Consider the following 287,200-nt stretch of genomic DNA (forward strand, 5'->3'; position numbering starts at 1 on the left):
CCGGAGCCCTTAAAGGGCCACGGGCTGGCTACACAGTTTGTGCTAGTTGCAAGGCTGCCAGCACCTGTGCCAGCAGACCCTGCACCTGCCACACCATGAGCCAGCCACCCAAGGACACCCAGCCCTCCACTGCTCCTCAGGACCAGCCTGGTGGCTCCCAGGAGCCTGCCCGGGGGCGCAAAACGCGGGCGCCCGCTTGGTCAAGTGCGGAGATCGTGGACCTCATCGAGGTTTGGGGGGAAGCCTCCAATGTCCACGATCTCCGCACTAGCCACAGGAACGCGACTGTCTACAGCCGCATGGCTGACAGCCTGGCCGCCAGGGGCCACCAGCGCAGCCGGGAGCAGGTGCGCTGCAAGATTAAAGACCTGCGGCAGTCCTACTCCCGGGCCTGCCAGCCAGGGGCCGACCCGGAGGCCTGCCCCCACTTCCACTCCCTGGACCGCCTCCTGGGGGCTCATGCCGTCCCTGCCCCCCGGGACGTGATAGACCCCGGAGCAGAGGGCCCGCTCCAGGAGACGGAGGAAGAGGAGGAGGGCTCTGAGAACCAGGAGCCTGCCGCCAGCCTGCCCAGGACCCGGGACCCCCGAGGCACCCCACAGAGCCGCTCGCCTGTGTCGTCCGAGGCCAGGGAGGCGTCCACCTGTGAGTACCATCATGCTCCCCTTATGCATATGGGGGGCTGGGGCGAGAGGGAGCCCCGGGACCATGCGCCTGGGCCTTGCCCACCACGGAGCAGCAGCTGGGGATCCTGAAGGGGCCCTGGCCTTGCAGAGGGGAGCTAGGATTCACACACCTGGGCCCCTGGGGTAATTGACCGCTGGTCTTGTTGCACCACAGCCGCAGCACCTGGGCCTGCAGGGCGCACCACCCCGCCTGCAGCAGCTGCCCATGCCCGGGCAAGCAGGAGAGCCAGGAATGAGGAGTACCACCAGAGGCGGCACCTCCGGTTCCAGGATCACCAGCTCCGCACCCAGGACCACTGGGTCCAGGAGGACCTGAGGCTGCGCCAGAGGAGTTTGGAGGCCCTGGAGGAGCAGGGCCGTGCCCTGCGAGGCCACCTCCAGGGCCTGCTTGACCGCTTCCCATTTCCTCCTGCTCCTGCTCCCCCTCCTGCTCCCGCTCCCTCCACACCCCCCGGCCCTCCTGCCCCCCCCCACAACCATTTCCCACCGACGCCCCCAGACCCGCAGTGTGGCGAGACGGGAGAGGCAGCCGGACTCCCACCCCTGAGCTTTCCTTTCCCTTCCTCCCTTCCCACCCCTTCCAGCTCCCTCGTCCCAGGTTTCCCCCTCCCCCTCCCCCTCCCATCCTCATTCCTCCCTTCCCGCACCCCAGTTATGTGAAATAAACATCTGTTTTTCAAACAAAAACGTGTGTCTTTATTTTACAGTAGGTAGGGAGGGGAAAGGGGAAGGGGGGTAGGGTGGAAGAAGGCCCCAGTGGGGCATGCAAGGGAGAGGTCAGTCCTCCTCCTCCACCAGGAAGCTCTCCCGCAGGGCTTCCCGGATCCGGACGGCCCCCCGCTGGGCTTCCCGGATGGCGGCGGTGCGGGGCTGACCGTAGTGTCCAGCCATGCGGTCAGCCTCAGCCATCCAGGCTGGCAGGAAAGCCTCCCCCTTTCGCTCACATAAATTGTGGAGCACACAACATGCTGCCACCACGGGAGGGATGTTGTGCTCGGCCAGGTCCAGATGGGTGAGGAGGCATCGAAAGCGGGCTTTCAGTCGCCCGAAGGCCTCCTCCACCACGATGCGGGCCCTGGTCAGCCTGGCATTGAAGGCCTGGTGGGAGGGATTGAGGTGCCCCGTGTAGGGCTTCATGAGCCAGGGCTGCAGTGGGTAGGAGGCATCCCCAACCAGGCACACGGGCATGTCCACGTCCCCGACCCTGATGTGGCGGTCGGGGAAGAAGGTCACCATCCTGCAGCCGCTGGCACATGGAGGAGTTGCGGTACACCCGGGCGTCGTGTGCTTTGCCGGACCAGCCCACATTAATGTCCGTGAACTGTCCCCGGTGGTCACACACGGCCTGCAGGATCACGGAGAAGTACCCCTTGCGGTTCACGTAACGGGACGCCTGGTGTTCCGGGGCACGGATGGGGATGTGCATCCCGTCGATGGCCCCACCGCAGTTGGGGAAGCCGAGGGCGCCGAAGCCCCGGATGACGGCGTCCGGGTCGGCGAGGTGGACCACCCTGCGGAGCAGCACCCGGTTGATGGCCTTGACCACCTGCGGAGAGAGACACAGCAAAGCGCCAATCAGTGGGGCGCCCGGGTGGCTGGGAGCGTGCGTGCCCTGGCAGTGCCCCGCGCCCCACTCCCGGAAGCAACCCCCCGGCGGCGTGTAGTACGGCCGGGACAGACCGACCCCTCTGGTGCGGGGCGCTTTCGCCTCCTCCTGCCCCCCCTTTGTCCCTGGGGCGGCCCATCCCCTCCTCGCAGCCCCCCTCCCCCCCGGCTCGGTGGCCGACGAGTGCCGTACCTGCATGAGCACCGCTCCGACGGTGGATGTCCCCACGCCGAACTGGTTCCCGACGGATCGGTAGCTGTCTGGCGTGGAGAGCTTCCATAGGGCGATGGCCACCCGCTTCTGGAGGGGGATGGCGGGCCTCATGCGAGTGTCCCTTCTGCGCAGGGCAGGGGCGAGCCACTCGCAGAGCTCCACTGTCGGTCCTCCCAGCGCTCCAGGACGATGCAGTCCCACCAGTCGGTGCTGGTGTCCAGACGCCAGATGCGCCGGTGCCGGGGCGCCACCGCGGCTCCTCCACGGCCCCCAGGGCGGCCAGGCGAAGAGGCAGGGGGCTAACGTGCACCAGGAGGTGCCAGGCAGCCTCGAGCCATTGGTGGCAGGCTTGCAGCAGCAAGTCCAGAAAGTGCACCAGAAGGTGCAGGGCGAGCTGTGGCTCCATGTTGCCACCTGCGGCGGCGTCCCCGAAGGGAAGCACCGACACAGACGGGCACAGAGACCAACGCTTTGCTGTCCCTCGGCGAGGTTGGCAAGCAAGCAGGAAAAGCTGAGAACCGGCTGTCCAGGGGGGTCCCTTTAAGCTCGAGCCTCAGATAGCCTCAGACAGCAGCCACACAAAGCAACTACTGACCTGATGCCCTGCCAGAACCGGTTTCAGCCGCCCTTAAATGCCCCCCTGCGTCCAATCAGTGTGGACGCGCTAGTTCGAATTAGCGTTTTGCTAATTCGAACTAGTTTTTAGTTCTAGATGCGTTAGTTCGAATTAGCTTAGTTCAAATTAACTAATTCGAACTAAGTTAGTTCGAATTAGCGCTGTAGTGTAGACATACCCTATGAGATCCTGTCTCTTTACTTATTAAACATTATACATAACTAAAGGGCTTAGTTTAATAAAATATTAAATGTAATAATATGTTACCTTATATTGCCACATTATTAATCCTAAAATACAAATATAAAAAGGATAAAACTTTTAATCCTAACACCCTGCCCCCATTGATGCGTCTGTATCAGAGGCCGTGGGGGACGGGCGGGATCTGGTGCCTGTAGGGAGCCAGCTTCCACGGAGCTGCCTGGCATACTCCCTCCCCCCACCCCACGCTGCTGCCTCTGTATCAGAGGCAGCAGTGCAGGGGATAGGGGGCAGGCGGGAGCGGATAAGTGCAGGGAGCCAGTTGAGCAGAGCTGCCTGTCCCTCCCCTTGTTGCCTCCCACAGAGGCAGCAGCGTGGGGGGTGCAGGGGGGAAGACTTAAAAGTTGGCTCCCCACAAACACTGGCTCCTGTGGCAATGCCTGCCCCCTGCTCTGCTGCCTCTGTGGCAAAAATTCAGCCGTTACACGTTTACACAAATACACGTTGGAAATTAGGGATATTAACTACTTCCCTTTTTCTCGGCAGAGGATGATATCCTCTTCTAATGATTCAAGGAGAGATTTAACTAGTTTCTTCAAACTCATTTTCACTTAAGATCTTACCTGGAGTTTAACTGCAGTGTAGATATACCCTGGATTCTAATAGCCTTAATGGCTTGTGTCAGCTGACTCAGGCTTGCCCCGGGGGGGGGGGGGGGGGGGGGAATATGTTTAATTGAGGTGTACACAAGCCCCAAACATCTGCACCACAACTAAATAATTCCTTAACCCAAGTTAGCTGACATGGGTCAGCTGCAGGTTTTTAATTGAAGTATAGACATATCCCAGGCTTCCTGAGGTGAGATTGTGTTACACTGCAAACTAGTCATTTTAAGAATGTTTATTTCATCTCATTGGCTTCTGGGTTTTTTTTCGCTTAGATCTGGAACCTGGCAAACAACCGTCTGTTTTTTAAATTCTTTCAAAATGAAAATGTCAGAGATTTTTTGAGTGACTCACGTGACTTTTGAAATTATTCTGGGGGTCTTTATTGTAACATTCATTTACTTCCCATAGTTACAAGTGGTTAAAGTTGTGACATTTCCAATTTTAAGTAACAAACATTGATCAGAAAATAACTGGAATGTTTTTGAGAACTGAGCAAAGGAAATGTGAATTCAGTTTGAAAATAGTTTTTAAAAATAAGTCAGTTTTTGCTTAAGATCCTGATTTCCATGGAAAAAATATAGGAAGGCCAGTGTTATGCAGAAAAATCTGTGGCCTTTGAGTTGTGAGATTTTGTGCTGTACGTCTAGAGAAGGATGGGTTTCAAGCTGCTAGTTTTGGACCCCTCCTAACCTCTTCTGTGTAACATTGTTAATGCCTTGGTTCTAGTTGAAACATTAATGTTTCATATGCATATGCCAAAAAAAAGGCAAACATAGAATCATAGATTTCAATGAATCTATGATTTGAATAATTCCATTGCACACTAGAACTGGAAGGGCCCTCGAGAGGCCATAGAGTCCAGTCCCCTGCCCTCACGGCAGGACCAAGCACCATCTAGATCATCCCTGACAGGTGTCTGTCCAACCTGCTCTTCCATATCTCCAGTGATGGAGATTCCACGTGCCCTGTCTCCCAGCAGAGGAAGCACCGGGTCTCCCCCGAGGAGTAGTGGACCCAGTAGAGGGCCCCCTGGTAGGGCACCATGAAGGACCCTTCTAGCACCGCGCCACCGGCGGCATTTGCAGGTGTACCTTCCGGCGGAAAGACAAGACGTGACAGAGGGCGGGGTCCTTAGAGCCCAGCAGGAGAAGGCTGATGGTAGAAATCGACTTTCCCAGGGTGGAGAGGGAAGGCAGCAGGGCAACATTGGGGAGGAAGGGCGGGACGGAGGTGAGGACCACCCGTACGCCCAGGTCCTCCAGCGGTTCGAGGGGCACGTGCACGCCCCCCACCACCCAGGGCCGGCAGATTTGTATAATTTTTGGTGGTGCCCCATTAGCCACACCCCTGACCCCTGTTAACCAGGCCTCTGGCGGTAACACGCTCGGGGCAAGATGGACACATGACCAGAAGTAAAAGGTGTCATGTCACCCCTCTCGAAGGACTTTTCCCACCATCCTCCTACCAACAGGGATTAGTTTGGCCCCCACCAAACCCCCCACATGCAACGATCCTGCAGTTGCATTAACCCCAACGTGTGTGACATTAACTCGGGGGCGGAGAGACGGGGGAAGTGTTCCCTCTAAGGCTATGTCTACACTCGTGGCTTCTTACTCAAGTACGGCCGTTCTTGTGCAAGAACCCACAGAGCAGTCACACTGCCCGCCTGCTCTTGCGCAAGGAAATTTACAGTACGGCATGGTAAGAGAGGGTGTTTTGCACAAGAGCTACGCTCTTTTCTAACAGATGTAAGCTCTCTTGCACAAGAGGGCAGTGTGGATGCTCGGCAGGGATTTCTTGCGCAAGAAACCCCTATGGCTAAAATGGCCATTGGAGCTTTCTTGCTCAAGAGACCGTCCACACTGCCATGGGCGCTCTTGCGCAAAAGCACAGCTCACACACGGCAGTGTGGACGTGTTCTTGCACAAGACGTCTTGCACAAGAACCCTTGCACAAGATGTTCTTGCACAAGAAGCCACCAGTGTAGACATAGCCTAAGAGTTTCCTCCTATGAGCAGAATGAATTTGGTGTTGTGCACCAGTACTGAGTTCATGTGGCTTGTTTGGATGTGCCACTGGGGCACTCAAGTTATTAATAAATATTTTAAAACCTTTACCTTTTCTCTCTGCTGCCATGTCTCCTCTCCTTGCTCCATCTCCCCTGGTGCCTGCTGCCCCCCAACCCCTCACTCTCCTCTGCTGTCCTGACTCCTGCCCTTCTCACTGCCCTCAGCCCTCCTGCGACCTGCCCCCCCCTCCACCAGCCCTTCTCTCCCCCCTGTGCCCACTCCTCCAGTAGCCCCACTCTGATCAAGTGAGCTACCCCTCCTCAGCCCCTCTTCTAACACCTCCCTCTACACACCTGCCCTGCCTCTCTCCTCTGGTGCTGGTCCCTCCCCTGCAGGTGTCTGCCCTTCTGCTTCACCCCCAGAATCCCCTGGCACCTGCACCTTCCCTTAGCCCTGCACCCTCCTGGTGCCTCCCCCTTCCCTCACTGCCCCTGCCCCCTTTGCCCTCTTTTTCCCTGATGCCCACCCCCTCACCACCCTCTGCCCCCGTTCCCCTCATGCCCCTGTGCCCTCATACATGACTTGCTCCATCCCCACCTTTCTCATGCCCACCCCTTCTTTCAAGCCTTCTCCCAGCACCTCCCCCTCCCCCCTCCAGCCCCCAATGCCCTTACCCTCTCCTCTCCCAGCATCATCCTGTCCCTCCCCCCACTGACACCTCCCCTCCTGCCCTTTTCCTCATTGTCTGCGCTTGGCCCCCTGGCATTTCTCTCTCCATGCTGTCCCTTGGTGCCTTCCCCTATTTTCCTCCCCCACCCCTTCCCCTATTTTCCCCCTCTGCACAAGCCGCTTCCTCCCCCTCCCCTTACCGTTCCCCTTACCTTACCTTCTGCCTTCCACGTTTCAGGGCCGGAGTCTGCGCTTGGGCTCCAGAAGTCCCCAGACTCCGAACCCAGAACTAGGCCGCGTGGCGCAATGCCGCGCCGAGCAGTTTTAAAGTCCCGGGCTGTGACATCATGTCATGCCTGGGCGTCTCCCCATTCACCTGTAAACGCCACGAATGGCAGCAGCAGCAGCTGGCAGCGTGTGCTGGCAAGGGGGAGCCAGACTGAACGCTGCACACGGCGGGGCCGGGCGGGACGCTCTGGGGCTGGGGCCGGGTCTGGGGGGTGGGACACTCTGGGGCCGGGGTGGGAAGACGCGCGGCGGGGGGCCGGCAGGTGGGGGTCAGGGGAGAGACCCAGCTCCAAATATTGGTGAAGCATGGGCACCATGAGCCCATATAACTCGCCACCCATACCACCGCCAGGCCCCTCTCCACCACTTCCTGAGCAGTGGCCTCCGAGGCAAGGAAGAACACGACTTTGCTGTACATTTTGGAGGCCACCACCCTCGCCAACGCCCGCATGTATGTTTCAATGTGGGGCAAGGCGGTGACCAGGAGGCAACAGATGCCGTGCTTCCTGGTCAGGGTGGAAAAGGGGCCCCAGCCACCAGGGATGGAGCTGGAGGTGGCAGTCAGGGCAGAGGACACGGCCAAGAGAGGGTTTTGGTGGTACAAGGGGGGTTGGTGGAGGGGGTGGCAGTAGAAAGGGGGAGCAGCTGAATCAGGGGAGGGCTCCTCACCTCTACAATGCTCAGTTTACCACCACCCCAGGAGCACAGGTGTTAAAGGCTCAGTCCCAACAAACAAACAAACCCCCTCCATCGTGGTCCTCCTCTTCTTCCCCTCGACGGGGAGCAGATGGTGCAGCAACAGCAGCGGGCAGGTGGCAGCCAGCCAGGGAAGGCCTCTGGGTGGTGAGTGCCGGTGGTGGTGGGTCCTCTTCGCCTCTCCCTCCAGGTGGGGGATGACAGGCCAGCAGCCCCCCCCCCCCCGACAGCAGCAAACTGTGGGTGGTGGCAGCAGCAGTCCAGGGAGGGAGAGGCCCAGCAATGGCAGGCAGGCAGCCACAGGAGAGGGCTAGCCAGGGCGGGATCCCAGCAGCAGGAGCACCAGCCAGGCAGGCAGGGCAGGGGAGAGAGGGAGGGAAGGGTGCCCCAGAACACAGGAGAGGAGAGGAGAGGAGCAGAGCAGCATCTGCACCCTGCTCCTCCTTCTCTGGAGCCAGGCATTGAGGGGGCACCTACAGACCCAGAGGAGGAAGAGCCCTTCTGTGAGCCCCAATGGGCTACACCCCACCACAGTCAAATTGGTTACAATGGGGGGGGAATGGGTAATAGCTCAATATCTAACACATCTAAGCTAAGCAGGGGCAAACCCTAGTTACATAGCCACACCCAGCATTTCTTTCCCATTCCAGCTGGTTGTAATGGAAGCATTGATTCAGACACTGTTTACATCTATATTTATTTTAGCTCAGACTTTGTACAAAGCAATGTGATGGAACATTCATGGAAGATGTGATTGACAATGTATGTCATTTCATGAGAGTTAGAAATATATTTTATTTTGTGCTCATCAGAGAAATAACCTACTGTGACAGCCTGCCGGCTAAGCCAGAGCTCTGCTACTACAACCTGGCTGAAAAGGCCAATTACAGCCAGATGAGCAAGCCCAGGCCTGAAGGGCTAATGGAAGCAGCTGTGGGCCTCATTAGACAGAGGGCTACATAAGGCAGCCAGAGGGGAAGTGAAAGGGAAGAGTCAGGCAGTGGCTGTGTGTGCGTGCACCCAAGCCAGAAGCAGAGTTAGCTGCTGGAAGAACCAAAGTTGTGTAAATAGAAGGTGGTGGGAAATTGGTACTGACAATAAAAGGCATAGGTGACTGCACCAAAAAGGGTCTCCAGTTGGTTTGTGATGCAAGAAGAGGTCCCAAGGCATGGGGTCTGGGTGAGGATCTTACCACACCACATAAAATTAGAGCCTTTTACAGAAAACCCCCAAAGCATAACTCTGTAGTTAAAACTGTTTTAACCTCCCACCTCTGACTTTTATTGCACTGTTTCATCCATTTTTCATCTGCACTTAAAATAGAAAACCTAATTATAACAAATCAGTTGGACAAAGACAAGAGTTAAGTTGATTGAAGAAAGATCACACTGGCTACGTCTACACTGGCATGATTTTGCGCAAGAACTCTTTCACGGAAGAGTTCTTGTGCAAAAACTCTTCCAGAAGAGAGCTTCTAAACTGGCATGTGCGTTTGCGCAAGAGCATCCATGCCAGTGTAGATGCTCTCTTGCGCAAGAAAGCTCTGATGGCCATTTTAACCATAGGGCTTTCTTGTGCAAGAAATTCATGGTGCCTGTCTACATTGAGGCGCAACAGTTGCGCAAGAGGGCTTATTCCTAAGCAGGAGCATCAGAGTTCTTGCGCAAGAAGCCTTGATTTCACACATTAGAACGTCAGTGTTCTTGCGCAAGAACTCACAGCCAGTGTAGACAGGCAGCAAGTTTTTGCGCAAAAGCTGTTGCTTTTGAGCAAGGTTGCACCAATGTAGACACAGCCAGACTGTGTTTTGAAGCACCTCCTACAATTCCACTAAGCTACCTAGGACACAGCTCTGACTTCAAATATAATAGTAAATTATCAGTAGTATTTTACACTTTATAAAATATGAAACAAAAAATGTCATAGATTGTCAAGACAGCCAAATGGAGCAGCACCATGAAGAGGGTGGGTTCTACACACTTGCATAAAAACACTGTAAACAGCTTTTTACATTTGTAGGGAGTATGAAGGCTTTGTCTACTTCAGGGATTTTTGCACAAATGTTGCAAGCCTTCTTTTTCCACTGGTGCAGTCAATCTATACAAGGGGGTTGTGCTGATGTAGTATGCCAATGCAAAAATCTAGAAGGTAGACATTTCATAGGCTAGGACAATGCCTGAGTCTGACTTCTTGATGCTGCTCTGAGTTCTGCTGCTGCTTATATCATCAGATTAATGCCCCTGTGAGGGGGTGTGCATACCCTGCACTAGAGCAGGAAGGGTAAAAACCCTGTGGGCGGAGGAAGTCCCACCCCTTCAACCAGACTGGGCATGCTCCAAGTGCTGGGGCAGCATAAAAGGCAGCAGAGCAACTCAGTCTGGGCTGGCCTGTGAAGGGGAAGTGTCTCTAGCCAGAGTTCCTGAGCTGCAACAGCTAGTGACCCAGGCAGTGGGAACCGAAGTCCCAGGAGATGGCTGCTGCCAGGGAACTGAGAGACCCAACTGCTATGTGGGATGATGCCCCAGTAGCACTGGTAGGAGGTGACCCAGGGAGAGTGCAGAAGCGGCCTCTCCCACCCAGGTATACTTGGTGGCTGTGTCTACATTTGCATGTTCCTGGGTGGGTGCCATTTTTTAAATCCCCTTAGTTCAAACTGATTGCCTGTGGCTACATGTGGCAGTCAGAAGTTAATCTGAACTAAGGACTTAGTTCAGATTAACTGTTACTCCTCCTGCAAAGTCCTTAGTTCGGATTAACTTCTGACTGCCGTGTGTAGCTGCGGGCAATCAGTTTGAACTAAGGGGATTTAAAAATGGCGCCCACCTGGGAACATGCAAATGAAGCCTGGATATTTAAATCCCGGGCTTCATTTGCAAGTTCGACTGCCTACATTAGCCTCCCTAGTTTGAACTAGGGGGCTAGTGTAGACATACCCTGACTCTGTGCTGCCCTTGGACAAGGGCTATTTGCTGACTCTGGCCATTGGGCCATACTGCTCTGTGACCAGGGCTGCTTATGGGCTCTGTTACAATGAGACAAGGGGATATTTATGGACTAGAGAGACAGCCGGCGACCCTGCAGCCAAGCAGGCGGCATCCCCACCCTGGAATAGTCTCACACCTGTGATGGAGTGTGCATACCCTGCTACAGCCCCCAAGCTAAACCTCCAAGAAGGTGAAAGTTAGAAAATCACTACCTGTTCAACAATTGCATCCCTGCAGGGTATCCATGTGCCCATGTGGGACCCACTGATTTCAATACAGCTCCATGTGGTAGCAAGCCCCCTCACCCCCATGCAGATCCAACTCAAGGATCAGGGCCGTGATCCAAAATTAAATAGTGAGGTCCCAATTCTACAAACATTCACATTAGAGTAACTTAATCCATGTAATCAGTTCCAACCGATTAGCCACAAATGTAAAGTTACTTACATTTATGTTTGCAAATCTTGGAATTAAATGTAAACTTGGTTTTCACTTGTTTAATTATATATATTTTTTTCCTGTTAAATTATTAGACTTTCAGTTCTAGTTTAGCTTGCATCACTAGTTAAGTGATGATGTAAGAGTAAAGAGAATGAAAGCAATGGAGAAGGAAAGGGATTTTAGTCAGATTTCAAAACTGTGTTCACACCTATTTAACTGCAATGACTAATGAACATTTAGGAAAAATAATGTATTCAAATTCATCTCCCCTCATCCACTTCCCCTTCAATGAGACTGCCAATAGATTCTGCAGGAAAAACAAGGCAGACAATAGTTCAGATTCCTAAGTAAAGAACAAGTAAGAAAAAAAGCCTTAATAATGCAGGCCCTCTTTTTACATATCAGACAAAACCTTTTACAGGTCACCTTTAACTAGTCCCTCCCTAAGGTAATTTGCGGTTACTAAAAGTTTTGAAGTAGCTCCGGTGAGGAGATCAACAAAATAGATTATCATGCATTTAACTTTAATGGTAAAGTCAAATCTTGGACATTTTAAAAATGTGAAAATAAAATTTGAATGTGCAATTATGGCTTCACAGGCAGTCACTAGGGGGCAAAAACAAATTAACCATCATCTCCCCCAGCAAAAAAAGAAAGCCATGTCATCTAAAAGAGTCTGCTATGCTGGACAATGTTATCTTTTTTTGTTTTGTCACCTCCATTACATTTTTAAGAAGTTGTTACTAGTGCCAGCTTCAAAACTCAGTCACCTAAGCATAATCTTTTTTGGTATTGCAACAGCAGCCACTAAAAAAACTGTAGCTAAAATGTTTTAATAGTTACAATTATGTGGGTAAAATTAAGGCAAACATTGGATTTGCTTAAGGGAAAAAAGCACTTCAGCTCAAAATGAGCTTTTAATGTAGATTTTGTTTTTAAAGTTCTGATCTTTAAGGGTATGTCTTGTGAAGGCAGGAAAAGGGAGTAAGGGAATTTGTGTGCAGCCATCTTGGTCTTGTTAACAAGAGAGCAAGAGTCAGGCTAAGTCTGTGGCCTGACAACGCGAGATCTGTAATTAGACGCTGCCTTCGCCTCTCGCCTCCATACGGAGATAAGGGTAGAACGCTGACTCTGGCAGGGACCTTGAGATAAGGAGCATCTGGGTGGAACTAAATCACTGTTAGCCATTGGTGTTTGCAATGGGAAGGAGACTAATTGTTATTGTTATTATATCTAATGGACAGTATAGAAACTGCTTCATAATTGCTTGTATTCGAAGATCTGCCTCCCCCCCGTCCGAACCAGTTTTTCCCTTGCTGCAGCTCGTAATAAAACTGCCTCTGGCTACTTGTTGCTTACAAACTCAGAGTGAGGACAATGTTTTCTTCCACAATTTGGTGCCGTGACTCGGACGGCAACGCCCGACTGAAGACAGCGACAGCGGCTGCAGACCATCCCCCTTCACCCCCAGGGTTCCAAACGAGAGGTAAGAGACCTTTTGAAATCTCAACTGGGGTGTGGAGGAGGACTGCCTGTGGGGTCGTCTGCTTCTTGTGGGCTCACGCCAGCCGAACTTCTTGAATCTGCAACAAGGTCACACGCAAAACGGTTCCGGGGAGGTTGTTTTGTTATCCCCGGGTAGGCCTAAGTTTACGCAGTGCTGGGAACTGCTGTGGTATTGGTGGTGCCGCCCCGGGTACGGGAAGAAGGTTGTATTGCGTCCGGACATAAGGTTTATGCAGTGCTGGGAACTGCTGTAGTTCTGGGGGGAAACGTGTTGTTTGCCGCCCCTGGGGGGAACAGTGTTGTTTGCCACCCCAAATATGGACAAGGTCCATAATGAGAGATGCATCTAAAAGTGGGAACATTTCTGTGTGAAAAGCATGCTGAGTGTGAATGTAACGAGTGGAGTGTGAATGCCGCTGCCCAGGTCTGAGACAAGCTGATTCCAGCCGCACCAGGGCTCTCCCACAAGGGAGTTCTGAACGCAAGGGGGGGGGGGGGTCAGCCGAACCTCGAGACCGAGCGGATATGTGAGGGAGTGACGACTCCCCTTATTTCATGAGCTGCTGATAAGGTCTGACACTCTAGACCCAGCAGACCCCTTCTTCGGAGTGTGTAGATTTAGTTTCCTATAAGCCACTGAACAGACGGGGAGTGGACAGGATGCTCCCCTGAATGACTAAAATGGATGGGGATCAGTCTAAGCATACCCCCCAGACTGCTGAAAGGCACCCCTGCGTACTACATGTACGTGCATCATGGTCCAAGAACCTGTAAGCATTTGACAGATTGACAGAGAAAGAAATTAAAGCCCTGAGGGATGAGATTGAAGCTCAAAAAAGCAAAAATCTGCCCTGCAGTGAGAAATGTAACTTACACGCAAGTGCACAGCCTCTCCCAAGCTTAGGGGGGAATTTGGCCCAACATTACCTCCACTCCTCTCTATGCCCAGCCCTATATGGGCCCTTACCACACATTACTGAAGATAGAGAGGAGGCACAGAAGATAATTGAAAGGTGTCAGATCTTCCCTCTAGAAGAACGGGCTCTAGTTACAAATCTGTCCAATCCAAAGCAAAACACTGAGTTTTGGAATAGACTTAACAGCTTGTGGGAAGTATTCCTCCAAATTCTCAAGGAAGGAATGCCTGCCGACCATCAAGCCATATTGGCCCTAGGCATTTTGGTTGGAAACATATACACGGAACACAACGCAGGAGTAGGAAAGGGCTGCCAAGCAACTTTAGGAGATTCTCAAGCCCTTGTTAGCGAATAGATAACTACAGCTTCTCTGGCTGGAATCGCAGGCTACCCAAGGATGTTTCTCAACGCACGAGTGGGGGCCGTCCAGAAAAAAAATAAACAGTTAAAACCTTTCCCTCACACACTGTTATAATTAGCTTGAGGGCGTGGGAGGACGTAACCTAAAAGCCACCCTAAAAGCCAACTAGTGGGAATTGAATTTGAAGATGTAATCACTAGAAGCTAAATCTGCCCTAACAAGGAGAGACATTCTGCAACATAAATCTCCTTACAGAGCATGGGGGAGTGATCCACCCCAGAGTCAGCAGCATAGATCAACTGCTGCAGCATGGATGTTATGAAAACCCTATACTGAGAAGTTTAAAATTAGTAATAGCTGACTGCAATGATACACATTTGGATTTACCTACTGAAAAGAATTAGGAGGTGTGGGGGCTAATGGGAAAGCCCATCCTCCTTACCACATTAATACTGGACAAACATGTGTCATTTGGAAAAAAAGGTCATTTAGCAGGAATCAGGACAGATCATAAGAAGGAAAAAGCATGTGAAAGGGGAAGGCAAAAGGTTTGGAGCCCTATGGGCATAGTGGAAGGAATAAGGAAAGTAGGAATACAGTCATTGGAAAGTTAAATTAATAGGAATGAGGAAAGTTTTGAGGGATTAAAGGGTATGCAAAGGTGAGAAGGGACTCTGTGGGAGAGTGGAAGGAATTAAGCCATTGTCGTAATGGTGTGAGAAGGGAACCTGCTTTAAAAATGACTCCTTGTTTCTTGCAGCCTTTTTCAATAATCCAGGCAAAGAAACAATCAAATTTAAACATTTGGCTACAGACACTTTGTTAAATCTGCAGAAGAAAAGAAGGAATTCTATTGACACTTAACTGGTTAACTGTATAAAAGAATGAAATCTATACATTCAATCCTTAAGGTTAAACTTACTCTTTAAGAAAACAAATCTTTGTTTTAAGAATCCAAGCCCTGAAACATAGCAGACGGACACATTATCAATAGATTACAGCCTATACTGGAACAGGATACTAAACTCCGAGAGGCTCTGGGAGACAGACCCATAGTCTCCTATAGACAACCACTTAACCTCAAGATGATTCTTACCAACAGCCACAGGACATACCACACTAATACCAACCCTGGTACCTTCCCTTGCAACAAACCCCGTTGCCAGCTTTGTCCACATATTCACTCTGCTGACACCATTATTGGGCCTAACCAAGTGAGTTATAAGATCAAGAATACATATTCCTGCGCCTCCAGAAATATCATCTACGCTATCATGTGCCGAAAGTGTCCGTCTGCTATGTACATTGGACAAACATCTCAGACACTTCGCCAAAGGATCAATGCCCACAAAACAGACATTAGACATGATCACAAAGAAAAAACAGTTGCTTGTCATTTCAACCAGAAAGGACACTGTCTGAATGACCTGCTAACCTGCATCCTACTTCAGAAGACATTCAAATCTGCACTTGAAAGGGAATCCTCTGAACTGGCATTCATGCTAAAATTCGACACTCTCCACACTGGACTTAACAAAGACTCCAACTATCTTACCCATTACAAAGACAGCTTCCCCAATTATCACCTCTAATACTATTAACTCACAGACATCTACCCTTCCCCACCTCTAATATCATTAACTCACTGGCATTCACCTTCCTTCCCCCCGCCCCCCCCCATCCCCCTTCTGTTCTGAAATGTGATTTGTCCTTTTCATATGTGTTCATTTTTTTAATTGTACCCTTTGGTATATATGGTTGTGACAATTTTCTTCCACTATCTGATCTGAGGAAGTGGGTCTGGCCCACGAAAGCTCATCACCTAATAAACCATCTTGTTAGTCTTTAAAGTGCTACATAGTCCTGTATTTTATGACATCATAAGTTTGTGTTCTGTCCAAGTTTGTCTTGTGTGTCTTAATTGTAATACGTATTGCAAATATTGTTGTGTGTAGGATATTGTTTTAATGAAAGGATATTAAGTAAAGCAGAAACATGAATTTAAACAAAATTAATAATTGGGCCCTATCAATTGGCAACTCTAAACTTAGTCAATTGGCAACTTTAAAATGTAGTGAAAGGATAATAGTTTGGTAATTGTTTAGGCTAGGAGAATGTTAACAATGTCTCCACAGGTGAACAAAAAAAGGAACTGGAAGGAAGCAAGGAGTGCATCACGTGAACAGAAGGACTGGGAGTGGGGTACCAGCTCTCTCCCCCACCGGATTGGTTTTGCTTTAATGGCTACACAAATGAAATATTTAGCTTCTGCAAATTTGCACACCAACCATAAAAGTGGTTTGGCCAGAGATAATAAGAAATCTGTAAGAAACAACATGGGCAAGTGGGACATCAGCATGTTTAAGTACAGGTGCCCACAACAACGAGGAAACTAGTAACCTCACCATTGCACTAACAGCTACTTGCCCTGCTACTCATTGGTGCCTGATGCTGTGACGGACCGGGCCGGTCTGGGCACAGCTGAGGGCGTCCGCTCAGGGCGAATTGCTCGAATCCGGGGCTCCTTACAGCCCCCAGACTGATGACCTCTCCAAATAGGCCACAAACCAGTCCCACAGAGCGCTTCAGCAGCCTGCCTGAAGCCTCACGAGCAAAACCCCTCCGACACCCCAGCAATATCCGTGCCCCAGATGGCCCCGGGCCTATACACAGGTGGGGGGTCCTAGCACCCAATCCCACCTACCCCGAACAAGTTCTGTCCGGTTCCAGGAAACCAGCCACAGATCTCTGGTCAATTTACCCTTTGGATCTTACCCACAAATCACGCTGGGCCAATCCTTTAGAATCTATATCTAAAGGTTTATTATCACAAGAAAGAAAAGCATGAGAGTAAGGTTATTAAAGTACAGTACGTTACATGCACCGAATCTCCCAGTCCTCGATGCAGGCTCTAGCAGAGATGTTACAGCTGCTGGTTTAAAAGTTCTTGTTGCACATCCTAACATCAGGATGGGTTCACAGGTCTTCCGAGCTCTTCAATCCCTGCAGTGCTGCCTCTGGGATGAAGTGCTGAGTTGAGAACAAAATGGCATCGACCACATGGCCTCTTTATACCCCCTTCCTGGCCTCTTCTGGTCTCAGCCGGTCACCTGGTCCTCAGCCTCTCTCTGCTGGCAGCTCTTAGGTCTCCGCCCTCATGCTTTAGGTGTGGCTTTGGCCCATCAAGTGCCATTGTTCTACAGGGCTTCGCTACTCAGCCTGTCCACAGCAATGCTTAACCACATTCCAAGAAATATTCAGCTTCCACACAGATTCCTATCTACACACACAGACATTATATACTCACATAAACAGTGTACACAGGATCAGCAAACAACAAGCTCCCATTCAATACCCCACATGGCCCCCTTCTATATCATTGTTGGGGCCAGCACCCCCACCTATGGGTGCAGCAGCGATCTGGCTGCTTTCCTCCAATTCGGTAATGTGACAGATGCCTTAAAAGGCCTCAAGAATTATAGAATTGCATGGGTTAACAATCAAACATCTGTGAACCATGCTTGGTCCTATAAGAGAAACAGCGACGCTAGTCAACGTAACCTCCTTCAAGTCACATATATAGAACAAATACACACTAATAGTGATGGGGAATACACGGCCTTGGGCCGCCCCTCATTCACACAGAATTATTTTGTTTATTATAACACTACAAGGACAAAATACACAGTCCTCTGAGTTAAAGTTTGTGTGGAATATTGTGGGGAAGAAGCTAAACACTGACATCAGGCCACTGAAGTTGGACCTACTGACTCCCACTGGGGCTTACCACTTAAAGCCCAGACAAAGGTAACCCCTGAGGCATGGCTGTCATTTGTTAACCAATGGCCATTGCTAACTTGCCCTCATTTGGGTATTATTAACCAGGTCCACAAGGACAAAATAAAACCTCCTGAATGTACATCATGCCCTGAGCAGATCCCTGTCCCAGAACCCGGACTGGTAATGAAAGGACCAGTGTTGCCAGTCCTCACCTCAGTGGTATTCCACAGTTATAAGGTTAAGATCCGCATTGCCCTAAAAGGTATAAACCAGCAATGCACCAACACTACCAGACTGGCTGATGGAATTGGCAAGCGCCTGATTAGGCAACGACGAGGCTTAGCAGATACCATCGCAGATTGGTTTGGGCCTGGAAACTGTCAGCAACACTTATGTCATAGCCCAGAAATTGTATGAGAATCCAGGCTGGTAGATGCAGTAATATCCAGTGCCCGTGAAGGCCTAAACACCAGCCAAGCCAACCAATTGATCCTGAATAGTTTGAAGGACCTGTCCAGCTCTGTGTCCACTTCACTAAACCTAACCAGATATTCGGACCAGAGACTAATTGGATTGTTAATTAATGGAACTAAATTAAAGGAATTAGAAGAGCAATGTTGGAGGATAGGGTAAGCTTTGACCACCCAGCCCTTATGGGCTCAAAAAGAAATAACTCAAAAAGAAATAACAAAATGTGTTTTAAGTACATTAGAAGCAGAAAGCCTGCTAAAAAACCTGTGGGTCCCCTAGATGATCGAGCTATAAAAGGAGCAATCAAGGACGATAAAGCCATTGCGGAGAAACTAAATGATTTCTTTGCTTCAGTCTTCACGGCTGAGGACGTTGGGGAGATTCCCGAATCTGTACCGTCCTTTCTGGGTGATGAATCTGAGGAACTGTCCCGGATTGAAGTGTCATTAGAGGAGGTTTTGAATCAAATAGAAAAACTTAATGTTAACAAATCTCCGGGACCGGATGGCATTCATCCAAGGGTTCTAAAAGAACTCAAATGGGAAATTGCTGATCTATTATCTGTGGTTTGTAACCTATCCTTTAAATCGGCTTCCGTACCTAATGACTGGAAGGTAGCCAACGTGACACCAATATTTAAAAAGGGCTCTAGAGGCGATCCTGGCAATTACAGACCGGTAAGTCTAACTTCAGTACCCGGCAAATTAGTCGAAACAATAGTAAAGAATAAAATTGTGAAGCATGTAGAAGAACATAATTTGTTGGACAAAAGTCAACATGGTTTCTGTAAAGGGAAATCCTATCTTACTAATCTGTTAGAGTTCTTTGAAGGGGTTAACAAGCATGCGGATATGGGGGATCCAGTAGCTATAGTATACTTGGATTTTCAGAAAGCCTTTGACAAGGTCCCTCACCAAAGGCTCTTGTGTAAATTACATGGCCATGGGATAAGAGGGAAGGTCCTTTCTTGGATTGCGAACTGGTTAAAAGACAGGAAACAAAGGGTAGGAATAAATGGTAAATTTTCAGATTGGAGAGGGGTAACTAGTGGTGTACCCCAAGGGTCAGTCCTGGGACCAATCCTTTTCAACTTATTCATAAATGATCTGGAGAAAGGGGTAAGCAGTGAGGTAGTAAAGTTTGTGGATGATACCAAACTGTTTAGGATAGTCAAGACGGAAGCAGACTGTGAGGGACTCCAAGATGATCTCACCAAACTCAGTGATTGGGCAGCAAAATGGCAAATGAAATTTAATGTGGATAAGTGTAAAGTAATGCACATTGGGAAAAATAACCCCAACCATATGTACAGTATGATGGGGGCTAATTTGGCTACGACAAATCAGGAAAGAGATCTTGGAGTTATTGTGGACAGTTCTCTGCTTCATTTGCATAAGCGGGGCGCCGCCATTTTTAAATCCCCGCTCGTTCGAACCCCGTGCCGCGCGGCTACACGGGGCATGAACTAGGTAGTTCGAACTAGCCTTCACAGCCTCCTGCAGCAAGGAGTTCCACAGGTTGACTCTTTGCTTTGTGAAGAACAACTTTCTGTTACTAGTTTGAAGCCTGCTACCCATTCCTTTCCTTTGGTGTCCTCTAGTCCTTCTTTATGGGAACTAATGAAGAACTTTTCTTTATGCACCCTCTCCACCCCACTCATGCTTTTATAGACCTCTATCCTATCCCCCCTCGGTCTCCTCTTTTCTAAACTGAAAAGTCCCAGTCTCTTTAGCCTCTCTTCATATGGGACCTGTTACAAACCTCTGATCATTTTAGTTGCCCTCCCCTCTCCCACCCTCTCTCTTCCCCTCTCCCACCTCCCGGGCTTCATTTGCAATTGCGGTATGCCTACATTACCCTCCTATTTCAAATTAGGAGGGTAGTGTAGACATACCCTAATAGAGTTTAAAGAGAAGCTAGATAATTTCATGGAGGTTAGGTCCATAAAAGGCTATTAGCCAGGGGATAAAATGGTGTCCTTGGCCTCTGTTTTTCAGAGGCTGGAGAGAGATGGCAGGAGACAAATCGCTTGATCATTGTCTTCGGTCCATCCTCTCTGGGGCACCTGGTGCTGGCCACTGTCAGTAGACAGGATACTGGGCTAGAAGGACCTTTGGTCTGACCCAGTACGGCCGTTCTTATGTTCTTATGGTGGTGAGTCCCCATCTCCCCCATGCCTACCCATGGGAGTGGGGAAGTAGAGAATCCATGAGGACCCAAAGGCCCACCTGGACAGGGCATAGTATAACAGTTTGTTTTTGGCCCCTCTGGGGATTCCTCACTTAGATCAGATCAGAATGGTAACCTCCCTGCCTGTACCAAAGCAGGAGCATATAGAGTCGAGGGCATTGCTTATTCTGAAGGTGTGGGAGCCTCCCTGTACCCAGGGATTGTTGCACCCACTTTGATAAGGAAATTTTATGTACCTGCCCATTTAACATCATGACGAATCTGCCTAGGTTTGATGTGGTTGTCTCAGAGAAACAAAAACATCGAGCTGGTCCAAATGAACGGTACCTACTGGTGTTTGACTACCCAGACAGATCACTCCATCCTGCCCCTCTACATATCCGTCTGTGTGCATAACAGCCCCTCACCGGATGATCCTGACCGTTGATGGAATGCGGCTCTATCGCACTTCGGCAGTAATGGGTAACCCAACATGAGATCCTGAGTGGCACGGCGGAAATAAATACCAAGAGGAGGGTTTACTGGCCCTGCAGGCAAAGATCGAGGAGTTGGTGGCCAATGCCCAAAGATATATCGGGCCTGGTCATCCTGAGGGGTACACAGATAGGGAAACACCGTGGACCATGCCAAACACCTACCTCTGAGGAACTCAACCAGGCAGTAGAGGTCAAGTCTATTATCATGGGGAGCGCCAGTAAGGCGATGAAATATCTTGGGGATGGATTTGAATAGTGGTTGCCAAGTTTATGTGGGGAGTTTTGATTTTAACATTTATAATAGTGCTGGTGCTGTACTGTTGCTTCCAAGGTAAATTAAAAAAAAACCTGAAATTGTTGTATTTAACCTGGCAGGTTAAGGAGAACCCCAAAGTCAAGAGAAAGGAACTATAGGAGTAAACTGAGGCAGTCCATGGTATCTTGCTGAGAACTGACAAACTCAAATCATTAGGTCAGCCTGAGAAGCATACAGTGACCCTGGTTCCCCTGGCAACCACATTCCAAAGGGCCTCACTTTGATAAGGCCGGTCCCAAACAACCGCGCGGGATTGTTTTTAGGTTTGCTTTATTCCTAGGAAATAACCTTGGTTCCAAAGGAGCCAGCTGGCTTTTAGCTCAGAGAATAGAGACTCTTATGGCCATCAGCGAAAGACCGCTCTAGAAAGACCTTTACCAAGTCTTGCTAACCACCAACACTGCTGTGAAGTGCCAAGAACTGACTGTTGGCCAATGCTTCTCACTGCAAAAAGATCCCTCCATCTCGAAATGATCCTACCCCGACTGCTGACCTCTCTCTCCTTCTGGTCCTGCTTTCCCACCTGCTGGACACCAGAAGAACCAAAATATTACAGGGTGATGTGCTGGTAACCTCTCCCCTGCATGATGCTGAACCACGACTGTTTCAAGAAAAAAAAGGAAAAGTCCGCTCCTCTGACACTGCCAAAGCCCAAAGATTCCTGACTACAAAAGGACATTAAGAACTGACCTTGGTGAAAGAAGGGAAGTATTGTATATAGCCAAGGAGAAACTTGTGGGCGTGGTTTGGGTTTCTCCCTTTGATCTGGACTCTGTGCTTACGGACGGGTACCATCAGCGTGTACTGCCCTCCCCGATTGGTTTTTAGATGCAATTAATCCTTAAGTTCCAAATACCCTTTAATTGGATTACCTTAGTACCTGACCGATTCCAAAATCTGTTTTCACTCTTACCAGAGGTTCAAAGAAATCTCTGAATATCCATTTAATCCATAGCACATTCTCTCTGGTGTGCTAATTATGATATGTTGTGTTATGTTACTAAAATTATAGAACAGCCCCATCACAGAATTATATTGGGGATATTAATGATTATATTGCTTTTGCTTATTAAAAGTTTCACTGCTTCCGGCCATCCTTAAGCCCTGTTCAGGGTCCACTCAATGTGGACACGCTAGTTCGAATTAGCAAAATGTTAATTCGAACTAGTTTTTAGTTCTAGATCTGTTAGTTCGAATTAGCTTAGTTCGAATTAACTAATTCGAACTAAGTTAGTTCGAATTAGCGCTGTAGTGTAGACGTACCCTAAGTGAGTAGTCACTTCCCCCCACCCCTCACCACCTGCCTTGCTGCCTCTGTATCAGAGGAAGCAAGGGCTAGGGGAAGCAGGAGCCAGCTTAAAAGCTGATTTTTTTTTCCCCCCAGCACTGTCTCCGCCGGGGGGACAGGGGAAGTAGAGGCGCAGAGGGAAATGGCATGAGCAGGGACTGCTTCAGTCCCTGCTTGCGCTGGTCCAACTGCTGTGCCTCTGCCTTTTAAACATAGCAAGAGCCCCATGGGGGGGGCTCTTACTACATTTCAGAGGTGCAGCTGGGATAGCGAGCATCCCGCCCCACCCCTTATCAACTAATTGAGTAGTCACTGGAAATTCTGTCAACTGCTTGATTAGTTGATTAATTGAAATTTTACATCCCCAATTTTAACACTATCCTACCCCTGACATAAGAGGAAGAGGGAGTAGCAGAGAGTGAAAGAAGCAAATATCAGGAGAGAGGGGAAAAAGGATCCAAGCCAGTTTTTCGAATGGTTACTGGAGAACCAGCAGAAACAGGCCGCCTAACAGCAACAGCCTCAGCTACTCCAACAGTTGGTTGCCCAGCTACAGATGACCCAACAGCAGCTGCTGCTACGGGAGTTGGCCACCCAACAGCAGGCCCAGCAGGAGCAACTGGTCCAGCAGATGGCAGCTCTGCAGTGGTCTGCTCCGGCCTCATTCCCTAACCCGGCAGAGGATGGAACTGGGGGCAATATGTTGAGGGTGCCCATATGCCTGAACAAGATGGGTCCCAGGCAGTGTTCCCTCTAAACTGCTTGGCAGCACAGCTTCACAGGTGATTAATCAGCCCTGCCCACTCAGAGGCTCAGGGCTCCCTTCATGGAGCTGACTGACTGGGCATGGCTGATTAATCACCTGTGAAGCTGTGCTGCCAAGCAGTTTAGAGGGAACACTGGTCTCAGGGATGATCTGGCGGCATACCTGGTTACCTTCAAGAGGGTTGCTAGCGCCACCAGGTGGCCAGCCAAACATTGGGCCACCATCCTTGCTCCCTATTGGACAGGAGCTGCCCCAATGGCCTTCCGTAACTTAGACCCCAGAAAGGTGCTGGAGTACCCCCAGGTGAAGGCAGCCATACTAGAACAAGCCAGGGTGTGCCCTGAGATGTACTGCTAATGTTTACACCAGGAAAAGTTCCCACTGGGGGATAAGCCTAGGGCTGTAGCGCAATGGATCCAAGACTTGTGCTGGCGATCGTTAGAGCCTGAGCATCAGACTGGGGCTCAGGTAGCAGAGACAGTAGCCCTAGAGCAGTTCCTACAGGTCCTGCCAAAAGGCGACAGAGAATGGGTTCAACGACACCTCCCGAAGACACTCACCACAGCCATCTCCTTAACAGACGACTATATAGCAGCTGAAGAGCCAGACCAGAAACCAAGTAAATGGCAGGTCAGGGGGCCCAGGAGGGTAAATGGAGGTGCACAGCCCTCCCATGCTGGACCACCTTAACAATCCAGGGTAACTTGGCTAAATGAAGCCATTAGGGACACCCCTGCCTGATGAGGGACAGACCCTCCAATGGATTGGGAAGCTTCCCCCCCCCCCTCGCAAGACTCCACCTATGAGGCAAAGTGGGAGTGGCTTTTACTAGTGTGGCCAAGAGGGATTGTCCCCTCGTGGATTGCACTTATGGGCAAATGCTGGTGGTGGGGTGGAGGGCCCGCAAGAGAGATGTGGCCAAGGTAGTGCTGCCTGTACAAGTGAACAGAACGCACACCACTGCCCTAGTACACTCCAGCTGTAGCCAAAGCATTGTACAAGTGGGTGTGGTGCTGCTACCCGACCACCTGAGTGTTGCAGTACAACTACAGTGCATCCATGCACCTAACCGACAACCTAGGTGATGCTGGAAGCTGGACAGCATGAAGGATGATGTTGAGTCGTGGTGGCTCTGAAACCACCCTACCTGGTGGTCCTAGGGTGCGATTGGCTGGGTTTCACAGATCTGCTACAAGAGGGAAGCCCACAATCCACAAACACAGCAGAGGCCAGGACTGCTCAGAGAGCATTGATAGGCAGGCTGCAGGCTGATGACCCAGGCGAATGACCCTCGTGAGGCCTGGCAACCCCCAGAGCCGAACCCAGCCCAACAAGAGCCCCTGCAGAACCCAGGCCAGTAGAGCTGGAGCTTGATGGGGAGTTCCTCGAGGAGCAGAGGAACAATCCAACCCTCAGCCAAGCATGGGAACAAGCAGCACGCCCTTCCCCTGAAGGGGATCTGCCACTGCATCAGCCCCAAGGACCCTGGTTTGAGAGATGCCAAGATCTTCTTTACCACCTAGCCCCAGATCCCCAAACCCAAGCTGACATTTGCCAGCTGCTGGTCCTGTGACAATGCTGACAGGGACTGTTATATTTGGCATGTGCAGTATCCTGGGTGGGACACCTGGGACAAGAGAAGACACTACAGAGGGTAGCACAGCAATTCTTCTGGCCCGGAATCCACCAAGGAGTTTGACTACTGTGCATTGTGCCCCAAGTGTCAGAAGACCAGCACCATGGGTGTCCCCCAAGCTCCGCTAGGTTCCTACTACTGGCAAGGCTACCTGTTTGAGCAGATCAGACTGGATCTGGTGGGCCCACTAGAAAGGAGTGGTACAGGACCTAAGTACATCCTAGTAGCAGTGGACTATGCCACATGGTCCCCCAAAACGGTCCCCCCATGAACAGGCATGGCCTGCACCATTGCTGAGGGACTCTTGAAAATATTCTCAAGGGTGGGACTGCCTCAAGAAATACTTTACAGACCAAGGGATGAAAGTGACCTCGAAACTTATAGCAGAGTTGTGACATTTACTGAACATCCATGCTCTCAGAACCTTGGTCTACCACCCTCAGACTGATGGGTTGGTGGAGTGATTCAACAAGACGCTGAAGTCAATGCTATGAAAGTTCGTGGAAGATGACCCCCGGCACTGGGATAAGATGCTGCCAGCCCTGATGGTTTGCAGTGAGGTAAGATCCCCAGGCTTCCACAGGTTTTTCAACCTTTGAACTCCTCTACGGGCAACAGCCCTGGGGGATTCTGAACCTCTTGTGGGAGACCTGGGAGGAACAAAAGACCCATGCTCAAGGGTCAGTTCAGTACATATTACAATTTGGGGAACAGCTGCATGAATTAAGCCGTCTAGCCTGGGAGAATCTGCAGCAAGCCCAGAACGCCCAAGCAGCCACTACAACTGTGGGGCGAAGACACAGACCTTCCAGCTGGCAGACCGGGTGTTGCTACTACTGCTCTCCTTGGAGTTGAAACTGCTAGCTAAGTGGCAAGGACCATTTGAGGTGACTCAACAGGTGGGGCCCATTGACTATGAGGTGCAGCTGCCAGGGCAGTGGAGGGAGATGCAAATCTACCAAGTGAATCTCCTCAAGGCCTGGAAGGAGCGAGAGGCCCTGATGATCACTCCCCCAGAGCCAGAATTGGGACTGTTAGCAGAAGGAGTTTGAGCCTCAACCTGTCTATGTTGGATGAGAACTCGACCCTGAGTGGCAAGAGCAGCTGCATTGGCTAATACACAACTTTGCACACATCCTGTTTTCTAAGCCGGGGAAGACAAGACTGATGAGCTACCAAATCACCACCCCACACAGGCCAGAAGGTGAGACAACCATCGCCTGCTCCCCAGAAAGATGTGGAACACAGTACGGGAGGAGCTGACCCAGATGCTAGCCCTAGGCATAGTGGAGGAGACTGGGAGTGAGTGGAGGAACCCAATAGTACTGGTGCCCAAACCTGATGGGGCAGTCAGGTTCTGCATAGACTTCAGGAAGGTGAATGCCATATCACGATTTGACGCGTACCCAATGCCTAATGTAGAAGAGCTGCTTGAGTGGTTGGGCTGCACAAAGTTCATATCCACCCTTGACCTGACCAAAGACAACTAGCAGATCCCACTCATGCCAGCAGCAAAGAAGACAGCATTCCCAACCCCCTTTTGGGCTTTCAGTTTACCATGATGCCTTTCAGCTTGCATGGAGCGACAGCCACCTTCCAGCAGCTTATGAACAAGGTGCTGGGCCCCCACAATGCATACACAGCTGCCTACATTGACAACATTGTGATCTACAGTGGCAGTTGGGCAAAAAACCTACAGCACTTCACACAGGTTCTGTAAGCCTTGGCAGAGGCAGGTCTCACTGCAAATCCAGCCAAATGACACTGGGGCCAGCGCAAGGTGAGCTATCTGGGCTACGTAGTCGGCAAGGGACAACTCCAACCACTGATAGACAAGGTGTGAGCTCTGCAAGACTACCCCACTCTGATAACGAAGAGGCAAGTGTGGCAGTTCTCAGGGCTAGTGGGATACCACTGTTGCTTTATACCAAACTTTGTCACCCTAGCCGCCCCTCTTACAGACCTCATGAAGAACCACTAGTCTCAGCACATTGAATGGTTAGAGGACTGAAGTTGCCTTCCAAACACTGTGGGAGCAGTTGATGTGGGAATTGGTCTGCAACTCCAGCTAATCCCCCCCCGGCAGTGGGGAGCCTGCACTGGCACTCTAGCCTCCCGTCCGCCAAACAGGGAAGAGCGCTGCCTCTTGGGTCCGGTGCCCTAGGCTCCGATCGGTGTGGACCGAGGTCCCGATCCTGTCCGGAAGCTGGTACCAACGAAGAGGAAGGGGACAACTCAATAAGGTCCCTGGCCGCCTCAAATGCCTCCGGAGTTGAAGGCTCCGGGAAATTGCCCACCAGACTAGGGTCCCAGTGCGGGCTGGGCCTTCTGCCCAACCTCAGCGCCCGATGGTGCCATGTGCCCCACTGGAGGGCGCATGGAGGGCACGTGCCATGGGGGCGACCTGCCCCTGCTGGGCCTCCTCTTCTTCTGAGGCACTGGGGACTGGGAACGGTGCTGAGGTCTGCGTGGTGCCGGGGAGGGACACGTGCGGCTCGAAGGCTCCTGCACCGAGGCCGGTGCACTTGGCGTCGCCGGTGCTGGGTCCAACCGCCTCTCCATTAAGATAATCTTCAGGCGTGGACTGGTGCTCCCGCTTCGTTCGCGGTTTAAACTCCTTGCAGGTCTTCCAGGCCTCAGACAAGTGAGCCTCGCCCAGGCACTTAAGGCAGGCAGAGTGCAGGTCACCGCAAGGCATAGGTCGCTGGCACCGTTCGCAGGGTTTGAAGCCCTGGGGGCCGGGCATGCCCTGCTGCACATGCAGAGCAAGGAGCACTGCGGGCCCTTAGCACTACCAAACAGTACTTAGCACTAAGAAAACACCCTCCCTCCTGGCCAGACACCCTACCCCTTGCCTGCTCCTGCACCCTGTCTTGCTCCTGCACACACACACACCCCGCCCAAACACCTACCCCCACCCTGCTCCAGCATCCACTGTTGCTCTTGCACCCTCCCTCCTGGACACACTGCACCCTCTCTTGCTCCTGCACCCAGGGCCGGCTCGAGCTATTCCTGCACCCCGGGCAGCGGGCGCGCGATACATGCGCGGCTCCGCCCCTGGGCACACGGTGCCCCTTCCAGCTGCCATCAGGCACCCCCCCATAGGTTGGCGCCCCGGGCAGCTGCCCAGCTAGCTCCCCCTTAATCTGGCCCTGCCTGCACCCCCCCCACACACCCACTGGCCAAACAGCTACCCCCACCCTGCTCCAGCATCCACTGTTGCTCTTGCACCCTCCCTCCTGGCCAGACACCCTATTCCTAGCCTGCTTCTGCACCCTACCTCCCACACAGACCTTGCATTCTGCACCCCCATCCCTATCCCATTCACTGGCAGCCCTGTCCCACACACTGAACCCCTCATTTTTGTCCCCACCCCAGAGCCGGGAGGGGGGTTGGTTTCTACAATACCCACTAACTCTGGAACCCTAGAAATGTAAATCTGGTCTATGGGAAGCCCTGAACCTCAGTCCTCCCTGTTCCTTCCACTCATCCCATGGGGCTGGAGCACCAGAGGAGTGAGGTGTCTCAGTTGGGGCACATCAGTGAGAGTTGGGGGTTTGGGGAGGAGTTTCTTTTACTTCTCACTTGTGTGGTCCCCAACTGATGTTTCTGTGGGTCAGTGACCCCCACACAAAGTTCCCCACCCCTGCCATAAATAAAGAAAATATTGAAGCCTTTTGTGTTGGACATAAAATGAAGTTTGATAAACTAACATGAGAAAGTTAGAACATTTAATCTGTTTAATAATGTAAATTATACCATTGTCCCCAGCTAGAGCACTAGCAAAATGGCTCGGGTGTAATTAGTGGTGAGTTTCCATTAGCAACAGGTGGTCCACGGAAAGGTTTGCTTTGAGCCAGGTGGGCCATGGGCCAAAGTTTGAGAACCACTGATCTAGGAAAATAAATGCTTGAAACTTTATTAACACAATATGGCATATGTCAGGGACAAACATTCCATCTTGATATAAACTAATCGTCGCGTTATTGGATTCTAAAGATCAATGTTGCACCCCGGGGGGGGGGGGGGGGGGGCGGTTGCCCCAAAGGCCTATACAAAGGTGGCCATGTGAGGTGTCACATGAAAGCTTATGTTCTACTGGTTCTGTATATGCTATTCATGTACTTGTGTGATATCTGTGTGTGGAGTTATAAATATATACTCTGTGTTGATGCTGGAAGATTCTCTGTCTGAGGCAGAGCAATGTGCCAGGAATGTTCGTTCAGTGGCTATGCTAATTAGCGAGGCTCCAGGGACAATAGATCTCTAGGTGCCAAAGACACACGTGAGGAATGAATCTGGATGCCTGCAGACCAGCCAGAATAATGATTGCTGGCTTGGGACACAAGGATATGTCACTGGGCCATGTGACCTGCTCCAGCTTCAAGAGACCAGGGATGGATATAAAATGCCATGAGGCAGACTCCATCTTGTCTTCAGTTCAGCTGCTGATTCCAGATGCAGCCTTGCGAGGAACAACGAGCTGGGAAGAACCGTGGACCCATCCTGACATAAGTCTCTGGTGTACATCCTAAGACAGCAGTTTATAACATCCCTGCTAAGAGCCTGTATCGAGAACTGGGCGATTTGATGCATGTAATGTATTGTCCTTAACCTTACTCTCACGCTTTTTTCTTTCTTTTAGTAATAAACCTTTAGATTCTAAAGGATTGGCCCAGTGTGCTCTTGTGGGTAAGATCCAGAGTGTAAATTGACCAGGGAACTGTGGCTGGCTTCTTGGGACCAGAAGAACCCATCTGGGGTAGGTGAGATTGGGTTCTATAACCCCTCATCTGTGTGCAGGCCTGGGACTGATTGGGGCACAGGAAGAGCTGGGGTGTCGGCGGGGTTTTGCTCGTGAGGCTTCTGGCTGGCCAGATTGGCAGCTGAAGAATTCGGTGTGACTGGTTTGTGGCCTATTTGGGAAGGTTTCCAGTCTAGGGCTGTAAAGCCCCAAGTTGGAGCAATTCGCCCTGAGCAGACACCCTCAGCTGTGCCCAGACCCAGCCCGGTCCGTCAAACTAATATTCAGACTTTTTTAATACTTGATCACCATACAGCAGTGGTTCTCAAACTTTGTGCCACATGGTCCACGGGCCAAAAAGGGGTGTCGCAGCAAAGGGGTGTCAAGGTTCCTTGGCATTTTTGGTGGAACTCTATATTGCCCAGTTCTATCGCGTTACTAGGCAGCTGGAGAAACCCCTCTTTTTTGGGAAGAAGCGTCATTATGCTACCGTTCCTCCAGTGAGCTGTGAGGGAGGGGGGCGAGAAACCGCACCGTGGAGCCGCTTGTACTGCTCTCCCTTTTGAGCTGGTCTGGTGGGTCAGGGCAGTCCATGTGCTGTAAAAAGACGCCAATATGTTTTTTACACAACAAAGTAATTACATTTGAATAAAAAGTAACTGCATACAACATTATCCAAAGATTATCATAGACGGCAACACTTGTAACATTTGTAATAATGACACTAACATTTTGAGAACACTTGTAACATTTGTAATAACAACAACACTAACACTAAACTTTTAAAAGCTTCAGAGAGGTCCGAGTTAGCTGCCCTCTGAAGCTTTTGAGCATGCAAGGCACTGCATTCAGCCGTATGGAGTGGAAATCCATCAACTACACAAAGAAACTCGCCCAGATCCAAACAGACATCAGCTTCCTTTCCAAGTGCAAACAGATGATCATCATACCTAAGAGTGAAAAACCCACTACAATCTACATATCCCATGGACTACAGCCAGAGATTATGCCACACACTTGCAAAAAACCTCAGGAATCGCCTCGTCAGCATTCTATACAACAAGAAACCATCATACAAAACCCAGGCATCCACACACACTTCATCTTTTCCAGACTTTACTGCAGTTCAACAAACCACCTACAAAGAACCCTTCTTCTCCCTTCAGAACCTGTACAGACTAAACTTTTAGTTGCATCAGTGGTGGGCAGTATCCGACCCGCGGAGCTGACACGGCTCACCAGGGTTAGCCCCGGCAGGCCACCAGTGCTTTATTTACATGCACCTCCACTGGTACAGCCGCTTGGACCTCCCCTTCACCGTGGAGCACCATCTCCAGCCAAGGGGCACTGTGTGAATTGGGACACCACCTCCTACGTCTCACATGGGCTGGGAACAGTGATCCACAGCCAACAGGAGCTGTAAATGGCCACATCTGCAGAGCCACAGGTTAATAAGCACTGGCAGAAGCCACATCCGACTTGTTGCCCACCTGAGCTTAATGCAACTCACGTGCATTAAATTAAGTGTAAAAGAAAAAATGCAACTCAGTGTGAAGAAGCAAGTCTGTGTTGGGCATTAACAAGGGACGTGAAGTCAGGTGTCACTTCTGATGTTGCAATGCGGAGCACTACTGCAAGGTGGTCATCGGTGATCCAAGAGCTGGTCTTTGATTTACTGAATTTCATGACAGAAAATGTCTGCTCACAGCTGTAAGTTGCTCCGCACAATACAAGCATCTTTTGGGCATGAGCCTTGGCCTTCGGAAAGCTTTGTTCGTTGAGAGATGCATAAAGTTCCAGAAGCGGCGCTGATGTGAATTGCTCCGCAAGCAAGGCGTCACTCTGCAAGTCAGTAAGCTCCATTTGGAGGTCACCTGGAGCACTGTCCACCACATGTGACAGGAGAGGAGAACAAAGCCATGCCCCCCACTGCTAACCTGTTGCCTGGCAGCTGCCCGGCAGGCACAAGCCCTTTGAAGAGAAGCAGTTGAAAGGGCTCACACCTCCGGGCAGCTCCCAGGCAACGGCCAGTGGGCTCTCCTGTTGCCTAGCAGCCCCGGGGAAAGGCGCCAGCCCTTTCAATAGACACTGCTGAAAGGGCTCGCAGCTCCCCGTGCCTCTAGCGCACTGCCGGACTGCGAGCCCTCTCAGCTGTGTCTATTCAAAGGGCTCGTGCCTTCCCCAGACACGTTGCCTAGCAGCTGCGGGGAACAGGAGAGCCCTTTAAATAGACCCAGCTCAAAGGTATCCTGCGTCTCCGGCAGTGCGCTAGAGGCGCGGGGAGCTGCGAGCCCTCTCAGCTGTGTCTATTCAAAGGGCTCGTGTTCCCCGGCTGCTAGGCAGCGGGTTGCCTGACAGGCACAGGGAAGGCGCCAGCCCTTTACACAAAAGCACTGAAAAGGGCTCGCAGCTCCCCCGGCCTCTAATGAGTTGTTAGGAAGCCAGAGACTCGAGCCCTTTCAACTGCTTCTCTTCAAAGGGCTTGTGCCTGCCGGGCAGCTGCCATTGGCTGGAGATGGTGCTCCACAGTGAATGGGAGGTCCAAGCAGCTGTTCCAGTGGAGGTGCATGTAAATAAAGTATTGCTGGCCTGACGGGGGGGGGGCTAACTCTGGTGAACCATGTCCGCTCCGCAGTTTAGATACTGCCCACCGCTGATGGAACTAAAAATGTAGTGTTAGTGTTGTTAGTACAAATGCTACAAGTGTTCTCAAAATGTTAGTGTTGCCTTTTATGATAATCTTTGGATAATGTTGTATGCAGTTCATTTTTATTAACATTTAATTACTTTGTTGTGTAAAAAACATATTGGCGTCTTTTCACAGCACATGGACCACCCCTTCCGCCCAAGGCCCCACCTCTTCCAGGTCAGCCGCAGACACTTCTGAAATTTGTGAAGTGTCCCACTTTCAAAAATTATTGCCCACTCCTGATGTATTAAGAGGTGCCGAGCTTTAATATATTTTAAAAAGCAGAGGTGCAGCTGCGGGGATTGGGAGCAAGCTGGGAATCAGTTGTCCCAGCTCTCTCCCATTTCCCCCCCCCCACCAGTGCTGCGGGGGAACCAGCTTTTAAGCTACTCCAAGACAAACTTTTAAAAGTTTTAGCATATACAGCTAAAGTTATCCACATGTTGTTGTTTTATGAATTACAGCTTTCTGTAAAATATATTAAGCTTTATAATGCCTAACTTCTTGTTAAATAAAAGGAGGCATATGCTCATCAGGTAGTTGACTAGTCACTTCCATCCTCAATGCCCATGCAAAGATTTTAACAATATATTTTATAGCTACTCTAAGCTCCCATTAAAGATTAATAACTTGCAAACTTTTTAAATGTTCAGTTTATTCATTGTAGCAATCTTAACTGTAAGTTAACAAAGCTTTATAATGCCTAATTTCTTTTTAAATACAAGGAGCCCTGACAACTAAAATAAATGTCAGAAAAAGACAAAGTTTTCAAACATACAAGACTCTTTGCAATTATGTAAACAATTCAAGGCATGAGGCTTCTAGATCCACGTAGAGAACTTGATGTGCCAAGCATATAGTTTTTGTACAGGGCCAGGCTCAGAGTTGTAATAAAGTAGCAGAGACCACCCTCTTCTTAAAAGCCTGTTCCTCCCCTTCCCCAAACTGGCTGTGCGGCGCTACCTTCCCCCATCGCCTGCCGCATTGCTGCTGCTGTATCAGAGGCAGCAGTACAGTGCGGCAAATAGTTGGTCCACAAGGGGAGCTGGTTTTTCAACTGGTTTCTTCCTGACACTCCACACTGCTGCATGGCAGGGGGCTTCCCAGGAATGGGGCTGGAGTGTACTGGCTGCTGGTCCCGCCCCTGGGGCCTATAGAATAGTTGACTAACCACTAAGAATTCATGAGGTTAGTTGAGTGTTCTATTACCTGTTATCTACCATCCCTACTGTGGAATAAATTATGTGCACCACCAGTAGAAACACATGGGCTATGTCTACACTCGCAGCTTCTTGCGCGAGTAATATGCAAATGAGGCTAAGTGTGGAATATCGCCGAGCCTCATTTGCATACCTAATGAGCCACCTTTTTCTTCAGAAGAGGTTCTTGCACAAGAAGGTCCCTTCTTGCGCAAGAAAAACCCTCTTGCGCAACGCCGTTACACCTATTACTTTTCAGGAAGAACGGCATTGCGCAAGAGGGTTTTTCTTGCACAAGAAGGGGCAGTGTAGACAGCTCCTTCTTGCGCAAGAGCCTCTTCTGAAAAAAATGGTGGCTCATTAGGTATGCAAATGAGGCTCTGCTGACTATGAGTGCTAAGCTCTGCTGATCAGTGGGGAAGCACCTGAATCTCTCCTGTGTGGCTGCCTAAGTACTCAGCTTACAGGGAACATGCTAGCAAGCAGCAACACAGTCAGGACCCAGCCCCGGAAGTTTATTCGTACCAGCACTACGTATAAGCAGATTAATCAATTGGTTAATTGATTAATAAACCATCTTGATAGTCTTTAAACCTAATAAACCATCTTGATAGTCTTTAAAGTGCTACATAGTCCTGTATTTTGTTTCAGCTACACCAGACTAACACGGCTACATTTCTATCACGGAAGACATGATTGGCTTCTGCGCAGGCTATGATGGGAGGAAGGTCCCGAGTGAGCCATGATTATGTGGTCACGGTTGTAGGGTTAGGCATGTTCGCAAGTTGGACTCAAAACTGCTAAAGAGGCTGATCGCATACAGGGGTGGACTCAGGCTGGCTTTGGCTGCTGTGCCTTCTTCCGAATGGGTAGAGGGGGTGCTCGTGCAGCATGCAATTTCCTTCCTTGTGCTGTGCCTGGTGTAGCTGTTGCATAAATCCCGAGCAGGTTTGTGAGATTTGGGGAGCAGTGAGGTACGCTAAGCTGCAGAGGCTATGGTAGCCTATAGGGATCCTAAACAGGAATAGTTTGTCTCTCACACATGCTAAACAAAGCAAATAGGCCTCCATTTATAAACCTCAACTACCCACCTGGAGAAATAAAAAAGCAAATTGAAAGAGCCAGACAAATACCTAGAAACCATCTACTTCAAGACAGACCCAAGAAAACCAACAATAGAACACCACTTGTCATCACCTATAGCCCCCAACTTAAACCTGTCCAACACATTATCAATAAACTACAGCCTATACTGGAACAGGATACTAAGCTCCGAGAGGCTCTGGGAGACAGACCCATAGTCTCCTATAGACAACCACCTAACCTCAGGATGATTCTTACCAACCACCACAGGACATACCACACTAATACCAACCCTGGTACCTTCCCTTGCAACAAACCCCGTTGCCAGCTTTGTCCACATATTCACTCTGCTGATACCATTATTGGACCTAACCAAGTGAGTTATAAGATCAAGAACACATATTCCTGCGCATCCAGAAATATAATCTATGCTATCATGTGCCGAAAGTGTCCGTCTGCTATGTACATTGGACAAACGTCTCAGACACTTCGCCAAAGGATTAATGCCCACAAAACAGATATCAGACAGGATCACAAAGAAAAAACAGTTTCTTGCCATTTCAACCAGAAAGGACATTGTCTCAACCACTTGATTACCTGCATCCTGCTTCAAAGGCCTTTTAAGACTTCACTTGAAAGAGAATCCTCTGAACTGTCATTCATGCTTAAATTCGACACTTTACGCCTGAGTCTGAATAAGGAATCTAATTATCTTACCCATTACAAAGATAGTTTCCCCAATTATCACCTCTAATATCATTAGCTCACAGACATTTACCTCCCCCCCATCCCCCTTCTGTTCTGCAATGTGATTTGTCCTTTTCATATTTGTTCATTTTTTTAATTGTATCCTTTGGTATATATGGTTGTGACTACTTTCTTCCACGATTTGATCTGAGGAAGTGGGTCTGGCCCACGAAAGCTCATCATCTAATAAACCATCTTGTTAGTCTTTAAAGTGCTACATAGTCCTGTATTTTATGTCTTCTGTGCGCACGCTAGCGTATGGGATCACGTGACTGCGAACAGGCGACTTCTCGCTCTCTTCCCTCTCCCGAAAAACGGCTCTACACCGACGTTCTTATCTACGGCAACCACCGTGGGTTAATTCGAAGAGAAGAAGTTGGGCCCCGAGGATGGCTGGGAGTTCCGTGGGCTTGTATCTTCGGTTTCCCTCTACCCACGGGCGCGAAAGGCACCACGTCGCGTGATGGCAGCTGACTTGGGGAGAAGAGTCGGCCGCGCCTCTGATGTGAGGAGTCAGGTGACACACAGACTGGTTTCACGTGGATATGACGCGCAGAGTCCAGCGGGAGGGGAACCAAGCGGTCAAGTCACGTGTTGCGGTGCCAGCCCCAGGCCCCTCCCCCAGAAAGGGCGGTCAACATGGCGGCTGAGAGTTGGAAAGCGTCGGACGGCAGGGCTAGTGTTGGATACTTCCAAGAGCAGTCGCGAAGAGATCAAGAGAGTGAGTCCCGCCGTGTTCTGTTGCCCTGTACGGACGCTGGGGGGGGGGTGTCCTGCCGCCTCAAGTGGTCCCTACTCGACGAGGTCGTGGTACCAACGGGGATTCCTCCATAACTCCCCGGTGTGGGTAGCTCCGCACCGAGCAGCGGTGGGCATTGTCCGCGGCTTCCCAGCCCCTCACAGGAGGCCCTGTGTTAGGGAGCCACTTGTAGTAGGGAGCGGTCGGCGCCCCGGCATTGTCGGGCGGGGGGGGGGGGGGGGGAGAAGAATGCGGAGGGAGGAGGGATGTAGAGTGTAGATCACTCTGCAGCCCTTCCCCCTAAGCATGTTCCTTAGCTGGCAGGGGGCTGTGGTTCCACCAATTCCTCCAAAGCCTTTCTGGGTGGAGGGCTAACTGCTTCCGTGGGGTGGGGGGGGAGCAGGGCATAGGGGGTGTGGAGCCAACATGCACTGTTACTGCTGGGGCGCCGCCCCCCCCCCCAGATGAGCTTTCCTGCTGCTGGTTGGTAACACACATCTGTATGATGAGGGGATCAAACCCAAAAGAAGTTTCAGCTCCTGGGCTCATTGAACTAATGTAGCAGGACCGGGTGGATAATGACAGAGAACTTGTAGCTGTTATAATGTGGCCAGGCAAGTTTCCACTTCTTCCTCATTTTCTGTCTGGTTAAGCAAAATGGCCTCATTACCTAGTATTTCTTACCATTGTCATTTGTCTCTTTCATCACTTGGCTAATTGTTTAGAAAACAGAGCCTTTTTAGTGACAGGAGAGCACTATCTGTAAACCATGTTTGAGTTTTGATGCTTCACTGGCTTCTGCTTGTAGAACCTCCTATCTATCTCTGATCTTAATGCTGCTGCTAAGGGAATCCTGGAGGTGCTGGAGATCTGAAAACAAAAGTAGTTTATGGGGCGTAATTATGCAGCTGATTCTAACCCAACCCGGAACTTTGTCTTGAACCTGTGGGCTACGTCTACACTGGCATGATTTTTCCGGAAATGCTTTAACGGAGAAGTTTTCCATTAAAAGCATTTTCGGAAAAGCGCGTCTAGATTGGCAGGACGCTTCTCCGGAAAAGCACTTTTTCCGGAAAAGTGTCCGTGCCAATCTAGACGCGCTTTTCCACAAAAAAGCCCCAATCGCCATTTTCGCGATCGGGGCTTTTTTGCGGAAAACAGAACTATGCGGTCTACACTGGCCCTTTCGAGCAAAAGTATTTCGGAAAAAGACTTTTGCCCGAACGGGAGCAGCATAGTTTTTCCGGAAAAGCACTGATGATTTTTACATTAGATCGTCAGTGCTTTTCCGGAAATTCAAGCGGCCAGTGTAGACAGCTGGCAAGTTTTTCCGGAAAATCAGATGATTTTCCGGGAAACACTTGCCAGTGTAGACACAGCCTCGGTGTTGGGCAAGGTTAAGAGGCTGAGGATGGCTGACCCATTAGAGGAATCTGTTAATGTTTGTGTGAATAGCAAGCAAAGTGTTAAATGGTCCCAGTGACTAAATGGGTCATTGGTGGGACTGAATGTCACAGTAGCGCTTAACAAATGAGCCTCAAAGTCCGGTTAACTCAGCACATAACAAACAAAGGTTGCTAGAGAGAGTAATCGCTTAACGTGGAAATGCATCTCTTTCTGTTGCTATGAATTTAAAAAAACTGATACTCCAACCTTCTCTATGTGATGGGGAAGTTACAGCTGTTCTTTCTGAAATAAAGATACTTCCTCAGAGGGTCATGTATCCCATTAAAGAATCATGGAATACTAGGACTGGAAGGGACCTCAAGAGGTCATCGAGTCCAGTTCCCGCTACCCTCATAGCAGGACCCAGTACTGTCTAGACCATCCCGGCTAGACATTTATCCAACCTACTCTTAAATATCTCCACAGATGGAGATTCCACAACCTCCCTGGGCAATTGATTCCAGTGTTAGGAAAAAGTTCCCTAATGTCCAACCTAAACCTCCCTTGCTGTAGTTTAAGCCCATTGCTTCTTGTTCTATCCTCAAGAGTCCAGGAAGAACAAATTTTCTCTCTCCTCCTTGTGACACCCTTTTAGATACCTGAAAACCGCTCTCATGTGTCGTCTTCTCACCCCCCCCCCCCATCCTTCTCAAACTAAACAAGCCAAGTTCTTTGTTCCTTCATAGGTCATGTTCTCTAGACCTTTAATCATTCTTGTTGCTCTTCTCTGGACCCTCTCCAATTTCTCCACATCTTTCTTGAAATGCGGTGCCCAGAACTGGACACAATACTCCAACTGAGGCCTAACTAGCACAGAGTAGAGCGGAAGAATGACTTCTCGTGTCTTGCTCACAACACATCTGTTAATGAATCCTAGAATCGTGTTTGCTTTTTTTGCAACAGCATCACACTGCTGACTCATATGTAGCTTGTGGTCCACTATAACCCCTAGATCCCTTTCTGCCGTACTCCTTCCTAGACAGTCGCTTCCCATTCTGTATGTGTGAAACGGATTGTTCCTTCCGAAGTGGAGCACTTTGCATTTGTCCTTATTAAACTTCATCCTGTTTACCTCAGACCATTTCTCCAATTTGTCCAGGTCATTTTGAATTATAACCCTATCCTCCAGAGCAGTCGCAACCCCTCCCAGCTTAGTATCATCTGCAAACTTAATAAGCGTACTCTCTATACCAATATCTAAATTGTTGATGAAGATATTGAACAGAGCTGGTCCCAAAACAGACCCCTGCGGAACCCCACTTGTTATACCTTTCCAGCAGGATTGTGAACTGTTAATAAATAGGCTAATCCATTGAAATATAAAGGGTACAGTTGTAAATCTGGCAGATAAATTTTAAAATCTGACCTTTTTATTGTTTTATTGTTTTATCCAGGTTGCTCACTGCATTTTGTGTTGCTCATAAGTTTCATTTAGTTTTCATTAGCTAAGAACGGTCATACTGGGTCAGACCAAAGGTCCACCCAGCCCAGTATCCTGTCTGCTGACAGTGGCCAATGCCAGGTGCCCCAGAGGGAGTGAACACAGCAGGTAATTCTCAAGTGATCCCTCTCCTGTCACCCATATCCAGACAAACAGAAACTAGGGACATCATTCCTATCCATCCTGGCTACTTCCATGAATCTATCTAGCTGCCTTTTTTTTGAACCCTGTTAAAGTCCTAGTCTTCACCATGTTCTCTGGCAAGGTGTTGCACAGATTGACTGTGTGCTGAGTGAAGAGAAAATTCCTTTTGTTTTAATCATCATCATCAACAACCGTTTCATTAGGTGACCGTTAGTTCTTATATTGTGAGTAGGGATGTTAAATATCGGTTAATTGAATAGTTGAGTAACCTCATGAATTTTTGTTTAGTTTACTATTCTATACTCCCCAATGGCAGGGCTGGCAGCCAGTGAGCTCCGGCCCCGCTCCTGAGGAGACCTCTGCGCTGCTGCCTCTGATACAGAGGCAGCAGCGTGGGGAGCTGGTCTGTGAGGGAGGCAAGTTTAAAAACCAGTTCCCCTCGTGGACTGGCTGCCTGTCGCCCTGTGCTGCTCCCTCTGATAAACAGGCAGCAGTGTGGGGTGGCAGCAGCCCCTGTCTAGGGGGATGGAATCTGAGCTCCTGGACCTGGCACGAGCTGGAACTGAGCTGGGCTGCCTGCCCACCTGGCTCCTAATAGATTTTTAAATGCAGAGCCACAGCGGGGGCAGGTACTGGATGTGTCGCAAGCCAGGACTGAGCTGGGCTGTTGGTCAGCCTGCTAAATAATTTACTGCGGGGAGTGCATGTATGTAGTCTCTAGCATTAACCAATAAGCTTTTGCTTATCGGTTAATTGACTACGCTATTACATCCCTATTTGTGGGAATAAGTAAATAACTTTTCCTTACTTTTTCCATACCAATCATGGTTTTATAGACCTCTCTCATCTCTCCCTTATAAAAGAGGAGACTAAGCTGGAAAGTCAGTCTTTTTAATCTCTCTTCATATGGGAACTGTTCCAAACCCCTAATAAGTTTTGTTGCCCTTTTCTAATACAGTGGGGGTAGTGTTTATGGATGTTTAGACTTCACCAATTTTCATGTTAGTTTCACAACATTTTTTTTTATTTATCCTGGATTTTTGGGGGGGGTTGATTTGCCTGATGGAAACTGATGTGTTCAGTTATGGTATGATATGTATTGGCTTTCAAGGGTACAATACATGCTTACAAAGGGCTATAACTTTGCCTAGATCTGAAAATGACACTTTTGAAACATGAAAATAGGCCCCTAACTTTTTTTCTTTTTACAAGTCTATCCCTTGTTGCATATAATTTCTCTGCTCATCTGGTGCTAAGAGTGTGTGACTGACATTAGCTATAGATGCTTGAAGAGTGTTCCAGGGGCAGACAGCTAACTAAAAAGAAGTCTTGTGTATCTCTGTACTAGTATTCTCTTCAAGACAGTCTCATTCTGTAGGATCTTACTTCTCAGTTTCGTTAAAATCTGGCTCCTACGGAAGAGTTGTCTAGACGTGCCCTCAATGACTTGCTTTCACTTTTGAAAGAAAATATACAAATTTGGTGTGAATTTGCATATATTCTTCAGATCGCTTTTTCGAAAGGGGTTCTTTTGAAAAAGACAGTAGCCTAGATGCGGTTCTTTTGAGGAAAAAACCCCTTTATTAGAAAGAACCATTCTTCCTGCTTTTAGTCAATAAGGGCACTCACTATCCTATTGTGCCTCTCCCTTTGAAATGTACAAGAGCTGTGGGTGGCTCTTGTACCTTTCAAAGAGAGGCACCACAGTAGGGATGCCTCTGCGCACGCGCCCCCACCTGAGACGGTGCTGGGGGAACCAGCTTGCTCCTCTCTGATAGAGGCAGCGGGGGAGGGGACTAGTCGAATGACTACTCAACTGTCCAATATGCTTATGCTTATCGGGTAGTCGACTAGTCAACTAGTTGCTTACACCTCTATTCTGAAGGAGACAGAACTTGAGATCTGTTTTTTCCAATTTAAATTCTGGACATCTTGTGGTCCTAGCACAGGGGTGGGCACTAATTTTTGACAGGTGGCCTGTAACTGACACCCCCCCCCCACACACACTTTATGACATGGACTTATGTATATTCATGTCCATAACTCAAAGGTGCTTTGAGCGAATTATTTTGTGTAACCCATCAATCTTCATGGCATGATCCGCTGGTTCTGTTGATCTTACTTTGATGTATGTATCATTTGTGTGTGTACAATTAGACATATAGAGTGGGGAATACTTTGTGGGTTTCAAATATGTGAATGAGAGACATGGAAGGTGTTACCCTGGATGTCTTGATGAGCCACTGTTAAATAATCTTTTGTCCTTAAGCCTGAGCAGTGGTTGGTAGGGAGTGGCCTGATTCCTTAACAAAAACAATAGGAAAGCCAGAGGCCTTGGTCTTTTGGCTGGGCTGCACCAGAAGGAAAGGAGCCGAAGACCCCAGGGTGGGGAGACAGCCCTGGTTTGGAGGGACAGCTGGGAAAGAGGTTTTAGGGTGAGTGTGAAGAGTTTGTGCTGAGGTTTCAGTGTAGAATTCGCCAAGCGTTTTCTTTCTTTTGATTTGTAACCTACTTTGCTCTGCCTGTTCCTACTTATTCCCACTTAAATCCTGCTGCGTCTACTTAATAAAATCACTTTTATTTTCTATCAAACTCACTGCAAATAATTGTTACCGGGGGGGGGGGGGCAACCAGTGGGTACATTTCCTCCTTTCATTGCTAAAGGGGGCTCACCTGTACCTAATTCCTTGGGGTTTGATCCCATCTGGGGAGTGGTATCCCAGGAAGCTGGGCCCTAAACTGCACTCTCCTAGGACCTGAAGAGGTTCAGTGTCTGTGCTGCTTCTCAGTGGGGGCAGGGATCTCAGCTTGGGGCCTTGGCTGGGGGAGACCAGAGGAGCTGGCCCAGCAGGACCGGGTGGTGAGGAGCCCCCGAGAGCAGGAAGGTGAGTGGCAGTGGCTGTGTCAGGACCTCGAGAGGCACCCCCGAGGGGTTGTCTGTGACCACACCCCATCACAGGGCCACTCCAAGATTTTGGAAAGTGGTCAAGGCCCGTACTCTTCCATAATATTAATGGAGGAGCTGCTCAGTCTGGGATGGAGGTTGGGTGCAGAGGAGAGCTTGGGGTAAGGGATTGGGGTGCAGGAGGGAGACTGGAGTCTGGGAGGGAGTTTGGGTGAAGGAGGCAGTTGTGACCTAGGGCAGGGGACTGGAGTGCAGGGCTTTGGGATGTGACCTAGGGTAGGAGGGGATTGTGATCTGGGACGGGATTGTGGTGCCAGACAGGGATGTTAATAGTCGACTAGTCACTTGTTGCTTCTCTCTGAGGCCGCAAGGGGGAGGGGGTGAGTAGGAGCCGGTTGTCTTCTCTCTCTCCTCCCCCCCCCCCCCCCCCCCCCCAGCACCGTCTCTGTGGGGGGGCAGGAGAGGTAGAGGCACAGCGGGAAACTATGCGAGTGGGGACTGAAGCAATATCCCCTCGTACTGCTTCTGCTGTGATTGTGCTTTTGAAATGTAGAAGAGCCCCAATGGGGCTCTTGTACATTTTAAAGGCTGAGCGCTCCCTGTAGGGCTTCCAGTTTTGAACTGTAGGAAGAGCCTGGCAGACTTCAGGGCCATGTGCTTATGTGCAGGGCTCAACAAATGCACTTGCGCGCGGTGAGCAGATTTTTCCAACTGGCGAGTGCAGGGGCGGACTGGCCTGGTGGGCTGTTGTGACGGGCTGGCGGAAGCCTGCACTACGGGCGGCGTGGCCCCATCCGATCCGCTGGCCGTTGGAGGAGCAGAGGGCCGTTGGGAAGGGGGAAGTGTGGCGATTCTTCCCATCGGGCTGCCTGCGTGCACCTCCGGTGCGAGGAGGCGGGGCAGGATGCCAGGACACTGGTGTGACATGGCCCCGCTGATTTCAAAGGGCCACGGCAGCTTGGCTCTGGCCGTGTGTCCCTGGGAGCTGACTGCGGCGCACGGCACAGCCAGGGCCTGCCCCTCCAGCTCCAGTCCTGCTACGGCCCCAGCCCCCCCTTTGTCTCCGTGCTGCCCATTCCCCACGCCGCCCCTGCACCCTGGACCCCCTGCTCTCCCTCTTCCTTGCGACCCTTTGGCTCTGTGCCGCCCTTGCACCCCGCACCCTGCTCCCTGCCCCCCCAGCTCTGTGCTGCCCATTCCCTGCACTGCCCCTAGACCCTGATCTCTCTAGCAAAAAACCTAGAGCTGGCCCTGGGGGAGGGGAAGTGGCTGGGCTGGGCTGTGGAGAGGGGAGGGGAAAAACATGGGGAAGGGGCTTGTGCTGAGGGGAGGAGGTCAGGAGAAGAAGAAGAAGAAGAAAGGGGAAGGTACCAAGGCACAGGGGTGCAGGAGAGACAAATGCCAGGGGGCCAAGTGCAGACAATGAGGAAAAGGGCAGGAGGGGAGGAGTCAGTGGGAGGGGGGACAGGGTGATGCTGGGAGAGGAGAGGAGAGGGTAAGGGCACTGGGGGCTGGAGGGGGAGGTGCTGGGAGAAGGCTAGAAAGAAGGGGTGGGCATGAGCTCTAGGCTTTTTGCTGCCCCAAGAAAACATTTTTCGCAGCCCCCCCCCCTTTTTTTGTCTTTTACATGTTTGCATTTTTGCAATGGTTTTTTTTGTTTTCATTTTTGTCCCGGCATTTTAGCCCTATAAATAACAAATAGCATTTTTATTCCTTTTTTTCCGTAAAGGCAAAGGCGCTTCAAGTGCACTCCCCCTTTCACTTGCTGCTGGGTCACAGCAGCCTTTTCCCTGCCCTGTCCAGCCCCTCCCTATGGACAAGCACCCCTCACTCCTGACCCACAGGGGAAACAGGGTGCAGGGACAGCACAGAGCCAGAGGGGTGTAGGGATCAGTGTGGGGGGGGGGGGGAAGGGAGGCAGAGAGACAGAGGGACACAGGGTGCTGTGGAGGCACGGGTAATGGGATGCGGCGAACGGGAGGGGCAGAGGGATCGGGGTCTAGGGGCAGTGCAGGGAATGGGCAGCACAGAGCTGGGGGCAGGGATCGGAGGGGAGCAGGGTGCAAGGGCGGTGCAGAGCCAGAGAGTCGCAGGGAAGAGGGAGAACAGGGGGTTTGGGGAGCAGGGGTGGCGTGGGTAACGGGGTGCGGAGATAAAGTGGCGTGGGGCGGGTGCAGCAAGCTGGGTGGTTGGCCAGGAGCGGGGTCTCACCGGTGAGGAGGTTGGGGCCATGGCAGGACTGGAGCCGGCAGGGCGGGGCCTGGCTGCACCAGGGCCACGCAGCCAGAGCCGAGCTGCTGCAGCTCTTTAAAATCAGCAGGGCCATGTCACGCCAGCATCCTGGCATCTGCTGGTGTCCCGCCCTCTGGCTCGTGTCCCGCCTCCTCGTGCCAGAGCTGCACACAGGCAGCCCGGCGCTGAGAATCACTGCGCTTCCCCCTTCCTGGCGGCACTCCACTCTTCCACCCGGCTGGCAGATCGGATGATTAACAGTGTTTAAAAACACTTTTTTTTTTTTTTTTAAAAACACTTTTTGTGGGGGAGGGTGGCAAGTCCCTTTTTTTGTCTGGCGAGTAGGGTTTTCCATAATTTGTCGACCCCTGTTTGTGAATAACTGAGCCAGAGGGGAGGCTGGCATGGTGTTCCGTGTGCTGCCTGTTGAAACAGGTAGCTCCCATTGTCCAATTCCTGGTCAGAACTGGCCAATGGGATTGTTCTGGGGACAGGGGCAGTGCCTGAAGCCCTCTCTCTCGCTCTTTCACACCCCCCCCCCCCCCCCCGGTCACAGTTAAGAACATAAGAAGGCCATACTGTGTCAGACCAAAGGTCCATCTAGCCCAGTATCCTGTCTGCCAACAGTGGCCAATACCCGGTGCCCCAGAGGGAGGGAACAGAATAGGCAGTCCTCATGTGATCCCTCCCCTGTCTCCCATTTCCTGACAGAGACTAGGGACACCATTCCTACCCATCTTGGCTAATAATAGCCGTTGATGGACCTAACCTCCATGAATCTATCCAGCTCTTTTTTGAACCCTGTTAAAGTTCTAGCCTTCACCGCATCCTCTGGCAAGGAGTTCCACAGGTCGACTGTGTGCTGAGTGAAGAGAAACTTCCTTTTGTTTGTTTTTAAACCTGCTGCCTAGTAATTTAATTTGGTGACCCCTAGTTCTTATATTGTGGGAATAAGTAAGTAACTTTTCTTATTCACTTTCCATACCAGTCATGCCAGACCTCTATCATATCCCCCAAGACTCCTCTTTTTTTCTAAGCTGAAAAGTCTGTTATTTTCATCTCTCTTCATATGGGACCCGTTCCAAACCCCTAATAATTTTTGTTTTGAAAGAGAAACAACCCCACACTGCTTTTGAGCCATGTGCAGGGGAGACTGCCTGGGGCTCCCCACTGTGTCTGCAGGCTGTATTTTGCCCAGGCCTGTCCTAGAAGAATACTTGCTGCTAATTCCAAGCAAATTATACTATGATCTTTAGAGCCCTGTAAATCTATAGGTATTCATGGCTAATTTTTTGCAGATGTGACAGCACTTTTTTTTTTTTTAAATCTAGAACCCTGTAAATTTGCAGATATCTGCATCTGTGGATATCTGTGACTCATTTTTGTGGCTACAGATATGGATACAAAATTTTGTATCCGCACAGGGCTCTAGTGATCTTGCTTAAAGCATTTCACTCGGGGTAGTATACAAAACGATCTCTGGACAAATTACTATGCTGTGTACAGTAGCAATTGGAGATGGAGTGCAAGAATGTTTGAAAGCTGCAGGAAGGATTTTAGTGTTAAAGGGTGAGCAAAGGGTGTTAGTACCCTTGACAATACAGGTGTGTTACCTTAGGTTTTTAGCATTCCACATAGAGCAGGGGTGGGGAACCTGGGGGCTAGATGTGGTGCCCGGCTTGTCTGGATCCAGCCTCTGAGGCTCCCTTCAGCATTGGGGAGCCCACACTGGTGAGGGGGGTGTGTGTTTTTTTTGTTTTGTTTTTTTTCTCCTCACTTGTGTGCAGCCTCTGACTAATTTTTCTGTGGGTCAGTGGCCCCCAACCCCAAAAAGGTTCCTCATCCCTTGTTATGCTTAAAGCATGCAAGATCTTTTATGGGGAAAAGGCGGTACGCTGCATTTATTGAGAATACAACAGTAGCGTATGCTTTTCAGTCACTCTCACAAACACACAGTCCTGCCAGACGATGTTATAGTTACCAGTCCAGAGTCTGGATCAATCTAGTGGCCAGCCAGATCGATCAGAGGGGGAGCAGGGCCTTTTGTTGGTTGCGATCCGATGCTCTCCTGGAGTTGGTGGCAAGATGAACCCAAAGTTCCATAGCAAGGCACCCTGCTTTTATAATCCTCCTTCTGTTGAAGTCTATGGATTTTGCTGTCAGTCTGTGGCCAGTTACTGTTAATCATTCCCAAAACATCTCCAAGAGGCTCATCCTGTCCTGGATTGTTAATCGGTTGTTTTTAGGGATGCCTTCACCTTTAGAGCCGTCAATCTGCCAATCTGATCAATTCTTGACTGTGGGTATGCACTGATGGTTCCTCTGACATCGATATCTCTCTTCGCAGTCTGTCTTCACCCGCATTGCCCTCTCCTTTCTTGGCAATCTGGCTCTAACGGTGGCCTACATGCCTTTATCTTTATGATGATACATTTCTTATTCACACAGTCTTTTATAGAAACCTTCAAAGGTAAACAGCAGTGCTTTATAGTAAGCAAAATCAAAACAATTCACATCGAAGGCCTGAGCCTTCAATATTTCTAATCTCCTTAACATAGACACAATACCAAAAAACTCTATTTCTTTACTTACTAAACTTTAAAACAAAACAAAAAATTAACTAAAGGGCTTAATTAATAAAATATTTAATGTTACCTTACATTACTATATTATTAAACCTAAAATGCAAATATAAAAAGATATAACACTCTCACTCCAACACCCTGACCTAGAGTGTAAGACATTAGTTTCACATGTCATAGCCATCAATGCTTTAAACATTAGCCAGTGGCTTGCAGCATTTTGGGGAAGCCATAGCAGGTTGGAAGTCTGTGGCAATATATGAATACAGAAGTTTAAAAAATGTAAGAATATGTTTAGCTGCTAACACTAAATGTCTTACCAATGGTATGTGACATGGAGAGCTTTTTAAAAATGGAAAATCTGGGCTTGAAGTTACTAACACCTTTCTTTTGTTCGGGGGGGAGGGGAGTAGGCTAGGCATGTGTTTCTGAGCATCTTCATGTTATGCTCCTATGCGTTTCACCAAGGCTAAAACGAAAAGTGTGAGAAAGATTGGCAAGTTGGCATGGAAATATGCCATAGTGCAAATGACACTGAGAATACTGGGAGTTTTGTTCTTAAATCAGTTTATTTTTGCATGACTTTAGAAATTGGTTTATGTAATAGATAATTTTTAACAAAACCCTCTTTTATCTTGACAAAGTAGTTTTGTAGTGGTACAGCATGTCATACAAAATGTATTGAGCCTTTTTTGTTGTGACAGTAACTTGCATTTTTCTTTGCTTGTAATATCAACTTTTTTAAAGTAATTTTTTGGGGAATTTTAGAATGAAAGAAACAGACCCTTTTATTGGCACATCTTGAGCCACAGAGCTTGAAAACCATTATACTTTGTCAAAATATAGCTGTCTAACTTCACTTGATTAGCTTAGTTTTAGGTTCAACTACTGCTTATTAGGTAAGTGTTTAAATGGTTGCATTTTTACTTCCCTACTGTAAGATAGTCCCAGTCTTTCCTGTTGCCTTTCATGATCTTTTCCCTGTTGTTAATCATTCTAGTCACCTGTCTCTCAACTTATTTCTGCCATCTCCTGATAGAATTGGGGTCACCAACACTAGCCACTGTATTCCACCTAGGGGCATTCTGTTGATTTGTGGAATTCCATTATGGTATCCTTATTTAGTCTCTTCCCATTCAACTTTACATTGTTTGCTCTTTTGACCATGTTGAGCAGAAGACTTCACTGAGCTAGTAAGTGATGTGCAGGTTTCTTTTCTGAATTGGTAGTTCACTCTGAAGTTCCTGGAAATTCTCCAGTACTGACAAAGCTTCATGTCTTCTGCAAACTTTGTTGCCTTGCTACTCCCACCCTCTTCCCATTAATATGAATGTACCAAACACAGCCAGTTCCAGTCTGGAACCTTGTGGCATCCAGCTGTTACCCTTTTTGCATGATGAAAATTAACCCCCCCCCCCCCCCCACTTGAATATTTGCCTGACTCACTTTTGGCTTGAGCTGGGTCCAGGAGCTTAGACCACTCCCTTAGACAGGGGCTGCTGCCACCCCATGCTGCTGCCCCTTTATCAGAGGCAGCAGCACTAGGCGACGGGCTAGCTTTTAAACTAGCTCCCCTCGTGGACCAGCTCCTGCCTGGCACCCTGCACTGCTGCCGCTGATACAGTGGCTGCCAGCCCTGCCCTGGGACTATAGGATAGTCGACTAACCGATACAAATTCATGAGGTTACTCAACTATTCAATTAACCAATATTTCACATCCCTACTTTGATCTGATATCTGGCTTTACTGACAGCTAAATCTGGGTGTTGTCCTCTTTTCATTTGTGGCTCTCGCAGCCAAAATGTGAGGACAGTATCTAAGTCTTCTCTATTTTATTCCCCCCCCCCCCCTGCATAACATATCTAAGATGCAGCTTTTATCATCCTCACTGTAGTAAGATGAGGGCCTGAAACAAACATAAAAGCCCATGTAGCACAGGCCTGGTTTGAGGCCTAGCTAACAGTGGGTACAGGTACAGGGGCTGGAAGGCAGGGACCCTGGCTAAGGAACCTGTTGGGCTGCTGGCTGGGAGCCAGGTAAGGTTTCCCAGCCAGAGTGAGCCCCTCCCTCCCCCAAACCTCTGCCCCCTACCTCATGGGGGGGGGGGGGAGTGAGAGAGACAGAGAATATCTTATTTCCTCCTATATAAAACCATGGTGCACCCAAATCTTGAATACTGCGTACAGATGTGGTCGCCTCATCTCAAAGATATACTGGCATTGGAAAAGGGTTCAGAAAAGGGCAAAACAATTATTAGGGGGTTTGGAACGGGTCCCCTATGAAGAGATGAGAGACTGGGACTTTTCAGCTTAGAAAAGAGGAGACTGGGGGGGATAAGATAGAGGTCTATAAAATCATGACTGGTGTGGGAAAAGTGAATAAAGAAAAGTTATTTACTTATTCCCACAATATAAGAACTAGGGGTCACAATGAAATTAATAGGCAGCAGGTTTAAAACAAACAAAAGGAAGTATGTCTTCACTCAGTCCACAGTCAACCTGTGGAACTCCTTGCCGGAGGATGTGGTGAATGCTAGAACTTCAACAGGGTTCAGAAAAAGAACTAGATGGATTCATGGGCGTTAGGTCCATCAGTGGCTATTAGCCAGGATGGGTAGGAATGGTGTCCCTGGCCTCTGTTTCTCTGGAAATGGGTGACAGGGGAGGGATCACATGAGGATTGCCTGTTGTGTTCCCTCCCTCTGGGGCATCTGGTACTGGCCACTGTTGGCAGACAGGACACTGGGCTAGATGGGTCTTTGGTCTGATCCAGTACGGCCGTTCTTATGTAATCCAAACCTTCTGCACCCCTTCTCCAGCCCCCGTAGACCTTCCCAGTCACTGCATCTCCTCGTATGCCCCACCTCCGTGTCAACTCCCTCCCAGGCCTTGCACCCCAATTCACTGTCCTTGGTTACAGCCCAAATCCCTGAAACCCTCCTGCACTCCTTCCCCAGGTTACAACCTCCTCCCAGACCCTGTACCCTGTCCTGCATTCCTGCTCCAGGTCCCAATCCCCTCCCAGGCCCTCCACTCCCTACTCCTACACCCTTCCCCTGGGCCAGACTCCTCTCCTGCACCCATATCCCACTCAGACTCTGCACCCCAATCCCCTGTCCCAGGTCACACTCCCCTCCCAGGCCCTGGACCCCCTCCTGATCCCACTCTATTGCCTCAGGGCATGATCCCCCTCCTTCACCCAGACTCCCTCCCAGATTGCACACCCCAATCCCTTACCCAAGTTCTCTTCTGCAACCAAACTCCATCCCAGACCCCTGCACCTCCTCCATTTAATAATGGAAGAGTGTGGCTCTTGATCACTTACCAAATTCTTGGAGTGGCCTCTCATCAAAAATTACTGCCCACCCCTGCACCTCCCCCCTGACTGGACACCTACCCCCACCTTGCTCCTGCATCCACCATTGCTCTTGCTCCCTCCCCCTGGCCAGACACCCTATTCCTAGCCTGCTTCTGCACCCTACCACCCACCCAGATCCTGCACCCCATCCCTATCCCACTTGCTGGCAGCCCTGTCCCACACACTGAACCCCTCACTTTTGTCCCCACCCCAGAGCCTAAGGTGGTCCAGAAAATCCATGAAATCTGGAACCCCAGAAAAGTAAATCTGGCCTATGGGAAGCCTTGAAGCTCAGTCCTCCCTGTCACTGCCCTTTGCCCTGTGTGGCTGGAGCACCAGAGGAGTGAGGTGTCTCACTTGGGGGCCACATCAGTGAGGGTTGGGGGGGGGGGGGGGTTTTCCTCACTTGTGTGGTCCCCAACTGATGATTCTGTGGGTCAGTGGCCCCCACACACAAAAGGCTCCCCACCCCTGCCATAAAGAAAACATTGAAACCTTGTGTGTTGGACATAAATTAATATTTTACTTCATTTAAAATGAAGTTTGATAAACTTAATGTGAGTTAAAATGTTTAATCTGTTTAATTTAAAGTAAACCCTTCTCCCCAGCTGCAGCACTAACAAAATGGCTTGGGTGTAATTATGTAATTAATGGTGAGTTTCCATTGGCAACTGGTGGTCTGTGAAGAGGTTTACATTGTGAGGTGGTTCATGGGCCAAAAAGTTTGAGAACCACTGATAGAGTTTTCAAGATTACGGGGACAGATTTAGAACCTGAAACTGATTTTTATGAAGGTTACTAATTTGACTGTACCCTTAGAAATCAGGTAAAGAAAAATAAAATGCTAAAGGTTTTGCAAAATAAACAGTTGTAACTTAAATAACGAATAGACTTGCAGCACCCTAGAGACTAACAAACGTAGATGGTATTGTGAGCTTTTGTGAGCACAACCCACTACTTCAGATAAAGTGGGTTGTGCCCACGACAGCTCATGATACCATCTACGATTTGTTAGTCTCTAAGGTGCTGCAGGACTAGTTGTCGATGGTGGTGATGATGGTTGAAGGGGGTTTTTAGTTAGACTAACACGGCTACCCCTTGGAGTTGTAACTTATGCTTGTGGTCTCATTTACTCTTTGTTTTAGAGATGGTGGAGCCAGGACAAGATCTGTTGCTTGCTGCTTTGAGTGAGAGTGGAATCAGCCCAAATGATCTATTTGATATTGACCCTACGGACGTGGGCATTGCAACTCCAGCACCAGCGCCAGCTGTTCAGCAGGTTAAAAATGAGAGCTTTTTAAAATTAGCCAGTATTGCATACTGTGGGATTATAGCTTTTTAAACAATTGTAAAAGACTGGAATTGTGTATTTTCATTGATACAAGCTCAGCATATGAAAAAAGTTGATGGTAATCACCGGGGGTCGACAAATTATGGAAAACCCTACTCGCCAGACAAAAAGGGGACTCGCCACCCTTCCCCCACAAAGTGTGTGTGTGTGTGTTAATGGCATAAATCCCTAATAAGAACAGTAATTACTAATAAGTTATTAATATCGCCCAGGTTATTAATAAATATCTTATAAACCTCTAAATTTTCCCTCTGCTGCCATGTCTCCTCCCCTTGCTCCATCAGCTCCCCTGGTGCCTGCTGCCCCCCAACCCCTCACCCTCCTCTGCTGTCCTGACTCCTGCCCTTCTCACTGCCCTCAGCCCTCCTGCGACCTGCCCCCCTCCACCAGCCCTTCTCTCCCCCCTGTGCACACTCCTCCAGTAGCCCCACTCTGATCAAGTGAGCTACCCCTCCTCATCCCCTCTTCTAACACCTCCCTCTACACACCTGCCCTGCCTCTCTGCTCTGGTGCTGGTCCCTCCCCTGCTGGTGTCTGCCCTTCTGCTTCACCCCCAGAATCCCCTGGCACCTGCACCTTCCCTTAGCCCTGCACCCTCCTGGTGCCTCCCCCTGCCCTCTTTGCCCTCTTTTTCCCTGATGCCCACCCCCTCACCACCCTCTGCCCTCATGCCCCTGTACCCTCACACATGACTTGCTCCATCTCCGCCTTCCTCATGCCTACCCCTTCTTTCAAGCCTTCTCCCAGCACCTTCCCCTCCAGCCCCCAGTGCCCTTACCCTCTCCTCTCCTCTCCCAGCATCACCCTGTCCCCCTCCCACTGACATCTCCCCTCCTGCCCTTTCCCTCATTGTCTGCACTTGGCCCCCTGGCATTTGTCTCTCCTGCACCCCTGTCCCTTGGTGCCTTCCCCTTTCTTCTTCTTCTTCTTCTTCTTCTTCTCCTGACCTCCTCCCCTCAGCACAAGCCCCCTCCCCAGGGGCCAGCTCTAGGTTTTTTGCTGCCCAAGCAAAACATTCTCTCCCCCCCCCCCCCCCCCTTCTTGTTGTCTTTTACACCTTTGCATTTTGCCATGGGTGGTTTGTGTTTTTTGTTCGTTCTTGTGGAAGAAAACATTGTCCTCGCTCTGTGTTGTGTTTAAGCAACAAGTAGCCAGAGGCAGTTTTATTACGAGCTGCAGCAAGGGAAAAACTGGTTCGGACGGGGGGGAGGCAGATCTTCGAATACAAGCAATTATGAAGCAGTTTCTATACTGTCCATTAGATATAATAACAATAACAATTAGCCTCCTTCCCATTGCAAACACCAATGGCTAACAGTTATTTAGTTCCACCCAGATGCTCCTTATCTCAAGGTCCCTGCCAGAGTCAGCGTTCTACCCTTATCTCCGTATGGAGGCGAGAGGCGAAGGCAGCGTCTAATTACAGATCTTGCGTTGTCAGGCCACAGACTTAGCCTGACTCTTGCTCTCTTGCCAACAAGACCAAGATGGCTGCGCACACATTCCCTTTTCCTGCCTCCTTTTGTCCCTGCATTTTAGCCTTATAAATAACAAATAGCATTTTCATTTTTGTTTCCGTAAAGGCAAAGGCGCTTCAAGTGCACTCCCCCTTTCGCTCGTTGATGGGTCACAGCAGCCTTTTCCCTGCCCTGTCCAGCCCCTCCCTATGGGCAAGCACCCCTCACTCCTGACCCACAGGAGGAGCTGGGTGCAGGGAACTGTGTGTGTGGGGTGCGGGGGGGAGAGGTACGGGGGTGGCGCAGTGAACGGGAGGCACAGAGCCAGAGGGATGCAGGGATCGGGGGAAGCAGAGTGCAGTGGTGGTACAGAATGGGATGTGGGGAACGGGAGGGGCAGAAGGATCGGGGTCTAGGGGCAGTGCAGGGAATGGGCAGCACAGAGCTGGGGGGGCAGGGAGCAGGGTGCGGGGTGCAAGGGCGGCACAGAGCCAAAGGGTCGCAAGGAAGAGGGAGAGCAGGGGGTCCAGGGTGCAGGGGCGGCGTGGGGAATGGGCAGCACGGAGACAAAGGGGGGGGCTGGGGCCGTAGCAGGACTGGAGCTGGAGGGGCAGGCCCTGGCTGTGCCGTGCGCCGCAGTCAGCTCCCAGGGACACACGGCCAGAGCCAAGCTGCCGTGGCCCTTTGAAATCAGCGGGGCCATGTCACACCAGTGTCCTGGCATCCTGCCCCGCCTCCTCGCACCGGAGGTGCACGCAGGCAGCCCGATGGGAAGAATCGCCACACTTCCCCCTTCCCAACGGCCCTCTGCTCCTCCAACGGCCAGCGGATCGGATGGGGCCACGCCGCCCGTAGTGCAGGCTTCCGCCAGCCCGTCACAACAGCCCACCAGGCCAGTCCGCCCCTGCACTCGCCAGTTGGAAAAATCTGCTCACCGCGCGCAAGTGCATTTGTCGAGCCCTGGTAATCACCTGTCTTAAGTGTATATTAGGAAAAGGAATCTAAAGTGTTGACTGAACTTGTATCAATATCAACTTTCTAGGGCTGCAATGCAATGTATCCCCATACAGAACTTCTATTAGTATACCTTGTGTGGGTTTTCCTCTCCTCTGAAACAAGAGCAAGAATTAATTATCTCAGTGACAACTTGCACATTGCAAAAATGGAACACTTTTTTTGGATATAGATTGGAAAACAATAGTTTGTCAACAGAAATGAAATTGCAAAACTCATTCAGCTTTCACAGCAGTTAACTGGAAAGGGTTTTTATGCCCGAAACAATTTTGGGGGCCAAGTCAATGACTGTTTGCTACCATCTTGATCTAATGAAACCAGGAAAGATTAACAGGCAAAGTGAAGGAGTTTAATATTAGTTTAATATGAGGGGGGTGTTAGTAAAGGTTTTCATTTTTTTTCCCCTCTACTAAAACTAGTACCTGATCGTGCTTGCTTTCTTTCTCTCTAGTTAGTGCTACTTAGTGCGTTAGTACTAGGCTTGGAGACTGAGGCAACAGTTGCTGTTAAACAAGAGCCAGAGACTGTATCTACTCCAACACTATTAAATGTTAGGGTAAGAGCTGACCTATTTAGAGTTTTGTATCCGTAAAATAGTGACGTGAACAATTGAGGAATGCCTATGAATTGTTAGCTCTTTGCCATCCCATCAGTATAATTTAGAATATTCAAAAATTCCTTCCCTACTTTCTCACTAAAACTCATTTCTGAAGGGTTGGTGTGATGTGTGAGAGGGAACAGTTGTTTAAGGAAGAGTCCAATTCCATGTCTTATGAGTACACTTAGAATATAGAGGCCATTCAGCCTGATGCTTTTAGGTATCCTATCTTGTCTTAAATTGGGAGTCTGAGAAGTCTAACTGCATTCAGCAGAATATCTGTTAACATAGATTATCTTGTTCATATCTTTCTGTGTGATTATATGAAGGAGATCAATATCTGGAAGGTAGGGTTAACAGTTGTACAGAAAAAGGAGTTTTAAAAGTCAGTGTATAAATAAACTAACTGTAAAACCATGTTGTGCAGTATGTAAAATTTCTCTACAACCCAAGTGTCTCCACATAGCAGATGTACTTTATCTAGCTGGTGAGATACTTTCTTTCCTCTTCACTTTGGGGGAAAAATCCTTTGGCGCTGGATCTTCCTGTGAAGCAACATTCAATGCATTTTGGAAGACACTTTTTTGTGCAGATTTCCACACCCTGAAATAAAATATTCAGTATCAGTTAGTTGTGTGATGGAAAGAGAATATTGAGAGTCCATAAACTTTAAGAGTAAAACCCCTCACACTGCTTAAATTCTGCTAAAATTGATTCCTCCAATCCTCTAGGTGAGCTGCATATAACACAAGTTTTGCTTTTTGTGTACTGTCACTTTGAGAATCATCATGATTATATTCCCAAAACAGGACAATCTTACATTTTTGTTTTTCTGTTGCTAGCAAACACCGTCAACCACAACCTTTGTGCTGAATCAAATAAATCAGCTTCCAACTTTGGAGACTACAATAGTAATGACAAAAACCACACCTATGATGACTACTAGGCAGACCATCACTGTAGCAAAAATCATTCAAACCAGCACAACTACTCAACCATCAGTTGCAGCACCAGCAGTACGCAATGCCTTGACCACTACACCTTCAAAAGATCGGGTCCATCTGAAAGATCTGCTCAAAAATAATAGTCTTAACAAACTAATGAAATTAAAGCCACCTCTGAACATTGCCCAGCCAGTTGCGACAGCAGCTAGTAAGTGGTTCTTCTTTCCATGTGTGTTTTGTTTCTGAAATCTGGTACTGATCTAATGTAAAAGAGATCTTGGTGGGGATCCTGGAGTAGCAGTATAATAGCATTAAAATTGACTCTAGAAACCCAACACATGTTGGACTTTCAACTTCTCAGCGTTGCAAAAGGAAAGTACAGAGTGGTACAAAATGACTGAATTTTTAAAAACTCAACCCTTTATATTTTTTTAAGAAATGAGACAACTGAAAATATGTATGAGCTTCCCATTTCAAAATTTAACATGGTCATGGGGTGGGGGGGGGGGGAGGTGTAGCAATTTGTTATCTCAACATCAAGAAGATTTATTTGAATCTATGTTGTTGTCTAATCTATTGTCTGTGGTAGGGGAGTACTATCCTTAAACTAGTCATCGGTGTCTGTCTCCTTCCCAAAAATACTTGTGGCAGGTTCACACACTTCTACGCACGGCTTCTTCCTTCAGGGTGGCTTGTGGGGGAAGTCACCGGCTGCTCCGATGCGCCCCCTTTGGGTGAGGGGTTCTCTTCAGGTCACTGCCCTCTGGCAGTGACCACTCCACTTTCAGTCTGTTCCCCCTTCCATCGGGGGGAGAGAGGAGTCCTTGTTCTTGCTTTGGTCCTCCTCCAAGGTCCTCCATACTCCCTGGGTCCCCTAGTTCTTCCCTGGAACACCCAGTTCTGCTGCACCCTCCTGACCTCAGTGGCCCATTGCCAGTCCCTTTCTAGCCCTGTCTCCAGGCAGACTGCAGTTTCCCCAGGCCCCTCCTCCCTGGCCACGGGCGTGCCTCTGCCTGCCCGGTTGCCTCCTGCAAACCTGCCTCACAGTCTTATGGCCTGGGGCTTCCCTGCCTCGCACTCTACCCGCCTACCACAGCTACCTCCTTGCAGCCCAGCCTTTTAGGGCTGCCTCTATGTGAGCCCTGGCCGTGACTGCCTCCTTGCAGCCCTGGGCCTCAGGCTGGGTAGCCTGGGTTTGTTAGACTGAAGCCCCTCTCATTGCAGACAGGCAGGTCCCTCCTCCTCCTCCTAGGATCTGCTCTTATAGCCCCCAGCTGGGCCTCCTTATCTGCCTCAGCTGGGCTTCCCTCACTCCAGTGCCCAGCCCCTTAAAGGGCCAGTGCAGGGCAATGCCCTGCCACATACTACTTAGCAATATTTGACTTCTAGCCATGTTTTTCTAAAGCACCTGTTGGGGAGGGAATAAACAGAAAGCTGTGCGCTTCTTTTTTTAAAAGAAAAACAAAACCCTGTTTGTGTCCTGTTAAAATCTATTGTGATGGTGGCTAATCTTTTATAGACAATTTAGTGGTTCTCCAGTGCGGGTTGTACCTCCCTTAACCGGGACTCCGTGGTCTGGCAACATCCGTGGTCCAGCAGGACTACAGATGTTCCTGGACCACAGAGTCCAGGCATAAGGAGGTTGGGCTGCAGGGCAAGAGTGGGGGAGGAGGGGTGTGACTCAACCAGGAGCCCTGTGTTGAGGTAGGGGGTGCAGCAGGAAGGTCTGGCTGCCAGGCTGTAGCAGGGGGCCAGCAGCAGCCACAGAGCCCCAGCAGCCCCAGCCTGGGGAGCCATGTCTGGGCAGGCAGTAGCCGGGGACAACATAGGCCATGTTGGGAGGGACCTCCCCTTGTTCTGCAAATGCCTTTGTTCGGGGAGCAGTCAGGTCCTGAGGGTGCCAGATGAGGGAGGTACAACCTGTACTCCGTATTTAGGGAAAAATTGTTGCAGGAATAGCTTACATGTTAAGTCTAAAAATATTGGGAGGTCTAGTTAGGTATAAATATTGGGATCCTGTGGCAGGATAATACCTAGAAATTTAACTCCAACTTCACCTTAAATTTCCACAGTAGAACATCAACTATATTTTTCGTAAGTCTTCTATCTGGTGTATATATGTGGATTTTGGTGGTGGTTTTAAATTTCTCCCTCTGATTCCATGTTGTTTAAAAGGGTACATTGTCAACTTAAATGTTAAAAGTAATTTTAGGTACTGCGTTTCAGGAGTGTCTCAGTTTTTGTTTAAAATATTTACATATACTGTATGGGGGAGAGCAACACAAATGATGTATGGCACTTTCCTTATTCAGTTTTCTTTCACTACCTATACTCATAGCTCTGCTTAAAGTAAACCGGTTAATAAATATCTAGTCTTTCATTTTACAACTTAAATGTATACCCCAAATTAAAAAACATAGTAAGAGACCTAAAAAAGAGTCACCGTGGCTTAACCACCATGTGTAAAAAGCATATTTCAAGAAATGGAAGTACTTTTTTCAACATGCATTAACCCCAACTATACGTACAGTATGATGGGGGCTAATTTGGCTACGACAAATCAGGAAAGAGATCTTGGAGTTATCGTGGACAGTTCTCTGAAAACTTCCACACAGTGTGCAGCGGTCAAAAAGGCAAATAAAATGTTAGGAATGATTAAGAAAGGGATAGAAAATAAGACCCAGAATATCTTACTGCCCCTGTATAAAACTATGGTACACCCACATCTTGAATACTGTGTACAGATGTGGTCTCCTCACCTAAAAGATATTTTGGCCTTGGAAAGGGTTCAGAAAAGGGCAACTAAAATGACTAGGGGTTTGGAACGGGTCATATGAAGAGAGGCTAAAGTGACTGGGACTCTTCAGTTTGGAAAAGAGGAGACTGAGGGGGGGATATGATAGAGGTATATAAAATCATGAGTGGTGTGGAGAGGGCGAAAAAAGAAGTTATTAGTTCCCAGAATATAAGGACTAGAGGACACCAAATGAAATTAATGGGGAGCAGGTTTAAAACTAATAAAAGAAAGTTCTTCTTCACACAGTTCATAGACAACCTGTGGAACTCCTTGCCAGAGGAGGCTGTGAAGGCTAGGACTGTAACAGAGTTTAAAGAGAAGCTAGATAAATTCATGGAGGTTAGGTCCATTAAAGGCTATTAGCCAGGGCATAGAAATGGTGTCCCTGGCGACGGATGGCATGAGACAAATGGCTTGATCATTGTCTTCGGTCCACCCCCTCCGGGGCACCTGGTATTGGCCACTGTCGGCAGACAGGCTACTGGGCTAGATGGACCTTTGGTCTGACCCAGTATGGCCATTCTTATGTTCTTATAACTATCTTCATGTTGTAACAGTAGGTAGAATAACTTCAACTTGTTTGAAGATATTCTAAAGTTGATCATATAAACTTTTACGGGTGCCTTACCATAATGGTATGTGCCTAGACTTTTTACAGGACATGTTGTTGTCTAATATAGTAGTAACTTCTTGGTGTATTTTATCAGTTGCTGAAGTAAAGTTGTCCAATATACCTTTCAGTAGTTTGAGAACTGCTTGCTTTTTTTTTTAAACAAACAAGCAGATGGCTTTCTCTTCCCTGATGACCTCTTTGTAGAAACACTTAATAGAACTTGGAAGAATGAAGCTTTAAATGCTTTCTTACTACTTAACATACAATTTTTACTAACTTGTATTTTTATTTCTATTCTTACAAAAGTAACCTGTGCAAGTCTTACATTAAATCTGTTTTTGCTTCCATGTAGTAGAAGCTTGAAACATAGCTCATTAACTAAAGCTTCCACTTTATCTGCCTTTATGTAGATATTTATCTTAGATCTGCACTGTGGTCCTCATCATTAAATTCCACAGGGAGGAAAGTGAACAAATGTGTTGTAGTTGACAATTTAAAACAATTCAGTCCAACATCTTGACTTTCTTACAGAAATAATTGTACAGGTTGAACCTCTCAACCGGGACGCTCTGGTTCAGCAGGACCATGGATGTCCCAGGGCCAGAGAGTCCTGGTGGAGGGCTGGTGGCTGGGAGCCCTGCAGTGGGACTAGAGCCCAGTAGCGGAGCTGCCCTGTGGCAGCGAAATGGAGAGCCCAGCAGTAGAGCTGCTGCCTGGTGCCAACACTGCAGGGGTGGGAGTGAGGGGGCAGGAACCTGGAAGTGGGGACCGCCTAGCAGCGCAGCAAAAAGCCTGGCAGCCCCACTGCCTCCTGGTGGAGCTTCAGCGATGTTTAAGCCCCAGCAAGGCTTGTCGCCCAGCAGTGCAACTGGACCCCAGCAGGGGGGCTGTCCTGTAGGGGTGGAGCCCCGGCAGTGGAGCTGTACGTGCCGCAGCAGCGCTCCCACAGTGGGGCCAGGAGCCCTGCATACGGAGGGGCCGGTGGCAGGGGGAAGCTGGCTGGGAGGTTGGCAGCGAGGCTATGACTGGGGGGGCACAGAAATGACCTTCCCTAGTCCAGCAAAATCCATCTGGGACCAGTTAGGTCTCAAGGGTGCCGGACCAAGGAGGTCCAACCTGTAGTGTTTCAAAATGTGGTAGAGTAAGATCACGTTTCTTGATCACGTTTCTTCCTATTAAATTACCTTGTCTCATGAGAGGGACAATACTATTAAATGGTCTATATGAAGGTGTATTCTCTTTAAGTTACATGTATTGGACCCACATGTCTCATTTTACCATACTGGTTAATCTAAAGATTTAAGTACATGTTGCTCCCTGAGAAGGAGGCAGCAGAACTAATTTCAGGTATGGTCACTGTCATGAATAGGAGCTGCAAAGGAGAGTCTGATTTACCTGCAGAGCCAGGAAAGGGTTAAGCAACTTTGGAGATGATCCTGAGGGAGGGGGCTTTGAGCATGCAGCCAATGAAATGCAGATAAGGAATTTGAAACTGAGAGGGGTTCCCCCCTTTTTTTTGGGGGGGAGGAGAGGAGAGAGGGGCTCTCCCAGGAACAGACCTACTGGGTCAGACCAAAAGTCCATCAAGCCCAGTGTCCTGTCTGCTGACAGTGGCCAATACCACGTGCCCCAGAGGGAGGGAACACAACAGGTAATTCTCACGTGATCCCTCCCCTGTCACCCACCTCAGGAGAAACAGAGGCCAGGGACACCATTCCTACCCATCCTGGCTAATAGCCATTGATGGACCTAAAGTCCATGAATCTATCTAACTCTTTTTTTTTTTTTTTTTAAACCCTGTTAAAGTTGTAGCTTTTGCTGCATCCTCTGGCAAGGAGTTCCACAGGTTGACACTGCGCTGAGTGAAGGAAAAACTTCCTTTTGTTTGTTTTAAACATGCTGCTTATTAACTTCATTTGGTGACCCCTAGTTCTTATAGTGCGGGAATAAGGAAATAATTTTTCCTTATTCACTTTTTCCGTACCAGTCATGAATTTATAGACCTCTATTATATTTCCCCCCCCCCCCCCCCCCCAGTCTCCTCTTTTCTAAGATGAAAAGTCTGTCTCTCTTTAATCCAGTGATTCTTAAACTTTTTAAAACTGAGGAATTTTTGTTGAGCCAAAAAAAAAAAAAAAGTTGGAGTGTTGGGAGACAGTTATTGAGCAAAATAAAGTTGCCTGCCCCTTTAAGGGTGGCCATTTTGAAATCTGTTCTCTGTGGCACACCGCCGAGTCCCTCATGGCACACTGGTGAACACAGTTTAAGAAACACTGTTTTAATCTCTCTCCATATGGGACCCGTTCCAAACTGCTATTCATTTTTGTTGCCCTTTTCTGAACCTTTTCCACTGCCAATATCTTTTTTGAGATTACTCGACCACATCTGTACACAGTATTCAAGGTGTGGGCCTACCATGGTTTTATATAGAGGCATTAAGATACTTTGTGTTCTCTATCCCCTTTTTAATTTTTCCTAACATTCTATTTGCTTTTTTGACTGCTGCTGCACACTGAGTGGATGTTTTTCAGAGAACTATCCACAATGACTCCAAGATCTCTGTCTTGAGTAGCTGTAGCTAAATTAGTCCCCATCATATTGTACGTATAGTTGGGATTATTTTTCCAATGTGCATTACTTTACATTTATCAACATTAATTTCATTTGCCATTTTGTTGCTCAATCACTTAGTTTGGTGAGATCTTTTTGACGCTCTTCACACTCTGCTTTGGTCTTAAATGTCTTGAGCAGTTTGGTATCTGCAAATTTTGCCACCTCGCTGTTTACCCCTTTCTCTGGATCACTTTTATAGATAAGTTGAATAGGATGGGTCCCGGAACAGACCTTTGGGGGACACCACTAGTTACCCCTCTCCATTCAGAAAACTGAACATTTATTCCTACCCTTTGTTTCCTGTCTTTTAACCAGTTATCAGTCCACAGAATGACCTTCCTTCTTATCTCATGAGAACTTACCTTAGAGCCTTTGGTGAGGGACATGGTCGAAGGCTTTCTGGAAATCCAAGTACAGGCAGTCCCCGAGTTACGCGGATCCGACTTATGTTACGAACGGAGCCCTTCCTCTCCCTGGTCTCCAGCAGACCAGGGAGAGGAAGCAAAGCGGCGGAACACGCGGGCAGCGGACAGGGTTGTCCGCTGCCCACGTGCTCCGCGGCTTGGCTCTGCTTTGCCGCCCCCCCCCCCCCCCCCCCCCCCCCGGTCTACAGACCAGGGGGACGGGGGGGCAAAGCAGAGCCAAGCCGTGGAGCGCGCGGTCAGCTGACAGCCCAGACACTTCTGGGATGTCAGCTGGCCGCTGCTCCGCGGCTTGGCTCTGCTTTGCGCCCCCCCCCCCCCCCCCCCCAGTCCCCCTGGTCTGCAGACCAGGGGGACGGGACGGTGGGGCAAAGCAGAGCCAAGCTGCGGAGCACGCGGTCAGCGGCTTGGCTCTGCTTTGCCCCCCCCCCCCCCCCCCCCCCGGTCTGCAGACCAGGGGGACCGGGGGAGCAAAGTAGAGCAAAGCCGCGGAGCCCGAGGGCAGCAGGACAGCCACGGCGCGTCTGGGCTGTCCCGCTGCCCCCGTGCTCCGCGGCTTTGCTCCGGACACCTGTGGTACAGCAGCTGGGGCGCTGCCAGTTGGTCCCGTAGCGCCGCTCTGGGTGCTACTGGACCAACCGGGCAGCACCCCAGCTGCTCTGCCCCAGGCGTCCCCGATTCAGCCACTGCTGAAACTGACCAGTGGCTGACTACAGGAAGCCCCTGCCCCGGGCTTCCTGGAATCAGCCGCTGATCAGTTTCAGCAGCAGCTGACTTGGGGATGCCTGGGGTTCTTAAGTTGAATCTGTATGTAAGTCGGAACTGGCGTCCAGATTCAGCCGCTGTTGAAACTGATCAGTTTCAGCAGCGGCTGAATCTGGACGCCAGTTCCGACTTACATACAGATTCAACTTAAGAACAAACGTACAGTCCCTATCTTGTACGTAACCCGGGGACTGCCTGTATACTATATCCACTGGATCCCCCTTGTGCACATGTTTGTTTGACCCCCTTCAAGAACTCTAGTAGATTAGTAAGGCATGATTTCCCTTTACTGAAACCGTGTTGACTTCCCCCAACAAAATATATACATCCATGTGTCTGACAATTTTATTCTTTACTATAGTTTCAACTAATTTGCCCGGTACTGATGTTAAACTTACTGGTCTGTAATTGCCAGGATCGCCTCTAGAGCCCTTTTTAAATATTCATGTCATGTTAGCTATCTTCCAGTCATTAGGTACCAAGGCTGATTTAAAGGCTAGGTTACAAACCATAGTTCCGCAATTTCCCATTTGATTTCTTTCAGAACTCTTGGGTGAATACCATCTGGTCCTGGTGACTTGTTACTGTTAAGTTTTTCTATTTGTTCCAAAACCTCCTCTAATGACACTTCAATCTGGGACAGTTCCTCAGATTTGTCACTTAAAAAGAATGGCTCAGGTTTGGGAGTCTCCTCAGCTGTGAAGACTGAAGCTAAGAATTCATTTAGCTTCTCTGCTATGACTTTATCATCTTTGAGTGCTTTTTCAGCATTTTGATAGTCCAAGGGCCCCACTAGTTGTTTAGCCAGCTTCCTGCTTCTGATGTACTTAAACATTTTACTATTAGTTTTGGGTAGCTGTTCTTCAAACTCCTTTTTGGATTTGCTTACTATATTTTTACACTTAATTTAGCAAAGTTTATCCTCACTAGGATTTGATTTCCACTTTTTAAAAGATGTCTTTTTCTCTCTCTGTGTCTCTCTCTCTCTGGTTCTTTTACCTGATCATTAAGCCGTGGTGGCACTTTTTCGGTTCTCTTACTGTGTTTTTTAATTTGGGGTATACATTTAAGTTGGGCCTCTATTATGGTGTCTGAAAAGTGTTCATGCAGCTTGCAGAGATTTTACTTTTGTCACTGTACCTTTTAATTTGTTTAACTAACTTCCTCATTTTTGCGTAGTTCCTCTTTCTGAAATTAAGTGCCACAGTGTTGGGCTGCTGAGGTGTTTTTCCCCAACACAGGGATGTTACATTTGATTATATTATGGTCACTATTTCCAAGCGGTCTAGACTCCTTGAATTCATTGAAATGTTTAGGCAGGGAACAATTTAGATAGGCTGTCAGGTTTTATTTTCCTTGTTTGGGGGTTTGGAAATCTTGTCTGAGCCAGTTTTTTGTAACTAAGGATTACAGCCCAGGAATTCTCCAAGTCTATATCAATCCATGGCTTTTAACACCCAGTCATTTTATTATGCTTGCAAAAGTAGTCTTGTTTTAATAATAAAAGCGTTTTTATTTTTCTTATGCTTAACGTGTGTGTGTGTGTGTGTGTGTGTGTGTCTCCCCTTTAAACCTACTTGCCTAAATTACCTGGGAGAAGCAGAGCTCTATTGTTCTGTGCGTATTATCTCTGTTTTCCCAACTCCAAGGAAAACGGAGGTTGGGGCAGGGGGGAGAGCGTTACCTCAGGGAGGGGTTTCCAAGTGATGTCTTCCCTGGAAAAGGGTTTATTTTATATTTTTAGTTACAACTTGGTGGTGGCAGCAACCAGTCGTCTTTCTTTTTGGGTCTCGGGAAACTTGAGACCGGACAAGTTTGTCTCTGGGAGTTAGACAGGTTCTTACAGAGATTATTCTGCTAGCCAACCCCCATATCTACACTTGAAGTGCCGGGTTGGGGAATTGAGTTGTGACAGTGGCAGATTTGTATATAAATATTTGGCTGTTCTTGAGGATGTTGGTGTACCATCAAAGATTTCATATATTAATTTCTAGCTACCATGACTGATGTATAAATCAATACAACAGAAAATGTAAGGAATTACTAATTTCTGTAAAATGTAACATTTCTTGTAGCTGATCTAAGCAATGGTGCTGTAAAGAAGGCAGCTTCTACGAAAGTAGCAAGAATATGGATAAATGATGTAAAAATGGGAAGTTATTCACCTACCATGGTGAGTATTAAGAATGAATGGCTATAGTAGTTTCTTAAATGAGTCCTACATTTGCTCATGGAATCTTCCTAGGTTTGCATAATCTCACAGCACAGTAGATTCTGAAGGAGAGTTTTCTCTGGCTGCAAGAGTGGTTGATCCAAGCATCACACTGCTTTATCTTCAGAGCAGTTTTCCTATGAATTTGGGTGGGAGTCATTTTAAGGTCTGGTACCTTTCACAAGAACCCATTGTGTGTGCTGAAGGGTGTCCTACCTGACCACAGCTCATGTGCAGTTTTTTCACTTGGCTGTAGAAAATGTCCCCCCTCAATTTCCCTGTCATGCAACCCGATACACCACTCCATAGTTTGAGGCTGCTAATATTTCTTCAGCAAATTGGACCAGCCATCAGTTGTATGACAACGTAAACGGTTTCTTTGCTCATTGATATGCTGGGTGTTTAGTGACTAACTAGCACTAATAACTATTGAATTGGGCACTTAAATCTATTTCAATGAGAACTAGATTAAATGAGTTTGATGCGTGATCTTGGGTATGGCACCTAGAAGCTGTCTAGATCTTTGATATTAAAAAGAGCTATATGATGCTGAAGGGTTTTATCTTTAAGGCATGGAGAACATTTTTCTAATTTAAAAAAATACTGCAGGCATGTGTTGTATAGTAGCCTGGACCACAGGAAAACAATAGGTTTTGTCATCTCTTTGAGTTATATTGGATACCACAGTTGTGGTGAATTACATATGCATACTTTCCAATACTTAAGTCACTTGAATCTTCAACCAATGAAAATCTGCAGCAGATTTCATAGAAATATTTACGTAAAGGCCCTCTCCTTTCCAAATTATTTCACAGGTATACATGCTTAGGTACACTCTTAAATGTAGGTTCACAGATGAACATTTGATGCATGGCATGCTGACTGCAGTAAAATGGAATCATACTCTTTCTAGCACCCCTTTATCTGAATAAGAGTTGTGTCCATGGTTATGTACTGCACACTTACACCCTAAGGTTTTGAATTCATGACAAGGCAAACATCCAAATGTAGTGAACCAATGGGAAGCTAATTGAAATTAAAATAAAACTAATGCTAACTGGAATGTTAAATAAACTTTAAAATTGCATATTGTGGAGTAAAAGCTTTATAAAAGTGTTGGTCTACTTGCTTAGTTGCAGTGCTCCACGCTGCTTTGCAGGTTTTCTTTTTTGGCTCACATGCCCTATACTAGTATGGTTTTAATTCTTTCCATTGGAATGCCACGGTCCTCAAAGTGCATCCCTTCGAAAAGAGTATGGCTGCTGAGCCCTTCTAAAACCTTGTAAATGACGCTTTTATTATTCTCTGGTTCAGGTAGTACATTGTTATGGAAACAGAACTAAAATGGGTGTCTGTACTTTAGCTTCTGCTCCACATGCCTGTACGCTTCTGGGCTGTTGAGCATCAGCAATGTATCATTTGACTAATGCAGGTATATTTTTGTTGTAGAAAGTTCCAGAAATAAAAGAAGAGGAGGAACCCGAGGAGGAAGATGAAGAAGAAATGGGTCATGCAGAAACATATGCAGAGTATATGCCAATAAAATGTATGATTGTCTGGTTGCATCCCAAAAACTGAAACTTCTTAAGTGGCTTAATGCCCAAATTCATAACAGAATATGGAGACAGAATAGTAATGCTTTATAATATATAAAAATCTAATAATTTGTTAAAAGGGGACCAGATTTTGCTCTTTGTGGAGAAAATTGCTTACTCTGGCAAGTCAACTTTTGAAAGACACACTCAATTTTTTGAACTTGCCTTTGGAGAGGGGCCTGATACTTGTTGGTTTAGCTTTCTATCAGTAGTTCATTAACAGTAAGTTTTCAAAATAAAATGATTGGTAAGCCAAAACTTTGACTGGGCAATGATATTTTGAATTTGTATCCATCTATGCGCATACGAAAAAAACAGTTGTTCCTGACTACTCAGGACTGAACTGTTGTCTTCATATTAAGAAGCTTTGTCTCATTTAGGGATGTTAAAGACTAGTCGACTATCCAATATCATCTTCTCTCTTCTCCCCCCCCCACCCCCCACCCCCCCCCCCGCCGCCTCTAGATGAGAGGCAGCAAATGGGGGGGGTACTTCAAAGTGGCAGCGCCGCACAGCTGTGCAGCGGCTGCCCCCTTTAAAATGCCACTTCCGTGTTTCAAAGGGACAGCCGTGGAGCCCGGGGTCAGCTGGGGGTGCTCATCGGCATTTCCCCAGAACCTGGGATCAGGTGGGGACTCCCCAGCTGACACAGGGCTTGTAGCGGCATGCAGCTGGGGACTCTTGTGCATTTCAAAGCAGGCATGGTGTGTGCAGCCTGGAGTCCGCTGGACTTCCCGCTGGTCCGGGCTGTATGCGGAGTTCTGCATTCTTCCTTTGACATGCAAGAGCCCTAACAAGAGGAATGCGGAAGTGCCTATCGACTAGTTGATGAACCACATTTTAACATCCTTAGTCTCATTAGCCAAAGAAACCATTTCAGTCACTATCCTAGAACTAAGCACTGGCCAGGCAAGTGTTTATATGTATATTATTTTAAAGGGATGGTCAAATTTGGTCCTAAATTTTATTTAACAGTTTTTATAGAACAAAAGATTAGTAGAAATAGGTCTACCATTTTTCTTCAGGAATAAAATGTCTTAATTATTCTGCAGATTAATAATATAAACTTTGCAACACTAAGAATATGAAAGTGACTTAGACTGGATATTGAAATAGCAGTTATGTGACTGGAACAGTGATAAGTACATTAAATTGCTAAAAATTAAATATTAACCTTTGGTGTTCCTAATGTAGCTTAAAAATTGTTTACAGCATGATTTTAAGCAGTGTTTGACAGGGACTATATCTGTATGCAGTAAGAACCATGGGATTCAAAGGCAAACCCTCACTAAATGTCCATACTTTTAAGGGCAGAAGTTACCAATAAGATCATCTCAGCAGAACTCCAGCATAACACAGGCAATATAATTTCACCCAGTGTTGTATCTTGAAAATTGATGGTTCTTTTGCATATCCGTCCAAAAAATGTTTTGCTCTTCACTGTCTCTTCATCTTAGTTACCTTTGTTTCCACAGTAGGATGTGGCATGGCACCAATTTCCTCCCCTGCTCTTACCCAAAAAAGTAAACTTTATCCTTTTCAGCAGCACTGTAGAAGCCTACTGAGGCTTTTCTTGGTTTTTATTTTTGCTTTCACTGCTGATTTCAATTGAAGAGTTCACTTGTTGGAATAAAGACTTAACAGCTGCGCCCATTATGCTCCATGCACTGGAAAGAGATAATACATTTTTTGAACACTTAATGTAAAATTGCACTCATCAGCAAGATAATGTGCTTAGATGTAATGGATTCTCTGAACACAGGGAATGTAAGATGGTAAATCTTGATCATTCTATTATTGCAGCTCAAAATGAGTGTAAAACAATCTTAGTTTGAGCAATTCAGTACGTTTTAAAAAGAACAGAACAGAAACAGGTTTTCAAATGCCCTTAAGCTCCAATATTGATCACATTGCTGTACTCTTATCTACTCTATTTGTAACTAAATGGTACAATACTTTGAGGGCACAGTCTGTGACCTGCAAAGCTTTTTGGATTTTTTTTTTCTCCTGATAGCCCTCATATGCCAGCATGCATTTAAGTTCTCATGATGTTATAAAAAAATCTTGTATTCTTTGGAGCATGTCTTGGGAAGCACCTTTTTTTTTAATGTAACTTTGGTTTTTGTGGAATAGTGACACCACAGACCTATAGGTAATGTGTGCTAATCACTGACTAAACTGAGCTGCTCTTGATCTGACTTCTATTCCCATGCTCTGTGCTATGAGGGCACAGTTTGACCACCTAGCCAATATAGCAATGTATAAACAAAGAATGGTTGAGGAAAGCTTTTTGTGTGTTCTCAGTATGAAAATGGCAGTGATGTTATCAGAGCAGAGTTAAGTCGTTTGAGGACTTTTCTGTGAGGGAAGGCAGAACTCAAAAGCCAATATTTCTAACTTAAAGGGGATTTTGACACAGCAGAAGTAGATCTTCATGGATGCCTCTTTTTCTTAGAGACCCCATTTCACATATTAAGAGCAGTAGCTGGATTCAAAAAGAGCAAAGGAATTTAGAGTTGTCCTACTGTTGAACCTTGATTAGGCAATTTTGGCAATTTACTGTCTTGGAAGTTTATTCTCAGGGTTTATCTGCTTCTGAAATAACTAACAATAATGAAAGTGTTCTGAACTGTTTAGAACTGCTGTTTTTCTCTCTCTTTCCCCCCCCCCCCCCCCCCCCCATTAGTGAAAATTGGCCTACGGCATCCTGATCCCGTAGTAGAAACCAGTTCATTATCCAGTGTAACCCCTCCTGAAGTATGGTATCAGACATCAATATCTGAAGAAAGTATCGATAATGGCTGGCTGTCGGCATTGCAACTGGAAGCAATTACTTATGCAGCCCAGGTAGGCTGCACTATAATTTTAAATCCTTTATTTTTGTAATGCAAAGGTCCACTGCAGGATTAAACTTTCCTTTTCAGGATCAGCTTGTGTGAAAGTGTGTTTGGGGAGGGAGGTGTGTGGGCTCTTCTGTCTCTGTCAAAATAGATGTGATGGTACACTTTTGAAACTTAAAATGTGTGGGTTTTCCCCCCCCCCCCCCCCCATAGCAACATGAAACATTCCTGCCTAATGGAGACAGAGCTGGATTCTTGATAGGTGATGGTGCTGGTGTAGGAAAAGGAAGGACCATAGCTGGAATAATCTATGAAAATTACTTGTTGGGAAGAAAAAGGGCTGTATGGTAGGTTAACTATTTGTGATAGTATTTAAAGTTTTTAAGCTTTTTTTTGGACAAGTCTTGAATTGTGGTGCATTTGTAAATGACAGCAAAAGACCAATTTTGTATGTTTCTTTGTTTTGTATCCAGGTTTAGTGTGTCAAATGATCTGAAATATGATGCGGAAAGAGACTTGAGGGACATTGGAGCAAAAAATATTTTGGTTCATTCATTAAACAAGGTGTGGAAACTTTACTATGTATAGTTGAGGCAAAACTTTATGCATGTTTGAGATGTGCATGTTACTGTCTAAAGTCATTGTTTTATGTTGAAACAAACAAGATTAATGGTGATCATTCAACCTATTAAATATTAACAATGAAAGGGAAAGAATGCAAGCCAAATATCTACCTTTAAAGGGGGAACAGAAGGCCTAGGGAATTCTAGACTAGTCAGCCTAACTTAAATACCTGGAAAGATACTGGAACAAATGATCAGTTTTGTGAAGACCTGAGGGATATGGTTAAAAGGGATAGCTGACAGGATTTGTCCAGAACAGATCATACCCAAACAACCTAACTTCCTTTTTAGATAAGTTTACCAGCCTAGTGGATGGTGGGGAACAGTAGATGTGATATAGCTTGATGTTAATAAGGGTTTTGGCGGTCCTAACATGACATTCTCATAAGTAAACTGGGGAAATTACTATAGCACAGGGCTACTCAACATGCGGCCCGTTTGCATATGGCCCACGGTGCAGTTTGAGTTCACACAGGGCTTGTGGGGCCACAGGGCAAGGTCTCTGCCCCAGTGTACCTTGAGCCACATCCTGGGCCGCTCGCCTGCCTTGTCACTGTGGCCTCCAGGGACAGCGCCTCCCCACGAGCGGAGCCGTGCTGGCTTTTGCCACAGGGCGCTGCACTGAGCCGGGCGGCAGGAGGCGGCGGCGAAGCCAGGCAGCGAGGGACAGGGTGAGAGAGGTCTGTGCTGGGGCTGGATCGGGGTCCTGGGGTCCATTCGGGCTGGGTCCCTCCCCGCCCAGTGTAGGGGAGGGGGAGGGGAAGGGAAGGGGAGCATGGTGTCAGGCTCGGCTGGGCCGAGGACCTGGTATCCATTTTATTCAGGGTGTACCCCAGGAGAGCCATGTGGTGGTAGGAGCCTGCTCCCTTGTGCCCCCCTGCCCTCTCCCAGGCTGCTGTGCTCTGCTTCACTGTTACTACGGAGTAGACCCATGTCCCCTGGTAATCCCTCGGGCTGCCCTGAGTTCTGTGGGTCCCTTCCAAAAATCAGTTGAGGCAGCCACCTTGAACTCTTGTTTTTGCAGGTTGGAGCACTCTGCCTTGGAAACTTTTTCTGAGTAAAATCACTCCAAGAAATGCACAAAAGGCCCTAAGCACCCCCAAAAGGGTTAGAAGGCGGGACAGCCCCTCCCCTCCATGTTTTGGGCACTGATGACTCATTTCTGATACCCCAAGTTCAGGTCATGGATTTCTGCTCCTGCGCTTCTCCTGTGTCCCAGGGTGCCCCAACCCAACCCTTGAATTCTATCCGGCAGCTGGTTGGTTTGAGTTAAACCCTTTCTTTCTTTCTTTCTACTCCTGCCCCCAGCATTTATTAGTTGTGGTTCTCATGCTGCCACCAGAATTTATCACTTGCCTTACGCGGCTGAACCCACAGCGCACAGTCAACCTGTAGAACTCCTTGCCAGAGGATGTGGTGAAAGCTAGGACTTTAACAGGGTTCAAAAAAAAGAGCTAGCTAGATTCATGGGGTTAGGTCATCATTGGCTATTAGCCAAGATGGGCAGGAATGGTGTCCCTAGTCTCTGTTTGTCTGCAGATGGATGACAGGAGAGGGATCAGGTGGTGATTACCTGTTGTGTTTCCTTCCCTCTGGGCATCTGGCATTGGCCACTGTTAACAAACAGGATACTGTGCTAGATGGACCTTTGGTCTGACCCGATATGGCCGTTCTTATGTTAACCTGAAGCTTCAAGCTAAACACCCAAAACACTAGTATACAATTTCTTTTTAATAGGAAGCATTTAAAATGGCAATAAAGAAGAGATGCTTGTTGGATGAACCACAGGGTTTTCAACCCTGTTTGGGAGATGGAATTCGCTTGTGCAGAGAGAAATGGAAAACCAATGTGTTGTCTTGTCAAAAAAGACTATCGCTGTGTTAAAACAAACCTGCAATGGTACCATGAATCTTGTCACTCTCGGTTCACCTGACAGCAATTTAAGAAAAACTAAGATTCCTTCCTTGCTGGAAGGTTTCTGTACTCAACAAGATATGTTCCATTCGCAAGTTAAAGACAGCGATGCCGTTACAGAAGCCTCCTTCAAAATGGCTTGGCACATAGCTAAATCAAGAAGACCTTTTCTGAAGATGAATTGATGAAGTAGTGCTTCTTGGTCTGCAGCGAATCACTTTTTGCAGAATTTAAAAACAGAGGATATAGTTAAATATCAAAACTGCAAGTGTCTGATTCAACTGTAATAAGACAAATTGAAAGCATTTCAGGAGATCTGTTTCTAAATTGCTAAAAGACATTGAAAGCACTGAGTATTTCAGTCTGGATTCATCCGTTGTCACTGATCATTCAGACATATCTCTGCTCATAATCTGGAAGAAAAAAAAAAAGTTGAAGAAATGCTTACTCTGCTACCTTTGACAGGTCAAACTAGGGGAGAGGATGTTTGTTCTGCACTGATGGCATTTTTTGAAGGACCAGGAAAATGCATTGATTTGAAGAAGCTTACTTCGGTGGTAACTGACGGTGCTCCCTCCATGGTTGGAAAAGGGGCTAATTTCTTTGCTGAAGAAAAATCTACAGTTCCAGATTTCTTTTTATACCGTTGCATTCTGCACCAAGAACAGTTGTACAGCAAACTGAAGAGAGGATTTCTCAAGAGCACAATGGATAGTGTCACAAAAATCGTCAACTTCATTGTTGCAAATGCCTTGAAACATAAACAATTTCGAGCTTTAGTTGAGGAGTACCAAACACAGTATGGTGACTTGGCAATGCTTGCAGAAGTTAGATGGCTGACATCGAGGCAAAGCGTTATATCGGTTTATGGATCTACTGCCTGCTGTATGAGTGTTTTTGGAGGCAAAGGATCGCCAGGATTTACTGTCATGTTTAGACAAAGAGAAAGTCCTGCTAAACGTGGCTTGTCGCACTGATATGACACACCACTTAAATGCACGCAATCTTAAACTTCAAGGCAAAGAAAAAAACCTGCCTTCTCTGATGTGGGATGTTTCTGCATTTGAAACAAAACTGGCCCTTTTTGCAGATCAGCTTCGTGAGAGACTTAACTCACTTTCCCATCCTCAAAGATGAACATGCATCTTTTTTGCCTGTGGCTTTTTTTTTAAACAGACTCTCAGAGCTGAAAACCGAATTTCTTCTCATTTTCTAGATGTCAAATCCCTGAAGACCGTTCTTGAATTTACTGAAAATCCATTTTCAGTTGAGGTGAAGGCAGTCTCACCTTCTGCAGTGAGATTTGGTGTTGAGAGGGCCACATTTGAAGAAGAGATAATAGAACTGCAAAACAATAGTATTCTAAAAGCTAGGCATAAGGAAGAGGACACAGGTCATCCAAAATGTTTCAATGTACAGGAAGAGATGTACCATGCATTACTGAAATGTGCCAAAAAAGTGCTTACTTGCTTTGGGTCTACATATGTCTGTTAAAATTCATTCTCCTCCATGGGAATCAAGTCAAAACTGCGCACCTCTCTTACTGACAGACATCTGACTGTCTCTGTGCTGCTACAAGGGAATACAAGCCTGATGTGAAACAGCTGGTGAAAAGTTTGCAGACACAATCTTCACATTGTACTTATATTTCAGTAAATATTGTATTGGCAGTTTTTGTGTTAAAATTGTGAAGCCAAAACAAAAAAAGTAGTCCGTGTAATGATCTTCTGTTGAGATGTGTTTTAGTAGTTACATTCCTGGACTGTCATTGCTCATTCAAAGTGCTGTCATATGGGTGGAAATTGGGTAAATATTGTATTAATGTCAGCAGAACTGACTTAAATGGAGCCTGTGTGTTGTGTAGTCTTGCCTTAATCTTTGTATTCATGCCTGTCAGTGTGAAAGAAGCTACTTGCATATATTTGCATGTCTATGCAACCACACTTAAGTCGTGGCCCTCGGCATGTGCTGAGAGTATCATTGTGGCCCTGGGGCTTCCAAAGTTGAGTAGTCCTGCTGTAGAATATTAAGATGATTCACTTACAGTAGCCATTGTTAATGAATTTGACTTGTTGACTAAATGCTCTATTCCACTTAAGAAAAATTCTGAGCAACTTCTGACTCGGATGACACATCTTGTCTTTACACTGTAGGAAACCCCTAAATTGGGGGCCTAAACTGCAAAATCTGCAGCCAGAGAAGATTTACCTTCCTTGATGCACTCAGAGCGCCACCATACTGTCCTCTTAACCATATTCCTAGATGCAAAATGGACCTAATCCTATAAATAGAAATCACTAGTGACTTGGATATGAAGGAAATGCAGAACCAATGCTTCAGTCAATGTCACTACTTGAGTGTGTGGGATGTTTCTTAGATGCCAAAAGACCTGTGCCGGGGTGCAGTGTCAGAAGTCCCCTTGGGATTGTCCCCTGGTGTGCTGATCATGCCAGTGAAACCTGCCGCCTTGCTCTCTGGGGCTCCCCATGACCCTGTCTTGCTGGGCTAGATGCTCTGGTTTCCCCCGGACAAGGCATAAAGTTGGGGTAACCACTTCTCTGAAGAGCAATGCAGGTACTGAACCTCTTCAGCCCTGGGAGAATGCACTTCTAGGACACAGCACCCAGGAAACCAACCCTCAAATGGGGCCCAAAACCCCTAAATCCATCTTTCTTTTGGGGGGGGGGGGAATTTTACAGAGAGAGCTCATGAGGATGTTCACCCTCTTTATTAATGAAAGAGGCAAATGACCATTTCTCCCCCCCCCCCCCCCCCCGCTAACAATTATTTACACTGGGCCTGATAGAAAATAAGTGTGTTTTAGTAAGTACAAACAGTAAGATTTAAGTGGTTGCAAGTGAAAACAGACAGATCTAAGGTAAGTTACTAAATTTAAAATGAAAAGAAAACACATAGGTTGTTCAAATTCACTAAGGGTGCATCTACACAGCAGGGTTTAACTTGAACTAAGCTGCACAAATTGAGCTACGTCAATTGCACAGCTTATTTTGAAATTGGGAGTGTCTACACAGCCCTTAATTTGAAATAGAGCTCTCTTCCTCCCTCTTCCCTTACTACTCATAAAATGAGGGTTACAGGAGTCTGAGTAAGAAGTCCTCTAGTTTGATAGTATTTTGAAATAACTGCCTGCTGTGTAGATGTAACCTAAGAAACTTATGGTAAACAGATTCTTACCCAAAGAGCTGTTATTTCTGGCATAGTCTTCAAGTCAGAGTGAAACTCTTACTCTGACTTGAGTCTCCAGCCCTCTTTGTATCCTTGTGGAGTGTACCAGGCCAACAAAAGACAAAGGGCTGATAGATTGCCATTGCTTAAGTGGTCTTTCTCCTTGGGGCAGGAAGCTTTTGTTCTTCGAGTGATGTCCCTGTGGGTGCTCCACTATTGTTGTCAGGCTTGTCCCAGCGCCACGGATTAGAGACTTTTACAGCAGTGTCCAGTCAGGCTGCACGTGCCTGAGAGGCATGTCGTGTTCCCGCCTTTGAAGTTGGCGCGCGCAGTCTGACTCCTCTCAGTTCCTTCTAAATCGCCCTCGGCTGCGGATGGAGCTCCAACCTCTCTTCTCCTTGTCACTTCTGTGACAGAAAAGAAAGAAAATTAGATATTGTGGACTTACCTGTTCCTGTTTAGTTTTTTCTTTGTTTAAAGAGTTGCTAGATTTTAAAAAAAACAAAACACAAAACTCTTCAGCTTCTGTATATAGACAGACAGTTTACTGTCATGGCTAATTACAAACCAAAAATTAAAAAAGGAGCTTTTACTCATAAAGAGCTACAGCAGTGAAGTCCACCACCTCACGGAATGTTGGGTTCCAGCTTCAAAAAAATGTGAGCAATGCTGGGAGTTTATGCCAACCTCTGATGGCCACAGCGAATGCATACTCTGCCCGGGGGAGACACATGTTTCACAAAAATGTGTTGTCGTAGTCTGACAGCGAGAGCTCACAAGGATAGAGAGCTCAGAATACGCATGCTGTCCATTGATAAAGCCCTAGACCCCCATAAGGGCTCGGATGTGACCTCTCCTTGGGAACCTCTCAAGCCCCTCGCTGCAAAAAGCGTGTTCCAGAACAAAGCCCTCACCAGCCTGCTCCCTCCTGTCACGGATTAGTAAGGGGGATGAACCAGGCACCTCAGGCATTCAAAAAGTCCAAGCCCCCTCACTAACAGGCTCAAAAACTCACTCTAAACAGCCTGTGAAGGTGGCTCCCTAGCCATTTAAAAGGGCACCCACTAAGGGCCTATAATCAACAAAGGTGCCACTGGCACCCTGCAAGCCCCGGTGCAGCTTTCGCCTCAGGCACAGAGAAAAGACCAGGCCAACACCCCCCCCCCCCCCCCCCCCCCGGTGCAGGCTGACCCCAGATCTCCCAGGGTTCCAACGGCACCGATGCCTCTGCTGGTGCGCACTGCACGACGGCATTAAGTCGCTGACGTTCCCCCAACATTCAGCAAAACACATGCTCTATTAGTAATTGCAAGAACCAGGCCCCTGAGCAAGTCCTCCACATGACCTTGCTTGTACCACTGCCCTGACGCGCCCCCCCCCCCCCCCCCCCGGCTCAGAAGAGGCTCTCTGTCCCCACCACACTCACTACTTTATCGCAACTCTGTGCCTACCAGGGTGTCCTCACAACACTCATCCCCAGAGAGAGCACATGCATGATATGGGGTACGCAGGCTGCGACACTATCGTACCTCTTGTGGCACCCCAACTGTCATACTATCCTCAGCTTCCTAGCTGCTGGTTCCCCTATCATTATTGGGTACCACAACACTGCTCCACTGCCCCTCCCACACCAGCACACACTTTGGCCCATCATGCTCTCCCACAGAGGGCATGGACCGGGAGGAGAAGAGCAGACTGAGGATGATCCAACAAGCAGCCATGCCACCAAGTAACTCATCTTCTGCACCTGATGAAGCAGTTATTCCGGATGATCTGTCACCTAGTGATGTCCTAAAACAATTTCAAGATTTATTCAAAAAGGTGGCCGGCAGTCAGGAGGTTGTGATATCAGAAGTGCAGGAAAAGCAGCATAAGCTTATCAAGAACCTCCAGCCCTCTACAAAATCCCAAGTTGCGCTGCCTCTAGACAAGGCAATACTTGAAGCAGCAGACAAAGTATGGCAAACGCTAGCCACAGGCGCCCGCCCCCCCCCCCCCCCCCAACGAAAGAGTAGACAGAAAATATTTGTTCTATCAAAAGGCATGGACTTTTTATTCTTACACCCTCAAACCAATTCATTAGTGGTCAATGCTGCGAATCCAAGGTCTACAAATCCTCAAGACAAGGCAAAGACTGCAAATGCCTGAACTTATTTGGGAGGAAAATGTACTCCTCAACCCTTCAACTTGGCATAGCTAACTACACAGCCCTACTTGCTAATCACAACTTTGACAGTTATTCAAAACTAACAGAGCTCATGCAACACCACCCAGATAAGAGACCTATCCTCAAAGCTGTGATTAAAGAGGGGTATACTGTATCTCATACAGCCCTGCAGATGGCCCTCGACGCTGCGGCAAGAGCTATGGCAACATCCATAGTAATGAGACGCTCATCCTGGCTTCAAGCAGCTGGATTTCCTAAGGACCTCTAGGCTAAAGTAGAAGACCTACCATTCGATAAGGACAAACTGTTTGCAGCAAAGACCGATGAAGCTTTGTATTCTAGCAAAGACTCATGCACCACCTTGTGCACATTGGAGATGTACACTCTTCCCTACTGAAGGAAGTGCTATAATCCCTGCTAAAGACACAGGGACACAACCTTTGGCAGGCAGCAGCAGCAGTGGCCATTTGACCAAAGTTGCTTCCAACCACAAAACCAACAGAGAAGAGCCCCAAACACACGCTCTTCTATGGCTCAGGTCTCTAGGCAGCAGGTTTGAGAATTTGGTTGAGGGTCTGCCTGACATCCCCTCCGCACCAGTGCCAGCCAAGTCCAACATCTTCCACCATCGCTTGTGCCCTTTTTACAACCAATGGGCAGCAATCACCACAGATTGGTGGGTTTTAGAAATAATCAGCTGTGGGTACTCTTACCCTTTCATATCATTCCTCCAACCTCCCCACCCTCTCCCTCCCTTTTCAGGGACCCATTTCACGAAACACTGCTCCACCAAGAAGTCCAACACCACCTCAACATAGGAGCTGTAGAACAGGTCCCGAAACAATACCGAGGGAGAGGATTTTACTCAAATTACTTGCTTACCAAAAAAACCAGGGTTGGAGGCATATGTTAGACCTCTGTCAGTTTAATAGATACTTTCGTAAGCAGCGTTTCAAAATGGTTGGACTCACCATGATTATTCCCTCACTGGACAGAGGGCATGGGTTTGCTGCCCTCAACCTCCAAAATGCATACTTCCATATCACAATGCATCCCGTGCACAGACATTTTTACACTTTACAGTAGCATCAGACCATTTTTAATAGTGTCCTTCCGTTTGGACTCTCCTCTGCCCCCAGAGTCTTCTCCAAGACCCTGGCAGTTGCAGTGGCACATCTGACAAAAAGGCATCACAATCTTCCCCTATTTGGACGATTGCCTCATTGAAGGTACCTCTCAGCATACCACAAGTGACATGATCAGATTCACAAGGCCTTCCTTCAGTCTCTAGGGTTCACTATTCATGAACAAAAATCCACTCTAGGGACTGTGTGGGGCGTAGAGTTTATAGGGGCTCACATAGATTCTACGAGAGCATGCGCCTATCTCCCCAATCAATGTTTCGACACTATAAAAAACCTGATCGCAATCATGACCACCAGCCCAACTGTTCCCATTCTAACCTGTGTCAAACTCATGGGGCATATGGCAGTTACCATATATGTCGTCCCATTTGCCAGACTACAATTTCAATGTTTCCAACACTGGATTGTCAGTCTATACACCAACCAGATGCCTTGTCCACAGGCACATTTCTCCTCCTCAGAAAGTACTTGCCTCTTTACAATGGTGGACCCAGGCACAGAACCTCTGTGGTGGGGTACCCTTCCACTGAGATCAGCCATCCAAACAAATCACTATGGATCCATCACTTCTGGGGTCGAGTACCGGCTTCCAGCAACAATACGTGCAAGGGAAGTGGTCCAACGAGTCCAGGCTCCACATGAAGCTGCGAGAGGTTCACAACGCCGGCAAACACTTCCTCCCACACATTCAGGGATCCTCAGTGTGTATCCTCACTGATGATATGACCACGATGTTCTACATCAACCGCCAAGGGGGCGCCAGATCCCCTTCCCTATGCGCAGAGGCGATTCGTCTCTGGAATTGGGGTATCCACCACAACATAACCATCATGGCGGTATACCTACCTGGGGACAAGAGTACCATGGCTGATACCCTCAGCCACCACTTTGTCACAGACCATAAATGGGAACTGCACAGTCAGGTCACCCACAATCTATCCCAATGCTGGGGTTGACCGCAGATAAACCTCTTTGCAACCAGTCAAATTCCAAATGCTCATTCTCGAATAGTGCTGGGGGCATAGGGCACAACTCCTTGGGAGACGCAATGCTCTTCCCATGGAATACTCACCTGCTGTATGCCTTTCCTCCTGTCTCTCTGATCCCCAGAGCTCTCCAGAAGGTAGACCAGGTCTGCGTAATTCTAATAGCCCCAGCTTAACCTCGGCAGACATGGTTTCTATGTTATCAACTGTCTCGTCGACCTCCCTGCCCACTTCCACCCCGCCCGGACCACCTCTCCCCCGAGCAAGGGCATGATCCTTCATCCCCAGCCTCAAATGCTGCACCTGATGGCATGGTACCTATCTGGTTCTCAGGAGTTGAGCAGCAATGTTCACAAGTAGTAAAAACTGTACTACTACATATCAGAAGACAAACTACATGTAATACCTGTATAAATGGCAACAATTTAAGGCATGGTGCACCCAGAAGGGAGTTGACCATCCATGGCTCCACTCCATTTCGTCCCGGAATACATCATGCACCTGAAACAACAAAATTTATCACTTCGCGTTCACCTGTCCACGGTCACGGCCTTTCATCCTCCAATAGAGGGGTTCTCCATATTTGCGCGCTTCATCTCTAAGAGGTTTTGGAAGGGCCTGCAGAACCTTCATCCGCCACATAGACCCATACCTCCTACATGGGATTTAAAACTGGTTCTACACTTGCTCACAAAACCACCCTTCGAACCAATGGCAACTTCATCACTTACTTTCCTCACCATGAAAACGGTGTTCCTGCTGGCAGTCACATCTGCAAGGAGGGTTAGTGAACTCACGGCTATCATGTCTTCACCTCCATATGCGACCTTTCACAAACAAAGTTATTCTGTGACCCCCACCACCACCACCCCCCTCCCCCTCCTTCTTACCCTGTGTTTGTTCTGAATTTCATATCCATGAACCCATAGTCCTTCCCGCTTTCTACCCGAAACTGCATTGATCCAGGGATGAAGCCATGTTGCACACTCTAGATATGAGAAGGGCTGCTGCCATCTACTTGGTTGAAAAGGCTGCATCCTGTCTACCACAGTGTCTCCCTATATCTCTAGAGTCTAGCTGAAAGGCCCAAGGGAAAACCACTTTCTTCCCAGCTCATATCAAAACTGATAACATCCTGTATTACTACCTGCTACTCACTCCAGAACAAAGCAATACTGATGACTCCCAGAGCTCATTCCACCAGAGCGATGGCAACAGGGGAGTGTCGCTCCATGAAATATGTCAAGCAGCCACAGGGTCGTCTAACCATATGTTCGTGAAGCACTATGCAATTCCACCATGTTCGACAAAGGACACTGCAATAGTTACTGCAGTCCTCTCCACAGCCCGCAACAACTAGCTGAAGCCCACCTACCAAATAACCGGGCACTGATACACAGTCACCAACAGGGGACATCACTCGAAGAAAGGTTACTCACCCTGTGCAATAACGCTGGTTCTTTGAGATGTGTATTCCCGTGGGTGCTCTACCTGCCCTCCTCCATTTTTCTTCAGGCATTAACAACTTGCTAGGAGGGCATCAAAGAAGAAACTGAGAGGAGTTGGGCAGGGGGCGGTAACTTCAAACGCGGGAACAACACGCTCCTTTCGTGCATGCGCAGCCTGACTGGACACTGCTGTAAAAGTCTCCAATCCGCGGTGCTGGGACGAGTCTGACACCAACAGTGGAGCACCCACGGGGACACGCATTTTGGAGAACCATCGTTACTGCAGAGTGAGTAACCTCTCTTTACATCCCTCCCCCTTCTATAGAAAAATATCAGGGCCAAAATGGAATTTCAGTGCCAGGAGGTATGGTCACATGTTTTCCTAGGACCAACTGCTGCTTAGACAAGGTTGTTTACAAGTCATTAAGGCTTGGGGGGGGTGCACCAGTAATGGCTCTCATTAGCATATTTAAAACTATTAACAGTCTTAAAATATTTCTAACTTTACAAGAACAATACAGGCACCAAAATAGGATATACAGATCCAGCAGATTCATTTTCTGTGTCTGTCTGTCTGGGGGGGGGGGGGACGAGTACTCTTCCTGTGGGACGAGAGAGAGATTGTAATCACATCACTCTGGCATCCCTCAGCCACCCTGCGCAGTACTCTGGCAGGCAGCTGGAGCCAGGCGGCCTCCCCCTTCGCTGGGGGGCTGCATGGCCTTTGCCCCTTGCCCGGGGGTGGGAGGAGGGAGTCAAGAGCTAAGCTTGCCTACCCCCAGAAGAGGGGGCGGTTGGCAAGCATAGTGAGCAGGGGGCACCGTCTCCTAGTAGTAATAAAATTGATAGGTTACATGAGGGATTTTGTTGAAAGCATCTCAGAGTTATGCATATTTATATTCTTAAGCCAGGTTTCATAAAACCTGGCCCAGAGGGGGGGGGAGAATGGGGACTTTTTTTTGGGGGGGGCGGTAAACTTACTAAAATGTAACTTTCTTTTCTCTTGCAGTTCAAATATGGAAAAATTTCTTCAAAACATAATGGGAGTGTAAAGAGAGGTGTCATTTTTGCCACATATTCTTCTCTTATTGGTGAAAGTCAGTCTGGTGGTAAATACAAAACCAGATTAAAGCAGCTTCTCCACTGGTGTGGTGATGACTTCGATGGAGTTGTATCCTTTCATTTCTTAGTAAACAATAGAAATGATTGACCCATAATATAAAACACCCCCTTTTGATGCAAGATAATCATGTACATTTTATACGGTTATATTTTTGAAAGGATGTTTTTCATTAGTTTGAAACCATACAATGTTTTCAAAATGCTTTATTTGAAACATGTAGCACACTGTATGTGTGACCAACTAGTAGCTTGATTGTGGTGGTGTAAATCAGGGATTGGAATATAGTCATCAGAAACCTTTGCTCTTGTTTACATTTGTATGTAACTTCACCCCAGTTCTTAGACTTTTTCCTGTAAAATCTTTGTAAAAAATTCTTAGTCTTCAAGAAAATTTTCCTAAAATACCTGAAGACATTATGCTAATTATGTGTAGTTGAATAGCTTAAAATTGAATGTTTGGACATGGATTTTTTTTAATTAAATTGTTTGACTGAACTCTGTAGAATATTTATTGGTTATGCTTTCATGAGCTGTCAGGTTTTTAGATTTCAGTGCAAAAAAATCAAACACTCTCTTCTGAAGACCCTGTGCTATATTGACTATGGCAGGGGTGGGCAAAAGGGTCTCCACGGGCCTTAATTGGCCTGGAGGCAGGGGAGCGTGCGAAGCCGCCTCCCACCCTGCCAGGAGAACTGTGGTGCTTTGAAGCACCGCGCAGTGCTCGCAGGGCGGGGCGGGGGGGGAGAGGAGAGAGGGGAGAGGGGAGAGGGGAGGAGGCTTCACGTGCTTCCCAGACCAATCAGGGCCTGGGGCAGAGGAGCTGCGTGAAGCTTCCTTTGCCCTGCCCCGGCCCTGTGAGGAGCCTGTGGCACTTCAAAGTGCCACGTGCTCCTTGCAGTGCGTGAGGAAGATTCCGGTGCTCCCCCGCCCCCAGGCTCTCATTGGCCTGGGGGTGAGAGAATGTGCCAAGCCCCTTCCAGGGCATGGGTGCCTAGTGGGAAGGGGGGACAAAGGGGTTCCCCTACCCCCAGACCAATCACGGTCTGGGGGTGGGGTAGCCCCTTCCCTTCCCATTTATGCCCTGCCCCTTCCGGGGTGGCCCTTGGGCAAAAATTATTGCTCACCCCGGACTATGGAATGGCATGCTTACTCCTTAATTAACGTTCAGATAGTATTTGATGAATGTCACAAAGCTAAGAATCTGTGTCCTGTTGGTTCTTCAAAACCAACAAAGACAGGCTTAGCTGTGTTGGAGCTTCAGAATAAACTTCCGAAGGCTAGAGTTGTTTATGCTAGTGCCACAGGTAAGTACTACTTAATACAGATGCCTATAGAAAAGCTGGCTTGTCTTATTGGCATTGGTACAGCCTGTGCTCTTCTTTTCAGGTGCATCTGAGCCACGAAATATGGCATATATGAACCGTCTGGGAATATGGGGTGAAGGAACCCCATTTAGGGAATTCAGTGACTTTATTCAGGCTGTTGAAAGAAGGTAATGTCTTAAAGAATTATAGCAAGAGCAGCTATAGTCGTGGCTGCAGTATGGTTTCCATTTTTTTTCATTTCAACCCTGATTTCAGTCATGGATAGTTCTCCTGAAACTCTTCCAGGCTTGTTCTGTCTCTTAAACCTTTCTATTTAGCAAAACATGAAGTAAATGGAGCTGAGGTAGGGAGATGGTTCATTTAAAAACATGAAAATTAAACTTTCTAAAGCATGTCTACATCTGAAAAAAGGTTGGTGTAGAATGATTTTAAATTAAAGAAGTGCAATTGGGTGTTCTGGTAAAATCTGTGGTTGATTTAATTGATACAGGTGAAAAATAAATAATGTTCACACCTGGTACAAGAATAGATTTAGCTACAAAGTAAAAAGTGTACTGAAGGGGCAAATGGTTTCTGGAGGTATGATGTAGAGTTTATAAGGTCAGCAGAAGTCCCACTGCTTGAGGCTTTTCTAGTGGTCCTTGGCCAGAGTGTTCTAGATGATGAAATTTATGCTGTTCCTCATTTAGTGATAACTTTTTTGAAGAAAATGGGCACTTCAATCTACAGACCCCCCCCCCCCCCCCCCCAAAAAAAAAGGAAGCGCCATACAAAACCAATGCAAATACAGGCAGTCCCCGGGTTACGTACAAGATAGGGACTGTAGGTTTGTTCTTAAGTTGAATCTGTATGTAAGTCGGAACTGGCTCCAGATTCAGTCGCTGCTGCTGAAACTGACCAGGGGCTGACTACAGGAAGCCCGAGGCAGAGTTGCTCTGCCCCCAGCTTCCTGGAATCAGCCACTGATCAGTTTCAACAGCGGCTGAATCTGGAGCCTGGGACAGAACAGCTGGGGCACTGCCGGGTAGGTTCCCACAGGACCAACCCGGCAGCACCCCAGCTGCTCTACCCCAGGCGTCCACAACAAAAGCTTGGTCTGCTTGGGGGGGGGGCGCACTAGCTGCGCCCCCCCCCCCCCCCCCCCAGCAGACCAGGGAGACCCGGAGCAAAGCCTTGGAGGCGGCGGGGTCCCGCGCCTCCAAGGCTTTGCTCCGGGTGTCCCTGGTCTGCTTGGGGTGTCCCTGGTCTGCTGGGAGGGGTCCCCAGCAGACCAGGGACACCTGGAGCAAAGCCTTGGAGGTGCGGGACCCCGCCGCCTCTGCGGCTTTGCTCCGGGTGTCCCTGGTCTGCTGGGCACCCCCCCAGCAGACCAGGGACACCCGGCGCAGGTTTTCTCGCTCCAGAGGACGCGGTGGCGGGACCACTGCGCATCTGGGTGGTCCCGCCGCCCGCGAGTTCCGGGGTGAGAAAAGCCCTGTTCGTAAGTGCGGATCCGACATAAGTCGGATCCGCGTAACTCGGGGACTGCCTGTATAACATTCTCTAACCATTTAATTCCCTGTCACGTGATTATCGTATTTGAGAAAAATGTTCGAAACAGTTTTTTAATCTTAGGTCCTCTTGTGTAACATCTTGTATTGTGCATGGTAGACTCATGTGAAAAGTACAAAATAGGCTATACTAGTGCAACATTATTTGAGTGTGCAACAAAAGTGTGATACTGAAAATATATATGGGCCCAAATTTTCAGCTAAATTAACTTCATATTTGATTCTTAGCCCTTGTCTGTACTAAGGCTGTGCTGATGGTTGGAAAGGATTTATGAAAGCTGGCTGCTTAAGAGCCAAATTTGGCTCTTGTGCCAGTAAAAATCAGTGAAGGAATAGAAAATGTACTCTTAACACACTCTGGAGAAATGTATATTAAAAAAATCTCAGATACTATAGCTTTGGCATGAAACTAGTTACAGTATAAAAATGGAAAAAAATTACAAGATAACTACCCATGTATGTGTTACGTCATTCAAAAGGTAGACTGAGAATTATCTACATGATCATGTTACAGTGCCTATTCACAAGAGGGCAGAGTTATAGTTGTGTGTACAACCTGATTTCTAATATTTCCTGATCTGTGTTTAATCCTACAACTCTAGTGTTCTTGCACATTGGTTGCATTGGAATAAATATTTACTTTTCATAGTGCACTTGAATATGCCATTTACTTCTAACCCATGCAATAATTTGTGGGGTGTTTGTTTTTTCCCCCCAGAGGTGTGGGTGCCATGGAAATAGTTGCTATGGATATGAAACTGAGAGGAATGTACATAGCAAGACAGTTAAGCTTTTCAGGTGTGACCTTCAAAATTGATGAAGTTCTACTTTCACAGAACTACATTAAAATGTATAATAAATCTGTGAAACTGGTAAGAAATTAAATTTTTAATCATTCATAATAGTTTGAACTGGTAGATGCTGGAAAGTTAATGAATGGAGATTGTTTGCTGTCAGACTGGGCATAGCATCTTGATTATACAGCTGGGGTTGACAACCTATGGCTTGCGAGCTAAGTATGGCTCACTAGGGAGCCAGATATGGCTCTTCTGGAGCCCCAACTCAGCCCGCCCCCCCCCCCCGCCCCGCCCAAGCTCCACCTGCAGCAGGGAGCCTGTGCTGGCGCTACAGCCTTATTTGCGCGCCCCCCCCCCCCCCAATTGGAATGCTAGTGCCAGCTTCCTGCGGGGGGAGCCCTGAAACTCCCTGCCGGATTCGGTGTGCAGGGAACAAGCAGAACCAGAAATGGCTCCCCATGCTGCCCTCCCCTGCTGCCTCTGATAGGCGGCGGGGGGGACTGGTGCTTAAGCCAGTTCTCCTCCTCCTCTTTCTCCCCCCTCCCCCAACCGCTTCTGATACAGAGGTGGCAGATACTCGACTCAGCTACCTGCTTACATCCCTAATCCTGATTATAGAACAGCTGCTTTTTCATAGTTTGTCCCTAGTTTCTGGCAGGCAGTTTTTGTTTACAGAACAGTATCCAATTAGCTCGCTCATGAAATACTGTGTTACGTGCTTATTTGGTGTTGGATCTCCTGTCAGAAGGCCATTGATTATTGTGTACTCTCTTGTCCACAATTGCTTTTCAATTCTAGTAATGTTGTAAAAGATTTCATATGTTGCTTTCTTTGGCTGTTAGTACAGATAATCTATCTAATGATGGTAGACTTTGAAAGGTGTGATATGTAAAACTTCTGATTTCTTTATCAGTGGGTGAATGCCAGAGAGAAATTTCAACAAGCAGCTGATCTTATTGATGCAGAGCAACGCATGAAAAAGTCCATGTGGGGTCAGTTTTGGTCAGCCCACCAGAGATTTTTCAAGTACCTTTGCATAGCATCCAAAGTCAAAAGGGTGGTACAGCTAGCTCGAGAAGAGATCAAGAATGGGAAAGTAAGTGGTTTAAATCTGGTTGGTTGTCGTTCAAAATGTTTCGGAAACCTCTCTGAGCGTTGTACCATACAGATTAGTACTAGGAACAAAGCCATTTGTAGAATTACTGTGTTTTTGAAGGTGTGCGGTGGCGTGTTGCTGAGGTATTGACTGCAAATCCTTCTTGTTTGTCTCACAAGAAGTAAAAAATCATGTGTTTGTTAGCATTTCATGGCTTGTGTGTGTTTGTTTCTCTACAGTGTGTTGTTATTGGACTACAGTCCACAGGAGAAGCAAGAACATTAGAAGCCTTAGAGGAGGGTGGTGGAGAATTGAATGACTTTGTTTCCACAGCAAAGTAAGTCTTACATTAACAAAAAGGAATCAGTGCATCTGAATGAATTTTAGTGCCAAAGAATGGGGAAAAACTTAAGTCACTATGTAACCTTTTTCTCTCTTCTCCTCCCCCCCCCCCCCCCCCCCAAACTACAGTAAACTTCTGATAATCCGGCACCTTTAGGACTATCAGAAGGGGGGGCTATGAGGGGTCTGGGGTGGGGTGGGGGGATGCTACTCCAGACCCCCTCATAGCCCCCCCCCCCCCTTCCGATAGTCCGGCTCTTGTGGTAACCCTTGGCGCTGCGAGACCCAACCTGTCAGCACCCCAGCTGCTCCTGGGGACGCCTGGGGCAGAGCAGCTGGGGTGCTGCCAGCTTGGTCCCGCAGCACCGCTCCTCGGCGCTACTGGACCAACCTGGCAGCACCCTAGCTGCTCTGCCCCAGGTGTCCCCAAGTCAGCCGCTGCTGATACTGATTAGCGGCTGACTCCAGCAAGCCAGAGGCAGAGCTGCTCTGCCCCGGCTTCCTGGAGTCAGCCCTGGGCAGTTTCAGCAGCAGCTGAATCGGGACGCCTGGGACAGAGCAGCTGGGGCGCTGCTGGATTGGTCTGGTAGCGCCAAACCTCAGCGCTGCGGGGACCAACCCGGCAGCCCCCCAGCTGCTCTGTCCCAGGTGTACCCAAGTCAGCTGCTGCTGAAACTGACCAGCAGCTGATTCCAGGAAGCTGGGGCAGAGCAGCTCTGCCTCTGGCTTGCTGGAGTCAGTGGCTGGTCAATTTCAGCAGCGGCTGAATCGGGGACAGCTGGGGTGCTGCCGGGTTGGCCCCACAGCTCCGAGGGGTAGCGCTACAGGACCTACCCGGCAGCACTCCAGCTGCTCTGCCCCCGGCTTCCCCGATTCAGCTGCTGGTCAGTTTTAGCAGCGGCTGAATCGGGGAAGCTGGGGGCAGAGCAGCTCCAATTGTCCGGCTGCCCGGAGCACTTCCGGTTTCTTGATGGTGCCGGACCATCAGGAGTGCTGGACCATCAGATGCCGGACTATCAGAGTTTTACTGTAATAGAGGAGAATTGGGCTGAGGAACATTCATTCTTAATTTTTCCTTACACAGGGGAGTTTTGCAGTCTCTCATTGAGAAGCACTTCCCAGCTCCTGACAGGAAGAAGCTTTTTAGTTTGCTGGGAATAGATCTGACTGCTCAAAGTAATAATACTTCACCTAGGGACAGTCCTTGTAAGGAGAACAAAATAAAGAAACGTAAAGGTAAAATGCAAGCTATTCATTTTATGTATTATTTGAGATAGTGGGAGCACTTGAATTGCACAGATTGTCTTGTAGAATGACCTTTTCATGGGTAAAAATGAGGAGTCCTGTAGCACCTTAAAGATTAACCCTTTGGGCACAAGCTTTCATAGGTAAAAACCGCTTCATCAGAGGCATCCAACAAAGTGTTTTTTCATAATGAAAGCTTATGCCCAAAGGGTTAGTCTTTAAGGTGACACAGGACTCAGCCTATCTGCAAAAATGATAACGCCGCTACCCCCTCAGACTTTTCATGAGTGGCAGCTAGAAATGATTAGGACAGCTTATGGAATCTGGTTATTGAAAGAACAAGTCTTGTACCTCCTATCTGTTTAATAGTATAGATATAGAGGGAGGTTGCAACTTTTGAGATTCACCAAAACTTAAAGATCTAAACTTTGTTAAATTCATGTACTTTGAGTTGCAATGCACACAAAAGCCCCATTTCAGTACTGAGGCTCCATTTTTTTCCCCTAGTCACTGCAGAGGTATGAAGATAAGTTGTGAAAAATAGACTAGGTATTTCTAAAAAACATGTTCTTATTTTGGGGGTGAATAGGTGAGGAAATAACTAGAGAAACCAAGAAAGCTCGTAAAACAAGTGGCCTTGCTGGGAGCAGTTCCAGTGAGAGTGAAAGTGAGTCTGGTGCCTCAGACAATGAAGGAAGTGACAATGACAGCTCCAAGTTCTTGAGTTCTGGAGGAGATGACGACGACGACGACTTCAACCCATTCAGAGATGAATCTAGTGAGGATGATGAAGATGGTAAGATAACATGGCTGCTCTTCATTAAGTAATTAGCTGTATTTCTGAATGTTATGTGTCGATATTTAAAGCACTTCAGTATGAGACAAAATGGAGGGTATTTGTTATAAATGTGTAATCTGAAAAAGTTGGTTCTTCTATTGACCCTGAAATTAAAGTTCTACAACTGTCGTCATGCTTGGTGATTTACATATGACAGCTGTACTTGGCACATCTTTTTTAAAAAAAAAAAAATTAAACTGCTTTTATGACCTAGAATTTGTTATTGAATGAGTAGTTGACTAGATGATTAGCCCATATGCCTGGGCCAGTGCTGGGGGCGGAGCTGGCTCTGCAGTGCCTCCCCCTCCCTGCCCCTGGGCACTGCTGTCTCAGACAGAGGCTGCTAGGAGTGGGGCTGGAGCTTACTGGCTGCTGGCCCCACCCTTATGGGCTATTGATTAGTTGACTAACTGCTAAGAATTCATGCAGTTCTATTCTGTTACCCGCTATCTAACATGGCTAATGGGGAAGTGACTTATTTTGAAAGTGTTTTGATTGTTTACTTAATGTTTACTTTAACTTTAGATCCCTGGTTAATTAGAAAAGACCATAAGAAAAATAAAGACAAGAAAAGGAAGAAAAGTATAGACCCAGATTCCATTCAGAGTGCCTTATTAGCTTCTGGTCTTGGATCCAAACGACCTAGCAGTTTTTCTTCCTCTGTTACCACTGTTTCTAGTACCAATACATCAGGTATGAATGAGTTTTAGAGCTGTCTTTTGAGTTTCTTTACTTTATTCCAGAAATTGAAAAGTGTTTTAAAAAAAGCTTAATTTCTTAAATTGGTTTTTGTCTTAACTTTCAGCAAACAGTAATACTAAGAGCAGCTTTGTAACAAGTCAGGATGCTGTTGAAAGAGCCCAGCAGATGAAAAAAGAATTGCTTGATAAACTGGAAAAACTAGCAGAAGACCTTCCTCCTAATACATTGGATGAGCTTATAGATGCACTTGGTGGTCCTGAGAATGTGGCTGAGGTAGGTCCAGAGCTATACCACAATAGTCGTCGTCCCCCCCCCCCCCCCCCCCCAGCTGTGCCTGCGGGGGTTGGCCGTGCTGCAACAGGGGAGGTTGGCCGGGCCGCACCACTTGAGGGGGGGGGGGGGTTTGGCCCCGGGGCAGGCACATGCGGGGTTTCCCCATGCCACTGGGGGGGGGGGGGGGGGGGAGGAGGAGGAGTCGGGCCCGGAGGAGGCACGTGCTGGCTTCCCTCTTGGGGGGGGGGGGCAGATGCAGGGGACTCTCTGCTGCCACTGGCTCCCCGATCCCCAGACCCCTGTCCCCAGCTACAGAACTCTGTCGCCACTCTCTGGTCCCCACTCCCCGAACCCTGTCCCCACTTGGCACCCTGTCCTCTGCTGCAGAACCCTGTCCTCTGCCCTCCCAGCACTCTGTTCCCTCTCCCCTGCCCCCAGCCGCAGAACTCTGTCCCCACAAAATGTATAATTATAAATGCTTCATTTTAGATGTAAATGGCATGAATAATAAATGGTCTTCACCGAGAAGTCTGAAGGAATGCCTAACATAGTGAATGCTAGTGGGAAGGGGGGAGGTTTAGAAGGTAAAATAAAAAACAAGTTAAAAATCACCTAGAAAAGTTAGATGCCTGCAAGTCACCAGGGCCTGATGAAATGCATCCTGGAATACTCAAGGAGCTGATAGAGGAGGTATCTGAGCCTCTAGCTATCATCTTTGAAAAATCATGGGAGACAGGAGAGATTCCAGAAGACTGGAAAAGGGCAAATCTAGTGCCCATCTATAAAAAGGGAAATAAGAACAACCCAGGAAACTACAGACCAGTCAGTTTAACGTCTGTGCCAGGGAAGATAATGGAGCAAGTAATTAAGGAAATCATCTGTAAAGGCAAGGTGATAGGTAACAGCCAGCATGGATTTGTAAAGAACAAATCATGTCAAACCAATCTGATAGCTTTCTTTGATAGGATAACGAGTCTTGTGGATAAGGGAGAAGCGGTGGATGTGGTATACCTAGACTTTAGTAAGGCGTTTGATACGGTCTCACATGATATTCTTATCAATAAACTAGGCAAATACAACTTAGATGGGGCTACTATAAGGTGGGTGCATAACTGGCTGGATAAACTGTACTCAGAGTAGTTATTAATGGTTCACAATCCTGCTGGAAAGGTATAACAAGTGGGGTTCCGCAGGGGTCTGTTTTGGGACCGGCTCTGTTCAATATCTTCATCAACGATTTAGATATTGGCATAGAGAGTACACTTATTAAGTTTGCAGATGATACCAAGCTGGGAGGGGTTGCAACTGCTCTGGAGGATAGGGTCATAATTCAAAATGACCTGGACGAATTGGAGAAATGGTCTGAGGTAAACAGGATGAAGTTTAATAAAGACAAATGCAAAGTGCTTCACTTAGGAAGGAACAATCAGTTTCACTCATACAGACTGGGAAGTGACTGTCTAGGAAGGAGTACGGCAGAAAGGGATCTAGGGGTCATAGTGGACCACAAGCTGAATGAGTCAGCAGTGACGCTGTTGCAAAAAAAGCAAACACGATTCTGGGATGCATTAACAGGAGTGTTGTGAGCAAGACACGAGAAGTCATTCTTCCGCTCTACTCTGCGCTGGTTAGACCTCAGTTGGAGTACTGTGTCCAGTTCTGGGCACCGCATTTCAAGAAAGATGTGGAGAAATTGGAAAGGGTCCAGAGAAGAGCGACAAGAATGATTAAAGGTCTAGAGAACATGACCTATGAAGGAAGGCTGAAAGAATTGGGCTTTAGTTTGGAAAAGAGAAGATTGAGAGGGGACATGATAGCCGTTTTCAGGTATCTAAAAGGGAGGAGGGAGAAAATTTGTTCATCTTTGCCTCTGAGGATAGAACAAGAAACAATGGGCTTAAACTGCAGCAAGGGAGGTTTAGGTTGGACATTAGGAAAAAGTTCCTAACTGTCAGGGTTGTCAAACACTGGAATTAATTGTCCAGGGACAATTATTCACATGTTTAGTCCTGCCATGAGTGCAGTTGGATTGGATTAGATGACCTTTTGTGGTCCCTTCCAGTCCTGCCATTCTGTGTGTCAGGAGGGTGCACAGACTGACCATGGCAGGCTATTGCAGGGTAAATTCACACCGTAGCTTGCTCCTGTCAAATTGTTTGAGTAGACAAGAACTTAGACTTGTGAGTTTCATGACTTGACTGCAGTAACAGTGAAATTCTCTAGATACTGATGCTTCCATTATCGGGCAACTTTTAAAAAAAATACCAAGATTTTTGTTTCTCTATTCTTTCTAAATAACTTCTGTTCTTCTTCGAGCAGTGTCCCGTGGGTGCTCCACTATAGGTGTCGGGCTTGTCCCGGCGCCGCAGATCGGAGAACTTTTGTAGCCGTAGTCTGCCAGACTGTGCATGCGCGAAGCGCGGCTCGTGCTCTTTCGCGCCATTTGTATTCGCGCGGTCCGGCTCCCGCCAGTTCCTCCTGACCGTCCTCGGCCGCGGACGGAATATACATTTCTCTTCAGCCCTGTCAGACTGAGAGAGAGGAAGAACATTTGGTTTATTTAATAGTTAGTTATTAGTCGTAGTCATTCTAGTTTAAAAAAAAAAAATAATAATTTTCATCAAGTTATCTGTAAATAGTTTCTCCCCCTGACTCAGAGGAAGACAGGGGCCATCATGCTGGGTTCGCCTGGATTTAAGAAGTGCGGTTCATGCCGGGAAGCAATGCCTGCCTCCGACGGTCACGCTCTCTGCATCAGGTGTCTGGGTGAGGGACACATACCCCAGAAGTGTCCTCACTGCTCTAAACTCACCGCAAGAGCGAGGAAGGACAGGGACATGAGGCTTAAAATGTTCCTGTTCGACAGGGCATTACAGCCACAAGATGGAGCAACTCCCGGATCCCTCCGTGCTCCTTTACCCAAGCCATCCCCACAGAGAGCCAAGAAAAGACCTTCGCCTTCTCGCTCTCTACCTCCGACGCAGGTTAGCGTGGGGGACAAACCGGGCACCTTGGGCGTGCATGCCCCTTCTAAGGCGAAGCACGGCCGCAGCACTTCGGCTCCACAGCCCGCAACTATTCCTGGGCCTAAGTTGCTGTCGGCACCGAAGCCTTCCCCGGTGCCATCGGTACATGCGGCACCAAAAACACCCGCCGCTCCAGCACCGGAAGTGACCTCGGCACGGGCTACTCTAACGGCACCAGCTCCCACCTCGACGCCGAGCGAGCCCGCAGCGCGGAACATGCTGCCGGCACTGAGCGCGCCGCCGGCACCGAGTCACCACTCAGCACCATGCCCTTCAGCGGCACCGAGCAACTCGCCGGCACCGAGTGACTCTTCGGTGCGGGAACTCACCCCGGCTCGGGAGTCTCCTCTCCCACAAGGCTCTCCGCTTCCCAGTGCGGCACCGCTGGCACCAACCCAGCGACCCTCTGCAGGGCAAACTGCCACAACCAACCATCGAAGGTCCAGGAGAATCATTACACCGTCTCCCACACCTGAAAACATCCAGTTTTCACCAGAACCGCCTTCTCCTTTATTAGGGCTCTCAGCCCAATCCATTAGACATGCGCAGAGGGTCTACTGCTCTCCTCATATTTCACCAAGACGCCATTATCGCAGCTCACCTTCACCAGCTCCGAGATCCAGGGAACGGTCCCGATCCCCTAGCTCTCCATCAGTCTCCGGTCGCTACGGGTACTATACCTCCCACAGGACCTGCTACTATAGCAGATCACCTCATCGCTCATGATATTACCATAGGTCTCCGGAACACCACCGGTATTACAGGCATTATTCTCACTCCTCCACACGTCGTTCCTCAATATCGTGCTCTCCATACCGGTCACACACACCACCCAGCAGGGAGTGCCAGCCTTTACCATCAACCAGGCCACCAACTCCATCGGGTATTCCGCCTCCCCAGCCGCCTGAGCCACAGGTCCCACAACAACATACCGTTCAGGACCAACCTCAGGATGAATCTCCCACAGATCAATCCTCTTCCTCGCCGGATGATGCAGTGTTCCAGGAAGACACATCACCATCGGACGATCTCTGGCAATTTCAGGATCTTTTCAGGAGAGTGGCGGCGTCACAGAACGTGCAAATTGCAGAAGTCCAACAGAAGTCCCATCACTTCCTCAGGAACCTTCACCCTTCACATCAGGCTAAGGTGGCTCTTCCACTCGATAACGCCATTCTTGAGATTGTCGACGACATATGGCAGTTACCAGCTTCTACATCGGCCACTAACAAAAAAGCAGACAAAAAATATTATGTCCCGGCTAAAGGGATGGAGTTTCTTTTCTCTCATCCCCAACCAAATTCTCTAGTTGCCGATGCAGCCCAGCAAAGAACGAGGGGCCCGCAACAAAGATCAAATATGCCGGACAGGGATATGAAACAGCTAGACCTCTTCGGTCGAAAGGTCTACTCGTCTGCTACCCTTACGCTCCGTATGGCAATTTATTCTGCACTATTAGCTAATCATAACTTCGATAATTACGCTAAATTAGTGCCCCTTCTGGAACATCTACCCGAGAGCAAGAGGGAGGTCCTCAAATCAGTAGTCCAAGAAGGCTATGCGGCTTCCAGAACAGCTCTCCACATAGCTTTGGACACGGCAGACACTGCAGCCCGTACCACAGCCACATCCGTGGTCATGCGCAGGGCTTCTCTGCTGCACCAGGCAGCAGTCCCTAAAGACCTTCTCCCCAAGGTCCAGGACTTACCCTTTGATGGACAGAATCTCTTCTCTGACAAAACTGACCAGGTTCTTCATTCGGGTAAAGATTCAAGAACCACACTCAAGACACTAGGCACGTATACTCTTCCCTTTCGTCAGAAGAGGTACGCTCCCTATCAGAGACAGAGACCGTTCACCTTCCAACCATCTCAATATAGACAGCAGGACCAGCAACGCAGCCGGCAGCACCAGCAGAAAAGAAGACCTCAGCCAAAAACATCTGGCCGTCTAAATGCCAAGCAACAAGTTTGACATCCCAGTCCAGGGACTGTGCACCATTCTGCTAAACACCCATCCCAACCCTCCACAGGCATTATTCCACCATCGCTTGAGACCCTTCGAATACCGATGGTCTCACATCACCACCGACAGATGGGTATTGCAGACAATCACGCTAGGGCATACCATTCCATTCACCGCTCTACCCCCACCCAACCCCCCCACCCCATCCCTTTTCAGGGACCCATCTCACGAACCTCTCTTACAACAAGAGGTCGATCGCCTCCTCACCATCGGAGCAATAGAAATAGTACCAAAAGAGTTCCAGGGACGGGGGTTCTATTCCCGATATTTCCTAACAGAGAAAAAATCAGGGGGATGGAGACCAATTCTCGACCTCAGAGGATTAAATCGGTACCTGCGGAGGCACCGCTTCAGGATGGTTACCCTAGCCACTATCATTCCAGCCCTTCACAGCGGAGATTGGTTCACGTCCCTCGATTTACAGGACGCTTATTTCCATGTAACAATACACCCGGCCCACAGACGCTTTCTACGCTTTCAATTAGGCGCAGGCTATTTCCAATACAGGGTCCTGCCCTTCGGTCTCTCGTCGGCTCCCAGGGTTTTCTCCAAAACGCTGGCAGTAGTAACGGCGTACCTACGACGTCTTGGCATAATAATATTCCCCTACCTAGACGACTGCCTAATCAGGGCGCCTTCAGCGGCAGAGGCTTTACGTGTGACACACCTCACAAAAACAGTTTTCGAAACCTTGGGCCTGATCATCAACATCCCAAAGTCGGCCATGACGCCGCACCAATCGATACAGTTCATAGGAGCACAACTCGACTCAACCACTGCTCGTGCTCTCTTACCAATAACCAGATTTCAAGCAATCCAAGATCTTATACAGGCCATCATCACCAGTCCCAAGCCCTCGGTCCTACAATGTCTCAGGCTTATGGGGCACATGGCAGCCACGACATACATCGTCGAGCACGCAAGACTGCACTTCCGTTTTCTCCAGCACTGGATAGCTACGGTTTACACTCCAAATGTTCAAGACGTCCATAAATGAGTACCATTTCCCACACATGTCAGAAATTCTTTAGCATGGTGGACAGTTCCCAAAAATCTCATGTCGGGTGTTCCATTTCATCTCCAACAGCCGACAACGCAACTGACCACCGATGCATCGTTACTAGGCTGGGGCGCACATCTGGAACACAATCAGGTACAAGGGCTTTGGTCCCCTACGGAGTCGATGATGCATATCAATCTCCTAGAGCTCCGAGCGGTGCGCAATGCCTGTCGTCACTTTCTCCCAAAGATTTGTACTCAAACTGTCCGAATCCTTTCCAACAACGTGACCACAGTATATTATATAAACAGGCAGGGCGGGGCCCGATCCCGGTCACTTTGCGCCGAGGCAATTGCCTTATGGGATTGGTGCATCCTCCACAAAATCTCCCTGATTGCAGAATACTTACCCGGTCAGCAGAATTCTATGGCCGATGCACTGAGCAGACACTTCTCCCTGAAGCACGAATGGGAGCTCCAACCGGAAGTCCTCTCAACCATATTCCGTTCCTGGGGATTTCCAACAGTGGACCTATTTGCGACCCGAATGAACGCCAAATGCCCCCAATACTGTTCAAGGGCAGGAATGGGTCGGAACTCCAAGGGGGACGTGTTCCTATACGATTGGAGCCATCAACTGCTGTATGCATTCCCGCCCACACCTCTAATCCCCAGAGTACTAGAGAAGGTACTAATGGACAAAGCCACGGTAATCCTGATAGCTCCCTTTTGGCCAAGACAAACGTGGTTTCCTTACCTCCATCAAATGTCAGTGAGTCCTCCATTCCCTCCGCCCAAGAGGCGCGACCTTCTTGTCCAGAACAATCAACGTCTGTTCCATCCCCAGATCGACCTACTGGCACTGACAGCGTGGTTCCTAGTTGATTCCAACAAACAGAAATGATCTGTTCGCAGGAGGTCAAGCACATTCTCTTACATAGCAGAAAATTATCTACGAGATCCACTTACCTTCACAAATGGGCACGGTTTTCAGCATGGTGCTTGTTGGCATCCCTGGACCCCTACTCCGTGCCCATTCACCGTATCCTAGACTACCTCGTGCAGCTCAAGAATTCTTCTCTCAGCTGCGCCTCTGTTAAAGTGCACGTTGCTGCAATCACTGTGTTACACCACGCTGTAGATGGTTATTCAGTTTTCTCCCACCCGATGATGCTGCGCTTCATGAAAGGCTTGACTAATCTCTTTCCACACCGAACACGGCCAGCGCAGCCATGGGATCTAGAGCTAGTTCTTAACACGTTAACTCAAAAACCCTTTGAGCCCTTAGCCACATGCGACTTGCGCACTCTCACAATGACAGTTACCTTTCTCATTGCGATAACTTCTGCAAGACGGGTTGGTGAGAGAGCTGCCTTATCCGCTGTACCCCCATACACAGTGTTTACCGATCAAGGAGTCATTTTACGTCCTCAACCCACTTTCCTTCCGAAAGTGAATTCACAATTTCATATCAATGAACCAATAGTACTTCCCACTTTCTATCCAAAGCCCCATGTCTCGGCAGAGCAAACTTGGTTACACACTCTGGATGCCAGACATGCCCTGGCTTTCTACATAGGACTAGGTCCATCAGGAAGACAAACACGCTATTCGTCTCTACAGCCGACCGCTCTAAGGGTCACCCGTTGTCAGCTCAACGCATTTTGTCAATTATTGTGAACTGCATAAAGGAATGCTATGCTCTAAATAGTAGATCGCTGTTGCAGAATCCGACAGCTCATTCAACACGCGCAGTTGCTACATCAACTGCGTTCTTAAAGGGCGTCCCTTCAAAAGACATTTGCAGGGCTGCCACTTGGTCGTCAAACTTCACCTTTGCCAAGCACTATGCCATTCCCAACCTTCACCTTCCAGAGGGGGCAGTGGCAACAGTGGTGCTGTCCACAGCTGCAACACGATAGCTCTGAACCCCCCCTCCTTTCAGGGGCTACTGCTGCATATTCACCTACAGTGGAGCACCCACGGGACACTGCTCGAAGAAGAAAAAGAAGTTACTCACCCTGTGCAGTAACGATGATTCTTCGAGATGCGTGTCCCGTGGGTGCTCCACGACCCGCCCTCCTCCCCTCTTCGGAAGTATCATTTTGCCTTTCAGGCCAAGAGGATCAGGAGGAACTGGCGGGAGCCGGACCGCGCGAACACAAACGGCGCGAAAGAGCACGAGCCGCGCTTCGTGCATGCGCGGTCCGGCAGACTACGTACGGCTACAAAAGTTCTCCGATCTGCGGCGCCGGGACAAGCCCGACACCTATAGTGGAGCACCCACGGGACACGCATCTCGAAGAATCATCGTTACTGCACAAGGTGAGTAACTTCTTTTTTCATTGGGCTGCCTTTTTGAGTCTCAAGGTCATTCCCAAATAGGAGTATTGCGAGCCACTCAATGTTTCATCAGGCAGGCATCTTTGGTTATAAAATTTATCTTGATATTTGGATACTTGCAGTGAATTGCTTACTGTCCTCTAACAATGGTGTGTGGGTAAATAGCACTTATGTTTGAAGTAATTTCGTGTTCTGTAATTTCAGCACCTCTATGATAAGGTTAAAAACATTTCTTTGCCTTAAAGATGACAGGCCGCAAAGGAAGAGTTGTAAGCAATGATGATGGCAGCGTATCGTATGAGTCAAGATCTGAACTTGACGTGCCTGTTGAAATTCTAAATATCACAGAAAAGCAGAGATTCATGGATGGAGACAAGGTAAACTACTATGTAACTTCAAAAATTTTTTTGTTTTGAGTAATTATAGTAGATCTATCCACACTCAGTAGATACTGAACTACAAAATTGCAGTTGCAAACAAACAGTCTTAGGAGCACAGTATAATGAACCACAGCATCATATACTCCATTTTGCTCCTAAAAAGCTCTAGCAAATACATGAGTTTTATGGAATGCCTTGAAAGTCAACAGGCTTTTTCAGCTGGAAATGGGAATTTAAACATTAGTTTTAATAAGCCCTTTCTATTTAAAGGGGGTGAATCAAATTAAAGCTGACACTTCTTTAAAAAAAAAAATCTTCTGATATAGCAGTAATTTAAAAAAAAAAAATCCAAGGCTCTTCTGCTCCCCTGATGTGTTGATAAATGTATCATCTGGAATACTAGGCAATACTTGACATCTCCATCTCAAAAAAACGGTTTTACAAGGAGGTATACAGTAGGGATATAAGCAACCAGTTGAGTGACTACTTGCTCTCCCCACTGCCTCTGTATCAGATGCAGCAAAGGGGGGTGGGGTAGGGGGAGCTGGCTTAAAAGCCTCTCTTCCCCCTTCCCCCTTTTCCCCTCCCCCCCCAGCACTGTCTCCGCGGTGTGAGGCAGGGCAGGGGAGGCAGAGCCACAGAGGTTCTGGAGGAAGCGCGAGCTGGGACTGCTGAGTCCCAGCTCACGCTGGTCCCGGGAACTACCCCTGCTGCGGCTCTGCATGTTAAACGTAGTAAGAGCCGGGCTGCCTGTGCACCCAGCTCCTACTGCATTTAAACTACAGAGCTGCAGCGGAGGTAGCTCCTGGACCTAGCATGAGCTGGGACAGAGCGCCTCCCCTTATCGACTAATTGTGTAGCTGATATAAATTGTATTGACTACATGATTAGCCAATTACCTGCTCCCTTAGTATGCAGGAAAGGTCAATGAGTGACTTGTCATGGGAAAACCTCATGAAGAAAGGCTGAATAGGTTTTGAAAAATTTGGGGTTATATACCTTAGAAAGGAAGACTGATAAAAGCTATAAATGTAAAATAATGGTATGGAGAAGATAAAGGGTTCTGTCCTTGTTTTTTACTGTGAAACAAGGAGACATTTGGTGAAATGTGGCGAATTATTAGGGAAATACTACTTTTTTACACAAAATGTAATTTTGCTTGAAATTCATTCCCATAGGATGATAGTTGAAACAAACGTTCAAATAAAGGATTGGATAGTTCTATGGATAAAAAGACTATCTAGAATTAGATGCTTTGGAAAGGATATTCAAACTTCTATCTCCCTACTGTGACGTTTCTTGTACCTTCCTCTGAACTATATGGTGTTGCCTACTGTCAAAGAACTAGGTAGACCACAAGTCTGAACTATAGCAATTTCTATGTTCTGTACTTCTGGAAGAGTCCTGGGAGCAATATCATTAGATGTGCTTGGGCCTATCCCACCTCCCTTTTCTCTCCCAACTATTTTCCTGTTCTGTTCAGTTTTTCTGGTAATAGTGGCAGTAACCCTCTTGGAGAGCCTGTGAAGCATGAGTGATGTAGCTGACCTGCAACTAAACAGGGAAACAAAGTTATAGGGCTAGCTCAGGGGTGGGCAAAAGCCTCTCAGTGGGCTGGATCCAACCAACCTAGGGCTTGGATCTGGCCCATGAGGCAGTTTCGTGCCCCACCCCCTAGCTCATTGCAAGCCCTTCTAATTGCTTCTATCTCAAGGGCTCAGAGCGTCTTTGCCACACCTTGCCTAGCAGCTGCAGGGAAGGCCCTTTCCTGTTCCCCCGGCTGCTAGGCAACGTGTTGCCTAGCAGCCCCGGGGAAAGGCGCCAGCCCTTTCAATAGACACTGCTGAAAGGGCTCGCAGCTCCCCGTGCCTCTAGCGCACTGCCGGACTGCGAGCCCTCTCAGCTGTGTCTATTCAAAGGGCTCGTGTTCCCCGGCTGCTAGGCAGCGGGTTGCCTGACAGGCACAGGGAAGGCGCCAGCCCTTTACACAAAAGCACTGAAAAGGGCTCGCAGCTCCCCCGGCCTCTAATGAGTTGTTAGGAAGCCAGAGACTCGAGCCCTTTCAACTGCTTCTATTGAAAGGGCTCGCCTGCTGGGGGCTGCATTGCCTGGCAGTCACCCGCAGGCGCAAGCCCTGGAAACGGAAGCAATTGAAAGGGCTCGCGGCTCTGCCCCACTGGCCGTTGCCTGGGAGCTGCCCGGAGGCGTGAGCCCTTTCAACTGCTTCTCTTCAAAGGGCTTGTGCCTGCCGGGCAGCTGCCAGGCAACAGGTTAGCAGTGGGGGGCATGGCTTTGTTCTCCTCTCCTGTCACAAGTGGTGGACTGTCCGGGTGAATACCAGACACCTGGCAACCTTATCTCTGATAGACCTCTTGGTCCCTAGCCTTTGCAAAACAAGCTGTTACTTGGCAGAAGCCAAGGAGATAAGATCTTCCTATTTAATAACTCAGCCATGTCTTTTGAGTCGCTTCAAAACGTTTAATTGGAGCTGTCTAATATGGAGCCACTGTCTTGCCATCCTGCCTGCTTTTCCAACCAGCTAGTAAACTAAATCAATATATTCATACAGTAAACATTCTAAGTAACTTATCAATATTGTATGAGACCATTAGAGCTGCTCCACAGTCCCTATACGCACAGTTGTGAAATGTCCACTGACCATGTTTTCTATCTGAAAGTTTCGCCACATTCAAGTGAGTTGTAACAAAATTGCAAAAGCAAAGGTAAGTTACAAGTTGCATGTAAACATTTATTTCAATCCTCCCCTGCCGCGCCCCCCCCCCCCCCCCCCCCCATGCAAGTCTTTGCTGTTCTCCATTTGCAAGAGGGAGTTACTGGGAAAGTAAAGTGATACCCTTTCAGAAGGGGAAGGGTGTTGTGTGCCTCTGTGGTATTTAGCCTAAACTCAAGAATGTTAAAGCTGATTTCCTCTTCCCCCACTCCCCCAAGTGATAAGTACTAAAGCAGATAGCAATAGGGAATTCCAAAATCAGCTGTATTTTTGTTCCCACAGGTTTGGTCTCAAATTCACTGCTAACTTTCAACTTTTTCTTCTTTATATAAGAACATTGCGATCATCTCAGAAGCTGCCAGCTCAGGTATTTCGTTACAAGCAGACCGTAGAGCTAAAAATCAGAGGCGGAGAGTGCACATGACTTTGGAGTTACCATGGAGTGCAGATAGAGCAATTCAGCAGTTTGGTGAGTAACTGCTGTATTTTGATTTATCAAATTCAGAAATAATTGTAATCCACTGGGCATGTCCATGGTTGGTTTTGGTGTAATATGGAGTGTTCTGTTCATTGGCCCTGTGACTTTCTTTTCTAGTGAATAAACATGGTGTATACAGAGATTTATAAATGCTAGAATTAGTTGTTGTATGTACTGTGCATCTTCGTGAGGTAATCAAAGCGAGTGTTGCATTTCATAATGTTCACATGCACATAGTTTTACAGTAGTATTTTCATCAGAATCAACAACTTTCTAAATGTTTGCTAGTGGAGCAGCAGAATTGCTAGGTTTAGTTGTATTTAAGCTCTACCCCCTGCTAGTCCCATAGTATGGCCAACTGTCTATGCCCACCAGTAGAATTTTTACCTGTAGGCAAGTGTAAAAAGTTTAAGTAAAATTGGTAGTATACCTTGCTTCATAGTATGTGCATCTTCAAACATTCCCCCTTTGGCATAGGAGTTGTTTGTTTCTCTTTACAAGAGTAATCTAAAACTGATCTATAAATAGGATGTTTTTCTTCTCTCTCTCTCTCTCTCTTCCCCCCCCCCCCCCCCCCCAAGTCAAGTCCCCATCACAATGACCCTTTAAGAACGCTCAAGTGTGTGCGTGGTGCAAGTTCAAGGTTTCCCAATTGCTTGTTTACGATTCTGAAGGAGACTTAGTTTTACTTTCCCATCAAATGTTCTGGGTAGCTCCTGGTTGAGATGTAACATTTTTCCCCCCACTTTTAAATACACAGGAAGAACTCACAGGTCAAACCAAGTTACTGCACCAGAATATGTGTTTCTAATTTCCGAATTGGCAGGAGAGCAAAGATTTGCGTCAATAGTTGCCAAAAGACTAGAGAGCTTGGTAAGACTGTTACATATAACTCAAATAGTTAAAGCAGCATACGTAGCTTATTTTTCAGTACAGAGATCTCTTGTATGTTTTAATTACAAAGGTGTTGTCTTGACAGGGAGCTCTCACTCATGGTGACAGAAGAGCAACAGAAACTAGAGACCTTAGCAGGTTCAACTTTGACAACAAGGTGACCTCTCCTTAGCGGGGATTGTGTGTGGGGTTTTTTTTGTTTGTTTGTTTGGGTTTTTTTGGGGTTTTTTTTTAAACTAACTAAAAACTGCTTACCACAATATTTGTACCGGGCAAAATGGAAAGCTACCAGTTCCTGTGGAGGAATCCTTTCTTACTCTTCCTTTCTGAACTGTTGTATTTTGCATCTTTCTCTGCCTGCTGTTTGGGGAGGGAATGCTGTACTTTTTTACAGCACATATAGATGACTTAACCTACTGGGTAAAGTTCCATGTTTTAACCTTATGCAGTTTTGCTGTCTTTTGGTCAGTATGTGGAGCGTGCGTCTTTAACCTTGGGAAATGAGCATTTTTAAGGAGAAATTAACAGACTGAACTGTTAAAATGAAAAATGCATCAGTATTTCCCCTTTCTTTGCATTCTCTAATGTAATCGTGAATGGAAAAACCTAAATGCAGGCAAAGTTGAAAAATAGTTCTTTAACCATGGTGTATACCAGCATGCATACTATGATTTTGAGGCTTAAACCCACATGGAAAATTTGTATAGTTCTGTAACTTAATTTTTTCTCAACAGTATGGCAGAAATGCTTTGGAGATAGTTATGAAATCCATGGTGAATCTAAATTCACAAATGGTGTCTCCACCTGCTGACTATCCTGGAGAATTTTTTAAAGGTAACTGTAGTTTACTGTTTCCTAATCCCTAGTTTTCGGTCATACTGTCCCAAACACTCACTCCTGTTTTTTTTTTTCTAAATGGTAGCAAGTTAGGTTTAAATGTAAAGAATTATTCTTGATATCCAGTGGTTTAATTATGGTCTTATTAACAGTACAATTCTTCTAACTTCTTTAAATTTGGAAATTGTATGTACTAGTTCTTGACCCCAATGTGAGCTCTATTCTCACATGATAAATACAGCTGAATAGAATTCCCATAAAATGTTTAAGTGCCCATATATGGTAATTGATTGCATAGGGAAAATTGGAGTTAAACCCAATTTAAAGAGTTTTTTCCTGTAAAGGGTATCTGTTTCAGGGAATGCTGCAGTCTTGTCTGACTGGCTGTTTAACCACAGGACTACCAGTAACTGTTAAACTTTGCCTGATTGTTACCATTTTTCAAAACCTTATTTTACTATTCTGTTGATCAAAAATGTAGCAATATTTCAACTGGAACAGAAGCTAAGGCTTTGTATCATGACGACTTAGCATAAAGATCAGTTGTGAATTTTATTTTATATAATATGGGGAGGTCAAAGCTTTGGAATTGGATTTTGGGGACAGGAGTGGGGTTATCTGCTGCTCCAGAGGTAACACAAATATTGCTTTCCTAGCTGTTTTCATTTTCTTGGCAATGATATGCTTTATTTAGATGGCAGGACAGAAGTGGCTTCAGTCCTTGTAATTTTTTCTTCCCTTAGATGTTCGGCAAGGATTAATAGGTGTGGGCCTAATAAATGTAGAAGACCGATCAGGAATACTGACACTCGATAAAGGTATTGTTTTGGGTATATCTGTAGAATGCCAGTAACTGATACATAATTTATTGTCAAATCAGAAATCGCTTTTGTGATTTATATAACCACAGACCTGGCAGTGAGATTTGTGGGCAAAAATGGCACCTGAAATTTTTCATTCATTTAAGTCTAGATTTGAAGTTAACTCAAATGTATGCTTTATTGCAAAAATGCATGCTTAGCTTTGATCCTTTGAGAAGTTTGGTTCTAGTTAATTTTTTAAAACATTTTAATTCTTATTTAGGATTTCACTTGCATCAGTATTCTTTCCTAAACTGTGTGCTTTACACATCATATGTGATTCTTTTTAGATTACAACAATATAGGAAAATTCTTGAATAGAATTCTGGGTATGGAGGTGCAGCAACAGAATGCTTTATTCCAGTATTTCTCTGATACGTTAAATGCAGTTATACAAAATGCTAAGAAGAATGGAAGATATGACATGGGTATTTTAGGTAGGTTAATTTTTTTTTTATGCTCCTTAATCTGCTTCTCTTACATAAACTCTTCTGTTTGTTCCTGGGTTTTTTTTTTTTGTTGTTTTTTTTGTTTTTAAGATCTGGGTTCTGGGGATGAGAAGGTCAGAAAGGCAGATGCGAAGAAGTTCTTAACTCCAGGATATTCTACCTCTGGCCATGTAGAATTATACACAGTAAGTTAATTGCATGTTTTTTCAAACTGCCATGCCTTTAGTTTTCCTTGAAAATCCTTTAATTTGAAACGTCTGTTCTTAATTTGAGACTTAGCATTCCACTATGGAGGTTTGTAAACATATTACTGAAAGAATAAAGTTCCTTGTCTTGTAAAAAGCACTGTTAATGGTTTTGATTTAATTGTTTTATGTAATCTCAATAATTGTTCCAAAATGTGATGTTTATGCACCCTTCTGTTAATGTCCCTACTAGATCAGTGTAGAAAGAGGAATGTCTTGGGAAGAAGCAACTAAGATTTGGACTGAGCAAACTGGACCAGATGATGGATTTTATTTATCTTCACAAGTGAGAATCTATCATCAAAATGTTCTTTTCATATTTCTCAGATGCATTTTTAATCAAACAGAACAATTTTAGGGCTTCCCCAATAACTTAATTTATTTCACATTAAATGTATAAAGTGAATGTTGAAGTTTAAACAAATTTATGTTCAATCCAATATAATCACTTGTTTATCAGTTTTGCAAAATGCTTTCACATTTTTATAAATGGACAACTTCATTTTAAGAATGATTTTGTGGTTTATGTAACTTTCTAATCAAGGGTTGACAACTTAACACTAACTCTTTAAGATGAAAGTGGTGTATAAGCTCTCACTAGGGTGTGGATTATGGTGATCATAACACACCTCTTGGAAGGCAGTGCACTACCTTTCACCTTGGGTCAAACTACCGTTAAGGCATGTCATTACTACACCATAATACACACCCTGTTGTGTCATATTGATTCTCTTTACTCTTTTTAGGTGTGAACCAATATGTGTATAGAAAACATTGTAATACAGGTGGACAGTCAAAGTGTACTTGGTGAAATGAATCCTTATTAGAATCTGGATAGCCATTCAACACATCTGCTTCTGTTTGCACTTACTGAATGCGTGATTATTTAGAAAAGACACTGTCCATGTTTAAACTTGTAAAATATTTTTTCCAGATGAGAAATAATAAGAAAACTGCCATCTTGGTAAAGGAAGTGAATCCCAAAAAGAAGCTTTTCTTAGTATACAGACCAAACACTGGGAAACAACTCAAATTGGAAATGTATACAGACATGAAAAAGAAATATAAGAAGGTAATGTTTTAAATCAATTTACTTAAAGTAGTTGCTTTGTGGTAAAAGAAGGTGCAGGATTTTTCAAAACCCATGTCTCTCCACACACAGTATGGTGGCAAGTTAAAGAAATACTTAGCTAATGTTTATGCAGTAAACTTCATCTAGTACAAGCCTATAGTTACTTTTATCCAAAGAGCTCTCTAGGGCTTTGCAAACCTGCCTAACCAAATAGTGCTCTTCATCTGTAAAAACTTAAGAAAACATCAGTCATTCCATTAAGACTTTTTTTCCATAACCTAGCACAGTGGCCAGACCCGCCCCCTGTCCCACGAGTACCCTGCCTCAGCATCCCCAGCACAGTTGGGGCCACATTAGTGAGGCTTGGGGGGGGGGGTGTTTTGCATCTCACTTGTGTGACACCCGACTGACTTTTCTGTGGGTCAGTGACCCCTGACTTAAAAAAGGTTCCCTGCCCTTCTCAGAAATAAAGACAACACTGAAGCAGTTTGTGTTGACGTAATATTTTATTTAAAAATTAAGCTTGGCTGCCAAGCCCCCATCTGGCTGCAGCATCATAACACTCCTGCACCCCCCCAGACCCCAATCCTGAGCCTATCATACACTGGAACCCCCTGTCCTGAGCGCCTCACATCCCCAAAGTCCTGCATCCCCAGTCTTCTGCCACAACACTCCTGCACCATCCACACACTGCAAACCTGTGCCCTGAGCCCATCATACTCCCAGCCTCCCTGCCCTGAGCCCCTCATGCATCCCAGCCCAAACTCCTGCACCCTCACACCCACAACCCTGCGGCTTGCTCAGCACCACAACCCTCCACCTGACCCCAACACTCTCCAGCCTGGAGCCCCCTCCCTGAGCCAGCATCCTCTTCTTCACTTCCTCCTGCACCCAGATTCCCTCCCAGAGCTTGCACCTCACCCCTTCCCAGTGCTTTTTTGTGATGGCATGCTCCAGGATGCTGTACCGGCACCTATTTTCCCTGGTGCGGTGTGGTGTGGTGCTTTTTTTTCTCCCCTCAACAACTGCCCCCCCCCCCCCCCCCCCCCCCCCCACACACACACGGTACGTGGCTCTTCGCACTCTATCCACCGCTATTTTGGCTCTTCGTCTCTAACGGGTTGGCCACCCCTGCTCTAGTCCCACTTGCACCAAAAACCCTGCAGCTGAGACCCCAGCTGGCCACCTCCCCTTGAAACTGAGTCCTAATCGCTCCAAGTTCCAGCAGAGCTGCTTCTGCAGAGGTGATTTTGGGCCAAAGGGACAGATGTCCTGCTTTTTCAGCCCCTCCACAGAATACAAAGGAAAGGGATGTTCTAGCCCCAGGTTTGGAAGCAAACCCAGGATTTGCATTTCTAGCTGAGCTGGTGGCATTTAATTTAAACACAGCACAGAAACTCAGCATTAGGGTCCAGCAAGGAAGAAAGCCAGTTGCAGTCACATCACAGTGTGTGCCCCTGCAAGGACAGCTTTGTCTAATTCCCTTGGCCCCAGGCCATCATGCTGGCATGGTCACTAGCTAGAGGAAGGGCTGGTGAAGGAGGGATAATGGCAGGAGACGGAGAGAAAGAGAGTCCATTTTGGATAGCAATTACGATATTTTTCATTTCAAAGTGTCTCTGGGTGCTAAGCCCGATATTAACTAAGCAAGCACAAGTTAGACAGGGATAACAGAAGCACCACATTGGACTCCTGAAAAGCCACTAAGGAGGACTAACCAAATGAAAGAATGTAAAGCTTGAATCATCATGGCATGGCTCATTAGAGATCATCTAGACCAGTGGATCTCAAACTCTCTGGCCCATGGACCACCTGGCTCAAAGCAAACCTTTCCACAGATCACCAGTTATAGACTCATAGAACACTAGACCTGGAAGGGACCTCGAGAGGTCATTGAGTCCAGTCCCCTGCCCTCCCGGCAGGACCCAGCACAGTCTAGACCATCCCTGACAGGTGTCTGTCCAACCTACTCTTAAATATCTCCAGAGATGGAGATTCCGCAAGCTTCCTGGGCAATTTATTCCAGTGTTTGACCACCCTGACAGTTAGGAACTTTTTCCTAATGTCCAACCTAAACCTCCCTTGCTGCAGTTTAAGCCCATTGCTTCTTGTTCTATCATCAGAGGCCTCATTTGTTAATGGAAACTCACCGTTAATTACACCCGAACCATTTTGCTAGTGCTGCAGCTGGGGAGAACAGTTTAATTTAAATTATTAAATAGATTGTGTTAACTTTCTTGTGTTAGTTTATCAAACTTCATTTTAAATGAAGTAAAATATTAATTTATGTCCAACACACAAGGTTTCAATGTTTTCTTTATTTATGGCAGCGGTGGGGAACCTTTTTTGGGTCAGGGGCCACTGATCCACAGAAACATCAGTTGGGGACCACACAAGTGAGAAGCAAAAAAACTCCCCCCAACCCCCTCACTGATGTGGCCCCCAACTGAGACTCCTCTGGTGCTCCAGCACCACTGGGTGAGGGGTAGGGTAGGGATGTTAAATATCAGTTAATTGAATAGTCGAGTAACCTCATGAATTCTTATCGGTTACTCGACTATTCTATAATCTGTGGGGGCGGGGCCGGCAGCCAGTGGGCCTCACTCCCAAGGAGCACCCTGCCCCTGTATCAGAGGCAGCAGCACAGGGTGCCCAGGTGGGAGCTGGTCTGCAAGGGGAGCCCATTTAAAAACCAGCTCCCCTCACAGACCAGCGTGTGGGGTGGCAGCAGCCTCTGTCCAGGTGGGATCTGAGTTCCTGGACCTGGCACGAGCTGGAACTGAGCCGGGCTCCTAATGCCCACCTGGCTCCTAATGCACTTTAAATACAGAGCCACAGCGGGGGTAGGTGCCAGACCCAGCACGAGTCAGGATTAAGCCAGGCTGCTGGCCACCCTGCTAAAAAATAACTGGTGGGGGAAGGGGGGAAATGCGTATAGTCTCTAATATTAACCTATAAGCTTTTGCATATCAGTTAATCGACTACACTATTACATCGCTAGGGTAGGGTGCGGAAGCAGGCTGAGAATAGGGTGTCTGGCCGGGGGGGGAGAGAGCGTGCAAGAGCAACAGTGGATGCTGGAGCAGGGTGGGGGTAGCTGTTTGGCCAGTGGGTGTGTGGGGGGGGGGGTGCAGGCAGGGCCAGATTAAGGGGGAGCTAGCCGGGCAGCTGCCCGGGGCGCCAACCTATGGGGGGGTGCCTGATGGCAGCTGGAAGGGGTGCCGGAATGGCTCCTCCCCAAACCCCCAACTCTCACTGATGTGCCCCAACTGAGACACCTCACTCCTCTGGTGCTCCAGCCCCATGGGATGAGTGGAAGGAACAGGGAGGACTGAGGTTCAGGGCTTCCCATAGACCAGATTTACATTTCTAGGGTTCCAGAGTTAGTGGGTATTGTAGAAACCAACCCCCCTCCCGGCTCTGGGGTGGGGACAAAAATGAGGGGTTCAGTGTGTGGGACAGGGCTGCCAGTGAGTGGGATAGAGAGGTTTTATATAGGAGGAAATAAGATATTCTCTGTCTTACTCTCTATCCCTTTTTTCTATCTCCCCACCCCCCATGAGGTAGGGGGCAGAGGTTTGGGGGAGGGAGGGGCTCACTCTGGCTGGGACACATTACCTGGCTCCCAGCCAGCAGCCCAGCAGATTCCTTAGCCAGGGTCCCTGCCTTCCAGCCCCTGTACGTGCTCAGAGCAATTGCAGGCGCCACGTTTACTGCTCTGAACTGAATGCTGTGAGGCCCGGGGGATGAGGGCAGAGGGGCACTTTACATGCTGCCTGTCCTGTAAACAGGCAGCTGCTATTGGCTGGAAATGGCCAATGGAAGCTACTGGGGGCGGGGGCAGCATGAGAAGTCTCTCCCCCTCCCTCCAGGCGCCCAGGGTTCAGAAACACACAGGTGGCCCTGCAGCCGGCTTTCCTGAGTGCCGAGCGGGGATACAAAAAATATCTTTTGCCCAGCCGTGGTGTAGGAGCAAGCTGGGGGTGGGGGGATCTTGGCGGGAGGGGGGAATGAAGGGGATTGGGGTGCAGGGTCTGGGAAAGGGGGGGCTGCTTACCTGGCTCCCCATCTTGGTGGGTCCCAAGCATGGTCTCCCGCTGCTCCCATTGGCTGCAATTCCAGCCAATGAGAGCAGCAGGGAAAGCCCATCATTACGCTGGCGTTCCTCCAGCGAGCTGGGCGGGAGGGAAGCGCGAAATCGCAGCGTGGAGCTGCTTGTGCCGCTCTCCCTTTTGAGCCGGTCTGGCGGGTTAGGGCTTTCTTCATGGCTGTTTGGCGGACTCCCCGCTGAGGAGGGATTAGCTGGAGCCACAGACCATGTGGGAGGCGGCCACGGACCACTAGTGGTCCGTGGGCCGCGCTTTGAGAGACACTGTTCTAAATTACTGATATTAACCCTTTCATTTTTCCTTCAAGTTCATCTCACCGACACAATTCCTTTTAGTAGCCAGTGTTTTCATAGGCAAGTTAACTGTGAAGTGTTAAGAACTTAGAAGCATAGCGTAAGACGAAGTGAACAAAGCGTACTGAATTGTGATGTCTGAGTTTATCACTTTATAAATGAGATTCTGGGATCTACAGGTATCTGTCAGTGAGGGTGTGTCTAGACTACAGGGTTTTGTCGACAAAAGTGGACTTTTGTCGACAAAACTATACCTGCGTCCACACTGCCTTTGAGTTATGTTGACATAACGTCAACAGAACTCAGCAGTTTTGTCGACATATGTAAACCTCATTCTACGAGGAATAACGCCTTTTGTCAACAGAGTTCTGTCGATAGATGGCATTATTGCATCTACACTGTCCTTTGCGTCCACACTGTTATGTCAACAAAGCGGCTTGCTTTGTCAACAGAACTGGATGTAGTCTAGACGCTCTTTGTCGACAGAAGTTTTGTCAACAGTATCTGTCAACAAAACTTCTGTCAACAAAACCCTGTAGTCTAGACGTACCCAGAGATTCTACTATATCTAAGCTTTTATTTACATCCTTAGCAGGATTTCTGGTTTTACCATGGCTGTACCAAAATGCTTGCAGGGTATTATAACTTGGATTGTTCATATTTAGTACTCCAAAAAAAGCGCATCAGTGTTATCTGTTGCCACAAGCAAAATACTGTGTGCTATTCTGTAGTTTTCAGAAGCCACATTTATGTTTTAATAAAACTTTTAAATGGCTTTTCAGGTACCTTCTGAAGATGCTCTACCACATTGGCTAGAGCAGTACAATTCGTCGGCAGAGACTTGTACCCATGCTTATTGGTTAGTATTTCTCTCTATATAAACACGTTTTCTACCAAGGTGTTTGACTAAATCTACTACTTTATCACTTGGACCAGGAGTCTGCTGTTAAATGTATCAACTTTTCGTCCATATCTCCATAAAAATGCCAAGGCTAATATTGGTCACGTCATGTAATTTCTGAAGGAGTCTCAAAGTCAACAGTCCAAGTGGTAATCTGCAACTTCTTACCTTTACAAGAGAGAGATGAAACTATGACCTTCTTTTCAGACTTCACTTTTTAGTTCAAAGGGGGCATAATGAAGAAATTTTGTAATAACTCAGAAGGACTAAAAGTATCTCTCATGCTTTGGTAAACACAGAGTGATATGTGGGGATATAGTGGATATAACTAACTTGAAAAAATGTAAAATCAGTAACTTTAGTGCGATTCAGAGTTGAGATGATTAAACTACACAACTTTAGTTCTTCGAGTGCTTGCTCATGCCCATTCCATGTAGGTGTGTGCGCGCCGCGTGCACGTGTAGTCAGAAATTTTTCCCTCAGCAGTACCCGTTGGCCCAGCAGGGGAGCCCCCTGGGGTATACTGGCGCCGGTATACTGGCCAATATATACCCCTGCTGGCTCTGCAAACCCCCCCCTCCCCCCAGTTCCTTCTTACCACTCCTGAAGGTCATTGGAATGTGTTCTTGCTCTTATCTGGCAAGGGCCCTTTAGCAGTTAACTTGTTCTCAAGTTCTTTGTTCCTGTTCCAGTTTTATCAGTTTGACCATATCTGTTCCTGATTAGTTGCTAAGTGCTGTTTTCTTAGTGCTAAGTACTGTTTGGTAGTGCTAAGGGCCCGCAGTGCTCCTTGCTCTGCGTGTGCAGCAGGGCGTGCCCGGCCCCCAGGGCTTCAAACCCTGCGAATGGTGCCAGCGACCTATGCCTTGCGGTGACCCGCACTCTGCCTGCCTTAAGTGCCTGGGCGAGGCTCACTTGTCTGAGGCCTGCAAGACCTGCAAGGAGTTTAAACCGCGAACGAAGCGGGAGCACCAGTCCACGCCTGAAGATTATCTTAATGGAGAGGCGGTTGGACCCAGCACCGGCGACGCCAAGTGCACCGGCCTCGGTGCAGGAGCCTTCGAGCCGCACGTGTCCCTCCCCGGCACCACGCAGACCTCGGCACCGTTCCCAGTCCCCAGTGCCTCAGAAGAAGAGGAGGCCCAGCAGGGGCAGGTCGCCCCCATGGCACGTGCCCTCCATGCGCCCTCCAGTGGGGCACATGGCACCATCGGGCGCTGAGGTTGGGCAGAAGGCCCAGCCCGCACTGGGACCCTAGTCTGGTGGGCAATTTCCCGGAGCCTTCAACTCCGGAGGCATTTGAGGCGGCCAGGGACCTTATTGAGTTGTCCCCTTCCTCTTCGTTGGTACCAGCTTCCGGACAGGATCGGGACCTCGGTCCACACCGATCGGAGCCTAGGGCACCAGACCCAAGAGGCAGCGCTCTTCCCAGACCGCCCCAGCTGCGGTGTCTACCCCGCCCCGCAGCACCGGAACTGGCACCAGGTCACGGGTCTAGCGAGGCACCGACCACCGCGTCTGCCGGCATCATCCAGGCCCCGTGCATGGGCCACCTCCTCCCCGCCGGCACTGGGGAAAACCGGAGTCGATGGCTCGGCACGCCCCAGTGGCAGCAAGGTCCTCAACAGTGTCTGCCTCTGCTCCACCCTGGTTGGCGTCGGAGTACTTCACCGACTCGGAGGCGGAGTCGGTCTGGTCCTCGAGGGAATCCGGGTCCAGATCCAGGTCACGGCACTGGTTTTACTCCCACCGGTCGCAGCACCGCAGTGCCTCTGCCCACCAGCAGCAATGGACGCAACTGCTCCCGGTACCGATGATGCAGCAGGCCCGGTCTTCTCGGGCCCCACAATGGCCCTTCTGGACCCTGTGGTCCTACCACCCCCCCAGGATGTAGCCCCCTCTAGGCTGGAGTCGGTCTTCTCTCGGTCCAGGGGACCCCCCTCGGCAACCCCTCTGACCCGTTCCCCCACATCGGGGCAGTGACTTCCCCCTGAGCCAGACATCTCGGAGCCCGAGGGTTGGGAGGGCCAGCCCAACCGCAGGGCCATCGTCAGTGGCCTCACAGGCTGAGGGTCCTGCCAAGATGGGGCCAAAGGGGTCGTCATCGTTCTCCCCTGATGAGGTCCTAGGTGACACGCTCCCTTCCATGGATTTGAGGACACATGAAGACCTACTTAGGTGCCTGGCCCAAAGCTTGGGGATCCAGGTCGAAACGGTGTCTGAGGACTCCGACCCTGTGGACATCTTACAGTTGGATGCCCCCACCAGAGTGGCTCTTCCCATCAATAAAACGGTGGCCAAAATATCGAAGACCCTTTGACAGACTCCGACCTCGATTCCGCCGACAGATAAGAGCCGAGCGGCGGTACTTCGTGTCCCAAGAAGGAAATGAATACCTGTTCTTCCATCTGCCCCCAGGGTCCCTGGTTGTTCAGGCCGTGAACCAAAGGGAGAGGCAGGGCCAGCCGAGCACCACCCCCAAGAACAGGGATGCTAAGCGTATGGACCTGTTAGGCAGGAAGGCCTACACGTTGGGAGGCCTACCATTTCGCATAGCGAACCAGCAGGTTCTGCTGTCTCGCTGTGTGTCACGGCTCACAGGTCGTGTCCACACTTGGCCCCTCGGCTCCTGGGCGGATGCCCCCTCTCCAGTGCAGCAGCCCCTTCTCGGGGAGCCCACTCCACTCCAGCGGCAGTGAGAGAGCCCTTTCTCAGGGAGTCCACTCCAGTGCAGCGACCCTCTCGTGGGGTGCCCACTCTCACCTGGGGGGTCCGCCCCTCCGCCTCTGGGACGGTGCCTCTCATGGCCTTCAGCCGCCTGCCTCTGCCGTGAGCCCCTTCGGGGGGGTCCACTTCCTCTGGACCCCCGAGGCCTCCGCTCCCAGAAGGAATAGCGCCACCCTGTTCTCTAGACCAGAGCAACTATCAGCCAGCACCAAACAGGAGGGTTTATTGAGCTTTGAACAGAGCAACGGATCTCTCAGGCCAGTAGGCCTGGGCCCTCAGCCCACACGTCAGTCTCTCCTGCAGCCAGCTGAGTCCTGCCTGCTCTGCTCTGCCCCCCAAAACAGCCCCCAGTCTCCCAGCAGAGCCTCCAATATCCCCAGCTACAGCCCCTCCCCTGTGCATTGTCTCTCTCCAGGTAAGTGGGTCACCTGGCCCCTCTCTTCTCTGCCTCCTCTCCTCCGTCCAATGTTCTCCCCTCGCTGGGACCAGCTGGGCCAGTTGCCGGGGTCCCTCTCTGCAGCCCGTTGTCTGTCATCTGGCCAGAACCAGCTGTGTCCTCTGAGCAGGGCCAGGGTCACCAGGGTACCAGATGCTGCTGCTCCAATTCTGGGCTGTTCTCTGCAACAACAAACTCCCCACCTGTGTCACATTAAACCAGTAACTTCCGGGCACTGAGTGCCCCCCTGTATGCAACCCCCAAACGTCCCCCCTTCCTCTCACTATGCATACAACACCTGGGCCTCCCTGGATACATTTACGGAGCTGCTCCCCAGAGACTCCCGACCCGAGTTCAGAGTCCTCTCAGAGGAAGGCAGGGCAATATCTAGGGCTGCCCTCCAGGCCGTTTCCAATGAGGCCACGCGCGGGCCATGGCTACTGGACTGGTCATGCTCCGCAGCTCTTGGCTGCACGGTTCAGGTGTGCCCCCCGAGCTGCGAAATACCTTACAGGACCTCCCCTTTGAGGGTCCTTCCTTGTTTTCTGAGCAGACCGATCAGCGTCGGCACGATCTCAAGGACAACTGAGCCACTCTAAAGCCCCTAGACACCCCCAGCAGGGCGTGAGGCCTGACTTCCGACAGCAATGGGAGGAATGGCAGGCACCATCCCAGGCCGGACCAGGGTCAAGGGCCCCCTAGTAAACCCACAGGACCCCATCAAGGGTTTTGCAGGTACGCCCGAGGTCAGTGTACCAGCCTCATCCCTCCCCTTTCGGGACCGATTATTTCCTTTCCACTGGGCCTGGGAATCTTATCACCTCGGACCCCTGGGTCCTGGAAACGGTGGGAAGGGGATATTCTGTCCCCCTCTGCTCACCCCCTCCCTTTTCAGGGATCCCCCTCACAAGCTTCTCTTGCAGGAAGAGGTGCTCCCGCTCCTCTCCTTGGGGGGGCCGCAGAGCTGGTCTCCCTGGGGGTAGTGGGCAGGGGATTCTATTCCTGTTGTTTCCTGGATCCCAAGGCCAAGGGTGGGTTTTATCCCAATCTGGATTTGCGGGGTCTCAACGCCTTCATCGTCATGAAGAAATTCAAGATGGTGACTCTGGCATCCATAATCCCATCGCTAGCCCCCGAAGACTGGTATGCTGCCCTCGATTTGAAAGACGCATACTTTCACATCTCCATAGTGCTTCATCACCAACGAGTCCTCCGCTTCACGGTGGGCGGGGACCACTTTCCATTCATGGCCCTCCCCTTTGGGCTGTCTACGGCACCCAGGGTCTTCACAAAGTGCATGGTGGTCGTAGCCGCTGCACTCAGAAAATGGGGAGTCCAGGTGTTCCCATACTTAGACGACCGGCTCCTACAGAGGCGTTCTGCCAACCAGGTGCGGGCCCACATCACCCTGGCCCAAAAGCTCTTTCAGGAACTGGGCCTGCTACTGAACGTACCCAAGTGAACTCTGGTGCCTTCCACAGTCAGAGAGATTGTTAGTGCCAACCTGGACTCAACAACGGCCATGGCCTCCCTCCCCAGATCACGCTTCATGGTGATCAAGTCAGCGGTTCGGGACATGCAGAGGTTCCTGCTGACAAGAGTCAGAACTTGCATGCACCTCTTGGGCCTAATGGCTGCGTGCACTTACGTGGTACAGCACGCCAGGCTCCGCATGCGTCCACTGCAGATGTGGTCGTGGTACATGTCGGTACCAATGACATAGGGAAGGGTAGGAGAGATGTCCTGGAGGCCAAATTTAGGCTGCTAGGAAAGAGACTGAAATCCAGGACCTCCTATGGTGGCATTCTCGGAAATGCTTCCAGTTCCACGCGCAGGGCCAGATAGGCAGGCAGAGCTTCAGAGTCTCAATGCGTGGATGAGACGATGGTGTAGGGAAGAGGGGTTTGGATTTATTAGGAACTGGGGACACTTCTGGGAGAGGGGGAGCCTATACAGGAAGGATGGGCTCCACCTAAACCAGGGTGGAACCAGACTGCTGGCACTAAACATTAAAAAGGCCGTAGAGCAGTTTTTAAACTAGGAGATGGGGGAAAGCCGATTGGTGCGGAGATGCATGTAAATCAGAGGGAGACTTCTCTTAGAGGAGAATCCATTGATAGAGATTCTCTAAGCTGTAGTCAGAAAGAGAGGAGGGGAGAGGGCAAACCATGGGCCAGAGCAGACAAACAACCGCATACAAAGGAATCCAATGCATCAGGGAAGGGCAGACAAATAACCAGTGGCAAATTTCTAAAGTGCTTGTACACAAATGCTAGGAGTCTGACTAATAAGATGGGTGAACTAGAGTACCTCGTATTAAAGGAGGAGATTGACATAATAGGCATCACTGAAACCTGGTGGAATGAGGAAAATCTGTGGGACACAATCATACCGGGCTATAAAATATATCGAAAGGATAGAGCAGGCCGGGTGGGTGGCGGAGTGGCACTGTATGTGAAAGATAACATAGAATCAAATGAAATAAAAATATTAAGTGAATCAACATGTTCAATAGAATCGCTATGGATAGTAATTCCATGCTCCAATAATAAGAAATTAGCAGTAGGAATATATTACCGACCACCTGACCAGGACAGCGATACTGACATTGAAATGCTGAGGGAGAGTAGAGAGGCTACCAAAATAAAGAACGCTATAATAATGGGGGATTTTAATTACCCCCATATTGACTGGATACATGTCACCTCAGGAAGAGAAGCGGAGATAAAATTTCTCAATGGCTTAAATGACTGTTTCTTGGAGCAGCTGGTGCAGGAACCCACAAGGGGAGAGTCAATTCTCGATTTAGTCCTGAGTGGAGTGCAGGATCAGGTCCAGGATATAACCGTTACAGGACCACTTGGGGATAGTGACCGTAATATAATAACATTCAACATTCCTGTGGTGGGAAGAACACCTCAGCAGTCCAGCACCCTGGCATTTAATTTCAAAAAGGGGAATTACACAAAAATGAGGAGGTTAGTTAAACAGAAATTAAAAGGCACAGTGACTAGAGCCAAATCCCTGAAAGCTGCATGGAAACTTTTTAAAGACACCATAATAGAGGCCCAACTTAAATGTATACCCCAAATTAAAAAACATAGCAAGAGACCTAAAAAAGAGTCACCGTGGCTTAACCACCATGTGAAAGAAGCAGAGAGGGACAAAAAGGTATAGTTTAAGAAGTGGAAGTCCATCTGTGACGTAGTGGGGGTACATGGCTGGTTTCTATGCTGCTGGCTCTGGGGGAACCCCCACTGGCTGCCGTGGGTACCACGACCCAGCAAAACAGGATGAGTCACTATGCAAACCAGTGGCCAGACACCCCCCATGGAGAGGAACAAAGGAAGGTGGAATGCTGCCCTGGCTGGGGGGCAGGGCTGGAAGTTAGTTAGTTGGTTGCTGGCTGTCTGAGAGCATGGAGGAGAGCCATGGGGAAGGGGCTGGAGTTTAGGGGCCCAGTCTCCCCCATCTCAAGGGGGCCTGAGGCATCCTAGCCCAGCTCTGTGACCAGATTACATCTGTGCTGTGCTGTATCCTGGAGAGGCAATAAACTTCCTCTATTCCACCGGCTGGTGCAGTCTGTTTGTGCCATTTCGGGGTGCAGGAGACGGGGGACCCCCAACGCGCCATCACACCATCCTAGTGAGATGAATAGAAAGGAACATAAACACTGTCAAATCAAGTGTAAAAATGTAATAAGAAAAGCAAAAAAAGATTTTGAGGAACAGCTAGCCAAAAACTCAAAAAGAAATAACAAAATGTTTTTTTAAGTACATTAGAAGCAGGAAGCATGCTAAAAACCTGTGGGTCCCCTAGATCAAGCTATAAAAGGAGTAATCAAGGACGATAAAGCCATTGCAGAGAAACTAAATGATTTCTTTGCTTCAGTCTTCACGGCTGAGGACGTTGGGGAGATTCCTGAATCTGCACCGTCCTTTGTGGGTGGTGAATCTGAGGAACTGTCCCAGATTGAAGTGTCCATTAGAGGAGGTTTTGGAACAAATAGAAAAACTTAATGTTAACAAATCTCCGGGACCGGATGGCATTCATCCAAGGGTTCTAAAAGAACTCAAATGGGAAATTGCAGAACTATTATCTGTAGTTTGTAACCTATCCTTTAAATCGGCTTCCGTACCTAATGACTGGAAGATAGCCAACGTGACACCAATATTTAAAAAGGGCTCTAGAGGCGATCCTGGCAATTACAGACCGGTAAGTCTAACTTCAGTACCGGGCAAATTAGTCGAAACAATAGATTTGTTAGGCACGTAGAAGAACATAATTTGTTGGACAAAAGTCAACATGGTTTCTGTAAAGGGAAATCTTGTCTTACTAATCTATTAGAGTTCTTTGAAGGGGTTAACAAGCATGCGGATAAGGGGGATCCAGTAGATATAGTATACTTGGATTTTCAGAAAGTCTTTGACAAGGTCCCTCACCAAAGGCTCTTGTGTAAATTACACGGCCATGGGATAAGAGGGAAGGTCCTTTCTTGGATTGAGAACTGGTTAAAAGACAGGACACAAAGGGTAGGAATAAATGGTAAATTTTCAGATTGGAGAGGGGTAACTAGTGGTGTACCCCAAGGGTCAGTCCTGGGACCAATCCTATTCAACTTATTCATAAATGATCTGGAGAAAGGGGTAAGCAGTGAGGTGGTAAAGTTTGCAGATGATACCAAACTGTTTAGGATAGTCAAGACAGAAGCAGACTGTGAGGGACTCCAAGAAGATCTCACCAAACTCAGTAATTGGGCAGCAAAATGGCAAATGAAATTTAAAGTGGATAAGTGTAAAGTAATGCACATCGGGAAAAAATAACCCCAACTATACATACAGTATGATGGGGGCTAATTTGGCTACGACAAATCAGGAAAGAGATCTTGGAGTTATCGTGGACAGTTCTCTGAAAACTTCCACACAGTGTGCAGCGGCGGTCAAAAAGGCAAATAGGATGCTAGGGATTATTAGGAAAGGGTTAGAAAATAAGACCTAGAATATCTTACTGCCCCTGTATAAAACTATGGTACGCCCACATCTTGAATACTGTGTACAGATGTGGTCTCCTCACCTCAAAAAAGATATTTTGGCCTTGGAAAGGGTTCAGAAAAGGGCAACTAAAATGATTAGGGGTTTGGAACGGGTCCCATATGAGGAGAGGTCTATAAAATCATGAGTGGTGTGGAGGGGGCCGATAAAGAAAAGTTATTTATTAGTTCTCTAAATAGAAGAACTAGAGGACACCAAATGAAATGAATGGGTAGCAGGTTTAAAACTAATAAGCGAAAGTTCTTCTTCACACAGCGTGTAGTCAACCTGTGGAACTCCTTGCCAGAGGAGGCTGTGAAGGCTAGGACTATAATAGAGTTTAAAGAGAAGCTAGATAATTTCATGGAGGTTAGGTCCATTAAAGGCTATTAGCCAGGGGATAGAAATGGTGTCCTTGGCCTCTGTTTGTCAGAGGCTGGAGAGGGATGGCAGGAGACAAGTCGCTTGATCATTGTCTTCGGTCCCCCCTCTCTGGGGCACGTGGTGCTGGCCACTGTCGGTAGACAGGATACTGGGCTAGATGGACCTTTGGTCTGACCCAGTACGGCCGTTCTTATGTTCTTGGTTGGCTTGAGCCCACAACCCCTGCTTTCATGCATGGGACAGTGTCTCTTTCTCTTCTCCCCCCCCCCCCCCCCCCCAACATCCTTCATTCTCTGGACTGGTGGACCCAGGAGGAGAGGGTTTGTGCCAGAGTACTGTTCTCCAGGCCATTACCAACCCTGTGTCTCGTGACGGCCGCGTCGTACACCGGTTGGGGCGCCCACCTCGGGGACCTGCGGACACAAGGTATGTGGACTTGGGGTGATCTCTCCCTGCATGTTAATGTCAGGGAGCTGTGAGCGGTTCGCCTTGCGTGTCTGGCCTTCCTCCATCGGCTCAGAGGGAATTCAGTCCTCATCCTCTCCAACACGTCGGCAGTTGCCTACATCAACAGGCAGGGTGGGGCCTGTTCTCCTCACCTGTGTTGGGAAGCCCTTCACCTGTGGGATCTCTGCATTGGAGCAGATATTCACCCGGTTGCCTCCTATCTCCTGGGCTCCCAGAACATCTTGGCCGATCACCTGAGCAGGTCGTTCTCCACTCACGAGTGGGCCCCCGGGGGGGACGTGGCCCTAGATATCTTCCGCAGGTGGGGGTTTCCCCACCTGGACCTGTACGCGACACAGCCGAACAGGAAGTGCCCAGGGCTCTGCTCCTTCACGGGCCTGGGCAGGGGTTCCCGAGGGTATGCGCTGCTAACCCCCTGGCCTGGGGGTCTGTTGTATGCGTTTCCCCTGTTCCCGCTGATTCACTGAGTGCTCCTCCAGGTACGGGAGTTCAGAGCATCCCTGATCCTTATTGCACCGGCATGGCCCAGACAGCACTGGTTCTCCATGCTCCTGAGCCTATCGTGACAAGGTGGTAGCGCTCCCGTTAGTCCCCGACCTACTCACGCAGGACTTTGGCAGACTTCACCACCCCGACTTGCGGTACCTGCACCTGATGGCATGGAGTCTCCGTGGTTAACAGCGGGGGAGCTTCTGTGCTCAGCATGAGTGCAGGGAGTGTTATTGGGGAGTAGGAAGCCGTCCACTAGGGCAACTTATTTGGCCAAATGGAAGCGGTTCCACTGTTGGGCCACCCAAAGAGGGGTGTCCCCTATGCAAGTCCTGGTCCATCTAATCCTGGACTATCTTTTGGACCTTAGGCTTCAGGGTTTATCCTCCTCCTTGCTTAAGGTGCACCTGTCGGCTATTTCCGCCTTTCACCCAGGGGTTGGGGGAAAACGGTCTTTGATGACCCAATGGGGCGCAGGTTCCTGAAGGGCCTGGACGGGCTTTACCCACACGTTTGGCAGCCCGTCCCACAGTGGGATCTCAATCTGCTCCTGGCCAAACTCATGGGGCCCCTGTTTGAGCCATTGGCAACGTGTTTGTTGCTCCACCTGTCCTACAAGGTGTCCCTGTTGGTGGCCATCACGCCAGCTAGACGGGTGTCAGAACTAAGGGCTCTCACCATGGACCCGCCGTATACGGTTTTCTTTAAAGACAAGGTTAGGTTATGCCTCCCCCCCCCCCCCCCCCTTTCTGCCTAAGGTGGTGTCAAACTTCCACGTGTCTCAGGACATCTTCTTGCCTGTCTTCTACGCCAAGCCGCATGCCTCAAGTAAAGAACAGGCATTACACACTCTAGATGTTAGGAGGGCTTTAGCCTTTTATTTGGAAAGGACAAAGCCATTTCGCAAATCGCCCCAGCTCTTTGTCGCCATCACGGAGCGGCTGAAGGGTCAGCCAGTCTCCACACAGAGCATCTCCTCTTGGATCACAGCCTGTATCAAGGAGTGCTATGGGCTGGCCGGGATTTCAGCCCCCTCTCCTTACGGCCACTGTACTAGAGCCCAGTCCTCCTCGGCGGCTTTTGTGGCCCAGGTGCCCATCCTGGACATCTGCAGGGCCACCACGTGGTCTTCAGTCCACACCTTTGTCAACCATTATGCTCTGGTGTACCAGGCAAGGGAGGTCGCTGCCCTGGGTAGAGCTGTCCTCCATTCGGTGGAAGGTTAGAACTCCGATCCCTCCTTCTGGGGGTTCTGCTTTGGAGTCACCTACGTGGAATGGACATGAGCAAGCACTCGAAGAAGAAGAAGAAAGAACGGTTACTTACCTTGTAACTGTTGTTCGAGACGTGTTGCTCATGTCCAGTCCAAATCCCACCTGCCTCCCCTTCCTTGGAGTAGTCCGGTAAGAAGGAACCGAGGGGGTGGAGGGCCAGCAGGGGTATATATTGGCCAGTATACCGGCGCCACTCCCGGGGGCTCCCCTACTGGCCCAACAGGTACTGCTAAGGGAAAAATTTCCAAGGATGCGTGCATGCTGTGCGCACACACCTACATGGAATGGACATGAGCAACACATCTCAAAGAACAACAGTTACAAGGTAAGTAACCATTCTTTTTAATGCTGATTCTCCTAGCAGTATGCTCTTGAGGGTTTAACATCTGGTGCCTTGACTTCTCAGTGCTAACCCCCAATGAAGAATGTCAGTGCATTAGTACCCGAACATCTGAATTTGTTTAGAGCGCTTATCCTCTTGCTCTTTCTAACAGGCGTTATTGGTTGGTGTAAGTTTAGTGTAGCTCTATTGTCTTTAATGCAGCTATGTCAGTTGACACCTGCTGAGTATCTAGCCTTAGATGTACTAATAGTCTTTTAAGACTTCAAAAGTTATTTTGTGGAGTAGCTTTATCTATGTCCCCATCTCACTGTCCAGCTTGACCATCTTAACTTTCTTTTTCATCCTGGGGGCTATGTCTACGCTGCCCCCTCTTGCACAAAAAAATGCAAATGAGGCGAAGCGTGGGATATCGCTTTGCCTCATTTGCATAATTAATGAGGCTCTGTTTTTTGCGCAAAAACGACCTCTTTGCGCAAGAGCCGTTCTTCCTCCTTTTTTTCAGGAAGAACTGCTTTTGCGCAAAAGCCTCTTGTGCAAAAACGGAGCCTCATTAATTATGCAAATGAGGCGTGGTGATATTCCACGCTTTGCCTCACTTGCATATTTGTTTGCGCAAGAGGGGGCAGTGTAGACATAGTCTTAGTGTTTACTACTTTAATTAAAACCTTTATTTGTGTAAAAAGAGGGAATATTTTAAAATAAATTTTTTTGTGTGAAACTCTCTCCCTCTTCCAGGAGAGGCAATTGTAAGAAAGCAAGCCTTGGATTAGTTTGTGAAGTGGGCCTCCGCTGTCGAACTTACTTTGTCTTGTGTGGTTCAGTTCTAAGTGTCTGGACAAAAGTAGAAGGAGTTTTAGCCTCTGTGAGTGGTACAAATGTGAAAATGCAAATAGTTCGGCTAAGAGCAGAGGACGGACAGAGGATTGTAGGTAAGTTTGTCCATTATTTCAACTTGTCCCTGCTGGACCACTTAGCAGACTCTGGGTGTCTCAGGCCTGGGAGTTATCTTCTGAGTTTTTGTGTAGGAGTTCCACATAGAGACTAGGCCTTTGTGACTTAATACAGAAGTTAAAATACTTTATAGTATGAGTTGTTGGCATGAGATTAATGGCGGGGGCGGGGTAGCTATTCCAAACCAGCTTTCTGCTGAAAATTTCCCATCAGCCAGAGCGGGGGTGGGGGGAATAGGTGAGTCACTTCGGGTCATTGGTCCTGTAGTGGAGGGGTCCAAAGTGTTGTGCTGTCCCCCTACTATTTAGCACTTGATGCATATTTCCCAACAAAGGCAAGAGCCATCTGTGCCCACGTGCACTTGCTGTTCTTTGCCACCCAGGAGGATTGGACTCCACATCTTTTCCACCCAGCTATCTTTTAAAACCAGTGTGTGTCAACTTTTCAGCCTTATAGAGGGGTGGCAACCCCCTAATTCAACCACTAAAACACTCATTCTGCAGTGCTTGTGCGCTATTGAAGTCACAAGTTGCCTTTGCTGAACAATGACTGGAGTATGTAAGCCTAAACATCTTAGAATCATAGAATACTAGACCTGGAAGGGACCTCGAGAGGTCATCGAGTCCAGTCCCCTGCCCTCCCGGCAGGACCCAGCACAGTCTAGACCATCCCTGACAGGTGTCTGTCCAACCTGCTCTTAAATATCTCCAGAGATGGAGATTCCACAACCTCCCTGGGCAATTTATTCCAGTGTTTCACCACCCTGACAGGAACTTTTTCCTAATGTCCAACCTAAACCTCCCTTGCTGCAGTTTAAGCCCATTGCTTCTTGTCCTATCCTCAGAGGCCAAGGAGAACCATTTTTCTCCCTCCTCCTTGTGACACTCTATCATGTCCCCTCTGTCTTCTCTTTTCCAAACTAAAGAAGTCCAATTCTTTCAGCCTTCCTTCATAGGTCATGTTCTCTAGACCTTTCATCATTCTTGTTGCTCTTCTCCGGACTTTCTCCACCTCTTTCTTGAAATGCGGTGCCCAGAACCGGACACCATGCTCCAATTGAGGCCTGATCAGCGCAGAGTAGAGCGGAAGAATGATTTCTCGTGTCTTGCTCACAACACTCCTAGAATCATGTTTGCTTTTTTTGCAACAGCATCACATTGTTGACTCATATTTAGTTTGTGGTTCACTATGACCCCTAGATCCCTTTCTGCTGCACTCCTTCCTAGACAGTCGCTTCCCATTCTGTATGTGTGAAACTGATTGTTCCTTCCTAAGTTACTCCACTGCATTTGTCCTTATTAAACTTCATCCTATTTACCTCAGACCATTTCTCCAATTTGTCCAGGTCATTTTGAATTATGACCCTATCCTCCAGAGCAGTCGCAACCCCTCCCAGCTTGGTATCATCTGCAAACTTAATAAGTGTACTCTCTATGCCAATATCTAAATTGTTGATGAAGATATTGAACAGAGCCGGTCCCAAAACAGACCCCTGCGGAGCCCCACTTGTTATGCCTTTCTAGCAGGATTGTGAACCATTAATAACTACTCTCTGAGAATGGCTATCCAGCTAGTTATGCACCCACCTTATAGTAGCCCCATCTAAGTTGTATTTGTCTAATTTATTGATAAGAAGATCATGCAAGACCATATCAAACGCCTTACTAAAGTCTAGGTATACCACGTCCACCGTTTCTCCCTTATCCACGAGGCTTGTTATCCTATCAAAGAAAGCTATCAGATTGGCGTGTCATGATTTGTTCTTTACCAATCCATGCTGGCTGTTACCTATCACCCTATTATCTTCCAGGTGTTTGCAAATGAATTCCTTAATTACTTGCTCCATTATCTTTCCTGGCACAGAAGTTAAACTGACTGGTCTGTAGTTTCCTGGGTTGTTCTTATTTCCCTTTTTATAGATGGGCACTAGATTTGCCCTTTTCCAGTCTTCTGGAATCTCTCCTGTCTCCCATGATTTTTCAAAGATGATAGTTAAAGGCTCAGATACCTCCTCTATCAGTATCTACTCATAGAATACTCTGAGTATTCTAGGATGCATTTAATCAGGCCCTGGTGACTTGCAGGCATCAAACTTTTCTAAGTGATTTTTAACTTGTTCTGTTTTTTATTTTATCTTCTAAACCTCCCCCCTTCCCACTAGCATTCACTATGTTACACATTCCTTCATCATCAGACTTCTTGGTGAAGACCGAAACAAAGAAGTCATTGAGCATCTCTGCCATTTCCAAGTTTCCTGTTACTGTTTCTCCCTCCTCACTGAGCAATGGGCCTACCCTGTCCTTGGTCTTCCTCTTGCTTTTAATATATTTATAGAAAGTCGTCTTGTTTCCCTTTGTCTGTAGCTAGTTTGCGCTTGTTTTGTGCCTTTGCCTTTCTAATCTTGCCCCTGCATATCTGTATTGTTTACTTATATTCATCCTTTGTCATTTGTCCTAGTTTCCACTTTATATAGGACTCCTTTTTTATTTTTAGCTCATGCAAGATCTCCTGGTTAAGCCAAGGCGGTCTTTTGCCATATTTTCTATCTTTGCTACGCGGGGGAATAGCTTGCTTTTGGGCCCTTAACAATGTCCCCTTGAAAAACTGCCAACTCTCTTCAGTTGTTTTTCCCCTTCTTCAGTTGTTTTTCCCCTTAGTCTTGCTTCCCATGGGACCTTCCCTACCAGCTCTCTGAGCTTACCAAAATCTGCCTTCCTGAAATCCATTGTCTCTATTTTGCTGTTCTTCCTTCTACCATTCCTTAGAATTGCAAACTCTGATTTCATGATCACTTTCACCCAAGCTACCTTCCACTTTCAAATTCTCAACCAGTTCCTCCCTATTTTCTAGATTTGATTTTAACACAGCTTCTCCTCCCTCCCCCCCCCCCACCCCCCCCCCGGTAGCTTTTTCAACCTTCTGAAATAAAAAGTTGTCTCCAATGCAGTCCAAGAATGATTGGACAGTCTGTGCCCCGCTGTGTTATTTTCCCAACAGTTGTCTGGACAGTTGAAGTCCCCCATCACCACCAAATCCTGCTCTTTGGATGATTTTTAGTTGTTTAAAAAAAGCCTCATCCACCTCTTCTACCTGGGTAGGTGGCCTTTAGTAGACCCCTAGCATGACATCACTCTTGTGGGGTTTTTTTTTTAAACCCCTTTTAACCTAACCCAGAGACTCTCAACACATCTGTTTCCTACGTCCATCTCCACCTCACCCCAAGTGTGTACATTTTTAATATAAGGCAACACCTCCTCCCTTTTTTCCCCCCGCCTATCCTTCCTGAGTAAGCTGTGTAGTTAGGTGGATTTACTGCCGTGGTGTCCTCACAGGTCTCTGGCTCTGTCGATGAAGGTAACCAGAAGGCTGCTTGCGTGTGCTCAATGATGTGGGCCCAATGACCACAGCAGACCCCAAGAGGGCCCTCAAAGACCACAAACCAGATAAGGCTCTAAGGTTCCAGGCCAGGTTTATTGTTAAGCGAAGTACAGTAACAGTTGTCAGTAGACTCTACTGAACCACTACACACGTGTACTTGTCACAATGGAATGACTCAGTGGGAAATTTCCATTGCCCCCGCCCCCGGTCATACAAAGGCTGTTCCCCCCCCCCCCCCCCCCCCCAAAAAAAAAAGACACCACCTTATAGGTACAAACAAATCACACCTCACTACTGACGTTGCCAGGTTACCACCCTCTGACGCGACTTAGATACCACCCATCACCCTGTACCTCGTGGTTTGATTTAGATCATCATTCTGTCATTTTAGACCTTTTCCTAAACGTGATTTCAACTTATGCCCAGTACCAATTACTGGTGTACACCTGGGCCTATTACCAATTAGTGTTTTGCACTCTCAGCCCTGATTGTGCCAAGTTCTGTGAGCTGGGGACTGCCTCTTGCTCACAGTTTAGCTTTGCTTTGTTAGCCATGTTTTGTCCATTGTTAGCTAGGCCTCAGGCCAGGCCTGTGCTGCATCGGCTTATGTTTTAGGCCTTCATCTTACTACAAGCTGTACTCTTCTATACCAATATTCCAGTCGTGTGTATTAGCCCACCAAGTCTCTGTGATACCAAGGATGTCGTAGTTGTGTTTGTTTATTAGCACTTCAAGTTCTTCCTGCTCATTCCTCATGCTTCTTACATTTGTATACAGGCATCTAAGATACTGATTTGATCTTGCCTCCCAGTTCTGCCTTGTCCCTCCATTTTCTCTGCTATTATAGCCCATGTTCCCTCCCAGGTTTCCATGTTCTTCGCTTACCTCCATCTTAAGGCCACTGAGTGTAGTGACACTTAAAACTGGTTTCAACTGGATTTTTTTCTCTTCGTCCCTGAACTTCTGTGCTTTTGTGACTTCTTCTATCAAACCAGGAGAGGATAAACATCCAGGTGTTGCCTTGTGCATCATTTAGCTCTAGGTACAGCAAGAGTAGTTCAAGCTGTACTTCCCTAAAGGCAACTTGCATTTTTATCTGCTAGTCTGTGACTGAAGGATCAGATTACTTTTAGTTGGAAACAGAACCTGTTGCAGTGCTTATAAGTTCTTAAGGCTTTGACGTTGAAAGTAAAATCTATGCAAAAGCTCTTGCTGACATACAAGGAACCTAGAAGTTTTTAAACATACAAATGTTTTATGCATTTTAGTAAGTACAACTGACTTATTGCTAATTACAGGTTTGCTCATTCCTGCAAATTGTGTATCGCCCCTTGTAAACCTTTTGTCAACATCAGACCAATCTCAACAACTTGCAGTACAGCAGCAGCAGATATGGCAACAGCATCACCCACAGAGCATCACCAACTTCAACAATGCATAAGAGGACAGACTACGGTATTGACTTTACTATTCAAGAAAAGGCTGTAAAAGCATATCACTTCCATAAAAATCAGGGGCAGATTCCAAAGATATATAACTTTTTTTTTTCCAGTACAGTTGTATGTTCTCAAAAGTACTCTGGGAATAAAAAGGTACACAAAGGATGGTAGAACTGAAAGCCAGCAGTTGCTTATGGTGGTGCATCTGTCTGCTCTCTGTGGAGCTTCCTGTTTGCTTTTACTTCTGGCCTTTTAAGCCACAAACCACAATTAGTTTGCTTGAAAATTCCCAAACAGGCTTTATTTTTATTTATCTTGTCATACAGTGCTCAGGGTTTAACACAGTATACATTGATGCCATTACTGTGGAAGATAACATTGAGTGCATATATATATATAGAAAATATATATTGGGTTTTTCTCTTCAACTTATAAGTTTATATAAGCATGAAAACTAGAGATTGCGCATCATGCGTTCATTCAGGTTCCTTCCCAGTTTGTTTGACAGTGCATGTCATTGGAAACTGGCATGAACAGGGTAAATACCCCAGGCAAGAATTTGGAAAGAAACAATTGTACAGCATTGGTTATTGCATTTTTATAGTTCTCTCATGGAGATTATATATTTGAGTCTGCAACATGTTTTTTTGTTATAAGCATCTTAAATTAAAAAGTTACTTGATTTTAATAATGGTGTTCCTAATGTGTAAGGCAAAGGTGGCTAAAAGCCTTTCCTTTAAAATTAAAATATTTCTTTAATGTGAGCTGACCATGGAAACTAAGTGCAAATTCACTTGCATCTCATACAATCTTATATTTTTAATTCATTAATGTAATTTAATTTGTCATTTGTAAAATGAAACCTTAGGTGAGCTGTAAATCAGACAATGAGAAACTCTCGAGGGTTCCGCTATATGTGCTGTTTCTGTTACCCAGTAACTTGAATACTGTTAAACTCTACAGTGTCTTGCAACATATATTTATCTGGAGCTGTTTAAAAGAAAGAAATTAATGTATAAATGTGAATAGTCACTTATCTATAATATGGGTAAGGTTTTTGTTTTGCATATAATAGTAGATGTTTATAAGAAAGTGAAGGACAATGTTCGTCATTTCTTGCTTGCACAGGTTGCACTATTGAAAAATTGAGATTGTATAAACCTGCCCAAAAAACTACAAGATTTTGGTATCTTGCTGATGTCAAATAAAATGTTATAGTACTGGAGTGTTTAGGCAATCACTGTATTCCAAAAAACTAACAAGTCTAGTCCGGATTTCTGCAAGACTTTAATAGTCAAACCTGCTTAAGCTAGTCTTCTGTCTTGTGGTCCATGCCAATCTGCAAGTTTAAACTAGTAGCTGAGACAAGGGATAAACTCTATACTATTGAACTTCAGTGTGTATTTTACAAGTGGATGGTGCTGTAAATAAAGATAAGGGTAAATGGTTGACCTGATGGAGACTTAGTGCTGTGGTCCATGGTAGTGCCTGCCTCACTTTGTTAAACACTGACTCAGTGCACTGGACTCTAATTTCTGATCTCAGTTTCATAGTCACCCCAGATTTACATCAATCTAATAACCTTAGGTTGAACTCCGTTACATTAAATGACCAGGGTGAAGTCCTGTTCTTGCACTAGCATTAGCACATGCAGCACTAACATAGGAAGAACTCATGAATTTGGGGGGAAACATATATGCAGGCAGTTGCGTGTTTTACACAGCCGGCAATCTAGGAATCTACACAAACTGAAATATGTTTTGATATAGATGTTAGTACAGTTGACATGTCTGAGGCTAATGTGGACAGCAGCTATACTTAGGGTGACATCTGTCTCCTTTTTAACAGGACAGTCCCTTATTTAAGCCCCCCTGCATGTGTCTTGACTTTAGGGGGGAAAAAGTGGGCAAATTGCCCTGTATTTTCCACTCCAGTGTTCCCCCTGCTGGCCACTTGGCATCAGCGCAGCTGCAGCAGTATGGTGTTTGTGGCTGGCAGGTGAATGGGGCAAGTGGTGCTGTCAGACAGGAAGCCAGTAGGAAGAGAGGCGGGGGGGGGGGGGGGAGGGGAGGTGAAGGGGGGGTGTCACTTCTCCCTGTGTGCACCATAAAGCATGGGCGGAGGAGAAGTGGGTCAGACCTTTCCGACAGTGGGGCTGAAAACTTGATTGCCAGTGACTCCCCTGAATTCCCAACCCCCCCCCCCCCAGGCTGAAGCCCTGATCTGGGGTACCCCCTGAGTCCCCAACACCCACACTCACCAAGCCCTGCCCCTCCCATCCTCCAAGCCATGGGTGCTGGGGCTCAGGCTGGGAGGGGCAGGGCTGAGTCCTGCATGCCCAGTGCTCCCTGTGGGGGAGAAGCCTCCAGAGCCCATGGGCAGATATATGGGGCTCTCTAGCAAGGCCCATGCAGTCTCCGGGAGAGCTCCACAGCCCTTCCTCTCCCTGCCCCCTAGCCAGGTCAGAGGCAGGAGCCCTGGCTGGTGCCCCCTCCTCTCCTGCTGGTGCAGGGGGTTGAAGTGGCCCCTCTGCTCCTGGCCCCCTTTGCTCACACAGCCAGTAAAAACTGCAGGGGTGGGGGGGACTGTCACGTTATTGGGGGCGGGCAGGGGTCACGGGGCAAAAGGGTGTTGGAATGGGCTGTAGGGGTCAGAGGGCATGGGGCATAGGGGTGGGGGTCAAAGGGTGTTAGGCACTGGGGAAGAAGGGGCTGGGTTGGAGCTAGGTGGACAGGTAACATTTTAGTTATATATTTGTGACTTGCATCATGAATATGCAAATATGATGATACCGGTCTGCCAAAAGTTTGTGAATGGGTTTGCTGGTCTGTGGGATAAAAAAAGATCAGGAACCACTGTATTAGGGAACTTAACATCTGATTCGATGTGGAAGCAGAAATTAGTGATGGATGGATAAGAGATCTGCGAGTCTAGCTAGCATGCCAGTGAAAATGGATGGTATGTCTTTAAGACACAAACCAACCTTAGAATTAGAGGCATTTGAGAGTCTGAGAACTGGTGATCAGATTAGGGTCTGTGTTGCTTGTTACCTGACTGACTGGGGGGAGGAAAACCTATGGCCATTGTGAGCAGAGAGGCCACTCCCAGCCAGCCATCTGAAGAAGTGGGTTGTGCCCACAAAAGCTCATGACGCCATCTACATGTTTTGTTAGTCTCTACAGTGCTGCTAGACTATTCGTTGTTTAAGTTTTTGCCAGTTCCAGACTAACTCAGCTACCCCTCTGAAACTTGAGAAAGGGGAAGTCAGGGTTTGAGCCCACAGGGCAGGGAGGAAGGAGCAAACTTGCTCTTGCGAAGGAAAGCTGCAAACTTACCTTGGCATGCCAGAACTCCACAGGTGTTGAGCCAAAGTTGTGGCATGACAAAAAACTAGAAATGCACAATTGTAATGAGTTTGTTCTTATTGCTGATAACTTTTGTAACCGATGCGCTGCTGCTACCAAGAATTGTAAAAATGTCCAATGTGCATGCTCTTTTGGAAAAACCCTGGAACATGTGTAACCCCCTTTTCCTTCCCCGGGTTACTCGGGAAGCAGGTCACACTCACAGGTGTGCCTGGGCAACTGCTGGCTTTAACGTAAAAGGAGATCCTGAGTGCCTCTATGTTGGGTGGTTAGAGAAGGTGCACGATGCCTGCATGTTCTGCAATTCCAGCGTATTCCACAAGATGGAGGCCAGCACTGTCTTTCCCAACCACACCATCAGGTTCAGGGATGTGGACATGCCACTGTGTATCATGATGCAGCCTACCCTCTCCTGCCGTGGCTTATGAAGCCCAACACCGGCCACCTTGACTCCAGCAAGGACCACTTTGATGCCAGGCTGTGCAGGGCCCGCATGCAAGTGGCATGTGCTTTTGGGCGTCTCAAGGGCCATTTCTGATGCCTCCTGACCCGCCTGGATGTAGGGGAGCAGATCGTGCCCCAGGTGGTGTCCATGTGTTGCATGCTTCACAATCTGAGAGAGAGGAAGGGGAAGGCATTCCTCCCTGGGTGGGGGGGCAGAGGGCAGCCGGGTGGGCAGGGTCTTTGACCATGCACAGAGCTGCCAGCTGGCAGGCCCATTAGGCAGGGGTGCACAGCTGGGAGGCCCTGAGGGAGAGTTTTGCACAAGGACCCCAGTAACACACTCTCCAAGGCCTCCCCACTAGGGGCCTGTGCCTTGCCCCTCTGTGCCTTGACCCCTGCAGAGACAATAAAACAACTTTTTTGTTTTTGAAAAAAAAATGAACTCCTTTGGTTATTTATTTGGGTAAAAGTAACTGGGGAAAGAACCTGGGAGAGTGGAGGGGCTGGGAGTGGCACCTGGCTCAGATGGTTCCACTGCCTCCTGTGTGGGAACCTTGGCTACCACAGGGCGGGGCGGGGCGGGGGGGGGCGCTAGGGCTTGATGCAGGAGACAGGGCTGGAGCAGGCACGGGCAGAGGGGCAGGGACTGGCATGGGAGGTGGGGCAGCACCAGGCGCTGGGGCAGGAGGAGCAGGGGCTGGCGGGTGAGGAGAGACTGGACAGTCACACACATGGTGCAGCCCTGCTGCAGCAACTCCCTCCAGGTTTCTCTCCGCAATTGCATGTCCTCCCGGGGCCTCTGGTCCAGCGTCTCATGCAGGGCCCGGAGCACGCAAATGTGTTCCCACAGCAGTTCCTCCTGTGTTCTCCTGCGCCTGCGGCTCTGGCGCTGTCAGGCGGCTGCCCTGGGTGGTGTTGCCCTCTCCCCTCACAGCTGGTTCAGCTGGGGAGAATAAAGAGAGAGGGTCAGTCATCCCTGGAGACACTGTCCCTGCAGCCATGCCCTCATCTGAGACTGACAGTTCCCTGGTCAGAGGAAGGTGATGTCCTGGGAGCAAGGCCACGTGTAGCCTTGACAGCGGGCCCTTTCTTAGAGGCCAGACATCCCTAGAGGAGCATGCTTCCCACCCCCCACCCGCATCCTGGAGACGAGCAGCCATGGGAAGTTGCCGGCCACACTAGGATCCAGTGGGTGGGAGGGACTGTTAGCAGATGAGCACAAAGAATTGTACTTCTGCCCACCTCCTCCACAGCAGCACTCTCCTTCCTTGCACCTTGAAAGTAAGCTGCTGCTGGGCTTGTGGGGGGAGGGGGGAGAAACCAGGACTGCATGGTGGGTAGCTTCCCTGTTTTCTAGAGAGCTGCTCCTGCTCAGGGTGATGGGGGGGGGGGGGGGGGTGAGGGCAGCACCCTCGATGGTGGGCTGGGGCAAACAGCTGCCATGTGGAGGAGAGTTTGGTGTAGAACCGGGCTCTGGGAACTCTGCCCCCTTTTCTTTCTCCTTTCGATGTGGTCTCCATGAGCTAGTGCTCAGGACAGTGCTGAGAGTCAGGTCTGAGGGGGGTGGTGCGGCGGGGCAGGACCCACACAGGAGATAAACAGGCACCTGGGAACTGCTGGCTGCAGGAAAACAGGACAGAGAGCCATGCGCTACCCCACTTGTCCCCATAACATAAGAACTAGGGGTCAGCAAATGAAATTAATAGGTAGCAGATTTAAAACAAACAAAAAAGTATTTTTTCACACAGTGCACAGTCAACCTGTGGAACTCCTTGCCAGAGGATGTTGTGAAGACCAGGATTTTAACGGGTTCATAAAAGAACAAGATAGTTTCATGGAAGATGGGTCCATCAATACTTATTAGCCAGGATGGGTAGGAATGGTGTCCCTGGCCTCTGTTTGTCAGAGGCTGGAAATGGATGACAGGAGAGGGATCACTTGGGCTACGTCTAGACTGGCCCCTTCTTCGGAAGAGGCATGCTAATTTCGAACTTTGGAATAGGGAAATCCGTGGGGGATTTAAATATCCCCCGCGGGATTTAAATAAACATGGCCGCCGCTTTTTTCCCGGCTTGGGGAAAAGCCGGAAAAGAGCGTCCAGACTGGCGCGATCCTCCGGAATAAAGCCCTATTCTGGAGGATCTCTTATTCATACTTTGAAGTAGGAATAAGAGATCCTCCGGAATAGGGCTTTATTCCGGAGGATCGTGCCAGTCTGGACGCTCTTTTCCGGCTTTTCCCGAAGCCGGAAAAAAAGCGGCGGACATGTTTATTTAAATCCGCGGGGGATATTTAAATCTCCCGTGGATTTCCCTATTCCAAAGTTCAAAATTAGCATGCCTCTTCCGAAGAAGGGGCCAGTCTAGACGTAGCCTTGATGATTACCTTTTCTGTTCACTTCCTCTGGTGCATCTGGTATTGGCCACTGTTGGCAGATGGGACACTGGGCTAGATGGACCTTTGGTCTGACCCAATGTGGCAATTCTTATGTTCTAATTAATTAGTGTACAGCATTGTATTTCATCTCTGTTTTTGTCCTCTTACATAATGTCTTCCACTGACAGCCTAGAAAGCACTTTGCAAATGCTGGCTCTGTGCCCTCCTGAAAATTCTACCTTAGGCCTTCAAAAATAAATTGAGGGGCACAGGGCTTTTGCTGGATTTTTTTCCAGTAGTGAGTTTCTCCCATTACTTAGTTAAGCCTCATTGCAGCCCTTTGAGAAACACTGATCTAAATTTATAAAATAAGCCTAGCAAATAAGAATACTTACCTATCTCAAAGTGGTCCGCGAAACCACTCTGAGAAACTTGCTAACTGGTTGCTCCGGTGTGTTTATTTACCAGCTCTGCAGCCACGGAGCCTCATGGTTCCCATTGACTCTGTTTCAACATTTGCAGCCTAGGGGAGCTGTCTCTAGATAGTGCTGCAGTGCCCAGGGAAACTGAGGCACACACACAGTTACCACAGAATGTCACAGGACAGTAGGAATCACATACAACACAACAAAGCTAACCAATACCCACTTGGTCACATCTCCCCCTGCTTCGAGACCGAACAGAGCAGGGTCACTTAGCCCGATGCTTTATCCCAGAGGGGGGGGGGTCTGAGCTTCCCCTTCACATGGACCACCTCCATGTCATAATCCTGCAGGAGCAGGCTCCATCTCAGTAGCTCGGCGTTGGCCCCCTTCATCTGGTGCAGCCAGGTCAGAGGGGAGTGGTCGGTGTACACCATGAAATGCCGCCCGAACAGATATGGCTGCAGCTTTCGAAGGGGCCCACACCATCGTCAGGCATTCCTTCTTTATGGCCGCATAGCTCTGTTCCCAGGGCAGCAGCTTCTTGTTCAGGTACACGATGGGGTGTCGTTCCCCCTTCTCATCCACCTGCTTCAGCACTGCCCCCAGCCTGGTGGCTGAGGCGTCAGTGAACACCATGAAGGGCTTGTCAAAATCTGGGTTTTTCAGCACTGGGGCTCTGACCAGGGCCTCCTTCAGCACACAGAGAGCCCCCTGGCCCTGCTCGGGCCAGACCACCTTACTTGGCTTCCCCTTCTTACACAGCTCCGTGATAGGGGTGGCGATGGAGCTGAAGTTGAGCACAAACCTCTGGTAGTACCCCGCCATCCCAATGAAAGCCTGGACCTGCTTCTTGATCTGGGGAACTGGCCAGTCTCTGATGGCCTCCACCGTGGCCGGCTCAGGCTTTAAGCAGCTGTTCCCCATCTTATGGCCCAGGTAAGACACCTCTGCCATCCCCACCTTGCACTTCCCAGCCTTCAGTCAGCCCAACCCCTTGCAGCCGGTCCAGCTTGGGCTGCCAGCTGCCTGGGTTCTCTGCAAGGAGGGGAGTTAAGGCTTTAAACCAGGGAGGGACACCTGGGTTCTACCCCAGTCTGGCTGGACCCCTGCCAGCCCTCAGCGTGTAGGGTGCCCTGGGAAGGCAGAGTGTGTGTCGGGGGGCTGAGATCACACTGGCCTGCAGAGAGAGAGCGAGCTAGCTAGATATCACTCTGGCCTGCAGTGTGAGAGAGAATAACGAAATCATTTTATCAATCACTGTTTCCACTCAAATGTTTCATTGATCTCTCAAGCACACTCATTGCATAACTATTTTGAACTCCTTTATTTAAAAAAAGCACCCCCACACAGAAATTCCTGCATATGGACCTGTCTTGAGTAAAAATGTCTTGCAAGTCAATTATGAGTCCACTGTTAAGTACATAATCAGAAAATAACTTTCACACCTAACAGCTATTTATGCTATTATGTCAATTATCAATAATATTACATTGTATATTTTCAGTCATGCAAATGGACATTCTTATACGGCTCTTTGTTGACCACTTGTTCTGAATGTTGATGTAATTTGGCTCTTTAGTTTGAAAAGATTGCCAACCCCGGTGTTAATGTGGCAGGATAAAGGGGTAAGTAAGTGTGTGTCAGAGAAGGGGGTGTCTATGTGGGTATGTCTACACTACAAAGTTAGTTCGAACTAACTTTGATAGGCGCTACACTAGCGCTCCGCTAGTTCGAATTTAATTGGAACTAACAGAGCGCTTAGTTCGAACTAGGTAAACCTCATTTTACGAGGATTAAGCCTAGTTCGAACTTACTAGTTCGAATTAAGGGGTGTGTAGCCCCTTAATTCGAACTAGTGGGAGGCTAGCCCTCCCCAGCTTTCCCTGGTGGCCACTCTGGCCAAAACCAGGGAAACTCGTCTGCCCCCCTCCCGGCCCCGGAGCCCTTAAAGGGCCACGGGCTGGCTACAGGGTTTGTGCCAGTTGCAAGGCTGCCAGCACCCGTGCCAGCACACCCAGCAGCTGACACCCCATGAGCCAGCCACCCGAGGACACCCAGCCCTCCCCCTCTTCCCGGGACCAGCCTGGCGTCTCCCAGGACCCTGCCCAGGGCCACAAGAGGCGGGCGCCCACGTGGTCTAGTGCGGAGATCGTGGACCTCATCCAGATTTGGGGGGAAGCCTCCAATGTCCACGATCTCCGCACTAGCCACAGGAACGCGGCCGTCTACGGCAGCATGGCTGCCAGCCTGGCCGCCAGGGGCCACCAGCGCAGCCGGGAGCAGGTGCGCTGTAAGATCAAGGACCTGCAGCAGTCCTACTCCCGGGCCTGCCTGCCAGGGGCCGACCCGGAGGCCTGCCCCCACTTCCAGGCTCTGGACCGCATCCTGGGGGCTCATGCCGTCCCTGCCCCCCGAGACGTGATAGACCCCGGGGCAGAGGGACCGCTCCCAGATACCGAGGAGGAGGGCTCTGAGAGCCAGGAGCCTGCCGGCAGCCTGCCCAGGACCCAGTACCCCCGAGGCACCCCACAGAGGCGCTCGTCTGTGTCGTCCGAGGCCGGGGAGGCGTCCACCTGTGAGTACCATCATGCTCCCCTTATGTGTACGGGGGGCTGGGGCAAGAGGGAGCCCAGGGACCGTGCGCCTGGGCCTTGCCCACCACAGAGCAGCAGCTGGGGATCCTGCAGGGGCCCTGGCCTTGCAGAGGGGAGCTGGGATTCACACACCTGGGCCCCTGGGGTAATTGACCGCTGTTCTTGTTGCACCACAGCCGCAGCACCTGGGCCTGCAGGGCGCACCACCCCGCCTGCAGCAGCCGCCCGCGCCCGGGCCAGCAGGAGAGCCAGGAACCAGGAGGAGTACCAGAGGCGGCACCTCCGGTTCCTGGAGCACCAGCTCCGCACCCAGGACCACTGGGTCCAGGAGGACCTGAGGCTGCACCGGAGGAGCTTGGAGGCCCTGGAGGAGCAGGGCCGTGCCCTGCGAGGCCACCTCCAGAGCCTGCTCGACCGCTTCCCAATTCCTCCTGCTCCGGCTCCTGCTCATCCTGCTCCCGCTGCTCCCGCTCCTGCTTCCTCCACACCCCCTGTCCCTTCTGCCCCACCCTCCACAACCATTCCCCACCGACGCCCCCGGACCCGCAGTGTAGTGAGACAGTTGAGGCAGCCGGACCCCCACCCCTGAGCTTTCCTTTCCCTTCCTCCCTTCCCTCCCCTTCCAGCTCCCTCGTCCCAGGTTTCCCCCTCCCCTCTCCCATCCTCCCCCCACCCCAGTTACGTTAAATAAAAAGACGTTTTTGTTTGAAAAACAGGTGTCTTTATTTGACAGTAGGTAGGGAGGGGAAAGGGGAAGGGGGGTAGGGTGGAAGAAGGCCCCAGTGGGGCATGCAAGGGAGAGGTCAGTCCTCCTCCTCCACCAGGAAGCTCTCCCGCAGGGCTTCCCGGATCCGGACGGCCCCCCGCTGGGCTTCCCGGATGGCGGCGGTGCGGGGCTGACCGTAGTGTCCAGCCATGCGGTCAGCCTCAGCCATCCAGGCTGGCAGGAAAGCCTCCCCCTTTCTCTCACATAAATTGTGGAGCACACAACATGCTGCCACCACGGGAGGGATGTTGTGCTCGGCCAGGTCCAGATGGGTGAGGAGGCATCGAAAGCGGGCTTTCAGTCGCCCGAAGGCCCCCTCCACCACGATGCGGGCCCTGGTCAGCCTGGCATTGAAGGCCTGGCGGGAGGGATTGAGGTGCTTCATCAGCCATGGCTGCAGTGGGTAGGCGGCATCCCCCACCAGGCACACGGGCATGTCCATGTCCCCGACCCTGATGTGGCGGTCAGGGAAGAAGGTCCCATCCTGCAGCCGCTGGCACATGGAGGAGTTGCGGTACACCCGTGCGTCGTGTGCTTTGCCGGACCAGCCCACATTAATGTCCGTGAACTGTCCCCGGTGGTCACACACGGCCTGCAGGATCACGGAGAAGTACCCCTTGCGGTTGACTTACCGGGATGCGTGGTGTTCCGGGGCACGGATGGGGATGTGCGTCCCGTCGATGGCCCCCCCTGCAGTTCGGGAAGCCGAGGGCGCCGAATCCCCGGATGACGGCGTCCGGGTCGGCGAGGCGGGCCACCCTGCGGAGCAGCACCCGGTTGATGGCCTTGACCACCTGCGGAGAGAGACACAGCAAAGCGCCAATCAGTGGGGCGCCTGGGTGGCTGGGAGCATTCATGCCCTGGCAGTGCCCCACTCCCGGAAGCAACCCCCCTGGTGGCGTGTAGTATGGCCGGGACAGCCCGACCCCTCCGGTGCGGGGCGCTTTCGCCTCCTCCCGCCCCCCCTTTGTCCCGGGGGCAGCCCATCCCCTCCTTGCAGCCCCCCTCCTCCCCCGGCGCAGTGGCCGACGAGTGCCGTACCTGCATGAGCACCGCTCCGACGGTGGATCTCCCCACGCCGAACTGGTTCCTGACGGATCGGTAGCTCTCCGGCGTGGAGAGCTTCCAGAGGGCGATGGCCACCCGCTTCTGGAGGGGGATGGCGGGCCTCATGCGAGTGTCCCTTCTGCGCAGAGCAGGGGCGAGCCACTCGCAGAGCTCCAGGAAGGTGTCCCTCCTCATCCTGAAGTTCTGGGTCCACTGTCGGTCTTCCCAGCGCTCCAGGACGATGCGGTCCCACCAGTCGCTGCTGGTGTCCAGACGCCAGATGCGGCGGGGCACGCCGGTGCCGGGGTGCCGCCACGGCTCCTCCACGGCCCCCAGGGCGGCCAGGTGGAGAGGCAGGGGGCTGACGTGCACCAGGTGGTGCCAGGCAGCCTCGAGCCATTGGTGGCAGGCTTGCAGCAGCAAGTCCAGAAAGTGCACCAGAAGGTGCAGGGCGAGCTCTGGCTCCATGTTGCCACCTGTGGCGGCCCCCCCCGAAGGGAAGCACCGACACAGATGGGCGCAGAGATCAACGCTTTGCTGTCCCTCGGCGAGGTTGGCAAGCAAGCAGGAAAAGCTGAGAACCGGCTGTCCAGGGGGGTTCCTTTAAGCTCGAGCCTCAGATAGCCTCAGACAGCAGCCACACAAAGCAACTACTGACCTGATGCCCTGCCAGAACCGGTTTCAGGTGCCCTTAAATGCCCCCCTGCGTCCAATCAGTGTGGACGCGCTAGTGCGAATTAGCAAAACGCTAATTCGAACTAGTTTTTAGTTCTAGACGCGTTAGTTCGAATTAGCGCTGTAGTGTAGCCGTAGCCTGTGAGGGGCAGAAGTGAAAGGTGGGTGAGTAGATAGGGCTGGGTGTGACTGGGGAAGGATTAAGGGATGTGTATAAAGTAGGGTGACCTGACATCCCAAAATTATTGGGACTGCCTTGTATACATACATTTACTTTTCACCCCCCCCCCCCCAACAACCACTGGCCCAGGACACACTGGTTCTGCGCTGGGTTGCAGTGCCACGGAGCCTGGGACCTGGAAGCTGGATGGAAAGTGGCAAGGATGGGGGAGCAGCAGAGCTCGCTGAGCACCCTGCAGCGGCCCCCTGACAAGGCGCTGCTGCCTGCTGGTGGGGCCCGGCAACGGAGCGGGAAGCCCGGAGCACAGTGAGGAGTTGCTGCCACCCTGACCTTCCTGCGGGGGAGACTGGGGCAGCAGGTGGTGCTGCTGCCACCTCCCCCTGCAGAGGCCCGTGTACTGGGTGGAGAACAACCGGGCTGGGCCCGGACCCCAACCTCTGCCTGCTGGAGCCCCCTGAGGCCCTGTGTCACGTAAAAAGTTGTATGGTGGGGCCTGCAGCTCAACAGCCTAGGATGGAAGTTTCCATCCTAGCTGTATACAGGCAAACACAAACAGCAGCTGGGCTTTATCAGCTCTAACCCGTGCCTTGAGCTGGGAAACTACTAAGCGGTAAACAAGTTTGACCTCGGTCTCAGCCCATAAGAGCGATAAGAATGGCATTGAGTCAGTACACACGCACCCAATAAACAACTGTGATAGAGCTAGTCTAGGGAGTCCCATGCCTGGTGAGTCTCACCAAGGACCTAGATCTCAGAGGGTGCCCTGGATTCCCCCAGCTGGAGCCACATCCACTGTGGCATGGTGTGAGGTGCCAGGAACGGGACTCTCCTGACTGAAGTCCTATGAAGATTACAAGTGTGGAAACTTGCTGGACAAGACAGTTTCAGCAGAAGTTATGTATGCTGCTGTAGTGTGTTTGAACGTAAATGAATAACGCCAGTAGAGTCTGACTCAAAACATGTAAAACTATGTCAGGGTTTGGTTGTGCCAGGAAAACTGAGTATGCCTGGAATTTGATTATTGTCCACAACATGGAAAGGGAGGGGGCTGATCAGAGGAGAGCTATACTGCAGAGTGACCACTGGGGACAGCCACACTAGCAAGACAGTAGCTGGCTGGGACCCACCATCTTCTTGTCATCCGACCAGGTAAGTGGCCCCCCTGCACCAAACCCCTCCCCTGCCAGCCCTTGGACCATGCTGAGGGCTGTGCAGCACAGCCCCAGTCCCTCCCACCAGGAGATGCTGGGGGGAGGGGGGGTGTCATGGGGTTGCACGCCCCGCACCGCTTCGGAAGGGGGAAATATGGCCCCAAAGCAGAGTCTGTATCGGCCCTGTCTGGGGGTAACGGTGGCTTAGCAGCCGAGTCTGCACTGCCCCCTTCCCGGGGGATAAATATGGCCCAGTGGCCGAGTCGATATTGCATTCAAATGGCTCCCCCCTTTGGGGTGTCAGGGCAGGGGGGCCTGGGCCCAGGGCCCTATCAGTGGCGGGTTGTTTCCACCACTGGCTAGGCGGGGAGTTGTCCCGGAAGCACGCCGAGTTCTCCAGGATACCTCCTGCTCCCTGCCTTGGGCTGCTTCCTACCCCCGTCTGCTGCGTGGCCTTGTCGGTATTTTGAAATAGGGGACAGTTTGAAATAAAAGCATGAACCAACCCCTGCATGCCCGCCCCCCCCCCCCCCCCCCCCCCCCGGTGTGTCAGAAATGTGGCTGGCCTCCCCTGACCCTGTGAGCAGGAGCCCAGGGGTCCTCTGGTGCAGCCTCCTGGGGCTGTGGTCCAGATTGGCACTGCACGTGCATGGATTGCAGCGTGAACCCCAGGCTAAGCAGGCTGCACGAGGAGCACGCCCCAGCCCCTTGCTGCCCACCACCTCCACCCTCTCTCTCTGAGAAAAATAAGGTCATTCACCTGATGTTCCCTCCCCGGCCTCAGAGGATCCCTGGGACACATCCAGGCCGTGGGGTACTGGCTTCAGAGCCACCGAGGTGACAGTGCTGGCTACGTCAGTGGTCCTCTTCTTCCTCCTCTGCATTACCAGCTCTGGGCCCTGGGCTGGCGACAATGGGCGTCCTCCTGCCCCGAGTGAACCACTGGGGTGGAGAAGGGGCTGTACCACCCCCCCCCGTACCACCCCCCGCACCACCACCACCAGCTGCTGCCTGGGGGGGGGGGCTTGCCGGCTGCCCCCCTCCCCTCCACTGCTCCAGAGAAGGAGGAGGACCCCACCAGCACCACTACCCAGAGGCCTTCCCCCACTGGCTGCTGCCCACCCGCTGCTGCCGCCGTACCACCTGCACCCCGCCGAGGGGGACAAGGATTGCCAGTCGGACTGTGGAGGGGTTTGTTTGTTGGGACTGAGCCATTCGTCTGCTCTTGGGGTGGTGGTGGACAGAGACACCGAGAGGGGGGTTGAGGGAGAGGTGCAGGAGCCCTCCCCCCGGTCCAGCTGCCCCCCCCATACCACCACCCCCACGACCCCCTCCACCAACCCTTGCACCACCAGGACTCGCCCCTCGGTGGGGCTGGCTGCTCCCCCCGTCTTTGTCATCTGGGACTGTCCTGCTGCAGCTGTGGGCGAGGACTGAGCCTCCCACAAGCGCTCGTGGGTGTGCTCCCCCCTTGGACTTGGCCCCCCTCCCTCAGCAGTGTTGGGCTGGGGGGCCCCTCACCCCTGCTCTCCCTGCCCTACTCCCCACTGTGGAAGCCTTTCCCACCCCACTCCCTTAGCCAGTTCTGTTTCCTTCTCCCTCCTTCAATTTGCTGACCAGCCCCGCCCAGCCTCAGTTTGTCTTCGCCTGCCCTGCCCACCTTTAGTTTGTGCCCTACTTCCCAGCCCTAGTTTTGCCCTGCCCCACTTCGTTTATCCAGTGCCTGATCCCAGCCTCCCACTAGTTCTCTGGCCCCACCCAGAACTCTGGTCCCCGCCCCGAGCGCTAGTACCCCTTCCCTCCCCCTCCTTTTTAGTTAGCCCCCTTGCACATTGCAACGGCCCCATAGCCCCCTCTTGTACCCCAGTGCAGCCGGAGGAGCCGGCCCCCGCCCTGTACCCGTTACCTTGCCCCCTGCCTGCCCTGCCAGCGCCCTCCTCCTCCGCCTGCAGCCTTGCGGGGAGGAGTGGTTGCTGGCCCCTCGGTTCCCCTGTCCCTATCCTGCCCTTTTCTGGTTCCCTCCCTCCCAGCAACTAGTCGGCGGGAGGGAGTGGCTGTCCCCCCTTCCTTTTCTCCCCTTCCCTCCCAATTGTACCCCCCCTTCCCTCGTGTGTCCCTTCCCCCGTAATAGCGCCCTCCTCCCCTGCCACAGCCTCAGCAGGGAGGAGAGGCTGCTAACTCCCCCACTTCTTCAATCGCCCCTCCCAAAACCAGTGCCCTCCCTCTCTCCCGCCCTCTCCCCCACGGACACCCTCCTCCCCTGCCTGCTGTTGGTGGGGAGGAGTGGTTAACCCTTGTTCCCCCGTCCTGTCATCTGTGCCTCCTTCCTTACATGACGGAGGAAGTCCCTGCCCCCATCACTCCCGCGGTCCCCTCGTTACCACCGGGCCCAAGGAATGCCATGGCTGACCTCCCGACCCCAGGTCCGAGCTCCGCCGCTGCCACAGCCGACGCTCCCTCAGATCTGGGAGCAGCCTCCACCTCGGCCGGGAAAAAGGGCGGGGGGAAGAAAAAGGGCAAAGGCCCGGCCCCGAAGGCCAAACCTCCCAGGGCCGAGGCCGCCCCACCCCCTGTGGCCTCATCGTCTGCCACAGCCCCTCCTTCCCCTGCTGTTCCCTCCACCAACTCTGGGGGTGATTCAACCAAGGACCCCAGAGCGTACGCCCAGGTGGCCGCTGCCGTCCCCCACGTGCCGTGTCATCTGCCCCAACTGCCGCCTCCAGCTCCATCCTGGGTGGCCGGGGCCCCTTTCCCGCCATGACCAGGAGGCACGGCGTTCGCTGCCTCCTGGTCGCCCGCTTGCCCCACGTCGAAACTTACGTGCGGGCGTTGGCGAGGGTGGTGGGGGCCTCGGCCGTGGTAGCGGCCTCCAACATGTACGGCAAGGCGGTGTTCTTCCTTGTCTCGGAGGCCGCTGCCCAGGAGGTGGTGGAGAGGGGCCTGGCGGTGGGGGGCGTGCACGTGCACCTCAAGCCATTGGAGGACCTGGGGGAGCCCATTTCCATCATCAGCCCTCTCCCGTTGGGCTGTAAGGACCCCGCCCCCCGCCACATGTTATCGTTCCGCCGGCAGGTGCAATTACAAATGCCGCTGGCGGCACGTGGCGGGGTGGCGCTAGAGGGGTCCTTTATGGTGCCCTACCAGGGGGCCCTCTACCGGGTCCATTATTCAACGGGTGAGGCCCGGTGCTTCCTCTGCCGGGTGATGGGGCACATCCGGAGGGACTGCCCCTTGGCCCGGTCGGGGGAGGCGTCCAGGCCCCCCGGGGCCCGGGAGGGCGCTGGCCCTACCACCGCCAGCCCCCCTGGTAGTCCGGCCTCCGCGGCTACCCCTCCCCCAACCGACGGCCCTGCTCGGGAGCCGGAGGCACTCCCTCCGGCGTGCCCGAGCGAGCAGGCAGGCCCCGCCTCCATTCCCTCTGTCTCTGCGGGGCCTGAGGGGGAGAGGGTGGCGCAGCCGTTGCCGGGCGAGGGAGAGGGCTCCCCCCAGGTGGAGGTTTCCTTACCCTCCTCTCTCCTTCCCTTGCCTCACCGCTCCCCGCGAAAACCAACTGCGCCCCCTGGCCTTGCCCCTGCTGACCAGCCTTCCACCTCCACCTTGGAGGGCTGGACGCTCGTCGGGGGAAAGCGCAAAGCCCACCGTTCGTGGACTCAATCTCCCCGCTCCGATGGGGAGGGTGGGAAAGCCTCCCTCCGTAAGATTCCGAGCGGAGCCAGCGCTGTCGAGATCGCCCCCGGCGAGCGTCAGCAGGTGGCGCCGGCCAAGGAAGCCGTGGCAGCGAGGGGGGACAACGACGTCCCCCCTGTGGAGCCTATCTGCGAGGAGGCCTCGGTTTTGATTGCAGTCCCCGCAGCTACCGTCACCTCGACGGCCGGTAGGGAAGGCTCCGGGGCCGAGGGGATGGAATTGAGCTCCATCTTCGAGGAGATCGAGGCCCTGGGTCTGACCCCGCTCACCCAGGGGGATGACGGCCCTCTGCCAGCGGGCCTCGGTCTGGGCAGCGACTCTGTGGCACCGCCCCCTCCTCTCCCTAACCCTAACACTAATCCTGACCCTATGTCCCAGGTGGCTGACCCCGTCCTTACACTCGGGGCGCCCCTACTGTTACCTATTGGCCCGGCCGACTCGGACGCCGTAGGCCGGGTCTTGAGCTCGGGGGCGCCCCCTCTCCGGCGAGTGAGGCGGGGTGGTCATCTTTCCTTCCCGGCGGGGGCCCAGCAGAGAACACCATTCAGGCCGACGCTGTGGTGACTACTCCTGCCTATCCATCTGCACGGGGCATCGGCGCGGGCCCCCTCCCTGCTCCTGTCCCCCTGGTTCCCATTCGGGAGGAGCCGCAGCCTGGTGGCACAAATCCGGAGGACTCTCCCCTAGGCCCCGCCCCAATTTCTGGTCCCCTTTCTTGTCCTGAACCCCCCCTCACTCCTGCACGTGCCCTTGGCCCCGACCCTACACTTTACGAACCCATTTCTAGTCCCGAGTCCTCCCCTGTCCCTGATCCCTCTCCTACCGTCACCGCCCTCCCTCTTCCCGCTCACGCCCTACCGTCCGGCCGTGAGCCCGCCCCCCCTTCCACCTCTACCGTGTTGCCTGTCCCGCCTTCACCGTCCTACCAAACCGCCATCATTGCCACCCCCACGGGGGCCGTCTCGTTCCTGTTGACCGTGAGCGGCCCTCAGGGGGTGGTATTTGTGTCCCCGGTCCCTAGTTCCCTAGGGGCTGCCTTGTTCCCTCTGCCGCACCTTCCCTCGCCGGGGTTGGGGGCGGGCAGTGCGGCGCCATCGCTCTTGGCGCCGCGCCGGGGCTCGGACCCCGGTTTGCCCACCTCTGTGGCCCGCGAGGTCTTTCGGGGGGCCCAGACAGAGGAAACGTCCAGTGCCCCCTCGGCGCTGGGGGCCGAGCTCCGCCAATTCCTCACGGATACACGTGGGGCTAAGGGGAAGCTGGAGCTGGTCCTTCAGCTCTGGGGGGACTTCCATTCCATCTTGGGGGCCAGAAGGGCCCTTTTGCAGGAGGGGAGAGGGATCAAGAGGCGGGACATCGTGGCCTACCGGCGGGCCCGCAAATTCCATGACGCTCTCCTCCCCTTCGGGAGCGGCCTGTTGCGGGGCCTGCGGGAGGCCGACGATCACCCTGCCCGTGAGGATCCACCCCAGCCCTCATCATGAATTACACAACCATTGCGACGTTGAACGCCCGGGGCTGTAGGGCGGGTCTCCGCAGGAGCCGGGTGCTCTCCTTCCTTCTGGAGGGGGGGTACTCGGTGGCTTTCCTGCAGGAGACCCACACGACTCCAGCCATCGAGGCTGGCTGGCGGCTGGAGTGGGGGGACGGGGTGCATTTCAGCCACCTCGGTGCTTGCTCGGCCGGGGTGGTCACCCTGTTCTCCCCTGCTGTCACATTACCGAATTGGAGGGAAGCAGCCAGATCGCTGCTGCACCCCTAGGTGGGGGTGTTGGCCCCAGAAATTAGTATTGAATGGGAGCTTATTGTTTGTTAATCTTATGTACGCTATTTATGTGAGTGTATAATGTCTGTGTGTGTAGGTAGGAATCTGTAATCTGTGTGGAAGCTGAATATTTCTCTGAATGTGGTTAAGCATTGCTATGGACAGGCTGAGTAGCGAAGCCCTGTGGGACAATGGCTCTCAATAGGCTATGGACACACCCAAAGAATGGGATTTGTCACCTGAGGGCAGCCAGCAGGGAACATAGAGATTGGCCTCTGACCAGGTGACTTGCTGCATACAAGAAGAGGCCAGGAAGGAGGTATAAAGAGGCCATGTGGTCGATGCCATTTTGTTCTCAGCTCAGCACTTCATCCCAGAGGCAGCATTGCAGGGATTGAAGAGCCCGGAAGACCTGTGAACCCATCCTGATCGTAGGATGTGCAATAAGAACTTTTAAACCAGCAGCTGCAACATCTCTGCTAGAGCCTGCATCGAGGACTGGGAGATTCGGTGCATGTAACGTACTGTACTTTAATAACCTTACTCTCAGGCTTTTCTTTCTTGTGATAATAAACCTTTAGATATAGATTCTAAAGGATTGGCCCAGCGTGATTTGTGGGTAAGGTCCAGAGGGTAAATTGACCAGGGATCTGTGGCTGGTTTCTTGGAACCGGACAGGACTTGTTCGGGGTAGGTGGGATTGGGTGCTAGGACCCCCCACCTGTGTATGAGGCCCGGGGCCATCTGGGGCACGGATATTGCTGGGGTGTCGGAGGGGTTTTGCTCGGGAGGCTTCAGGCAGGTTGCTGAAGCGCTCTGTGGGACTGGTTTGTGGCCTGTGTGGAGAGGTCACCAGTCGGGGGCTGTAAGTAGCCCCGGATTCGAGCAGTTCGCCCTGAGCGGACGCCCTCAGCTGCACCCAGACACGGCCCGGTCCGTCACACCTGCCCTATGGCCCGAGGTGCTGGGGACCGCCGAGGTTGTCCCGGGCCGCCTGCTGCACGTCCAGGCCCGCGTGGAGGGGCTGATGTTGAACCTGGTCAACGTCTACGCCCCGAACGTGGGCCCGGACCAGGTCATCTTTTATTGGCAGGCGGCCACCTTCCTCGGCAGTCTGGATCCTCACGAGTGTCTGGTCCTGGGCGGGGACTTTAACACCACCCTCGATGACCGGGACCGTGTAGGACACATGAACTGCCAGGCCGCAGCAGGCGTCCTCAGGGAGATCGTGGACCATCACTCCCTGGTGGACGTCTAGCGAGACCACCACCCGGATGACAACACCACCTTCACCTACGTCTGGGTGGGGGATGATCAGTCGAGCCACTCCCGGTTGGATCGCATTTATCTATCACGGTTCCATCTGGCACAAGCCCACTCTGGGGCCGGGCTATTGGCATTTTAATGCTGTTCGTCCATCAAGGTCGATGAGGACCACCCAGTGTCATCAGTTTAGTTGGGGGTGGGTTCGGAGATGGCTGATTAGTCCAATACGAGCCCGAAATTGACGGTTACAGTGGGGACATGAAAGATCGGACTGCCGACCGGAGGAAGAGAAGATACCAGCCCTGGACTTGCGAAGAAGACGTTTCTCTGCAGCATAACACAGTCTCTTTTGTTCGTGGGCTATTGCACCATCATGTATTCATCTGCGCCAGGCGGAACGATCATCAGCAATACTCTCCCAATTTCCAGGATCTATGTTACAGTTCTTAAGGGAGGCCTTAAGGGTGTCTTTGAATCTCTTCTTTTGACCTCCAAGAGATCGCTTGCCGTGTTGTAATTCACCATAGAGCATCTTCTTGGGCGATCGATCATCGGACATGCGCACAACATGGCCAGCCCATCTGAGTTGTGCCTTCGAAAGCATGGTGTGAATGCTTGTCATATTAGCCTGTAGAAGAACATCAGTATCTGGAACTTTATACTGCCATCTTATCTTCAGCAGTTTCCGTAGACAGTTCAGGTGGAAGTGATTCAGCTTTTTCGCATGACGACTATATACAGTCCAGGTCTCACAAGCATAGAGGAGGGTGGGCAAGACGACCGAGTAGACTTTTAGCTTCGTCTCAGTCTTAATGCCTCTTCGATTCCAAACATTAAGTTGAAGCCTTCCAAAATCTGCACTGGCTCTGGCGATTCTAGTATTCACCTCCTCGTCGACGTTGGCTGCCTTCGATAGAGTGCTGTCAAGATATGTAAACCTGTCCACATTATCGAGCTTCTGGCCATTGACAGTGATGGATGGCTCAGTGTAGTCACAGCCAGGAGCAGGCTGATGAAGAACCTTGGTTTTTTTGGTGGAGATCGTGAGGCCGAAGCTCATGCACGCTGCGGAGAATAGATTCATGCAATGTTGCATGCCTGCTTGCGTACCTGAGTTGAGGGCACAGTCATCCGCAAATAGAAAGTCACGAATGGTCTCAACCTGGACCTTGGTCCTGGTTTGAAGCCTATTCAAGTTAAATAGCCTTCCATCAAAACGGTAGCGCAAGTCGATCCCGACATTATTTTCTCTAAAGGCATCAATCAGCACAGCAGAGAACATAAGGCTGAAGAGACTGGGGGCCAGGACACATCCCTGTTTCACACCATTTGTGACTGCGAATGGCTCTGAATAATTGCCACAATCTTGGACTGTGGCAAGCATGCCGTCATGGAACTGCTTCACCATTTCAATGAAGGTGTCTGGGCATCCAAATTTGGCCATAATCTTCCAGAGGCCCTCACGACTGACAGAGTCAAATGCTTTAGTTAGATCCACAGACAGTGTAGAGCTGGACATTCTGTTCTTGACACTTTTCTTGTAGTTGTCTGGCGGCAAATATCATGTCAGTTGTACCTCATCCCTTCCTGAAGCCACACTGACTTTCCGGCAAGAGACCTTGGTCAAGGTGCTGTGTGAGTCTGTTTAAAAGTATTCTGGTGAGGACCTTTCCTGCAACACAGAGCAGAGTGATTCCTCTGTAGTTGTCACAAGAGTGGTGATTTCCCTTGAGCTTGTATAGATGAATAATAGACGCATCTTTGAAGTCTTGCAGAACGCGTTTCTGTTTCCACATCTCACAGAACATTTCAGTAAGCCTCTTAATTAACTTGGGTCCACCAGATTTATAAATTTCAGCTGGAATAGAATCAGCTCCAGGATTCTGAACCAGATGTGACTGGGCCATACACAGCCTGAAGAGCATTGTAGAAGTTCTTCATATCATGTCTGTCGGCAAAGGCCTGGATCTCATCGGCTTTCTGGCTCAGCCACGTGTCCTGCATCTCACGTAGCTTCATCTGTACAGTCTGACGTATCTTGGAGAAGGCAACTTTTTTTGCTACAGACTTAGGGTCACTGCTGTAGGCACGATGGAGACGATGTTTTTTATCCAGCAATGCCTTGATTTCTCCATAGTTTTGGTCGAACCAGTCCTGGTGCTTTCTTGTGGTGACACCAATTAACTCGAAGGCAGTGGAGTACACCAGCTGTTTGAAAGCTGCCCAGCTGGGCTCTATATCAGCGTCAGTTCCAGTGGCTTCCAGCTTAAATGCCAGGGCATCAGCAAGTGATTGTTGGACGCCGCTGTCTTTCAGTCTGGAGACGTTTAGGCGCTTTGGGACCATAATGCCTTGTGGACGTCTGGGGGATCGAATCCTAAGGTTCATCTTTGAGATGAGCAGTCTGTGGTCCGTCCAGCAGTCGGCACCACACATAGCCTTGGTCACACGGACATCCTGTCGGTCTTTCCTACGGACTATTATATAGTCGATTAGATGCCAGTGCTTTGAGCGAGGGTGCATCCAAGTTGTTCTGTTACGTTTGGACAGGCGGAACATGGTATTAGTTATCAGGAGATCATTTGTTGCACATGTCCTCAAGAGCAGATGTCCATTGCTATTACAGCTACCAATGCCATATCTACCAATGACTCCCTTCCAGGAATCATGATCAGTACCAACTCTGGCGTTGAAGTCGCCTAAGACGATCAGCTTGTCTGACTTTGGTATTGTAGCAATCAGCTCTTCCAGGTCTTGGTAGAATTTGTCCTTGATGTCTTCTGGGTTAGTCATTGTTGGTGCGTAAGCACTAATAAATGTGACTTGCTTTTTCCCAGACAGAGGTAACTTCAGCACCATCAGCCGGTCATTGATTCCTCTTGGTAGGTTGGATAGCTTATTCACCAGATTTGTCTGCACAGCAAATCCAACTCCCGACTCGCGGCATTCATCTATTCTTCACCCACTCCAGAAGAAGGTGTAACCTGCTCCAATTTCAGTCAGCTGTCCTTCCTCTGCCAGCCGGGTCTCACTCAAAGCTGCTATATTGATCTTGTAGCGAGCAAGCTCCTTGGCAATCAGGGCAGTTCTCCTTTTGGGTCTGTTGGCATCCGTATGATCCATGAGGGTACGTATGTTCCACGCTCCAAGAATGAGTGGAGTGTTACTGGTTTTCTTTGTATTTCGACCGCATAAGCGGGATTCCCACCAGCCGCGGTAAGCTGGTCAGGATTGGTGAAGCAGGCATTTTTTAGGGCACCTTTTCTAGCCCCTTCCTCAGACTATGGAGGTAAGCAGCGCTATCCTAAAAAGGACTGCTCAGTCGCCCAGGTGGCTGCCGAAAACCACTGCTGCTTCAGATCAGTGGAAGACGACCCTATAGCCTGAGCCGCCTACGTGCAGGTTCGCCACTGCGGCCGCCAGTGTATCCACACCTGCTGTTTCGCAGCTAGCCCATCGCCGCAGGACTTAGGGTGAAGAAATGGATGATAAGAAATGGATGATAACATGGGTGACGTGAGTACATTTGATTAAATTGAGGGAGAGTTGCGCATCGTCAACCTCACTCTCTCATCCAAGCTCCATTGCTCCAGTGGCAAGACATAGTCAAGACGGCTGGAATGGAAGCTGAATGCAGTGGATGACCAGGGCGTTCTACGTGTCTTGCCGTGCTCTATGCTGTCCACAAAGCATTGCTGGAAATCGCCTTTCTGCCCGTTGACCACATGGTGATTCCTTTGCGCAGTCCACCGAAACCAGTCTTCACGTGCATTGGGTGACAAGCCCAAAACTCACCGATGGTTCAGAGCCCATCGGCTACACTCACCTGGTTCAGCCGACCAGTCGAAGCCGTTGCCCGTGGTGTGGCCGCTGTGCACGCTACAGCTACTTGGAGCCACAGGTGAGAGCTGAGTGTCAAGTGGGGACCAAAGATGGACGAACTACTCCCGAGGGAGTACGGCGTGTCCTCTGACCAGAGGTGCTACCCCTCCATGAACACTCCATACACCACCATTTTAATAATAGCTTGCTGGAGGATGTGGGCTTTCTGGCATCCTTCTGGGAGTTCTGGTGGGCCTGGGAGGGGCAGTGGCCCGCCTTTCCCTCAACGCGGCGATGGTGGGACGTGGGGAAGGTGCGCACCCGGCTCTTCTGCCGCGACTACTTCCGGGGCGCCAGCCGGCGGAGGGATGCGGCGATAGAGTAGCTGGAATGGGAGGTTTTGAAGCTTGAGAGGTGCCTGGTATCCAACCCCGAGGATCCACCCCTCCTCAAGGCGTACCGGGAGAAGCAGGAGGAACTATAAAAGGAGCAATCAAGGATGATAAAGCCATTGCGGAGAAACGAAATGATTTCTTTGCTTCAGTCTTCACGGCGGAGGACATTGGGGAGATTCCTAAATCTGCACCGTCCTTTGTGGATGATGAATCTGAGGAACTGTCCCGGATTGAAGTGTCATTAGAGGAGGTTTTGGAACAGATAGAAAAACTTAATGTTAACAAATCTCCAGGACCGGATGGCATTCATCCAAGGGTTCTAAAAGAACTCAAATGGGAAATTGCAGAACTATTATCTGTGGTTTGTAACCTATCCTTTAAATCGGCTTCCGTACCTAATGACTGGAAGATAGCTAACGTGACACCAATATTTAAAAAGGGCTCTAGAGGCGATCCTCGCAATTACAGTCCGGTAAGTCTAACTTCAGTACCGGGCAAATTAGTCGAAACAATAGTAAAGAATAAAATTGTGAGGCATGTAGAAGAACATAATTTGTTGGACAAAAGTCAACATGGTTTCTGTAAAAGGAAATCTTGTCTTACTAATCTATTAGAGTTCTTTGAAGGGGTTAACAAACATGCGGACAAGGGGGATCCAGTAGATATAGTATACTTAGATTTTCAAAATGCCTTTGACAAGGTCCCTCACCAAAGGCTCTTGTGTAAATTACACGGCCATGGGATAAGAGGGAAGGTCCTTTCATGGACTGAGAACTGGTTAAAAGACAGGAAACAAAGGGTAGGAATAAATGGTAAATTTTCAGATTGGAGAGGGGTAACTAGTGGTGTCCCCCAAGGGTCAGTCCTAGGACCAATCCTGTTCAACTTATTCATAAATAATCTGGAGAAAGGGGTAAGCAGTGAGGTGGTAAAGTTTGCAGATGATACCAAACTGTTTAGGATAGTCAAGACAGAAGCAGACTGTGAGGGACTCCAAGAAGATCTCGCCAAACTGAGTGACTGGGCAACAAAATGGCAAATGAAATTTAATGTGGATAAGTGTAAAGTAATGCACATCGGGAAAAATAACCCCAACTATACATACAGTATGATGGGGGCTAATTTGGCTATGACAAATCAGGAAAGAGATCTTGGAGTTAACGTGGACAGTTCTCTGAAAACTTCCCCACAGTGTGCCGCGGCGGTCAAAAAGGCAAATAGGATGCTAGGAATTATTAAGAAAGGGATAGAAAATAAGACACAGAATATCTCACTCCCCCTGTATAAAACTATGGTACGCCCACATCTGGAATACTGTGTACAGATGTGGTCTCCTCACCTCAAAAAAGATATTTTGGCCTTGGAAAGGGTTCAGAAAAGGGCAACTAAAATGATTAGGGGTTTGGAACGGGTCCCATATGAAGAGAGGTTAAAACGACTGGGACTTTTCAGTTTAGAAAAGAGGAGACTGAGGGGGGATATGATAGAGGTATAAAAATCGTGAGTGGTGTGGAGAGGGCGAATAAAGAAAAGTGAGGGAATGTCTACAATACAAAGTTAATTCGAACTAACAACCGTTAGTTCGAATTAACTTTCATAGGCGCTAAACATGCAAACCGCTAGTTTGAACTTAATTGGAACTAGCGGAGCGCTTAATTCGAACTAGGTAAACCTCATTCCACGAGGACTAAGCCTAGTTCGAATTAACTAGTTCGAATTAAGGGCTGTGTAGCCACTTAATTCGAACTAGTGGGAGGCTAGCCCTCCCCAGCTTGCCCTGGTGGCCACTCTGGGCACCACCAGGGAAACTCTTCTGCCCCCCTCCCGGCCTTGGAGCCCTTAAAGGGGCACGGTCTGGCTACGGTGCCCGTGCCAGGTGCAAGCCTGCCAGCACCCAACCAGCAGACCCTGCACCTGGCACGGGATGAGCCAGCCACCCGCTGCCACCCAGCCCTCCGCCTCTTCCCGGGACCAGTCTGTCTGGGGTGGGGGTTGGGTCCCTTTAAGCACAGCCCTCGGCTAGCCTGAGACAGCAGCTCCACGCTCTAAGTCCTCATCTGATGCCCTGCCGGCACTGCTTCCGGCCAGCCTTAACCTCGGTTCAGGGTCCACTCAATGTGGACATGCTAGTTCGAATTAGCAAAACGCTAATTCGAACTAGTTTTTAGTTCTAGATGCGCTAGTTCGAATTAGCTTAGTTCGAATTAACTAATTAGTTTGAATTAGTGCTGTAGTGTTGATATTATCTAACTTCTCTTTAAACTCTGTTAGGGTAAGTCATGGAGGTTGGGTCCATGGAGTGCTATTAGCCAGGGGGTAGAAATGGTGTCCCTGGCCTCTGTTTGTGGAAGGCTGGAGAGGGATGGCACGAGACAAACGGCTTGGTCATTGTCTTCCGTCCATCCCCTCCGGGGTAGCTGGTGTTGGCCGCTGTCGGCAGACAGGCTACTGGGCTAGATGGACCTTTGGTCTGACCCAGTACGGCCGTTCTTATGTTCTTATGTTCTAAGCTCAGGGCTCAGGGTTGGGGGTCTCACTGGACCACCTTGATTTTCATGCAAACCTGCTCCTGGGTTCGCATGTGGCCTTTCGTGGCCAGGCTGGCAGCTATGCTGCCCTAGACGGCCGCATTCCTGTGCCTAGTGCGGAGGTCGTGGATGTTGGAGGCCTCCCCCCAAACCTCGATGAGGTCTACGATCTCCGCACTAGACCAGGCGGGTGCCCGCCTCTTGCGGCCCCGGGCAGGCTCCTGGGAGCCGCCAGCCTGGTCCCGGGAAGAGGCGGAGGGCTGGGGGGCATCGGGTGGCTGGCTCGAGCCGTGCCAGGTGCAGGGTCTGCTGGCTGGGTGCTGGCAGGCTTGCACCTGGCACAAGCACCGTAGCCAGACCGTGCCCCTTTAAGAGCTCCGGGGCCGGGAGGGGGGCAGCCAAGTTTCCCTGGTTGTGCCCAGAGTGGCCACCAGGGCAAGCTGGGAAGGGCTAGCCTCCCACTAGTTCAAATTAAGTGGCTACACAGCCCTTAATTCGAACTAGGCATTAGTCCTCGTAGAATGAGGTTTACCTAGTTCGAATTAAGCGCTCCGCTAGTTCCAATTAAGTTCGAACTAGCAGTTTGCCTGTGTAGCGCCTATGAAAGTTAATTCGAACTAACGGCTTGTGACAGACCGGGCCGTGTCTGGGCACAGCTGAGGGCGTCCGCTTAGGGCGAATTGCTCAAATCCGGGGCTCCTTACAGCCCCCAGACTGGTGACCTTTCCAAACAGGCCACAAACCAGTCCCCCAGAGCGCTTCAGCAGCCTGCCTGAAGCCTCCCGAGCAAAACCCCTCCGACGCCCCAGCAATATCCGTGCCCCAGATGGCCCCGGGCCTCATACACTGGTGGGGGGGGGGGGGGTCTTAGAACCCAATCCCACCTACCCCAAACAAGTTCTGTCCGGTTCCAATAAACCAGCCACCGATCCCTGGTCAATTTACCCTCTGGATCTTACCCACAAATCACGCTGAGCCAATCCTTTAGCACCGTGGTCCCCAACACGGTGCCCGTGGGCGCCATGGCGCCCGCGGGGGCATTTCCATGCGCCCGCCAGGTGCTCGGGGCTGGCCTGGCACCGGGCGCATGGCGGGGGGAGCGCCGGCCCCGGGCGCGCGGCGCTTGGCGGGGGGAGCGCCGGCCCCGGGCATGCAGCTATGGGGGGGGGCTGCCCCCGGGTCGCAAGTGTCCCCGCCCCCTGGCGCCCGGCGGGCGAACGGCCACGCCCCCTGGCGCCCGACAACCTCGAAAGGTTGGGGACCACTGCTTTAGCATCTAACATCTAAAGGTTTATTACCACAAGAAAGAAAAGCCTGAGAGTCAGGTTGTTAAAGAATAGTACATTACATGCATCGAATCTCCCAGTTCTCGATGCAGGCTCTAGCAGAGATGATACAGCTGCTGGTTTAAAAGTCCTTGTTGCGCATCCTAGGATCAGGATGGGTCCACAGGTCTTTCTGGCTCTTCGATCCCTGCACTGCTGCCTCTGGGATGACGTGCTGAGCTGAGAACCAAGATGGAGTCCACCACATGGACTATTTATCCCTCCTTCCTGGTCTCTTCTTGGCTACAGCAGGTCACCTGGCCCACGGCTTATTCCTGTGTCCCCTGCTGGTAGCCCTTAGGTATAAGTCACCACTCATTCTTTAGGTGTGTCCTTGGCCCATTGAGTGCCATTGTCCCACAGGGCCTTGCTGATTAGCATGTCCATAGGCCGGGCTCTGCCCAATGCTCAACCACATGCAGAGAAATATTCAGTATCTACACAGATTCCTAACTACACACACAGACATTATACAATCATATGACTAGTGTACATAGGATCAGCAGACAGTAAGCTCCTATACCCGTCTATACCATTTTTGGGGCCAACACCCCCACCTATGGGTGCATCAGTGATCTGGCTGCCCCCCTCAAGATCCAGTAACATGACACGGCTATTAGTTCAAATTAACTTTGTAGTGTAGACATACCCTTATAGTTCTAGCCTTCACAGCCTCCTGTGGCAAGGAGTTCCACAGGTTGACTATTTGCTTTGTGAAGAAGAACTTTCTTTTATTAGTTTGAAGCCTGCTACCCATTCATTTCATTTGGTGTCCTCTAGTCCTTCTATTATGGGAACTAATGAAGAACTTTTCTTTATGCACCCTCTCCACACCACTCATGATTTTATAGACCTCTATCATATCCCCCAGTCTCCTCTTTTCTAAGCTGAAAAGTCCCAGTCTCTTTAGCCTCTCTTCATATGGGACCTGTTCCAAACCCCTGATCATTTTAGTTGCCCTTTTCTGAACCCTTTCCAAGGCCAAAATCTCTTTTCTGGGGTGAGGAGACCACATCTGTACACAGTACGGAAGATATGGCGTACCATAGTTTTATACTTCCCCTCCTCCTTCTTCCCCTGGCTTCCCCCTTCCAGCTCCCTCCTCCCAGGTTTCCCCCTCCCCTCTCCCACCCTCTCTCTTCCCCTCTCCCACCTCCTTTTCCCAGTTTCCCCAGAGGTTCATCCCCCCCCCGCCCGTTTCTATTTTTGAACACACGTGTCCTTTATTTTGTACATCAGGAAGGGGGGCTAGGGAGGGGTAAGTGGAAGGAGGTGAGGGAGGAATGGGGTACGAGCCCCCGATGGGGAGGACTGGGGTGGCTCTGCAGGCTCCTTGGGGTGGAAGCTCTCCTGCAGCCCCCCGATTGACCCCCCCCCAGGTTGGCAGCCTGTGGCAAGTGCAGCCGGGCTCGTGGCCGAGTGCTGTGATGTGCTGAGTGTGGGCACTCAGGGCACTCCAAGTCAGGACTGCTTTGCTGTCCCTCATCGAGGTAGAACCCCTGAGAACTGTCTGTCCGGGGTGGGGGTCGGGTCCCTTTAAGCACAGCCCTCGGCTAGCCTGAGACAGCAGCTCCATGCTCTAAGTCCTCCTCTGATGCCCTGCCGGCACTGCTTCCGGCCAGCCTTAACCCCGGTTCAGGGTCCACTCAATGTGGACATGCTAGTTCGAATTAGCAAAATGCTAATTCAAACTAGTTTTTAGGTCTAGATGCGCTAATTCGAATTAGCTTAGTTCGAATTAACTAATTTGAATTAAGTTAGTTCGAATTAGTGCTGTAGTGTAGACATACCCTGAGGGAGTTAGGGGCAGGATGAGGGGCATGGCAGGTAAACTCTGGGGCTGGGTGTGGTGGATGAGCCACCTTACGGAGAGAGGGAAAACAAACTGGGCTATCAGGGCAGGGCAGGCAGTGGGGAAGGGGGCAAGCTGCTGAGGTAGGGTGGGGTGAGCAGAGGTAAGGAGGGCCCCCCAGCCAAATGTAGCTGAGGGAGGGTGGGACAAGTCCAAGGGGGTGGGGAGGGAGCACGCCCACGTGCACTTGTGGGGGCTCAATCTCGCCCACTGCTGCAGCAGCACAGTCCCAGATGGAGCAGCAGCCCTATCGAGGGGTGAAGAGAAAGTCCAGGTGTTGAGGGGTGGTGGAGGGGGCGTTGGAAACAGGAAGGGGGGGGGGAGTTAGACTGTGGGGAGGGGTCTGTGCCCCTCCCGCAGCCCCCTTTCAGCAGTTCAACTTACCACCACCCCAGGAATGCAGATGGAAGGAAGCTCAGTCTTTGAAAGCCCCCTCCACAGGTCCAGATGGTGGTGCCTTCTCCTCTTCACCCCTCAACGGGACGCAGGTGGTGCAGCTGCAGCTTCAGGCAAGCAGCAGATAGGCGAGGCGGGGGACTCCAGGTGGTGGGTGCTGGTAGTGATGGGGTCTTGTGGGAGGGACAACTGGACCCATGTCCAACTAATCACAGGGGAGAAATAATGACTAAAGGGTCAGGGAGTATGGGTCAAAGGTTTAAAATGAGGAAATGGGATGGGGACACCAAGCAGAGAACCCCGGAAAGCACCCACTGCTCCTCAAAGCTGTCGATGGAGCCAGTGGACGCCGCCCAGAGGAACTCTGCCCGGATTCGTGAAACCAGGGAGGAACAGATACAGGCCCCACAGTCACAGGGAACCCCCTCGTCCATTCTCCTCCTCCTGGTATTGTAGATGGCAGCTTTTGCCAGGGCCAGGAGCAGGTTGACGAGGAGGTCTCGCGACTTTGTGGGGCCACGGATGGGTTGTGCATAAAAGAAAAGGTGAGGGGAGAAGTGCAGCCAGAACCGCAATAAGAGGTTCTGGAGGAGCCAGAATAGGGGCTGTAACCTGGCGCATTCAAGGTAGGCGTGCGCCAGGTTCTCCCTCACGCCGCAGAAGGGGCAGGTGTCTGGGATAGGGGTGAACCGCGCCAAGTACACGCCCGTGCTCACGGCTCCGTGAAGGAGCCGCCAACTGATGTCCCCGATGGGCCGCGGGATTAAACTGGGATATACGCTGGCTCATCGGGGTTCCCCACCCTCCACAGGTGTTAGATAATCCCACCACTTGCTGTTGGGGCGGGACATGAGGGTGAGGAAATGTAATGTGTGGAGCACGAACATGTATAGATGTTCTCTTGGCGTGGTTTGGAAACAGACCAGCTGCAGATCCTGCAGCCAGCTGGGGGTCCAGGGACGGGGAAGCCAGGGGGGCCCGCGGAACAGGGGCCTGATAACTAAAGACGGAGGGTTTGCAGGAAGGGAGGGCGGGGCTTCGGTCAGATGCGGGGAGAACACACTGGCGTAGAAGGCCTTGGCCCTTCCGCGCATCTCCGCCGGGTCCGTGAGGGGGGTGCCATCCTCCGCCAAAAGGCAGGTGACGTGCTTTTTAGCCCCCCCTCCTTTTCTCCAGGGCACAGAAGAAGCGGGAGCCGTGATCCATCTCCCGGAGGAGCTGGATGCGGGATCGAACGAAGGCACTCTGGGCTCGATGGTCCTCCAGGGTCCGGAGTTCCTCCCGCTTCTCCCGGTACGCCTGGCAGAGGGGTGGATCCTCGGGGGCGGACGCCAGGCGCTTCTTAAGCTTCAAGACCTCCCGCTCCAACTGCTCTATCGCCGCATCCCTCCGCCGGCTGGCGCCCCGGGAGTAGTCACGGCAGAAGAGCCGGGCGCGCACCTTCCCCACGTCCCACCATCGCCGCGCCGAGGGAAAGGCGGGCCGCTGCCCCCGCCAGGCCTGCCAGAACTCCCGGAAGGACGCCACGAAGCCCACGTCCTCCAGCAAACTATTATTAAAATGCCAATAGGCCGGCCCCAGCCTCTCCAAACTCAGAGAGACTTTCACGGCCACCACATGGTGGTCCATGAATGGGGCCGGCCAGATGCTGGACAAGTGGGGTTGTGCCAGATGGAAACGGGAAAGGTAGATGCGATCCAACCAGGAGTGGCTCGACCGATGATCCCCCACCCAGACGTAGGTGAAGGTGGTACTGTCGTCTGGGTGGTGGTCCCGCCAGACGTCCACCAGGGAATGATGTTCCATGATCTCCCTGAGGACGCCTGCTGCGGCCTGGCAGTTCACGAGTCCTACACGGTCCCGGTCATCGAATGTGGTGAAGTCCCCACCCAGGACCAGGCACTCGCGAGGATCCAGAGTGCCGAGGAAGGTGGCCGCCTGCTGATAAAAGGTGACCTGGTCCGTGTCCGCGTTCGGGGCGTAGACATTCACTAAGTCGACCGTCAGCCCCTCCATGTGGGCCCGGATGTGCAGCAGGAGGCCCGGGATGACCTCGGCGACCCCTAGCCCCTCAGGCCGTAGTGCAGGGGAGAACAGGGTGACCACCCCCGCCAAGCAGGCGCTGAGGTGGCTAAAATACACCCCGTCCCCCCCACTCCAGCTGCCAGCCAGCCTCGACGGCTGGAGTTGTGTGGGTCTCCTACAGGAAAACCATCGAGTACCCCCCCTCCCGAAGGAAGGAGAGCACCCCTGGGCTCCTATTCACAGCCTCTGGGGAGGCCAGACACACGTCTGACCCGTGGGAGGACGCCCACCCACCAGCAGCGGCTGCTGGAAGCAGGCTGGGGACAAGGGTACACGCATGCCCACAAAGACTCTGGAGTGCAGCACATGGCACGTGGGTATGCCTGCCTGCTCGAGGCACCACCCACTCCCGGGCACAGCGCTGCCAGGCGCAGGTGTGCCTGTGGCACCAATGGAAGCCCTGGCAGCTTGAGGCCCCTCGCCCGGCCATTGGATCCCAGTGTGGCTGGACACTTCCCTTGCCTGCTTGTCCATGGGATGGGGCGGGGGGCGGGGGCAGGAAGCATGGTCCCTTGGAGACCTCTGGGCCCTTTTAAGCAGGGCCTGCTGTCCAGGCTACACATGGCCTTGCTCCCACGACATCACCATCCTCTGCCCCGAGAACTGTTGCTCTCAGCTCATTGATGAGGGCAAGGCCTCAGGGACAGTGTCTCCATAGAATCATAGACCTGGAAGAGACCTCAGGAGGTCATCAAGTCCAGCCCCCTGCCCAAGGCAGGACCAATCCCAACTAAATCAATGAAGCCAGGACTTTGTCAAGCTGAGACTTAAAAACTTCTAGGGATGGAGATTCCAGCCCCTCCCTAGGGAACCCAGCCCAGTGCTTCACCACCCGCCTAGGGAAATAGTTTTTCCTAATATCCAACCTAGACCTCCCCCACTGCAACTTGAGACCATTGCTCCTTGTTCTGCCATCTGTCACCCCTGAGAACAGCCTCTCTCCAGCCTCTCTGGAACCTCCCTTCAGGAAGTTGAAGGCTGCTATCAAATCCCCCCTCACGCTTCGCTTCTGCAGACTAAACAGACCCAAGTCCCTCAGTCTCTCCTCATAGGTCATGTGCTCCAGCCCCCTAATCATTTTGGTCGCCCTTATTGGACCCTCTCCAATGCGTCCACATCCTTTCTATAGTGGGGGGCCCAGAACTGGACACAATATTCCAGATGTGGCCTCACCAGAGCCGAATAAAGGGGAATAATCACTTCTCTAGATCTGCTGGCAATGCTCCTCCTAATGCACCCTAATATGCCATTAGCCCTCTTGGCTACAAGGGCACATTGTTGACTCATATCCAGCTTCTCATCCACTGTAACCCCCAGGACCTTTTCTGCAGAACTGCTACTTAGCCAGTCAGTCCCCAGCCTGTACCAATACTTGGGATTCTTCCGTCCCAAGTGCAGGACTCTACACTTGTCCTTGTTGAACCTCATCAGATTTCTTGTGGCCCAATCCTCTAATCTGTCTAGGTCACTCTGGACCCTATCCCTGCCCTCCAGTGTATCTACCCCTCCTCCTAGCTTAGTGTCATCTGCGAACTTGCTGAGGGTGCAATCTATCCCCTCATCCAGGCCATTAATAAAGATGTTGAACAAAACCGGTCCTAGAACCGATCCTTGGGGGCCCAACAGTCTATCCAGCTTTCTATCCATCTTACAGTCCATTTATCCAATCCATATTCCCTTAACTTACTGGCAAGAATATTGTGGGAGACCGTATCAAAAGGTTTGTTAAAGTCAAGGTTATATCACATCCACTGACTTCCCCATGTCCACAGAAGAGGACCTGCGGGGGTGGGACAAAATGTTGCCGGCCTTACTTTTTGCGGTGCGGGAGGTACCACAAGCCTCCACGGGGTTCTCCCCTTTTGAACTCCTATATGGGCGACAACCCCGAGGGATCCTTGATCTCCTGAGAGAGGACTGGGAGGAGCAGGAGTCTCGTGTGATGGGAACGGTCCCCTACGTGCTGCAATTGAGGGAGCGCTTGCAGAAGTTAGGCGAGTTTGCCCGAACCAACCTTTTACAGGCTCAAGAAACTCAAGCCAGATACTAAGACCGAGGGACAAAGCTACGGACGTTCGAGCCGGGCGATCGGGTGCTCCGACTCTTACCCTCGCAAGAGTCCAAGTTACTAGCCAAACGGCAGGGCCCATTTGAGGTGGTACGCAGAGTGGGGCCCGTCGATTACGAGGTGAGATTGACGGGGAGGAAGAAGAGGCTACAGATATATCACGTAAACTTACTAAAAAAATGGAAGGTGCAGGAAGGACTCGTGATCGATCCCTCCCCACCTGACGAAGACCTGGGGCCATCGGCCGCCGACCCACCCTTGAACCAACCAGCCACCCTGGGGGAAGAACTGAGCCCGGACCAAAAAGACGAGCTATTCCGCTTGGTCCAGAAATACGCCCACGTTTTATCTTCCCAGCCAGGCCGGACCAGAGGGATGAGCCATCATATAAGCACCCTACCAGGCTACAAGGTTCGGGACCAACACCGTCTGCTACCTCGGAAGATGTGGGGGCTGGTGGAAAGAGAACTCCAGGCGATGCTGGAAATGGGAGTGATTGAGGAATCCCGCAGCGAGTGGCGCAGTCCCATCGTGCTTGTCCCGAAACCCGATGGGACGATGCGCTTCTGTATCGATTTCCGAAAGGTCAACGCCATCTCAAGATTTGATGCCTACCCTATGCCACGCGTGGACGAGTTACTCGAGAGGCTGGGAAAAGCTCGGTACCTCTCCACGCTAGACCTAACAAAGGGATACTGGCAGATCCCATTGACCCCAACCTCCAAGGAAAAGACTACCTTCCCCACCCCGTTCGGGCTGTACCAATTCGTCACGATGCCCTTCGGCCTCCACGGGGCGGCCGTCACCTTCCAGCGCTTAGTAGATCAGCTATTACGCCCTCATCAGCTATACGCCACCGCGTACATAGATGATATAGTCGTCTACAGCCACACATGGCCGGAACACCTTCAACACCTGGAAGCAGTATTAAAAGCCCTCGAAGATGCGAACCTCACGGCAAACCCCGGGAAATGTCACTTGGGACGAAGGGAGGTGACTTATCTGGGATACATGGTGGGGAGAGGGACGTTGAGACCCTTAGTTGACAAGGTACAAGCCCTCCAGGAGTGGAAGAGGCCGACGACGAAGAAACAGATTCGGCAATTTCTGGGACTGGCGGGTTACTACCGCCGATTCATACCTGACTTCTCAACACTGGCAGCACCACTGTCGGACCTGACTTAGAATTCCATGTCGACAAAGGTACGATGGACACCGGAATGTGAAGAGGCTTTCCACACATTGAAACAACGTCTAGTGAAAGAACCAGTGTTGTTCCCCCCAGACTTCGCTAAAGACTTTATCCTCCAGACGGACGCCTCTGAGAGGGGACTAGGAGCCGTATTAGCCCAAGAAGTGGACGGTGAAGAGCATCCGGTACTCTATATGAGCCGGAAGCTTTTTCCCCGGGAGCAGAAATACTCCACAATTGAAAAAGAGGCACTGGCCGTAAAATGGGCCATAGATGCACTCCGGTATTACCTGTTAGGTAGCGACTTCCGACTGGTCACGGACCACGCCCCTCTGAGATGGCTACATAGTATGAAGGACATGAATCCTCGGATAATGCGGTGGTATTTGTCACTGCAACCCTACGATTTTGAAGTGGCCCACCGCCCGGGTAAGACTCACGTGAATGCCGATTTCTTTTCCCAAGTAGGAGAGGAAGAAACCTGGACAAAGCAGACTGTAACTACCCATTTAAGGGGGAAGGTGTGTGACGGGGCGGACAGGCCCCGCACTGATGAGCAGGGGATAGTCCAGGCCCAGCTGGCAGAGAAAGCCCCGCCCCTCCGACCCTGCTGGGCATGCTCCCAACAGCGGCTAGGTATAAAGGCAGAAGGAGCCCAGCAGTGGAGGAGGCCCCAGGGCGAAGGAGGAGACCAGGCCGGGCCAGTGTTCTTGCTGCCGCTGGGACCAGAGTCGCCGCCCGCGCCGGACCCTGACACGGAGGAAGCAGCCGCCAACCCAGGGCGGCAGGAGCGCGCCCACAACCCCGACAGGTACTGCCTCGGAGGCGAAGGGGCCCGGGGGGAACCAGGGCGTGGTAGGAAGCAGCCCAGGGCAAAGGGTACAAAGTTTGGCTCGGCGTGTATCGGCCGGATCCCCTGCCGAGCCGGCAGGAGCCATAGACCCTGCCTAAAGGGCCCTGGGCTGGGACCCGGTGGAGAGGGAGGGCCCGGGTCCCCCTACCACCCATTTTCCCTTCCCTGGACAAGCAAACCCCGGGCCAGGGGAGGCTTCTCAGAGCGGCTAGGCCTTTAGTACCGTATATGCCCTAATAGAGGGGCCTGAACTTTTGCATTGGGCCTTTCGGTTACCGTATATGCTCTAATAGAAGGGCTTGGACTTTTACGTTGGGACTTTGGGAGACTGTACAGGTCCGGTAGGGGGGGGCTGAGCCCCTTGACAGGGGCGTACCCCCTGACAGGGTGATTCCTTATCTCCTGTATCAAGAAGAGCATAACCTTTTCCTAGTACCATGGCGGGAGGGTTCGGAGCAGGGGTGGAGCAGTGCCTGCTGCCAGAAGTAACCAGATGCCAGTGTCCACCCTGAGCCATCTCCTCCTCCATCAGTGGTGTGTCAGCAGTTTTGTGTACTGGGACATCTACCTCAGCTGTCTCCACATGAGCACTGTCCAGGAATTGCTCATGGATTCGGATGCTCTTCAGCCTAGCCACCTCCTCCTGTAGTTCTCCCACCTGCTGCCTGAGAGATTCCACCAGCAGGCACCTTTCGCATTGGATTATCTCCCCAGCCTGGATATCAGTCAGTGGGACCTGCAATCCACAGTCCCTGCAAAACCACACCAGGATCTGGGTAGAGGCATCCATGCTCAGGTGCTCTGTCTGGCTACAGGCGCCGGTGGAGGAGACAGAAGCAGTGCTGGCACAGGTGTTGCGGGTCTTCCTGACCATCGTAGACCTCCCTCTGTCAAACTCCCTCTTAAACTCCCCTCTGCAGCCCCCTGTCCCCTTTGGTCCCCTGGTCGCTCTGCCTCCGGCTTTTAAAACCTGCTTGCCTAGGTCAGGCCTGCCCCCTCGTTAGTCACACGGGGAAGGCTGATACTGAGGCTGATCAAAGGCAATCAAGGGAACAAAGGATCAGACACTCAGTCCCAACTGCCACAGTAACTGAAACTGAAATCACCTGAAATCAGAATAAAAATTCAAACAGTGGAGCAAACTCACTCACACCAAAAGCTAGTACTCTCACCTGGTAGCCTGTTCAGTGGCGGGATCTCTTGCTCTCCCTCTAAACTCTCCTGTCTGCAGCCCCCTGTCTGCAGCCCCCTGTCCGCTTCACTAGTCCCTGTATCAAATGCATCCTTGTTTCAGGTATAACATTTTAAACTATTGCATGTAAAGTAAGGATGTAAAGGAGCTTATCAGGTAGCACTATCGACTACTTGCTCATTTCCCTCCCCCCAGCCGCTTTGCATTTTTAGAGGGAGCCAGCAGGAGAGGATGCTGGCTGAATCCCTGGTCCTGGGTTCCAGCACTCGCACCAGCTTGCCTTTAAAAATGCAGAGTGGCAATGAGTGGGGGGGTGTTTGTGCTGAGACCCAGGACCAGGGATTCAGCCTGTGTCCTCTCCTGCCAGCTTCCCTTTAAAAATGCAAAGCAACAGCGGGAGGTTGTGCTGAGACCCACGTGAGCTGGGAGTGAGCGCTGACACTGTCCTCCCTTATTGACTAATCGAGTAGTCAATGGAATTTCCATCGACTACTCAATTAGCCAATTAACCGCTACTTAACATCCCTAATATAAAGCATTGCATGTAAACATTAAGGCTGTGTCTAGACTGGCAAGTTTTTCCGCAAAATCATCTGCTTTTGCGGAAAAACTTGCCAGCTGTCTACACTGGCCGCTTGAATTTCCGGAAAAGCACTGACGATCTCATGTAAAATCATCAGTGCTTTTCCGGAAATACTATGCTGCTCCCGTTCGGGCAAAAGTCTTTTTCCAAAAGACTTTTGCGCAAAAGGGCCAGTGTAGACAGCACAGTAGTGTTTTCCACAAAAAGGCCCCGATGGCGAAAAAGGCAATCGGGGCTTTTTTGCGGAAAACCGTGTCTAGATTGGTCACGGATGCTTTTCCGCAAAAAGTGCTTTTGCGGAAAAGCGTCCTGCCAATCTAGACGTGCTTTTCCAAAAATGCTTTTAATGGAAAACTTTTCCGTTAAAAGCATTTTCGGAAAATCATGCCAGTGTAGACGTAGCCTAACAGTTCAGCTTAATCCTCAGAGTGAAATAATAATGTAATACTGTTCACTGTACAGGCAACCAAATTTGTGTCCAATGTTCTAGTTATTTTGGCATTAAATTAATAATATCTATTAAAAAGATGTCTTTGTTCTCAATCACCTTAACTGTGTCAGAAATTACATTAAGATTTCCACGTTATGAGCCCCATAGTGCAGACACACACCTGCTTAACTTTACAAATGCTTAATTTTATAAATGGAAGAGCTCTGTGTAGCTCCAAAGCTTTTCTTTTTTACCAAAAGTTGTTGGTCCAGTAAAAGTTATTACTACAGAGACAGTGTGGGTGAAGTATTCTGGGACTGACATGGCTACAACAAAAGTGCATATAACTTTTCAAATGTAGGTAGTCCCATTAAACTCAGTGGGGCTATTAATTTGTAAAGTAAAATGTATGTGTTTGTAGGATCAGGGCCTTACACTGTACTCCCATAAAGCCCAAGAGAAACAGTATATTTCTTAAAACCCAAATATATAGCTTGATCCTTACATTTGTTCTGTGTATGCCAGGCTTCTTAACATTTACTTTGTTGTGAATTTACAGTAAATGTTAATTCTTCTTCGAGAGACGTCCCTGTGGGTTCTCCACAGCAGGTGTCGGTGCATCCCAGCACCACAGATCGGAGTCTTTACAGCAGTGCCCAAGGGGCTGTGCATGCGCGATGCTCAGGCCACGTGGATCCAGTGTGCTGCAACCGTGCATGCGCGGCCCCCACTCTCTTCAATTACTTCTTATTGTCCCTGGCTAGAGCTGAAGCTCAGCAGTGCTCTTCACTTACTAATGATAGATCCTGTAGATAAGTAGTTTGTTTTTAGTATTTTGCCTAGTTAAGTTCTCTCCCCCGCCCCCCCCAAAAAAGGTTTTCTTCTTTGGAGTTTTCATGTAGCTGTTGGACTTAGTTAAATTGAGTTAGCAATGCCTCGCTTACAGGGATTCAAATGTTGCTCTGTTTGCAACAATGCTATGCCCATATCGGACGGGCATTGTAAGGGTATGTCTACACTACCACCCTAGTTTGAACTAGGGTGGTAATGTAGGCATACCGCACTTGCAAATGAAGCCCGGGATTTGAATTTCCCGGGCTTCATTTGCATAAGCCGGCCGGCGCCATTTTTAAATGCCGGCTTGTTCGAACCCCGTGCCGCGCGGCTACACGCGGCACGGGCTAGATAGTTCGAACTAGCAAGCCATTCCGAACTATCTGTACGCCTCGTACAGATAGTGCGGAATGGCTTGCTAGTTCGAACTATCTAGCCCGTGCCGCGTGTAGCCGCGCGGCACGGGGTTCGAACAAGCCGGCATTTAAAAATGGCGCCAGCCGGCTTATGCAAATGAAGCCCGGGAAATTCAAATCCCGGGCTTCATTTGCAAGTGCGGTATGCCTACATTACCCCGCTAGTTCGAACTAGCGGGGTAGTGTAGACATACCCTATGTGTGTCAGATATTTGGAGGAATCTCATGTCCCACGAGATTGTCTCTGCAGGTTCACTCTTTCAGTTTGACACAGCGGTGACAAAGACTTACGTCTCAAATTAATCATGCTGCAGAAATCCCAACATCCAGGCTCTGACCCAGGCGGTGAGAAATTCCCCAAACTGATAAAGGGAAGAAACCACCCAGGAAACAAGCTTCATCGGTGCCACATGAGGCTCCATCACCAAAATGGACCACAACAAAATTAGCACCAATGGTTGAAACGGCACCACGCCTAAGCACATACGACGTGCCGGGTGTCTCCAGCACTGGCCACGCTACCACTAGACATGGTGTGCATAGACCCTGTGCCAAGACCCTGTGTCAAATATGCCTGTCTCACAGAGCTCAGTGCCTAATATGGCACCAAGTAGTCACGCTGTTACTCTGTTGGTTCAGAGAGCTACTCATAAGACACAGCAACAGCCACCCGCAGCGGAGGCTGGCACCGTTGATACACCATTCAGCACTGTAACCATGACAGCACCGATACCAACACTGGCACCGGCATCGGTACCAATCACACTGCAGACAACCATGGCACCGTCCACACCGGCACTGAGATACCTGCATCAGAGGGACTTACTTGTCTCCTCCACATTTAATTCACCCTTTCTCAGCACCAACACTTCACCCGGCACAATGGCACTGAAACACCATATGTCACCTACTGAGTTATCTAGTGACAATGAGGGGGATATAACCTTCTCACCTTAATTGTCTCTGGGCACAGAATCCTCTGCACTATCCACTCACACCCGTTTGAGACTCCCATCGGGCAGGGATATTCCACCATGGACCCCTGTAGTGAGGCACTATTTGGAAAACATGAGAAGGTGAGAAGCGCTTGTGTGTGTGTGTGGGGGGGGGGGGTCGGTCCTCGCCTGCTGCTGCAGCGGAACAGTCCAGATGGTAAAAGGCGGGAGTAGCTGCCCCCATCGAGGGGCGAGTCCTGGTGGTGTAAGGGTTGGTGGAGGGGGTTATGGGGGTGGTGGTATGGGAGGGGGGGCAGCTGAACCGGGGGGAGGGCTCTGCGCCTCTCTCCCCCACCCCTTAGTAGCTCAGTCCACCACCACACCAAGAGCAGATGACAAAAGGCTCAGTTTCAAAAAACAACCCCCCGTCACAGTCCAATAAATGGTCCTCTTCTCCCTCAGCGGGGTGCTGGTGGTAGAGCAGCAGCAGCAGGCGGGTGGCAGCCAGCTGGGGAGGCTTCCGGATGGTGGGTGCTGGTGGGGTCCTTTTCCTCTGGAGTGGAGGGGAGAGGGGGAGCAGCCAGCAGGCCCCCCTCCCCCCTCAGGTGGCAGCAGCAGGTGGTGGTGGTGGTGGTGGTGGTAGGAAGTAGCAGCAGTGTCATCCAGGGGGAGCAGCCCAGTACTGAGGCCTCAGCAAACAGGCGGGTGGTGGCTGGGCAGGGCGGGGAGAGCTCCAGCCGGTGCACGCAGCAGGAACCAGGATGGGAAAAGGAAGAGAGCAGCATCTGCATCCTGCGCCCTCTCCTTCTTCTCTGGAGTGGGGCAGGCCTATTTGAAAACATGGGAAGGCCCCTCCCTAGCCTTGTGGGAGAGACAACTGGACCCATGTCCAACTGGTTACGGGGGACAAATAATAACTAAAGGGTCAAGGGGTGCAGGTCAGAGGTGTAAAACAAGGGAACCAGATGGGGATACCGAGCAGAGAACCCCGGACAGCGCCCACTGCTCCTCAAAGCTGTCGATAGAGCCAGTGGACGCCGCCCAGAGGAACTCTGCCCGGATTCGTGACATAAGGGAGGAACGGAAATAGGCCCCACAGTCGCAGAGAACCCCCTCGTCCAACATCTTCCTCCTGGTATTGTATATGGTGGTTTTAGCTAGGGCCAGGAGGAGGCTGACGAGGAGGTCCCGCGACTTTGTGGGGCCACGGATTGGGTGTGCATAAATGAAAAGGTGAGGGGAAAAGTGCAGCCAGAAGCTCAATGAGAGGTTTTGGAGGAGCCGGAATAGGGGCTGCAACCTGGCGCATTCCAAATATGCGTGCGCCAGGTTCTCCCTCACGCCGCAAAAGGGGCAGGTGTCTGGGATAGGGGTGAAGGAGCCGCCAACTAATGTCCCCGATGGGCCGCGGAACTAGGGTGGAATACAGGCTGGCCAATTGGGGTTCCCCACCCTCTACGGGTCTTAGCTAGTCCCGCCACTTGGTATCGGGGCGGGACACGAGGGTGGGGAAATGCAGTGTGGGGCGCATGAGCGTGTACAGATGTTCTCTAGGTGCGGTTCGCAAGCAGACCGGCTGCAGATTTTGCAGCCGGCTGGGGGTCCAAGGATGGGGAGGCCGGGGGGGCCCGCCGAACAGGGGCCCAATAACAAGGTATGGAGGTTTTCCAGGAAGGGAGGGGCGGGGCGTACCCTCTCGCACGGACCGCTGCAGGAAGTTGAGAGCGGGCCATGGCAAAGCTGCCTCCACCTCCTGGAGTAGGCGCAGGGGGGTTCGATGGGTGGAGAGCCCCATGCGCCGAGCGAGCGCTCGGGGGTCCACCCAGTCCCGCCGTTGTAGTCCAGGAGGTCTCCGACCATGGTGGTTTCTGCCAGGATCAGCCTCCGGCGCACCGAGGGAGACTCCGCCACCTGCACGCACAAGGCTGGATTGTGGAGCAGGGGCTCCGCGAGGAGGTCTGCTCCCTCAGAGGCCACAACAGACCTGGTCGCTGAAAACAGCTTCCAGGTCCGGAGGAGTTCATGGTAGAATTCCGGCAGCTCTGAGAGGTCTCGCGGAAGGCCCCTCGGGTGAATAAAAAAGAGCTGCTGGTTGTATCGGAGCCCTCGAAGGCGGCGGAGGAAGGCGCACACCAAGGTGCTCCATGCCGGACTACCTGCACTGAAGAGGAGTCTCTGCAGGGCCTGGAGGCGGAAGGCCCGGACCAGGATGCGCACGCAGATCAGGCCCTGGCCCACTTCTTCCAGGGGGAGAGACAAGACCCCTGCAGAGACCCAGTGCAGTCCTGGCCAAAAGAACTTCAGAGCTGTCCTCTGGAGCTTAGCCAGGACCTCCGGGGCCGGCCTCAGGCTGTTGAGCCGGTGCCAGAGCATGGACAGGACCAGCTGATTTAACACCAGCGCCCTCCCACGGAGGGAGAGACACCGGAGCAGTCCTGTCCATCTCCGCAGCCGCTCACCCACCCTGGCCACCAAAACGGAGAAGGATGTGTGGCAGATAAATAAACACTTAGAGCAGCGGACCCCTGCTCCACCTTATGGCCTGAAGCGCGGGTGGGAGGGAGCCTGGCCGCCACCCGTCCCCGACCACCAGGCCAGAGCTCTTGACCCAGTTGACCCGGGCGGAGGAGGCTGCCGAGTAGACGGCTTGGCAGGCCTCCACCCGCACCAGGTTTCCCGGGTCCTGAACCACGAGGAGCACGTCATCGGCATACGCCGACAGGCCCAGCTGCAGCTCCGGCTCTCGGAGCACCAACCCCGTCAACCTCCTACAGAGGAGACACAGGAAGAGCTCAATCTTCAGAGCGTACAGCTGGCCCGACAGCGGACACCCGTGACGTACCCCCCGCCTGAAGCTGATCAGTGCGGTCAGGGTCCAGTTGAGCCTGACCAAACACTCCGCGAGGGCGTACAGCACCCGGAGAAAACCCACAAAATGGGGCCCGAAGCTGAATGCCTGCAGAGTGCCCAGGAGATACCCATGGTCCATCCTGTCGAACGCTTTCTCCTGGTCCAGGGACAGGAGGGCGAACGATAAGCCATCCCTATGCCCAAGCTCCAAGAGATCCCGGACCAAGTACAGATTATCAAAGATGCTACAGCCCGGGACGATGTAGGTCTGGTCGGGATGGATCACGTCCGCCAGCACGGACCGCAGTCGCAGCGAGATGGCTTTTGCTACGACCTTGTAGTCCGTGCTGAGGAGCGAGACGGGACACCAATTCCGAAGGTTGCGGAGGTCCCCCTTCTTCTGAAGCAAGGCGAGCACGGTTTGCCTGCACGACAGAGGGAGGACTCCGCTCTCCAAGGACTCGACTCCAGCCGGTCTTGGTCGCCTGTGCTGACAGTCGGGAGCTCAGTCCAGAGCACCTTGCAGGCGTTGGCTTTGGTCGGATCCGGGGAGAACAAACTGGTGTAGAAGGCCCTGGCCCTTCCACGCATCTCCGCCGGATCCGTGAAGAGGGTGCCGTCCTCCGCCAAAAGGCAGGTGACATGCTTTTTGGCCCCCCTCTTTTTCTCCAGGGCATAGAAGGAGCTGGATGCGAGATCCCGGAGGAGCTGGATGCGAGATCGAACGAAGGCACCCCGGGCCCTGTGATCTGTAGGTGGTGGTGTCATCTTGGGTGATGGTCTAGCCACACGTCCACCAGGGAGTGATGTTCCACGATCTCCCTGAGGATGCCTGCTGCGGTCTGGCAGTTCACGAGTCCCGCACGGTCCCGGTCATAGAGGGTGGTGTTAAAATCCCCGCCCAGGAAGAGACACGCTCTAGGATCCAGGGTGCTGAGGAAGGTGGCTGCCTGCTGATAAAAGGTGACCTAGTCCGGGCCCACGTGCGGGGCGTAGACATTGACCAAGTTCAACGTCAGCCCCTGCATGTGGACCCAGATGTGCAGCAGGTGGCCTGGGACGACCTCGGCGGTCCCCAGCACCTGGGGCCATAGGGCAGGGGAGAACAGGGTGACCACCCCGGTCGAACGAGCGCCGAGGTGGCTAAAATGCACCCTGTCCCCCCCACGCCAGCTGCCAGCCAGCCTCAACGGCTGGAGTTGTGTGGGTCTCCTGCAGGAAGATCACCGAGTACCCCCCCTCCCGAAGGAAGGAGAGCACCCGGCTCCTGCGGAGACCCTACAGCCATGGGCATGTAATGTCGCGAATGTGGTATACTTCATAATGAGGGCTGGAGTGGATCCCTGCAGGCAGGGGTGTCATCGGCCTCCCGCAGGCCCCGCAGCAGCCCACACTCCGCTCCAAAGGTGAGGAGCGCGTCTCGGAATCTGCAGGTCCGGCGCTAGGCTGCGCCGTCCTCCCTATTGGTCCCTCTCCCCTCCTGCAAAAGGGTTCTTGTAGCCTGGAGGATAGAATGAAAGTCCCCCCCAGCGCTGGAGGGCGAGCTGCACCTTGCCCTTAGCCCTGCAGTTGTCTACGAGGAACTGGAACAGCTCGACCCTCAGCACTGAGGGGGTACTGGGGTTCTCCTCTGTCCAGGCCCCCAGGTGGAGCTTATGGGCCATGGAGACGGGCAAGCAGGGATCCGACCCCCGGTACGGTGCCGACAGTGACGGCGTCGCGCTGCTCGTCCCCAACCCCAGCACGGGAGGGGGCGGCAGAGGGAACATGGCAGCCCCTAATGGATTAGGGACCGGGGACACAAAAACCACCCCCTGGGGGCCACCCACAGCGAACGGGAAGGAGACGGCCCTCGTGGGGGTGGCAATGACAGTGGTTTGGGAGGATGGTGAAGGCGGGACAGGCGGCACGGTAGGGGTGGAAAGGGGGGTAGGCTCACGGCCGGATGGTGGGTCAGGGGTGGAGAGGGGGAACGGTAAAGGTAGGAGAGGGATCAGGGATGGGGGAGGGTTCAGGGCTGGAAATGGGTTCACAGAGGGTGGGATCAGGGCCAAAGGCACAAACGGGGGTGAAGGGAGAATCGGGACAGGGGAGGGTACCAGAAATTGGGGCGGGGTCTGCAGGAAGATCTCCCAAGTTTATACCACTGGGCTGCTGCGCCTCCCGAATGGGGACTGGGGTGGCAGGAGCGGAGAGGGGGCCCATGCCGATGCTGGGCTCAGATGGGGTATGTCTACACTACAGCACTATTTCAAGTTAACTTAATTTGAAATAGTTAATTCAAATTAAGCTAATTCGAAATAACGCATCTATACACAAAAACTATTTCGAAATAGCACATCCACACTGAGTGGACCCTGGGCCGAAGTTAAGGGTGGCTGGAACCAGTGCTGCAGGGCATCAGGTTAGGACTTCAGTGTGTGGGGCTGCTACCTGAGGCTAACTGAGCTCCGTGCCTAAAGGGACCCTACCCCCACCCCAGACAGACAGTTCTCAGGGTTCCCCGCTTGCTTGTCTACCTCGATGAGGGACACCACAGCACTTGGCCACATGGAGCCAGAGCTGCCCCTGGGCACGCCGGTGCATCTCGTGGGGTCGTTGCCATCAGCCCGGCTGCACTTGCTGCAGGCTGCCATCCCGGGGGGTCCATTGGGGGGCTGTCAGGATCCAGGAGGCCCTGAGGGAGAGCGTCCACCCCGAGGAGCCCTCAGAGCCTCCCTGGTCCTCTCCACCAGGGGCCCGTGCCTCATTCCTCCCTCACGTCCTTCCACTTACCCCTCCCTAGCCCCCCTTCCTGATGTCAAATAAAAGACATGGATGTTCAAAAATACAAACTGGGTTTATTGAACAAAACTGGGGGGCGGATGAACCTCTGGGGAGACTGGGAAAAGGAGGTGGGAGAGGGGAAGAGAGAGGGTGGAAGAGGGGAGGGGGAAACCTGGGAGGAGGGAGCTGGAAGGGGGAAGCAAAGGGAAGAAGGGGGAGGGGAATCTCAGGGCTCAGGGTTGGGGGTCTTTCCAGACCAACTTGACTTTCATGCTAACCTGCTCCTGGGTTCGCATGTGGCCAGGCTGGCAGCTATCCTGCCATAGATGGCCGCAGTCCTCCATCTAATGTGGAGATCATGGACGTTGGGGGCATCCCCCCCAAACCTGAATAAGGTCCATGATCTCCACCCTGGACCAGGAAGGTGCCCGCCTTCCCCAGCCCCTGTCAGGCTCCTGGGAGCTGGCAGACTGCCCCTGGGGAGTGGTGGAGAGCTGGCTGCCAGTGGCTTGCTGGCTCATGTTTTGAGGCCACTGGATCAGGGGCCCTGGTGGCCACTGCTGGCTCTGGGCTGGCAGGCTTGGAGCTGGCACAGGCACTGTGGCCGGGGTCTACCCCTTTAATGGCTCCGAGGCTGGGGGAGAGGAGTATAAGCTTTCCTGGTTGTGCCCAGAGTGGCCACCAGGGCTCCCTGGGAAGGGCTGGAGGCCCCCTATTTCGAATTAAGTGTCTACACAACACTTAAGTTGAAATAGCTATTTTGAATTTGGTATTACTCCTCGCAGAATGAGGTTTACCAAATTCAAAATAAGGGCTCTTCTATTTTGAATTTATTTCGAAATAGCAGTTTGCCTCTGTAGACGCTATTAAAGTTAATTCGAAATAATGGCTGTTATTTCGAATTAACCTTGTAGTGTAGACATATCCATGGAGAGGCAGGAGTTGGTACCACTGTGTCGGCCTGAGTGATGGGCCCCCAATGGGAAGGGGAGATGACTGCCCCTCCTCACTTGAAGGAGAGGGGGCACCCCCAAGCTCGGGAGATGGCCGCTCGGCGCTACCCTTCGCCCCGGAGGGCTCGGCGGCTTCAGCTCCGGTGCCCGAGTCGGCCGGGCCAATAGATAACACCAGGGTGCCTTGAGTGTGAGGACGGGGTCGGCCACCTGGAGCATATGGGTGGGGAGAGGAGGGGGTGATGCAACAGAGTCGCCGCCCAGCTCGAGGCCCGCTGGCAGAGGGTCGTCCTCCCGCTGGGTGAGCAGGGTCAGACCCAGGGCCTCAAACTCCTCAAAGATGGCGCTGACAGCGGGGGGGTGCAGTTGATACCGGGGCCGGGGAAGCACCACCCGAGGCCTCCTCGTGGATGGGCTCCGCAGGGGGGACAGCATTGTCCCCCCTTGCTGCTAAGGCCTCCTCGGCCGGCGCCTCCTGCTGATGCTAGCCGCGGGCGCTCTCAACAGTGCTGGCCCCCCTCGAGATTTTTGGGAGGGGGTCCTTCTCCCCCTCTTCATCGGAGGGGGCAGATTGAGCTCACAAACAGCGGGCTCTGCGCTTCCTCCGGACAAGCGTCCAGCCCTCCGAGGTGGAGGTGGAGAGCTGGTCAGCAGGGGCTACACTGGGGGGTGATGTTGTTCTTCGGGGGGGGGGGGGGGGACACATTGAGGCAGGGGAGGGAGAGGGGCGGGAGAGAGGAGGGTGAGGAAGCCTCCACCTGGGGGGGACCCCTCTCCCTTGCCTGGTAGCGACCGCGCCACCCTCTTCTCAGGCCACGCCGAGACGGATTGGGTAGAGGCGGAGCCGCCTGCTTACTCGGGCATGCCAGAGGGGGCGCCTCCGGCTCCCGAGCAGGGCCGTTGGTTGGAAGAGGGGCAGCCGCGGAGGCCAGACTACCGGGGGGCCGGCGGTGCTGGGGCCAGCATCCTCTCAGGCCCTGGGGGACCCGGATGCCTCCTTCGACCGGGCCAAGGGACAGTCCCTCCGGACGTGCCCCATCGCCCGGCAGAGGAAGCACCGGGTCTCCCCTGAGGAATAGTGAATTCGGTAAAGGGCCCCCTGGTAGGGCACCATAAAGGACCCCTCGAGTGCCACCCCGCCACGTGCCACCAGCAGCAGCTACAGCTGTACCTGCCAGCGGAAGAACAGGACGTAGCGGAGGGCAGGGTCTTTGCAGCCCAGTGGGAGAGGACTGATGATGGATGAAATTGGCTTCACCAGGGTGGAGAGGGAAGGCAGCAGGGCGATATTGGGGAGGAAGGGCGGGACGGAGGTCCTACAGCGCCCAGGTCCTACAGCGGCTTGAGGGGCACGTACACACCCCCTACCGCGGCGGCCTCTGAGGCAAGGAAGAACACTGCCTTGCCGTACATTTTGGAGGCCGCCACCACGGCCGAGGCCCCCACCACCCTCGCCAACGCCCGCACGTAAGTTTCGACGTGGGGCGAGGCGGCGACCAGGAAGCAATGGACGCCGTGCCTCCTGGTCATGGTGGGAAAGGGGCCCCGGCCACCAGGGATGGAATTGGAGGTGGCAGTTGGGGCAGATGACACAGCACATGGGGGGGGGGGGGGGGGGGGCGGCAGCAGCCACCTGGGCGTACGCTCTGGGGCCTGTGGGTGGATTGCCCCCAGAACCGGTGGGGGGAACAACAGTGGAAGGAGGGGCTGCGGCAGATGTCTGGGCTGCAGTGGGCAGGGCGGCCTCAGCCACAGGAGTTACGGCCTTCTGGGCCGGGCCATTGCCCTTCTTCCCTCTCCGGCCTTTCTTGCTGGCCGAGGTAGAGGGCCTGTTCATATCGGGGGGTATCGCCCATGGCAGCTGCGGAGCTCGGGCCAGGGGCCGGGAGGTCAGCCACAGCTTTTTTGGGGGCCAGTGGCAGTGGGGGGAGCGTGGGACCAACAGGGGCAGGGGCCTCCTCCATGGTGGGGAGAGGGTGGAAGGAGGCACAGATGGCAAGGAGGAAGGGCAAGGGTCAACCACTCCTCCCCACCAAACGGCAGGCAGGGGAGGAGGGTGTCAGTGAGGGGGTAGGGAGTGGAGAAAGGGGGAGGGTACTGGTTCCAGGGAGGGACACCCGGGGAAGAGGGGAGGGGGGTTAGCAGCCACTCCTCCCTGGTGAGGCTGTGACAAGGGAGGGGGGTGCTACCGTGGGGGGAGGGAGGGAAAGGTGCGAGGGAAAGGGGCATGCGATTGGGGAGGAAGGGGGGATGGGAAAAAGGCAGCCACTTCCTCCCGCTAGATTGTTTGCAGGGAGGGAGGGCACCAACAGGGATAGGTCGGAAGCGGGGAACCGAGGGGTCTGGAGCCTGCGAGGCTGGAAGTGAGGAGGAGGGCACTGGCAGGCAGGGGGCAAGGTAACAAGTGCAGGGCAGGGGCTGGCTCCTCCAGCTGCACTGGGGTATAAAAGGGGACTATGGGGCCGTCGGGGGGGGTGTGCAATGTGCAGGGGGACTAACTTAAAAGGGGGGGGCAGGGGAAGGGCAGAAGCACTCAGGGTGGGGACCAGTACTCTGGGTGGGGCCAACCGACTACTGGGAGGCTGGGGGGGGGCGGGGACACTGGGCTCGCAAGACGGGGTGGGGCAAAGCAAGGGCCGGGAAGCGGGACACACAGTGCAGCAAGCTAACTGTGGGCGGGGCAGGTGAAAACAAACGGAGGCTGGGCGGGGCTAATCAGCAAACTCACGGAGGGAGGGAGAAACAGAACTGGCTAACAGTTGGCATACTTTGATGGTAACACCCTCCATGTCTCTCATTCATACATTGAAACTCACAAAGTCTTGATGGGCAACTGTTAATCTCTTTTGTCCTCAAGCCTGAGCAGTGGTTGGTAGGGAGTGGCCTGATTCCTTAACAAAAACAATAGGAAAGCCAGAGGCCTTGGTCTTTTGGCTGGGCTGCACCAGAAGGAAAGGAGCCGAAGACCCCAGGGTGGGGAGACAGCCCTGGTTTGGAGGGACAGCTGGGAAAGAGGTTTTAGGGTGAGTGTGAAGAGTTTGTGCTGAGGTTTCAGTGTAGAATTCGCCAAGCGTTTTCTTTCTTTTGATTTGTAACCTACTTTGCTCTGCCTGTTCCTACTTATTCCCACTTAAATCCTGCTGCGTCTACTTAATAAAATCACTTTTATTTTCTATCAAACTCACTGCAAATAATTGTTACCGGGGGGGGGGGGGGGGGGGCAACCAGTGGGTACATTTCCTCCTTTCATTGCTAAAGGGGGCTCACCTGTACCTAATTCCTTGGGGTTTGATCCCATCTGGGGAGTGGTATCCCAGGAAGCTGGGCCCTAAACTGCACTCTCCTAGGACCTGAAGAGGTTCAGTGTCTGTGCTGCTTCTCGGGGGGGCAGGGATCTCAGCTTGGGGCCTTGGCTGGGGGAGACCAGAGGAGCTGGCCCAGCAGGACCGGGTGGTGAGGAGCCCCCGAGAGCAGGAAGGTGAGTGGCAGGGACCGTGTCAGCACCCCGGGAGGCACCCCCGAGGGGTCATCTGTGACCCCAACCTGTCACACTCACCTTCAGCAGTAACTGACGTTCTTCGAGATGAGCACCTCTGTGGGTGCTCCACTATTTGCCCTCCTCCCCTCTACTCTGGAAATTATACACATAGGCTGTGTCTACACTGCACCCCTTTTCCGGAAAAGGGATGCAGATGAGACAAGTCGGAATTGCAAATGAAGTGGGGATTTAAATATCCCCCGCTTCATTTGTATAAACATGGCTGCCACTTTTTTCTGGCTCAGGGCTTTGCTGGAGAAAAGCACCAGTCTAGACGGGATCTTTTGGAAAATAAAGCCTTTTCCGAAAGGTCCCTTATTCCTGATTTTAAGAGGAATAAGGGACCTTTCGGAAAAGGCTTTATTTTCCAAAAGATCCCGTCTAAACTGGCGCTTTTCTCCGGCAAAGCCCCGAGCCGGAAAAAAGTGGCAGCCATGTTCATGCAAATGAAGCAAGGGATATTTAAATCCCCACTTCATTTGCAATTCCGACTTGTCTCATCTGCATCCCTTTTCCGGAAAAGGGGTGCAGTGTAGACACAGCCATACAATTTCTCTGGATAGAGAAGGAACTGAAGAGAGGGGGGGCCGCGCATGAGTAGTTGCAGCACACTGGATCCATGTGGCCTGAGCATCGCGCATGCACAGCCCCTTGGGCACTGCTGTAAAGACTCCGATCTGTGGTGCTGGGACGCACCAACACCTGCTGTGGAGAACCCACAGGTATGCTTATCTCGAATGTCAGTTACTGCTAAGGTGAGTAACCTCCTCTTCATCATTTTATCATAATCAGGGCATCTCAACCTAGAACCTTAACTGAGAAGCACAGAATGTGTTCTACTTTATGTGCATCTGTTAATAGAAAAAAGAGAGCAGCTGGAAAAGCATTTACACAGCTCCTTTTTGCGCAAAATCCTCTTGGGCAAAAACGGCCCCTAATTAATTATGCAAATGAGCACGGTGATATTCTACTTCGTGCTTCATTTGCATAAGCTTTTGCGGAAAAAGGGTGTAGTATAGATGTAGCCTAAGTGACAGTGATCTTTTAGGCTGCGTCTAGACTGGCATGATTTTGCACAAAAGCGACCACTTTTGCGCAAAATCTTGCCGCCTGTCTACACTGGCCACAAGTATTTGCGCAAGAACACTGACCTTGTACTGCACAAAATCAGTGGTTCTTGCACAAATACTCTGATGCTCCTGCTCAGGGATAAGCCCTCTTGCACAAGTATTCTTGCACAAGAGGGCCAGTGTAGACAGCCACGTTAATTTATTGCTCAAGAAAGCCCGATGGCTAAAGTAGCCATCGGAGCTTTGTTGCGCAAGAGAGCGTCTACACTGGCACGGATGCTTTTGCACAAAAGCAAATCTTTTGCGCAAAGGCACATGCCAGTGTAGATGCTCTCTTGCACAAATACTTTTAACGGAAAAACTTTTCCGTTAAAAGTATTTGCACAAAATAATGCCAGCCTTAGTGTTGCAGAAATTAAAATGGTGATTCTTAAAAAAATCTAGCATGAGAGTGTCATTGTAATTGATTGTTTTTATTCAACTATTTAAACAGATTTTACTTTTGAGTATGTGCAAAGAGAAGCTCTCAGGTAAATGTTTAAAAATTATAACTTTGCATTTATATATGAACTTTCATCTGAGGAACTCAATGCTTTTAATGCATTTTAAGTCTCACAACACACATGAAAAGGAGGATAGGATGATTTAATATTTAATTTACATATGAGGAGATTGAGGCAGGGAAAGGTTAAAAATAGTTACAGTGAGGTTGTACATTTTCTCAGAGGGAGTCAGAGCACAGACTAGGAGCTGGAACCCTTGGCTTCTGTTTAGAGCTTTGTCATTAACAACAGAACATGCAGTCCTTCAATTTTGATTTTTACATTCTACTCTGTCTCTTAGCATAAACAAGCTGTCAGATAAATTGCAGCATGTAACTTCTAGAAGGAAAAAAAAGCCAGCACGGGAATCCCCCATTCCTACAGAGGTAAGTAATCGCTTTCAGGGCTCTCTCCACAGGCTCTGCGATGGAGAATGCTTTGGAAGGGACCTCAAAAGGAAGAAATCAGAAGGGAACCACTTCAACTGGAAGGCATGGGATGCATAGTCCTAGGGATGGGGGTTCCACAACCACCATCCCCAAAAGAAGAAGGCGGGTGGTGGTGGTCGGGGACTCCCTCCTAAGAGGGACTGAGCCATCCCTCTGCCGTCCGGACCTGGAATCTTGAGAGGTGTGCTGCTTACTGGGAGCTCGAATTCTGACTGAGAGGCTTACCAAACTGATCAAACCTTTGGATCGCTACCCCTTCCTGCTTCTCCACGTGGGAACTAACGATACGGCCAAGAATGACCTTGAGCGGGTTACTGCAGATTATGTAGCGCTGGGAAGAAGGATCAAGGAATTTAGGGTATGTCTACACTACCCTCCTAGTTCGAACTAGGAGGGTAATGTAGGCATACCGCACTTGCAAATGAAGCCCGGGATTTGAATTTCCCTCGTTCCACGAGGTGTACCGGTAGTTCGGAATAGGAAGCCTAGTTCGAACTACCTAGTTCGAGCCCCGTGTAGCCGCGCTGCACGGGGTTCGAACCAGCGGGGTTTTAAAAATGGCGGCTCCCCGCTTATGCAAATGAAGCCCGGGAAATTCAAATCCCGGGCTTCATTTGCAAGTGCGGTATGCCTACATTACCCCGCTAGTTCGAACTAGCGGGGTAGTGTAGACATACCCTTGGAGTGCAAGTGGTGTTGTCGTCCATCCTCCCTGTTGAAGGACTGGGCAGGGATCGTCGAATTGAGGAAGTAAATGCGTGGTTGTGCAGGTGGTGTCGCAGAGAGGGCTTTGGTTTCTTCGACCATGGGACTCTGTTCCGGGCACAAGGATTGTTAGGAAGAGATGGGATCCACCTAACCAAGGGTATGTCTACACTACCACCCTAGTTCGGGGTGTATGGGGTGTTCAGGGAGGGGTAGCACCTCTGATGTACGGGCATGTCGTGTCCTTTTAGGGCAGCTTGTCTATCTTTGGTCCCCACTTGTCACTCAACTCTCACCTGTGGCTCCTAGTAGCTGTAGCATGTGCAGCGGCCACACCCCGGGCAACAGCTTCGACAGGCTGGCTAAACCAGGTTGAGAGTAGCCGTCGGGTCATCGACCTTCGGTGAGATAGGGACTTGTCTATCCCGAGCATGTGAAGACAGACTCTGGCGGATCGAGCGGATGAGACCTACTAGAATAGGACCAACGGTCATGAAGGTGGTTTCTGCAAGCGATGTGGTACACTAAGAGCACGGCAAGACATGAAAGATGCCCTGGTCAACCACTGCGCCCAGCCCATCTCCAACCGTCTTGACATTAGTCCTGCCATTGGAGCAAGATGGAATCTGGGAAGAGAGAGTGAGGCTGACTATGCGCACCTCTCCCTCACTTTAATCCAATTCACGCGCAAGTCTTGACATCTCGACATCCCCTAATTCCCGTAAACCTTAAAGTCCTGTGGCGACGGGCGAGCGACGAAGCAGCAGGTGTGGATACACTGGGAGCTGTAGCCGCGGACCTGCACACAGGCGGCTCAGGTCTAATGGTCGTCTTCTTGCTGGCTGAAGCAACAGCTGGATTCGGCGTCTACCTGAGTGACTGAGCAGCCCTCTTTAGGATTGCACTGCTCACCTCCGTAGTAAGAGGAAGGGGCTAGAAAAGGTGCCCTAAACATTGTTTGCTTCATAGAACCCTGGCCAGTTTACCGCGGCTGGAGGGGATCCCATCTCATGCGGTCGAACAATAAAATTTCAAACAAAATGCAAGGTGACACCACTCACTATTGGCACATGGAACGTACGCACGCTTCAAGACAACCCTTCAGCAGATCGACCAGAAAGAAGAACAGCCCTGGTCGCCAGAGAGCTCACAAGATTTAACATCGATATTGCGGCACTGTGTGAAACTCGTCTAGCAAATGAAGGTCAGCTCATGGAAACAGGAGGTGGTTACACATTCTTCTGGCGTGGATGCAGCGGTGACGAACGTCGTGAATCTGGAGTTGGCTTTGCGGTTAAGAATCATCTTGTCCGCAAACTTGCCAGTCTTCCCAAGGGCGTGAATGACCGACTCATGACACTGCATCTTCCACTACCGAGAGGAAAGCAAGCCACACTGATCAGCGCTTATGCGCCCACAATGACGAATCCGGATGAAGTAAAGGACAAGTTTTATGAAGATCTCTATGCCCTACTCTCATCCGTGAAGCGCACTGACAGGCTGATTCTACTTGGCGATTTCAACGCGAGAGTAGGATCTGATCACACTGCCTGGGATGGCGTCATTGGAAAAAATGGAATCGGTAAATGTAACAGCAATGGCCTACTATTACTGAAGACATGTGCAGCTCATGATTTGATCATCACCAATACCATCTTCCGCCTGCCCACTCGCAAAAAGACGTCCTGGATGCACCCACGCTCTAAGCACTGGCATCTCATTGATTATGTCATTGTGCGGAGGAAAGACAGACAGGATGTAAGGGTGACCAAGGCCATGCCGAGTGCTGACTGTTGGACTGACCACAGACTTATCATCTCCAAATTAAGCTTTCACATCAAGCCAAAGAGACGTCCGCAGGGAAACAAAGCTGTGATGAAAAAGATCAATGTCAGTAGACTGAGGAACCCCAACACAGCAACTTTACTAGCAGAAGATCTTGGCAACCAACTTTTAGAGCTGCAATTAGAGGAAAATGCTGAGAAGGACTGGGAACGCTTCCGGGATATTGTGCACTCTTCTGCACTAAAGGTTCTTGGACCCTCACACAGGAAACAGCAGGACTGGTTTGATGAAAATGATGAAGAGATCAAGGCCATACTTGCTGAAAAGCATCGCCTTCACCGTGCTCATCAGAATGACCCATCGTCAACAGCTAAGAAAAATGCCTTCAACAACATTCGCAGGATCGTACAGAGCAAGCTTCGCAAGATGCAGGACTCCTGGTTGAGTGCCAAAGCAGATGAAATCCAGAAGTTTTCTGATAGAAACGATGCCAAACGGTTCTACGAAGCCCTTAGATCCTTGTATGGACCTCAGCCCTCAGGGAGTTCCCCTCTACTGGACTCAGATGGTGCAACTCTCATTACTGAGAAGGCTCTGATTTTACAGCGTTGGGCTGAGCACTTCCAATCCGTACTGAACCGCCCATCTTCCATCAATAACGAGGCGATTGATAGAATGCCCCAGGCGGATATCAACCACAGCCTGGATGTCTCACCATCAGAGACTGAAACCTTACAGGCCATCAGCCAGCTGTCCAGTGGCAAGGCCCCAGGATCTGATGCGATCCCAGCGGAAGTCTATAAGGGTGGTGGTGCAGTGCTTGTCGACAAACTCACTCAGCTGTTCCAGTCCTTCTGGAATCAAGGATCTATTCCTCAGGAACTGAAAGACGCGTCCATCGTACACCTCTACAAGAGGAAAGGAAATCGACAAGTTTGCGATAATCATAGAGGAATATCACTGCTTTCCATCGCAGGTAAGATCCTTGCATGAATGTTGCTGAATCGTCTGATTGACCACCTGGAACAGGGTTTATTACCCGAGACACAGTGCGGTTTCCGCAAAGAGCGTGGCACGGTGGATATGATCTTTGCAGCCCGACAGCTTCAAGAGAAGTGTCAAGAGCAGAATCGTGAACTGTACACCATCTTCGTGGATCTCACCAAGCCTTTTGACACTGTCAGTCGCGAAGGTCTGTGGCGCATCATGTCGAAGTTTGGGTGCCCTGACAGATTCATCTTGATGGTATGTCAGTTCCACGACGGCATGACGGCTCGTGATCTGGATGATGAAGCTTCAGAGGCCTTTCCCGTCACAAACGGCGTCAAGCAAGGGTGTGTGCTGGCACCGACCCTGTTCAGCATAATGTTTTCAGCCATGCTGTCAGACGCCTTTCAGAACAGTTCCTTGGGAATCAGACTGAGATACAGGACCGATGGGAAACTGTTTAACCTGCGAAGACTCCAGGCTGTCACCAAGATAAAGGAGACTGTGCTACGAGATCTCCTTTTTGCTGATGACTGCGCCCTGAATGCTGGATCAGAGCAGGAAATGCAAGCCAGCATGGACAAATTTGCAGCAGCATGCGACAACTTCGGCCTTCTCATCAACACACAGAAAACCGAAGTGATGCACCAGCCAGCTCCGAAAGCTCAACATCAAGTGCCCACCATCACAGTGAAGGGACAAAAGCTGCAAGCAGTGGACCAATTTACATATCTTGGCAGCACCCTCTCCCGCTCAGTGACAATTGACATCGAGGTCAACTGCAGAGTCGCCAAGGCAAGCTCTGCATTCGGCAGACTGCTGACCAAAGTGTGGGACCACCGTGGAATAAGCCTTGCTACAAAGCTTAAAGTCTATCGAGCAGTAGTGTTAACTACCCTGATGTATGCCAGTGAGACTTGGACTGTATACAGGAGGCACGCTAGGCAACTGAACCACTTCCACACGATTTGCCTCCGCAGACTTCTGAGGATCCGGTGGCAGGATAAGGTGCCAGACACAGAAGTCCTTTCTAGAGCAGGTCTGCCATCAGTTTACACCCTGCTGATGAAAGCTCAGACACGCTGGGCAGGCCATGTTGCAAGGATGCCAGATCATCGCATCCCTAAACAGCTCTTCTATGGTGAGCTGTTTCAAGGGAAGCGATCGCACGGGGGACAAAAGAAGCAATACAAAGATACGCTTAAAGCCTCTCTCAAGTCCCTGGATATTGACACCACCTCCTGGGAGACCCTGGCACAAGACCGATCGACATGGCACACGCTGATCTACCAAGGCTGTCAAACATCTGAAGCCAGAAGGACAACCATAGCACAAGAGAAGCGAGCACTCTGTAAAGCCAGAGTTGCAAAAGCTGCAACAGTGGTGCCCACACATGTCTGCCCGACATGTGGCAGAACATTCCGTGCCCGTATCGGCCTTATCAGCCATTTGCGGACACACCGTGGACAGTCCACAACCCGTTAGATGTCAAGGTCCTCTTCGAATACGATGGACGAACAACAACAACAACAACAAGTTCGAACTAGGGTGGTAATGTAGGCAACCGGAGTTTCAAATGAAGCCCGGGATTTGAATTTCCCGGGCTTCATTTGCATCTTGCCGGGCGCCGCCATTTTTAAATGTCCACTAGTGCGGACTCCGTGCTGCGTGTAGCCGCGCGGCATGGAGTCCGCACTAGCGGACATTTAAAAATGGCGGCGCCCGGCAAGATGCAAATGAAGCCCGGGAAATTCAAATCCCGGGCTTCATTTGCAACTCCGGTTGACTACATTACCACCCTAGTTCGAACTAGGGTGGTAGTGTAGACCTACCCCAAGAGAGGAAGGAGCATCTTCGCGGGCAGGCTTGCAAACCTAGCGAGGAGGGCTTTAAACGAGGTTCATTGGGGGACGGTGACCAAAACCCTGAGGGGAGTGGGAAAGTCAGATACCGGGAAGAAATGCAAAGAGGAACGAGCAACAAAGGAGGACCCCTGATTCGAATGGAGAAGATAGGGCAATCAACTGGTTATCTGAAGTGTTTGTACACTAATGTGAGAAGCCTGGGCAACAAACACGAAGAACTGGAGGCCCTGGTCCAGTCCAAGAAATATGATTTAATTGGGATAACAGAAACTTGGTGGGATGACTCGCATGACTGGAGCGCTGTCATGGAAGGGTATAGACTGTTCAGGAAGAACAGGCAGGGGAGAAAAGGAGGAGGAGTTGCACTATATGTAAGAGAGCACTACGATTGCTCAGAACTCCAGTATATAGAGGGAGAAAAACCTGTTGAGAGTCTACGGGTTAAGTTTAGAGGTGCAAACAACAGCAGTTTTGTTGTGGTTGGTGTCTACTACAGGCCACCGAATCAGGCAATCCAGGAAGTTTTTGGAGAATGTTGGGGATAACTTCTTGGTACAAGTGCTGAAGGATCCAACCAGGGGCCATGCGCAGCTTGACCTTCTGCTCACAAACAGGGAGGAACTAATAGGGGAAGTGGAGGTGGGCAACAACCTGGGAAGCAGTGATCATGAGATGGTAGATTTCAGGATCCTGACCAAAGGAAGAAAAGAGAGTAGTAAAATACACACCTTGGACTTCAGAAAAGCAGATTTTGACTTCCTCAGAGACCTGATGGGCGGAATCCCCTGGGATGTTAACATGAAGGGGAAAGGAGTCCAGGACAGCTGGCAGTATTTTAAAGAAGCTTTATTGAAGGCACAGAAAGAAACCATCCCGCTGCGTAGCAAGAGAAGCAAACATGGTAGGAGACCAGACTGGCTTACAGGGGAAATCCTTGGTGAACTAAAGCACAAAAAGGAAGCTTACAAAGAGTGGAAACTTGGACAAATGACCAGGGAGGAGTTTAAAGGTCTAGCTCGAGAATGCCGGGGGGTTATCAGGAATGCGAAAGCGCAGATGGAATTGCGACTGGCTAAGGATGTAAAGGATAACAAGAAAGGTTTCTACAGGCATGTTAACAAGAAGGTGATCAGAGAGGGTGTGCGGCCCCTAATGGATGAAGGAGGTAACCTAGTGACAGATGATGTGGGAAAGCTGAAGTACTCAATGCTTTCTTTGCCTCTGTATTCACGGACAACGTTGGCTCCCGGACTAATGCGCTAAGTGACGCAAGATGGGATGAAGATGGACAGCCCTTGGTGGGTAAAGAACAGGTTAGGAACTATTTAGAAAAGCTAAACGTACACAAATCCATGGGTCTGGACTTAATGCATTCGAGGTGTTACAGTTCCACCCCTGACGCCTCCTGGGGCGACTGCCGTCCCGTCAGATCCCCCTCAGTAACGGCTCGTGAGCCTCTTGGGGCTTGAATAATTCAGGTCTGGTGGGGAGGGTTAGGGAGACCTGGGCCCACCCTTTCTCCAGATCTCAGCCCAGGACCCTAAGGATAGGAAGCCTACCTTCCTGTCCGGCTGGTGAGAGTGCCACAACTCACCGGCCCGCGGGCTCCATACTCACCCTGTCCTGGACTGCTTCCTACCCCCCCTTTGGCAAGGGCTGCGGGGACCCTCAGGGTCCGCCCACTGCCTGGGGTGATCCTTCGCTCGGCCCCCCCCCCGTAGCCGAGGACTCTCACTCCCTTGCCCACCTATACTACCGGTTTCTTCCTGTCAGTCTTCCGTCTCTCCGCACCACCACCCCCTTTACCTCCCTTAGCCGGGCCTTTTCAAAGGCGGAGCCATCCTCCCCAGACGCCGGCGCCTGCGCTCTTCCTCCTCCCGGACCCAGCCAGCTGAGCGCTACTGCGCAGGCGCTTGCGGCTGAACACTCCCGGCACTGCCGGGAATTTGCCGTGACCGCTGGACATCGCGTCACATTAGTGTGGGGTGCGGGACTTTCCCCGTTGGCCTCCACAACCCCGTCACATGAAGGTACTGAGGGAGTTGGCAAATGTCATCGAGGAACCTTTGACCATTATCTTTGAAAAGTCGTGGAGATTGGGAGAAATCCTGGATGATTGGAAAAAGGCAAATGTAGTGCCCATCTTCAAAAAAGGGAAGAAGGAGGATCAGTCTTACTTCGGTTCCTGGAAAAATCATGGAAGGGATCCTTAAGGAATCCATTTTGAGGCACTTGGAAGAGGGGAAGTGATCAGGAATAGTCAGCATGGATTCACAAAGGGCAAGTCGTGCCTGACCAATCTGATTAGCTTCTATGATGAGGTAACTGGCTCTGTGGACATGGGGAAGTCAGCGGATATGATATACCTTGACTTTAGCAAGGCTTTTGATACCATCTCCCACAATATTCTTGCCAGCAAGTTAAGGGAATGTGGATTGGATAAATGGACATTGTGGGGAAAATCAAATAACTCCAATTGTGTCTAAGGGGGGACTGTGCAGAAATCAAAACTCTCTAAAAGAAAACTGCTGTAAGGGTTAAAAGTTTTCCAGACCCCTCTCCCTGTAACAGAGTGGAATCATCTAAACTCTAATCAAAGACCCTTAACAAATGCCTATCTCAAATTCATGGATACTCCTAGTCTGTCACAAATTATCATGTAAACTCTTATCTTTGTCACAGTTTGCCTTGTAAGACCACTCGCTCCACATTCTCATGTGCCTTTGTTGTGTAAAACTTACTTCTAGCACTCCTGGTGTGAACAGAAATGTCTCCGAGTACTTCTGCTGAGACTTTGATATGTTAAAGAAAACAATCAACAACTGAACTGTCTAAGCATTCTGTATAAAGGATCCAAAAACCTGTAACTCAGGGCTGACTGCTATTGTTCTCTGGTAGCTGTCAGACTGCATGCATGCATAATAAAGTTTTTCCTTCTAGGTTTCTCTCCTGCCTCACTGATTTGACTTCCAGCCTTGGACCCTTCTGGGGGCTCTGTACCCCAGGGGAACGAGATTTCCCCTACAATTGTAAGATGGATAGAAAGATGGCTAGAAGGCCGGGCCCAGCGGGTAGTGATCAATGGCTCGATGTCAGGATGGCGGTCGGTTTCTAGCGGAGTGCCCCAAGGTTCGGTTCTAGGACCGGTTTTGTTCAGTATCTTTATTAATGACCTGGATGAGGGGATGGATTGCACCCTCAGCAAGTTTGCAGATGACACTAAGCTAGGGGGAGAGGTAGATACGCTTGAGGGCAGAGATAAGGTCCAGAGTGACTTAGACAAATTGGAGGATTGGGCCACAAGAAATCTGATGAAGTTCAAGGACAAGTGCAGAGTCCTGCACTTGGGACGGAAGAATCCCAAGCATTGTTACAAGCTGGGGACCAACCAGCTAAGTAGCAGTTCTGCAGAAAAGGACCTGGGGGTTACAGTGGATGAGAAGCTGGAGATGAGTCAACAGTGTGCCCTTGTAGCCAAGAAGGCTAATGGCATATTAGGTTGCATTAAGAGGAGCATTGCCAGCAGATCCAGAGAAGTCATTATTCCCCTTTATTCGGCTCTGGTGAGGCCACATCTGGAGTGTTGTGTTCAGTTCTGGACCCCCCACTACAAAAAGAGAGTCCAGCAGAGGGCAACCAAAATGATTAGGGGGCTGGAGCTTATGACCTATGAGGAGAGGCTGAGGGAGTTGGGTCTATTTATTCTGCAGAAGCGAAGAATGAGGGGGGATTTGATAGCAGCCTTCAACTTCCTGAAGGGAGGTTCCAGAGAGGATGGAGAGAGGCTGTTCTCAGTAGTGACAGGTGGCAGAACAAGGAGCAATGGTCTCAAGTTGTGGTGGGAGAGGTCCAGGTTGGATATTAGGAAAAACTATTTCCCTAGGCGGGTGGTGAAGCAGTGGAATGGGTTACCTAGGAAAGTAGTGGAGTCTCCATCCCTAGAGGTGTTTAAGTCTCGGCTTGACAGAGCCCTGGCCGGGTTGATTTAGTTGGGATTGGTCCTGCCTAGAGCAGGGGGCTGGACTTGATGAGCTTCTGAGGTCTCTTCCAGCTCTATGGTTCTATGATTCTAAGCACCAGCATGCTTATCGATGATGACGCGGCGGTGGTGTCGTGGAAGTACGAAAAGGAGCGCTGCACCCGTTCAAGCACCATGAACGTGTTCATCGCGTGCTTCACCACCGCCTACGCCTACCTAGAGCTTTACTGGCTCTTAGACCGTTTACAAGAGCGGTGTCTTTACCACGACACCGACTCCGTGCTATTTGTTAGCAAAGAGGGAGAGTGGAACCCGCCCTTAGAGGATTATCTAGGGAAGCTGACCAGCGAAATACCGGAGGGTGAGCACATCGTGGAGTTTGTGTCCGCGGGTCCTAAAACGTATGGGTACAAGCTATCCGACGGTCACACCTGCATGAAAGTAAAAGGCATCACGCTCAACGCGGGAAACAGCAAAAACATTAATTTCGAACGTTTAAAAAAGAGCTTGTCAGGGCTTACCCTGTGGAAAACACTCCAAAAGAGATTGTGGTACGACAGCCGGGGATAGTGAGGGTGAAAAAACATTGGCTGATAGAAACAAGGACTCTAAAAAAAAACCCGAAAAGTGGTTTACGACAAAAGGGTCCTTGAAGAGGATTTTAAAACCTGGCTGTACGGGTACTGATTATGATGCAAAGCCCGCTTCGCTTCGTTCACCCCTTTTCCTGTCTGCGTTGCGGGCCTTCGAACTCTGGAAAAACCTTTTTTATAAAACAATTGTTAGAAAATGGGGATAAACTGTTATCGTGCATGCCTGAAAATATTGTATGGTGTTATAGCTGCTGGCAACCGCTGTATAAAGAGTTGCTGCAAAAATTTCCATGTATGACGTTTATGGAGGGGTTACCAGAGACTTTTAATGATGAACAACTGTTTCCTAGCAATAAAGCGAATATGGTGATTATAGATGACCTGATGGAGTCTGCTTCTGAAAGCGGTGAAATTGAAAAAGCCTTTACAAAATACGTACACCACAGAAACCTGAGCATCATGTACATCGTGCAAAACATTTTGTCAGGGGAAAAAAAGCAGAACGATTAATTTAAATACTAAGTACATGGTACTCTTTAAAACTGCCCGCAATAAACTGCAGGTCACCATGCTGACTAGCCAGATGTATGCTGGTAAAACACAGTTCTTTTTGGACGCCTTTGAGGATGCTACCAAAAAACCTTATAGGTGGATTTAAACGCTTCGACACCTGAAACCTACAGTCTAAGAACAGGGCTCTTCCCCCCAACTGGCCCTGCATATACGTCTTTAAAAAAGCTTAAAAAAAAAAATAGACGGTTGTACCGAGCAGCCCCTCACAACCATGTCTAAGCGCGTGCAGAGAAACCTGGCTCTTTTAAGGCTCCTCATAAAAGCCAAACCGCAGCAAAGAAAAGCTATTCTCTGCACGGCCATCTCTGAAATAGCGCTCACTTTAAAGGGAAACGTCCCCCTGAAACCGCACCAAATAAGCGTGCTGAAAAAAAGCCTGGAGGATATCAAAAAACTGAGCAATAAAAGACTGTCCCTCAAAAAGAAGCTAATTGGCAAGCAGTCGGGAGGCTTTATCGGCACCTTGTTGAGCTTTGCCCTCCCTCTACTGTCAGGCCTGTTAACTAGCAGATAGAACAACCCCCCTCCCTCCTCCCACTTAGGAACAGAGAATGGAACACGCTGAAAAACTGTATCTGGTGCCTAGCTGTCAGCTGGACCAGCTGAAAGGCGCCTCAGGCAGGGAAGAAAGCATCAGAACCAATGCCGCTCAGCGGCTGGATTCGGAAATGAAAGACATTCTTCAAAGAACCGGCCTATCCAACTACAAGAAGGCGAAACTTTACGAAAGGTTCCTGCAAAGGTACCTGCTGTTGAACAGGCAGGGAGAAGCGGAAAAGACTAAAATAAGTCTCTTTCTCCCCGAGCACACGAGAGAAGTGCCAGAGGAAAATCATCCCCCTGAAGCCTCAGGAAGTCCCACGGACTTTGTGGTTAGGGACGTGTTGGAGGGGGTAAATCCTCGCTATAAAAAAAAAGCTGAAATATTGTTACATAAACTTGAGCAGCATAAAGATGTTGCCTCTTGAACCGCCAACGGCTGCTTTGCGTACCGGGGGGCGGCCGTGGCCAGGTCTCACACGCTCGACTTAATTAGGGGAGTAACGGGGTCTTATTCTTTCGCTAACAAGAGGGCTCCTAGGGGGTGGCAGGCTTTTATGAAAGCCTTAGCAGAGCTAAACGCACCGACCTCCGTTGTGGGTCATGTTACCAATAAAGAATATTTAGAAAGTCTCAAAGCGGGGCTAGAGCTGTCCGATGTTGTAAGTAACCCACCCCCGCTAAAAAGCCGAAAATCACGTGGTTAAAGGTGTAAAATAAAAAACGTAACCATGATTCAGCTTTATTTTAGTGTTTTATTAATGCGCCTTTTTAAACTCACGACAAGACAAACACGTCTGGACGTGCTGAAACACACTCGACACAAGGTTGGGACCCCACGGTGTTTTTCCTTTTACAAACCATGTCACCATGCGATCGTTTCCGCTAAATCATTATAGTACAATTTCAAGATCTGATCAAAAGATAAACCCCTAGCACGTTTCTTTAAAAAATATATACAATGATATCCGCAAGTCACAGCTAAAGGGTTGTGGTAGCCTAAAAATAGGGAGCTACCAAAGCCTCATGGAGGGCAGATATGCAGGGACTATTTGGTGTTCAGGAGGTGGGCGGGAGTTCGCCCGCCTGTCACGTTACTGGATTTTGAGGGGAGCAGCCAGATCACTGATGCACCCATAGGTGGGGGTGTTGGCCCCAAAAATGGTATAAAAGGGGGACATGTGAGGTGTTGAATAGAAGCTTACTGTCTGCTAATCCTATGTACGCTAGTCATGTGATTGTATAATGTCTGTATGTGTAGTTAGGAGTCTGTAATCTGTGTAGATACTGAATATTTCTCTGCATGTGGTTGAGCAGTCGGCAGGGCCCGGCCTATGGACATGCTAATCAGCAAGGCCCTGTGGGACAATGGCACTCAATGGGCCAAGGACACACCTAAAGAATGAGTGGTGACTCATATCTAAGGGCTACCAGCAGGGAACATAGCCAAGAAGAGTCCAGGAAGGAGGGATAAATAGTCCATGTGGTGGACTCCATCATGGTCTTCGGCTCAGCACTTCATCCCAGAGGCAGCAGTGCAGGGATTGAAGAGCCAGAAAGACCTGTGAACCCATCCTGATCTTAGGATGCGCAACAAGGACTTTTAAACCAGCAGCTGTAACATCTCTGCTAGAGCCTGCATCGAGAACTGGGAGATTCGATGCATGTAATGTACTATCCTTTAACAACCTTACTCTCGTGCTTTTCTTTCTTGTGGTAATAAACCTTTAGATGTTAGATGCTGAAGGATTGGCTCAGCATGATTTGTGGGTAAGATCCAGAGGGCAAATTGACCAGGGATCTGTGGCTGTTTTCTTGGAACCGGACAGAACTTGTTCGGGGTAGGTGGGATTGGGTGCTAGGACCCCCCACCTGTGTATGAGGCCCGGGGCCATCTGGGGCACGGATATTGCTGGGGTGTCGGAGGGGTTTTGCCCAGTCCGTCACACCGCCCACATCTAAAGGACCTCCCCTCAGCCTGCGGGGAGGGTCCACAGAACCCAGAAGAACCAACTAATTACTGGGGACAAATAATGAGAAAACAGGTACGGGTGTGAGGGTCTGAGACGGGGTGCCGGTCCCTGCCGCCCCGGAACCTATGGCACCCCGCACTCCTGAGCCCGTGGGGGGCAAGAGGGATACTGGTGCGGCTGCCGCAGCACAACCCACGGCATCTAGCGGCCCTGGAAGCCGGGAGCGCGAACGCTCGTGGACGGCACCCCGGCTCACGTGCCCCATCTGCACGGGGATACCCGGGGGACGTGGAAGGCACCTGGAGGGGATTTCCCTCCCCGGGTGACGTCATCAGGCCGCGTTCGGCCAAGAGGGCGGGGCCAAAGAAGGCGGGCATTTTAAAGAACGCCCGGGGAGAGCAACGGGGGGAGGAGACGCTTCGGCCAGGGGAGAGGAGCCCGGCGCGGAGGTAGCAGCGAGCGGCGTCCGCGGGTACGCAGAAGGCCGGCGCCAAAGCGAGCAGCCCGGCAAGAAGGAGGAAGTGACCCAAGATGGAGGCGGCAAGCCGCGACAGTGCCTTGGCCAGCTTCGGGAGGTTGGTGAGTTACGGGGGAACCCCCACCTTGCGCCGCTGCCTTTAGGGTCCTGGGTCGGGACCCGGAGTGAGGGCGGGCCCGGGTCCCCCTCCTTCCTTGCCGTGTTCCCATAGCGCCCCAGGAGACTGAGACTCAAGGAGCTCCTAAACGAGCCCCGGACCTTGCATTGTCGTACGGAACTGTGGGAATTTGTTAAAGGGACACGGGTGGAGGGGAGGTGTGCAGGCAGGTAACGCCGATGATGACAGGGCTGTAACCCTGAGGGACAGCCTGACCCGTGACAGATGGTGGAGAACGTGGGCACTGGCGGTCCCCGTCCCTAGGGTGTAGGGGGAAAGAGAGGGAAAAAAAACCCACACACACACACACACCTCACCTTACTGGGATTATGGAGGCTAAAGAGGTGTGGGCGTGGTTGACCGAACAGCAGTGCCAGCACCAGCAGCTGCAGACCGAATTATTGCAGCAACTAGCTGCTCAACAGCAGGAGCAGCAGAGACAGTTGATTAGGGAATTAAGTGAGCAGCAACAAGCTCAGAGGGAGACATGGCTCCATCAGGGAGCCGCCCTAGCAAGGGCTGGTGGAGGTGGGGGGCAGGAGAACGTTCCTCAGTTGCCTATATGATTGACAAAAGTGGGGTCCCAGGACGACCCCGAGGCTTATCTTGAGATGTTTGAACGGGTGGCTACAGCAGCCTGGTGGCCCGAGGATCACTGGGCCACCTTATTGGCACCGTATCTCTCGGGGGCTGCTCAGTTAGCTTACCGCAGCTTGGATCCCCGGGAGGCTCTTAACTACTATAAAGTAAAGGAAGCCATCCTAGATCAAATCGGGGTGACCCCCGAAACATTCAGGTAAAAATTTAGGTAAGAGCGTTACCCAGCAGGGGCGCGCCCGCGGGCGGTCGCTCAGAGGCTGCGGGAAGCATGCCGTAGATTGCTGGAGCCGGAGAAACGGACCAGTGCTCAGCTAGTCGATATGATAGTCCTCGAGCAGTTCCTTCAGAGCCTCCCTAGTGACCCCCAGAAATGGGTGCGCCGTCAACAGCCCTCAACGTTGACAGACGCCGTTACCTTAATGGAGGCATATATGGCCGCAGAGGGAGCCGGACAGGGGCCCCAGAACCCGGAGAAGGGACAGGGCCAACGCCCTCTAGACGGGCAGGCCAGGACCCCACGAGGGGGCCGAGGGCGAGGCCTAGCGGGGCCCGAACGGGCAGGCAGAGAGTATCTAGTGTCCAGGAGGGAGGGGCCCCTGGAAGAGGGGCCGAAAGGCGACAAGACTCCTGGGAAGGAAGAGTCTGGAGAGCGGCCCGGTGCGGGGGCCAGTGGCAGAGGGGCCTGCTACAAGTGCAGCCAAGAAGGCCACTTTCGGCGAGACTGCCCGTTTATGGATTGCTCGTTTGGGCAGGTCGTTGCCCCGCGCTCGAGGGCCCGGCCGCAGGAAAATGGGAAGGTACTAGCCAAGTTGGACGTGGAAGGGCAGATGCTATGGGCTCTGGTGGACTTGGGCTGTGGCCAAACCATGGTCCGGGCCTCGCTGGTGCCCTGGCTGGAGCCCGCGGAGGTGCCAGTATGGATGAAGTGCGTCCATGGGGACATCCGGCCCTACCCGACGGCGTGGGTAAGGCTGTCCGATGGACAGGAGGAGGCGGCGATATGCCAGGTGGCCATAGCGGAGAACCTGGAGTACCCCGTATTGTTGGGGGGGGAGTGGCCAGGTTTTCGCCGGCTAATCAAATCCTGGACCCCAAGGCCGGCTAGCGAGTCACCGACCGGAGGGGTAGAAAGTGTGCTGGCTAATCGTCACCTCGAGCTGAATCTCAATTCAGACGTCGAGACCCCGGGAGGGGCACAAGGAGAGGAGCGAGGGGCCCCGCGGGAACCAGGGCAGAGCTAAGGCATAGAGATGCCGGACGACTTCGTGCGGGAACAACGCTAGGATCCTGCACTGAGTCGAGCCTAGGAGCAGGCCGGGGAAGGCGGCGAAGAGACGGATGAGGAAGAGAAGGTGAGGCATGGACCCTATTTCACCGTGCGGGGGGACCGTTTATACAGAGTAACAAGGGCCGCGGAGGGGCACGGGGTGCTCCGGCAGCTATTAGTACCGACGCCGTTACGGTGAAGGGTCCTGGAGCTGGCACACTCCAACCCGTGGGCCGGCCATCTGGGGAGGGAGAAGACCCTGCAACGAACTCAGAGGTTTTTCTGGCCGGGGGTACATAAGGAAGTAAGGGACTTTTGTAATTCCTGCCCCAAATGCCAGCTCGTGCGACCGCGGGAGATAGCAAGGGCCCCACTGGTTCCTCTGCCAGTGATTGGGGTGCCCTTTGACCGCGTGGCCTTAGATCTAGTAGGCCCCCTCGAGCGATCAAAGGCTGGGTACCAGTACATAATGGTACTGGTGGATTACGCGACATGGTACCCAGAGGCCGTACCCCTGGAAAACACCACAGCCCCGACGTTGGCGGGAGAGCTAGTGAAGATCTTTTCCCGCATCGGGATTCCCTGGGAGATACTGACTGATCAAGGGACGAATGTCGCCTCAAAACTTATATCCGAGTTGTACCGCCTCTTACGAATTAAAACACTCCGAACCTCAGTGTATCACCCGCAGACAGACGGATTGGTGGAGCGGTTTAACCGCACCCTAAAAGCTATGCTCCGTCGTTTTACGGAGAGCGACCCCCAGGAATGGGACAAGCTATTACCCGCCCTCCTATTCTCTGTCCGGGAGGTACCGCAGGCCTCCACCGGGTTCTCCCCGTTTGAGCTTCTATACGGGAGGCAGCCCCGAGGGATCTTAGACCTATTGAGGGAAACCTGGGAGGAGCAGGAGACCCGGGTCCAGGGGACGGTAGCCTACGTCCTCCACCTCCAAGAGAAACGACAAAAACTCGGAGGGTTTGCGGAGGCCAATTTAAAACAGGCCCAGGACAGACAGATCTTTTATTATAACCGAGACGCCCAAAACCGGGAGTTTAAGCCCGGCGACAGGGTCCTCCTACTTCTACCCTCTAGCGAGTCGAAGTTATTGGCTAAATGGCAAGGGCCCTTTGAGATTATTCACAAGGTGGGACCCGTGGATTACGAGGTATGCCTGGTGGGAAAGAAAAGGGGCCGAAAGGTTTATCATGTTAACTTGTTAAAAAAATGGAACCCCAGAGAAAATCTATTCCTAGAACCACAACCCTGACGCACCGAGTTAGGGCCCTGGGCCGGGGACCTGGAGGCACCCTCTGGCCCAAACATAGGGCCCAACCTGACCCCAACCCAAAGACAGGCGGTGGTAGAGCTGCTCCGGGAGTTTGAGACAGTGGTCCGAAAGGAACCGGGTCGCACGACCTGGATAAGCCACCATATAGCCACGAAGCCCGGGTGTAAAGTCCGTGAACCAGTACGACCCCTCCCCAGGAAGATGTGGGACACCGTGAAGGACGAGGTACGAAAGATGTTACAATTAGGGGTGATAGAGGAATCGCGAAGTGATTGGCGAAGTTCTATTGTTCTGGTCCCAAAATCTGACGGGTCAGTAAGATTTTACATAGATTTTCGAAAAGTGAATGGATCTCCAGGTTTGACGCCTACCCCGTGCCCAGGGTAGACGAGTTGTTGGAGCGTATTGGGCTTGCCCTAAACATCTCGACCCTGGACCTCACAAAGGGGTATTGGCAAATCCCCCTGACCCCAGTCTCAAAAGAAAGAACGGCCTTTTCCACCCCGTTTGGGCTATACCAATTTAAGACTATGCCATTTGGGCTTCATGGGGCCGTGGCAACTTTCCAGAGACTTATGGATAAGGTGCTTAGAGGACACCAGCTGTACACCGCGGCCTACATTGATGACAATTGTGTATAGCAAGACCTGGGGGGGGGAGGGGGGGGGGGGAAACACCTACAACATTTGCGGGCAGTCCTGGAGGCATTGCAGCAGGCGGGGCTCACGGCAAACCCCAAGAAGTGTCACATAGGGCAGAATGAAGTGACTTACCTAGGGTTTATAGTGGGGAAGGGCCAGCTGAGACCGCTGGCGAGTAAGGTACAGGCGTTAGCAGAGTGCCAACTACCGAAGACAAAAACACAGATTAGACAATTCCTGGGGTTAGCCGGGTATTATTGACGGTTTATCCCAAACTTTGCATCAATAGCCGCAATCCTAACAGACTTGACCATAAAGGACGGCCCGAGGCAGGTAGTTTGGTTGGAACAGGGGAGGCAGGCTTTTCAGCAGCTCAGAACGATATTGATGCGGGCCCCGGTACTGAAGCAACCTGATTTTTCAAAAGAGAGTTTCATCTTACAGACTGATGCATCCGCCGTGGGGCTGGGAACCGTGTTGGCACAGCAGGGGGATGAGCACGAACATCCCATAGCCTATCTGAGCCACAAGCTGTTCCCCCGTGAACAATGATACGCCACTATCGAGAAAGAAGCGCTGGAAGCTAAATGGGCGATGTAGACATACCCTGAGAGTCTCTACTACCACCCTAGTTCGAACTAGGGTGGGTAATGTAGGCAACCGGAGTTGCAAATGAAGCCCAGGATTTGAATTTCCCGGGCTTCATTTGCATCTTGCTGGGTGCCGCCATTTTTAAATGTCCGCTAGTGCAGACTCCGTGCCGCGCGGCTACACGCGGCACGGACTAGGTAGTTCGGACTAGGCTTCCTATTCCTATTCCGAACTACCGTTACTCCTCGGGGTGCACCCTCTCGCAAAACTTTGTTAAGGTACACCCGAGCAGTGGGCGGCAAAGCGTCCTTCACCTCCTGAAGTACGCGCCGGGGAGTACGTAGGGTGGAGAGCCCCATGCGCTGGGCAAGCGCCTGAGGATCCACCCAGCCTCCCCAGTCGTAGTCCAGGAGGTCTCCAACTCTGGTGACTTCTGCCAGGACCAACCTCTGGCACACCAAGGGGGACTCCACCACCTGCACACGTAGATGGGGATTGTGTAGCAGGGGCTCCGTGAGGTGGTCTGCCCCCACGGTGGCTCCCAAGGACCTGGTCGCTGCTAGCAGCTTCCAGGTGCGGAGGAGGTCCTGGTACAAGGCCGGCAGCCCAGAGAGGTCTCGCAGAAGACCTCTCAAATAAAGGAGCTGCCGGTCATATCGGAGCCATCGGAGGCGGCAAAAGAAAGCGTGCACAAGCGTGCTCCACACCGGACTACCTGCATCAAATAGGAGTCTCTGCAGGTCCTGGAGGCGGAGGACATGAACCCATGTGCGCAAACACATCAGGCCCTGCCCTCCCTCCTCCAGGGGGAGATGGAGAACCCCTGCAGAGACCCAATGCAGTCCTGGCCAGATGAACTGCAGCATGAGCTGCTGGATACAGGCCAGGAGGCCCGGGGGCGAGACCAGGGTGTTGAGGCAGTGCCAGTGCATGGACAGGACCAATTGGTTGAGTTCCGGTACCCTCCCATGCAGGGAGAGGCACCAGAGCAGTCCCGTCCATCTCTGCAACCGCTCAACCACGCTGGCCTCTAAACCTTGCCAGTTCTCCGGCAGAGAGGGATGCATGGCAGAAAGAAAAACACCGAGATAGAGCAGCGGACCCACGCTCCACCTGACAGCCTGAAGCGCGGGTGGGAGGGAGGCCACCTGGCCCCTACTACCAGGCCAGAGCTCGGCCGAGTAGACAGCTTGGCAGGCCTCCACACACACCAGGTCTCCCGGGTCCTGGACCACGAGGAGCACATCGTCTGCATACGCCGACAGGACCAGCCTCGTCTCCGGCTAACGGAGCACCAACCCCGTCAACCTCTTGCGAAGAAGACAGAGGACGGGCTCTATGGCCAGAGCATACAGCTGGCCCGACAGCGGACAGCCTTGACATACTCCCTGTCCGAAGCTGACCGGTGCGGTCAGGGTCCAGTTGAGCTTGACCAAGCACTCTGCAGAGGCATACAGCACCTGGAGAAACCCCACAAAATGGGGCCCGAAGCCGAAGGCCCGCAGGGTGCCAAGGAGGTACCCGTGGTCCATCCGGTCGAACGCCTTCTCCTGATCCAAGGACAGGAGGGCGAACGACAGACCGTCCCTACACCCGAGCTCTAAGAGATCCCGGACCAGAAAGAGGTTGTTGAAGATGATTCGACCCAGGACGGTGTAGGTCTGGTTTGGATGGACCACGTCCGCCAGCACGGACTTCAGCCTTAGGGAGATGGCTTTGGCAACGATTTTATAGTCCGTGCTGAGGAGCGAGACGGGACGCCAATTTCTCAGATCGCGGAGGTCCCCCTTCTTGGGCAGCAAGGCAAGCACGGCTCACCTGCACAATAAAAGGAGGACCCTGCTCTCCAAGGACTCGGCCCAGACGCTAGCAAGGTCCGGGCTGAGGATGTCCCAGATCACGCGGTAGAACTCCACGGTCAGCCTGTCCATGCCCGGGGATTTATTTGTGGGTGTGAGACGGAGGGCTTCCGAGAACTCGGCCAGAGAGAGAGGCAGCTCTAGCCGGTCCCGGTCGCCCGCGCTGACCGTCGGGAGTTTGTTCCAGAGAACCCTGCAGGCATCGGCATCGGTCGGATCCGGGGAGAAGAGAGAGGCGTAGAAGGCACGAGCCCTCTCGCGCATCTCCACCGGATCCGTGAGGGGGGTGCCGTCCTCTGCCAGAAGGCAGACGATGTGTCTTTTAGCCCCCCTCTTTTTCTCCAGGGCATAGAAGTGGGAGCATCAATCCATCTCCCGAAGGACCACGCACCCGAGGGAGATGGATGCAAGAACGAACAAAGGCACCCTGGGCTGGAAGGTCCTTGAGGGGCTGGAGTTCCTCCCGCTTCTCCCGGTACGCTCCGCAGAGGGGCAGATCCTCAGGGCCGGTGGCCAGCCGCTTCTCTGGCTCTAAAACCTCCCCTTCCAACTGCTCTATCGCCGCATCCCTCCGCCGGCTGGCCCCCCAGGTGTAGTCCTGGCAGAAGAGCCGCGTGTGCACCTTCCCCACATTCCACCACCACCGTGCCGAGGGAAAGGAACACCGCCACCCGCGCCAGGCCAGCCAGAACTCCCGGAAGGATGCTATGAAGCCCACGTCCTCCAGCAGGCTGTTATTGAAATGCCAATAGGCCGGCCCCGGCTTCTCTGAGGAAAGAGAGGCCCGTATGGCCACCAAGTGGTGGTCCGAGAAAGGAGCCAGCCGAATGCTGGAGGAGTGAGCTCGGAAGAGATAATGACGAGACAGATAAGCACGGTCCAACCGGGAGTGAAGAGAACAACGACCCACCACCTGGACGTAGGTAAATACCGTTTCCTCGCCCAGGTGGAGGTCTCGCCAGACATCCACCAGGGAGTGATGGTCTATTATTTTCCTGAGGACGTCCGCAGCAGCCGAGCACTGCTCGAGCCCCGTACGGTCCCGCTCCTCCAGGGTGCAGTTGAAGTCCCTGCCCAGGACCAGGCACTCGCGAGGATCCAAAGTGCCAAGGAAGGCAGATGCCTGCTGATAGAAGCGGAGCCTCTCCGGGACGGACATTGGGGCATAGACGTTGACAAGATTTAATATCAGCCCTTCCGTCCGAACCCGGAGATGCAGCAGGGGACCCTGCACGACCTCGGTGGTCCCCAGCACCTCGGGCTGCAGGTTCGGGGAGAACAGGGTAGCCACCCTGGCTTGACGGGCCGACAGGTGGCTGAAATAAACCCTGTCCCCCCACTCCAGCTGCCAGCTAGCCTCTTATTACCGCAAGAAAGAAAAGCATGAGAGTAAGGTTTGGTAGGGTCACAGAGGGCACGGCCTCAGGGACAGTGTCTGCAGGGATGACTGACCTCCTCTCCCTCTGTGTGTTCTCCCCAGCCGGGACTGAGGGGTGAACCATACCACTGCAGCCACCCACCACAGCCCAGGGGATCTGAAGGTGCACCAGGGTCCACGAAGACTTGGAGTGGCAGGACTGCACCTGGGACCAGTTGATGCAGCAGTGTGACATGTGTGCCATCATGTCCCACATGATGGCACACCTGCCTGATGCCGCTGCTCCTGGCTTCCACCCTCCTGCCCCCCATGCTATGCCCATTCCCCATCCGCCTGCCCCCCCATGCCATGCCTCTGCTCCCTTCAAGTGATGCCCATGACCCCCCCCCCGCCAACTCTGACCCCACTGCAGCTCCCCCCTCCTGTCCACCCCGCTGTGCTCCCCATACCCACCCAACCCTGACAAGGTCCCCACACCCGAGGTGGCACAAATGCCCACCTTTTCAGAATTTTTCATTAATACAGCCTGCATGTTTTTGAAAACCAAACAGGTGTGTTTGAGAGGTTAGGGAAAGGGAGGGGTTGTGGTGGGGAAGGGATAGGGCCACAAGCTAGAGGCCCCTGGGGAGAGTTACTGGTGTCTGAGAGAACCTCTCCCTCAGGGCCTCCTGGATGCGCACCCCAGCATGATGGGCCTGGTGGATGGCAGCTGTCTGCGGCTGCTGGAAGGCTCACCCCTTGTGGCCAGTGTCTGCCCCTTCCTCTCCACAATGTTGTGGAGGACACAACATGCCGCCACCACCTCAGGAATGTTATGCTCCCCCACGTCGAGGCGGGTCAGCAGGCGCCGGAAGTGTGCCTTGAGGTGGCCGAAGGTGCACTCCACCTGGATCCGGGCCCGGTTCAGATGGGAACTGAATTGGTCCCTGCTGGGATCCAGGTGGCTGGTGTACAACTTCATCAGCATCAGGGGGTAGGCCACGTCCCCCACAATGCACAGTGGCATCTGCACATCCCCAACAGCAAGTTCATGGCGGGGGAAAAGTGTGCCCACCTCCAGCTTGTGGTACAGGCTAGAGTTCCTGAAGACTCAGACATCGCGTGCCCTGCCCGACCACCCCACAAAAATGTCTGTAAAGTGTCCCTGGTGGTCAACCAGGGTCTGCAGCACCATTGAGAAGTAGCCCTTTTGATTGATGTACTGGGCTGCTCGATGCTCTGGTGCATGGATCAGGATGTGGGCCCCATCAATGGCTCCCCCGCAGTTTGGGAACCCCAGGGCAGCAAATCTAGCCATGGTCGAGTTGATGGCCCTCACCACCTGGACAAGGAGACAAAAACTACACAAAATAGAGAAAGAGGGGGAGCCTAAGCCCTTGGGAGATGCCCACCCACCCTGCTCCCCTCCCCCCCCCCAAACACCCCAGGAGTCACCTCCTAGGAGGCTGCCGCCCCCCCCCAGCAGCAAGGCTTCCCCCCCACAGCCCCCCTTTCCCAAGGGTCCCCCTTATGCAACTCTCCCCACCCCCCGCAGGGACTGCAGCCCCATAGCGCCTTACCTCCATGAGGAGGGCCCCCGATGGTGGACTTCCCCACGCCGAACTGGTTGCCCACCAACTGGTAACTGTCAGGGGTGGCGCGCGTCCAGAGGGCAATGGCACCCCGCTTCTCTAGGGAGATGGCAGGCTGCAGGTGGGTGTCGTGTCTCTGGAGGGCAGGAGTGAGCCAGGCACCTAGCTCCAAAAAGGCGGCCTTCCGCATGCAGAAGTTTTGGAGCCACTGCTGGTCGTCCCACCCCTCCATGACCAGCCGGTCCCACCAGTCAGAACTGGTGTCAAGCCTCCAAAAACGCCTCTGCACTGTGGGGTGCAGTTGCCAGAGTGGAGCTCCCACACCCATGGAGAGGGTCCCCAGAATGAGTGTGGGGTTGAGCTCGATCAGGATGAGGAAGGCAGCTGGCAGAAAGTGCTGCAAAATCTGCAGCATGACCGTGTGGGGCTATTGCATGCCATGAGGCAGCTCCGGCTCCATGGCACAAGGGAAAAAGCCGAGGCGTCCAAGAAGAACGGGGCAACCACAGCAGGCACTGCGAGAGCTTTGCTGTCCCTCGAAGAGGTAGCAAGCAGAGAACTGGCTGTCCAGGGGGGGGGTCCCTTTAAGCGCGCATCTCTGCAAGGCTCTGGCACCTGCACTCAGAAGCAATTGGTGACCTAAAGCCCTGGCTGAAGTGGTTCCAGGTGGCCTTTTACGCGAGAGAGCAGCCAATCAGTCTGGATGCTCTTTTGGAAAAGCAGATCACTTTTTCTATGTGCTTTTGTGTGTGGACGCTCTCTTGTGCAAGAAGCTTTCAGAAAATCTCTTCCAAAAAAAGGTTCTTGCACAAGAAGCCTGTGGTCTAGACATAGCCATAGATGTGGAGTTATACGAGGAGAGGAAAAGCCATAGGAAGAGGAGTAGCAGAAAGGGAGTACCTGAACAGGACTCACTGGTAGAAATTCTAGCATCCCACTTCAGCCTTCACTGATGAGTTTATTATCTAATCATATCTATCAGCCAGAATCTGGTGTCAAATATCTGATAAAGTCTGCAAGTCTTGTTATTAAATACTAGAAAAATCTACAGCTTTGCAGAAGTAATGCAAAATCTGTACACTAAGCTAAGCCCCAGGGGGAGGAACTGACATTTATTTAAATGGAAGCTCCCAGTAAAAGATTCCAGCCATATACTTTCATAGTACACCTGCAGAAGAATTAGGACTACTATGATGGGCTGCAATGATTGGGGTAAAAAGCAGGAGAGGGTTAATTAAGACTGTCAAAAGACAGAGCACCTCTCCATGGCATCACTAGAAAGAGAACCTCTACAACCTGCAGATTTGTCAGTACGTTGGTTCCTTATAAGAAAAATACTGTTAGAAAGCATACTACCATTTGTTCCTATGTTACTGCAGACACAGCTAAATGCCTCAAGAGCTACCCACAAAATATTCACTAAATCTGCAAGAAGATTTGCTCTAGTATGCTAGGATTCCTAGAACCAAAGCCTATTTACTTCTATATTAGTGGTGTGAACTATAACATCAAACTGTCCAAAGTAAAAATTCAGGCTATGGGAGCATGAACTGCAAAACGTGCTAAAATGCTCTAACTGCCTCACGTGGATGCTGCTGGCACGAAGTAAAAGGCACCTATCTGACATTAACACAAACTAGGTTGTGCCAGCAGCACCCACACCAGTCTGCACTGTGAAACAGCTTAGACATAGCCTGTGTCTTGTGTTTCACAAAGCAGCTCCATACTACCTGCTTGGCATGAAAGTAGGTCAGGTCATATTCTACTAAACTTTAATCAGTTTATAACCACCTAAATGTGCTTTACTAAACCAAAGCCCTAGTTTTAAGGACAAACAAGCTAGAAAGTACCATGCAAATACTATTGAACTCCGTGCCAGAGGATGTGGTGAAGACTAGGACTTTAACAGAGTTCAAAAAAAGAGCTAGCTAGATTCATCGAGGTTAGGTCCATCATTGGCTATTAGCCAGGATGGGTAGGAATGGTGTCCCTGGCCTCTGTTTGTCCGGAGGTGGGTGACAGGGGAGGGATCACATGAGGATTCCCTGTTGTGTTCCCTCCCTCTGGGGCACCTGGTGCTGGCCACTGTCGGCAGACAGGATACTAGGCTATGTAGAAACCATTTCATATTTAGCTAGAAGCCATCTTGTATAACAGAAACCATTTCAGCTTCTGCACATAGGCCAGAGTGAACTTTGTCACCCCGTGAGAAGAGGCCTACAGGATGGGCTATTGGAATGTGTTAATTGGGCTGGTTGGGACAGGAGATGTACTCCCTCGCACCTGTCCACCATCTTGCTGATAAGGCTTTGTTTTTCCTAGTTTAACGGAGGATTTCTCTAATTGGATGCCCTGACGTTGGACTGTTTGGTTAAGGGTATAAAGATACTAGGATTGATTGTATTGGCAGCCTTACTGGGCCCAGCTCTGCTTGGACCACGTTTGGCTCACTTGGCTTTACTGATCAGTAAAGCTGTCTGTTTAGCCGCCTAAACTGAGTGGCTACGTCCACACTGGCATGATTTTCCAAAAATGCTTTTAACGGAAAAGTTTTGTTAAAAGCATTTTCGGAACAGAGCATCTAGATTGGCAGGACGCTTTTCTGCAAAAGCACTTTTTGCAGAAAAGCGTCCGTGCCAATCTAGACGCGCTTTTCCGCAAAAAAGCCCCGATTGCTATTTTCGCGGAAAACAGTACTGTGCTGTCTACACTGGCCCTCTTGTGCAAATCATTTGCACAAGAGGGCTTTTGCCCGAGCAGGAGCAGCATAGCATTTCCGCAAGAACACTGATGATCTTACATGAGATTGTCAGTGTTCTTGCAGAAATTCAAGCGGCCAGTGTAGACAGCTGGCAAGTTTTTCCACAAAAGCAGCTGATTTTGTGGAAAAACTTGCCAGTCTAGACGCAGCCAGTGAGGCTTTTGCTTCGACAGCTAGATAAACTGTTGGTCTGACCCGGTATGGCTGTTCTTATGCTCTTATGAAATAAACAACAGAGTACGATGTGGCATGACAAATGTAATGCATTAAGAGCTAATATTCAGTTTCATGGTTAACATTTTGAAAATACAATGAATTGTGTATTAGATACAGGTAATGATGGATGACTTCTGACAAGTTTAAGATGAACTGCATTCCTTTTTAAAAATTCTAGCTCAAGCAACAACATTTTAATATGAAGTGGAGTGTACCTGCTTGGTTTGAGCTTCACTGGGTTGGGTCTGGCTGGATGACAAGGGGAATTATAGATCTCTTCGATAAGTTTTCTGGTCACCTTTTGTTTTGGCAGCACTTGTGCTTCATAGTGAGTCATTTTGTTTTCCACCCCAATCAGATCAGAGGCACATGTCTGTATCCTAAGGTTATTGTGAAAAAATAAGTCAGCACATAAAAATAATACTTAATTATAAATGACACAGAAGAGTTAGACTTCCCTTTCATGCATCCCACCCCCACTCAGACTCATCACCTCCAGCCTCCTCCCTGCTCCCTCCCTTGCTCCTTCACCCTCCCCCCAGCCTGCTTCTGCACCCTACTCCCCACCCACATCCTGCACCCCCATCCCTAGCCCACTCACTGGCAGCCCTGTCCCGCACACTGAACCCCTTATTTTGGGGGGCCCCCAGTCCTAGTCTTTCACACTCCAGCCTAGTCTCTCAGGATCTGCTCATCTGGGAGCTGGGAAAAAGAGGTGGGGGGGGGGCACCCAGGCCCTCCCTCTCCACCAGGCCCCAGCCCAGGGCCCTATCAGTGGTGGGTGGTTCCCACCACTGGCTCGGCAGGGAGTTCTCCCCAAAACACACCGAGCCTGCCAGGGACTCCTCCTGCTCCCCACCCTGGGCTGCTTCCTACCCCGTTCCCCTGGCCAGCATAGGCCCCACCCGTATATGCAGGTCTTGCTGCGGTAGTGGCATTGGCAGGCCCGGCAGCAGCAGCTGGTCCAGTGTCTGGTGCAATAGTGGTGTTGGGGGTGGTGGCGGCTGTTGGCGTGGCGGCAGCTGGTGCGGCAATGGCGGCTGCAAGCAGTGGGGCAGCAGAGACCAGTACAGTGGCTGCAGCTGCAGCATTGGCTGGGCCTGCGTCTCTGGCTCAGGCAGCAGCTGGTCCAGTGCTTGGGCAGGAGCTCCTTCCCCTCCCGAGGTCAGCCCCGACTGAGCTGTCTCCCCGGCCTTTATACCTGGCCCGCAGTTGGAGCATGCCCAGCACTGCTGTGGGGGCTGGGCTGGCAAGGCCCCTCAGACCAGTTTGCTCTCCCCTTGGCTAATGCAGGGTTGGGTGTGTCTCTTCTCCCCCCCCCCCCCCCCCCCCCATCACAGTGCTTTAAGGGAGGAATTAGGTACACAGGAGACTCTTGCAATTTGCAGGATTGCTATTTGCGATTTTGTGGGTCCCCTTCCTGCTACAGCCCTGCACTCCCTCCATTGTATCCAATCCCCCAGCCCGGGCAGGGGCCCCCCCATGTCCTCAGGGAGGCCTGTTGCAGCGCAGCACTAGGTGTCACAGCCTCCCGTATTAACAGATTTCGCCATTTGTGGTCATGTCAGGAATGTATCCACCACAAATGGCAAGGGTTTCCGGTAACACTAGTGAAGTCGTTACTAAAGCCTCATTGAAGCCCTATCTTTCAACCCAAACCTCTCAGTAACTTTTTACTCTCTGCGAGGTGGTGTCAGGAAATAATTCGGGGAGACGTGGTCGTCCGACCCATAGATGGATGGTACAAACAGGACAACACAGGAGCATTTTCACCTAAAGCTAAACTTTAGTCTCAAGCACTTACACACATCCACAACAGGTTAGTAAAACACCCCCACCCTCGCTAATTACCGAAGTTGAGTGTGGCTCTCGAGTGACACCGGACAGGCTTCCGATGGCCAGTCTTCCGGCTGCTGGTGGGGACGAAGATGCATCCAGAAGTGAAGAGTCCTCAAGGTGTCCCCCCCCCCCCCCCAACTCAAACTTTCCTTCTATTTATCCATTAGTATTACAACAACATGTCACTCAAAAACGTGTTAGGCAAGCACTTTTTAAAGGTTAGGCAACCGGTTTCTTCTGATCATGTCATGTTATTGGATTTAGGTGAGCAGCCAGGTCACTGCTGCACCAATGGGGGGGGGGGGGTGTTTGCCCCAAACATCGGTACAAAGGGGGCCATGTGAGGTTTCAAACAAAAGCTTACTTTCTACTGGTTCTGTATATGCTCTTCATATATCTGTATAATGTTGGAGGGTGGAGTTATGAATATGTACTCTGTATGGAGACTGGAAGTTTCTCTATGTGGTTGAGTAATGGGCCAGGAACGTGTGCCTATTGAGATGCTAATGAGCAAGTCTCCAGGGAACAATGGATCTCTGGAGGCCAAAGACGCCACTGGCCACGTGACTTTAGCCAGCTTGGAAGAACCCAGGAAGGAGGTATAAATATGCCATGTGGCTGACTTCATCTGGTACTCAGATCTGCTCCTGACCTCAGATGCAGCCTCCCAGGGAATCACGAACCAGGAAGAACTGTGGACCCATCCTGACCCTAGGATGCGTAACAAGGACTTCTAAGCCAGCAGCTGTAACATCTCTGCTAGAGCCTGCATCGAGAGCTGGGAGATTCGATGCATGTAACGTACTATCCTTTAGCAACCTGACTCTCAGGCTTTTCTTTATTGTAGTAATAAACCTTTAGATATAGATTCTAAAGGATTGGCTCAGCGTGATTTGTGGGTAAGATCCAGAGGGTAAATTGACCTGGGATCTGTGGCTGGTTTCTTGGAACTGGACAGAACTTGTTCGGGGTAGGTGAGATTGGGGTCTAAGACACACCCCCCACACCTGTGTATGAGGCCCGGGGCCATCTGGGGCACGGATATTGCTGGGGTGTCAGAGGGGTTTTGCTTGTGAGGCTTCAGGCAGGCTGCTGAAGCGCTCTGTGTGACTGGTGTGTGGCCTACAGTGAACCCTCGCTACTTCGCGGTTCGACTATCGCGGATTCACGACTTCGCGGACTTTTTTCATTACATTATGTATATACGTGAATCCGCGATGGTCGAACCGCGAAGTAGCGGTTACCAAAACTTTAAAAAGCCTCGGGGGAAGCCGGCGGGGGGGCATCCCAGGCGCGCCTGGGCTGCTCCCCCGCCGGAGCCCCTCCGCGGCTTTCAAAGCCTCCGGGGAAGCCGGCGGGGGGGCATCCCAGGCGCGCCTGGGCTGCTCCCCCGCCGGAGCCCCTCCGCGGCTTTCAAAGCCTCGGGGGAAGCCGGCGGGGGGGCATCCCAGGCGCGCCTGGGCTGCTCCCCCGCCGGAGCCCCTCCGCGGCTTTCAAAGCCTCGGGGGAAGCCGGCGGGGGGGCATCCCAGGCGCGCCTGGGCTGCTCCCCCGCCGGAGCCCCTCCGCGGCTTTCAAAGCCTCCGGGGAAGCCGGCGGGGGGCATCCCAGGCGCGCCTGGGCTGCTCCCCCGCCGGAGCCCCTCCGCGGCTTTCAAAGCCTCGGGGGAAGCCGGCGGGGGGGCATCCCAGGCGCGCCTGGGCTGCTCCCCCGCCGGAGCCCCTCCGCGGCTTTCAAAGCCTCGGGGGAAGCCGGCGGGGGGGCATCCCAGGCGCGCCTGGGCTGCTCCCCCGCCGGAGCCCCTCCGCGGCTTTCAAAGCCTCCGGGGAAGCCGGCGGGGGGGCATCCCAGGCGCGCCTGGGCTGCTCCCCCGCCGGAGCCCCTCCGCGGCTTTCAAAGCCTCGGGGGAAGCCGGCGGGGGGGCATCCCAGGCGCGCCTGGGCTGCTCCCCCGCCGGAGCCCCTCCGCGGCTTTCAAAGCCTCCGGGGAAGCCGGCGGGGGGGCATCCCAGGCGCGCCTGGGCTGCTCCCCCGCCGGAGCCCCTCCGCGGCTTTCAAAGCCTCGGGGGAAGCCGGCGGGGGGGCATCCCAGGCGCGCCTGGGCTGCTCCCCCGCCGGAGCCCCTCCGCGGCTTTCAAAGCCTCCGGGGAAGCCGGCGGGGGGGCATCCCAGGCGCGCCTGGGCTGCTCCCCCGCCGGAGCCCCTCCGCGGCTTTCAAAGCCTCCGGGGAAGCCGGCGGGGGGGCATCCCAGGCGCGCCTGGGCTGCTCCCCCGCCGGAGCCCCTCCGCGGCTTTCAAAGCCTCGGGGGAAGCCGGCGGGGGGGCATCCCAGGCGCGCCTGGGCTGCTCCCCCCGCCGGAGCCCCTCCGCGGCTTTCAAAGCCTCGGGGGAAGCCGGCGGGGGGGGGGGGGGGGGCATCCCAGGCGCGCCTGGGCTGCTCCCCCGCCGGAGCCCCTCCGCGGCTTTGAAAGCCGCGGAGGGGCTCCGGCGGGGGAGCAGCCCAGGCGCGCCTGGGATGCCCCCCCCCCCGCCGGCTTCCCCCGAGGCTTTGAAAGCCGCGGAGGGGCTCCGGCGGGGGAGCAGCCCAGGCGCGCCTGGGATGCCCCCCCCCCCGCCGGCTTCCCCCGAGGCTTTGAAAGCCGCGGAGGGGCTCCGGCGGGGGAGCAGCCCAGGCGCGCCTGGGATGCCCCCCCCTCCCCCCCCCCCCCCCCCCCCCGCCGGCTTCCCCCGAGGCTTTGAGGATCCTACTTCTACTTCGCGGATTTTCATCTATCGCGGTAGGGTTTGGAACCTATCTACCGCGATAAACGAGGGTTCACTGTATTTGGGAAGGTCTCCAGTCTGGGGGCTAGAGAGCCCTGAGTTTGAGCAATTCGCCCTGAGCGGACGCCCTCAGCTGTGCCCAGACATGGCCCGGTCCATCACAGTCATCACTTTCACCAGATGCGTTTCTCTTTTTCAGAGACTCCATGCTCAGGGGCCCGACAGATCTACGTCTTAGGGCATTTAGACAAACTTCCTGTTTCTCTTAATGTATAGCTCAGCGATTTCACTAGAGATTGGGCCTCAGGAAGGACGCAGGGTCAAGCTGCCCTCTCTGTGGCACCCAAACTCCCCTTCTTCCCCCTCCCTGACTTGGTCATGCTGTCTAGGCCTATTTTGGGCCTGTTAGCTTGGCTGCTAAAGTTCAAGCAGTAAGCAATAGTGGTTCAGGCACATTACTGGATTTGCCAAAATCTCCCCGTATATTCACTAGGAATATTAAATATCGGTTAACTGAACAATCAATTGAACCTCAAATTCTTATCCATTACTCAACTATTCTATAGTCCCCAGGGGCGGGGCTGGCAGCCAGTGCGCTCTGGTCCCACTCTTGAGGAGCCCCCTGCAATTCCATGCTGCTGCCTCTGTATCAGAGGCAGCAGCACGGGGTGCCAGGCAGGAGCTGGTCCACAAAGGTAGCTGGTTTAAAAACCAGCTCCCCTCATGGAACGGCTGCCTATTGCCCCACGCTGCAGCAGCACGGGGTGGCAGCAGCCCCCATCCGGGGGTGGGGCTGAGCTCCTGGACCTGGCACGAGCCAAAACTGAGCCGAGCTGCCTACCCACCTGGCTCTTAATACACTTTAAATGCAGAGCTGCAGCGGGGGTAGGTACCAGACCCGGCACGAGCCAGGACTGAGCTGGGGCTGCTGGCCACCCTGCTAAAAAGTGTACCAATGGGGGGGGGGGGGGGGGGCGCACACACGTGCGCGATGTGTCTCATTTATAGCATTAGCCTATAAGCTTTTGCTGATCAGTTAATGGACTACAATATTACATCCCTAGCCCCCACCTCACTCTGCTATTTAGTCTTAGCTGAGACGTCAATGTGACTGGCAATGATGTTGTGAAAAATATAGGACATCTGGACTGACTGAAAATTAGTGTTGTATTTTAAAATACACACCCACACTTCCAGAGACAAGTACACCACACGCTGGAAAGACAGTTTTGAAAAAAGTGACTAACCTTCCTCAGTCAAGGATGTGCTGGCCTTTCTTTTCCTTCCAGATGACCATGCACCCTACCATTAAATAATTCAAAATGTTCAAACCCACAGAATATAAAGCCAATATATGGATTACCTAGATAAGAAGGCTAAATCTCCTTCCAGCTCCTCCTCAAACTGTGGCTATCAATAGCAATACATAGTAATAAGTTGATGAAAGTCAAAGGCATCCATATGAGTAAAATCCTTCTGACATTAATAGAACTTGATGCAGATAGAAAGTAGGGATGCTTATCCACCAATGCTACTGGCTACATGCAGCCACACCCTCCCCTCCCCCACCCTGGCTCTGCAAGGACTTTTTTTTAACTGGGCTGGCCGACAGGCTGGCTCAGTCATGGGCTCATGCCAGGTCATGGCAGCAGCCCCTAACTGAAGGTCTGCATTTAGGGAACTGGGGAAGCTGGCTCAGTGTGTAGGACCCATACACTGCAAATGCTGCAGACCAGAGCCCTGTGGAAAAAGGCAAACCTTTGCTGGTTTTGTTGCATAAATTGCTAGTTTCGTCCCCTTGGAGGCTAGTCTGATTTACCCCAAGAAGAGAATCACACTTTCAGGCTGGGTCCAACTCAAGTTTATTGGTTGCAACCAAGGTACGGCTAAGGAACTCAATGTTCAAAGCAGAGCCGACCCCCAACATCTCATAGGCAGGGGTTCTTATAGGGTTAACATCCTTCCTGGTTTAGGTGCCTTAACATGATAAGTTACTTCATTTTTGACGTTTAGCATTCCTATAGGTCAGGTTAATTTTCCAAATGAGGTTAAATACAGTGCCTACTTGCTGACTTTGCAGTTACAGCTGTGTTATATTCATTCACTTTTGCTGAACAATGGGCGAGCCATACTTCCCTTTTTCCTTCCTGCTTGAGCCGATGACAAGTTTAAAGGATGTGGAATCTATCCATATCTCTACTTAACAGAAGACTGGTTTCACCTCCCCTCGTCTCCTTATTATAAAAGTTATTACTTTGACAGGCCTTGACCTTTGTCATGTCTTACTCCTATACAAATAGCAAATATATCTAAGCATTAGCAATGTATGTATATTGTACGTGCCCCTCATAGGGGAATCAATGGCTCCGGGGGATTTGACTTCCCTTTTACACATCAGTTTCACAAAGATTTAAAAAAAAATAATCACAGTAAGCTCACTATGTAACCATCTTCCCTGCCACTGCCACCCCAGAAATGGAGCACTTTAACAAATTGCTGTGGCGTTTGCTTCCCTGCCTGAAAGGCCTTGTAATGTAAATAAGGTCAGTGTCCTGCAACCACTAACCCTAGTAGTGCTTGTTACTTATGAGTCACTGAGGTACTCTGAAGAACCAAAAAACTACACTAGAAGCCACAGATCTGGCATCTGGCTTCAATGGTTTTCAATGCCTGTCCCCGAACAGATTGTCAAACATGATAGCAATCACTTGTCTGGAATCCAAGTGGTTTCCATGGAGTTTTAGATAATTGTTTAAGAACAGCCATCTCTCTTAGCCACAGTGAATCAACCACACCTATGTATTATCTTTTAAAAATGCCTTGAACACCACCACCACCCCCGTCAGTCTTATATGCAAAATGTAAGCTAACTTCTTAAACTGTAACTGGGTCAGTCCCACTCCTGGGTCCCAGACCCCTGTTCCACCCGCTATCCCACAGTTTAAGGGCCACAGTACAGCTGTGTCTAGACTGGCCAGTTTTTCCAGAAAATCAGCCGCTTTTCCAGAAAAACTTGCCAGCTGTCTACCTTGGCCGCTTGAATTTCCGCAAAAGCACTGACTTCCTACTGTAAGAAATCAGTGCTTCTTGCGCAAATACTATGCTGCTCCCATTCGAGCAAAAGTCCTTTTGCGCAAAAGGGCCAGTGTAGACAGCTCAGATTTGTTTTCCACAAAAAAGCCCCAATTGCAAAAATGGCAATCGGAGCTTTTTTGCAGAAAAACGCATCTAGATTGGCACGGACACTTTTCCACAAAGAGTGCTTTTGCAGAAAAGCATCCGTGCCAATCTAGACACGCTTTTCCGAAAATGCTTTTAACAGAAAACTTTTCCGTTAAAAGCATGTCCAGAAAATCATGCCAGTCTAGATGCAGCCTACAAGTCCCACTTGTTTTGCCAAGGGACAGAAGGACAAAAGGCAACAGGGTGTTGGGACTAATACCCCTGGCCAGTCAGGGCTCAGTAAACAATCCTCCTTAGCAAACCACCCACTGAAGCTTCAGGCCACTTGGGGGAATAAAGGCCCCAAACACTCCCTCTCAGAGCCCCTCACCTCTCCCTGTAGCCTTTAGCAGTGCTAGTGCTTCTGAACCTCCATGTGAGTGTCATTCCTCCATGCTCCTCTACCCTCCCCCACAGGGAAGGCTTTTAAAGAGGTTCCAAGGCAGCCTAAAGTCAGCACACCTGGCTCTTAATTGAGTTATAGCCATCCTGCCTCAGCTGCCCCTAATTAACCAGGGCAGAGGGCTGATGCTGGGGGGTTTCCCCTCCCCAGAGCTGCCTTCCTCCCCTTTTATCAAGCTCTCTAACCTGTCCTGTGACCTTGAGGAGGAGAGAGGAACCGCTCTTCCACTAAGTACAGTAGGCTGTTGGCCTAGGCTTGTTGTGCTTTTTCCTCCCCCTGCACCCCTCCCCTTTTTGGGAGGGGCACTACTGGGGTTGTGGCAGGTGGGCCCAGACTGCATTCTGGGCCAGGTCCCCTTTTCTCTCTGCCTGCTCTATCTGCAGGCAGCCTTTCCCCACCCCCACCCCTCAGCTGGCTGCAGGAGCTGCTGGGGATGGATAGGGGGACTTTTGCTGCCCTCACCCTGGTGGGGGGAGCAGGACCCCCCATTTTCCATCTCTTTGGGGACTGCCTGGCCCCTTTTTTTCCACAGTTGCAGGCCTGGACTTCACCGTTCCTGCAGTTGCTACTCCCTCTGGAGTGGAGGAGGTAAGGGGGCTGCTTTACAGCAACTCCTGGGGTTCTTAATTCCCCTCCACAAGTTTGGGGGGGGAGGGTGAGAGTTTGTGAGGGGCCTCTTGCCATCTGGGCCCCTAGGTGGCAGCTGGCGCAGCTTTTGTGGGGTGCTGGGACTAGGGGTGGTTCCCTCTGCTCCCTGCTGTCTCCCCTGCATTTCTGCTGCTGCTGCTGCTGCTCCCTCCCCAGCCTCAGGTGCTGCAGGGGCCATCTTCTTCCTTGGCCCCACTGCTTGCCTCCCTGCCCCTCCCTTGCTCTGGTGGGTCCTGCAGCAGGTACAGAGAGCCTGCCACTCAGGCGCCCGTGGGCACACTAGCTTCCTTCCCCCCCCTCCCCCCCCGGCCTGAAGTATCTTGCTGCCCTCCTGCTTTCTTGAGCAGGCCCCTTCGCACAGCCTGCATCCCCTCTCCTCTACCCGTGTGCCCATGCCCCCTCTGTCATCTCGTTCGGCGCCTGAGCCTCCCACTCTTCTTTAGTTACCCTCCCCCAAACACCTTTTACTTCCCACATGCCTTTCAATGATTCACCCTCTCACATTCCCAGTGCAGCCGGAGGAGCCGCTTTTGCCGTCCTGTGCTGGGAGCTGTATTCCTTACTCCTTCCCCTTTCCCCTTCCTGAATTGTCGCCCTCCACCCCACTTCCAGCCTAGCGGGGGGGAGCAGTGAACCTCCTTCCTCCCCTCCCTTTCCCTCCTTGTTCCCTCCCCTGGTGTTTTTGGTCCTCCCCTAATTGTTTGTTTGTTTGTCCTTCCCGCCTATAACCACAATGGAGGGGTTGTCCATCGACACCCCTGCCAGACCTTCCTCGCCCACCCCTAAAAACAAGAACCCCTCTGAGGCTGCCGGGGCCCCCGTCACTATGGTAGAGGGGGCGAAAATGGACGAGGACCCCGGGGCCTCGACCGCTTCTGCCGCGGCACCTCCGGTCACCTCTGAAGAACTTCCCCCTGAAGGGTAGGAAGGGCCGGGGGACCAAGAAGGGCAAGAGCCCCGCCCGGAAGGCAAAACCTCCTGAGGCGAGGGCTCACTCCCCGGCCGCGACCCATCTGCTGGCCGCGGCCCCCCCCTCCTTCCCGCTCCCCTGTTCCTTCCACCAGCTCTGGGGGCAACGGTGTCCCGGGCCCCAGGGCGTACGCCCAGGTAGCCGCCACCCTCCCACCTGCCGCCTCCCAAGCCGCCTCCCGGAATACCATCCCCGGCGGCCGCGGCCCCTTTCCCACCCTGACCAGGAGGCACGGGGTCCGTTGTCTCTTGGTGGCGGCCTCGCCCCACGTGGAGACCTACGTGCGGGCGTTGGCACGCGTGGTGGGGCCCGCGGCCGTGGTGGGGGCCCGCGGCCGTGGTGGCGGCCTCTAGGATGTTCGGGAAGGTGGTATTCTTCCTGGCGTCCAAGGCCGCCGCCCAGGAGGCGGTGGAAAGGGGTTTGGCGGTGGGGGGCGTCCACGTTCCCCTCGAGCCTTTGGAGGATCTGGGCGTACGGGTGGTTTTGTCCTCCGTTCCTCCCTTCCTCCCCAATGCCGCCCTATTGCCTTTCCTCTCCACCCTGGGGAGGCCTTTGTCAGTCCTGAGTCCCCTTCCTCTGGGCTGCAAAGATCCTACCCTCCGCCACGTCCTCTCCTTTCGCTGGCAGGTACAAATCCAACTACTGCCGGCGGGACGTGGCGGAGAAGCCCTCGAAGGGTCATTTCTCTGGTGCCCCATCAAGGGGCCTGGTACCGGGTATACTACACCATGGGGGAGGCCCGGTGTTTTCTCTGTCAGGCGATGGGGCACGTCCGAAGGGACTGTCCCCTGGCCCGGTTTGGAGAGGCACCCGGGACCCCCGACGCCCGGGAGGGCACCGGCCCTACTATCGCCGGTGGCCCTGACGGTCCGAATCCTGGGGTCGCCCCTCCTCCAACCGTGACCGTCGTCAATCCCGCTCGGGTTCTGCAGGGCCCAGACGAGCTGTGCGGGTGCTGTTGCTGCCACCGCCAAAAGCAGGCAAGGCCGGGCCCGCGGAGGAGAGGGCGGCGGGGGTCAGTGACGGACTCTGGCAGGACCTACCTCAGGGTGAGGCATCCCTTTCCCCTACTGCCCAGCCCTCATCTACCCTTGCCCTCCTACCAGCGCCCTTGTCCCCTGGCTCTTCCTCCAATCAGGGCCAGCCCCCTTCTTCAAGGGATGGGAGCTTACAACAGGGAGGCGCCGAAAGCATGCTCGGCATTCCACCCCGCCCACTGAGGAGGAGGACAACCTCCCTGCACCTATGGGGATGGACGCTGAAACCGTCCCACCCTCTGAGCCCTCGAACGAAACACAGCACAGCGAAGCGGTTGAGGTGACCGCGGCGGTTGCGGGAGAGGTGAACACCTCCCTCCCGGGGGTCCCTGCAAGAGGGGGCATCTGTGGAGGATGCTCCCACTGTTCCCACCTCCGCTGAGGGGGGCGGCCGCTGACCTTGCCACCGACAAAGATCACCATCTGGTGGCGGGCAGCAGGCTCGCCTTCCTCTCTCAGGAGGTGGAGGCTTTGGGGCTGACCCCGGTTGCCTCAGAGGGGGATCATCAGGTCCTGGAAGGACAACAACAGACCTCTCCTTCCCTTTCCGACTCGCTGCTATCTCTTCTCCCTGCCTCTGAGTTGCCCCAGGGTGCGACCGTCTGCCCGGCCATCGGCAGTGTTTTGGCCGCAGCCGCCAAAACCCTTGAGGCTCTTGGCGGAAGGGAGGTCCCGTTAATATCCGTCACCCCCGGTGCTGAGGCCTCTGGTGCTGCACTCTCTGTGGCACTGGAGCCCAACACTGGGGAGAGTACCACTACCCCTACCGTTGCCACCGATTCTCTGCCCTGCAAGGAGGCACCGCATCCCGATGCCTCCTTCGCTGAGGCTTCTCGCCCACCTCCTTCTCCTGATCCCTGTTCCACCCCCCTCCCAACTGAGCTTCCCGCCCCTCTTCCTCCTCCCCCCCCATCCTTGTCTCTTCCCCAATCCTCCACCGCTTCTTCCCCCTACCCCTCTTCCTCGTCTCCCTCCCTTTCCTGATCCCCTGCCTGAACTCTTCTCTTCCCCTTACTCTGTTACTGCCCGCCCCTGGGGTTGCCACGTTTACTCTAGACGTTGGCCCCCGGGAGGCGGTCTTCGTTTCTCCTGCTCCCAGCACGTCTGGGACCGGTCTCCCTCCCTGCTGGGAGGACAGTGGCGGACCTCAGACAGCCCGCAACCTGGTGTCGATGGGTCACGGGACTCAGGGAGAGGTCTGGCCCCAAGGCATTGGAGGGCCCGAGGCCCCGATGCCAGATGCACTGAAGGGCGAGATGCGTGATTTCTTGGGAAGACATCCGAGGCTCAAGAACAAAGTCGCTCTCACCCTTCAGCGCTGGGGAGATTTTCATCTCATCCTACAAATAGTAAGGGCCCTCCTAGGGGAGGGTAAAGGGACCGGGCGGCGGGAGGCCACGGCTTACCAGTGGGTCCGCAGCTTCCGTGACGCCCTTCTTACCTTTGGGCACGGTCACGGTTTGCTGCGAGGCCCAACGGGGGCCGCTGGCACTCCCGCCAAGAAGGATCTTCCCCAGCCCTCTCGATGCTGGCGCTCATCATTGCCACTCTAAACACCAGGGGCTGCAGGTGTCAGGTACTCTCCTTCCTTCGGAAGGGGAGGTACTCTGTCGTATTCCTCCAGGAGACCCACGCGGCTCTGGCTGCAGAGGCTAGCTGGCAGCTGGAGTGGGGGGACAGGGTTTATTTCAGCCACCTGTTTGGCCCGTCAAGCCGGGGTGGCTACCCTGTTCTCCCCAAACTTGCAGCCCGAGGTGCTGGGGACCGCCGAGGTCGTGCAGGGTCGCCTGCTACATCTCCGGGTTCGGATAGAGGGGCTGATATTAAATCTTGTCAACATCTACGCCCCGTCATCCGTCTCGGAGAGGCTCCGCTTCTATCAGCGGGCGTCTGCCTTCCTCTGCTCTTTGGATCCTGACGAGTGCCTGGTTCTGGGCGGGGACTTCAATTGCACCCTCGAGGACCGGGACCGTACGGGGCCCGAGCAGTGCCCGGCCGCCGCGGACGTCCTCAGGGAGATAATAGACCATCACTCCCTGGTGGACGTCTGGCGTGACCTCCACCTGGGTGAGGAAATGGTTTTTACCTACGTCCAGGTGGTGGGTCATCGGTCTTTTCAATCCCGGTTGGACCGCATTTATCGGTCTCGCCATCATCTCTTCCGGGCCCACTCCTCTGGCATTAGGCCGGCCCCGTTCTCGGACCACCATTTAGTGGCCGTGAAGGCCTCTCTTTCTTCGGAGAGGCTGGGGCTGGCCCACTGGCACTTCAATAACAGCCTGCTGGAGGATGCGGGCTTCGTGGCGTCCTTCCGGGAGTTCTGGCAGGCCTGGCGGGGGCAGCGGCCCGCCTTTCCCTCGGCGCGGTGCTGGTGGGACGTGGGGAAGGTGCGCGCCCGGCTCTTCTGCCGGGACTACACCCGGGGGGGACAGCTGGCGCAGGGATGCGGCCATAGAGCAGTTGGAGCGGGAGGTTTTAGATCTAGAGAGGCGGCTTGCCACCGGCTCTGAGGATCCGCCCCTCTGCGGAGCGTACCGGGAGAAGCGGGAGGAACTCCGGGCCCTCGAGGACCTTCGAGTCTGGGGTGCCTTTGTTCGTTCTCATATCCATCTCCTTCGGGAGATGGATCGAGGTTTCCCGCTTCTTCTATGCCCTGGAGAAAGAGGGGGGCTAAAAGACACATCGCCTGCCTTCTGGCAGAGGACGGCACCCCCCTCACGGATCCGGTGGAGATGCGCGAGAGGGCTCGTGCCTTCTACGCCTCTCTCTTCTCCCCGGATCCGACCGACGCCGACGCCCGCAGGGTTCTCTGGAACGAACCCCCGACGGTCAGCGCGGGCGACTGGGACCGGCTAGAGCTGCCTCTCTCCCTGGCCGAGTTCTCGGAAGCCCTCCGTCTCATGCCCACCAATAAAATCCTCCGGGCATGGACGGGCTGACCGTGGAGTTCTACCGCGGTGTTCTGGGACGTCCTCGGCCCGGACCTTACCAAGGTCTGGGCCGAGTCCTTGGAGAGCGGGGTCCTCCCTTTATCGTGCAGGCGAGCCGTGCTTGCCTTGCTGCCCAAGAAGGGGGACCTCCGCGATCTGAGGAACTGGCGTCCCGTCTCGCTCCTCAGCACGGACTATAAAATCATTGCCAAAGCCATCTCCCTAAGGCTGAAGTCCGTGCTGGCGGACGTGGTCCATCCAAACCAGACCTACACCATCCTGGGCCGAACCATCTTCGACAACCTCTTTCTGGTCCGGGATCTCTTAGAGCTCGGGTGTAGGGACGGTCTGTCGTTCGCCCTCCTGTCCTTGGATCAGGAGAAGGCGTGTCGACCCGGATGGACCACGGGTACCTCCTGGGCACCCTGCGAGCCTTCGGCTTCAGGCCCCATTTTGTGGGGTTTCTCCAGGTGCTGTACGCCTCCGCAGAGTGCTTGGTCAAGCTCAACTGGACCCTGACCGCACCGGTCAGCTTCGGGCGGGGAGTATGTCAAGGCTGTCCGCTGTCGGGCCAGCTCTACGCTCTGGCCATGGAGCCCTTCCTCCGTCTCCTTCGCAAGAGGTTAACGGGGTTGGTGCTCCGTGAGCCGGAGACGAGGCTGGTCCTGTCGGCGTATGCCGACGACGTGCTCCTTGTGGTCCAGGACCCGGGAGACCTGGCGAGGGTGGAGGCTTGCCAAGCTGTTTACTCAGCGGCCTCCTCCGCCCGGGTCAACTGGGTCAAGAGCTCTGGCCTGGTGGTTGGGGCCGGGTGGCAGGCGGGCTCCCTCCCACCCGCGCTTCAAGCCATCAGGTGGAGCGAGGGTCTGCTGCTCTGTCTCAGCGTTTTTCTCTCTGCCACGCATCCCTCTCCACCAGAGAACTGGCAAGGTTTAGAGGCCAAGGTGGTTCGGCGGTTGCAGAGATGGACGGATTGTTCTGGTGCCTCTCCCTGCGTGGGAGGGCACTAGTACTTAACCAATTGGTCCTGTCCATGCTCTGGCACCGTCTCAGCACCCTGGTCCTGACCCCGGGTTTCCTGGCCCCTATCCAGCAGCTGATGCTGCGGTTCTTCTGGCCAGGACTGCATTGGGTCCCTGCAGGGGTTCTCCATCTCCCCCTGGAGGAGGGAGGGCAGGGCCTGACGTGTTTGCGCACGCGGGTTCACGTCCTCCGCCTCCGGGCCCTGCAGAGACTCCTACTTGATGCAGGTAGTCCTGCGTGGAGCACGTTTGCGCACGCCTTCCTTCGCCGCTTCCGAGGGCTCCGATATGACTGGCAGCTCTTTTATTTGAGAGGTCTTCCGCGAGACCTCTCCGGGCTGCCGGCCTTCTACCAGGACCTCCTCCGCACCTGGAAGCTGCTTGCAGCGACCAGGTCCTTGGGAGCCACCTTGGGAGCAGACCTCCTCGCGGAGCCCCTGCTACACAACCCCCATCTACGTGTGCAGGCGGCGGAGTGTCCCTCGGTGCACCGGAGGTTGGTCCTGGCAGAAACCACCAGAGTCAGAGACCTCCTGGACTACGACTGGGGAGACTGGGTGGATCCTTGGGCGCTTGCCCAGCGCATGGGGCTCTCCACCCTACGTACTCCCCAGTGCGCACTTCAGGAGGTGAAGGACGCTTTGCCGCCCACTGCTCCGGTTTACCTCGACAAGGTCCTGTGAGAGGGTGCACCCCGCCCACCCCCTCACCCCCAGCCCTCCCGAACACTCCATCGGCCCCAAGCCCTGTGTACCTTCCCGACTGCCTCCCCCTCGTCATCTTAGCCGGCTGCACGCGATGCAACCGATCCCCTTCTGAACCGTGCCAAAGAGTCACCTGTACACGCTCGTGCTTCACACGCTCCACTTCCCCACCCTCGTGTCCCGCCCAGACACCAAGTGGCGGGACCTCCTACCACCAATGGAGGGTGGGGAGCCCCGGTGGGCCAGCCTCTATTCGACCTTGGTTCCACGGCCCACCGGGGACATCTGCTGGAGAATCCTGCATGGCGCGGTGAGCACGGGCATGTACTTGGCGGGGTTCAACCCCACCCCCGACACGTGCCTCTTCTGTGGCGTGAGGGAGACGCTGGCGCACATTTACATTGAGTGCGCCAGGCTACAACCCCTCTTTTGGCTCCTCCAGAACCTCCTCTTGCGGTTCTGGCTGCACTTTTCCCCCCCCACTTGTTAATTTACGCACATCCCATCCGTGGCCCCACAAAGTCGCGGGACCTCCTGGTCAACCTCCTCCTAGCGATGGCCAAATGGGCAATCTATAAAACCAGGGAGAGGAGGTTGGCCGGGGGAGGGGCCTGCGACTGTGGGGCCTATTTCCATTCCTGCATCCGCTCACGTATCCGGGCAGAGTTCCAATGGGCAGCGTCCACTGGCTCTCTTGAGACCTTCAGGGGGCAGTGGGTGCTGTCCGGGGTTCTCTGCTCGGTATCCCCATCCGGTTCCCTCGTTTTAACCCTTTGACCCTCACACCTGTCCCTGTTTTCTCATTATTTGTCCCCAGTAATTATTTGGTTTTTCTGGGTTCTGTGGACCCTCCCCGCAGGCTGGGTGGAGGTCCTTTTAGATGTGTGCGGGCTAACGCTAACCCGCCTCCTGGACACCAAATAGTTGAGTTTGAGAGGGGAACCACTCTTCCACTGAGTACAGCAGGCTGCAGGTCAGGGCTTGTGCTTTTTTTCCTCCTGCACCCCTCCCCCTCTTTTTTTTTTTTTTTTTTTTTTTTTTTTTAAAGGAGTGTGTAGGGAGTTACTGAGGTTGTGGTAGGTGGGCCCTGGCTGCGTTCTGGGCCAGGTCCCCTTTCTCTCTGTCTGCAGGCAGCTTCCTTCCACACACCTGCCTCCCCCCTCAGCTGGCTGCAGGAGCTGCTGGGGGTGTGGTAGTGGATGGGGGGTCTCTGCTGCCCTCACCCTGGGGGGGAGGACCCCCATTTTCCATCTTTTTGGGGACTGCCTGGCCCCTTTCTTCACTGCTGCAGGCCTGGATCTCGCCATTCCAGTGACTGCTACTCCCTCTGGAGTGGAGGAGGTAAGGGGGCTGCTGTAGAGCAGCTCCTGGGGCTCTTCCTTCCCCTCCACAAGTTTGTGTGGGGTGGGGAGTGTTTGTGAAGCGCTGTCTACCAGCTGGGTTGTAACGACAGAAAAAGCTCCCTCTCCGACTTCCCCACTTTTGGTGCACTAAGCATACACAGTAGCCTTGGCTGTTGCTACTGCCCTCTCTCTGCCCTTACTACTTCTTACGATTTGCTGCCCCCATTACCACCGGCTCCACGCCATCCTGGGCCAGCCAGCCCCACAAGCCCCGGACGTCCCCATTGACAGCAGTGTGCACCGCCCCCACCCCACCCCCCAGTCACCAGGACCACCGAGTCGGGGAAAGGACACAGCAGCGGAGGATGAGGCCGGCACTGCCACCCAGCAGGCCCCCTCCAGCAGCCCCGATATCTCCTGTGCATCCTCTGAGGCCGGGGGAAGGATCCACCAATGAGTCTTGCACTTTGCACTCACTAGGGCGGGGGGCAGAGGGGAGGAGCCAGGCGCCCGGAGGGGGGAGGGTCGAGCATGTCACTCAGGCCACGTGAGCTGCACGCTGTGTAGCATTAGGCAGGAAGCAGCACGTGCAACCACGTGCAGCCTGGTGACCGAGTGGCACGTGGCCGCGGCAGGCAGCTGCAGGGCACGCCTGGGACCGTGCTGCTCACACACATCCGGCGGGACCAGGGGGAAGGGTGGATGCCGGCTGGAACCAGCCAGGGCCCCAGGGACTCAGCCCAGAGCCCGCCCCTCCGCAAGGGTGCAGCACGCAGAACGGCACACTGCCCCATGCCTGGCTGTGAGGCACAGCCAGCTGCTCCTGGGAAAACCGCAGCATCACAGCCCTGGGAGCGTGGGCCCCACTGAGCCCCTCGCCTGCTCCCGGTGCCTTGGCTGGCCCCCCGAGGGAAGTCCCCACTGCGGCCACACATGTCCCTGGGCTACGTGTGTGAGGGCTAGCGGGAGAGGGAGGGGGGAAGCGCTCGGGCTGCAAGGATGGGACCCCCCCCCCAGTCACTCTCCTGGTTCCGTCCAGGAGATATCCCACGCAAGGGGATCTGAGAGCCCAGACCACCTCTGCCAGACGTGCTCCCAGGCACTGTGTGGGGATGCATCTCGCTCCCTGTCAAACACCAGTGATTAGCCCAAAGCCTCACAGCCTCCACCGGTAGGGAGTTCCACAGGTTAACGCAACACAAGCGCCCTCCTGCCCTCCACGGGGCCAGGACACAGACCGGTGGTTACAATACATGGAGGAGGACCCTACTCCAGGGGCGGTCCTCCTTGCAAACATACAACACGGGGGGCACTGAGTGGGCCCAAGCCACACTACTGTGGTGTCACCTGGGCTCAGGGGTGGAGGGCATGAGGTGTGGGGACAGTGGCCGGCCTGCCTGACTGACCCACCCTTTCTTCTCTTCCCTGCAGCGGGACCAAGCACAAGCCGGGGACCCTCCAGTCCGGCAGCAGCGGCACCCCCGGCCACCCAACCACGGAGGCAGCGGCTCCGCCACCGTGACCAGCTCCTCTGGCACCATGTGCAGGCCGTCGAGCACATCGAGGCTGCGATTAGGCAACGCGTCGAGGGGGACCTGCAGTGGCGCCAGGAGGCCTGGGGCGCCTTCCAGGCCCAGTGCGTCCGCATGGCGGATTCGATCGCCACCCTCAGCGCCCACATTGGCCATGCCATCCATTATGGCATGGCCTTGCCCCATGCCCCTGCCATCCCTCCCCTAGCACTGCCCATGCCCCTCCTGCAATGGCCCCCCCGCCCCTCCCCCTCCTGCCCACCTCCCCGTGCAGCCTGCCCCGATGTGGCCTGCCTCCCATGTGCAGGTCTGCCCCCGCAGGAGCGGTCGCAGGGGCCACCCCTCCCAGGACTAGTCCCTCCCCTTCCCAGTTGAAGGTCTCCTCCCCCTCCCCCTTCCCCTTGTAAATAAAAACATACAAGTTTTTCAGTTGAAAACAAAACTATGTTGTTTGTGTTATTCGAGGTAAATTAAATAATTGATTTGAGATGCCCATTAGCCAACTAAATTTAAGAAGATTACGAAATGCGGACACCAAATACTGTATCTATCACCGGTCGTTCCTTTAATTGGCAATTGGTTTGTGGCGCATAAATAAATACTGACACTGTAAGTAAAATTTAAACCACAAGACTATATCAACATAGATAACAAACAAGCAAGAAAGGTTAAAACACGAACACAAAGAATATTTACGTAGTCTAGACGCAGGGACAATTGTAGTGTTGCTGGCGACCTCAATCCTTTGGTCCTTCCGGGCCTCGGGAGAGGAACAGCCAGGAGTCCCTCGATGGAAGACGACACCAAAGCTGGCGACCTCAAGTCTTTGGTCCTTCCGGGCCTCAGACGAGGAACTGCCAGGAGATCCCTCGAAGACGACTGGGATCGGGTACGCTGACTCGAGCCTTCCGCACGAACCACGAATCCTCTTCCTGTTGTTCGGGACAGCTTGGACAGGCGATGGTGGCCTAAACCCTAGCCTAAACTAGAAGAGAAACCCTAGCTATGTCCGACACACCCGACGAACAGTCACGATGACGGCCGATGTGCTTGGAACTGACACTGCCTGACGAACAGTCACAACGGCGAAAGGTAATTTAACTAAACCTAACTCTGGACCCAATTTAAATTGGTAGGTGTAAGCCTTCCGCTTGACCTGACCTGACAGACAAGACTACCAGGAGTCTTCTTACCCAACAAATATAACCAAGGTTGGTTTGTTCAATGCAGTAAATTTACAATTGGGAGGTAAGGGGAGGGGAGGGGAGGGGGAAGGGGAGGGGATGGGAGGGAGTTGTATGGGGAGACCAAGGCGACCCTACTATGAGGCCTGTGTGAACATGCCCGTCAGGGCCTCTCGGATGCGCACCCCATCCTGGTGTGCCTGGCGGATGGCAGCTGTGTGGTGCTGTTCATAGGCCTGGCCCTCGGCTGCCATCCATGCGGGGAGGAAGGCCTCCCCACTCCGCTCCACAATGTTGTGGAGCACACAGCATGCGGCCAGTACCTCCGTTGCATTCCGCTCACCCATCTCGAGACGGGTGAGTAAACAACGGAAGCGGGCCTTTAAGCAGCCGAAGGCGCACTCCACTTGATTTCGGGCCCGGTTGAGGCGGTCGTTGAACCGGGCCCGGTTCTGGTCCGGCCGCCCCGTGTAGGGCCGCATTAGCCAGGGCAGCAGGGGGTAGGCCGCGTCCCCGATGACGCAGATGGGCATAGGCACATCCCCGACAGTCAACTCCCGCCGGGGGAAGTAGGTGCCCGCCTCCAGCCTGCGAAACAGTCTGGAGTTGTGGAGGATGCGGGCGTCGTGTGCCCTGCCGGACCAGCCCACATAGATGTCCAGGAAGCGGCCCCGGTGGTCCACGAGAGCCTGGAGAACAATAGAGCAGTACCCCTTCCTGTTTGTGAAATGGGCCGCTCGATGCTCCGGGGCCCGAACGGGGATGTGGGTTGCATCCAGGGATCCCCCGCAGTTGGGGAACCCGAGGGCAGCAAAGCCGGCCAGCGTAGTGTCCACGTCACGCAGGCGGATGACTCTCGGTAGCAGGACGTCGTTGCTGGCATGGACGACCTGCAGAAGGGTGCAGAGAAACACAGGGGAACACATCACATAAGGCAGGGTGAGTGTGCGCTCCCTTGCACAGGCCTGCTGGGGGGGGGGGGGGCGAGGGGGCCGTGGTGTGTGTGTGCGCATGTGTGTGTGCACGTGAGGACAGAGGGAATCACGGGGGGGGGGGGCAAGGGACGGCCCAAACCCCGGGTGACCCAGCCTGGAGTCTTGCCTGCCCCTGGGCATGGAGTGCAGCACCCCCCCCCCCCACTCCCCCCGGGACTTACCTGCATGACAACGGCACCGACGGTGGATCTGCCCACCCCGAACTGTTGTGCCACCGATCGGTAGCTGTCCGGGGTGGCCAGCTTCCAGACTGCGATGGCGACCCTCTTGTCGAGGGGGATGGGTGCCCGCAGCCGGGGGGTGGCTCTCTGGAGCGCAGGGGTGAGCCAGGCACACAGCTCCAGGAACGTCCGCTTTCGCATGAGGAAATTCCGGAGCCATTGCTGGTCGCCCCATTGCCCCAGGACCAGCCGGTCCCACCAGTCGGTGCTGGTGTCCAGTCTCCACAGTGGCCTCTCCACGCTGGGGTGGGGATGCCACAGGGACGCCATGGCCTCCCTGGTGAGGGAGTCCAAAGCAACCTGCGCCTCAAGGTCCTGAACACGAGGGCACCAGCCTGGAGCAGCAGCTGCAGGCACTCGAAAATGGCCGGCAGGGGCCAGAGCAGGCACATGGCCACCCCTGGCTCCATGGCGGACAAAACAAGGCACAAGAAACCAAAACCAGGCAAAAGCACTAGGGGGCAAAAGGCAGTGGTGTCCAAAAGGCACAGGGCAACCACCAAAACTGCTAGGGCTGTCAGTCCCTGCCAGAGGTCCTAACACACGCAGCAGGAGACAAACGGCTCTCCAGAGAGATCCCTTTAAGCACGTGTCTGAACGGAGCTCCAGCCCCGCCCCCGGAAAGGGCTGGTGGCCTTTTGCCCTCTGCAAAATGGTTCTGGGCTTCTGCTTTTGCACAAAAGCATCCCACCAATGTAGACGCACTTTTGCACAAATACTTAACAGAAAAACTTTTCCATTAAAAGTATTTGCGCAAAATCATGCCAGTCCAGACATAGCCTATGTGTATTATATTGTGTCATCTTACATCTGTCCCAAGGGCAAAAATCTTTTGCAACAATGGAGGTTTGGGCTGATGAACAGTGGCTGCAGAACTTTTGGATGCTCAGGTCCACATCTGTGTGCAAAAAACTCACCAAAATAAAAGCTACACTGACAATGGAGAAGCAAATATACATTGCACTATGGGGACCTGCAACACCAGATTCTTATTGCTCAATCAGAGGTCTCTCTACTAAACCAAGGTGGTATGGATTTCTTTAATGTAAGTAGTGAGAACGTATTGTTAAAGATCACTTCATATTCAATGCTCTGTTAATACCTCTGCAGTCACAGAACAACAAAGTACTGTAGTATTACTGGGTTTAAGGCTGTTGTCTTACAACTTTCTTAAGTTTCCATATATAAGGGGACTGTAGTCCCCTTACTAAAACTCAGTGGGGGGTGTTTTGGTTGGCTAGCTCCCAGTACCAGAAGAAAGGGGATGGGTCGATGGGAAATCAGGACCCTGAGACTGACAGTCCCCTGGAACAATGGGGAGAGGCCAATGCTCTAGGTCAGCCAGATTGACAGGATGGTCAAGCTAATCAGGAAGTGAGGAGGCCAGGGGGTTCCTGTCCTCCGTGTGAGCTGGAATTGCCTGGGACAGTGGATTGCTGTTGAATTGTATTTGCTTTGAACTGTATGTAGTGATCAGTGGGTCAGGGAAGCATCCAGTACAGAGAGAGTACCCCAGAGTGGGGACACCCTAGCCCCTGCCCTAAGGGACCACAACAAGGTTGGGGGTTGAGCCCCCCCAGGAATCCTGGGCCCAGCCTTGTTGGGGGTATGAGGACTCTGCCACAAGGGAGAGTGGAAGGGGAGTCCTCTAGGTCAGGCAGTGCTCTGGGTAAAGGAAGTGGGAGCAAGGACTTAGATCCTTTCGCTAACCCACTTCACCGGGGTAGTGCATAAGCCAGGAAAGTTCCCCACAATAGTGGGACCATTCCCCCACTTACACATAGCAATATTTCTGAGTAAGGCTAAGTTTTCATGGACTCATAGAATATTAGGGTTGGAAGAGACCTCAGGAGGTCTTCTAGTCCAACCCCCTGATCAAAGCAGGACCAACACAAACTAAATTGTCCCAGCCCCCTTGGGGTTTGTCAAGCCGGGTCTTAAAAACCTTTAAGAGTGGAGATTCCACCACCTCCCTAGGTGACCCATTCCAGTGCTTCCCCACCCTCCTAGTGGGACAGTGTTTCCTAATATCCAACCTAGACCTCTCCCACTGCAACTTGAGCCCATTGCTCCTTGTTCTGCATCTGCCACCACCGAGAACAGCCTCTCTCCATCCTCTTTGGAACTCCCCCCCCCCCCCCCCCCCCCTTCAAGTAGTTGACTCATATCCAGTTCCTCTCCCATTGTAACCCCCAGGTCCTTTTCTGCAGAACTGCTACTTAGCCATTCAGTCCCCAGCCTGTACCAATACTTGGGATTCTTCCGTCCCAAGTGCAGGACTCTACACTTGACCTTGTTGGACCTCATCAGATTTCTTTTGGCCCAATTCTCTAATCTGTCCAGGTAACTCTGGATCCTATCCCTGCCCTCCAATGTATCTACCTCTCCCCCCAGCTTAGTGTCATCCGCAAACTTGCTGAGGGTGCAATCCATCCCCTCATCCAGGTCATTAATTTTGTCACAGCTATTTATGTTAAAAGTCAGGGACAGGTCACAGGCAATTCAGAAAAATTCATGGAAGCATGTGACCTGTCCTGACATTATAAATATTTGACAAAAATGTGAGGCACTGTGCAGCTGGTTCTGGGGCCCCCACCACTGTTGGGTGCGTGGAGGTTGGAGGTCCAAGGTCCCCCTCCACCCATTTCTGGCAGGTCCCCCTTGCCACTCTGCCCCCCAGCCCCAGTGTCAAGGGGCTCTCCAGTCTTGACTCACGAAGGCCCCCTCCCCCAGCATCTGCTTTAACCAAAACTTATCAGAAGAATTCTAGTTATCAAGTGGGTTACTAGCAGAATGGTTGTGGCATGAAAGTGGGTTCTGTGCTGAAACTGCTGAATCTGGGGGCATGTGAGGGTTGCCCTGGGGAGCCTGGGTGCAGGATAGCTCCATTGGGAGAGAAAAGTGACAGAAGGGAAAAGTAGAGCTCTAAGAACATAAGTGACACAAGTAGTACATTAATAGAATTATCAACCCTCCCACCCCCCAGAGAAGTGACCCCAGTAACTGAGCATACCCCAAGTACTGGGCAAATCTGGTAACAGTACCCAAATACTAAGGGTCTTCCTGGCTAAGTGCATGAATAATCAAGAATTTTTACCAAAACTGTATAGTGTGGAGGCAGGAAAAGGGAATAAGGGAATTTGTGAGCAGCCATCTTGGTCTTGTTAACAAGAGAGCAAGAGTCAGGCTAAGTCTGTGGCCTGACAACGCGAGATCTGTAATTAGACGCTGCCTTCGCCTCTCGCCTCCATACGGAGATAAGGGTAGAACGCTGACTCTGGCAGGGACCTTGAGATAAGGAGCATCTGGGTGGAACTAAATAACTGTTAGCCATTGGTGTTTGCAATGGGAAGGAGACTAATTGTTATTGTTATTATATCTAATGGACAGTATAGAAACTGCTTCATAATTGCTTGTATTCGAAGATCTGCCTCGGTGAGGGGGGGGGGGGGGGGGCGACTTCCCCCCTGTCCGAACCAGTTTTTCCCTTGCTGCAGCTCGTAATAAAACTGCCTCTGGCTACTTGTTGCTTACAAACTCAGAGTGAGGACAATGTTTTCTTCCACAATTTGGTGCCGTGACTCGGATGGCAACACCCGATTGAAGACAGCGACAGTGGCTGCAGACCGTCCCCCTTCACCCACATGGCGCCAAACGAGAGGTAAGAGACCTTTTGAAATCTCAACTGGGGTGTGGAGGAGGACTGCCTGTGGGGTCGTCTGCTTCTTGTGGGCTCACGCCATCCGAACTTCTTGAATCTGCAACAAGGTCACACGCAAAACGGTTCCGGGGAGGTTGTTTTGTTATCCCCGGGTTGGCCTAAGTTTACGCAGTGCTGGGAACTGCTGTGGTATTGGTGGTGCCGCCCCGGGTACGGGAAGAAGGTTGTATTGCGTCCGGACATAAGGTTTATGCAGTGCTGGGAACTGCTGTAGTTCTGGGGGGAAACGTGTTGTTTGCCGCCCCTGGGGGGAACAGTGTTGTTTGCCACCCCAAATATGGACAAGGTCCATAATGAGAGATGCATCTAAAAGTGGGAACATTTCTGTGTGAAAAGCATGCTGAGTGTGAATGTAACGAGTGGAGTGTGAATGCCGCTGCCCAGGTCTGAGACAAGCTGATTCCAGCCGCACCAGGGCTCTCCCACAAGGGAGTTCTGAACGCAAGGGGGGGGGGGTCAGCCGAACCTCGAGACCGAGCGGATATGTGAGGGAGTGACGACTCCCCTTATTTCATGAGCTGCTGATAAGGTCTGACACTCTAGACCCAGCAGACCCCTTCTTCGGAGTGTGTAGATTTAGTTTCCTATAAGCCACTGAACAGACGGGGAGTGGACAGGATGCTCCCCTGAATGACTAAAATGGATGGGGATCAGTCTAAGCATACCCCCCAGACTGCTGAAAGGCACCCCTGCGTACTACATGTACGTGCATCATGGTCCAAGAACCTGTAAGCATTTGACAGATTGACAGAGAAAGAAATTAAAGCCCTGAGGGATGAGATTGAAGCTCAAAAAAGCAAAAATCTGCCCTGCAGTGAGAAATGTAACTTACACGCAAGTGCACAGCCTCTCCCAAGCTTAGGGGGGAATTTGGCCCAACATTACCTCCACTCCTCTCTATGCCCAGCCCTATATGGGCCCTTACCACACATTACTGAAGATAGAGAGGAGGCACAGAAGATAATTGAAAGGTGTCAGATCTTCCCTCTAGAAGAACGGGCTCTAGTTACAAATCTGTCCAATCCAAAGCAAAACACTGAGTTTTGGAATAGACTTAACAGCTTGTGGGAAGTATTCCTCCAAATTCTCAAGGAAGGAATGCCTGCCGACCATCAAGCCATATTGGCCCTAGGCATTTTGGTTGGAAACATATACACGGAACACAACGCAGGAGTAGGAAAGGGCTGCCAAGCAACTTTAGGAGATTCTCAAGCCCTTGTTAGCGAATAGATAACTACAGCTTCTCTGGCTGGAATCGCAGGCAACCCAAGGATGTTTCTCAACGCACGAGTGGGGGCCGTCCAGAAAAAAAATAAACAGTTAAAACCTTTCCCTCACACACTGTTATAATTAGCTTGAGGGCGTGGGAGGACGTAACCTAAAAGCCACCCTAAAAGCCAACTAGTGGGGATTGAATTTGAAGATGTAATCACTAGAAGCTAAATCTGCCCTAACAAGGAGACACATTCTGCAACATAAATCTCCTTACAGAGCATGGGGGAGTGGATCCACCCCAGAGTCAGCAGCATAGATCAACTGCTGCAGCATGGATGTTATGAAAACCCTATACTGAGAAGTTTAAAATTAGTAATAGCTGACTGCAATGATACACATTTGGATTTACCTACTGAAAAGAATTAGGAGGTGTGGGGGCTAATGGGAAAGCCACCCTCCTTACCACATTAATACTGGACAAACGTGTCATTGGGAAGGGTCATTTAGCAGGAATCAGGACAGATCATAAGAAGGAATTAAGCGATTGTTGTAATATATGAAGGGAAACCTGCTTTAAAAAGTGACTCCTTGTTTCTTGCAGCCTTTTTCAATAATCCAGGCAAAGAAATAATTAAATTTAATTATTTGACTACAGACACTTTTGTTAAATATTCAAAAGGAAAAGAAGGAATTCTATTGACACTTAACTGGTTAACTGTATAAAAGAATGAAATCTATACATTCAATCTTTAAGGTTAAATTTACTCTTTAGGAAAACAAATCTTTGTTTTAAGAATCCAAGCCCTGAAACTTCACTGTGTCTCTGTTCAAGGCTGAGTTGATAACACTTTTGGCTTGCTTTCAAATCCAACATTATATGTGAATACAGGCTGCCTGGCTATTTCAAAGGAATATAAAACACCTGTCCCCTCAAGTAAATTGTCCAAATACAAACAAAATATTTATAAGCGCCCATTTAACAAAATTTAATGTCAATATTATTATTACTATAGTCTTAATAAGTAACACTGTATATGATTCTTTTCAGGAAAAGAAAAGCTTTTTGCTTGCTGGAACAATAACTAACCAACACCTTGTGCTAAGGAGAAGCATTATAGCTTCACACATTAAGCCTGATCTGTGGTACAAGAGGGAAACTGAGGCATGCCACTGTTGGGGAGGGCTAGCAACTCTAGAGGTAATTCGAGGGAGTGGAAGGTCACGAGTACCGATGAAGCGCTCTTGTTCTCGTAAAGTTGTAGCTCACTCGCCCATGGGAGTGGTAAGGAACTAGCTGTAACCAGTTCCCCTAACAGATCTTAGGCAGTATTTTAAGTTATAATGGACCACCCCGACGGGGGTAGAAATGTTTTCTTGTCTTTCAGATCATCAGAAAGCGCTGGTGCCAGCTGAAGAAAAACAACAAACAACAACAACAAAAAACCATGGTTCTGTGTCATGACAGAATAAGTTTGTGTTCTGTCCAAGTTTGTCTTGTGTGTCTTAATTGTAATAGGTATTGTAAATATTGTTGTGTGTAGGATATTGTTTTAATGAAAGGATAATTTGAGTAAAGCAGAAGCATTAATTTAAACCATCAAAATTAATAATTGGGTCCAATCAATTGGCAACTTTAAAATTCAGTGAAAGGATAATAGTTTAGAAATTGTTTAGGCTAAGAGAATGTTAATGTCTCCACAGGTGAACAAAAAAGGAACTGGAAGGAAGCAAGGAGTGCATCACGTGAACAGAAGGACTGGGAGTGGGGTACCAGCTCTCTCCCCCACCGGATTGGTTTTGCTTTAATGGCTACACAAATGAAATATTTAGCTTCTGTAAATTTGCACACCAACCATAAAAGTGGTTTGGCCAGAGATGATAAGAAATCTGTAAGAAACAACACGGGCAAGTGGGACATCAGCATATTTAAGTAAAGATGCCCACAACAATGAGGAAACTAGTAACCTCACCATTGCAATAACAGCTACTTGCCCTGCTACTCATTGGTGCCTGATGCCTTAAAAGGCCTCAAGAATTATGGAATTGCATGGGTTCCTATTAACAATTAAACATCTGTGAACCATGCTTGGTCCTATAAGAGAAACAGCGACTCTAGTCAACGTAACCTCCTTCAAGTCACACACATAGAACAAATACACACTAATAGCGATGGGGAATACATGGCCTTGGGCCGCCCCTCATTCACACAGAATTATTTTGTTTATTGTAACAACATGAACACTACGAGGACAAAGAATACACAGTCCTCTGAGTTAAAGTTTGTGTGGAATATTGTGGGAAAGAAGCTAAACACTGACATCAGGCCACTGAAGTTGGACCTACTGACTCCCACTGGGGCTTACCACTTAAAGCCCAGACAAAGGTAACCCCTGAGGCATGGCTGTCATTTGTTAACCAATGGCCATTGCTAACTTGCCCTCATTTGGATATCATCAACCAGGTCCTTAAGGACAAAATAAAACCTCCCAATCGTGCATCATGCCCTGAACAGACCCGTCTCAGAACCAGGACAACCATCCCTGGTCCTTACCTTGGTGATGTTCCACACTGGTACAGACTAGCTGTGTGCTAGACTGGCTAATCAAATTGGCAAGTGCCTGATTAGGCAACGAAGGGGCTTAGCAGATACCATCACAGATTGGTTTAGGCCTGGAAACTCTGTCAGCAACACTTATGTCATAGCCCAGAAATTGTATGAGAATCCAGGCTGGTAGATGCAGTAATATCCAGTGCCCATGAAGGCCTAGACACCAGCCAAGCCAACCGATTGATCCTGAATAGTTTGAAGGATCTGTCCAGCTCTGTGTCCACTTCACTAAACCGAACCAGATATTCGGACCAGAGACTAATTGGATTGTTAATTAATGGAACTAAATTAAAGGTATTAGAAGGCCAGTATTGAAGAATAGGATAGTTTTAACCACCCAGCCCTTATGGTGGTGAGTCCCCATCTCCCCCGTGCCTACCCATGGGAGTGGGGAAGTAGAGAATCCATGAGGACCCAAAGGCCCACCTGGACAGGCCATAATATAACCATTTGTTTTTGGCCCCTCTGGGGATTCCTCACTCAGATCAGATCAGAATGGTAACCTCCCTGCCTGTACCAAAGCAGGAGCATATAGAGTCGAGGGCATTGCTTATTCTGAAAGTGTGGGAGCCTCCCTATACCCAGGGATTGTTGCACCCACTTGGATAAGGAAATTTTATGTACCTGCCCATTTAACATCATGACGAATCTGCCTAGGTTTGATGTGGTTGTCTCAGAGAAACAAAAACATTGAGCTGGTCCAAATAAACGGTACCTACTGGTGTTTGACTACCCAGACAGATCACTCCATCCTGCCCCTCTACATATCCGTCTGTGTGCATAACAGCCCCTCGCTGGATGATCCTGACCGTTGATGGAATGCGGATCTATCGCACTTCGGCAGTGATGAGTAACCTAACATGAGATCCTGAGTGGCACGGCGGAAGTAAGTACCTAGAGGAGGGTTTACTGGCCCTGCAGGCAAAGATCGAGGAGTTGATGGCCAATGCCCAAAGATATGTTGGGGCTGGCCGTCTGAGGTACACACAGATAGGGAAACACCATGGACCATGCCAAACACCTACCTCTGCAGCACTCAACCAGGCAGGAGAGGTCAAACCTATAATCATGGGCAGCGCCAGTAAGGCGATGAAATATCTTAAAGATGGAGTTGAATAGTGTTTGCCAAATTATGTGGGAAGTTTTGATTTTAACAGTTATAATAATGCTGGTGCTGTACTCGTACTTCCAGAGTAAATTAAAACCCCTTAAATTGTATTTAACCTTGTGGGTTAAGGAGAACCCCAAAGTCAAGAGAAAGGAACTATAGGAGTAAACTGAGGCAGTCCATGGTATCTTGCTGAGAACTGACAAACTCAAACCTGAAAGTATTAGGCCAGCTTGGGAAGTAAAACAGTTCAACAGTTACTGTGACCCTGGTTCCCCTGGCAACCACATTCCAAAGGGCCTCACTTTGATAAGGCCGGTCCCAAACAACCGCGCGGGATTGTTTTTAGGTTTGCTTTATTCCTAGGAAATAACCTTGGTTCCAAAGGAGCCAGCTGGCTTTTAGCTCAGAGAATAGAGACTCTTATGGCCATCAGCGAAAGACCGCTCTAGAAAGACCTTTACCAAGTCTTGCTAACCACCAACACTGCTGTGAAGTGCCAAGAACTGACTGTTGGCCAATGCTTCTCACTGCAAAAAGATCCCTCCATCTCGAAATGATCCTACCCCGACTGCTGACCTCTCTCTCCTTCTGGTCCTGCTTTCCCACCTGCTGGACACCAGAAGAACCAAAATATTACAGGGTGATGTGCTGGTAACCTCTCCCCTGCATGATGCTGAACCACGACTGTTTCAAGAAAAACAAAGAGGAAAAGTCCGCTCCTCTGACATCGACAAAAGCCTGTAGTCTAGACGTACCCTAAGAACTGACCTTGGTGAAAGAAGCAAAATATTGTATATTGCCAAGGAGAAACTTGTGGGCGTGGTTTGGGTTTCTCCCTTTGATCTGGACTCTGTGCTTATGGACAGGTACTATCAGCATGTACCTGCCCTCCCTAATTTGGTTACTAATTATGATATCTTGTATGATGTTACTAAAATTATAGAACAGCCCTATCATAGAATTATATTGGGGATATTAATGATTATATTGCTTTTGCTTATTAAAAGTTTCATATTTGATTGTTGTTGTAAAAGATGTAGTAATAGAAATAGCTTTAATGTTTGTACTAATTGTGTAATGTTTAATGAAGGTAAAGGTTTGGAGGGATAGTTGTGCTGTGGGCACAAAAGGGGGGATTGTGGAGGCAGGAAAAGGGAATAAGGGAATTTGTGAGCAGCCATCTTGGTCTTGTTAACAAGAGAGCAAGAGTCAGGCTAAGTCTGTGGCCTGACAACGCGAGATCTGTAATTAGACGCTGCCTTCGCCTCTCGCCTCCATACGGAGATAAGGGTAGAACGCTGACTCTGGTAGGGACCTTGAGATAAGGAGCATCTGGGTGGAACTAAATAACTGTTAGCCATTGGTGTTTGCAATGGGAAGGAGGCTAATTGTTATTGTTATTATATCTAATAGACAGTATAGAAACTGCTTCATAATTGCTTGTATTCGAAGATCTGCCTCGGTGAGGGGGGGGGGGGGGGACTCCCCCCCGTCCGAACCAGTTTTTCCCTTGCTGCAGCTCGTAATAAAACTGCCTCTGGCTACTTGTTGAGTTACTATGACTGTACGTGGTTACAATGGTTTGCATGCCTGTAATCATGGTGATTATTTTGTCTTTAGGGTTCCCATTTCTCAATTGTTTATCTCTATGGTCTCTCGTTTTTTTGTTTTCTTTTGGTCTGCTGTATAATTAAGGTTGCTGGGTGTAAACCAATTAAAGTGGTGGGATAATCTGGTTACAATATATTAGGATTGGCTATTTAAATTTCAGTAAAAGAATTGGTTAAAGTCATACCTGAAAATGAGGTGATACTGATAGGTGTATGTTATAGGGGTTTCTTTATTTCAGATTCTTCAGAATTGTGGAACACTATTTTTTCCCCAAAAAAGTTGCACCAAGCAAAAAATTACCTGTACTACACACACCATTATGGCAGGTAAGTAGCCTGTTTCAGTGTGCATTCATTTGCTTTCTGAACCTATTATTTTCAAGCACCTCTGCTGGTGTTTTCTTTTTTTAAGTCACATTTTTGTGCTGTTACATGTCCTGTCCTGAGTTACTATGACTGTATGTGGTTACAATCTTGTAGGTGATCTCATTATCTCAAATAACATTTGATCAGCATTGATCAAATACAGCCGTCTTTTGTAAGCCACAACTACTTCAAAATTATGCATGTAGCTGCAATTTATTTATGTCTGTGTTGTGACTGGCCTATGAATGATGCATTGTTAATTTTAGTTTACCCTGCTTATATGTCCGCAATGTACATCTCATACCTTCTAACTGAACTTTGAGTCTTATATATGGATTGATACTGCCTGTTTCCACTTAAGTAACTGTTTTCTGTTGTGAACAATTCTCAGGGAAATCTTGAGGAAAAAAATTGCAAATGTTTTGGCATACATAAGGAGTAACACGTATCCTGAAGGAATGAATAAGGCAGGCAGACTGAACCTGTGTCGATTTGCTGTCAATTTTTCTTTGGAAGGCAAGGAATCCTTTTTTCCCCCATATAATACTGACACATTACACTGGAAACTTCAGCCTGTAAATGATGGTCCTGATGTCCCAACACTGGGATTATTTGTAGTGTTAACCTTACCTTCAATAGGACTGGGATCAGGATCATTAGCTTTATTCAAATTTTCCAGAAAATTTCCTTTGCTATCTATGCAACAAACGTATTAGGTAGTTACATGAGAAATGAGTATAAATTCTACTGTTACCAAAAAACCCTATGACTTTGCTTCATTTCTTAAGTATGTTATCCAGTGTGCTGCAAGCACCACCAACAATCACTATACATTCACTGAGCAATGATTTCTAATTTAAAAAACAAAAGAACAGCTAGTCCTAACCATACACTGAAATTCCCCCCTTGTACTCAAGCCATTACGAACAATACTGTATGTAAAGGTCTTTGATATGCATATGCCTTATAATTCATGAATAGCTTTGCAAATAACTGGTCATAGCTTAAATGCGACACTTGATTTCATCATCATGTCTCCCTCATTGGCAGATTAGCCACTGACTACTGGGGGGGGGGGGGGGGGCGCACGCGGGAAGCCTTCCCACATCACCCCCAATCCAGCTCTGGCAGAAGCCACAGGGCAGTAGGGGGAGCCCCTATGCCCGACCCCATCTCCAGCAGAAGTGCTGGGTGGGGCAGGAGAAGCTCCAGCACCTCGCTCCTGGTCCTCTAAAGAAGCTGCCAAACCCCCACCGCAGCCCTGAGACTGGAGGTGTTCTCACTCCCTGATATAGCCCTGGGGCTGTGACACATGGACTGAGCTTTTCCGGTCCTGGGGCTGTGTGGGAGAGGGAGGTGGGTGGGAAATGAGGAAAGGAGTTGTGGGGCAATCAGAGTGGCAGGGAGCCTAGGTAGAACATGGCTGGGATCCTGGGGAAGAGGCTGAAAGGGGTATGACCATGGGTGGTGCGACCATGGGTGGTGCAGCAGGCAGGCAGGGTGGGTAGGGGCACAACAATTGCTCTGGCCCAGGGCCCTGAGAAACCTTCGTCATCCTCTGTGCTCCCTGTTCTATGATCAACAGAGGGGACATTATTCCATTCTGCAAAAGGAAGAAAGGTTGTCGTTGTGCATACCATGAAAGAAGCCCTGCAACTCTTTGAAAGGTTGCATGACAGTCTATTGGGTGGACATCTAGGAATATTCAAAACAAGGAATACACTGACATCAAAATACTATTGGCCAGGGATGACAAAAGACATTGCCGATTGGGTATGTAAAGTAATGAAACTAAATCATGAATAATGCTATTTACAATTGAAATACAAGTTCAAAATGTATAAAAACTATAAAAATATTTGGTGTGCAAATGTGAACTCTATTCCCTTGCAATACTATTTCCATAACAAAATGGTAATGTGGTCCTATTATTCCATCCAAACTAGGTTGCACAATGTCTAACTTGCCAGAAACAGGGAAAGGAATTTAATCTGGATACCACCTTGAGAAGCATAAAGGTGAATTTATTTATCATTTGTGACAAAGCTCTGTCCTTATCTCAGTGGATCCCACAGTTCCTGGCAGATTTTGCTAGCCTCAGAGGCTCACTGTGACCTGCCACATAGCCCTTCTCTCTCTAGAGGCAAGGGTCACAGCCTACTGAGCCATTTTCATCATAAGCCAGAAAGGGAGATGAGGAGAAGCCACCCTCCCTCACCCAGTCTCTGTTGTCTCCCAGTCTCAGTGATTAATTGTAGAGGGGAGGGGGGAGCCCAGACCCACCCTCTACTCTGGGCTCCAGCCCAGGGACCCTAATAGTAGTAGCTATGGCAGCTGACTTTTTGGAAATAGGACATGTACAATTCCCTGGGCCACTTCCCCACAGCAGGCCCCACTCAATATCTCCTTCACCGTTACCTCACAGCCTCCTTGCACCTGATCTGGTTTGTACTGCTTAGTTTTCCCAACAACACAGCTTTCTCCTGCAGCAGCTAACACACACCCAGCTGACTAACTGGGAGGCTTTTAACTACTTTCAGCCAGCCCCTAATTGGCTTCAGGTGTCCCAATCAACCTAGCTGTCTCCCCTGCCCTCTTGAAAGATCTAAATTGGCCCCAGGTGTCTTAATTGACCTGGAGCAGCTGCCATTTACTTATCCTGGTAACAGGGATTTGTTTAGCCTGGGGCTAATATATCTGTCTCCCACTACTTTTCTGTAGCCATCTGGCCTTGCCCGGTCACACATTATACATTGTTATTACTGCTATACAATGAGGCCTTGAGTATGAAGCAAGTGCAATGCATACAAGTGGCACAGCATAGTGCAGCAATGACCTCTACTGGTCCTTTGCACTGGCCTGAGATATTTCTTCAGCTTTACTCTTATATTGTTTTTCCTAACCCATCCCCATACTTCTTTTTGTGTTTGTTTTTCCTTTCTTTCTTTTTCTTCTGTTTTTAAAAGTGGGCTTTACATTCTGATTCTGTGGCTGTTGTAACCATATTACACTGTGTACTCTGCTTAGGAGATATGGGTTTATTGAGAACATTTAGTAAGAAAAATGTGAAGCATGACTGTAACTGGTACCCTTGCATATAGGTCACTCGGATCTGGGAATTGGTGGGAATGGATTTAATAGAACCATTACCAGTAACAAAGGATGGATACCGGTATATACTGACAGCCATAGATTATCTTTCAAGATGGGTGGAAGCCTTTCCACTTAGAAGTAAGTCAGCATCTGAGGTCACAAACAGCATGTACAAAATGGTTCTTCGACATGGATGCCCACAGCGGATAATGACAGATCTTGGTCCTGAATTCAATAATAAGGTAATAATTTTTTTTCAGATTATTTTCACTATATAGTCAACCTCACCATCAGGTCACAGATAGCTGACAGTGAACATGGGTTTCATGGCCCCTGTGATTTCTTTATTAAAAGCACATTGTTCTCAAACAGTTGTCAAGAACAATCACCATACTGTTTTTGATAAACTGCTGTTAGTCACTGTCACGGTTGCTATAAAAATGTTTTGGGGTGTCTTTATATCTATCAAAAAACCCACAACAACTTGCTTCCAATAGTAATATTAAAAGATGGGCTATTCATGTTGCTAATTACACATAAAACTAATGGCAAATAGGCAAAGGAGCATTCCTTAAGACAAGTCTGTATGTAAGTTTATGGTGTAACTTATTTTCTTCCAGTTTAACCAGTATATTTGCCAAAGATTGGGAATAGAACGTAGCTTCACCAGCCCGTACCATCCACAAACCAATGGCTTGGTTGAAAACGCTAATAAATCCATCAAAAGGTAAGTGAATGGGTGTCAATATTACAGTAATAAAGGCAAGTAGAGTGTGCTATGCCAGAAGATGCAACTTGCTAAAAAATCTTCAAAATCAATGTGTTACATTGAAAGTCTTTTTGATTATGTATAATCTGTTTCAGTCAAGAATATACGTGCGCTTTTTTTTTCCAACAAACAAATCAATGAGCATTTCTTACAGAGCATTGCGGAAGATGGTTGATGACAATGGGAGTAATTGGGATGAATTACTTGAGCCCATTTTGTTTTCTTTGCGAACTAAAGTACACACAACAACAAAAATGTCACCCTTTCAACTAATGTTTTGTGATGACCCAGTGTTTCCAGAAGAAGTCTCAGAGAATTACATGGTAAGTGTACGTTATTACCAGCAGCTTTCATGTACACATGTCATTCAGCATGTCTTCATTATACGAATACAACCCCTTCTCCATTTGTTTACAAAGATCCCAGATATGAATAAATTTGGGGAAGATTTCTGCAGAGTACAGCATAGATATGAAATCGAGACATGATGCTGACATTGCACTGGCTCTAAGTAACATTTCTAAAGCACAAGAAAAACGACAAAGACATTATGCTAAAAGAAAGACTTCTAAATATGGGGAAATAACATTTGATGTTGGGGACTGTGTTCTGTTACTGAATGCTAGAAAGAGAACAAGAAAAGGAGGAGTACTGGAACCTACCTGTGACGGCGCGTTGGGGGTCCCCCGTCTCCTGCACCCCAAAATGGCACAAACAGACTCCACCAGCCAGTGGAATTGAGGGTGGTTTATTGCTCCTCCAGGACACAGCACAGCACAGATGTAATCTGGTTACAGGAACTGGGGCTAAGAGGCCTCAGTGCCCCCTTGAGATGGGGGGATCCCAGCCCCCCTCCCCAGTTCCTTCTTCCCTGCTTTTCAGCCAGGAACTCACTCCCCCTCTCCAAGCCCTGCCCCCAGCCAGGGCAGCATCCACCTCCCTTTGTTTCTCCCCATAGGGGGTTGGCTGGTTCAACCGGTATGGAGTCACCTTTGCATAGTGAGGTTTTCCCTGCTGGGTCTTGCTCCAGACAGCAGAGGTCACCACAGCCCAGCAAGTACCCCCACTACGTCACACTACCTATTGGGAACCATACAAAATTACGACTGTTGAGGGTAAGAGTGAAATTACAAACCATGTCAGGAAAACTGTTAGGAACCATGTACAGCATCACACATTTAAAACCATTTAAAGAGCCACCAACATTAGCTGCTGAAAGCACATCAGAGGAAAACATCGGAACTGAAATTGCAGTTGGTAACACTGAACCAGAAACACCCTCAGAAGAGATTCGAAAAATGGATGGCACTGTATCTCACAAGTCTCATGATAGCACAGTGAAAAACATAGAGGTCACAGCAATGGAAGAAGAGGATGTAGGGCAGGATGTTTCAAGCAATGATACAATTGATGGTGATTACATGCTTATGGAGGATGGGGAAGACAGACAATGGTTTCTGAAAGGTAATTGGTTACCACACCTTTCTTAAACAGGTTTTTAACATAGTTCCATTTATGAAGTATGTTAAAGTAGGTTTTTCATGTACAAAGTGGCGGCATTCACAGTAGTAAACCAGAGAAAAAGGAGACTGTATTACCATGCATGTAATGAGTGTTACTTTTTTTTCTAGTCAAATTTGTAATGACTGGCAAACACACAGAGAGACTGGAGGCCAAAGTGAGAAATATCAAATTGTATGGCTCTTCATTTCATTGCCTGAAGCCAAGAAGCTGGATAAGTGATAAGTGATGAGGCTTTCTTGCTGTGAGCTGAGCTTGTGTTTGTGAGTGAGGGTTGGTGTGTGTTCTTTTTTGTTTTTAGTTTATTTATTTATTTATTTATTTATCCCCTGTGTTTGAGAGTGAGGCTTTTTTTTCCCCCCACCTCCCCCTCCCCTTGATGGAGTTTGTGCTGTGATTGGCAGGTGGAAACTGTTGACTTCTAATTAAAGTTTGAATTCTAGAAGCCTCTGCTGATTGGCTGAGCCTTGGTAGGGGGAGGGGCTTTATAAGGCAGTGGGCAAGCAACCAAGGAGCTTGTGAACAGGTGAGTGCTAACAGGGAGTTTAGAGAGGGAGTTTGGAAGGGGAGAGGGAAGGGCGGGAGGTTCTCTTGCCTTTCTTTTAAATCCCTTCTCCAGGACAGCAGCGATGGTTGGTGATGGGTCTGCTGTTGTTACCTGCACAGCGTGTGCCATGTTTGTCTTCCTCCCAGAAGAAAGAAGGGATTTCATCTGCACCAAGTGCAAGCTGGTCGACATTTTGGAAGAAAAAATTAGAGGACTGGAGGCCCAAGTGTCGACCCTACGCTCGATCAGAGAGGATGAAGACTTCCTCGATAGAAGGCAGCGTTTAATCTTACAAGCACGGCAGGCGGAAGAGCTGGAGAGGGCAGTATGTGACCAAGAAGAGAACTGGCAGCATGTAACTTCTAGAAGGGGGAAAAGGCCAGCACGGGAATCCCCCGATGCTATAGAGGTAAGCAATCGCTTTCAAGCTCTCTCCACAGGCTCTGCAGTGCTGAAAGCCCTGGAAGGGACCTCACAAGGAAGAAACCGCAAGGGAACACCATCTACTGGAAGGTATGGGATGCGTAGTCCTAGGGATGGGGGTTCCATGGCCACCACCCCCAAAAGGAAACGACGGGTGGTGGTGGTCGGGGACTCCCTCCTAAGAGGGACTGAACCATCCCTCTGACGCCCGGACCTGGAATCTCGAGAGGTGTGCTGCTTACCGGGAGCTCGCATTCAAGATGTCACTGAGAGGCTTACCAAGCTGATCAAACCTTCGGATCGCTACCCCTTCCTGCTTCTCCACGTGGGAACTAATGATACGGCCAAGAATGATCTTGAGTGTGTTACTGCGGATTATGTAGCGCTGGGAAGAAGGATCCAAGACTTTGGAGCGCAAGTGGTGTTCTCGTCCATCCTCCCTGTTGAAGGGAAAGGACTGGGCAGGGATTGTCGAATTGAGGACGTAAATGCGTGGTTGCGCAGGTGGTGTCGCAGAGAGGGCTTTGGTTTCTTCGACCATGGGACTCTGTTCCGGGCACAAGGATTGTTAGGAAGAGATGGGATCCACCTAACGAAGAGAGGAAGGAGCATCTTCGCGGGCAGGCTTGCAAACCTAGTGAGGAGGGCTTTAAACTAGGTTCGTCAGGGGACGGTGACCAAAACCCTGAGGGGAGTGGGAAAGTCGGATACCGGGAAGAAATGCAGAGAGGAAGGGGCAAGAAAGGAGGACCCCTGTTTCGAATGGAGAAGATAGGGCAATCAACTGGTTATCTGAGGTGTTGAGTCTTGCCCACATGCTCAGGGTTTAGCTGATCGCCATATTTGGGGTCGTGAAGGAATTTTCCTCCAGGGTAGATTGGCAGAGGCCCTGGAGGTTTTTCGCCTTCCTCTGTAGCATGGGGCACAGATCACAGCTGGAGGATTCTCTGCATCTTGGGGTCTTCAAAGTATTTGAAGGCTTCAATATCTGAGATCTAGGTGAGAGGATTATTCTAGGAGGGGGTGGGTGAGATTTTGTGGCCTGCACTGTGCAGGGGGTCAGACTAGATGATCATAATGGTCCCTTCTGACCTTAAAGTCTATGAGTCTGAGTGTTTGTACACTAATGCGAGAAGCCTGGGCAACAAACAGGAAGGACTGGAGGCCCTGGCCCAGTCCAAGAAATATGATTTAATTGGGATAACACAGACTTGGTGGGATGACTCGCATGACTGGAGCACTGTCATGGAAGGGTATAGACTGTTCAGGAACAACAGGCAGGGGAGAAAAGGAGGAGGAGTTGCACTATATGTAAGAGAGCACTACGATTGCTCTGAACTCCAGTATAAAGAGGGAGAAAAACCTGTTGAGAGTCTATGGGTTAAGTTTAAAGGAGCAAACAACAGCAGTGATGTTGTGGTTGGTGTCTGCTACAGGCCACCGAATCAGGTGGATGAGGTAGATGAGGCTTTCTTCGGACAACTGAGAAGCTTCCGGATCACAGGCCCTGGTTCTCGTGGGGGACTTTAATCACCCTGACATCTGCTGGGAAACCAATACAGCAGTACACAGGCAATCCAGGAAGTTTTTGGAGAATGTTGGGGATAACTTCTTGACACAGGTGCTGAAGGATCCGACCAGGGGCCATGCGCAGCTTGACCTTCTGCTCACAAACAGGGAGGAACTAATAGGGGAAGTGGAGGTGGGTGACAACCTGGGAAGCAGTGATCATGAGATGGTAGATTTCAGGATCCTGGCCAAAGGAAGAAAAGAGAGTAGTAAAATACACACCCTGGACTTCAGAAAAGCAGATTTTGACTCCCTCCGAGATCTGATGGGCAGAATCCCCTGGGATGCTCACATGAAGGGGAAAGGAGTCCAGGAGAGCTGGCAGCATTTTAAAGAAGCCTTATTGAAGGCACAGAAAGAAACCATCCCAACGCGTAGCAAGAGAGGCAAACATGGTAGGAGACCAGACTGGCTTACAGGGGAAATCCTTGGTGAACTTAAGCACAAAAAGGAAGCTTACAAAGAGTGGAAACTTGGACAAATGACCAGGGAGGGGTTTAAATGTAGAGCTCAAGAATGCCGGGGGGTTATCAGGAAGGCGAAAGCGCAAATGGAATTGCGACTGGCTAAGGATGTGAAGGATAACAAGAAAGGTTTCTACAGGCATGTTAACAAGAAGAAGGTGATCAGAGAGGGTGTGCGGCCCCTACTGGATGAAGGAGGTAACCTAGTGACAGATGATGTGGGGAAGGCTGAAGTACTCAATGCTTTCTTTGCCTCTGTATTCACGGACAAGGTCGGCTCCTGGACTTCTGCGCCAAGTGACGCAAGATGGGATGAAGATGGACAGCCCGTGGTGGGTAAAGAACAGGTTAGGAACTATTTAGAAAAGCTAAACGTACACAAATCCATGGGTCCGGACTTAGTGCATCCGAGGGTACTGAGGGAGTTGGCAAATGTCATTGAGGAGCCTTTGGCCATTATCTTTGAAAAGTTGTGGAGATTGGGAGAAATCCCGGATGACTGGAAAAAGGCAAATGTAGTGCCCATCTTCAAAAAAGGGAAGAAGGATCCAGGGAACTACAGGCCGGTCAGTCTTACCTCAGTTCCTGGAAAAATCATGAAAGGGATCCTTAAGAAATCCATTTTGAGACACTTGGATGAGAGGAAAGTGATTAGGAATAGTCAGCATGGATTCACAAAGGGCAAGTCGTGCCTGACCAATCTGATTAGCTTCTATGATGAGGTAACTGGCTCGGTGGACATGGGGAAGTGTGGTGTATGAAGGCACAGATTCCGGCCAGTGCAAGCACGAAATCATTTTATTGCAAGATTACAACTACCTTTATACTCTCTTAACTTCCCAAAAGTTCACACCCTGCTTCATACAAACTGCACTTTCTCACAGTTTCAACACAGCATTCTTGAAGGTCATTGACTCGGGCAGATGTTGTTATTGTTGGCTCAGGACTCTTGATTACGCGCGTTCCCGCTGACTCTTGGACCGTCTCCCAAGGTCTGCAGCTTTTCTTGGTTTTGTTTTTAGGATGCCCTGTCATGCGGTCAATGCACTAAGCTTGTTGGTTCTCTACATCTCCCCCTCTTTTATACAAAGCAATACCATTAATAAGTAACATTGTCATTACACGAGCCTCAACTTTCTGAGCAGAACGAATACAAGAAAAAAGTAAAGAAAGAATTATAAAAAGCACAATAAGAAGCCCACTAGCAAGTCCAATAAACACCCACATGCGCAAATTTAATCCAGAAAACCACGTAGTAGGATTAAGCCAAGATAAATCAGATTGCAAAGTAGCAAAAACCTTTTGCGTGGTTAATTCTTGCAATTGCTGAATTTGGTTCTTTAATTGAACATGCAAAGAATTAACATGAGAACGTAAAGAAACATCAAAGGCACCCTGTAAATGGTGTTTAACAAGGTTCCAATCATGAACTGATGAATTCCAGGGGAGGGATGTCACACAGAGACCTCCCGCAGTGTGCTCCCAATCACAGTGCAGAGACAACCTAGTCTTTAAGGCTGCATGCCTATCACCAAGCCAAATGACTGCGGCTTCTAGGGCCTCAAGCCGCGCCAATATCTCTTCATCAATGGTCTCCTGCGTTTGGAACTCCCGTGTAACGTTTATTAGAGCTTCCCCTACCATTTTTGCAGTCTTAACCGACTGAGTTAAAGAGGCAATAGCAGCAGTGGCAGAAGCAAGAATAATAATTGCCGACATGAGAGCAAAAATCAGCCACCCCAAAAATCGCTTTGTACGTCTACGAGTGTTAGTAATCTCCTCCTGCAGCAACCTTGTAAGATGGCCAAAACCACTATCTCCTTCCCAGTCTCGTGTGAGATTAACAGGAATCCATAACTCAGGGCGTCGTCGAAGAGGGAACACAAAGGTTACATTATCACTCATGGAAATGCAGGTCGTGCGGGCCCCAATCCACAACCGTGCCAAATTCGCCCCAGAGTACCAGGGGGCTGCGTCCACGACATGCCTGCCAAACTGGTGCCGCGTCTGCTGATATCCTCTTTATCATGCAGCGGGGCAAATCAGGGGCGTACGGCTCCCAAGAGTCATTGTCGTTTCCATGCATCCCGGGAATGCTCAGTAAGGTATAGTTAACCCTTCCGTCGTGCTCCCACGCCACTAGGTGCAACTGTGGCTGCACGGGCACACAACCTGAGTCATGAAGGGTAGAAAAGCAAAGCGGTGGGAGGTCAGTGACAAAGGTGACATTGGTAACATTAACGACCTCGGTTTCTTGCTCCGCTGTAGGGGGTATCCACACTCCTCCTACCCAATCGGTACCATTGTTACTGATGGGCGGTGAGGGATCCCACCACGTCACAGGCCTGAATACGGGGGGATCAATGATGTGCGCCCAATACAAATGTGCTGTCGCAATATGCACACAGAAACCGCTCCACAGGAACCACAGAAATGCAGTGGTGACCGTCATGGATTTGTCGTTATGGATCAGCAGCGGTCCCTTCATTCTCAAGTTGAATCTCTTGCGCTGATGGCTTACCAATCCTGGCTGGCTTAACAAATCACACAGGAAGCCAATAGGGACCTGAAGGAAGAGAAACACAGGCATACCCACGTCCCCACGTGATTAATGGTACGGGACCTTGCCACTGTCCGGATTCCAGGTGTCTGTAGTAAACCTGTGGCCGCTCCGGTCACGCAGAGTCTCACCCAAAGTGGCGCTGTGCTGCCGTGAAAGACAAATCAGAAAGATTTAAAAAGTTTAACACATACATAGCTTTGTCCAAACGCTCCTGTGGGGTCATTCCCACTGGATTCCCCCCCTTTTTTTTTCTTGGTTCATTAAAAGCATAAACACATTTGAACTATATAGGTTATAACTGCTAGTTTTAAAAACAAGATTAAGCATAAGCTCAACATGAATTGTTTGTCCAGCCTCATGCTGGCTGTTCTTCAGGACTTCGTAGTTTGCTTCACCTATCGCTGGCAGGTTCTTCTGGGCCGCAGCTGGTACCTTGGCCTTGGTGTCTCAGGTTTGTCTGCTTCTGGACCTGGGTCTCCGGTACCAAGCCTGCGTTGATCTCTGTCTACTTCTGGACCTGGGTCTCCGGTACCAGGTCTGCGGTGATCCCCCGTCTGCTTCTGGACCTGGGTCTCCGGTACCAGGTCTGCGGTGATCCCCGTCTGCTTCTGGACCTGGGTCTCGGGTACCAGGTCTGCGGTGCTCCTTGTTAGGGCCAACTTCTGTAGGGGCCGGAACCGGTTTGCAGTGGGATGCGTGGATCCAGGCGGGCAATCCTTCGCACTTTACAGCAGTATGGGTGGTCAGAAGGACGTGGTAGGGACCTTTTCACCTGGGTTCCAGGGCAGTCTTCCGCTGGTGAACTTTCACGCAAACCCAGTCTCCTGGTTGTAGTTTATGGCACGGCTCCGTCGGGTCCTCCTGGAAGGCGTGCTTAACCTGTGAATGATAGGACTGTACACACCTCATAAGTTCCTGACAATACTTGACTATGCTTCCTTTAACGAGTGTGGCATCAGCCAGGTTAATTTTGGGTTGCTTAACAATTTCATAGGTCGGCCACATGCAATCTCATGTGGACTGAGTCCAGTTTTCCGATTAGGAGTGGCTCTCATGCTCATTAGGGCAATCGGGAGTGCTTCTACCCATGTGTCAGCCGGCGGTCAGGGCAGTGTGTGTGTGTGTGTGTGTGTGTGTGTGTGTGTGTGTGTGTGTGTGTGTGCGCGCTGAGAAAAGGTTTAACGTCCGTGACTTTACTGCTAGGACCGGGGTCCCGTCGCAGAGGGCAGCCAGAGTTTGCACACAGGCCAGAGTTCACATATTTTAGCAAGTTTGTTCTCTAAAATCCTGTTTCATCTTTTTACTGCTCCCACGCTCTCCGGGTGTCGCGGGCAGTGCAGTGCTTGTCTGATAGAGTAGTGCTTTGCCAGTTTTTGAACAATTTGTCTAGTAAAGTGGGTACCTTTATCACTGGAGATCACAAGGGGCATTCCCCATGATGGGATGTAATGATTTAGAAGTTTCTTTGCCACTGTGATGGCATCAGCTTTCCTGCAGGGATAAGCTTCTACTCACCTCAAAAACAAACAATCAATAACCAGCATATTATTCAAAAAAATTGACATTTAGGCAATTGAATAAAGTCCATTTGTAAATTCAGGAATGGTCCCAAAGGCGGAGGTCTGGTTGCCGGAACTGTCTTTACAGGTTTACCCACTGTGACGGGGCGACCCCCGCCCGTCCCTCGGACGCGGCAGGGCAGGCCTTTTTAGCCGCAAAGGGGGGGGTCTACCAGGGGTGCGCGGCGTGCACCCACGCCGCACCAGGACCAGGGAAGCGGGTCGCTCAGCCGACAAGCGGCCGCGCGGCGGCAGACGGCGCGGGGGGGGGGGGGAGGTAGCGCAGGCGGCGTTCCTCCGCCCAGATAGACAGGGCGGCCCACCAATCAGGAGGTAGCGGGGGCGGTGTCCTCCCGCCTTGATTGACGGGGCTGCCAGCCAATCAGGGGGCCGGATGGGCGGTGCTAACGCCCGCCCGATGACGTGCAGGGGAAAGGGAAACCCGGCGGGAGCTTTAAAAGTGGAGCCCTTCCGCCCAAAGGGGGGGGGAAGGAGTGAGCGGTGGCGAACTCGGAGGGGAGGACAGCGGGGTGAAGAGAGGCGAGCGGCGGCTAAAACGCCCCTCCCCCGAGAGTCCAGACCCGGTGGCCAGACAGGTTACAGGACCAGCCCCGGCGCGAAGGGGTGTGGGTGCGGAGCTCGGACCGCCAGCCCGTCGGACGAACCCAAGGTGACCGCCCCGAAGGGGGGTGCCACTTGGGGAGGGAAAGGAAGCAGCCCAGGGCAGAGCTCGTTCGAGCTTGCGGGCTGACAAGTTGTGGCAGGAGCCCCGTCAGCCGGACCGGTACTCGCTAGTTCCGTGTCCTTAGGGCCCTGGGCTGGGGCCCGTGAGTGAGGGTGGGCCCGGGCCCCCCTTTCCCTCTCCTTCAGTAGCAGAGGGAGTGCATGGTCAGAGTACCGGCGGCATTGCGACCAAGTGTGTAACCTACCACTAGGTCCCCCACTCCCGCTGCGAAAGCGGGAAGACTGGTTACTGTGGGGGGCTCGAGCTCGCGCGGGACGAGGGCCCGAGGGCTCGAATACCCGACGGGCACAGACCCCCCTAGTACACCCACGTTGTGGGCTTGGCAGACAGGGCAAGCCAGACAGTAATCTTTGGCTGCTTGGGAGAATTTGGGAGCAAACCAATTTTGTTTTAAGGATTGCTACCATCCCCCCTTTGCCAACGTGCGACAATCCATGGAGCACGGAGGCAAGGTGAGGTAGCAAGACCACTGGGGCAACAATGTGGCCATCAGAGCTGCACCAGTAGTGGTCTGGGTGCAAGGTGCACCCCGCCAGTCTCCACTCCTGCTTTTCTGATTCTGGGGCTTGGTCTTGCAGGAGGGTCAGTTCCGACAGAGATGGCAAAGGAGCTGGCGATGGTAGGAGAGAAGGGAAAAACAGCAGGTAGAGGAGCAGATTTCACTACAAACTGCATAGCCTGCTACTAAAACTCCACTAGAATTGTAAAAGCAAAAAAACCATCTGTGTAAAGCACAAAGTTAAGATTATTCAAGGGACTTAAATTATTCTTTCATTAAAACAACAATATTGTACACACAACGTTTGAAATACATATATCACAAACAAGACAAATCTGGACAGAACACAGAACACAAACTTATTATGTCATGACACAGAACCATGGTTTGTTGTTGTTGTTGTTGTTGTTTTTCTTCAGCTGGCACCAGCGCTTTCTGATGATCTGAAAGACAAGAAAACATTTCTACCCACATTGGGGTGGTGCATTATATTTTAGAACACTTTTTCTTTACAGATTTTTGCTACTTTTTGATCAGCCTGCTGTTACCCAATGGTATGCTTTTATTTTGAACACTAGCTTCAGAGGGTTTGAGTAAATTACTTTATTGTTTAATTATTAAGTTAAAGGTGGCATGCCTCAGTTTCCCTCTTGTACTGCAGACCAGGCTTTTTTTACTGCCACAGAAACTCTCTCAGAACAAGGTGCTTGCTAATTACTATTCCAGCAAGCAAAAAGGTTTTCTTTTCCTGAAAAGAATCACATGCAATGTTACAGGCTTACTTATGGGGGACAGTGGCCCCCCCTTCCAGAACAGACAGTTAGTTTGCAGACACACACAACCTTGGGTCTGAAAGCAAGCCAAGAGTGCTATCAACTCAGCCTTGAACAGAGACACAGTGAAGTTTCAGAGTTTGGATTCTTAAAACAATAACTAGTTTCCTTGGAAGACACATTTAACCCTTAGGGTGCAGGTTTTACAAATTTATCAATTCTGAAAGAGTTTTCGCCTTGTTACGCAGGGGGTCCAAAGCCTTCCTGCAGTCTATATTAGCGTTTTCAATAGCCAATTGAAACAGCAACAGGTGCTGAGCCTCCTCTGAGTCTACTTGTCGTTGTATGGCTGTTTGGAGCCTATCCAAAAATGACACATAGGGTTCCTGGGGGCCCTGGCGGACCGTAGCAAAAGATGTGTCCCTTTGGCCCACATCAGGGACCTGTCGTAAGGCTCAAAGGGTCAGCGATGTGGCTTGCGTAAATACCAAGCGATTCATCTGAGCCTGAGCCTGGGGAGTAGCATATTGGCCCTGCCCTATAAGTTCATCTATGCCAACCTTTACCCCATTGGTAATATTATCCATAACTTGCGACGTAACATCGTCACGATACTCGGTGTCCCAAGCTGCATACTGCGCCGGGCTAAGTAGCAGGTGTAATAGCGCGCGCCAATCATGCGGGGCCATAACATATGACTCCGAAATAGCCACAACCAAATTCATCGTATAAGAAGACTGTAATCCATAATCCTTCACAGATTTGCACAACTCTTTTACGAGTTCATATGGCAAAGCCTCATGTCGGGCGGGCCGTTGGGGCGCATACACAATTGGAAAAGCCTGTAGAAGCTGCACATCTCCTCGCCGAAGAGCCTCACGTCGGCATTCAGATAAAACCCCTGCCTGTTCATTATGCGAGGGCGCCGCCAAGGGGGGCCCATATGGAGCGACCGTGTGGCTTGCAGACCTGTATGAAGAAGCGGGAGCTAATGCTGGGGCAAAAGGCGGAGGGGCTACAATCGAGGACCGAGAAACAGCTCATAGCCTCTGAGTCTGTAAAATTTGCTCCGCCGTCGGCGCAGATGCCGCCAGGGCCTTGACAGGCTCGAGCGGTGGGTACGAGTCAGGTCCTATGCCGACCGCCGCCGTCCCTGTGTCAAAGGGGTCCTCGGGCCCGCCGTCCTCAGATTCACTGTCCTCAGGGCCGAGGCACAAGTCATCAGGCTCTGGGGAGACCGGGACCGTGGCGTACACTGGCTCACAATCCTCCCCGGGGGGTTTTGGGGGAGAGAACGAGGGATCCTCTGGGTCCTGATATGGCCTGGGATCAAATGTTGCCGACGCTTCCTTCAGGACCCGCTTGGTGGGATGCAATGCCCGTATGGCTGTATAAACAGTTCACCACGTTACTATGATCCCTTTTGGGAGGGATAATGCAAGATGTTCAGAGGTTCTCAATTCCTTGCCCACCTTCTCCCAGAAGGTCAAATCATAAGAGCCCCCTTCCTGGAACCACGGGCAATGGTCTCGTATCCAAACCAACAGCTGAACCAGCTGTACAGGGGGAACCTTAAACCCCTGTTCCTTCACAATGCGCTGCAAGATCTCAAGCTGCAGTTTTTGCTCTTTCGTGGCAGACTGCCCCATACTGTTACTCTGTCCGCGGCTGCTCACCTGTTCGTCCTGCGAATGGTGATGTCAGTAATTTCGGGAGCTCCTCTCAACAACTTATCCTCCGTCCAGCCGCGGGTACATCACCGGTTTGAATCACTCGTTCACTTCAGTCCCTGTTCGGGCGCCATTTGTGGTGTATGAAGGCACGGACTCCGGCTGGTGCAAGCACGAAATAATTTTATTGCAAGATTACAACTATCTTTATACTCTCTTAACTTCCCAAAAGTTCACACCCTGCTTCATATAAACTGCACTTTCTCACAGTTTCAACACAGCATTCTTGAAGGTCATTGACTCGGGCAGATGTTGTTATTGTTGGCTCAGGACTCTTGATTACGCGCGTTCCCGCTGACTCTTGGACCATCTCCCAAGGTCTGCAGCTTTTCTTGGTTTTGTTTTTAGGATGCCCTGTCACGCGGTCAATGCACTAAGCTTGTTGGTTCTCTACAGGGAAGTCAGTAGATGTTATATACCTTGACTTTAGCAAGGCTTTTGATACGGTCTCCCACAATATTCTTGCCAGCAAGTTAAGGGATTGTGGATTGGATAAATGGACGGTAAGATGGATAGAAAGATGGCTAGAAGGCCGGGCCCAGCGGGTAGTGATCAATGGCTCGATGTCAGGATGGTGGTCGGTTTCTAGCGGAGTGCCCCAAGGTTCGGTTCTAGGACCGGTTTTGTTCAATATCTTTATTAATGACCTGGATGAGGGGATGGATTGCACCCTCGGCAAGTTTGCGGATGACACTAAGCTGGGGGGAGAGGTAGATACGCTTAAGGGCAGAGATAGGGTACAGAATGACTTAGACAAATTGGAGGATTGGGCCACAAGAAATCTGATGAGGTTCAACAAGGACAAGTGTAGAGTCCTGCACTTGGGACGGAAGAATCCCAAGCATAGTTACAAGCTGGGGACCAACCAGCTAAGTAGTAGTTCTGCAGAAAAGGACCTGGGGGTTACAGTGGATGAGAAGCTGGAGATGAGTCAACAGTGTGCCCTTGTAGCCAAGAAGGCTAATGGCATATTAGGTTGCATTAAGAGGAGCATTGCCAGCAGATCCAGAGATGTCATCATTCCCCTTTATTCGGCTTTGGTGAGGCCGCATCTGGAGTATTGTGTCCAGTTCTGGGCCCCCCACTACAAAAAGGATGTGGACGCATTGGAGAGGGTCCAGCGGAGGGAAACCAAAATGATTGGGGGGCTGGAGCATATGACCTATGAGGAGAGGCTGAGGGACTTGGGTCTGTTTAGTCTGCAGAAGCGAAGAGTGAGGGGGGATTTGAGAGCAGCCTTCAACTTCCTGAAGGGAGGTTCCAAAGAGGATGGAGAGAGGCTGTTCTCAGTAGTGACAGATGGCAGAACAAGGAGCAATGGTCTCAAGTTGTGGTGGGAGAGGTCCAGGTTGGATACTAGGAAAAACTATTTCATTAGGAGAGTGGTGAAGCGCTGGGATGGGTTCCCTAGGGAAGTAGTGGAGTCTCCATCCCTAGAGGTGTTTAAGTCTCGGCTTGACAAAGCCCTGGCCGGGTTGATTTCATTGGAATTGGTCCTGCCTAGAGCAGGGGGCTGGACTTGATGACCTTCTGAGGTCTCTTCCAGTTCTATGATTCTATGATTCTATGAAGTACACTTAAGTACCACTAAACATGTATGGTAACAGAATTGATTCATCAAATATTATTTAAATTGTTCCCTTTCTTTCATCATGTGTTGTAGGTTATTGATGCATATTTGAGCTGTGTGGTCGAGAAAGTAGGTGGAAAGGTAGGCCACTTACTGTGATGGTACATAAGTCTAAACTGTATCAATAAGTAAACAATCATATGAATGTGGTACAACATATTTAAGTCCAAATACTCTTGAAATATCAATATAAACCTGAAATTGCAACATTTCAGTGTATTTACTGCTGCAAAACGTACTGAAATGTATTTGGAGGTGCATATCTGACATACAATCCTTGACACGTTGAGGGCCACATTAGTTTTGCTATACATTTCAGCGGGTCCATTAATTAAACACAAGTATGTGAGCAGCTTAGTCAGTTTTTACATTAAGTAAGACAGAGCACATTGATTACAAATCTTTTTTTTTACATGAATTTCTTACATATCTTATTTGTAACACTAAGGATCCCTTGCATGTCTGTCTATATGAACTTCATTATGTCCTCACTTACAGACAGCCCCCTGAAGCAAATACTCACCAGCAACTACACACCACACAACAAAAACACTAACCCAGGAACCTATCCCTGCAAAAAAAACACGTTGCCAACTCTGTCGGCATATCTATTCAAGGGACGCCATCATATGACCTAACCACATCAGCCATACCATCAGGGGCTCGTTCACCTGCACATATGCACCCTCTCGACCCAACTCCTGCTTTTAGAGACCTCTATCCTGTCCCCCCTCCGTCTCCTCTTTTCTAAGCTGAAAAGTCCCAGTCTCTTTAGCCTCTCTTCATATGGGACCTGTTCCCAACCCCTGATCATTGTAGTTGCCCTCCCCTCTCCCAGCCTCTCTCTTCCCCTCTCCCACCTCCTTTTCCCAGTCTCCCCCAGTTTTGTTCAATAAAGACAGAGTCAATGTTGGAAGAAACGTTATCTTTATTTTGTACATCAATAAGAAGGGGGGCTAGGGAAGGGTAAGTGGAAGGAGGTGAGGGAGGAATGGGGTACGAGCCCCCGATGGGGAGGACTGGGCTGGCTCTGCGGGCTTCTGGGGGTGGAAGCTCTCCTGCAGCCCCCCAATTGCCCCCTCTCCCCAGATGGCAGCCTGCGGCAAGTGCAGCCGGGCTGATGGCCGAGTGCTGTGATGTGCCCAGTGTGGGTACTCCGGGCACTCCAAGCCAGGACTGCTTTGCAAGTGGGGCACCCCTGAGAACTGTCTGTCCGGGGTGGGGGTCGGGACCCTTTAAGCGCAGCCCTCGGCTAGCCTGAGACAGCATCTCCACGCTCTAAGTCCTCCTCTGATGCCCTGCCGGCACTGCTTCCGGCCATCCTTAAGCCCGGTTCAGGGTCCACTTAATGTGGACGTGCTAGTTCGAATTAGCAAAACGCTAATTCGAACTAGTTTTTAGTTCTAGACGCGTTAGTTCGAATTAGCTTAGTTCGAATTAACTAATTCGAACTAAGTTAGTTCGAACTAACTTTGTAGTGTAGACATACCCTGTGAAACAGCAAATACAATGCTATGTTTGGTGTGGAATGAGTACTGTAATAGTAATCCATGTAATGAAATTGGGAAATACCGTATAATCTACATTTCATAGTTTGCTTCACTGGAAACTATAATTGCTTTTCTAATTTTTTTTAAATGAATACAGAGTGGATTTCTTCAATATGATATATTATTGCTTCCTTACCACACACCAGGTCATTCGGTTCTTGTGGTAAGATGTTTTCTATTGTACTTCTGGATTATGGCCACTAAATGTGGTATTATATAAGAGATTTGTAGCACAGCTGGGTAGCAGTGATATAATTTTCCGTGTTGTGGGTTTTCAGTGAGTTCAGTGCATGCAAAGGAAAGTGGAATGTGAATGTAACTCTTGACATTCCAAGAACTGAGATTTTAAAAATAAAATGCTACTGTGAAATTCTGTTGTTAATGTTACTTGACAGAATGCAGTTTGTAATGATTTGATCAATGAATTCACAATATGCTTTTCTCCTGTGTGTTAGACATTACAAATGAGAATATGTTAATGGATTGTTTTTTGAGAAATTATAAAATAGCTGAAATTATCACATTACCAATATAACTTGTACATATATTTAAACTTACAGATAGCATTGATGCAAACAAAAGAATTGTTAATAATTGATCCCTTGTGTGATGAGATGAGATATGAAAGAACATGTCTGAGGAATTCGAGGTGATTTTTAAGATACTTACTTTTACAGTATTTGTCAAGGAATGTAACAATAGTGAGACTAATATCTTCCTGTTAGCTACAAAGAAAAATTGAAGCAGCATGTACTTGTACTGAATGTGCTTACTAATGGACTTTGAGTGAACTTGTGTGATTCGAGTATGGCTAACTACTTCACAGACTGTGGACACGAAACAGTAGCATGTTGCATGAGTGCAAAGGTATTATCAACATGGGGCACAGCAAAGCAGGTGATGCGTTGTGTAAGAGTGAGACAGTAATATGAAAGTGTGTGTGTGTGTGTGTATAATGAGCAATAAGTCATGGCAATCTTTAAGTAAATAGAGATAGAAAGGATTTGTAGCTCTGTACAGAAACTGTTTAAAAAAAAGAAAAGCTCATTATACAGTCCACTAATGTACTCTAAAAATTTCAGATACAGGCAGTCCCCGGGTTACGTACAAGATAGGGACTGTAGGTTTATTCTTAAGTTGAATTTGTATGTAAGTCGGAACTGGTACATATTGTAGGGAAACTCTAGCCAAACATTTCTCCAGAGCTCAGTTTTATTCTCCCACACCTCACTTCCCTCAGTCCTTTATTCTCAAGCTGAGGTGTCTGCTGAGAAAAGCCGCTCTGCGTCTCCCTGGTCTGCTGGGGGGAAGCAGCTAGTGCGGGGTTACCTCACCCCGTTTGTAAGTCGGATCCATGGAACCTGGGGACTGCCTGTACTTCATCAAAGTCTTCAACTGTTAGGATCGAGATCCCCTCACAGCGGGCAGCCTAGGGAAGGCTGACGGGAGCCCCCGAGAGTTTGCAGGGAGAGTGTGTCACGTCCGAGTCTTCAACTGCTAGGACCGGGGTCCCTACGCAGCAGGCAGCCCAGAGAAGGCTGACGGATGCCCCAAGGGTGTGCAGGGAGACCTTATTTAATCTGTGTCTTTAGGTGCTAGGACTGGGGTCCCTTCACAGAGGGCAGCCTAGGGAAGGCTGATGGATGGCCCAAAGGGTCTGTCCCGTGGAGGCGACAGAACCCAAACGCCCAGCTCTCCCTCACTGTGTCTGCCCTATGACCAGCTGAAGTTCTTTTAAATCGTGCTTGGTTCTGTTACAGCAACTGAAGGAGTCAGGTTAAAACTTAAACAGTTACAGGTTTATTAAGGAAGCTTATAAATCATGTGGTTACAATGGCTAGTGCTCTATTTCTTAACTGCCAGCAAATACAGATCTTAAAAATGGTTACAAAGAACATAAAGACAGAAAATAGAAATAATGGTACCAAGTGACAGCTTAATCTTTAAAGAGCTCTAAGTCTATGTGTACACTTAAGACAAAGGACACATCCAGGTACAATTTTTACCCCCTTCTGTGCCTCTCGACTCCAGTGTATCAGGCCAGGGCCGGTCTCTCAATTCCTAGGAAAGACGAATACGAGGTGGAACCTTGGGAGTTCCACGGGGATTATTGGCCTCCCCGTGGAACCTCGGGAGGCCAATCACCTAACCCGACTAGCAGATAGATGGTAGATTGACACTCAGAGTGAGTGTGCTGCTGGGCCCATCTTTATATCTATAGGGGCCCGTGTCCTCTTTCTTATCTAAGATGCCAAATTGTGTTGGTCCGTCTTTGTGGCGCCAGTTCTTACAAGGGAGTTTCAACTTAATTTACACTTGCAAGAGAGAACTTAATTGTGAGTACTGGACATTCTTTGCTGGGCGGGAGATTCCTCCCCCCGCGGACGGGTGTGTGATCGTATCAATATGGGTTTCAGTCATGGGCACTCCTCGGCAGCCTCTTGGTCAGCGATTAGCTCGATCACCCTCATATCTCTGCTTACAGTTGTCTAGGGTCACTGTGAGCTAGCATATCTGGGCCTCCTGTCAAGGCTTCAAAGACTATGCTGATTTTACTGCTCTGTGTGCGCCCTGTGTGCTCCAGGCAAGCAAAGATGGATGTTACGGGGGCGGTTCCTGTCTGGCTACACCAGATTCCCCCATCCAGCCCTTCCTGACAGCTGCTGCTGCGGTGGCAAGGAGCCCCAGGCCCTCTGCCCCTTTTGCTCCCCCACTGTTGGTGGCTGTGACGGGACGGGTGGCCTCCACCCTGCGGAGGCAGACCTACCCTGCACTGACGCTGTGGTCGCACTTGCGCTCCTGGGGGCAGACCAGGAAGCGCGGGTGGCATGCAGCCCCTGTACTGCCGCCGCCGCTCAGCTGAGAGGCAGGGGCGGGGCCAGAGAGGCGCACCAGCTGGCGCACCGAGGCAGGGCGGAGCTACACGTGGGCCGCGACGTGGGCGGCTGGTGATGTCACGCTGGGAGGACGCCAGCGCAGCGTTTAAACCCGGAGGGGAGGCAGCCCGGGGGGGAGGACGCCCGGGAGAAAGATACCAGAGAGGAGGGTGCCCGGGAGAGAGAGACCCGGGAGGAAGGACGCCCGGGAGGGGAAACACCCAGGAAGGGAGGCCCTCGGCGGGAGCCGGGTCCCACAGGGCCAGCAACAGAACCAGAGAAGGACTGTGGGGTAGGAAGTAGCCCAGGGCGGGGCTTGTAGCCAGTGAGCCGGTGAGTTGCAGGCATTAGCCCCGCCGGCTGGACAGGATCTAGCGAACCTGTCCTTAGGGCCCTGGGCTGGGGCAATAACAGCCTAACTAGGTGCCAGACGCCGGGGGAGAGCAAACGAAGAGCTCTGAGGACCTACCACGGGTGGGGAAATAGGAGGGGGGGGCGGCTAAGTCCACGTCTGACTGGGGCGGGCCGGCGCCCCACTCGTACACGTGGTGGAGAATGTGGGCATGACCCAAGACCCCTAAGAACTCGGGGGGGGGGGGGGTTAAAAAAAAAGAGAGAGAAACTGGAAAAGAAGAGGCTCACAAAGGGGGAGCCAGCCAGGGCCAATACTCCAGTAGGGTGCAAGGAGCGAATGCGCCGGATGATGGAGGTCGCGGACATGTTCAAGTGTCTGACCGAGAATCAATGGCAGCAGCAGCAAACGGCCCTCCTGCAGCAGCTGTCCGCCCAGCAGCAGGACCAGCAGAGGCAGCTCCTGAAGGACCCATCGGAGCAGTACAAGGCGCAGCAGGATCAATGGGTGAGATAGTGGGGAAGCCTGGGACGGGGGCAGCCCTTGATGCTGGGAGGGGAGGCGGCTGAAGGGGGGGCCCTGGCTCAGTTGCCGGTGTGACTAGCCAAGATGGGGCCCTCAGGTGACCCCGAGGAGTTTTTGATCACCTTTGAAAGGGTGGCCACCGCAGCCAGGTGGCCAGAACAACACTGGGCCACGCTTCTGGCTCCGTATCTTATGGGCCCAACTCAGTTGGCCTATCAGAGCTTAGATCTGCGCGACGCCCTACATTATTTCAAAGTAAAAGAGGCCATATTGGACCAACTGGGAATTACCCCAGAGACATACCAGGAACGGTTCCGGCAGGAGAAATACCCTACCGGGGCACGTCCTCGGGTGGTAGCCCAATGACTGAGGGAGGCAGGGTGGCGCTGGCTTGAGCCAGATCAGCAAACGGGGCCACAGGTAGCGGAGAAAGTGGTTCTGGAGCAATTCATCCACATTCTGCCAGGGGAAGGGCAGCGTTGGGTCCGATGGCACCACCTCGTGACGCTGAGCGAGGCGGTGATGCTGATGGAGGACTACCTGGTGGCAGAAGGGGGAAGTGCGGGTCGGAGGGAAAACGTCCCCGGGGTGGGTTGGGGAGTGTGCCCGGCGCGGCCCGGGGAAAGTAGGGAAATGGGGGGCCCTCGTAGCCCCGGAAAGGGGGTAGGGAGATGGTTGGCCCCAGTGTGGACCCAGCCCGTGAGAGAAGGTCCCGCACCACGGGAGCCAGCCTGAGAGGCCCCGAGGGAAAGTCCACCCCCGCCGTGGCCGTCGACAGGAGGATGCTACCAATGGGGCCAGGAAGGGCACTTTAAACGGGACTGCCCATACATGAACTGCTCATATGGACAGGTAATGGCCAGACGGTGCACGCCGTGGACACGGGGTCAGGGGAAGATGTTAAGGGAAGTGGAGGTGGAAGGCCGGGTGGTCACTGCCCTAGTAGACTCGGGGTGCGGGCAGACACTGGTGCGGGCTGAGTTAGTGGGGGCGGGAGGTCCCCGAGAGCCCCCAGTGCTCGTCCAGTGCGTGCACGGGTGGATGGAATCATACCCCACGGCGTGGGTATGCATTAGGGAAGGGGGCCGAGAGGGGTGGTGTTATGTAGCCCTTGTCCCAGGGCTGGTCTATCCGGTCCTCCTCGGCCGGGATTGGAGGGGGTTTGAGAAAGCCCTCCGAGAATGGCCCGGGCGGGAGCCGGGGGGGAGCCAGATCTAGCCGCAGACCCTGCGGGAACCCCGGGACCTCGGGGCCCGCCGTCCGCAGAGCCCCAGCGGGAGGGAGCCAAAAGGGCATGGATGCGGGAGAAGAAGAGTGGTCCGCAGATTTCGTGAGGGAACAGAGAGAAGACCCCCTACTCCACCAAGCCTGGGAGAGCGCCGCCGCAAACATGGAAGCAGAGGACACCCCGAGAACGGCGCTGACCTACCCGCATTTCGAGATCCAAGGGGATCGACTCTACAGGATCAATGAGGGAAGAGAGGAAGGGGAAGTAACCTCTCAACTGTTGGTACCAGGCAGGTATCACCGGCGATTGTTGGAGCTAGCACATAGTAACCCCTGGGCGGGGCACCTGGGGTACGAAAAGACTGTACGCTGCCTGCTTCAAAGGTTTTACTGGCCGGGTATTTACCGCGCCGTAAGAGACTTCTGCAACTCGTGCCCGGAGTGCCAGAAGACCGGACCAGGGCAGGTGCCCAAGGCGCCGCTCGTGCCGCTGCCAGTGATAGACGTCCCGTTCCAACGGATAGCGATGGACCTGGTTGGCCCTCTAGACCGGACCCGTAACCGGTACCAGTATATTCTCGTGGTGATTGACTACGCGACCCGTTACCCGGAGGCCGTACCCTTGCGGAACACCACGGCCCCCACATTGGCAGGGGAGCTAGTCAAGATCTTTTCGAGGGTAGGCCTGCCGAGAGAGATCCTCACGGATCAAGGAACGAACGTCACGTCGACGCTGATGAAGGAATTATGCCGCCTACTCCAGGTAAAGACACTAAGGACCTCGGTTTATCATCCGCAAACAGACGGGCCCGTTGAAAGGTTTAATCAGACACTTAAAGGTATGCTTAAAAAGTTCGTAGAGGAGGAACCCAAGGAGTGGGATCGGGCCCTACCTGCGCTGCTGTTTGCAGTGAGGGAAGTACCACAAGCCTCAACGGGCTTCTCACCCTTTGAGTTGCTGTACAGGAGGCAACCCCGGGGGATCCTGGACATTATTAGGGAGTCCTGGGAGGAACAGTCTACGAGGGTCCAAGGGTCCGTGCTGTACATCCTCAAGCTGAGGGAAAGGTTACACCGGGTCGGGGAGTTCGCTAAGCAGAATCTAGGGGAAGCACAGGAGCGCCAAGTGCAATATTACAACCGGAATGCCCGGGTCCGAACCTTCCAGCCAGGGCATAGGGTCCTTTTGCTACTACCCGAGCAGTCATCCAAGCTGCTAGCCCGTTGGCAAGGCCCATTCGAAGTAACCCATCGGGTGGGAGAGGTGAATTTATGAGATTCGGATGCCTGGAAGAAGGAAATCCACGAATATTTACCATGTTAACCTCCTAAAGGCATGGCGGGCTAGGGAAGGGCTAGCCGGATACGTGGAGGGGCAAAGAGAGGAAGGGGGAACCCGAGCTCTACAAGTGGGGTGAGACCTAACCCTGGAGCAACGGGACGAGCTCCTGGGTGCCCTGGACAAATTTCCGCAGGTTTTGACTACGACCCCAGGCCGGACTAGCGTGACGAGCCACCACATCGCGACGGAACCAGGGAGTAAAGTCCGCGACCAAGTCAGACCCCTTCCACGAAGGCTATGGGGAACGGTGCGAGACGAAGTAGAAAAGATGCTGTGCTGGGGGGTGAACGAAGAATCATACAGTGCGTGGAGAAGCCCCATCGTATTGGTTCCCAAGGCAGATGGAACGATCCGGTTTTGCATTGACTTCTGGAAAGTTAACGTGGTGTCATGGTTCGACACGTACCCAATGCCGAGGGTGGATGAGTTGTTAGAGAGGTTGGGGGCCGTCCGTTACTTGTCCACTATCGATCTGTCAAAAGGGTATTGGCAGATCCCGTTAACGGCGGAATCCCGCGAGAAGACAGCATTTTCAACACCCTTCGGGCTGTACCAGTTCGTAAGGATAACGTTCGGGCTCCATGGGGCAGCCGCAACGTTCCAGCAGCTGATGGATCAGGTGCTGCGACCTCACGAACACTATGCGGCCGCGTACATAGACAATATAATTATCTATAGCACAACGTGGCATGAGCACCTGCAACGGGTGGAAGCAGTGTTATCCTCGCTGAAAGAGGCTGGGCTGACCGCCAACCCTGCTAAATGCCACTTTGGCTAGTGGGAAGTGTCCTACTTGGGCTACACAGTGGGAGGAGGTAAGATCCGGCCCCAGAAAGACAAGATCGAGGTATTGCGAAACTACCCGGCCCCAACAACAAAGCGGCAGGTCCGACAGTTTCTGGGGCTGGCCAGCTACTATCGGTGGTTTGTCCCGGACTTCGTGACCCTGTCCGCCCCATTGAAGGATCTAACGTGGAATACGGCTCCCAAAAAGGTACGGTGGGACCAGGGGTGCGAAGAGGCCTTTAGGGTATTGAAGCAGCGACTGACGCGGGCACCAGTGCTAGCTCAGCCGGACTTTACCAAGCCATTCGTTCTGCAGACGGACTCTTCCGAGCAGGGACTCGGGGCCGTTCTGGCCCAGGGGGCAGCGGGGGAGGAACACCCGATCATATATGTTAGCCGTAAATTGCTGCCCCAGGAACAGAAGTACTCTACAATAGAGAAGGAGGCGCTGGCGGTGAAGTGGGCGATTGATATGTTGCGATATTATATCCTAGGCAGCCCCTTCAAGGTGGTAACTGACCACGCCCCCCTCCGGTGGCTCCTAGCCATGAAAGACTCCAATGCATGAGGTGGTACCTGGCGTTACAACCATATCGCTTTGAGGTCAGCCATTGGCCCATGGGAATGCAGACTTTTTTTTGAGAATCACTGAAGAGGAGGGTGAGGACCAAACAGAGGGAGTAAGGAATTTAGTGGGGGAGGCGTGTGACGGGACGGGCGGCCTCCACCCTGCGGAGGCAGACCCACCCCGCACTGACCCCGCGGTCGCGCTTGCGCTCCTGGGGGCAGACCAGTAAGCGCGGGTGGCGTGCGGCCCCTGTACTGCCGCTGCCACTCAGCTGAGAGGCGGGGGCGGGGCCAGAGAGGTGCGCCGGCCAGTGCACCGAGGCAAGGCGGAGCTACACAACGGCCGCAATGTGGGCGGCTAGTGACGTCACGCTGGGAGGACGCCGGCGCGGCGTTTAAACCCGGAGGGGAGGCAGCCCGGGGGGGAGGACGCCCGGGAGAAAGATACCAGAGAGGAGGGTGCCCGGGAGAGAGAGACCCGGGAGGAAGGACGCCCGGGAGGGGAAACACCCAGGAAGGGAGGCCCTCGGCGGGAGCCGGGTCCCACAGGGCCAGCAACAGAACCAGAGAAGGACTGTGGGGTAGGAAGTAGCCCAGGGCGGGGCTTGTAGCCAGTGAGCCGGTGAGTTGCAGGCATTAGCCCCGCCGGCTGGACAGGATCTAGCGAACCTGTCCTTAGGGCCCTGGGCTGGGGCCCATGAGATAGGGCAGGCCCAGGCCCCCCTATCCCCACGTCCTGGCAATAACAGCCTAACCAGGCACCAGACGCTGGGGGAGAGCAAACGAAGAGCTCTGAGGACCTACTCCAGGCGGGGAAATATGAGGGGGGGGTGGTTAAGTCCGCGTCTGACAGAGGCGGGCTGGCACCCCACTTGTACAGTGGCCCTGCCGGTATCATCCAGCAGCACTGCCGGAACCTATGGCAGGGCTGCAGATGTGGGGAGAGGTAAAGGGGGCAGTGATGTTGAAAGCATAAAGCACTGCCCCAGCAGCACTGTAAGGTCAGCCATGTACGGGCTGGAACCGGTGGCCGGTTCTTACTGGCATGCTGGCCCGGCCCACTTTCGCTTCTGGTAATAATGATATTTTTTCTAAATAGAAGTGTTATTAGTTTGCAGAAATGTATTTGCAGCAGAAAGACATCAGTTCAGTAGAAACATCACAAGAGGCTAATACTGAGTTAGAAGACAAATAGCAATTGTTCTAATGAAGGAGTCAGGTAATAACTTTCTCCCATGTACTATAGACTCGTTAGGCACATGTGAAGATAACCAGAAGAGTGGAATTATGTTACGTAACAGACTCTTAATACCCCTAAAGTGGGGTATCTCACGGGTTTGGTTCTGTAATGGTGACTATTCATCAATAATATATTTAAGTACCACAAAATTAGAATGGGGTGAATGGTTGCTATTGATAGACCAGTTAAATAAAAGTGGATATTTTTATAGCCAGATATACTAAAGTAAAACTTTGAGAAAATATGACTCACAAAAAAGAAAAAAATACGTTCAAACCAGTGACTGGATTAAAATATTGACAGTAATTAATAACTCAGGATTTGCATTTAGAGTGTTGGTCGTAACATAATCAGTATTTCATTGCGCTATATTGATTTTTCAGAAAGTGTGGAGGACTACTGCATATACTGTAACCTTGTCAGTTGTGAAAAGGAAAGTGAGGATTGCACGATGGCAAGAAACATAGAATTGTATCAGAAACACATGCCATAACCTGCTTAAGAATCAGGATTCTTGTGAAAATTCCACAACAGTAAACATTTCCAACATGGTGATAGGCCAGAGGTGAGCAAACTGCGGTCCGCGGGCCACATCTGGTCCACGGGACAATCCTGCCCGGCCCTTAAGCTCCCGGCCGTGGAGGCCCCTCCCCTTCTGTCCCCCCTCCCCCGCAGCCTCAGCTCGCCATGCCGCCAGGTCTCTAGGCGGCGGGACTGCGCGGTGGCATGGCTGGCTCCAGCCATGAAGCGCTGCTGCCAGTCCTGGTGCTGAGTGGCATGGAAGGGGGGCGGGGGGTGGGGGGGTTGAATAAGGGGCAGGGGGTCCCGGTGGGCAGACAGGGAGCAGCAGGGGGTGGTTGGATAGGCATGGGAGTCCTAGGGGGCATGTCAGGGGGCGGGGGTGTGGATAGGGGGTCAGGGCAGTCAGGGTACAGGGAGCGGGGGGGTTGGAAAGGAGGTTGGGTTCCTGGGGGGTTGGTTGGGGCGGGGGGTCCTGGGAGGGGGCGGTCAGGGGCCAAGGAGCAGGGGAGGTTGGATGGGTCGGAGTTCTGAGGGGGGCAGTCAGGGCATGGGAAGTGGGAGGGGGCAGATAGGGGGCAGGGCCCAGGCTGTTTGGGGAGGCACAGCCTTCTGTACCTGTCCCTCCATACAGTTTGGGAACCCTGATGTGGCCCTCAGGCCAAAAAGTTTGCCCACCCCTGTGATAGGCATATCTTAGGTAATGCTTACATGTGGAAGGAATAGCATGAGTGAAGGGAAAGTATGTGTAACATTATAACTTCTGTGATTTCATTTTCTCAATTGTTACTTATCAAAGGTCCAGTGTGATTCTTGCAAGAGGTGGGCGCATATGCCCTGCATTCCAGAAGGAACCAATCATGAAATGCTCACTGATGAAAAGAAAGAATACAAGTACAAAAAATGTGCATAGTTCAGTTCTTTATCAGAAAAATGACATTATGTGTAAATAGTTGTTGTTAAAAACATCTTTGAACAAAAAGCTAACTTTTTAGTCATATACCAGGTTATAATAAAGTTTTTAAAATGTGAAAAATACTTCTCTGTATTTGTGTCCATGTGTATAATGCAAATTATACAGGCAGCAAGAAAGGAGGGAGTTGTGAGTGTTTTTTACCACAAAACCCCATCCCTCCTAATTTGCAACCCCTGGACCAGTGGATGGGCAGCAGTGAAGTCCTTGCAAATAAGCAAGAAGGAAGCCAGTGAGGAAAATCAAACAGGCAACTCCGCTATCACGTTGGACTCATGTCCGTGCTCCATACCCCCCAGTCTCACCTCCTTTTTCACGTACTCACACGCAAAATGCAACAGCACACCTCAGTCATCAAATACATCAACTGTGCACATTAGCAAGGAGGGAGGGAATTGTGAGTGTTTTCGACCACAGAACCCCATCCCTTCTAATTTGCAACCCCTGGACCAGGCGGTAGCAAGTCCTGAGCAGTAGGCAAGAAGGTCACGTTTGCCTGGCGGAAACCGCAACTAGCAGCAAAAGAGGAGGGTTTCTTTTTGTGACGCTACCCCCCGCCCTGGGCTACTTCCTATCCCGGATACGTCTGGAGGGTGTTGTGACCCTCCCAGCCGTCTCCTCAGTGCCCGCCACCTGCCCCGCCATGGAGCACGGTTGCCCTCCTTCTCCCTTTCAATTGCCCATCCTTCCCTTCCCTCCCCTCCTCTCCTCTCCTCACTCCCTTTTCTCCCCCTGCCTTGTGTCCCAGTTCCCCTTTTTAAATCTCCCACCCCACTTCCTCTCTCCGCCCCTCCCCTTGGCATCACCTCTGCGTGCCTCCCAAGCCCTGCCTTCCCCGCCTTGTGTCATTCCTGGCGCGCCCATGATGCTGCCACAGCGCCCCGCCCTGGACTGAGGTGCCATTCAGCTATGCTGCAGTGCGTGAACAAGTGGCACAAGCGGCGCGCTGGCTTCCGCGCTCCCTGTACAGCGGGGTGGTCGAGGTGTCCGTAGTGCAGGGCGATAGTGCCCCGTCACAATGCTTATATAACCATTTGTCAGTGACAGTGCAGATACAAAAATGGACACTTTTGACCACCTGAAGTGTCTGAGGAGTGCAGTTCATTTTTAAATTTACAAAGCACATCCTGGTAGCAGGAATGTAACGCTACAGGCTTTCCGTTTAAATGAATGGGGTCCTCCCAAATACTAGGTGACTCTCTATACCAAGGAGTATTGCATCAATCTGTAGTAGACATGTAAAATCCCAGTTAATCAGTTAGCCAGTTAAACCCAAGGTTTAACCAGTTAACCGATTAAGTGGGATCCCATTTCCTGCCCACTCCGCATGTGTTTGGGGTGGAGGGGTGCAGCTTCTGACCCCCATGGGGCTGCTCCCTAGTACTGATTAACCAGTGCCCAGTAAGCATCACCCGGAACACCCAGTTAGCTTTATGGGGGTTCACAAGTCTCAGGAACTACCATAAATATTCTGAAAGCATGTGGCATCTGTCTCTTCCAGTACGAATAATAAGAAATTCCCTTCAATATACACACTGTCATTTACTGAAACTACATTCAGGGTATGTCTACACTACAAAGTTAGTTCGAACTAACGGACGTTCGTTCGAACTAACTTTCCTAGGCGCTACACTAGCGCTCCGTTAGTTCGAACTTAATTCGAACTAACGGAGCGCTTAGTTCGAACTAGGAAAACCTCATTTTACGAGGATTAAGCCTAGTTCGAACTAGCTAGTTCGAATTAAGGGCTGTGTAGCCCCTTAATTCGAACTTGTGGGAGGCTAAGGCTTCCCAGGTTTCCCTGGTGGCCACTCTGGCCAACACCAGGGAAACTCTATTGCCCCCCTCCCGGCCCCGGAGCCCTTAAAGGGCCACGGGCTGGCTACTCACTTTGTGCCAGTTGCAAGGCTGCCAGCACCCGTGCCTGCACAGCCTGCACCTGCCACAGTATGAGCCAGCCACCCGAGGACACCCAGCCCTCCACTGCTCCCCAGGACCAGGCTGGCGGCTCCCAGGAGCCTGCCCGGGGGCGCAAAAGGCGGGCGCCCGCCTGGTCAAGTGCGGAGATCGTGGACCTCATCGAGGTTTGGGGGGAAGCCTCCAATGTCCACGATCTCCGCACTAGCCACAGGAACGCGGCCGTCTAAGGCCACATGGCTGCCAGCCTGGCCGCCAGGGGCCACCAGCGCAGCCGGGAGCAGGTGCGCTGCAAGGTGAAAGACCTGCCGCAGTCCTACTCCCGGGCCTGCCAGCCAGGGGCCGACCCGGAGGCCTGCCCCCACTTCCATGCCCTGGACCGCCTCCTGGGGGCTCATGCCGTCCCTGCCCCCCGGGACGTGATTGACCCCGGGGCAGAGGGACCGCTCCTGGACACAGAGGAGGAGGAAGAGGGCTCTGAGAGCCAGGAGCCTGCCGCCAGCCTGCCCAGGACCCGGGACCCCCGAGGCACGCCACAGAGCCGCTCACCTGCGTCGTCTGAGGCCGGGGAGGCGTCCACCTGTGAGTACCATCGTGTTCCCCTTATGTGTACGGGGGGCTGGGGCGAGAGGGAGCCCCGGGACCGTGCGCCTGGGCCTTGCCCACCACGGAGCAGCAGCTGGGGATCCTGCAGGGGCCCTGGCCTTGCACAGGGGAGCTGGGTTTCACACACCTGGGCCCCTGGGGTAATTGACCGCTGGTCTTGTTGCACCACAGCCGCAGCACCTGGGCCTGCAGGGCGCACCACCCCACCTGCAGCAGCCGCCTGCGCCCGGGCAAGCAGGAGAGCCAGGAACCAGGAGGAGTACCAGAGGCGGCACCTCCCGTTCCTGGACCGACAGCTCCGTCTCCAGGACCACTGGGTCCAGGAGGACCTCAGGCTGCGCCAGAGGAGTCTGGAGGCCCTGGAGGAGCAGGGCCGTGCCCTGCGAGGCCACCTCCAGAGCCTGCTGGACCACTTTCCATTTCCTCCTCCCCCTGCTCCCCCTCTTGCTCCCCCTCTTGCTCCCCCTGCTCCCACTCCTGCTTCCGCTCCTGCTTCCTCCACACCCCCTGTCCCCTCTGCCCCCCCCTCCACAACCATTCCCCACCGACGCCCCCGGACCCGCAGTGTGGAGAGACGGGAGAGGCAGCCGGACCCCCACCCCTGAGCTTTCCTTTCCCTTCCTCCCTTCCCTCCCCTCCCCTTCCAGCTCCCTCGTCCCAGGTTTCCCCCTCCCTTCTCCCACCTTCATTCCTCCCTCCCCCCACCCCAGTTCTGTGAAATAAACAGACGTTTTTGTTTGAAAAACAGGTGTCTTTATTGTACAGTAGGTAGGGAGGGGAAAGGGGAAGGGGGGGGTAGGGTGGAAGAAGGCCCCAGTGGGGCATGCAGGGAGAGGTCAGTCCTCCTCCTCCACCTGGAAGCTCTCCCGCAGGGCTTCCCGGATCCGGATGGCCCCCCGCTGGGCTTCCCGGACGGCGGCGGTGCGGGGCTGACCGTAGTGTCCAGCCATGCGGTCAGCCTCAGCCATCCAGGCTGGCAGGAAAGCCTCCCCCTTCCGCTCACACAAATTGTGGAGCACACAACATGCCGCCACCACGGGAGGGATGTTGTGCTCGGCCAGGTCCAGACGGGTGAGGAGGCATCGAAAGCGGGCTTTCAGTCGCCCGAAGGCCTCCTCCACCACGATGCGGGCCCTGGTCAGCCTGGCATTGAAGGCCTGGCGGGAGGGATTGAGGTGCCCCGTGTAGGGCTTCATGAGCCACGGCTGCAGTGGGTAGGCAGCATCCCCCACCAGGCAAACGGGCATGTCCACGTCCCCGACCCTGATGTGGCGGTCGGGGAAGAAGGTCCCGTCCTGCAGCCGCTGGCACACGGAGGAGTTGCAGTACACCCGGGCGTCGTGTGCTTTGCCGGACCAGCCCACATTAATGTCCGTGAACTGTCCCCGGTGCTCACACACGGCCTGCAGGATCACGGAGAAGTACCCCTTTCTGTTGACGTACCGGGACGCCTGGTGTTCCGGGGCACGGATGGGGATGTGCGTCCCGTCGATGGCCCCCCTGCAGTTGGGGAAGCCGAGGGCGCCAAATCCCCGGATGACGGCGTCCGGGTCGGCGAGGCGGACCACCCTGCGGAGCAGCACCCGGTTGATGGCCTTGACCACCTGCGGAGAGAGACACAGCAAAGCGCCAATCAGTGGGGCGCCCGGGTGGCTGGGAGCGTGCGTGCCCTGGCAGTGCCCCGCGCCCCACTCCCAGAAGCAACCCCCCTGGCAGCGTGTAGTACGGCCGGGACAGCCCGACCCCTCCGGTGCGGGGCGCTTTCGCCTCCTCCCGCCCCCCCTTTGTCCCTGGGGCGGCCCATCCCCTCCTCGCAGCCCCCCTCCCACCCGGCTCGGTGGCCGACGAGTGCCGTACCTGCATGAGCACTGCTCCGACGGTGGATCTCCCCACGCCGAACTGGTTCCCGACGGATCGGTAGCTGTCCGGCGTGGAGAGCTTCCAGAGGGCGATGGCCACCCGCTTCTGGAGGGGGATGGCGGGCCTCATGCGAGTGTCCCTTCTGCACAGGGCAGGGGCGAGCCACTCGCAGGGCTCCAGGAAGGTGTCCCTCCTCATCCTGAAGTTCTGGGTCCACTGTCGGTCCTCCCAGCGCTCCAGGACGATGCGGTCCCACCAGTCGGTGCTGGTGTCCAGACGCCAGACGCGGCAGGGCACGCCGGTGCCGGGGCGCCGCCGCGGCTCCTCCACGTCCCCCAGGGCGGCCAGGCGGAGAGGCAGGGGGCTGACATGCACCAGGAGGTGCCAGGCAGCCTCGAGCCATTGGTGCAGGCTTGCAGCAGCAAGTCCAGAACGTGCACCAGAAGGTGCAGGGCGAGCCGTGGCTCCATGTTGCCACCTGCGGCGGCCCCCCCCCCCCAAGGGAAGCACCGACACAGACGGGAACAGAGACCAACGCTTTGCTGTCCCTCGGCGAGGTTGGCAAGCAAGCAGGAAAAGCTGAGAACCGGCTGTCCAGGGGGGGTCCCTTTAAGCTCGAGCCTCAGATAGCCTCAGACAGCAGCCACACAAAGCAACTACTGACCTGATGCCCTGCCAGAACCGGTTTCAGCTGCCCTTAAATGCCCCCCTGCGTCCAATCAGTGTGGACGCACTAGTTCGAATTAGCAAAACGCTAATTCGAACTAGTTTTTAGTTCTAGACGCGTTAGTTCGAATTAGCTTAGTTCGAATTAACTAATTCAAACTAAGTTAGTTCGAATTAGCGCTGTAGTGTAGACGTACCCCTATAGAAAACCACTTAACCTCAAGATGATTCTTACCAACAACCACAAGACATACCACACTAATACCAACCCTGGTACCTTCCCTTGCAACAAACCCCGTTGCCAGCTTTGTCCACATATTCACTCTGCTGATACCATTATTGGACCTAACCAAGTGAGTTATAAGATCAAGAACACATATTCCTGCGCCTCCAGAAATATAATCTATGCTATCATGTGCCGAAAGTGTCCATCTGCTATGTACATTGGACAAACGTCTCAGACACTTCGCCAAAGGATCAATGCCCACAAAACAGATATCAGACAAGATCACAAAGAAAAAACAGTTTCTTGCCATTTTAACCAGAAAGGACACTCTCAGGGTATGTCTACACTACAGCGCTAGTTCGAACTAACTTAGTTCAAATTAGTTAATTCGAACTAAGCTAATTCGAACTAACGCGTCTAGAACTAAAAACTAGTTCGAATTAGCATTTTGCTAATTCGAACTAGCAAGTCCACATTGAGTGGACTCTGAACAGGGCTTAAGGATGGCCGGAAGCAGTGCCGGCAGGGCATCAGAGGAGGACTTAGAGCGTGGAGCTGCTGTCTCAGGCTAGCCGAGGGCTGCGCTTAAAGGGTCCCGACCCCCACCCCGGCCACACAGTTCTAAGGGGTGCCCCGCTTGCAAAGAAGTTCTGGCTTGGATTCCCTGGAGTACCCACACTGGGCACATCACAGCACTCGGCCATCAGCCCGGCTGCACTTGCCGCAGGCTGCCATCTGGGGAAAGGGGGCAATTGGGGGGCTGCAGGAGAGCTTCCACCCCCAGAAGCCCGCAGAGCCAGCCCAGTCCTCCCCATCGGGGGCTCGTACCCCATTCCTCCCTCACCTCCTTCCACTTACCCTTCCCTAGCCCCCCTTCTTATTGATGTACAAAATAAAGATAACGTTTCTTCCAACATTGACTCTGTCTTTATTGAACAAAACTGGGGGAGACTGGGAAAAGGAGGTGGGAGAGGGGAAGAGAAAGGCTGGGAGAGGGGAGGGCAACTAACATGATCAGGGGTTGGGAACAGGTCCCAGATGAAGAGAGGCTACAGAGACTGGGACTGTTCAGCTTAGAAAAGAGGAGATGGAGCAGGGACAGAATAGAGGTCTCTAAAAGCAGGGGTTGGGTGGAGAGGGTGCATACAGAAAAGTTCTTCATGAGTTCCCATAAAGAAGGACTAGAGGACACCAAAGGAAAGGAATGGGTAGCAGGCTTCAAACTAGTAAGAGAAAGTTGTTCTTCACAAAGCAAATAGTTAACCTGTGGAACTCCTTGCTGCAGGAGGCTGTGAAGGCTACAACTAGAACAGAGTTTAAAGGGAAGTAAGATCAAGTCATGGAGGTTGGGTCCATGGAGTAGTCTTAGCCAGGGGGTAGGAGTGATGTCCCTGCCCAAAGTTTGTGGAAGGCTGGAGAGGGATGGCACGAGACAAATGGCTTGGTCACTGTCTTCGGTCCATCCCCTCCAGGGTCCCTAGGGTTGGCCGCTGTCGGCAGACAGGCTACTGGGCTAGATGGACCTTTGGTCTGACCCAGGACGGCCATTGTAAGCTCAGGGTCGGGGGTCTCAGTGGACCCCCTTGATTTTCATGCACACCTGCTCCTGGGTGGCCAGGCTGGCAGCTCTCCTGCCCTAGACGGCCACTTTCCTGTGCCTAGTGCGGAGATCGTGGACGAGGTCCACGATGTCCGCACTAGCCCAGGCAGGTGCCCGCCTCTTGCGGTCCAGGGCAAGCTCCCGGGAGCCGCCAGCCTGGTCCCGGGAAGAGGGGGTGGGCTGGGGGACATCGGGTGGGTGGCTCGATCCGTGCCAGGTGCAGGGTCTGCTGGCTGGGTGCTGGCAGGCTTGCACCTGGCACGGGCACCGTAGCCAGCCCGTGCCCCTTTAAGGGGTCCGGGGCTGGGAAGGGGGCATAGAGTTTCCCTGGTGTTGGCCAGAGTGGCCACCAGGGAAACCTGGGGAGGGCTAGCCTCCCACTAGTTCGAATTAAGGGGCTACACACCCCTTAATTCGAACTAGCTAGTTCGAACTAGGCTTAATCCTTGTAAAATGAGGTTTACCTAGTTCGAACTAAGCGCTCCACTGGTTCGATTCAAATTCGAACTAGTGGAGCGCTAGTGTAGTGCATAGGAAAGTTAGTTCGAACTAACGTCCGTTAGTTCGAACTAACTTTCTAGTGTAGACATACCCTTAGTTTGAACTAACTTTGTAGTGTAGACATACCCTCAATGACTTAACCACCTGCATTCTGCTACAAAGACCTTTTACATCTGCACTTGAAAGGGAATCCTCTGAACTGTCATTCATGTTAAAATTCGACACTCTCCAAAAAGGAATGAACAAACACTCAAACTATGTTACCCATTACCAAGATAGCTTCCCCAGTTATCACCTCTAATACCATTAACTCACAGACATCCCACTCTCCCCACCTCTAATATCATCAATTCACAGACACTTACCTTCCTTCCTCCCCCCCCCCCCCCCGCATCCCCCTCCTGTTCTGAAATGTGATTTGTCCTTTTCATATGTGTTCATTTTTTTAATTGTATCCTTTGGTATATATGGTTGTGACTACTTTCTTCCACTATTTGATCTGAGGAAGTGGGTCTGGCCCACGAAAGCTCATCATCTAATAAACCATCTTGTTAGTCTTTAAAGTGCTACATTGTCCTGCATTTTGCTTCAGCTACCCCAGACTAACACGGCTACATTTCTATCACTATTGAATAAGGACTACATTTGAGAATCAAAACACATTGCAAGAAACAAGAAGAGAACATAATTAAGTACATTTCATGGGTTTTAGCTTCTTTTTCCCCTCCTCTCCACCACGCATATATTGGGGAGGGATCAAACACTCTTGGGGGCTACTTGCATTTTCTAAGGGTGCATCTACACAGCAGCGTTATTTTGGAATAATGGCTGTGTAATGAGTCATGGACAGCAACATGGCCTCCCTCTGACCTGGAAGAGGAAGGGCCCTCTAAGACCCCTTGGTGGGCAGGTCCAGCCTCACCTAGCCCCACCCACAGGAAGCCAGAGGGCGGGACTAGGAGTATGAGCGCTGAGAGCTCAATCAGAGCACAGCAGCCGACCAGGCCAGACGCTTGACTCCAGCTCCCACAGTGAGGGGCTCAGCTGCGCTGGCCCTGACAAGAGGACTGGATTGGGCCACCAGGGCCCCTGATCCCTGGCCTGGGTGGCTGAGACTACTGCCCCGGCCCAAAGACACGCCAAGCCCTCCGGGACCCGCTGGGCCCAGATGACTGGACCGACCCACCTGGGCCCCCACCTGAGCCAGGACCCATGGACACCCTGCCAGCCCCTCCATCTCCAGCGGACCCCAAGGAGCAACGTCGGAGCCTGGTAGGCACCCAGGGGGAACTGGGAACTGGTCCAGGGACAGCTGACCCTGGGGCAGCTGAGAAGATGGAGGTTGGGTGGGCAGTACATTGAGGCTTGGATCTCTGCTGACCCACTGACCTCATCGGCATGTAGCGGCCTGGATTCCCACTGACCCCGTGGTTGCAACGCTTCCACTATCAGGGCCCTTGGGTGGGACGCAGTGGAGTGGGTGGGCCTGCGTCCCCCTACCACCCCTCCTCTTGGGTGGCAGGTTCCCCCTGTGGGGCAAAAACCCCTGTGCTTGTCGGCTCTCCACCAGTGAGGAGACCCAACCCCCTGCCTGGCTGGGACCCAGCCAAAGCTCTAAACTGTTGAACTGCTTCTGATAAACGTTTGTCCACACCCCCCCCAACCCAGGGCTGGGCCTTATAAACTCTTAGCCCAGGGTGTGCATCAGGCTGGGCCGTATACCCTGTCACTCGGCCAACGGCTAGGCCAAGGCGTGCCGCACACACTTGTTGGCAACTGCGACACTGCGACTGCCCTCTAGTGGGGCACTCTAGGGAGTCAGCATGGCCTCCCGCTGATATTGGACACTGTACATGTGGTGGAGAATGGGGACATTGCCCGCCCTCTGATGTGAGGGGCTTTTTTTTTTTTCTCTTGAAATTTGGAAGCTCTTGCTCGAGGGAACTGTGTATTGCAGCACCATGGAGCACCCTGTTAAGTTCCTGGTTGAAAACCAGCAGCACCAGCAAGAGGTATTACTGGAACGCCTGGCTCCACAACAGGAGCAGCTACTTCAGCAATTGCTGCCCAGCAACAGCAGCTCCCCGCTTTAGTTCCCCTACCTGCCAGCAAGTTAAGGAAGTATGGACTGGATAAACAGACTGTAAGGTGGATAGAAAGCTGGCTAGACTGTTGGCGCAACGGGTAGTGATCAACAGCTCGATGTCAGGATGGCGGTCGGTTTCTAGCGGAGTGCCCCAAGGTTCGGTTCTAGGACCGGTTTTGTGCAACAGCTTTATTAATGACCTGGATGAGGGGATGGATTGCACCCTCAGCAAGTTTGCAGATGACACTAAGCTAGGGGGAGAGGTAAGTACACTGGAGGGCAGGGATAGGGTCCAGAGTGACCTAGACAGATTAGAGGATTGGGCCAAAAGAAATCTGATGAGGTTCAACAAGGACAAGTGTAGAGTCCTGCACTTGGGAGGGAAGAATCCCAAGTATTGGTACAGGCTGGGGACTGACTGGCTAAGTAGCAGTTCTGCAGAAAAGGACCTGGGGGTTACAGTGGATGAGAAGCTGGAGATGAGTCAACAGGGGCCCTTGTAGCCAAGAAGGCTAATGGCATATTAGGTTGCATTAGGAGGAGCATTGCCAGCAGATCTAGATGTGATTATTCCCCTTTATTCGGCTCTGGTGAGGCAACATCTGGGCTACGTTTAGACTGGCATGATTTTCCGCAAATGCTTTTAACAGAAAAGCGTCCGTGCCAATCTAGACACGCTTTTGCGCAAAAAAAGCCCCAATCGCCATTTTAGCCATTGGGGCTTTTTTGCACAAAACAGTACTGTGCTGTCTACACTGGCCCTCTTGCGCAAATGATTTGTGCAAGAAGGCTTTTTCCCGAACGGGAGCAGCATAGTATTTCCGCAAGAAGCACTGATTTAGCCTGCCGCTGGCTACACCCAGAAGGCCGTACCGTGCAGGATGTGGTGGAGGAGATAGCCCTTTAACAATTTGTGCATATCTTACCTCCCCGCGACAGGGCCTGGGTTCTTCGCCACCGCCCCACGACTCTAAGTGGTTGGTGAGAACCACATGCAAGACACCTATGGACAAGCAGAAGGGGTGCCAGAGGGGCCAAACAAGGTGGAATCGGCAGTTCAGATTCAGCCACCACCAATCATACAACAAAAACCCGGGACCTCAATACTAGACCCCATCGTTGACTTCGGCCAAGATCAACGTGAAGACCCCACACTAGTGCAGGCCTTTGAACAAGTGGCCCAGGTGGACGGGCTTGCGAAAGACTCACAGCGAGCAATTCGGTGGCCCTACTTTGAGATAGTCTTGGGTCGATTATACCGCCTCGATAGAGACCCTCGGACCCAGGAAGAGTGGACTCAGCTTGTTGTGCCCTGAAAACATCAGAAAGCGGTTCTCCAGTTGGCCCACAATATCCCAGCAGCCAGGCACTTGGGACATGAAAAAACCCTTGCACAGGTCCTGTCATGGTTCTTTTGGCCGGTGATGTATCAGGAGGTCCGGGACTATTGCAACTCCTGTCCCACCTGTCAGCTCGCCACGACCTCCCAAGTAGCAAAGGTTCCCCTGATCCCCCTACCCGTGGTGGGCACACCCTTCGAGGGTGGCCATGGACTTGGTGTGGGACCGCTCCCAAAGAGTGCTGCTGGCTTCAAGTACATCCTAGTCTTATTGGATTACGTTACCTGATTCCCTGAGGCAGTCCCCCTCCATAATACTAATGGCTGGACTATTGCAGCGGAGATGGTTAAGATCTTTGTCCAGGTGGAACTTCCCTGAGAACTACTAACGGATCAGGGAACAAACTTTACTTCTAGGCTTCTACGACAAGTCTGAGCCCTACTAGGTATAAAGATGATACAGACTTCAGTGTATCATCCCCAAACTGATGAACTGGTGGAACTGTTTAACCGAACATTGAAAGACATACTGTGAAGGTTTCCTCCACAGGAGTTATGACAGTGGGACCAGCTGCTCCCACCTCTACTCTTGGCCATTCTTGAGGTACCCCAGTCCTCCACCCACTTCTCCCCTTTTGAACTGCTTTATGGCCGCCAACCATGGGGAGTTCTTGACGTGGTAAGGGACGAGTGGGACCAGAGGTTGCCCACCTCTCAAAATATACTATAGTACGTGCTCCAATTACGAGATCACCTGGCATTAGTGGGGACCCTCGCGCAGAAGAACCTTCAGGTGGCTCAGAGGATCCAAGAGAATCAGTACAAGAAGGGGGCCCTTGAGTGGACCTTCCAACCAGGCGAAAAGGTATTACTGCTTTTACCATCAGACGACTCCAAGCTCATTGCTGCCTGGAGAGGGTCCTATGAGAATTCGCCAGGTGGGGCCGATCACCTATGAGATCCACCAGCCCGACTGCCAACGAAAAACACAAGTCTACCATGTCAACCTTCTAAAGCCTTGGCATGTCCGAGAAGGACTAATGGTTGCCCCGCATCCCCCAGACCCCGCACTGGGACCCCAGGCTGCAGACATGAATGCCATAAATGCGGCAGAGGAGCCTACACTGCGCAACATTCTCTCCCTCCAACAGCGCAGGGAGGTTCGCCGCCTGCTAAGCTCCTTTCGGGGAATGTTTACTGCCCTACCGGGACATACTACGATCATCTATAATCAAATTCAAATGACCCCTGGGACCGTGGTCCAGGAAGCAACTGGCCCTCTCCCCTGGCAGAGGTGGGAGGCGGTCCAGAAGGAAATAAAGACCATGCTGGAGTTAGGCGTGATAGAACCCTCCCAGAGCGAGTGGCGGAGACCCATTGTGTTGGTCCCAAAACCAGATGGGACCCTACGTTTCTGCATTGACTTTCGCAAAGTCAATGCGATTTCCAAGTTTGATGCTTACCTGATGCCCTGAGTTGATGAGCTGCTGGACCGGCTGGGGAATGCCAAATATATAACAACTCTAGATCTCACCAAGGGGTACTGGCAGATCCCTCTCGACCCATGGTTCAGAGAGAAGACCGCCTTCACTACCCCGACCGGACTCTACCATTTCACCTGCATGCCGTTCGGTCTGCATGGGGCACCAGCGACGTTCCAGTGGTGGACCGCCTTCTGAGAACCCACACCACGTATGCAGCGGCCTACCTGGATAATGTGGTTATATACAGTAAGGACTGGGACACTCACCTGAGGCAGCTAGTGGCCGTTCTCCAGACTCTTCAGAAGGCTGGGCTTACCGCCAACCCCAAAAAGTGCTGAATCGGGTGGCAAGAGACAACTTATCTGGGGTACACCCTGGGCCGAGGACAAGTCCAGCCCCTTATTGGGAAGGTCCAGGTGTTACAGGACTGGACGGCCCCAAAGACCAAGCAGCAGGTCCGACAATTCCTAGGCCTGGCTGGCTATCATCGGCGGTTTGTACCCCAGTTTGCAACCATTGCTGCCCCCCTCACCTCCCTCCTAAAGGAGGTCAGCCCCCGACAAATCAGCTGGATCGCAGAGTGTAAGGAGGCGCCTCTCACATTGAAAAGGATCCTGTCACAGGAATTGTTACCCAAAAATTCCCACTGGAGACCACCCAGGGTTATACTAGTATGGGTTTATTGATTGAGGAATTAACACTCAACTATATGCACTATGGCTGCGTCTAGACTGGCATGATTTTGCGGACATACTTTTAACGGAAAAGTTTTTCCGGGAAAAGTTTTTCCGTTAAAATATTTCCGCAAAAGTGCATCTAGATTGGCACAGATGCTTTTGCGCAAAAAGTCTAGACGCGATTTTGCGCAAGAAAGCCCCAATCGCCATTTTAGCCATCGGGGCTTTTTTGCGCAAAACAGTTCTTCCCTGTCTACACTGGCCCTCTTGTGCAAGTATTCTTACGCAAGAGGGCTTTTTCCTGAGCGGGAGCGTGAAAGTATTTGCGCAAGAAGCACTGATTTTGTACATTACAAAGTCAGTGCTCTTGCGCAAATTCAAGCGGCCAGTGTAGACAGCTGGCAAGTTTTTGCGCAAAATCTTGCCAGTCTAGATGCACCCTACATGGTTAAACTAAAGAGGATAGAGCTGCCACTAAAGGTTTAAACTAAAGAGGGAACCAGCTATCCCTCACACACACACACACACACACACACACACACACACACACACACACACACACACACACATTCATTCCTGCCCTCAGGCACTCACACACTCACACAGGCATATGGGTTGCAGAGGGAGCCAAGGCATGTAGATTCTGGAGGGTCTGTCTGCTCATCATGGCTGGGGAGCTGGTCAGGAAAGAAACTGGCTACTTCTTCTCAGAAAGAAAGAGAGAGAGAGAGAGGGTTCTGCCATGTGCTCTCTCCTTTTACCACCTCTGTACAACCCCTGTGACTCATCCACATTCATCACCAGGGAGCATGCCCAGGCTTCCCTTGGTCCAGCAGAGCAACAGTATCTCCTTAAGTGGTCTGATGACTCATCACCTGGCTCCATGTGCTCAGCCTTGCAGTTTCTAATCTCAAACACACAATAAAGCTTCACACGCATTCATATCTCAGGGGAAAATGCAGTTTAGAGCAAGTTACAAGCAAAGTGGCTGAGAGTTACAAAGATTAAAAAGTTGCAAGGCTCAATCACCAAGCTTACAGCTAAGTTTCTAAACTTATAAAGCAAAGTTGCTGAGAGTCACAAAGTTGCAAGGTTTTACAAAGATTACAGAGTTGCAAGGTTTAAGATCACAAGGCATTGCAGAGTTTAAAAGGCAATGCAGTTGAAACAATTACACAGCTTCAGAGAATCATTTACAAATCAACAGTAATGAAGTGACTTAGAAGACAACTGCACCCCGCCCCCGCACAGCAATGCAGTCAACAAGGGGTTTTTGTCAGTCTAAGTTATGTGTCAGCAGGACCTTACGGTTTAGTGTATTTCCAGAAAATCCTTGTGTAATAGCTCAGGCGGAGGCTTTTACGCAACAGGAACGGGTGCTCTTTAGCCCTGATTTTAACCCATAATTTTTGTTACAGACTGATGCTTTGAAGGTGAGACTAGGGGCAGTCCTCTCACAGGAAGTGGAGGGGGAGTAACACCCCATCCTCTATGTAAGTAGGAAATTGTTTCCACAAGAGTGTAAGTACTCCACGACGGAAAAGGAAGCCCTAGCAGTTAAATGGGCCATTGAGGCCCTCCGTTATTGTTTGTTGGGTGCTCCTTTTGTCCTGGTGATGGACCACGCCCCTTTGCAGTGGCTACACAGAATGAAGGACACCAACCCCCATCTGACATGATGGTACCTGATGCTCCAGCAATATGCCTTCTCAGTGCAGCATCGAGCAGGTAAGGACCATCTGAACACAGACTTTTTTCCACACCCGGGGGAGGGGCCGAAATCAAGTCAAGCCCCAAAAATTGGGGACTGGACCGGGGGGGGGGGGGGGGGGGGAGTGTAATGAGTCTGGGACAGCGACATGGCCTCCCTCTGACCCGGAAGAGGAAGGGCCCTCTAAGACCCCTTGGTAGGCAGATCCAGCCTCACCTAGCCCCGCCCACAGGAAGCCAGAGGGTGGGACTAGGAGTATAAGAGCTGGGAGCTGAGTCAGAGCCCAGCAGCCAGCCAGGCCAGATGCTTGGCTCCACCTCCCTCAGCAAAGGGCTCAGCTGCTCTGGCCCTGACAGGAGGACTGGGTTGAGCCACCAACCTTGCAGTTGGCACCCAATCCCTGGTCCGGATGGCTGAGATGACTGCCCCGGCCTGAAGACACGCTGAGCCTTCCAGATGACTGGATCGGCCCACCTGGGCTCCTGACTGAGCCGGAACCCATGGACACCCTGCCAGCCCCTCTGTCACCAGCGGACCCCGAGGAGCAGTGCCTGAACCTGGTAGGTGCCCAGGGATAGCCAACCCCGGAGCGGCTAAGGAGATGGAGGTCAGGTGGGCAGCGTGTAGTGGCCCGGATCCCCGCCGACCCCGTGGTTGCAACGCTGCCGCTGTCAGGGCCCTGGGCTGAGACGTAGTGGAGTGGGTGGGCCCTGCGTCCCCCCTGCCACCCCTCCTCTTGGGTGGCAGGTTTCCCCTGTGGGGCAAAAACCCCTGCGCTTGTCGGCTCTCCACCAGTGAGGAGACCTGACCCTTGCCAAAGCTCTAAACTGTTGAACTGCTTCTGATAAATGTTTGTCGGCCCCACCTTGACCCAGGGCTGGGCTCTATAAACTGTGAACTATTGAACTGCTGGTGTAAACCCAGGGCCGGACAGAGGCATGGGTGAGCCGGGCAGCTGCCCAGGGCGCCAACTGATGGGGGGCACCTGATGGCAGCTGTAAGGGGCGCGTGGCATCCCTTACAGCTGCCATCAGGCGCTGCGTGCCCAGCTCCCGCAGTGCCGGCCCGCCCGCATCCCTGCGGTGCCGGCCAGCAACGCCCTTCCCCCCCATGGCCACGGCGCCCTACACGGCCCGGCGCGTGCACCAGCAGCAACAGCCGGGCCGGACTGGGCCATGCTAGCATCGTGCGCCCCGAGGGCGGGCCCCGGGCTGCGTGCCAGCGGCCGTAGCCGGGCCGCGCATGTGCCATGCACCCCGGGGGGTGGGCCTGAGCACCCTAGGGGGGGCGGGCCCACTCCCCACGGGTGGGCCCGCGCATGCACTGCGCTCCCGGAGGCAACGCCGCACGCCCGTGCCCGGAGCGCCAGAATGCCTCGGGCCGGCCCTGTGTAAACCACTAGTCTATCCACCTCACCCTGACCTAGGGCTGGGCCTTATAAACGGTTAGTCCAGGGTGTGCGTCAAGCTGAGCTGTATACCCTGTCGCTCGGCCAAGAGCTAGGCCGAGGCGTGCCGCACACACTTGTTGGCAACTGCCCTCTGGTGGGGCACTCTGGGGAGTCTGACATTGGACCCTGTAACAGGCTCTTATTCTGAAATAATGCGAGCATCTACACAGCAATTCCGTTATTTTAAAATAATTTTGAAATAATGGACAGCTTATTCCAAAATCTGTAAACCTCATTCCACGAGGAAAAACGCATATTCTAAAACAGCTATTTCAAAATAAGGCAGGTGTAGATGAGGCAGCTGGAGTTATTTTGAAATAAGGGGCCTCCAGGAAATCCCACAGCTGCCCTGCTGGCCACTCTGTTCACACTCCTCAGGACTCTATAGTTCCTCTTCCCCTGCAGCCCTTAAAGCTGCAGCCACAGGGGAAAGGGCTTGTGGCAGGAAGCTGGCCCTCACAGCCTACAGCCACGCTGCTGCCACAGCAACTCAGCGGGCCATCATATGTGACCCATGAGCCCCCCAAGAGCCCTCCCCTGCTCCCAGGGAGCACTCTGATGGCTCCCAGGAGCCTGCCAGGCACCACAAGAGGCACACGCCATCCTGGTCTGGGGCGGAGATCCTGGCCCTCATTGAGGTTTGGGGTGAGGAGGAAAACCTCCAGGATGTTCACACCAGACGGTGCAATGCCAAGATGCATGGCCAATAGCCTGGTCTCAAAGGGCCACATCTGGACACAGGAGCAGGTCTGGATGAAAGTTAGAGCTCCGCAGGCATAACCCAGGGCGAGAGAGTGCAGCTCTCGCTCCAGGGCAGAACCCCACTCCTACCCCTGTTACCAGGACCTGTGCCGCATACTGGGGGGCAGTGCAGCCCCTTCTCCACCCTGGTAGTTGACTCAGAGCTGGAAACCCCCATTGGCACCCTGCTGGGGGGCAGAGCCAGTTGTGGGGAGGAAAAGGAGGAGGAGAAGCCCAAGGCGGCCAGCACTATCCCCATGCTGACCCTGGAAACAGTACCCCACAGCCTGGATGTGTCCCAGGCATCTCCTGAGGCTGGGGAAAGAACATCAGGTGAGTGACCTTAGTTACCTGATACAGACAGGGTGGAGGTGGCAGGCGGCAAGGAGCTGGGACATGCTCCTGGGGAAGAGTGGCACTGGGGTCCTTGTGAGAAACTGTCTCTCAGAGCCTCCCCACTGCACACCCCCTCGATGGGCCTGCCAGATGGCAGCTGTGCGCGGATGTTCGAAGGCCCTGACGACCCAGCCAGCCTCTTCCCTCCACCCCGGGAGGAACCTCTCCCCCTTCCACTCACAAATATGATAGACACAACACGCGGCCACCGCTTGTGGGATGTTCTGCTCCCCAATGTCTAGGTGGGTGAGGAGACATCGGAGCAGCACCTTGAGATGCCTGAAGATACCCTCCACGACCATGCGGGCCCTGCCGAGCCTGGCACCGAAGCATTCCTTTGAGTGGTCAAGGTGGCTGGTGCAGGGTTTCATGAGCCAGGGCAAGAGAGGTTAGGCCGCGTCCCCCATGATAGAGTGGCACATCCACGTCCCCGACATTGATGATGCAGTCAGAGAAGAAAGTGCCGGCTTCCAGCTTGTGGAAGACGCTGGAGTTTCGGTATACGTGGGTGTCGTGCGCCTTCCCTGACTACCCACAGGAGATGTTGGTGAACTACAGGCAGTGGTTGACCAGGACCTGCAGGATCATGGAGAAGTATCCCTTCCAGTTTATATACACAGATGCCCAGTGGTTGGGGGCCCAGATGGGGATGTAGGTGCTTCCAATAGCCCCCCCCCTCAGTTGGGGAAGCCCATGGCGGCAAAGCCATCGACAATGAGGTCCACGTTGTTGAGGTGGATGACCCTGCACAGCAGGATGGTGTTAATGGCCTGCACCACCTGTAGAAGGAGACAAACAGAGAATCACTGGGGTGTCAGAGCCCTTTGGAGGTCCCTGAAACCCCCCCTCCCCCCACACACCAGGATCAACTACCTATGTAACCCCTGCCCCCCCACCAGGGCTGTGTGAGGGTGGGACTGACAAACCGGCCGGGGAAGAGAGCTTCCAGCACCACCCCAACCCCCCCTTTCCCTAGGGTTCCCCCTTGCAGCAGTTCACCCCCTTCCTGAGATTTTAGCCCGAGAGCTCCATACCTGCATCACGAGAGCCCTGAAGGTCGACTTCCCCATGCCAAACTGGTTCCCGAGGAATTGGTAGCTGTCCAGCATGATGAGCTTCCACACAGCGATGGCAACCTGCTTCTCCAGAGGGATGGCAGGTCAGTTGTTGTCACGTTACTGGATTTTGAGTGGAGCAGCCGGGTCACTGCTGCACCCATCGGGGGGGTGCCCCAAAAATTGATACAAAGGGAGCCATGTAAGGTGTCAAACAAAAGCTTTCCTTCTACTGGTTCTGTATATGTTATCCATATACTTGTATAGTATCTGGGTGTGAAATTATGAATATGTATTCTGTGTCAATACTGGAAACTTCTCTGTTTGTGGCTGAGCAATAGACA

The 287,200-nt window shown here is 51.4% G+C and overlaps 1 protein-coding gene and 1 long non-coding RNA gene across 7 annotated transcripts; both read left to right on the top strand.

Annotated features, from left to right (window-relative positions):
- Positions 1-12,071: 12,071 nt before the first annotated feature.
- On the top strand, positions 12,072-239,215 carry LOC142823550 (uncharacterized). Of its 2 annotated transcripts, none has more exons than XR_012898736.1 (3): positions 12,072-12,563; positions 234,706-238,660; positions 239,091-239,215. It is a non-coding gene; the product is annotated as an uncharacterized LOC142823550 (long non-coding RNA). The 2 variants fall into 2 exon arrangements; XR_012898735.1 differs by lacking the exon at positions 12,072-12,563 and adding an exon at positions 231,534-231,729.
- Positions 35,467-131,212, top strand: LOC102449197 (protein strawberry notch homolog 1-like). 5 transcript variants are annotated; one of them, XR_012898734.1, is made up of 32 exons: positions 35,467-35,967; positions 51,241-51,372; positions 54,367-54,471; positions 55,356-55,665; positions 64,743-64,840; positions 66,329-66,425; positions 69,161-69,321; positions 69,528-69,661; positions 69,788-69,878; positions 81,793-81,954; positions 83,074-83,209; positions 83,292-83,397; positions 85,499-85,652; positions 86,491-86,673; positions 86,913-87,010; positions 88,100-88,251; positions 88,850-89,056; positions 89,624-89,791; positions 89,904-90,073; positions 98,712-98,843; positions 101,911-102,046; positions 102,816-102,928; positions 103,035-103,106; positions 103,684-103,783; positions 104,530-104,604; positions 104,937-105,083; positions 105,186-105,280; positions 105,534-105,626; positions 106,275-106,412; positions 111,597-111,673; positions 120,604-120,718; positions 121,240-123,249. XR_012898734.1 is itself a non-coding variant. In XM_075914760.1 (32 exons), exons 1-32 carry the CDS (start codon positions 35,886-35,888, stop codon positions 128,634-128,636), a joined length of 4,263 nt encoding a protein of 1,420 aa, XP_075770875.1. In that variant the 5' UTR covers positions 35,800-35,885; the 3' UTR covers positions 128,637-131,210. The 5 variants fall into 5 exon arrangements, 4 of the variants coding, with proteins under 4 accessions (XP_075770876.1, XP_075770874.1, XP_075770873.1 ...); XM_075914760.1 differs by lacking the exons at positions 120,604-120,718; positions 121,240-123,249 and adding exons at positions 123,602-123,795; positions 128,494-131,210 and having other exon boundaries at positions 35,800-35,967; positions 51,239-51,372; XM_075914761.1 differs by having other exon boundaries at positions 120,604-123,253.
- Positions 239,216-287,200: the final 47,985 nt, after the last annotated feature.

This window comes from Pelodiscus sinensis, unplaced genomic scaffold (assembly GCF_049634645.1).
Source record: "Pelodiscus sinensis isolate JC-2024 unplaced genomic scaffold, ASM4963464v1 ctg43, whole genome shotgun sequence".
Taxonomy (NCBI): Eukaryota; Metazoa; Chordata; order Testudines; family Trionychidae; genus Pelodiscus; species Pelodiscus sinensis.

Excerpts from the sequence above, each read along its gene's own strand:
- LOC102449197 (XM_075914758.1), top strand. The coding sequence starts at position 35,710 with ATGGCAGCTGACTTGGGGAGAAGAGTCGGCCGCGCCTCTGATGTGAGG. Across the intron at positions 69,322-69,527 it reads CAATTACTTATGCAGCCCAG|CAACATGAAACATTCCTGCC; the intron begins GTAGGCTGCACT and ends CCCCCCCCATAG. Across the intron at positions 102,929-103,034 it reads CCAAAAGACTAGAGAGCTTG|GGAGCTCTCACTCATGGTGA; the intron begins GTAAGACTGTTA and ends TTGTCTTGACAG.